The sequence below is a fragment of the Festucalex cinctus genome, chromosome 19, assembly GCF_051991245.1.
Source record: "Festucalex cinctus isolate MCC-2025b chromosome 19, RoL_Fcin_1.0, whole genome shotgun sequence".
In the NCBI taxonomy this organism is placed as follows: Eukaryota; Metazoa; Chordata; class Actinopteri; order Syngnathiformes; family Syngnathidae; genus Festucalex; species Festucalex cinctus.
In genome coordinates, this window is record NC_135429.1 from 6,009,397 (window position 1) to 6,215,029 (window position 205,633).

Sequence of the window (205,633 nt, forward strand, 5' to 3'; positions counted from 1 at the left end):
TGCTAGCCAAAACAGCAGCATCTGTCGAGTTAAGTATAAACTGTGGAATGTTACGTGGAGTTGGTATTCTAATAGATTCTTGACATGTGACCCCACAATGTTATGTTGCTAACCAAAACGACGACACTTACTGAGGCATGCAAATGGTAAAAGTGTGGAATCTTACCACATTTTGTAAAGTAAACCAGTTCACTACATAGTACTGGAGACCATATGTGAAGAGGTATTTTTGTGGTTGTGATGCAATGCCGTGTTGCTAACCAAAGCAGTAGCACATAAAACTCTCACTGCATGTTTTAAATGAGTTTCTTAAGAGGTATTACAGACAATCTCATGTTATTTGGAGAGGGCAATTGGCATTCTGGTTGACTCTGACTTATGTTGCTAACCAAAACAGCAGCAACTATGAAGGCACAAAAACAGTAAGAATGTGGCATCCTACCACACATTTCAGACAGTAAAAAGTATTTTTTTTGTTTTGTTTTTTTAACTCCCCTTCCACTTGACATAAATACCTATTCTGCTAACATTGGGTAACACCCTTCCAAAAATGAAATCTGTCGTTGACTAAATAAATGCAAGTTGTGAGAAATTCAGTTGATTTCCTATCTGTCGCATGGTAAATAACACAGAGTTGCAGTTAAACGGTTGTGAATGTTACTTGAGTGTAAAAGAAGAACAAAAAAAGGATGAATGAGTTTGAAAGCTTCTAAATGGCGCTGATTTGCATGTCTGTTGCTGCACAGTGTGCATATGTCTTAGTGTGGAGGTATGTGGCCACTCATTGAGGTGGTCTAGACAGACATGACATGGCCGGGTCAACTTCTTGCATGCAAATGTTGAGATGACACGACTGCTCGCACACACGTATGCACACGCACACACAATGGGTTTTGGGTGGATTGCCTTTCATTGACGGGACTCTCAACATTTGGGATTATCATGTTAATGAGGGGAACCTTGTCGAGACTGGCAGACACCAGTGGCGTGCGGTTGCATTTTTGCAATATAAGAAATGATTTCCTGATGAGTTTGTTGGGATTTAACATGCGTTAGACGACATATCAATATGCCACATATCGATCCACTTTCGAATATTATGCTGTTGCTGGTCAAGTATGGTATACAGACCTGGTTGATAATCTATCAGGGTTATATTTTATTCGACTTGCCTTGTTATTTTCTTTCATAAAAGAAATATATAAAAGATATACAAATATGGTGCGCCTTTTTTCTTTGTCTTTTTCCAGTTTCTTTAATTTCAAATTGCAAGCTGCGATTACACTTGTTTTTTCATTCTTGTCTTAAAAATATATTCCAGAACAATAAATGTACTTTTAAAAATAGCATTACATTTATTCATTTCACATTATTTAGCCTAATTATTTTATTTTGAAAAATGATTCATTTATATACTATACCTTTATTTTTTTGCTTTTTTTTTTATTAACATTTATTTTCTTTATTTTTGAGGTAATAATATTTGACATATTCTGCTGTCTTATTTTTTCCTTTTCTTTTTTAATTGAAACATTTTAGTTTAATTGCTCCTTTTCTTAAAAAGACACTTCTGTATTCTTCTGGCTGTATTTTTTGTTAATTTAAAAAATATATATAAAATTACCTTTTTAATTCTGCTGACCTTTTATCATCCCTTGAAACAAAAAAAACAGTTGGACTCAATTTATTCAGCTGACTGATTTCGTTTTTACATTTATTATTTTAAAATCTAAACTTAGAAAACAAGATAAAACTGTCATATACTGCACATAAAAACAAAACAAAAGCCCTTGATGGTCAATAACGTCTTCAAAATATTACTCTCAGATCCATTTTTGCGTTGAGGCTCTAACCCTGAATTCAAGGCAGCAAACCATTACTGTACAGCGAGCCTATATGCTGGAATGACGAACATATTGAAACGAACACCTCTCTCTCTTTTTTTTTTTTTTTAACCGTTTCTAGTATGTCAATCAAAAGTGAGCGTTCATATCTGTGCTGAGGCATCCTAGTGGAGGATGAGGAGGGTGTGGACGACTCACAAAGAGGGGGCGTAGCCTCGGGGGTGCATATATGATTTAGGACAAATGAGTTGCTCGTGCACTCGAAGGGACTCGACAGTGCGCGCTGGTGCTGATGGTGGTGGGGATGTAGTCCTCTGCGGCGTGGACCGTGCCATCTCCCCCTCCTTGAATACATTGGGGGGGGGGGATGTGATTTGAAGAAGGGGAGAAAATAAATGGACGAGGCCGTTGGGACGTCACTACATGCGCCGCTCGTGATGCTCTCATCTGGGACGCCAGCCGAGGGAGCACCGGTAAGAAAACGTCCTCCTTGGTGGATTTTTTTGAGCGCATTTGCACTGTAGGGAAGGCGTCTTTATGCGGTGGGGAGGCTGGGTGAGGATTTACACGCAGGCCCACGCTAGCTAGTCCCGCGTGTATACGAATAATTATCTTCATTTTGATGCAAAAAAAAAAAAATCATCAAGAAAAAGCGTGAACTTTGCGCCACTTTGCAGAGTTCGGCGTGTGCATGCACTTTTTTGCGTCACAGGTGCATCTCACACATGCACGACCACCGAGACAAGTTCCCAAAAGGATTCACGTGCACGAGCGATCCATCTTGCAAGGTGACGTCTCATTGCGTAAATGCTGAAGATATATAGGCTACGTTCATATTAACAACGTGTTTGCAAACGAGCATCCCCACGCGTATAGGCCTGCTGTAGTCGTATATTGGGGGTCAAAGCGGCCTCTTCTTGCACCGTAATTGCAGTTCAGCGATTAGCGCCAAGAAGGGAATCAAATGCAAGAAGTGTTCAGAAATGGAAGCAAAAAAAATAAAAAGCTACTTGAACTCTGCAGTTGCGTTCGCGGGTCACACAAGTACGCCTCAGCCTGTTACATGCATTCTTTTTGATGCAAGAGCAGACTGTATTTGAACTCAGCACACGCGGAGAGGTACATAATTCTAATTGATAAATTCAGCAAAAAGAAAAAAAAAAACTTAAAACAATTAACATGAACAAGCAAAATAGTTAAAAAAAACAAGAAAAAAAGGCATGCACCACATGCTGCACTTGAAGGCAGCACATGCAGAGCTCCATTTACGCATGGACCTAAAATAAAATAAATAAATAAATCCTTACTGTACAAATAAAAGGGATAGTATACTAATTGAGTTGAACTCCATAAATTATAAATTCACGGCTCACACAAGTCTCACCGGAATTGCATTTATCGAACTATGAGGGGGTTCCCAAATACACATGACACACCAGATATACACTCACTCAAATTCCAGTAATTGAACATATTCGGATTTTTTTTAAAGGCAACAATGACGTCAAGCGTGTATCCACTTTTCCTCCTCCCATGTTGAACTCAACAGTTGCATGCGTCAGAGTTCACATGATGCACTGCAATTGATATTAGCCGAAATTAAAGTCTTTGTAAGACAAAAATATCCGAGAATGGGGAAAAAAGGACTAAAATAACAACAACCAAATTAACTCAACTGTTGCGTTCATTACAACGTTTCCCTTAGCATTATGCCGTGCAATTTTAAGGCCCCTCGCTTATACCTGCTCTGTATTTTGTAATTTTCTGACGATAATAGTAAGTGGACACTGTTGTTTTATATGAAAAAAAAAAACGTTTAATTTTGTCCTCAAGTAATAAATGAGATGTTATAATGACAAAGTTTTCTTGTTTACGACCTGCAGGATCCTCAACTAAAAGCATCAGTGGAATTTGGATTGATCAGGTGCCTCAACCTCAGGTAAATCCTTTCTTATAATTATTGGCATACGGCATTATTACACTCTGCATGATTATGCCGCCAATTGGCAGCATTTACAGCGCCATTTTATGTTCCTGACATTTCGTCATTTTACTGCAGCAACACACACACACCGCATGTGTCGACCACCTGCAAGTATACTACAATGTATCAATAATTATATATTGTTGTATAAGTGTGTATTTGATGATATTGTCCCCTCCTTGCATATAGGGGAACGTGATATTATGTAGCAAATTTCTTTTAAAGATTTGAAACGAAAATTATCTTGGATAATTAAATCATATTTGATGGTTGCACAACATTAAAGCCCAAATGTCCTATGAGAAAGATAGAATTTAATGTACCTAAAAATATTTTTAAATGACATGTTAAAACATTTTATTATATTAAATACGTTAAGAGTAATTATCATGCGTCAGTAAATGTACTAGTGTCTATACTTGTGTGTGTGTGTGTGTGTGTGTATTGTGCAAAATTCCATGGCAGTATTTATTACACATTGCTATTTTATTAGTTAATTTTTTTGTGCAGCTATAATTGTGTTTGAGTGCGCTAATTATTGAATACACTTCTGTGCCCACGTGCAGGTACTGACGTCACTCTTCTCCACTGTCTCCTCCCTCTTTCTGCTTTTATGAAAGGGGGGGGAAATGCCCATATAGGGAAAACACAATTGTAAAAACAAACTATATAGCAAAAGCAAGATTTAAAAAATGTATTATCTAAATGTAACTGTCAGGCAAAAAGATTTTAAAATGAGACTTCACAGGACGAAGCACAATGGACAATGAACAGCTGATGGGCCTCCTCAAAAGGTCATAATATATAATAATTCATACACATTTTGTTCAAGTGTTGCACAATATGATGGCTATTTCATAAATTTATCATGCATGGTCCTTGATTTTGACAAAACAAATAAAAAAATAAAAAAATAAAAATAATGCTTCCAACTTCTGCTTTAGTCCAAATTGTTTACAATCCAAAATTTCATTGCATGTATTAAATGAATTTGTCTTTTCATTCATGTTGTTCTCGAATTTTGGCTTGTTCCTTGCAGGTGCATAAGAGGCAGTTTATTGTCGTGCTCAGGCCCGAGGGGTTGTCTGTTATCTTTGGTTATCTAGCTGTATGAGTGACGTACATTCTTCATAAAGCTAGATAACCGAAAGTAACAAGAATCCCATTACATGCCTGCACCGCTGAAGGAAAAGCAACAAGAACACACAACACATGTTAACAGCGTGGGGAAAGGAAAGGTAGGGTGGTGTGTGTGTGATATGCTAATGAGTGCTTAAATGGTCATATGTGGACGCTAGCTTCACATGTGGGCATATTTATCAAAGGAAACTGTTAACACGTCCCAAATGCTTTTCACAATGATATAAAATGGGATCAAATTGTATTCAGTTTTGTTGTTGTTTGTTTTTAGTGACTGTTGGCGAAACAAATGTACCGGAATGTCCTTGTGCACCCATTCGAAAGGATGGTGTAGTGTCATGTGTAAAAGAAAAACTGTTTGTCGCCATTTTAAGACTCATTTGTGTCAGGACTTGAAAGTGTGGTGGTGGACCCAAATTCAGGAAGCGGACAAGTCAGGGAGGCAGAGGTGCGAAAATGGAGTAAATTTAATCAACAAAACTAAAGTTGCAAACAGGGCTTGGTAACAAAGAATAACAAAACACCGAAGGGAAAAACAATGCACGAGCAGACTTGACTATGGGAGCACAGACGTGGGGCAACAAGAACAATGAACCGACAAGAACTGAAGCGAAAACCGAAAACTAAGTACACACACTAATTGAGCACGATGAGACACAGCTGGGCAAGACACAAGTGGACGGGGATGCTGATTGGTTGACACATGAGGAAGGGCAGGCAAACACAGGTGGACATCAGTGAGGCTTAACGAGACTATGGAAGACAAGAAAAACAGAACATAAACATGACAAACTCAAAACCCAACAAAAACAAAGCAAAACGCACCCCAAACAGAACCCAAACATGACAGTACCCCCCCTTCAAGGGACAGCTCCCAGATGTCCCTAAGGTACATAAATAAAAACAGGCGAGAGGGTGCACGGCCCACTATCAAGGGCAGTCCAAAGTACAAAACAAAATTTCAACACTAGAGTTGGCCAGACAAAGAGTGCCCAGAGGAGCCAGTCTGGTGGGCGTCCCGGACGCCAGACAAGAAGGACCCGGCGGGGCCGGTCAGGAGGGCGTCCTCGACGCCCGACGAGGAGGGCCCGGCGGGGCCGGTCAGGAGGGCGTCCTCGACGCCCGACGAGGAGGGCCCGGCGGGGCCGGTCAGGAGGGCGTCCTCGACGCCCGACGAGGAGGGCCCGGCGGGGCCGGTCAGGGGGGCGTCCTCGACGCCCGACGAGGAGGGCCCGGCGGGGCCGGTCAGGAGGGCGTCCCTGACGCCCAACGAGTAGCAGAGGTGGCGGCGGGATGGTCGCCGCCAGACGAGGAGCTGGAGGCGACGGCCTCAAGTCGTGCGCCGCCAGGGTTGACGCTGGCGGAGGCGGCCGCTGGCCGGGCGCCGCCGGAACTGGTGCATGCGAAGGCGGCCGCTGGCCGGGCGCCGCCGGAACTGGTGCAGACGATGGCGGCCGCTGGCCGGGCGCGGCCAGAACTGGTGCAGGCGATTGCGGCCGCTGGCCGGGCGCCGCCGGAACTGGTGCAGGCGATGGCGGCCGCTGGCCGGGCGCCGCCGGAACTGGTGCAGGCGATGGCGGCCGCTGGCCGGGCGCCGCCGGAACTGGTGCAGGCGATGGCGGCCGCTGGCCGGGCGCCGCCGGAACTGGTGCAGGCGATGGCGGCCGCTGGCCGGGTGCCGCCGGAACTGGTGCAGGCGATGGCGGCCGCTGGCCGGGCGCCGCCGGAACTGGTGCAGGCGATGGCGGCCGCTGGCCGGACGCCGCCAGAACTGGTGCAAGCGAAGGCGGCCGCTGGCCAGGCGCCGCCGGTCGAGGAACAGGAGGCGGCGGCCGCAATCCATGCGCCGCCGGACGAGGAACAGGAGGCGGCGGCCGCAATCCATGCGCCGCCGGACGAGGAACAGGAGGCGGCGGCCGCAATCCATGCGCCGCCGGACGAGGAACAGGAGGCGGCGGCCGCAATCCATGCGCCGCCGGACGAGGAACAGGGGGCGGCGGCCGCATTCCATGCGCCGCCGGACGAGGAGCAGGGGGCGGCGGCCGCATTCCATGCGCCGCCGGACGAGGAGCAGGGGGCGGCGGCCGCATTCCGTGCGCCGCCGAACGAGGAACAGGGGGCGGCGGCCGCATTCCGTGCGCCGCCGGACGAGGAACAGGGGGCGGCGGCCGCATTCCGTGCGCCGCCGGACGAGGAACAGGGGGCGGCGGCCGCATTCCGTGCGCCGCCGGACGAGGAACAGGGGGTGGCGGCCGCATTCCGTGCGCCGCCGGACGAGGAACAGGGGGTGGCGGCCGCATTCCGTGCGCCGCCGGACGAGGAACAGGGGATGGCGGCCGCATTCCGTGCGCCGCCTGACGAGGAACAGGAGGTGGCGGCCGCAATCCATGCGCCGCCGGACGAGGAACAGGGGGTGGCGGCCGCATTCCGTGCGCCGCCGGACGAGGAACAGGGGATGGCGGCCGCATTCCATGCGCCGCCTGACGAGGAACAGGAGGTGGCGGCCGCAATCCATGCGCCGCCTGACGAGGAACAGGAGGTGGCGGCCGCAATCCATGCGCCGCCTGACGAGGAACAGGAGGTGGCGGCCGCAATCCATGCACCGCCGGGCGAGGAACAGGAGGTGGCGGCCGCAATCCATGCGCCGCCGGGCGAGGAACAGCAAGTGGCGGCCGCATTCCATGCGCCGCCGGACGAGGAACAGGGGGTGGCGGCCGCATTCCGTGCGCCGCCTGACGAGGAACAGAAGGTGGCGGCCGCATTCCATGCGCCGCCTGACGAGGAACAGGGGGTGGCGGCCGCATTCCGTGCGCCGCCGGACGAGGAACAGGGGGTGGCGGCCGCATTCCGTGCGCCGCCTGACGAGGAACAGAAGGTGGCGGCCGCATTCCATGCGCCGCCTGACGAGGAACAGGAGGTGGCGGCCGCATTCCATGCGCCGCCTGACGAGGAACAGGAGGTGGCGGCCCAGGCGAAGCGGCCAGGGGCTGCGGCGGCAGCGGCACAGGCGAAGCGGCCAGGGGCTGCGGCGGCAGCGGCACAGGCGAAGCGGCCAGGGGCTGCGGCGGCAGCGGCACAGGCGAAGCGGCCAGGGGCTGCGGCGGCAGCGGCACGGGCGAAGCGGCCAGGGGCTGCGGCGGCAGCGGCACAGGCTGCGGCTTGGGTCGCCTCTGCCTCCTCCTCTGTCTGCGGGAAGCTGGGGCTGTAGTCACACCAGCCTGTTGACCAAGGGACCGGGGAACTCGAGACACACCAGGGACTAAGTTAAGGGGTGCATCAACAGACGAAACAAGACTAGGAAGGGGTGTAAGTGACTTTGACCGGGGTGCCTGGGACAACGAGGAACAAGGTGATGCGGAAACAGGTTCTACTGGACTTGACGGGGAACGTGCAAACAAAAAACTATAAAAGCTTTCACTCGCACTCAAACCAAACTTGGTGTGCTCACTCACTTCACATTCATCCTCTAAGTCAGAATAAAAATCAAACTCGGGAACGTGGTCAACAAAAACGTGGGGTGACAAAATTGTGTCATAAGGAAGTGCACTGGGGGAACTACTAGGTGAACAAAGACTGGTGCCCAAATCAGAATAGTTTAACTCGGTGTCTGTGAGCTCAAAATCAGAATCACTTAAATAACTGTACAGGGAATCACAAGGAGGTGAACTGGGTAAATATGCTTTAACGGGTGAGGAGGACACGGAGACACAAGAACCAGAAAAGAAAGCTGAACCTACACAGAGGGAACGGGGTTGGTCAACAGGCTGATGGCGTCTGGGAGCTGGCCGACGTCGTGCCGGTCGGCACCGGCTCCCTGCTGGGTCCTTTCGTGGTCGGTTCATTCTGTCAGGACTTGAAAGTGTGGTGGTGGACCCAAATTCAGGAAGCGGACAAGTCAGGGAGGCAGAGGTGCGAAAATGGAGTAAATTTAATCAACAAAACTAAAGTTGCAAACAGGGCTTGGTAACAAAGAATAACAAAACACCGAAGGGAAAAACAATGCACGAGCAGACTTGACTATGGGAGCACAGACGTGGGGCAACAAGAACAATGAACCGACAAGAACTGAAGCGAAAACCGAAAACTAAGTACACACACTAATTGAGCACGATGAGACACAGCTGGGCAAGACACAAGTGGACGGGGATGCTGATTGGTTGACACATGAGGAAGGGCAGGCAAACACAGGTGGACATCAGTGAGGCTTAACGAGACTATGGAAGACAAGAAAAACAGAACATAAACATGACAAACTCAAAACCCAACAAAAACAAAGCAAAACGCACCCCAAACAGAACCCAAACATGACAATTTGTGACCGTGTGCCACGTGTGTGTACGTGTGTGTGCGTGTGTGAGAGAGGCAAGCACATCTTAGTGCCGTAAAACGTCCTCAAATTAGTCTTTATGAAAAGTCCACATTTAAGCACCACTTTAAAAATGCGCCGACCCTTATTATACGTTTATAAACTGTTTATACACTGGTAATTAATTAGTTTTAACACTTAATAAACTGCTACAGGAACATGAGCTGTAAATTGTGGCAGTATTACTTGAACTTGCCAAAAAAGAACTTACAACAGATTATAATAATTAATAAAAGATTTATGAATGTGTAACAAGGGTATAATTACTGTGGGGGGGTCAAACGCCATGTGTGAGATGTTTTGGGAATATTTCTATTCCTCTTGCATCTGAAGCAAGAGAAAAGCTTTTCCCTGTTTTGACCTAACAAGGCTCAGCTGCAAATAACAAAAACCTGCAAGTAATTGATGCCCAATCAAAATGTTTCTCATGGTTATGATAATTTCAATCAGCGGTCACTGACCTTTTTTGAAGCTTAGAGCTACTTCTTGGCTGCTGATTAGTGCAAAGGGCTACCAGTTTGATACACACTTCAGAAATAACAAATTGGCACAAATTATGGTTAATCATGATGTGGGAAAAAGATGGCTAATGCGGCGGCTAAGTCAACCACCAAAATTTCTCAAAACAGGAGACAGGGTGAGTGATTATTTGAGTAATTGATGGAGAAATTGATTTGAAAAAAATTGATATTGGCATTTTAAACTCATCTTGCAAAATTACTCTTCAAAATAAATATCTTGCAGATCATTAGATTTTGATAAAATGCAATGTAGCTCCTCCCTGACATACTGTACCATGAGAAGTACACAGTCAAAAGGCATCACTTCAACATAGTTCCGTTACACTAATGTACTACTTTCCTATCAGATGGGGATAGCTTCCACAGATAAACACCTGAATAGTGAATAGTGAGGATTAAGTGACAGAATAGCGGGACCAAGTCCACCTGAAGTGTGTGAATTTGAATATCAAACCTTCACTTCTATCGCTGTTGATGGAACCCGACAAGTATTTTCACGTACGTCACAACAGATGCGAAAGGTAAAAGTGGATAAATGCCAGATTTTCAGATCTCATGCGGCCATTTTGTGAGATCTCTGCGCTGTGACCGTTTGGCTTTACGTCCAAAAGGTGTAGACTTAAAAAAAGAAAAAGCACTTTTACGCGGTTTTGTGTTCCCACATCCTCCTTTCGCTTCGCTTTCACCTCATTCACTTAATTTCTTTTCTTCTGCTCTTTTTTCCCAGCTTGCCTTCTCAGATGGTCGGGCCTGATTTGTATGCATTTGCATAATGAATGTCATTTGCATGCTCGGGGGCAGACCATACCATGATAATGGCTGTTGTGTGTGCGTGTGTGTGTACGTGTGTGTGTGCGCTGATGCGTGGTTTGTTAATGTGCGGGCCATATATTAATTTCATGTAATCGTAGATGTTTTTTTAATACACAAAATGACCACGTGGGGTGTTTGTAGCCTTCCGAGGTGTGAACGAAAATAACTTGCGCGTGTCCGTCGTGGCATCATGCCCGCCTCGGCAATGCGACTCCCTCCTCAATCCCATAATCCTCCTCTCTCGTCCTCCACCCCGCCCTCTCCCACGCATGCAAGTCGCAGCCCTGCCACCATCTTAGGTGAAAGACTGGCATAAAATGGCAGCTCATCATGGCCACCTTCCCCCTCTCTCGCCTCCATGCCTTTCTGCGCCATTGCCCAGCTTCGAAACGGTGTTAATTACCGCCGCTGCGTTAATTGTAGCCCATGCCAGCCCACCCCGAGGAGATGAGAAAGGAGCGGCGATGGCTTTTGGGAGTCTGCCATATTTGAGGGCAGCTGTGGCACGCTGCGGCGAAGCGCTTTTGTTTGTCGTCGGACATTTTGTGTCAATTCTATGTGAGGTTTGGTATTATTGTGCGGCGCTTTTGGTTTTAGAAAGGAGCAAATAACACCTAGGACTGAAAGGTGCCATAATTGGCAATGCTGTCAAGGGTGTGTGTGGAACATACGGCCTGTGGGCCATACACGGCCTGCGAGGGAATTTGATGTGGTCTGCACATGTTAACTTTAAGTACACAAATATTTGTTGGCCAAAGAAGGCACACTCTTACCGCCATACTGAAAGTTTCTCAATTGATTTTTTATAGTCTATGACCTAGAATAGTTGTTTCTACTAACATCTGTTCTCATTATGAGTTCATATGCTTACTTTTACGTGACTACGGCGTGTTCCGATTGAATGCACAAATTCAGGACACAGCGCCATACAGAAGAGAATTCGGGCCAGTGAAGTGAACACAAAAAGGTTAGCAGGATTCTGACTTTATTCTCAGAATTCTAACTTGAAAGTCAGAATTCTGACTTTATTCTCAGAATTTTGACTTTAAAGTGAGAATTGTGACTTTGTGACATGGCGCTATGTATTGTGTGGTAAGTTAGAAAGTCAGAATTCTGCGAATAAAGTCAGAATCCTGACCTTTTTTTTCCTCTCTCTCTTCATTGGCCCTAATCCTCTTCCATATCAGTATAACTTCTGTAACTGTTAGTGTATTAAAAAAATACAATTCTGAAGTTGTAGTACGACCCTCGGAAAGTGTCGATGGGAAAAAGGTTCCCGCTCATGCGTGTTGCCATGGAGATGTTTCAGCATACACTCGGACTTTCACCTCTAACTGCAAGAATGTCGCAATTGTCTATTTTTTGTGGGGTGTTTTCAAATGATAATAAAAGCAGAAGGTTCATGTAAATACAGCAATGATTCATGTTGACTTGTGTGTGTATGGGAGGGGAAAAAGTATAGTAAGTAAACGTGAGAAGAAGAAGAGGAGGAGGATGAGGAAGAGGGGGTGCAGATAGATGAGGCGAGGCAGCCTGCGACAGTGAGACCTCAATAGTGAGAGGCCTCCTTTGTGCTTGTGTGTGAGGTTTATTTGGGGCGGGGGGCTGTTTGTGGGGGGGTGTCCTTCCCCGGGCCCTCAGACAAGCGACACATTGTGCTCCCCAATGCGCGGCGGCACTTGTGGCGTAACGCCATTATTTAGGCCAGTGGAGGGAGCGGGAGTCTGGCGACCAGCTTAACCAAAACGCCAATTAGAGCTGGATGGCCCTGATTAATGGACGAGGGAGATTGGTAAACAATGGCGGCCATTGTCCGCATAGGGCCCCCCGCCGGCCAACCCCGCACCCCGTCTCTAACGCGTACATACACAGACCCCTTACCCCGCTGATTACGTTCTCACAGTCCAAACACACACAGAGATCCAGCAAAATAGCCGCATCGCTGTATTCCCTTTCACACAGCAACCTGCAATCAGATAATTAGATGACTCCAGTGATGTTGAAAATAATCTTACAGTTGCTTTCAAAACAGGCAGCGAATGACCTCAGTTTTATATAAGAGATGACCCACTTTCATGCAGAGACCCTGCAACATTTACCCACCCGTTCTTTTGCAGAATACTCATAGGTGGTATCTGCTTCTCTTACAGCTTTTATGACTTCACCATCTCAGGTGTTGTGAGGGGGGGGGGGGTTCTGCCTTATTTGACACCACCCACTTTCACACAGCGATCTTGCAACATTGACACAATCAGGTTTACCCATCTTGGACTTTTATACAGAACCCAGCAAAGTGTGATACTAACCACTCTAACATTGTAGTTCCAAACGGCAACACTGTATCCCATCAGTGGCAGCATCTATTGTGAATTTGTGACATATAAAATACTTCAAACCTTGCAAGAATTGCTTTCAACATAAATGAGTGGGAGAAAAGAATGTCAGGCGCTTTCACACAGGTGGCATCATTTCTTTTTTATGGGTCTGGTAGAAAACTGCCTGGTTGTCTTCATCTCTCCCAATCTGTCGATACCATTTCCACCAAAATTAGCTTTAGCCATTAGCTCCTCCTGGCCTACAAAGTTAGCTACAAAGTGACTAAAAAGACTGAAATGTGCAAATGTGTTTACTTATGATATGTAATATTCGGATGAATAAATAACCCGAGGCGTTCCTCCTCATTTGTTAATCCTCCCCGCCCACCCCAACCACGCATTGCTTTATTTAGCTCTACATTTCAATACAGCCTCCACTTTGTTTTGTTTTTTTCCCCTTCTTAAGCATACGAGTTGCATAATTAGTCCGCCGCGTACGCCAATCAGGATGGTGCCGATGCGGGGTTGCCATGGCGACCCAATCAGGGCTTGTAACCCCCCCTTGGAATAAGAGCGTGGGAGAAAACGTGTTGGGTATTTGAGACAATGACGGAGGGATGAGGAGGAGGAGGAGGCTGGCGGCCATATTAGTGTGCCATCTGCGGGCAGTAAACTACAGTTTACAATGTGACGGAAGAAAAACGAGGAGAACGCTTCGTATTTTATTTGTGCTAGCTTCTTATATGTGTGATTTCAAATAAATAGGCATATATTTATTTCTTGTCTTGTTTAGGCCTTTTAATACTTGCTGTATTTAATGTATGCTCTCTGTCTTGTTACAGTGTTGTTTTGGACACTTTTTGCTGGATTGTGAAAGCTGTTAAAAGTGAGGAAATGACAACAAACAGACGGGAGACTGGATGAATGATGTGAAATGCACACACACCCTGAAATTATTGTATTATCACAATTGTTTGTATTCATTAGTCATGCAATTTAGTTGGGAGGAGTGTATTTGTAGATTTAGAGGGTAATGTCATGTTTAGATATATTTTCGTTAAAAATGTGTCATTTGTACAATGCTGGTGATTTTATGATTTGATTTTAACAATCACACGTTTGACAATCAATTTAAGAGCAGATTTATTGTACAGTATGTATTTTTTTTTAAATGTTAGCATAAAATTGCACACTGGGCAGAATGCAGTGCTCAAAATCACTATGCAAAAAGAAAACAGTAGGTCGCTTTTGCAATGTGGGTCCGTTGTACATATAAACATTTGTTAGGTTTGCACGTTAACGGCTTGAAGCGGGTTCAGCAAGTTAATAAAAACTTGGGTATGTGAGCATATATGCATTTTAAATGTTTTATGAGTCCATATGAGTTCAGTGACATCTGAAATGTTTTGTGTTGTATTTGAAGATAGGAGAGATTGGTTTATATATTGGAAAATGCACTATGACCTATTGTTGCACACGTCCATTTCCTTATTTGCACATGACTTTGTACTATGCGATTTTTGTTACTTGTTGATATGTTGAATAAAATGTTTACAGTGAGACAATTCATCTCTAACTACTTTTCGCATCACAGTTTTCCATATACACTGGTGCATCACAATAAATTAGTATTATTGATGATGTTTATCTAATTCCTTCCTGTTGTCTATATCAAAGTAATTTATTCGGAATATTCTTCAATTTGTGGAGCTTTCTGCTGTATTGTAATTTATGAAGATGCATCTGTATATTTGGCACGCATGAAGTGGCTTTTTGTGATTTCACATGAAATGATAAATACATTGCGCTCAAACAGAAGCAGCTGTTGCTGTATTCCCATCGGTTGATCAATGTTTACACGCCGTGCACAATTTTAAAGGTGAACCTACCAGAGTTGCATCTGGATGCATCTGGAGTAAAACAAGGCGCGGCTGCTCTTGGGGAGGAGGCACAGGCCACTGCTTCCACATGCTGTTGTGGTCTTAGACTTATCAAGAAAAACAGGCAAGGACCGTATGTGACTAATTTAAAGCCCGTGAACAGCATCAGTCATAAGTCTCTTTCACATCTGGAAGCTCGGGCAAAGTTTCATACGGCCGGTCCATTCTGGGCCGAAATGATCACACATCGGCTGTGCATGAATTTTAAATGGATGTAAGAACCTATGGGAATGTTTTTTTTTTTCTTTTCATAATTGAGCCTGACAAACTGTGCCTTGCAACAAGTGACATGGCTCCAAAAAAAGCAATTTAATTGAAATTCTATTTGATAATTCACACATGTCTTTGACATCTAAACATAACTTAATGCACAATTCACACAATTTAATCAATCTATGCAATTTCTCCTGCATGTACTCCACATGCCTTAAAATAGCAACTTTACCCCTAAATTCCATTGTAATTGCAACTCTGACCACTACTTCAGATCGTGTAAACCCGAGTATCCTTGACTCTGACTTATTAACGAGACCCTGAGTCCTGATGAATGAGGGAGGCCATATGAGAGGTAGGCTCAGACAGCAGAAAAGTTACGAGAACCGTCTGATCATAATGGAATCAATAACAAGACAAAAAGCTGACGTCTGGGAGGGGAAAATCGTGGGAAGTGCCGCCAAGAGCCTGATTAGCATGCTGCCGAGCGTGTCCCTGTAGGAGGGCGGGCGGGACCCTATGGTGAAGAATGGGTACGCGGGAGAAGCTGGGGGACGGCGAGGTTGCCGAGGGACAGACTGGGGATGTGGAAAGTCAAGGAAGACAGCTTCACAAAGACAGACATGGTGCTCGAGGAGGGGGCATGGGGGGTGGACGGGGGAGGGTCCGAGGGGGTTCGTGGGTACCGTAAAATTGGGCGGTGTGAGGGAAACCAGTTCAAGTTCAAGAGCAAATGCTGACAGATAAAGACAAAATGTATCCCGACAAAAAAATTGCTCTGATATAAGCAGATGGTATGGCCAAAATAAAAAAGTGAAGTGAAATGTCATGATAAAATTACAAATTGTATTTATTTTGACTGCATTTTTCTTTTCTTTTTTTTAAATTTTGAATTAATTTTAAAATACTTCAAATGAGCAGATAGCTATATGCTACAATGTGATTTTTGAATTATGCTACTTGACAAAAAAAAATAATAATTGTATTTTTAATTTTAAAACATGAATTTTAAAATATCCTGCAATTGGCTGGCAACCAGTCCAAGGTGTACCGCGCATAGCCAACTGAGATAGGCTCCAGCAGCCTCCCGCGACCCTTTTTAATTTTTATTTTTTTTATTATTATTATTTTTTTATATATCCATTATGTCATAATCGCTGTACATTATCTTGAGACTACTAACAAAATAAATCCCAGTCAAAATCCACAGACTTCCTGAATGGTCTTAACTTTTTAATTAGAAAAAAAACAAAAAACTCCCTTTGTTATTTTATTTCACATTCTACTGAGCGTATAATTGCATATCAATCTTTGGCTACACTTCTGATGTGGTGGAATCTGTGTGAAAGATGCTCAAAAAGGCAGTAGAAACCATGTGATTGCTCCCAGCCAATCAACACAGAAAGCTAATGAAAAAAGAAATCACCTGGCTGGTGCGACAGGCAAGCAGCGCGATGCGGCAGCAGGTGTCTTCAGATGGACAATCCTTTGCTACTCAACGAGGAAATGACTTCCGCGCAGGTCGGAGGTCAATAAACTTGAGTTTAAAAGGTCATCTGAGAGGGTCATGCAGAGCCATTTCCTCCTGCAACCACACACACACACACACACAGCACACATGCAGGTCAATTATGTGTTGTGAGGTGGTGAATTAGAGAGGAAGTGACCATTGTCCAACTGCCCCCGAGGTCACATCTCTTCATGTCATGTTCAATTCCTGCACCCCCAAATAAGAGCTTAACACAATTTCTCAACTATAAGCATTGTTCTTCAGTCATTTGCAAGCAACACAGTCATCAATGGGGCAATAGTCTGACTTGAAGATGACAGAAAAATATCTACGCTACTAGTAAAAAGATGATTAATGAAAATAGGAAGTCAGCTATTGAGCTCAAACTAAAGCAAAAGTACGCTCCCTTTAATAATGTGTAATAATGTGTTAAATACTGCAGAATTTGGTTGCAATTTTGAGATTAATTGATTAACTTTTTGTCTGAATTACGTTTTTAATTTTAATTTTGAGCGGCTTATTGTCTTAGGAGGAAGTTGCAAAGGTAATTTAAAAAGTTCATTTTCTGGCATGTTTTTTTTCATGCATTTGGGTCATATTTGTCCCACAAATGCAGCCTTCTATACTCTGAATTGTACCACTTTTTGGGCTGTATATTTTCAACTTGGTGGAGGTTCCACATCCACAAATGTGCTGAATGTATGACAAAGATCCTGAGAATCATGCAAGTGTTTATTTTACCACCCAATTGACTATTCTTTGCAACTTCTCCTGGGGGTCTTCATACAGTCGCACAACAACAGTCTGGCGGCCCACTATTGAGCAAGCGTTCCCAGACCACTGATGGTGAGACGGTGACAAAACAATACCACGCGGCTCGGTCGGCGCAAAAACCTCGATCCGGGGTTACAAAACATTGGGCAGAAATCAACCGTGAGCGTGTCACGGCACGCTGGAGGGTCTGACTACTTAATTAGACGTATAAAGAGCACGGGTCAGACGGCGCAGACAGCTGAAGAAAAGGCAGGCGAGATGAGGCCCTTCAAACTGTCTGCATCATACTGTGGATGTGTGTGCGTGTGTGTGCGTGTGTCTGGGTTGTGCTGTGAGAAAATGTGCACTGCGTCTAGCGCACATGTGTGTGCTTTCATGCAGGCTGATGTTTTTCAGTGCACCAACGAGTGTATGTGTGTGTAGGAATGGTCAAGTTAGACAACTAACAAATTAAACACACTGTAATTTATGTGCACAAAATGATGGATATATTTAAAGAAGCTTCCCAAATTTAATTAGAAAAAAAGTTCATACTGTATATTTTCTTACACAGGCAAATATCAAAGCAGCATTGTTCACTTGAGTTGAACACATTCTTTGGAAAATAATCTTAATTAAAGTTAAATGCTGAATGAGTTTTACCCCCTTAAGAGGTTAAAGCTAATATTGTTTTAATATTTTTTTCTGCTTTTCTGATATTGAAACAGATCCCAGTAGTAGAAAATGGTGAATAAGAACGAGTGATGCCAGAGGCCAATTTATTTCAAGTGAAACTGTTGTTTGAAACAAAATTAAAAATGAATAATATGGAGAAACATCAAGAAACAACAGTAAATCACATAGTTCTCCAAAACATAAAAGTGAATACTGTACAGTACACATATGTCACAGTGTAACGGGACTACAGACACTGTCTGAACATAACAGAAGATTAGCTTTCATTTATGTGGGAAGCCTCCACACGAGCTGCTTAAGTGCCTCGGTAGGTGCTGCTGTTTTGGTTCGCAAAATGAGCAGTAAACTCTGTGTGTGCAAACAATAGCATCTGAAAGGTACGAGTGGACGTCTTCAGTCAGGGAGGCATTTATTTGTCATTTTAGTCAAGTGGCTTCTGACGCAAGTCTCTGTAGCTCAATGGGTAGACTACTGAAGCAGACCTGTGACCAGTAAACAGGAGGCGAGGGTTCGTATTCCACCTTGGTTAATTGGGCGCTCCGAATTGTCCCTAGGTGTGCTTGTAAATGTGGATGGTTGTTTGTCTCTGTGTGCCCTGCGATTGGCTGGCAACCAGTCCAGGGTGTACCCCGCCTACTGCCCAAAGCCAGGTGAGATAGGCTCCAGCACCCTTCCGCGACCCTTGTGAGGAATAAGCGGTCAAGAAGATGGATGGGTTTCTGACGGCTGATTTCCACATAGCCTATCCCATGACGATAAGAGGTGAAGTTATCAGGATGTTTTCGTGAACATTCGGTATTCTGAATGTCAGTCTCTGGAGATATCAATGGCTGGTTGCATTCAAAGTATTCATTATTATTACAAGAGAATTATAACTGTTATTTGATTGTCTGCACTGCTAATGTGTCTGTTCCCGTAATGCGTTTAAAATAGGCTGACTATGCGAGAGAAGGGCGGAGATCGGCGCATAATTAACGGTGAAAACAAGTCACTTATAATAACCACTTATTCCCACTCACTCTTTGTCGCCTGGGAGCAGACGCAACAGCTCAACATGGACAGGAATCTCCTGCTCCTGCTGCTGCTGCTGGTGAGAACCGACTGGGAGTCCTCCATCCATCCCAGCTGCAGTTTCTCTCGCTTTTTTTTTTTTGTCTGCAACGCACAGAGGAGAGGGTCAGAGTTCAAATAAGTTCACAGGATGGAGGGTCTTTCACATGGTAATGCCCAAGAGGAGCACCAGACGAACATGGCAGTGATTAGGACATAGTCGCCAAAGTGGTTGTTTAAATTCGGCTCGCTCATGTTTGGTGGACGTGTCGGTTTAGCAGGTGGACGTCGATGACTTCAGATGATGAGGCCAAAAGTCAGGTGTAAATATGAAGATGAAATATTTCTGGTTGCTTCTGTATACGTATTTCACAACATTCATTTCCATTGATTTCCAGGTTTTTCTCATTTCAAAATGTTTGTAAAGAAAGACTACAAACTATTGCCATCATAAAACTATTTTTAACTGTACAGGCAATATTTTAACTAACATGTCAACTAATTTACACTATAAACACCCTTGGAAGGTGCAAAATATACAGTCGAAGAGCAGTCATAATACCATACGACTAGATTGTGTACCAGGTATTGCTGGAATTCATTACGTGTGTAACTTATTAATGTTGTAACAAGGTACATTTCTGGGTTTATGCTGTCATTAGTTGTCCCTCACTGATTCGATTATAAATGGCATTAAAAAAACAAAACAAAAAAACACCCACACAAGAAACAAAAAATACTTTTGCAGTATGGATGATTGAGATGTATTGTATTTATTTAGATAACCATTAATTTTTCCAGGTGAGGTAATTGAGATTAGATTTGCGTAGAAAAATAAAATAGATATATAGATAAGACTACAAACTGTATACTGCGTGATTTCTTACATTACATCATAATCTATAGCACACCAAAGGTTTAAAACAGGCTAAAAATAGGTGTAGCACTCCGAGATGCTCGCCGAGATTAAATATTACATTGACTTCTGTTTAACTTTGAAGGCATAACAAAAAAGAACCACTTTTGGATAGCGGGGAAATCGTTTTTAATTCACTACATAACCCACGCTGGCAACCCGACAAGTACTGCCCGGCTAGCTCAGTCGGTAGAGCATGAGACTCTTAATCTCAGGGTCGTGGGTTCGAGCCCCACGTTGGGCGTATGTATTTTTTTTCCCTACACAAATTACATACCAAACTTCTCGAAAAACTTGTTCACACGTCAAGGTCAACCGAGCTATCACATTCATACGATTTAATGACGTGACACAAAGTTGTGATTTTAGTATTTAATTATAGAACTGTAAACTATATTCCACATTTGACCACCAAAGCAAAAACAAATAAATAAAAAAAAAAATTAAAAAAAAAAAAATTCCTCAGTGAAATTTACTTATTATATAAACCTATATTGACGAAAAACTATGCAACCGCCCGGCTAGCTCAGTCGGTAGAGCATGAGACTCTTAATCTCAGGGTCGTGGGTTCGAGCCCCACGTTGGGCGCAACGTTTTTTTACTCACTCAATTCGCAATGCCACATTCATTATAATTGACATCAGAACATCTGTAATTTACAATTGATCTATTTTCAAAATAAGATTTTTTTTTTTTTTTTTAGATAAAAGGGAACAGAAGCAGAATGATGCCACGTTAAAGGCTCTGATACAACATCAGATCACAGAGCCCCCAGACGGACACTTGGGGTATTGCAGGCAAGGCGTTTTTTTTTTTTTTTTTTTTTTTTTTTTTTTAACAGGGACTGAATGAGGATCGTTTAAATTGCTTGTTTCTGCCAACAGAGTACATTTTCAGTATATATTACAATTTATGTTGGTTAAGTGGAGTTTAAAGCTAAATATTAAGGACAATTTCAGGCAGACTGGTGGAACTAATGCTGCTTCACTCCATTGCCTCATGAGGTGCTGCTGTTTTGTTTGGCAACAGACGTCTAAGAAGGTTACATATCATTTAAATGAGAAAACAATCGTACAGTTTATAAATTGTTTTTGTTAGTATTATGGTTAAAAAAAAAAGTGTGTTTTGCTATTAAGCATTCACATTGTAATGTGACAAATATTACGTTTTCTACATCGACAAGGTCTCCACGATAACAAGATTTAGGGTTAGGCAATTTCTCCCAACAATTTTTTTCCCCTCCCCAGCATACTGTGCGCTCAGCATGGGTTCAAATTAGAACCTATTTGTGTTTTCACACCGCCGCTTGTCAATCCCGTCCTCCCCCCATGCCGCCGTAGTGCAAATTGGTGCAGTGTGAACACGCCACTCCCCATGCGCCGTGGTCTAATTGGCCAGGATTAGATGAGCCATTATAAAGGAGGGCCCACGCTAAAGCCTGAGCTGCATGCTTCTTTTCGAAAGTGATCCACTTTTTTTTTTTTTTTACCTCCCTCAAGGCAGCCAGTACCAAACAACATGAAATCTTTGATGAATGGTTATAAAATAATAATAATAATTTAAAAAAAAACAGCCCCCACATATTCAACACAATCTGTTGCGCTTAACCAAAGGACTTAGCTCCTTTTTCATTTTTAACAGGAATGAGTCATTTAAAACTGTGATTTCTCAACTGACAATAATAATTCCATTTTAGCATTCAAAATAGAAACAAGCTTCATCATGCGATAATAATAAAGAAACAACCCCACCGCTGCTAGAAAAGGAGAGTGTCTTTGGCGCTACTCCTCGCTGCAGTTAACACCAGCTATGGGTCATTTTCAAGGACCTTCCATTCACGTGTCTTCAATTAGGGAGCCACGTGTCCTTGGGTCAAAAGAGGAAGTCCACAGGAGTCCTTCAAGGCTGGCCTCTGTTCACACTCCACTGCGACCTCTTCACCCCGATGTCTCGGGTCACAATACGTTCCCATCTGGAACCCGTGTGTTAGTTGAGCCCATTGAAGATGTGGGCGGATGGACAAACATCCAATTCCAGATTGACGTGCGAAGGCCCGAAAGGAACACCTTGGCGCACATCCGCCCATCTCGGCTTTGATAACGTGGCATCTGTTAAATGAGCTGGCTCGCTCATTCGTTCACAGTGGGGGGGAACATTGGGTGCCAAAATTCTGGGTTTTGGCCACTAATGAGGGTGGCCCTTAATTAAATATGGCTGCCTTGCTCAGAGGAACGCTGTTTGGTGTCCGTTTTCTACATGTCGAGGAGTAAATATTTGGATCAAAATGCCAGCCTTAAAATATTTAACTGAGGGTCAATCCAAGCTGAGAATATCTGGGTAAAGGTAACCTACGATCAAGTCATTAGAACACTTTTCTGTGAAAAGAGAGATTAATTTTGTGTTTATGTTTGTGAGCTTTTGTTTTCAAGCAGCTGTGTAGTTCAAAAAGGTGTCATATCTCACCCCCCAAAAATTATGCAACTAGCACCTTTAATTCCTGTTATGAAACACATAACGTGAGCAGAATCATTGCACTGAATCTTGCCAAAGAAATGGAGCTCGTTTATAAGTTCCAAAAGCAGTGATTTATCGACATATTGTAAATGGAAAAGGGGTTGGAGATTTTATTTTAAAACCATATTGCCCAGCCCTACAAGGAACTATAATATAGCATATAAGTTATAACACTGCATGTATTACAACGACAGGGTTCGCTTACCATGAGGGCAGTGTCACATTTTGAGAAACGTTGAGCGTAAAATAACAAGCGTTTGTGACGAAATTCGACGACCATTTTAGTTTACCTCGGGAACTCCTTCCATTTATTTTTTAAAGAAATGCCGCCATCTTGCGTTCATAAGCCACAACTGCGAATTTGCTGTCAAATCAGTTTTGCAACATTATAAGCACACTTTTAACGTTTATCGCCTTGCAAGTCAATATATTTGTTTGACTGAAATTCAAACTGAAAAACAAATTACGAAACGGTAAGAAAAACAATGTTGGCTAATTTAGCCACATACAACGACACAATAACTTTAACAATAAACACATACGAAAAAAGAAATACAAACATTAAACACTTACCTACCTTCTAAGAGAACATTTATACGTTGTGGCGACGGACGTTAAAAAACCGAACAACTTATATTGTATTTTGTGGCGCATTTTCATAAGAATTCCTGGAGTGTGACGAAAACTAAACACATTGAGTCAGTCACGTGGCCCAAAGTACTGTCAACGTCATTGACTTTATACACATACAGCCCTCTTGACTGTTCCAAAAAAATAATAAAAATATCTAATTGAAATAATACACCCTAAAAAGGAAGTACACTTCACAGGGATGCAACCTTCAAAGGTTGATAAATGTAATTATCAGTGTTAAAAAAACAATATTTTATTGCGTTGACACATTTGTATAATGTATTGCAAAATTGTTTAATCACAACTTTTGAAGGTTTAGTGTATTTTTGTTGAATGACAGTCGATTTTACACAATAAAACACAATTATGCATCACTCAGATTATTACCCATTTTTCCTCAAGAAATGAAGACCACTACAGGCAGCATTGGAATAAAAGAACCATTTAATCTTTGCTCTGTTCTACAAAACTTTATTACAACATAAAGCTGATGAACAAAACTGCGTCTCCAAAAACGTGCACAGGATTGTTTTGAAAAAGCGGGTATGTTACTTTACACTTTTAATATAGACAGACAGAAAACATGAGCGCGTCGGGTATGTAATATTGATGTATTAGCACCATTCTGCAATGTGTATCACAAAAGGAACCAAACAGTTTGACACATGTGTAACATTAATCGGTAAAAGCACGTTTTTCACCTTGTCAAGGGAGGACAGCAGAATGTAGTGTGTATGGGAAGAAGTGTGTGTTTGTGTGTAGGAGTGCTTTTAAAACTTGATGTCCCAGTAAAGTGGCGTCTCTGTGGTGGTTTCAAAACCGTCTTGAAAGGCGGCTAAGTTGCCGTCCGTCGACGACGTCATTTCGGCATCAGGGTTTACACCTCCATACTCTGCAAGGAGATGTTATTTTGCACTTTATGTATTTTTTTTTCATCGGCATCAGCCATTGAAAGTTTCTGTTTGCTCTCACCCGGGATGCACTGGATTTGAGGCCTCTCCCAGCTACCCCCAGACTGACAGCGGATCAGCGGACTGAGTCTCTGATGAAACCCCAGAGAACAGTGATAACGCACCACGGCGTCTGTCTCGTAGCGCTGCCGAGGCTTCCCGAAGATGGAGGCGTTTCGGACCTTCGGCGGCGGGCCGCATGATGCTGTTAGAGTGGGCCGCAAATGTCAAGTAGTGCAACCTTACATGCAGTGTCGACTTGAGTATGCTAAATACGCACATGTGCCTTTCTTGCAGGTGTAGGCCAGGTGGTAGTTGCAGGGCACGTCGCTCCAGCGGCCGTCGTCGTGCCACACCATCACCACGCAGTCCTCGCCGGACAGGAAGTAGCTGTCCGGCTGGCCTCGGTACCAGTTCTCATACAACTGTACAGACACAGTAGAAAATATATGTTTACATTTTAATTTAAACATAAGTGGCAGATTCTATTTATCTATCCATCTATCCATCCATCCATCCATCCATCCATCACATTTTCCCCCATCAGTCGTCCTGAGATGTAGAAATGGACTCACTCACCAACGGGTTGCCGTCGGACCACCTAAAATCATTCTCAATGGTCTTATCGTTCAAGCCGGTCCACTGGTATTCTTTGTAGTTGCCTGGCGATAAGACAATAACATAAGGATAATCACGCCTTAGGAACACTATGTATAAATATTAGGGCTGGGTTTAAAAAAAAAAAAAAAAATCAACTACAGTAATCGGTGTCAAATCGATTTTCCTTTTCAAGCCCGATAAAGACTCATAACACCATGAATCGATTATTTTATATATCTCTTTCTCCCATAAATCTTTCAGAAAATAGAATTTTAAAGATAATTTTTTTTGTGTGTGTGGGGGATCTTACTGTTTTATTGAAATTTACTGTACAGATGAATTTAAAAGTATTTTGTTGCATTTATGAAAGGCCTGACTTATTGCACTTTCAGACAATTTAGTCTTTTTGAAGTGAACCGAAATCAAATCGATTGAGGAAATCATAATCAATACCCAGTCCTAATAAATATGGTCGTACTGTTGATGTAGGCCTGCTCCTCGGGTGTCATAATGGAGGCCAGGTGGGCGCCCTGCATGCGGCAGTGCTGTTCGGCCACCTCCCAGCTCAGACGCTGGCCGAAGTGTCGGTAGCAGAAGCCGTGGAACTTGTCCCAGCCTGGCTCGCAGCTCTCCAGGTCTGGTGGGGGGGGGGAAAAAGAAAAAAAAGTGTGTTCTTGGATTGGGAAATGCCTGATCAAGTGAGGCAAATTTCATTGAGCTCACCCTGGTCACACAGGTCTCCTCCGTAGGTGGGCAAACAAAGACACTGAATGCGACCCTCTCGCTCCATGCAGGTGCCCCCGTTGAGGCATGGGTCATTAAAGCAAGCATCTGGAACACAGAGTGTCAATTCACATCAAACTGCATTAGAATGCGGATTGCTTTCCACTTACTTTGGATTAACACCAGAGATCCATGTAATCTTTTCCCCATATGGATATGAATATAATATATATATTTTTTTATTGTTGACTACTTGACTCGTTACCAAAGGAGGACACAAAATCATGTCGCTGCTTGGCAAACAAAAACTTACATTCTTTTGGTTTGTGCAAACAGCAATAAAGACCAACACGGAAATATTCCTCATGGAAAATCATCAGACAGGAACGTCTATTACAAAAGTATTCCTTCATTCATTTTCTATACAATCAGAATATTGTTTCATGTGCATCAACCAACATATTTACAACAACATTGTGCTTCTAAACATACTAAAAAAAAAATCACAATATATCTCCTTTAAAATAAGAGTTAACAATCAACAAACAGCAGATGTTACATTCAACATATTGTCCAGGATTCCCTTGCAGATTGTGATCAGACATTGAAACATGAATTGACAGACATATCACTGCATTATATGACTACTTCACAGAAGTCAAAGAACAAGGAAGAAAACATCACATGTAACAACACTGGACAGTTAGACAAGTGTCAGATGGAGTTGCTTTCCAGGAAGGGGGGGAAAAAAGTGTTTTGGGATGGACGACAAGGCAACAAAGACACAGAGGGACAAGGCAGGTCGGAGGCAGGAAGGAGGCTCGTAGGTTTTAGTGCGTTGTCAGGAAGAAGAAAGTTAAGCCAAGGAGAGTGGCGATAGCGTTACCTGCGACTTTTACTTTACCGCCTGCTGCTGCCGCCCTCTCATTGGGCAAAACGTGGTCAGTGGGAGGCTGGGTGGGACCGTAGTCCGGTTCGACGGTCGTCGATCGCCAGGGCTCAGATGTCCGGCGGAAGACGTCGGGAGAGACGGTGGTCGGCGGACTCCAGGTGCGCTTTGAGCGCCACGTGGTTGCCCGAACCGTGGATGAGACGGACGAGGATTTGGTGCTGATCTCCAAATCCTTCAGAGACTCTTGAGGTCTGGTGGTGGTCGTCAGCAGAGCCCAGTCGGACGCCTCGGAATTGTACGGTAAGATGGTGATGTCCTCGCGAAACGCCGGGCCGGTGGAAGTGCTGTCGTCGAGCGCTGTCGTCGTTTCTTGAGCTTCAAAGAGTGTGTTTATCTTCTCTTGAGAGGACGGTGTAACATTTTCTCTAAACATTGAAATGAGTTTAGCTTCTTTTTCAAATACTCTTGTTGTCGCCTCATGGTAAGCCGTTGTTATTGTATCGGTGTCAATGTTAGGGGGAATGGTAGCCTCCTCGTCAAATGTTTGCCTTACTTTTTCGAGGTTTAGTATAGCTTTAGCCTCTTCTTCAATTACTGGTATAACATCAGTTGAATTTTCAGGGTTGAGCATCGCTTTAGCCTCAATTTCAAACACCTGTGTTACCGTAGATCCTTCCGCTGGGGTTAGCGTAGCTTCCTCAAATTGTTGGCTTACTTTTCCAAGGTTTATAGCTTTAGCCTCTTCTTCAAATATTGGCATAAAATCAGTTGATTCTTCGGGACTTAGTGTAGTTTTAGCCTCAAATTTAAACATCTGTGTTAATGTTGATCCTTCTTTTGGAGTTATTGTACCTTTGGCATCGTCCTTGAATATTGGTATAATTTTTACTTCATCTATTGGGCTTAGCGTAACTTTAGTCTCTTCAGAAAATGGCAATAGTGCAGATTCTTCTTCGGAATTTAGTAGATCTCTAGTCTCGTCAAACATCTGCGTTACAGTAGAGCCTTCTTTTGGGATTTCAGTAGCTTTGGTGTCTTTTTTAAATACTAGTATATCTTTGCTTTCATATTTTGGGGTTGGTGTAGCTTTAGCTTCAAATAACGTAACTGTAGATCCTTCTTTTGGGACAACAGTAGCTTTGGCCTCTTCTTCAATTACTGTTGTAACTTTAGTTCCCATGGGGGTTATGAATGATGTAGTGTCCTCCTCAAACATCGCTGTGACTGTAATTCCTTCTTCTTTAATCTCTTCTTCGATTGTGGTTGGTATGGTCGCTCCTTTTATTAGGTCAAGCATATCTTTAGTCTCCTGTTCAAATGTTGTTGATTTGGCTCCTTCTTTGGGATTTGGGGTAACTTCATCTCTTTCTTCGAGAATTGTAACAATATTCGTTTCCCTGCCAACATTTCTGTTGGATGAAAAATTTTGCACAAAACCTTTAGAAACAATTACTTTTTCTTCAATGGTATCTTCATCAATCTTCTGTTTGGTAGTCGAGTTAAAAGCAATGTGGCCTTGAGTTATTGCAGGAACTACATCGGGTTCGAGTCCGCTTGCCTCCTCAAAGCTCACAGTGGAGCTGTCAAAGAGTTCAGCTTTATCTGATGGCTGATAATGTGCTGTTACTGAGTCTGTAGGCACTTTGGAGGACATCTTGGGAGCTTCGGTGATGGCCGAGCTTACCCTAAAACGGGTCGACATTGTTGGAAGTAGCTGTCTTTCATCACTATCAATGCTATCTTCAATTTCCAAACTCGTGCTTCCCTCCTGCGTGGAAACAGACGCCCACAAATGTGATGATGACGAGAGATTATCTGGATTAAAACTGGGAAAATGCTTTGATCCGGGCATGGAGGTCGGATCTTGCAAAGTTGTGAACGCCTCTGGAGGGGCGGGGCTTGTAGAGGCAGATGGTGACTGGTGCGCGGTGGACTCTGACTTGGGCATGAACTTGGAAACTGCGACTTCCTGATGACTTTCTGGAAAAAGAAACACTTGTTTTTTTTATGTTAACACATAGGCTGTATCACATTGGTGTAGCCTGACTTCTTACCTTGAGAAGTATCTCCAGAGCCACCCAGAGGGATCCACAATGAGGTTAGATCCACAGGGGTTTCAGTTGTTTGGATGAATGTTGTTGCAGGTGCTTCTTTCTCCATGGTGTCCACAGTTGCAGGGGGAGCTTCCAGAATCTCCTCTTTAGTCTCATATTCGTACATCTCAGTGTGCGTACTGTTCAAATCCAAATTCTGCGGCGATTTCACTTTCTGGAATGGCTGTGTGCTCTCTGTGGGGATGTTGTCTGTCAAGTTCTGAGCTTGGGTGGCGCTAAACTCTTGGAGCTTCGTTTTGCTTTCTATTTCAGATTGCTGGTAAGTAAAGTTCTGATATGAATCTTGGCTGTTGTAAAAAGTGGACTGGAGTGAAATGTTTTGAGGGGGGTAATGGATTTCTGTGCTTTGGGTAGTGATATTTAGTGCTGTAACAAATGCAGAGTCATTTTGTTTTTCCGTCGAAGAGGACGTTCTGTCAAAAGGTGCAAGGAGATCTAAAGCATCCGTGGTGGTCAAAAGAGGCTCTGGTGTGTCGGACAGAAACGTCGGCTGTTCTTCCACCGCATTTCCTTTAGTGGGATGGCCCGAGAAAAGGGGGATGGTTTCTAGAACACTCTGAACCTCCCGTTCAATTTCTTCCGAACTGTGCCCAAGTGGCAACTCTTTGTCTTCGTCCATTAGGATGACAACGTCTTGTTCAAGTGTGCTAGGCTCAGGTGTGCTTGTGATGTCCATGGTAGAGTCAGTCGGCGTAGTTCCATTACCTGGAGATGAGACGGATGAAGATAATAATCTGATTCAAGACATATGTTTACCAAATGATTTCATGTTTTAGTCTGTGTGCCCTCTGAGACTCAAACACAATCCATTCCAGAACGATCACCCTTTCATTTGTTCTGGTTTCTTTTGTTGTTTGTTTTTCAAATTTTTTGTTTATGGGTTGTTCCAACACTAAAATATGCAAGTTTCGAGGGTCCACAGCACCTATAATATTGATTTCAGCCTATCTTTCGGTCCACACACCTCTGAAACAATATACGTCGTACTGGCTGGACGGCTCCGGGAAGACCGTTTGGTTGCTGAAGCGATACACGGTCTTGACACCCGCCTGAGGGCCCCCGCAACGGTCTCTGGGGGTCCTGATGGGGTAGCGCACGCTGCCGTCAGAAAGCCAGCCAGGACTGCAGCTGTCCAGACCTTCGCTCCACGCCAGGTGAAGCTGCGCCGCTGAGGCCAGCTGAGCTCTCGCAGCCCTGCAGTACGAACGGGCCCCTTCGAAGGACAACTGCTGTGGGACGGGATCGTAGAACACCTCCCCTATGAATTAAATTTGCGAAAATGTGATGTCGGATAATGGATAGGAAATAGTGTGTACGTCGTACCATGCATTTCTTCCACGTAGCAATATACGTCAAAATGATCCTGCGGATTCATCATCCCATAGTTTCTCACTCCTGGTTCTCCATCCATGTCACCATAGCAAGCTTCACGAGGCGTTTGGATTGGGTACCTGGGGAAGTGGTGCAAAATTGGAAACCATAAGCAAAGTAATTCTGGATCACGGTTTCTGAAACGAGGGTTCCAATCTCAGGAAGGATGGAGGGAATGATCGGCAGCCAAACATACCTGACAGTCTGGTCTTCCAGCCAGCCTGCGTCACACTGTTCATAGCCATCAAAATAAGCTGCCCGAAGCTGGCTAGGAGTCGCAATTTGGGCCCCGATGGTCTTGCAAGCTCTCTTGGCCTGATGGAAGTTAAGTGCATACCGACCCATGGCGTCCCTATAGTGGAATACGACACCTAGACACAAAAGGTGCAGTGACATTCAAGTAGGCAAAAGTAAATCATATTACTGATATGTTTTGTTTTTTTCTCTTCAGATTAGACTGGATGGGGAACATCTTGCTCTGCTGATGTTAATGCTCGCTGGTTCACCTTCTTAACATGATGATACTGTCCCTGTTTTTTTCTGCCTTATGAGGTCACAAGACCTCAATCAATTACTATTGACTTTACCCCTCTAAAGCCTATTTTAAAACATCTGATTTCAAATGTAGGGAGTAAAAGTAACAAAACAAAGTAAAGATACCTGAAAAATCTGCTTAACTCATTCACTCCCAGCCATTTTCACAGAAGCAATCCCGTTCGCTCCCGGCTGTTTTACTGAATTTTGACTGATTTTGCAATGCCCACAGAATATTGTGTTCAATTGCTATAAAAGCATGGAACCTATCAGAAGAAAGATTAAACTCTCTTCTTTCATCAGGAAAAAAAAAGGTATGTTTCTATCTGTTTCCGTTTTGCAGCAATTAGCATTAGAATAGAGCTAAGTTTTTACAAATCTATTTAAAATTAGAAGTAATTTTAAAATAAAAAGTAATTTAGCTTTTTTTCTAGATGGGCCTGGTTGATCTCCTTTGCTCTGCTGCCACCTGCTCGCCGTTTGTGTAATAACTACCATTTCTGCAACCGTTCTTTGCAGTTGAGAGGCTGCATCAAAGCCTTCTGTATGTTCTAGCATAAAAAAAGCAAAAAAAAAAACAACGTATAAATACGTCTTTGGGACACCTTAAACATAAAAAAAAAATGTATTTACACGTTATTGGGAGCAAATGAGTTAAGAACAGTAATAAAGTACTTGTACTTGGTTACTTGCCACCACCATTATCTCATTACCTTTGACCTTGAGCTGGACGATGTCGCTGGTGTCCTCCAGGCCTTGCTGCACCTCGCAGCGATAGTGCCCCGAGTCACTGGAGCGCGTTTCCAACAGCCACATTGATAAATCTTCGGGCGAGGAGCGGTAGTTGAGCAAATCGGCGCGGCCTCTGTACGCCTCGTTGACTTTCACCCTGCCGCCCCGCGCCACCAAGATTTGCGTCTCAGTGCCGCCGGACATCAGTGTCCACTTGACCCGCGGCAGCGTGAGAGGCGACGCGGACGCCGAGCAGGGGATGATGATGGCTCGGCCTAGCGGGGCGTAAAGGACACCCGAGTGGGAAATGTTCACCCGGAGAGGCGTCTGGACTTCGTCTGAAAAACCAACATGGGACGTGAGGATTCATTTAAAAAAAATAATAAATAAATAATGATGCTACTAGTCAAAAATTACTCACCATGCGCAGACGGGAACTGAGTAGGAAAGGCCAGAGAGAGATGATAAAGTAGAGTGAGAAAGGCAACGATTCTGCGGAGACAGCCATCAGTCAGGGTAGGAAGAGAGAGTAAAGATAATAAAGACACATTATTTCTCCTTACCAGTTTCAACTTTCCAATTTCACACATGTCTAAACATAAAGAGCTGTTGCTTCACGTAGCCCCCACCGATCTCAAATTGATTCATCCACAGGCTCTTTATATCGGCTGCTAAGGTCAACCACAAATGAATGAAAACCTAGGTTAAACTTTTTGTACCCTTGAAGTCATACCTGTTCAAGGGCCATTCTCCCGTCATTCTCAAAACAATTCTGTTAAAAAAAATTGCCTCAGTATCTTTGCGAAGGGAAGTGAAAAACTTACTTATATACGTTGACAGAGCTAACGTACGACACCATAAATATTCTATAATGAACAAAATCTTAATTATGGCCGAAGCTTGAAGCCCGGGATAACAACAGAATTGTTGTGAAAAGGTCACACACGTGACGAAAGAATGGCCCTATTTAAGTTTTTTTTTTTTTTTTTTTTTGGACATGGAAGAACAGGCGCTCATTTTGCAGCCTTACATCAAAATTTGACAAATGCGTCAAACCGAAAAGATCATGCTCAGAATGGCAATAGAGAAATTGTTTATAGCCAATGAGGTTTCTTCCTCTGGGAACTGAGAACGGTGGATAGCTGAGAACATCCTCCCATGGAAAATGAGCGGATTGGCCGTTGAAAATTGGACCATCACTGAAAACCAAAGACTGAAGTAAACATTATGCTTGGAATTGGCGTCCCAAGAAATCTGATGAAGTGTTGATTTATTGCATGGCCACTGTACTCGGCTACTTTCTTGGTGTGACTTCTGCCTGGCAAAAAAAAAAGCAGTCCCAACGAAATGCAGCTAAAACAAACACTTGAAATCATCAAAGAGACTGCTTAGGTCCTTTCGGTGGGTGCTGCTGTTTTGTGTAGCATCAGCTATTTGAGGAAATAATGCATTGTGGTCTGCAAAGTCAAACCGTGTCTTGACTAGCTTGGCCTGCAGTTTAAGGGGAAAAAAAAGAAAAAAAGTTTGGTTTCCAAGCGCAGGCTCCTCCTGACCGCAAGCCATGCGGCGTCCCCGGCCAGTGGCACCCTGCCACGACTCTGTCACCAGTCTGGCCCTGTTATTAACCCTCCCGGCAGCCGGGGGGGCCCGTATGCTCGCTGTGCCCTCGTACGACCTCCCCAGGCTGCCGGCAACGTTCATTCATCATTGAAGACGAGCGGCTCACGCACATGCACACCATCGTAATTACACTTTACGATCCCGAGTCTGTACTCTGTTGTAGTAATAGACTGCCATCTTCTACATACTGTAACGTATGTTATTAAGAACCGCACAACCCCGATTGAGGAATCTCAGGAATTAGCCTGGGATTCCTTCAAAGTAAGCGATTCAGCATTTTCACAACTTATCGACGGAGCATTTGGTTGCTTAATCAATTGACTGATTTTGTTGTTGTTGATTTAATAATGCGTGACTAATAACGGACTGACCATTTGAGATATTTTACTGATCGATTGAGCATTTTTGACTAAACCTTCCAATGTGCATATAAAAAGTATACACACCCCTAATTCTAATTCCAGGTTTGTAAACTATAGATTGATCATTTGTGCATTTGTCTGATTGGCCAATTGGTTAAAACAATGGTGCAAGTGACTCCTACATTGTGATGTGTGTGACATCCTAATCAGATCAGCGGACAACAAGCAGCGATGAAGTGGACTTTTCAACTGCTTTGGCCCTCAAAGACACTCATTGAGGGCCAAATAGTTGTTCTAGTGTGTTTCCCGGCCAGCTGGGTGGGCCGTGAGCGCCCATCACTATTAGTATGCTCGGCAAGAAAAGGGCGAAAGAAAGCGACGGCAGCTGCATACCACTGTGCTGGACCAAAAAAGAAGAAGCTGAAAACGCCTCCGGGTGGAAATGAAAGGAGGGACACTGGCACACTTGCTTGCTGTTTTTTTTCCCCTCCTCCTTTTTCTTCTTTTGAAATTACAGACAGTACTGTCTGTTGCTTACGGGATCAGATTGTGGGGCCTTCATTGCATCACTTTCACTTTGGGGCACACACAGCTTGTCACCAAAACGAAATGGGCCCTTTAAAAGAGTGGAGCGGCGACATGATAAATAAATGAATCGCAATGATGAAACATGGAGGCATTTTGCACAAGACACTATGCCTAAAGGGGGAATGGCAGCTAGTTGAAATTATGCAAGAAAAAACAAATATTTTTCAAAATAGAAATAGGGCTCTGAATAATTGTATACTGTATTTTTTCCCCTCTTTTGCCTGGGTTACACGTCTGGAATAATATGAAAATAGTGATATACAAAAAGACAAAAACATTACATAAAAAATACCACATATACATTAAATAAATTTAAGTATTAGTTGATGCTACAAAGCTGAACTCTGATGCATTCACTTTCATTTGACTGGCTGACCACAGGCCAGTCGACCATCAACTGTCCTCCCTTTTTTTTTTTTTTTTTTTTTCTCCCAACCTTTCTACCTGCCCATTCCGCTGCCTGAAGGGGGAAAGGGCACTGTAAATAATCAGAGGTGTACTCAAGACCAAAAAGAAGAAGCTTGCATGACTTCATTTACGTCCTTTAGGGCAACATTGCACTTGGACCCAAGATACACTTCAAAATGGGCTCACCCAAACCTTTTCAGTTCAAACCATAATAACAAACATGAATTTATTAACCTACCTAATTGTTTCTTTGCCACATTGGACAACTTCACAGCTCAATATTTAGTCATTAAAAAATTAATTAAAGACGAAAACTTAACATCATTAATAACTACTTGGTCAATGAATTTAAAATTTGAAACCCGAATCCATGCTGGAAACCCTAACTTGAAATTGGAACTCTGTCATGAAAACTCAACACCCTCACAACCCACCCTCCAAGCATTTTTCAATGTATTATGCGGAATGGTTCAAAAGAATTTGAGGTGATTGCTGGTGGCCCATTTGGTTTCTCGAGCCACAGTTTGGAAAGCTGTGCTTTAAAAGTAAATGTCCCTCTTTTTCCCCCTCAAAGAAATTAATGAAAAGTGATGCACTGCAAACCACAGTAAGGGACAGGAGGAGGGAAAAAAAAAAAACTTCCCTAAAATTTGGAACACAATGAAAAGTAACTAGCTGCGTGCACATATTTAAAAATAGAACCGTGAGCGAGCAAATATGTGCAAACTACATCTTGCCCACTCTGCCTTTTAAAAGCTGGCACCATCCATGTTGCAATTACCCCAACAATCATAAAAATCCTACCTGAGGGTTTGAAGCTGCATCGTGTCGCCGGTGTTAATAAGTGTCCGCGTCTCTTTGCTGCAGTGCGCTTTGAGAAAAAAAAAAAAAAAAAGTGTGCGTAGAGGGGTGGGGGATTTAGTTGCACCGCGCTGCAGGTCCTGCAAAGGGAGCTGCGACCCGCTTGAAGCGCTCCGGGAGAGAAAGAGAGAGAAGCAGTTGAAAGTCAACAAACTGCCCACTTGGTCGTCTTCTTCTTCTTGCGCGTGCTTCTCAAGCAGGGGAGGGGAGGAGGGAGTGGTGGTGGAGGGTATCAAAAGCATCAAGCTGATGTTCTTATAGTGGCCTTTTATGTGGGTTTTAACCTCCCGGGGTTGGGGGGGAAGACTACAAACTCAATAATGCACAAAAGTATGCACATTTTTGCAAGTCGTCCCCTGGAGTGAAAATAATCCCAAAAGGCTTTCCCAGGATAAAAGTGTGCGTCAAAAAGCACTTGATTTTTGCTTTGACATGTTTGCAGTACCTCAACATGGCCAGAAGATGGCGCATTGGTGAAAAAAGTTGCCTTTCAATGTGCTGCGAAACACCAACATGCCCAAGTGCGGGTGCTGAAAGCATTCACCAGGAAAATGTGTGAGTATTGTTAAACTTCATGAGTGCCGACACTACACATCTCCACAATGAAGCCTATTTGGACACGTCGGCGGGGGCTGCTGTTTTGGTTAGCAACAGAGATCCTTTTGTATCATTTGTGGCCTCGCCGCGGTGTACTGAATGGCGCTTTGTGGTGCGCACCTGAGGAATCTAACACCCGCACACCAGCACGGTGAAGTCTGAAAGGCCAACGTCAAGGCTGACCTGGCGGAAAAAGAAGAAGGGACCGCTGCGTGCGTGTGCTCCTTCGCTGCCAACTCCATTTTGCCGCTGTTAAAAGTGATCTATGCCGGTTATTAAATGGAGGCAACATTCTGCTCAGAGGGGAAGGTCGACGTTATCTCGACATGTTTCGGATTAAACGGCAAGATTGGTGACCAGCCATCTAACTAATCATCTATCCTTCCCACTACAAATGTATACATCCATTTATCTGCAAATTAATAAATTTACAAAAAAAACAAAAAAAAAACACAATATCCCTGGAGACCACTGTCCATCATCCACCAAAACATACCATCTGCCTTGGGTTGTAATCTCGCCACACTGCCAAGGTCACGCGCACACAGGAATCCAACTAAGAACAAACGCAAACGACCTCTCTGAGTGGCATTCAGGCTAACATGACATTTCCCAGCGCTGCCTTCAAACAACTCTGTGATTAAAACACTGCCCAGTTTAGATCATTAGGTCACCGACATGACTCAAAACGCAGCAATTTGTTTCCACAAAGCATCTTCAGATGTTGAAAACATCTTTCCCTGCACATGTTTAGCACACAAACATGCCAGGTTGGATATTTTTAATCGCAAGATGCTGCGAATGCATGTTGATGGGAAATGTAGCCCTCATTCATCTTAGTGCAATCCCAGACGGACAGCAAGCTTTTTGACTCATTTTTCCTCCTGTGAGAGGCAAATAAAACCTCAAAAGCTACTTTCCGCTGACTGGACAGTTTTATTCCCTCTTGGATGTGAACAAGACAGAATGGATGGGAGGGGGATTAAGGGGATGGTCCGGGGGGAAAAAAAAAACAAAACTGCTGCCCTCATCGACACGTTACTGCAATGACCGGCAATGGCGACAAATCCTAGACTGTGACGCATTCAATGACTTGAGCAGCTGCACGGAATCAAAAAATTACTTAACAGTGCCCCAAAAAGGACAAATTTATCATGGGAAATCATGGAAAGTGGATTGATTGTTCCACCCACAAGCTTTCCCCATTTTGAAATCTTAATTATAAGTCAATATTTTAGTATTTATTATTTCTCACTGCCATACAAGTGAAAGGAAATGAAGTAAGACTAAAATAAAAGTACTTACCCATGTGAAGACACTGGCTCTATTTTAAATATAAATGTAATATTTTGTGCCATAAAAAACAAGTGCTGTGTCATAAAAATAAAATAAAGTCAAATTACTCACCCTTGTGACAGTCATAGTTATAAAGAGATGTTAACCAGGGTATTTATGAACCTAAAAGAGTAAAAGTACTCAGTAAGTACAAGTTTTCAGTAACATTTTCACATTTCTGAGTGTAAACACAAGTTAACGAACAAAAGTCACAGGAATGCTTTTCTCAACCAGGTTGTGCATTAGTCACTAAAGAGAAAAGCTATCCAAAAAAACTTTTAAATCTATACAAATGATGTTAAGGTTGTGCATCATCAGTCACTGCAATAGAAAGTTTTTTTTTCTTGTTGACAATGAAATAAATGGGCTTTGTTTGACATTCTTCAGTTAGATGGTAAAGCGTCTATGCAGCATAAAATGTCTTTTATTTGATGCAGGCTTTTTAGGAAATAAAAGGCAATGATTAGTTTAGCAACGGTGCTGTAATTGGCAGTTACAGAGCATCATGCTGCTTTAAAAAGGGAGCATAATGATTTAGAATCTTAATGCTGTATAGGTTTACCTTTTTTTCCCTATACATAATGAACCAATAAAGTGCAGCATTCCCTGCAGGGATTCGTACTTGTGGCCATGTGAGGAACGTCAAGTCCATTCTTTTCTGTCACTTTCTCTCATGGCGAAAATTCCTGACTCGTAACTTTTCTAAATTATACGTCTGCTGTTGGTTTTTAAAAGTGGCGTTAAGTAGAAGTTTTATCGCGCAGTAAACAAGAAAAGAAATACACTAAAAATAAATCAGAGTAGTCCCAAACTATGTATTTTTGTTGAAGAAATGTAATTATTAAAATTAGGCTGCTATATTTGGACAAAGAGATGCATAGAGTATTAAATTGTGACATTTATTCAAAATATAACAACAACATACTGTCCACTTTAAACAAATCAGCCTGCGGTGCATCCAAGGGAAACAGGCAAACGAGAACGTCTACCGGCCAGGCTTAGTACCAGTAGGTGCGCCCATGCCTCCTGTCTTCCTGGATGCCCATCTTTTCCATCACCTCCTCCTCCAAGGTCTTCAGGGAGGGCATATAGGTCTTCTCCAGCGTGTCCTCTGGGCTGGTGTCTTTGGGACCGTCTAAAACAACAGCAACAAATTTGAGAAAACAGCAATCCTAAAGTAAAATAAAAAGATCCCACCTCACTAGTTTCCTCACCTTTCCACTGTTCAGGCACAATGCCATCTCGCCTCTCCACCAGCGGTTTGGGGATGATGCGACCGGTCCGAAGCGACACTCGCACCCGCTCGCCCTCCTCTGTGAATCTCCACTCTACCTCGGTCGGCTTCCTGGGGTAAGAGGAGGGAAGAAATTTTTGGTTTCAATCCAAAGTACATAATATTCACTGTCACTTTAAAAGCGAGAGTGGCATCAAAACCATTAGTCACTGCGGAGTAACATTAGGCTTTCAAGTTGCACATCAGTTACTACAATGGGCAGCTGGTCTTTGGCTTCCCACTTTAGTGAGTGCAATGCACTAAACAAAAGCAGTATGTGAAACCTGTCAGAGGGGTCAATGAGTCCGACGTCCCGCAGCAGGATGGGAGCTTCGCTAGCAATGTAGGTCCCATGGTAATCACCGCTTTTACCGATGTATCTGTAATGCTTTAATGCAATGTGACAGTTAATTAAAAACATGTTATGATTATTATATACATAATGATAATAATAATAATAATAATAATAATAATAAATGCAGGCTTACTGTGTTGAGACCCTCTAGTATGACCCAATTTCTGTGTCTGAACACTTGGATGACTTTCCCATGTTTGCCTTTGTCCTTTCCAGACAGAATCTCCACCTGAAACACAAAACAGCTGGAATACTTCATGACCAAAATGATAACAGGCCTTTATTAATGACATCCGAAAAGCTTATGTTTACATTGCCGTTTACAGAGTCGATTGCTTGTGAGACTATTTTGATTATAAGCGGTTGGATGGATGGATTGGTTGCATTATACCGCCCCCTAGTGGCCAATGCGGAAACACTAGGCGCACATTGTCAATGTGCCATTGATGAAACAATGCAAAAACGGTTGTATTCTTATATATTTGAAAACATAAAACACTTCTACGTGCTATTTTTTCTTATTAAACAAGTTTTTTTTTTTAAAAACAGTTATTGGCCTACTCTGACTACAACTCCGTAACGTTGAGTAGTTTGTGCTGACCGTGTCCCCTCGAAACACAGACCAGTCCTGGTTGGCGATGGGCTCGACGAACACCTTCCTCCGCCTCTTGCCTGGCGGATTAAGCCGTTTGGCAGCCACGGTCCACGGCCTGTTGGTGCCGTAGCGGTAGTTCTTGGGCACCACCACCCGTGCTGCCATGGACAGCACCGCCGTCAGCCTCATGACGCCGACTGACTGCTATCGGAATGAATGGAAGCTATTAGCAGTTAGCCGAGATGCTAAAAGCGAGAGATGTTGGCTAATATGAGCGTCTAGCCAAATTGCGAATAAACTGCCGTCACCCGCGTGCAACAATAGCCTTTTACATGCCAAAGTCCACTACAGCATGGGCTTACAATGACAGATGAGATATTATTTAAAATAAACAAGTTTACTTGAGTCTTACCTTCTTCTCAATGTCACACGTTGAGTACCAAAAGGCAGCACTGCGCCACCTATAGGATTGGAAGTTGAGGTATACGCATGCGCAGTGTCCAGAGTGCAAGCAACCATTTTGGTTCTACCTGTATTGCACAAGTGCACATCGATGTATGTCGGCGCAAATACAAAACGGTGCGCAGACGGTAGCAAAGATATTTTATGGGTTATAAAGGGAGATTGGAACACGTTAAAAGAGAAAATTGACAACATATTTAATTACTCAATTCATACAGCCAGAGCTAAGACAAGAGTCTTTGTAGTAAACATGTTTATTAAATGAACCAGCAGCTACAATATTAAACTAAGCGCAGCATATTAAAATAACGGGGAAAAAATTTTATAGCAACAATTACACTCTGAACAAATCAATTCGCTGTGTACTTTAAACTGTAGAGTGGAAAACGATGCATGATGTGTGTCAATGTCACAAATCGACCAGCATTATATACACATTTCAATGTAGTTGTTTTTTTGTTCTTTTACTTTGTCTGCTCCACTGAGCCCAGGTTGGGAGGGAGATTTGTGGAATAACGACAACACCACACATTGAATAAAAGAACAAAACACCTTGTTTAAAACAAGATAATGTCATTCAACATCAGACTTGTACGTAAGTACAGTAGGGGGAAAATTAAAAAAATAATAAAATAAAATCAACAAGACTCAAATTCCAGTTTCGCAATTTTAGAGATTTTTTTTTTTTTTTTTTAAACAGATGCTTCACTATTGATAACAAAGCACATATACCGTATTTCTACAAATGGTGGTGTGTTAAGTTACTCAACTGCAAATGGTGAAGGTGCAACTTGTGCCTTGTGAAAGCCTACTTTTAAGCTACGTAAAAAGGACTATGAGAGAGGCTGGCCTCACAAGCTTTGAGATGTCAACATGGCTGCACACAACATTGTGGAGTGACCACACAGATTGAATGAAAGTCAGCAAAAAGAAGCCACTTCCACATCACAGTCTTCAACAACCACTATCAATTTGAACTCTACACACTTGATTCATAGTCATGTGCTGCGGTTTTGGTTAGCAAAAGAGACCATACGGGATGGAGTGTCCGTGTATGACCTAAGATGATTACCCTTTCAATCATCAAACCCTGCAAGGTGTTAACTTGGCCAACTGGGTCACTATTTGAGGAAATACGGTACACATGAAAGATGGAAAAACGGTTACAGTCGAACACAATGCAATCAAATGTTCACAATGACATCAACACTTTATTTTGTCATATTCCTATTAGATGGTAATTAAGATGAACTTGAGTGTCAACTTTTGAAATGATTTAACTGGGCTATATGCTAACATGGCTGAACATGCGGGAATGTCTTTCTGCTTCCAACTATGACGGCGACACGTTTCTTTGAAGTTGTATATTAAACACTAACTGTCGCTCTGAGACGGGGTCATATATATATATATATATATATTTATATATAATATATTCAATACACAATCAGATGTTAAATTATTCACATGTGGGCACCCTCAATGAGCACAACACCACCAAAATTAAGCAACCAAATACCACCGTGCACTGAACAAGACCGTGTTGAATGGCAGGCTTTCCTGAACACAAAACATGTTGTGTTGAATGGCAGGGTTTCCCAAAAACAAAATGGAGGCCTATTTGAGTATTCGTTGTTTATTTGAAATAAGTATGCTTTCTGTTTAACATTTTGTAGTAAATGCACATATCTTGTGTGTATATACAGTTGTATGTCGATGCTCTGGCAATACATGACATATACGTTGGGAAACCCTGATTACGTAAAATGGGACAGAAACTGAAGTATCTGAGTTTTAATGTAGGACGCCGAGCAGCGAATGCGAAACAACCGGCAGTAAAACACTTAAATTTAAAGCTGAAAGCATGAGTGAAAATTATTTTTTTTCTCCTCTTACCATATACATTATTACAATTTCCATAACTGGAGACCTCTAAACGAGAGTATTTTCAAATCTTAAGTTACCCTTTTTATCATCTTTTATGTTTGACACCTAGCATTCACCCCGTGTAATTACTTAATTGCACTTGGAAATAAAAAATATGTACACACCAAAATCCCCATTTATAAACGAGCTCTAAACAGCTCAATTGGTTTTAAATCCCGATTGTTGTTATTACTATTGGGATATATGATATCCCAATTTGACAAATGAACATTTGTTTGTCTCTCCATACGAACGCTTTTTGCTGTTTTTGAAAATATGAATTGAACTTGTGAAATCTGGCTTCCTGCACGTCGTGGCGTCCACGCTTCTGTTCCAGGTGAGAAGCATCGACGGGTTCTTGTCTCAAGAGGCTGCCGTTAAGCACTCTCTGTCACGGCCTACGGGGGTTGGGCAGTTGGGGAAAAGAAAAACACATTATTATGGCCAAGATTTCCTCTTTTCAAATAAAATCTGCACCTTTATAATGTTAATGTAGCCCTACTTTTCGATTAGACAGCGCTTTGGCACCATCGTGTGGCATCTTAGGGTGTTTCAGAAAGAGTGACACCGTTTTCCGCAAATAACTATCATCAAATGTGCGTACAGCAAGGCGGGGTACACTAACAAAGTCAAATCCTAATCTAACCAAGAAAGTGAACGTATGACATTTCCAGTGGTAACTGTGTGACAAAAACTTGCCTTATCTGCCGTTTGCTTCCCCGGTGCCACACTGTTGTCTTCTGCCACCTTGGGTGCGGCCACGTCGTTGACCTTGCCCTCTGTCTTCGCGTTGTCTACTTCGGAAGCACCCTCGGCCTCTGCGTCCTTCGGCCGCTTGGGCGAAACCTGACGATATGACAGCGTTGGCGGCGAGATTAACAAAGCGGGGTGCACATGAGCTGATAATTTAAGTGAATGACAGCTCAAAATGACCCTTTTGAAATATTTGGGGTAAATAAAAAAAACTGGACAGAATGCATTTCATTGGAAAAAATAATTTTTCAACAGCGCAAAAAGGCATCCAACGTAAACAAAATGACAGCAAATAGGCAAGTGACTTGAAGCTTGTGCCACTTAAAATGACAATGTGAAGAGTTTTAAACTAGTGAGCTAGTAGATAAACTTACACCTAGCTTAGCAGCTTCCATTTCATCTACTACTACATGTCTGTGTTTTTAGGCAATCTGGATACCCTGTGGCCTCTCGTGGTACTACGGCAGACATCTGGAGGAGACTTGTGATTATTGGTAGATCTTGTCATGAACGTGGTGTGCTTTGCCGGTCATCTGGCTTCCACCGCACTCACCTCCGCCGACTCGTCCATCTTGCGCTTGCTTCCCCCTCTGTCGTTCTTCTCGTCAATGACCAGGGCGCCCTCGTCCTCGTCGCTGCTACCCTCCGCGTCGGCTTTCTCTGAACCGGCGGCTTCTTCGGACGCGTCGTCCTTCTTTGAGGACTACCGGTATATTCGTCTTGTTAGTAACAGTCAATCAAATATTACGTCTAAGCCAAGTGGAGAAGAGCGGCGTCTCACCTTGTAGCCTTCATGCGTGACAGTTGGGTTGTTCTCAATCTCCCAGAGGCCCTCGGCAAAGCCTTTCCTCTTGTTGGCTTTTCCGAACTTCTCTTTGCACTCATCGTATGGGAACAAGTCCTTGGCCCCGAGGGATGCCCTGAAATGCCAAATGTTCATGCCAAACCTTCTAATATGTCTATTCAGAACACAATCATGCTAAATTAATCTGTTGCCATCATAAAACCCATTAATTCACCAAATTTGCTGTTTTGTAACCAAAAACAATAATAGAACCATACTACTTATTACAATCTTGTTGTCAACTAGTTGTTCAAGTTAGTTGAGGAGTTTTATTCTCACATTCATCTATAGGCAATTAGAAACCTTAGAAGAGTTCTAGTAATCATGCTTGGAACTCCAGTTTTTATCTGGGGTATATTTAAACCGATAAGGCAACATAAGAAGATGAGTTGTTGGACCGTTGTTACTTACGTCTCATGCGTCCCAAAAAAGAACACCTGGTACTTGTTGGAGGGTGACTTCACTGCTCGCTCTGGAAACTCATCAATCTGCAAACAGAATCGCAAAAGTTCTCCTTAAATCTAACAAAATGCATGCAGCAGTAAGCTGATTGGAAAACTATCAAGCCCTGGAAGGAATGTGCCACAAGTTAATTTTATTAACAACCTTTACATAAACACAAAAAACCAACATAACATAAAACATTAACACCAATACAATACAATCACAAAAAAAAAATCAACATTCTTCCATCCCTACATACGCTTTGATGTTTGAAGCAGTTTTTAGATGAAAGGGGACAGAAACAGTCTCCTTTCAGCAGTTGATCAGACGTGATCTCAGCATGCATAACTTCACACACGTTTGCTACAAGCTAAATTTGCTTATAAGCTACCCTCATAAGAGCATGTCCGGCAAAATGCTGTGCCTCCCCCTGGAACCAAACTTAGAATAAATCATGGATAGTCGTGACATGGACGTATAAAGGACAAAAACTCACTCCAAATAATATTTTCCATTGCATTACTTACTTTGAGTATTTTAATGTTGATCACGATGGTGGTACTTTTTTTTTTTTTAATTTATGGAAGTATTTGGTACAAATAGTTTGAGCACCATTTATTATTTATAAATGCATCCAACATTTTTACGTTGATGCAATGAAAACAGACCCACAGCTTGGTTGTGTGCATGGTTGCAACTATTCGCAACAAGTGTCAACCTCGCTGCTAACACACTCGACTCAATAATATTCACCAGCACTTCTCAGCTAGAATGTAACGAAAATAAACCACAAATGTGCACATTTAATGTGTTTAGAAGGTGACTGGTGCTACTTCAACTCATTTGACGTAGTCTTCCAGCGACTACAAATGGCTTGTTATGTTACGCAGGCGTTAGCCAAGTGTCAAATGAGTTGACAACAAGCAGAAATGTACCGCTGCTTGTGTTTAGAATACGGCTAATGGACAAAATACGCATGTGTATGCTAACTGGCGCGCTAGCTAGCCAAAAAAGCGCGGTAGGCTAACACACGCAAGCTAGTAGGCCTCTCGTCCAAACGAGCATCATTTCAATGAAAAAAATAAAAAGCTTCGCATATTCCACAATGGTGGTCGCGGAGTAGCTCTTACCCTGGCGGGCCAGTGCGGGTAGCCCTTCATTTTGGCGAACACCAGGTCTCCTGGTTTGTACTCCCGTTGCCTGTTGGACCTCGGCATGTTTTTTTCCCGCAAAAATCGGCGTCGAGACGTTGTCGGAGCAGCGAAAAGGGCAGTTGGACCAGAACCGCGCGTCGTTTTCAACGAAATAAACGACGAGGACTGCGAGCGACCTTTGATGTGATTCTTTTTCTCCCTCAAAATATATCGCTACACGTTTTTTTGCTTCTTCTTTTTTTATATCGCGTCGCCCAATCCAAAGGCGCTGGTTCCCTGTGGCCGAGGTTTGAAATTGAATCCCGCTTTTCCCTCCGACGGACGCGCCTCCACAGAGCAGAGAGCGATGAGGTTGCCGTTCACACGCCATCCGTTAGGAGGCGCAAGCGCCACTTCAATGCTTGCCTTGACAGTCGGGAAGAAGAAACAGTTGGCGTCATTGTCCTGCGACTTTCAGTGGAAAAACAGAAAACGTTTTCGCCTTACAGGCTTCGAAGTCGAAAAAACATGACAGTGTGTAACTTTTTTCTCCAGGGTCGTTGTCGTTACGGTGATAAATGCTGGAATGAGCATCCGAGGGGAGGCGGTGGAGGATATAACAACCGCTCTTCGGCTCCGCCGCAGCAGTCCAGAGGAGGAGGTGGAGGTACAGTGCTGTCGATTGCACGTATAAAATACTACTACTAATACTAATACTACTAATACTACTACTACTAATAATAATAATATTTTTTTTAAATCATTTACACGAGACCAGTATTGTCAGACAAATTGTTTAAAGGGTAAACCCACGTCACTTCACGTCACGTAATAAATACGTGTATCGAGAAAGTTGTGTCTTTTAAACCAGCACCCTATAATAATGATGCTAATTAAATAATTTCAAGATTAAATTAGGACATCTGACACTCAAAACACGATAAGAAAAAGGGAATTTTGCCGTGAATGGCTCTGATTGCTCATAAACTAACCAGAACCCTCAGATCATATAGGCTGTTGACAAGAAGTAAAAACAAATGTACAGACCGGGATTCAAACCTCTGACCTGACACTTTTAGGAGTAACCACCCATTCTGCCACGAGCGCTTGCACACATTCACTGCCACAGAATTTGTATTTAGTTATCACTCGATTCATGGTAAAATGTCACAAGGTGGCGAGTTGCCCGTCACTGCAAAAAAATCCACTTTGTACGAAAAAATAACATAGCACAGTAAAGATGTATTGGATTCCACAAGGATGATTTCTTTGCTGTGTGTGTGTTTCAGGGTTTGGCAACAAGGTCTGGGTGAATCCCTCTCAGCAAAAAGGAGGCTTCTACCAGCAGCAGTCCTCCCACGGCAGCGATCACTGGGGTGGGAGAGGACAGGACGTGAAGAGCTCCGAATTTAGCTTCTCTTCTCAAAACAGATTTTCGGCACTCAGCAACACTAGCAACTTTGAGACGGGAGGAAGGGGAGGAGGAGGAGGAGGAGGAAGAGAAGTAACGGTAACTGGTGAAGAGGATGATGTACAGAAACTGTGAGTTTGCTTTTTTTGTGAAGTACAGTACTTTTTTTAATGCATTCACATGATTTTGTTAAATACAGCAATTCCATATTTGTCCTCTTGCCAATCATCTAGGGAGAGCATTCAGAATGACATGAAGACTTGGGAGCGTTCCGGCCAATGGGGTTTCTCATGTTATTGTAGCTTCAAGACACAATTATCTGGTTTGTATCAAAATCTATCCTCTTTGTATTGTTTTCTTAGACAACAAACATGGTGACTAAATCTGATGGCTTTCTCCCTTTTATAGGTTTTAAAGATGTATCTCCAGAAGAGCTTCGGCTCGAATATTATTCCACCAAAGCATCAGGAGACCTGCAGAGTTATGTAAGTGACATTATCTCACTGTGTGTGTCTATTGCAAATATTAATATGCTGTGGTTCTTCTGGTCCTTGTCTTTTTAGTTGAATGGTGTCAATCTGTTACTCAGCCAGTGGAGAAGCAGAGTCCAGGAGCTGCTGCTAATGAATCCAGCCACTCGTGCAGCTTTGGTGAGAAGTACACAGTCACATATTGTCTTACTTACTTCTCTAGATACCACTATATAGTTTATAGAAACAGTAGCTGAGGCTTTGATGGATTGTATTTGTGTTTTTGCAGCTTGCAGAACTTAAAAATCCATCTCATCAGACGTCGTCAAGTGGGTTTGGCTCACCAGCACCTGGATTCGGGTCATCTTCATTTGGCAGTAAAGGTATTTGCCAACGTCAAACTTTCAATCTTTGTATTGGTTTTAATGTCAGTGTCCATGTACTTCGGACCAATGATAATTTCGTTGACGAAAAATTTTCGTCCTATTTTTCGTCAATATTTTTTTTTCCCCAGATGGAAATGAAAATGAAAACTAAAATAGAAGCCATTCAATGAGACTACAACGATAACTAAAAATTGACTGACAATTTCGTCAATGACTAAAACGAACATGAAAACAACACGGTGACGAAAATTCACACAATCCAATCAGAAGGAATGAAACGCGGGTGGGAGAAAAGGAAGGAAGGAAAATGTCGACTAAACTGTCAATTTAGTTGACTAAAATAGCTCTTTTTTTTGTTCTACTAAAATTGGATTAAAACTAAAATACAATCAGATTACCAAGTTATGAAAAAAACTTTAATTAATTTTAGTCAAAAGACTAAAACTAAATTAAAATTTCTTGTCAAAATTAACACTGCCTTGGACCCTCTAAAAAAGGTTGAAGCTGACGTTTAAAATGTGAGACCCACCCTACACATGGCAAGGAAAATCCCTCACTGTGCTAATTAATTTCACATTTTTTCATTTAGGATTTGGAGCTGCACCAGTCCAGGCGAGCACTTTCAGCTTTGCTGCTCCAGCAGGTGGAGTCGGCTCTTCCGCAGCGCCAACATCCGCACCAGCTTTCGGCAGTGCCATCTCAGCCCCAACCGGGTTTGGCGCCCCCTCCTCTTCATCTGGTTTTGGTTCTGGTGCTCCGACGGCGGCATCATTTGCCTTCGCTTCTCCGCCCGTCAACCAGCCGGCGGCTTCATCTTCAGGATTTGGCTCAGCCTCCGGCTTCAGCTTCTCCTCCACTGCCAACAACAACAACAACAAAGGAGCATTTGGAAGCGGTTTCAGGTCCGAGGCGCCTGCGGGAAGTTTGTTCGGACAGTCAAGTGCCGCCACGGGCTCTGCTGGAGGGGCATCGGACATGCTGTTCACGCCCCAGAGCGAATTGACCCCTGAAGAGTTGCATCAATTCAAAGCACAGAGGTTCACTTTAGGGCAGATTCCTTTGAAGCCTCCTCCTGCTGAAATGCTCCGGGTTTAATGCTCTAAAATATTTTCTGATCATTTTTGTTATTCATGGAGTGTAAATATCGTCTGAGTGCACTCGATGAATAGAAAAAACATTTGCCCCTTTTCCTGCATTTTGAAAATAATTCATTTTAGTTGTTCACGTTTGCTTTCTGAAATACCTTAAGATGCCACTGGAGGCTGCCTTTTCACTTTTTATGTTCGAGATCTAAAAATCGACCCATCCGCCCTTTGGAAATGCGACCAACTTATACATGGTTGATCTCAATTGCTTTGTTGCCTGATGACAACAGCGCGGGTGCTCCGGCCACCGTTTGAACGGCGTCTCACTTCGGAATGCCAATGAGCTGATTGGGATTCATTGGCGCTATTAATGTTTGATAGGGGTCTCATTCCACTCCAGCCCGCTCCGGTGCAGCTGCAGACAACAAAAGGGCTTTGCAAGTGGAACGTTTAATTGTGTTGTGCCACTGTGGTTTCCCTGCTGGGAGTAGAATATTGATCCAGAGCCTTGTGGATTTATGTTATCTTGTTAAATACATATTTTATGTGTGTAGTTTGGGCTGGGTTATAATAGCAACACAATATACCGCCATTTCTGCAGATGGTGGATTTTGGCTGGTCTTGCCCATAAGTGTGCCTTTCAAGCTTGGAATGTCACTGCTCCTTACCAAACTTCCGTCTAACGTAAATGGATTAATGAAATCAAATGCATTCATATGGCTCCTTTTTCCATTTTGTATTTTGGCTGTAGGCCTAAAGTGTGAATAAAAAAAATATCTGGCATTGAATTTTGTGTGTATGTTTGATTAAAACACAACAATATCGTCACTTTGTAATTTTTTGACCTATTGTTTTCTCATGCGTTATATCAAGCGTGTATTACTCATGTCAGGCCACACGTTGTCGCTGTTTCCCACGGCTGCGACCGTCTCGCATCCATCCCACTCCTCATTTCTCCTCCTCAGCAGCGCCCCCTCGGCTCGCCTCAAACGCACCTTGGATTGCAGCCGCACAGCAAGCAGGGTGCAGAGCAGAGACGCCGTGCACAGTCTTTTTTTTTTCCCTATTCCCCGCCGAACCGCCAAAATATCAGCCGAACGATGACATTGATCCACGCGGGGCACAAGCACAACATCATTTGACAACCTGCAACCTGCACAGCTCCTCTTCTCCGCTCCTTGTGGTAAGTGCAGCTCAGTTTCAGCACCACGATTGTGCACAATGCAATATGTTGTCACTGTGATACATGGCACGTGATCAGTCCAATGTAGAATAATGCAGTGGATGGATCGTGTTTACATTCAGTGAGAGTACATTTGACTCGTTTCGACATTTGACAGCAAAAAATACCCTAAATGTCATTCTTTCATCTTGAAATTTGCTGACTTTTCCTTAAGTGACCAAAAAATTGCAAACATTAAATATTTAAACACATCATTCATTTGTACAGGTGCTACAAAGTACCATATTTGACCCGTCTTTACTATGGATTTTAGATTTACCACTGTGTGTTTAATCAAGAAAAAAGAAAAAGTAATTTATGAAACTGCCTTAAATGTGTTTGTTTGGTTGTAAAGGTGTTCTTGAGGGAGCTCGAAACTGTCTGTTTCCACCACTTTTCTGCAGGCTCCCAGAATAATGGACAATATTCACCCTAATTTTATCTCAAGTGGGTTAAAAAGTAAATTTGTCGCCTAATAAGCTACAAGTAGTGACAATTTCAAATTTGTCCCATTGTTTTGGTGCAAACAAGTACATTAAAGTCTAAGTCCAAGTCTAAGTCTGAAAATATTCACATTTATTGATTATTATAGATTATTATGATTGATTATTTTATTGTCACTACTTGTTGCAAATATGAGCAATCAGATTTTTTTCCCCCCACAAAAATTAGTGTAATTTCAATCAGTTTTTCAAATTTGCACAAGTACAATTTACGCTATGTACCCTACTTATGTATCTATGCACGCAGTGTGATTATTAATCACGTGACATTACAAACTTAAGAAAATACAGTTACACTACAATATGTGTGGATGGAAATTGAACAGTATGTATTGTTATATAAGTTATTGCATTTGGTATTCTGGTACATTTTCTTGCATTTGTGTGGAATAAATAATTAGTTTTCAAATAATAGAGTCAAAGTTTACCTGCTTTATTTCTCAATTATGTTTTATTTGAGTGTGTGCGTTGATATGAGTGAGGGTGTCAGGCAAAGGGAGGGCAGAGCGCATAAGCATATTATTCTATAAGCACATTATACCAGCACGCACTTTTCAGATGGCTCGTCATCTCCGCCAAGCTCGAGACGGGCTGGGCCAAGCTCATGCTGAGGTGTGAGATTATATCAGATGGCGCACACGAGCGCGTGCATGCATGCATGCATACAGAACAGACATCACTCCTCGACCTCCCATCTGTGTGGTTGGGTGAGTGAGGTCAACATTTGTGTTGAATTAAGAAGGGAAAAAAAATGGTGACACTTGCCTCTGTTAAGCTCAGAGAAGAGCGCGACTACTTAAATTGGCTCAGAGGAAAGCAGGCACTTTTTTGAGTCTTAAAAAAAAAAGTGAGAAAGAGGATAATTATCCATGTGCAACTCTTGAAATCCAATACCCGACTCCCACTTGATCCTCTGTGTAATCCACTGAGACTGTCCAACTGGGAAGAGATTCAAGGTTCTACTGTGGAAAGCCGGTCTTGTCTAGTTCCATGTGTGTTGACAATGAATGAAGAGAATGTGGATTACACTATGATTGTAAATATGTACGTGAAAATAGCCACTAGTGGGAAGTAATGAAGTAGAAATATTTATAACTGCAACTATAGACACTGTAAAGTGAATTCATAGATTTGTTTCTTCAGTAAATACATTATACATACATGTTTGAATATGATTACTGAAATCGCAAAGACTGAGAACTATGTCGTACTCATTTGTGGAGATATAGCACTAAATATTTCAGATTTCCTGATTTATTGGGCTTATCTATCTATCTATCTATCTTTGGTGTGTGTGTGTTTTTGATGAATGTGAGAGTTTAGGGGTGAGTTTGAAAAATCTGTGTGAATGTGAGAGTAGGCCTAAATGATAGATTTTTTTTTTTGTTTGTTTATGGATTTTTTTTAAAGTTATGTGAGACTGTTTTGTGTGTGAGAATTATTATTTTTTTTGATGAGTATGAAAGTTTTTGGTAGTAAGAGAATTTTTGTCTGTGTTTTTTTCCTGTGAGAGGTTTGGTTGATTTATGGGGGGCTTTTTGGGGTGTATGAGAGTTTGTGTGAGAGTATTTTGGGGAAGTGAGAGATCTTTTGTGTGTATTTTTTATGTATGTGAGTTTTGGGGTGAGTGTGAAAGTGAGTGATATGTTTAGCATGTGTGAGAGGATTTTTTGTTTGTGTATGAGATTTTCTGGTGTGTGTGATAGTTTTTTTTGTTTTGTTTTGTTTTTTACGAGGTGACCGTAAGAGTTTTTGTGCGAGTGTGTGAGAGTTTTTGTGCGAGTGAGAGTTATTTTGGTGTATGTAAGTTATTTTGGTGACAGATCAATGTTGTCTTTGCAGTATACAGTCTGTTCCTCATGGCAATGTGATGAATTATTTTCACATCCTTTTGACCACCCAATTAAGTGTGCATGACAAACTCAAACTGTACTTACAAACTGACCCAGCCGTTCATTTCATGTCTAATAATCTAAGAAACGTACTGATTGCTTCTATTGCTGCAATCTGTGGCAAAAGTGATGACTCCTGTCTCCGCCGTGAAACGTTTGGAACGGAGCCTTCTTGATGATAATCATCAAATCCCTTCAGCTCCGTGCGGATCATTTTGAAATGCTCATTTGCTCGGCCCTCTTTTACACACTTAATCCCCGCACAGCTGAGCTAGCGATACGGCGTTCTCTTCCCCGCAGTGAATCGATACCCCCCCTTCCCAGGGATGTTCGCGAGTAGCCTTTTGAAGCGAGACCTCCTACAGTGCGTATCTCTTGATTCGCCGGGTGGACAAAAATATTGGGACACCTATAGGGGGTGAAAATGGAAAACATGGGCGTGTCTTCTGATTGCCATGCTCAACTCTCAATCAAATACTAAAAAAAAAGATGCTAGCATCTCTTTTATGCCTATAAATAACTACATTTGAGACATGAATATATATATATATATATATATATATATATATATATATATATATATATATATATATATATATATATATATATATATATATATATATACCGTACTGTATATCCCACCAGGTCGTCGTGGGGCTTTTGCACACCATGACAACGAGGCACTCTAAAGTGGCCACACCAGCACAAAGCCTCTGTCCCAAACACTGGCTGCCACGTCAACTTTAAAAAATAAAAAATAATAAAATAAAATAATTAAAATCTGTGTTCCTCGCACCTTTCCCTTTCTATGCATGACGCGCGCACACTCATGGCCAATAACGAGACACTCTAAATCAACCACGCCAATGCGAATCCCCTGCCAACACACTGGCTGTCACGCCCGACATTTTTCCCCCCTACTTTCTCTTCGACCTTTTCCCCGTGGCATGCACACACTCATGGCCAACAACGAGGCACTCTAAAGGGTCATGCCAGCAGACTGTCTGGAGGGAAGAAGCATTTTCGGAATGTATGCATACCTCATTATACTTTATGTATGATGTGTTCAGAAGCAAATCTCTCAATTCACTTTACAGTTTTTTTTCACATCAACAATGTTTTCCTCCCCGTTCCCGCCCTCTGTTTGTCGCCGTCACAAAACGAAAGGACGGCAAAATGACTCGGTCAGCAGAAGCGGGTGGAGTTGGGGGGGCCGAAAAGCTCGAAATAAAACAAATGGAATGGAGGGAAAGTGGGTTAAGAGTGACGTGGACGGATGAGGCCGAGCGCTTTCCTGACTCATGGCCGCGTTCCCTGGTGACTAATGTGGTCAGTGACACATCTCGTCTCCTTCTCCCCAACCCACCTGCCATGTTGCAAGTCAGCCTGGGGCCACTGTGGCACACCCAACTCTCCTCTATAATGCTATCTTAGAGCGAGAGTTCCTTATTTATTAACCTACATATCAATCTTTTTTTTTAAGTATAACGTGATCCCCATTTATCGTGGTGGTTAATTAAGTTCTAGTCTGTGGAAAAAGAAAAAAAAAATCATGACAAAAAAAAAAAGAGTAAATCATATTTTCCAGTTCTGCAAATAAGAGGCTGTTTATTTATCACTCCCAGTTGAAGTTTACTGAAAAACTGGCAAAAAAGAGTGAAACACAGTGTATTTATTCACCAAAAAAATCTGGTATTAGCATTGTTATTAGCATTAGCATCCTATTAGCATAGCATTATTTAAGTCAGAGTTAATGAGCTGCTTGATAGCCTCAGATTTTCTTAATGATTAGAAGAGAAAAAAGAAACAGCGTGCTTCTATCCACGTTTTAATTCCCAAGGATGTATTAAGGGCAAATTCACTCTACAGTATATGTATTATTTAAAACATCTTGCTACAGGAAGGAGTGCTGTAGCATAAATAATATGCGCATCGGTCCGTATAACCGTTGGTCAGTGTGTAAAAAAAAAATGTTTGCACACACTCTGATGGCATCGTTTGCTTCACTTTGGCTAACTCGTTAAGTCGGGATAGATTAAAAGAATGATTTTTCATCTTTACGAGCTGCACAAGAAGAAGAAGGGGGGCACTGGCACAAGAAGCTTGAGTGAAGATGTAAGGAGTGACAAGGGGAATTTTTAAAAAGGTCACTCTGACGTAATATAGTATGAAAATCAAGATTTAAAAAAAAAAAAGCAAAGTTCTGTAATGCTACAATAGAACTCATATGCGACTTAGGCTATTATTAAGTCAATTTATGGAGTAGATATGAGTACACGCGCAGCCCAGCGGCTCAAACTCCGCTGTCACTGTTTAACGTTGGAGCCCAAATATGATTCCAGGGAAACACGGGAGACAAACAGCAGCTGACAAGGTTGCTCGCCAACAGCAGGCCATCCCTGACATTTGTGTTTGTGTGACCGCAGATATTTCTTGCCACCCGCTGACCTTTGCCTGCTTTGGTCTGCGCTTACTGTAAGTTATTTTGGAAGGATGTGCAGGAGGAAGTCATACTGTGTTGGCTTCCACATTGTTGGAAATTTAGTGGGATTTTTTTTTTTTTAGGGTTGACCAATATTTGACAGAATAAAATTTCAATAACCGATAAATCGGCCGATTAATTGGGGGGAAAAAAAAACATGAATATGATAACTTTATTGTGGGGGGGTGGGGGGATCAATTAAAGATTACAAGATATGAATTACAGGCAAAACATGTCACTGTTTACATGAGTTTGTCCTTAAGTATGTGTTTAACTTTACAACAGAAAAAAAAATCGGCAAAATCGGCGGCTTTTTTCCAGTTATTTTGGAGGAGGGGTATGCTTAAATTTCATTATCTTTGTCTTATGTACTTAGGCATTAATGTGTAGAAAAATAAATAAAAATCTGCCATAATTAACTGATTTTTTTCCCCCCGATTTTAAAATAGCTAATATCGACCGATAAAATCAGCCGTCCGATTAATTGGTTGGGCACTAGTTGGAAATACTGCTTAATTAATTAAAAAGTCAATTTTACATGTTATGATTACTTTCTATTCACAATAAATAAATGTTAATTGGAGTTGATTCCTCGATGCTTGCATGAAACTGCGAAGTTTTTCAGAGTCTTCATGTCTTCTTTTTTGTTGTTTCTTCAGCCCCACCCCAAGGTTCCCGCCCCCCACCGGTCCTCTCGACCAGCAGGACCATGATGCTGAGCAGCTCGGTGGAGGTGCCCAGCCCGGGCGGGCTGAGCAGCCTCGGCGGGCTGAGCGATGCGGCTCGGAACGTGGTGCGCTCCTCCAGCATCTCGGGGGCCATGTACAACCTGGAGAAGGGTCCCGGGGGCGGGGGTCCCGAGTCGGCGTCGCTGGCCGGTAACAAGAAGCGGCGCTCCAGTCTGGGGGCCAAGATGGTGGCGATTGTGGGCTTGTCGCAGTGGAGCAAGAGCACGCAGCAGCTCAACCAGCATGGTCAGTCATTTGACACTTGCTTCTTTTCTTACATTTAGTTTTCCTCAGCTAAACACAATTTTCTTCCTTTCACACCTTTTATGTTCAACGTCAACAACTTGGTCAAGGCAACTTTTTCTCTTTGCTTCTATTTTCTCTCTTTGCTATTCAGCATTCACACTTGGGTTATTTTGGCTTTGAAAAGCATTGTTTTCATCATTATTCCACCCACCTTTTTGTAATTCTTCTGCTTCCACACTTTCATATTTTTCACACAAATATATCCATTCATTTAATAAGGCAATCCAATTCAAATTCCACAGTTTTTCACAGGAAAATGATCAAATTCAACATCAACTCAACCCAAAAATTTCTTTAAAAATATTGTAATGTAGCCCCACTAGACTAAACACGGTATTCTGATTAATATTGTATTTGTGGAATATGAATTAAGCAGCAAAATCAACCCGTTTTCATCCATCTCAGGCGACGGCCATTTTGTCACTTGCTGTCGACGGAAAATGACATCACAGTTGCTCATGCAGTGCTCAAATAATGACCAAGCACATTTCAGCTTGTCACATGACCAAATTGAGAAAACAGGTGAGGTGCGATTGGTCGTCACCTGAGTCCTGAGCAACTGTGATGTTACTTTCAGTCGACAGCAAGTGACAAAAATGGCCGCCGTCTGAGATGGGTAAAAATGGGTGGATTTTGCAGCTTCATTCATATTTTATAAACACAATATTCATCAAAATGCCGTGTTTAGACTTGTGGAGGTACATACAACATAATATTGTCGAAAAAAATGGGTTGACTTCCTAACTTCAAAATCTCCAGCTCAATCAAGTGTTCCCATTTCAAGTCCTACATCTCAACAATTCAACAATCTCCACAATATTTCAGTTCTTAAGCATTCTACTGTAATGGCATTTTCTTGTTGCTGTTTATTTCATTCATGTCAGTTCTGACTTTCCTGTCACGTCATCTTTTGTCCTTTTCCATAGCAGCTTTAGGCTGCAATATAATGATTTCAGAGATCTCGATCAGTAGCAGATTGCGCGTTTTGTGCGATGTATGATCATGATGGAGACGCGGTGTTCTCATTTGTCTCCCGTGGGAATAATTATACAGTAGATGTCATGATGGTGCAATAGAAACACTTCGGTTGCTTGTTGCGAGCACAAGCCCGCTGAAGTAAGAAAACTCGTCATTCAGTCAGATTTGGTAAAGGACGATTTAGTCCCAATTTCAAAATTGCCGTTAAAAATCGGTTCATTTTGGCTAGTTCGTTTTGTCCTTTCTGCATCACATTGTGCATGCGACCTTTTCAGAACAGCGCGCCCATGTCGACAATTTGCTTTCCGCTTGCCTGCTCGCTATGTGGCTGGACATCGACTGCGTTTATTTCTGGGAGACCATTCAGCCCTAAAACCTGATGTGAGTGTTGTTGCCATCTGCTGTGTAAATCCAGCAGAGTGTGACATTTTATAGCCTGTTCTTATCGAAGTTCAGAAGGATTTTGTTCAAATGCCAATGCACTTTATTTCACAGAAAAAAGGGAAAAAAACATTTTCAGTTGCTTTAAAAAGCTTAGAATTGCATAATGATTTAAAAAAAAAATATTGTATTATCATTAATCTAAGCCTTTTTGCAGATGGGCAAAAAGCAGGTAGAACTTTATAGCCTTAAATATTTAAAAGTACATTTTTTGGACACGTTCCTCTAATACCATCCATCTGAATTCTCATCTTTCATAGAGACGAACAACAACAACAAAACAACAAATTCTAGCGTCTCTATTTCAAATCCACTTGGTCTCCTCCGTGAGAGTAAACAGAACGCAGCGGATGCGTGACGAGAGGTGTGCACATGTCCAACACGCATTTGTGGTGCCAGCGCTAACAGAGTCACCATATGTCCCACGGGCAGCGTAAACAGGAACACGTGCACGTGCACACATGCATGCACTCATCTGAATCCTGAATCATGCTTGTGGAGTGTCTTTTTTTTCTTGGGAGGCAAAGCAGGGGTTTGGTTCCATTGCGTGTTGTTATCTCGGGAGTAGTATCTGTTCTATTTGTGGGTTTACCTCAGGAAACGTGGTAAGCCTGGTGGTGGAATATGATTTGGCGCATGTCGTTGCAACGAAAGCGAAAACCCTGGCGGCCCGCCAGTTCTATAAAGCACTGGGGGAAACCCTGTAAATGTGTTATGTTTACCCTTAACACATTCACTGCCAGCCCAGCAAAAATGCATTATTTGACGTCTTTTTCCGTCAATGGCAGTCAATGAGTTAAGATGAGATGTAACCAAAATTGACGGATTTTTAAGCAAAATTTGCCTTAAAAAAGGAAAAAAGGATGCTGCAATATAATCACAAAATATATCGGCACATTGTGTTTAACACATTCACTGCCAGCCCAGCAAAAATGCATTATTTGACGTCTTTTTCCGTCAATGGCAGTCAATGAGTTAATGTAATGTCCACACATTGAATGGTGTATCTATGCTACTCGTAGTAAATGAGAGTCTTACCCAACTTGTTTGTTTCAGCAGTCCAATGCCAGAAACCAGGAGTTTAAAATTAAGACACGCAAACATCATTCCCAAGTCCGTCAATTTCAATCAGGGTCATTTTTGACATTCCTTGCTGGTGGTCATTAACGACCAAATCTGCTCACTTGCCAGGGAGCCACGTTTTGAAAGGCAGGTGCATTGATTGTCCGATGCGGGCTGGCCAAGTACACGCCGCGGGGTCTTGGACTGTCTTCCGTGCTCGGTTGGTCAGCCAATAAGTTGCACGGTTAATTTGTCCCCAGGGTTGAGAAACTACTACATGAAGAAAATGATGAGTGGTAATATTGATTCAAAGAAATGAAAATTGATTGTCCTCATGTTGTGCTACAACATTGTACTTCATTGAAAGTGCACGACTCTAAATTCGGACTTTCCTGAGTACTAAAATCGATTTAAAAAAAAATGGTTTAAAACGCAGTCTACACTCTATTACATAACAGTCATCATTTGTTCTGTTCGACTGCTCTCCCCTTTAAACATTGTGCTTCATTTCAACCCTCTAAAATTAAATAACAGGATTTAAAGGGGAGGCATAATGGAATGAATGGAAATGATTACTATTAAAGCGCGTTGAGAAGGTAAAGTTGCAGTGTTATTGTGTCTGCAGGCTATGCTCTGGTCATGGCGCATTTTGTGAATTGGATCCAGTCAGTTCACAAACATCAGCGATATGAGCGCTCCTGGAAGTTTTTTATTTTTTTTATTTTTATTTCTTTTAGCAAGTCTATTTAATAATAGTGACATAATGCTTTTTAAAACTGGTTGGACTGGTTTTAATTGGCGGGGAAATGTGAAAAGAGTAGAATGGCAACATTGGCAGCATAATAATGTTAAAAGAATTTTGGTGCTGAATAAAATAGATAGTCATCTTTGCAAAAACAAAGCGCTCATCTTGGCTCTTTTAAAGTGGGAAGGTGTACCTAATTTAATGGCAAGTTAGTGTCATTAGACCCAGGTGTGAGTTCATTAACTGACCATGGCTGGCACACATGTGTGATAATGAGCACGCCGTATAAAAGACACCCGAACCCGCCATTCCGCTTTGCTCGAGCAGCATTACGCACGAATTTGTCCGATTAACATTTCTGTATTACGTAACATGCATCGCATCAACACAAATCCGTGCGTGAAATCCAAAGCCGCCTTGGCTGCACTGTTATTGCCCTGCCGTGCTTGTCAATGTGAAGAATAGATAGATTCCCAATTCAAGGATTTGTAGCAGGTCAGCCTTGGGGTGGCATTTTTTATTTTTTTTGGTTCTCTCTCTAGTCTATTTATTGCCTACTATTATTAGCAGCATTGAAAAAGGAGCTCACAAAGTATTTCCATAGGTTTCAAGGAGTGGCTCACTCCTCCGCTGGGCCCAGTCAGTCTTATCTCTTGTTCAGGTTTATCCATGACTCGCACGGAGGGCGACCAACTCTTGAGATTCAGCACACTAAAGAGGGTTAGTGGAAGCCAGGCAGGCATGGATTGGAATGTGTGCATTTGCTGTGCTTTGTGTCTGATCTGAGCCTCTATACAGGTTGCAGAAATATATGTCTGCACATATATATTTACGTGCCATACATTCACACTCCATCTCATTATTCTGTGTTCCATTTAGCTGTTCAACCCACTCAACATTTCCTTTCTATCATTTTATATCTCCTGCCTTCCTTCTTTTGGCACGTTTATTGCCGTTGATGGATAATGGCACAAGTGTACACCGGAGACACACGAAAGCAGCAGATTGTGAGACTTTGTAAACGTCTCACACAGGAAGGGAATACTTGTTTTTCTCCTGATGTGTTTGGCTGTGAAATGACGAGTAGATTTCTTCTATTAGCCAACTAAACAAAACAGAGTTACGTGCTATGAATTCAAAACGCATTTACTTGCCGTTGTTTGCTTGCTTAACGCTATACGGGGCTAACTCATTTTTGACCACAAACATATAAACACTAATTCTCACAGGCAAATTTATTCTTTACTTTCTGTGAAAAACAGTTTATTGAGTCACCCGTAGTTTCTCAATAATTGTCTTGTGAACTCGCCAAGGACAATCGTCCTAAAAACGTACTCGGGAACAAATGTCTTTGTAATTCGGAGCTTATGAGACCCTGCCCCTGACCACTGCATGATAGTCAGCCTTATATATAAATGATATGTTTTTAGATCTTTCTGATAATGGACTAGCCAATTAAAACTGCCCGGGAGTAATTTTGGGTTTCTTTAATAACATAACTCTGCAGCAGGAAGATGCACGCACCAAATAGGGTAAAATCAAAACCAAATGATAATAAATGAAATCCCAGATGAGCATGCTCAATATTCAAAAAGTCAATCATGTGGTATCTAAGACCGCTGATTACACTCAGGCTGTTTTCATTTGGGGACTGTGGGGGCAGGGGGAGGGGGTGGGCTGGCCCACAGTGCCCTACTTCTAAGCTCCTTCTGAGTCATCAGAGTTTGGCAGCAGCGCTTCAAACCTCACAATGATCCCCCCCTTTTTTTTTTTTTAGGGAAAATCTCCCCCCAAAGAAAATCGCTCTAATTAAGATGACTCAAGCCTTTGGTAGCACTTGAAATTTTACTGGAAATATTTCACAAAAAGGTCTCTGTTGGGTCACTACACAGCTCCAGGTGAAAGCCATTTAGATCCCTGGACTTTCTTTTAGAGTTGCCTTGAATACAAGGTTGCCGCGCCATTATCCCACTTTTGAGTCACGGGGCTCTCTCGATAAATGCCGACTGAGACCTTTCTCGCTACTTTTAAAAGCTTCCTACTCCCCACTGCTGCTATTCAGAGGCTACAAAACATTTCAAGCAGCCATGGCTAACAATATCTATGCCTCCTGAATCGTGGTGCAACGGATCACAAAAGTCATGGACCGCTTCACAGATTTGAGTCACGGATTGGATTGTTTTTCCGATCGTAAAATAAAATAAAAAAAGATAAACAGTACATTGTCTTCATTTATTTTGCAAAACACTTTTTCCCATTTAAAAAAAATCCATTCAAAATATCTAATATAGCCGTTTAGGATTTAGGAACACAACTTTAAGTGCAATATGAGGCAGAAACGTTCATATTTTATACATGGTCCATGTGTAAAATAACAAGGTATTAATGGTTTGAACTTGTGTTCCTAAAATATTACTCAACTCAACTCAACTTTATTTATAAAGCGCTTTAAGAACAGGCGTTGCTGTATACAAAGTGCTGTACATAAAGATCAGTTTTGCAGTAAACAAGAACAAAGCAAACATTTTGAAGTGCGAATGAAGTTCTATTCATCTTTTTTTTTTTTTTTTAAATAATGAAAAGACCTCAACGTGTAATTTATGGCACATTCCCTTCCTTTAAACATGGAGAGTGAATTCCAGAATAATGTAAGCCAGCTATCAGCTGTCAAACTCATTTACAGCTACCAGCCAGGCACTCGTTGCTCATGCTAACAGCTAGCTGCTAGCCAGTAGCCACTTACAGTACGTCGGAGACGTCTGCCGTATCATACAATGACGGCATCATTAATTTGCAGTTTCTTAGAGCTGGACTGGCCATCTGGCGTGCAGGGCACATGCCCGGTGGTGCTATTCAATTGTTATTTTACTCCATTTTATCATGAGAGACTGGCCCACGATTTTGAAGGAGCAGCCCATTCATCCATTTATAATATAGAGATCAAACTGAACCAATAAACATCTGCTATGTGGTAGCCAAGGATGGTCAGGAATCAGGCTGGGCCGGTGGGCCTAAGTCAAAATGCGAGGGCTGATTATTTGTGTCAGTCCAGTCCTTGATTGAATGAGTTCGGGATGGCAACTTGGTTGGTTGCAACTTTAATGTCAAACAAAACAACGATAAAAGACAATTCTAAACGTCTAAAAGGGAAGTTAAGCGAGCCATCACACCACGACCTGCGCCAACTTCAAAGTAAAAGTCTCCCAAGGCTATTTGCATGTCAATGTATTATTTGGTAAGCTGTATTTTATTTAATTCACCTTAGCGTAGGCTGTTATAGTGAATGTGGACTGATAGTGTTGCTTTCGTGTGAACGCGCACTTTGTGATGATTAAACATTACACCACTTGGTGTTTTGCAACAAAGCAAAGAACCTGAAGCTTGCTGGCCCTTGCAGAAAATATCATAGCATATCATCACAAATGCAATCACAGCTTGGTCAGAGGGAGTCTCTCGTACGGTATAATGCAGCTGACATACTATCATTATTTTCAATCAAAGGTGGTCAAGTAGCAGTGCGGTGCAACTTTCAAATAAACACATCAACAATACAGGAAATTGCTCCGGATTACAGTAATTATGTTTGTGTGTTTGAGGTCTCAGGAGTATGGTGTGTGTTTGTGCATGCGTGTGTAAAAAAAAAAAAAAAAAAAAAATGATATGATGTGAACATTTGGCGCATTGGACCAACACACACACACTTCTCTCCTCTCAGCCAATGTAAACACACAGGCAAGCTTATTTCTAAATCTGTTTTATGGCGCCGGCAGACGGCTGCTGCGCCACAGGACGCTCGCCACAGGTTTCCCTCTCAAAGCCCAAATGACATTTTGCTCTTAAGCCCGAAATCTGCAACATGCTGAAATAGTCATGCTAATTTTTCTATTCACCTTTTTGCGTCGTTTGCTTTTTTTTTTTTTTTTTATCAAGTGCATTTGAAGGGGTTAAATTGTCAAATAAAATCAGAAGATCCATCTAATATCAGTATAGTTGAATATTGTTCATAATCCATATTTGTTAGATCTGTTTCCTCTCATCCACTTCCCATAAAGTTGCATATTCCAGGGGAAATTACTTGAGAATTAGATTGCCCTTTTTCCTCATGTAATTAATCGACATTAGACCGAAGCCGGCACAGCATATTAACTGACCGGCAGACATCCGGCAGTACATGAATGTTTCAGATTAGTACAAATCATTTCCCATGCACAAGTCTGCTTGGCAAAAGGCTAATGACTTCTTATTGGTCGATGTTGTGCTACCATGAGATGCTAATGGGATTCATGCACACATTGAGAGCTCACACAAATACAACACAGGAGATTTTTTTTTGAATTATTTCTTGATTAGGTTTGCAAAAGTACGTATTTATGTGTGTAAAAAAAAAAAAAAACTTTGGTAAAAGTAGACGTCCTGCTTCACCTCCTTTACTGATGGGACAATTCAAAGGTCACAACAACATAAGTAAAGGTTAAAAAAAAAAGTATAGTCTAAAATGTGCTAAAGCATAAAATATAAAAAATAATTACTGTACATTCATTTACCATTTTGCTGACTTGGCACAATGAAAAAAACTTTTCTGCACAATTGACAGTGTGCTCGTTAGTTATCACCGATATAGATGCCGATACGTTTTAAGAACTGAGATTGATTTGTCATGAAATTGCTTATTCCTGATCATTTATTAGTCAAATTTCAGGAAAGCACTTGGGCAAAGTTTATGCACAACATTTATAAGTAAATACAACATACCTTCTTTAGTAAAAGTTGTTGTTTTTTTTTTTCCATTTGTTATAGTGTAAATCTGGCAAGTATACAGCATTATAATAGTTTTGGATTTTTCATTATACAGCAGTTAGTTTTTATTTCATTGAAATAAAATAAAATAAAATTATATATATATATATATATATATTCCGTTTTATTCTGTTTTTAGAGCAAGTTTCTTTAACGTTTTGTTTCTTGGAAAACTTTTGTTTTATTAGTTATAGTGTTAGTTTTAGTTTTTTAATAAGGACTATTTGTCGATTGTAAAATAAAAAAATAAAAAAAGCTCACAAAGTATTGTGTAATAAAGTCAATTCTAATTCTCAAACAGGTTGACCTTCCTCCTGTACGTATGTAAAACAATACCAATATAAATACATGTCCCACGCCTACTGCCCAGAGCCAGCTGAGATAGGCGCCAGCACCCCCCGCGACCCTTGTGAGGAGTAAGCGATCAAGAAATGGATTTGCCTATAGCTTGACAACGTAATAATCCTATTTTGACAAAGAAGTAGAAAGTACATGTATCTGTTTTCTAACGTAGGGAGTGAATGTAAGAAGTCTTAAAGCCATGACCCAAAGCAGCTGTAAAAAAAATAAAATAAAATAAAAAATAAAAGATGGCTCGATGGAAATTAATGCATTACGACCAGACCCAATTTTTATCCTTCTTATGTAACTGACACCGATTGAACTATAAATAATCTCTATTTTTACCCTCTACCTTTTTGAAGCTTTCCTTTTTTTTGGCTCCAAATTTAGCAGAGGCCCAACAGTGAAGACGCCACAACAAAATCTTTCATCGCAGACACCCGTGCTTGGTTACTGTTGCTACGCGCGGCGGCTCGCTGCCGTCACCGGCGCATCCAATAGGCATGTCGGCGCAGGGAGGCTAAAAACAGCATTCTATATTACAGCTCATAATGAGAAAGGCTTCATCAGTGTTCTCTCCAAATGTCAAAGCGGCTTTAATGATACACGCACGCACACACAAAATACGCGCATGGAGTCAGTACCTTTGTTGATGCGCCATTCTCTGCAAATGAATCGATGAGTTTGCTTCCAGCACGTGACTTGAACTTTATCTAATATCTGGATTGTTTTGACTTCATACCTTTTATGTGCACAACATTTTGTTTGAATTAGATGCCGCGTGCTTTCTGCAATCTTGCACGTCTGCTGGGGAAGAGTTATTCCTCATATCAGTAGACAATTAAACGGCCTCTCCTCGACTAGCTTATGTAATGTTTTTTAGCAGTTGGATTTATGTCAGGCTCACACTAATTACAGCGCGTGCTTATTTGTTTTGGCCTCGGAATAAAAAGTGAGCTCAAGTGTGGAGGGGAAAGAAAAACAATGCTTCTTTGTTTAGTTTGGAGTGAAAGAAGAGCATGCAGATATGACAAGTAAGACAATTCAGCGTACTTGTAGAACGATCTGTGTTTTTGTTGCTTAGATTATTCACATCTGGTGGTTCATGTTTCGTTTGGTCCACCTGTGCTCGTCAACCCGCTCCCTTGTTCCTTCCAATCAGGTCCCTCAGCCACTTGTGTTGTGTATTTAATTCCCAGGTTACTCTCTCTCTGTCGATTCGTTATGTTTGCCGTCTCGGTCCTTGTCAGTCATACCCAAGTTAAATCATGACATGTTGAGTCTTAGCCTAGTATTTACTTTTTACTTTGCATTTTTTATTTTTATTTTTTTGACTCCTTGAACCTTGGTTGTCCTTTGTTCTTTTGAAATTAAACTATTCTTTTATGAGAGCAGTCCTGCCTTGTCTCTGTGCTTCCCTGCTTATATTATAGCAAAACCTGTGAAGACAAAAAGCCTTCTAAAATTAGAGCTGTCAACAATCAATTTTTTTAATCAGATTAATCACATCTCAGAATTTTGATTAATCACGATTAATTGCTTAAAAAGCCTTTTGAGCAACATTTTATCAACATTTTTGGAGACCGCCTGTGAAGTGTTAATTCTTTCTGCATTTAATGTTATGAGAAGAAAATAAAATTAGTAGTGTAATTAATCAGCATTAATACATGATTAATGGAGTAATTTTTTGTGATTAATCGATGAGTTAACACTTTAACTTTGACAGCACTAACTAGAATATCAAGGATATCTTGAGTACTTATTTACTCACGAGTAATGCATACTATTAAGAGCATTAATAGAACAAAAATAGTCTACTACTCTATGCCACTTATGGATGCTAGTAGGACAACTGGGCAGCAAATACAATGAAAACAGCAGAGGCCCCGAAATCGAACCCTGTGGAACACCAATATGACAGAGGGGCAGAGTGGGCCTCAAGAAACCGAGGCTAATGCAAAAAGTCCTGCCTTCCATGAATATAGAGATTAATCTATAATATAATATAATATAATATAATATAATATAATATAATATAATATAATATAATATAATATAATATAATATAATATAATGTATATGCAAATAATTGTCATGGCCTGGGTCTCATGCGCCAGAGTTCATGACCTGTTATGTGTCTGTTTAGATACTGATGTAACAAGTGTCTGTTTACAAAACGTGATGTTCGTGATGTCAACCGTTAATCCTTAAGTGATGTCTGGACCTATGTGATGTCGTTCTTTAGTCCTTTACGATTCACTGTCTGTGGGTGCAGTCCAACTGTCCTCTGTACATCGTCTCTGAGTTTCTGCCTCTCAATGTGAATAAATAGATACAATCTTATTTGTGTCTGCGTTTGGGATCCTACCTCTCAGTACACAACACTATTTATTGATAAACAGTTCAAAAAGAGTTCATGTAAATGTATTGCACTTAAATTAAATACTGAACTATACTTAACAACTGTAATTGGCCGGCAACCAGTTCAGGGTGTACCCGCCTACTGCCCGGAGCCAGCTGGGACCCCTTGTGAGAAAATGGATGGATGGATGGATATACTTAACAAATGTACAAAAACAGTGCGGATTAGTCGTTCTACTCGTGTGCTGAATTTTCTTACTAGTGAGGACAACCAGTGTACTAGTACAAGCTTGATTTCCATATGGGACCGAAAAGTTTTCACTAGAAGGTAGATCTTAAACACCCAAATAAGATAATAAGAATTTAAAGCAACAATCGAAGGCCAGGAAAAGGCACTCGAAAAGGGGAAAGGCTGACCGGGGCTCTTGGTGCAATGCAGACAGTGTTGCCATGGCAATGGAAAAGGGGGAGCGCGCAGAGGAAGAGGAGGTGGAAGAGGAGGGGATTAAAGAGGAAGGAAGCATCACTGCTCCTTAACAGGGATTGTTTTGACATGAGGGGAGGGCCACGCGGACAAATGAGTAAATAGTGCGACCATCAAGTTGAAGGAGTCACTACTTGATGGATCAAAGAATGCTGGGAACAGCAAAAAAAAAAAAAAAGCTTCGTCATCATAGTAAACTCAATTTAGTGGACAAAATGTTTAGGTCCATTATTTTTATTTATTTATTTATTTATTTTTGAATAACAGGTAAGAGCTCGTCGCCATGGCGCCAGCTGTCTCAGGTGGCATCGCCTGCGTCCCCATCAGAGTTGTCACAGCAGCGTAGACGAGCGCCTCAAGTTTGCCGTCATCGTCCTCACATGAAAGTCTCACAAAAATCATTCCAACCGCATCACGCGGCGTTGTTTGCCCTTGGTGACTGTTCCGGGGGTGCTGTTGTCATGGCGATAGGGGCCGGCATGGTGAGGGGTGCTTAATAAGCTTGGAGTTGCTCAGGGCTAATGAAGTGCGATGGCTGGACCTGAGAGTGTGTTTTAACTAGCAACAAGGAGCAAAGCTCTTGTTAAAAGTCTTCCTATGGCAGGGGGACTCGATCGAAAGCTCTTATATATATCCAGCTTTAGTTCCATGTACCTTGTTTGTCCTCAATAAAAGACAACTCAACGCACTAGTAGTTGACGAGGGCACACTAATTCAGTCTAGTACATTACCTGAGTACTTAAGTTTGAAGTAGAAGCAATTCATGTTTCATCTTTGTCTCTAATTAGTAACATTTGTTTCCTGTGGTACTCAGTTCAAATAAAATAAACAAAACAAATATGTTTGGAGATGGTCAACGTAAGAAGGGAGTGTATCGAAAAACAGGTGACATTAAAGGTTATTTTAGTTAACTAAAACTAATGGAAAAACTAAAATAAAAAAAAACAATATTGTTACCGAAATAAAATAAAAACGAAAATACTTTTTTAAAAAACGAAAACTAACTGAAACTACATTTTATGTTTACAAAACTAACTAAAACTAACTATAATTTATAGCAAACATGTCCATCGTTTTAGTCTTTGGTAATTAATTTAATGCATGAGCCTTTGGGGATGATTTTAAATGTGATTTTTAGTAGATTTATTTTGATATGAAGCGGAATAATGACGTTTGAAAGTATGTCACACAGCCAATCGAAAAGCACCTTCAGATAACGTTGTTCCCATGTTGTTTTTTTAAATATTGTGTACAAGTAATACACATTAAAAAAAACTAATACTAATACTGAAACTACCAAACTAAACTAAAACTAAGCATTTTAAAGACCTAAACTAATAAAAACTAACAGAACCACCATGAAAACTAATGAAAACTAACTCAAATGAAAAATTCCAAAACTATAATAACCCTACTGTCATATTACAAGTAAATTGGTTTAAACACTGTAGCATTTTTCAAATTTTTTCTAAATTTTTAGGACTAAACACAATTTCTCTTCATAACACTATGTGGCCATTGCTTCCTACTGATTTTCTGTATGTGGCTCTCAAATGAAAATGTTTGGACAACACTGAAAGAAGAATTTGATGATGTCACAAGTAGCACTAGTTGCACTTGTGAAGTGCTAGATGTTAGCTAGTAGAACTGGATTTTGTCCCAAGTGGTACTTGTTAACTTGTTTACAGTTTTGCCCAACTAGTATCATTTAGCTGCCCAAATAGTATGCCAAAGTTGTCCTAGTAGTGAGAACAAAGAGCGTACTGGGTTATCAAGGATACGGATATGGAATAAATGCCCAAACAGCTTTCCATACCATCCAGTTCTGTGGGCTCTTATAGAGTGAGGGGGAGGAAGCTGTGCCAGTTACTATTGCCACCACAACCGCAGTTATAATGAGCTGCACGGAACAAAAGGAAGTGTGCTGATGCTTTGTGTTTAACAACCATTGTCATGTCTGTGAGTAGAGATTTTCAAGGTTTTAAATCCTACCTGCAGGATTAAAAAAAAAAGAAAGAAAAAAAGTTCTATGCGTGGTGTCACATTCGTTTCGAAAGATACCTAATTTGCATTTGTGCGCATATGAAGTAGCTTCCATCTTTGTAATGCTTTAGTTTTGTGGTGATGGTGGCAATTGCAGCGGACCCCAGCACAGTCTAAAAAAAAAAGTCACAATCCAATGAAAATCTATCATATATTTAAAAAATGTAACGTTTGTAGGAGTAAGCTTTAAAAGCCTCGGAAGTGGTCGCATTAAGGATAGAGGGGCAAAGATCGCAGGGATTTTGAGCTGATGCTGCACGAGTTCACAGGGCTTCATGTCCTATCTTCAGCTCTTTTCAGATAGTGTGTCATCACAGGGGATGATGCCCCGGAAGCTTCTTCTGATGTTCGAGCTCAAGCTCCCGTAAGGCTCTGAAGCCGAAACGTTCATCTTATCACCGGACCACCCAATTATTCGTTTTCTTTCTTTCTCATTACTGATTTCTGACTTCTTGTCAGCGCAGTTAAAAATGGACCGCAGTGTTCCAGAATTGGAAAGGACAGCAAGGCTATTTGAATATTTTTATTAGATCTGCAGTATGTATAATGCGACTCCTAGACGCAGCTTCTAATGTATCCCTAACACCCTTTTGGAAAGTGTAAATGCAGCAGACTCGTGATTAGCATGATGAGCGGGCAGCTCTGTGTCATGCCACACTTCCGGATCACGCTGATTGGATTATAGCGATATAGTTTTGTCTAAGGCTTGATGACTTATCGATGTAATTAATATATCAGATTTTTGGGAACGTGGAGATTTTTTTCCAAAGAAGGGAAAACACCGATTTCCATGTAGCTGTTTAAACTGACAATATGGCGTCAAACACAAGTCATTTGGAATTCGAGGTTGCTTGTTTTCGGAATGATTTCATATTGTTTTACGTAGAAGCCGGGTTGGAGGAAGTCACAGGGCTGATTGAAGTAAACATTGTCACTTATGAATGAGTACCAAACTGTTTATTTGTCACTCCCAATTGAGGTTAGCTGTAAAAGTGACACATAAACAGAGGAAGTGAAACTATATTGAAGTAGCACAACTTTATAGAATGTGGGGGGTTCGCGGTGTAGGGTTAGTGCAAGTAGGTGTGACCTTTGACCTTTTTTCCCCATTTCACACTAGACGGCGGGACCAAGAAGCTTCGCAGCACCATCCGACGGAGCACGGAGACGGGCATCGCCGTGGAGATGAGGAACCGGGTGACGCGGCAGGGAAGCAAGGACTCAACCGACGGCAGCACCAACTCCAACAGCTCGGACGGAACGTGAGCATCCGTCTCGTGCGACTGTTTCACACGTGTGTCGAGTGTGTCAACTCAATAGCCCTTCCTGTTTTTTTGGTTGTTGTTTTTTTTCTTCAGGTTCGTCTTCCCTACCACACGCCTCGGGCCCGAGAGCCAGTTTAGCGACTTCCTGGACGGCTTAGGCCCCGCTCAGATCGTAGGGCGGCAAACATTAGCGACGCCTCCCATGGGTAAGCCAAGTGGAAGCAGCATGTCAGTCACTGCTCATTCTGCTCTAGTTGCTCTTACTGCGTGCAGAAATCACCTCCTTTTTGTTTTTATTTATTTTATTCTTTTATTTCTTCTTGTTCAACACTGTTATGGACTAATAACATTGAAAGGAGGATGTTCTCGATATTGGCGAGTATCTTCCGTTTGGATTGTCCGCTGGTGTGCCTCGTCAGCCACGAGTGCACGCAGCGATGTGGCACGGCCGCTTCAGAGTGCCTCGTTGTCAGTTGTGAGTGCTTGTGGCTTTAATTGACGAATTAGCATCCATTTTCCAAATTGTAAAAATGATATGTGTTGAATGTTGGCAGTTTATTGGGATGTCTAAATGTAAAAAACACTACTGCAACCCACAGGGCTCAAAATTTGTCTCCTGCATGGACCAAAAAGGTGCAGGGATATTCCCGTGCAGTAAAAGTGTCAAGGGGAAAAAATAAAGCAGAAGGTTCGAGGGGAGCTCCCTGGTGATAATCTTTGTACCACTTAATGCACAAGTATGTAAAGTTAACGTGCATGAAATGTGATTCGTTAACGGCAAACCTCTGAAAGACTCCGGAAGGACACTTCTTAGGAAACATTGTTCTATGCCTCCCTCTAGTGGTGACAAGTGTCAATTGCCCACTCCAAAGTGTGCATTCTAAAAATGGTAGAAAAATCTGTCTCCCTCTGCAGGGGACGTCCATGTTGGTATGGTGGACAGAGGAGGTCAGCTGGAGGTGGAGGTCAACCAGGCCAGAGGCTTGATCCCCAAACCGGGTTCCAAGAATATTCCGGGTACCGGGGCCGCCTTTGGTGATCTCTGTGCCAAAATCGACTACAGCGTTATTCAATTGTATTTGTGTTTAGCAACTTACGTGAAGGTGTACGTCCTTGAGAACGGAGTGTGCTTGGCGAAGAAGAAAACCAAAGTCGTGAAGAAGAATCTTGACCCCAGCTACCAGCAGCCTCTGTTGTTCGATGAGAGTCCTCAGGGAAAAGTCCTCCAGGTATCGGACTCATTTGGTTTGATTCTTTTTCTCGCTAGTTTCCCCATCTGTTGAAAATAAAATACAATAACTTTTACAGGAATAAAATTGTATCATGAGAGGAGAAAAAAAAATTATCCTGCCTTCACGTGCTCTGAGAAAGATGGACCTTCCCACTCAGACATTTCCGTTCATGTGCTTTTGTTGTTGTAGCAACAAAATACACAAGGATGTCGTCTTTCTCGTAAAACCGAACAATTATGGCAAATAAAGAGTTGTAAAGGACAGGACATTGAATTGTATATGCTACGTTTATTGTGTAGATCCTAAAACAACCTGCTAGCGTATGACAACGCCCTTATTATAAGTGTTACTCCTCCATGTTGAAGCTTGAAAAGTTATCTCAGTTTGGAAACTCGGGTATCAAAATGAATTCCCAGTTGTCCAGTAGAAAACACGACATGAGGGGGCGTTCACGTGCAATTTTCTACTTGACATGTGGTATTTACCATAATATCGATACCACATTAAAGCAGCATTAAAACAGCCACATAGATGCCCAAGTCTGTTTAGCTTAATGCTAACAAACAATACAAAAACACCATCGACAGGCTAATGAATAGCATCTGCAGTGTCGTGTTGTAACTCTTTAAGCAACAGATATTTAAACACAGATGGTAGAACAACACATGTACACTAAATATGCCAATCCTCACATTTAGATTTTTTTATTTTTTTATTTTTTATTTTTTTTTACGGAAGTGCGAAACTGCCATTGTGACGTAAATACGTTTGAAAAAAAAACAAAAAACGCTTCCTTTGCGAAAAACAGCAACTAATACTGCATCTTATTTTACTCATTCACTCCCAGCCATTTTCACTGAAGCAACCCCCTTTTCTCCCGGCTGTTTTAGTGGATTTTGACTGATTTTGCAAGGCCCACAGACTATTGGGTTCTCTTGCTATAAAAATATGAAACCTACCAAAATAAATATTAGAGTCAGGAAAAAAAAAGTATATTTCTATCTTTTCCGTTTTGCAGAAATTAGCATTAGAATATAGCTAAGTTTCATCATTATTCACAAATCTGTTTAAAACAGTGGGGAAAAGAGCTTTTTGCAACATGGCCCTGGTAGATCTCTTATACTCTGCTGCCACCTGCTGGCCGTTTTTGTAATAACTACCATGGGTTCAAGCATTCTCTTCAGTTTAGAGGCTGCATCAAAGCTTTATGTATGCTCTAGCATAAAAAAACAAAACAAAACATAAAAACGTATAAATACGTCTTTGGGAGCAAATGAGTTAAGAGTTGTGTCCATGTACAACAATATTTTCCTGGTGTTTAGGTAATTGTGTGGGGGGATTACGGGCGTATGGACCACAAGTGCTTCATGGGAATGGCCCAGATCCTGCTCGAGGATTTGGACCTCTCGGCGACGGTCGGCGGCTGGTACAAGCTGTTCCCTACCTCCTCTCTGGCAGACCCCAGCATCGGACCCCTCACCCGACGCCTCTCGCAGTCCTCCCTGGAGAGCGCCACCAGCCCCTCGTGCACCTAAAGGCTGAGTCCTGCAAACCCTCGTACTGTGCATACCACTCAAAACTCTTCCTTGAAGCGCGAGAGCCGGCGTCCATCACGTTCTCACCGAGCAATTTTTCAAGTAGGGAACAACTCATAAATTCAACATTTGTCCTTGAAAACGTAGCATTTTTCCTCCTCCATATTCCAACATTGCCAACCACGACACATTTGGTTCACAGAGTGCCATAACCTGCATTTTCGAGGTTCTACAATACCATCCCAGGGCCATACAGATGACACTTTCTAAACTCTCTATGCCAAACTTAAAAAAAAGAAAAAAAAAAAAAAAGAAAAACACATTATTTTTTAAAACCAAAGCAATTGTTATTGTTGTAGTCTTAGTTGAAGTAATAGAACAATATCAAGTATGTAGCAGAGCCAATGACTTAGAAGTTCCATTCTGCGGGCCAAACGCATAAGAGGCGCAGATCTTCACATGAAGGAACGTATGTGAGGTAGCGACACTGCTATTCTACAGCACAGGGCTGACTTTATACATAGATATGCATATATACATATATATAGTTCAACGTTTATTTGTCTTCACGTGTGCATCGGCCGCAGTCTGCATGCCTGCTTGCAACTTTTGTGAAGAACTTTTGAAAGTGCTCTCAACTTTACATTTAACATTTGACAGAGAGAGCCAAAGTGTTTCCCAACCTTAATTGAAAAAAAATGTCACGGCAAACAAAAATATGAAATCTGGGCCTTTATTAGGAAGGGTACTAGTGCAAACTAGTGCAATGACTCGGGTGCACTTGTGCAGTTACATTTGTTAAGTACAGTAAATATCTTACTTATAACATTTTTCCCATTACTGCCTCTTTTTTTTTTACCTACTAGTATGCAATTACCATAAATCTTACTAGTAAACTAAGTTCTGCACTAGTAACACCCAACTTGTTGGCACGTCACTCACTGGTTGACTGATGCATTCTTCTAGTAGCACCAAAATGCACTCTTGATAGTTTTTTCCCCAGACTGATACTAGTACAAGTACTCAGACCTTCAGTAGTCAATGTCAGATCATTTTCCCTTAAAATTGCATGAAATCAATGGCAATTTTTCCATTCTTCCAATTTGTAATTTCTAGTTCTTGATTATAAAATGGTCACAAGAGGTTGGGCGATACTCGTATCAAATATTGGTATCGGACGTCGTCACAAGTACTGATACCTTGACATATAAAATTAGTAATATTCACCTATCTGTACACCAAACTTGTACTTCTAGTATGCAGAACTGCCATCAAGTAACTAGTAATTCTACTAGTTCACTAGTAGGACACCAACATGATACCAGTAGCAGTGGTTGACAACTGCATGCTAGTAGTAATGCTAGTGACATTATAAAATTGTGCTTGTTACACTTCAGCTGTCATACTAGTAGCTCACAGATGCCAACACATACACAGTTTTGGCTAACTAGTAACACGTCGTTTTCCTACTAGTACGCTACATGTGTTTGAAGGAATATCATACAGTAGTGGGGAAAAAAAAACATTAAATACAACTGCCGTATAAAATTAAATCATTTTTGATCAATTACGTAAACTTGTGTTGGGAATCACTGATTTAGGAGATGATTGATCAAATATGAGGATAATGATAACAATACAAAATGATGCCTTCATTTTTCTACCACAGCATTGTGGTTTAGTTAAGGGTTTTTGAGCTTCCTGTTTTTTTCTGTGTACCAGCATTTGGAGATTTTTTTTTTTTTTTTTTTTTTTTAATGATCAAAAGGAAATCTGAAGGTGATACCAACAACATTCAATTTACACGAGTGTTGCACTACGGTTAGATTTTCAAGACAGCACTTTATTGTGAAATAATGATTTCTTTGAAGGCCAGCATGGAAATGTAACAGCACGTTTCTTGATTTTTTGATTTCTTGGCGTCATTGATTTGTTTTGCACTTGGACAAGAACAACAGAAACTGGTCAGTTTTACTCGTAGCACTTTCTCACTTGCATCTCGCGTCTCCAAAATGAATTCAGTGGAACAAGTTGTAGCAGAATGTTCAATGTAGTTCTTAAATTGGCATTTACTTTTTTTTAAATATAACATTTGTATTCTATTTTCGAGTGTTGGGACCAGCACCAAACTATACACAAACAAACGTCCAGCGATTTGAAAGCGACATAAATTTGCCAGTTTTTACAAAGCTATATTGTTTATCAGCACTGAGCTCACATTTGTATTTTTTCCTCACAGCACTTGCGAAACCAACAAAATTTCACACTTCCACTTTGGATTTATATAATACGTGTGTTCCAATTTTCTTGACATAATCTATGGTATTGTAGGGTATTCTATACAGTATATATCTATATCAAAATCTTTGTGTCTTTTTGTGGAGAGCTGGCATGATGATGTAAAAATGAGTACAAATACTGTATTTGCACACAATCTCTTCAGTGCACCTTTTTTTGTGATTCCTTAAAAAAAAAAAAAAAAAAAAAAATGACGATCCAATCTTGTTAAACAACCACTAAAGAGAAAACCACCTTGTATAACATCCATATTCACTGCTGAATGTTTACTCCTTGGCAAAAAAAAAAAAAAAAAAAAAAAGCTCTGCAAATTCCAGTGTTTTGGAGCTTGTACAAAAGCGTTTGTTAACCTTTTGCTGTACATTAGATTAATTCTTTATTTATGCGCATCCAAATCCATTGAATCCCGCAACCAAAAGCAAAGTGAAATATTGCCTTTCTTTCATGTGAGTGTGCACATTTATTGCATTGAGTGTGACGGCTGTCAGAATGAGGATGTTCAAATGTGTAGATAATTGTTAAATAATGTATATTGTTGTTTTATGATGCGAATTTTGAGATATGAACACTATGCTTAAAGTCCCTGTAAAGTGAATTGTCAGTTTTCCTGATTTTGATTCAACACAGAGAATGTGTTAAACAAACCTGCCAAATGTCAATAATTATTAAAAAAAAATAGCCAGTATATAAAATGAAGCTTTAAAATAATGAAAAATCACCTTAAAAAAGCATCTTTCTTATGCCTACACATGCCTGCATGCTTACAGAAAAGATTTCACCGTGTCATCACATGGATTTCCACTCTGCAATAACGAGGCGCTCTAAAGCGTCAATGCGAGTGCAGTGCCCGAGTCAGCATGCTTGACGTTTTATTTTCACTTCTTTCCCCACCTCCTTGCTTTTCGACCGTTCTATCCACGATGTACGTGCGCTCAAGGCTGACAACGAGGCGCTCTAACGTGAAGTCTCTAAATTCACTTTACAGGGTTTTTAAAGCATACACAAATGTATCATCTGTACTTTCTTGACATTTCCCCCGCTTTCAAGTGGTATGAGTGATTTCTGGTAGATTTTCGAAGCCTCCAAAGCAGCAGGGTTGACGGGTCGGGTTCGGGTGACTTTTTGAATGTGAAGGTACTGAAACAGGTTTGTCGTAGACATGCTGGGAGTGTTTTTTTTTGGATGCTGCATGCGGCACGTCAAGCTTTCCAGGCGATGAGATTTGAATGTCCACGTCTGGCATTTGTCAACCTGATTTGAATTATGTGCAAAAAAAAAAGAAAAAAGTACTGTATCGTCAATCAAGCTGTTGCAAATGTATTTTATTTTTTTATAAATAGAGAGGAATTATAGAGAGGAGGCGGCGCGTGTGGGCGAAGCTGCCTTGTGCTGATGAGGGCTTGTTCAGTTTACAATGGCCTTATTGTTCTAATGATTATTATTGTATTACGGAGATCAATGCTTCACTATTGTATGACACGTTTGGAAGATTGGACAAATGTGTTTTGCTTGAAATATCTTTACTGGAGTTCTATATATAGTATTTACAGAATATGTGTGTATAGTTTTCTGAATGTATTTCTTAACCCAATTTTGGTTGTTGTTCGTTTACTTTGCAGTACTGCCTCTCCTTTACAAACCAGGGACAACTTGTACTCTACTGTAGACTTTGTATAATCCCATGAAAGAAAACAGCTTGGCGGTTGAAAGAAGCATGCACAATGCTTTTTGATTGATTGATTGATTGTAATTGCAACGAAAGCATTTTCCCCCTCTTTCTTGCGCAACGGATGTCTCAACCAACGATGGGATTTTTGTACGTGATTTTCTTTACCGCATGGTTAAACCGAATTTTCTTGACGGTGCAGATTAATGATTCATTTTTAATCTAAGATGCAGTCGGAGTTACTGAGCAGTGAAGGATGTTGAAGATGCAAAAAATATTAAATTGAGTTGCAAATGGAGCTGAAATGTTTTCTGAAAACTTTCAATGGGAATTAAGATAACTTAATTTTAACTTTATACATCCACTGTACAGCATATCTGCAGAATGCATGTAAATTAGTTTGACAAAATACAACCACTTTTATTCATGAATGATGTTTTAATCAACAACAAAAAACACAAGACACCAAGCCCAAATTATACTCTATTTCAAGATGATTTTTCTTTTCTTTTTTTTTCATACTCTGTAAAAATAAAATGAAATGAGTGAATGAAAGACAGTTTTTGCTGAAGCAAAACTTGCAATGTTTAGGTAAAATTACCCAACTTAAAAATTGGATCAAAATTTGTCACCTTCAATTTTTTTTTTTTTATACAGTGTGTTCCCTGATTACAAATTTACATTTGACGCAAATTCCCATGGAAAGTTGGACATGACGCAACCATAAACTTAAAGTAGCATTGGCTCTGCCAATTTTTTTTTTAGGCAATAAACATTTACTGTAACCTAAGTTGCTCAGCAAAATAAACATATTTAGGCTTTACCCGAGACAGCAACAGAGCATGTAATGCTTTGAGAGCAACTATAAACTAGTGGCTTTTTATTTTATTTTATTTTATTATTACTATTATAGTGCCCCCATGAGCAGTCTTTTTAAACTACTTTGTGCGGGGTTTTTTTTCTTCTTCCTCGTTTTCTGGGGTCTTTTATTGTAGCAAATCGACACTAACACGCTGTATTGTACACCATATTAATAACCTTCTCCCAATTAATATGTCAATTTGTCTCTGTTTATAAAAGCCTTGTGAGCATTTATTTGATATTTTTGATGTCCAACTTCAGGTCCATGTACTATTCTAATCTTTGTCTTTACTACTAAGACTTATTAGTAATGTTTTAGTGCCAACGTTGGCCTCATAGTACCCACTAGTAGTTTTGCCTCATTAGTAACATGTAGACAGTCGCTCTACTTCATTAAAAGCTATGTTTTTAAAACTTGATATCCTTGACATCAATATTGAGGACACACTAGAATCAGAATGACCAAGTATGTAAAAACACACAATAAAATTGTCTTCAGTCACAATCTGCCCGAGAAACATGAAAAATTATGGGAAGCCTGGCGGCTCGCTAGTTAACGCCCCGGGTTTCTTAGATGCAAAAAAGAGAACAAAAACAAGGCCCAATCTCTGCTCCTAAGCGCAGTAAGCGCATTACAAATTTGGCATAAATAAATAAAATTATGTGCGATGTTTTTTTATGTTTTTTTTTTTTTTACACCAAGTACCACTTAAAAAAATTCCGTGCTCTCCAATTATTGCTAAAAACATTTATATATATATATATATATATATATATATATATATATATATATATATATATATATATATATATATATATTGTAAGCTGATGTAGCATTATGCAGTTTAAACATTAATACTGCAGTCAAATACAGGAAGACAAAAACAATACTTCAGCAATGATGCAATTAAAATATTTTGCACTTAAGTTACATTAAAAATTGTAACTAATAATACATGTAATTGTCCATCCATCCATCTATTTTCGTATCCGCTTATTCCTCACAAGGGTGCTGGAGTCTATCCCAGCTGGCTTCGGGCAATAGGTGGGGTACAACCCTGAACTGGTTGCCAGCCAATTGCAGGGCACATTGAGACGAAAAAAAAATAAACACTCACACCTAGGGACAATTCAGAGCACTTAAATAACTTGCCATGCATGTCTTTGGAATGTGGGAGGAGACCAGAGTAGACCCACACAGGCACAGGGGAAACATGCAAACACCACCCAGGAAGGCCGAAGCCTGGACTCGATCTTGCGTCCTCAGTACTGGGAGTCGGACGGGCTAACCATTCAACCACCACCTACCTGTAATTATGATAGATAAAAATATATTGTACTTCAAAGTTAATTAAAATTTTACTTTGTAGCGCGCCCCATATCTTTTTACTCGTGCAAATTGTCTTACTAGTGTGGACAAACAGCATACTAGTACATGGACCTTCTGGATACGGAGCTATTGAATAAATGCTGAAAATGTCTTTTCATAACGTCCGTGGTGCAAAACCACAGCAGACAATACTCAATGCCACTGTAGCCCCCTTTAAGCACCACCCACTCTCCCTGCACACATTAATTGCCAAGCCAGCAAAGCACAAATGTTCCTGAATGCAGCACTGAGACGGTACTTACAGGAAACGCAACGACGCTCACAAGCACACACACAAGGAGCAGACGAATACCTCGGCGTCACTACACAAATATTCACCCGAGACAGATTTCCAGTTCATACGACCATATAGGTCGTTTTGAAATATGCCAAATTAGGAACAAGTGTTTCGTATTGAAGTTTAGCGACGCCTATCGGCCATGTTTTGGTTGTTTGTTTGTTTTTAATTACTCTACCTTGTTGTAATTGAACTCTGGGGAGAAACGGCCGATACAATGACTTGCCTTCTTTCTGCTCCTTTTCATTCAACACCGAAGAGTACTGTTTTATATTGTCTTTTTATTTATTTATTTTTTATTTTTTTACAAATGAATGAAATGAAAAGGGGGGGGGGGGGGGGCAACAACAACAACAAAAGTAAAGTGAACCACAAGTTATGTAGTGGGAATACGAGTGTCTATCCGACTGACCTAACAGGCCAGTAATTGCTTCAGTGTTGACTACGTGTTTTGTAATGATATCTAACTATGTTTTCGCTATTTACATGGCCAATAGCTGCTAAACTAAAATACGTAACACGGTCGTAATTTTGACTGGTGTTTTTGGTGATTCATCCACATTGCTGGTGTTGGTCGTCTTTCTCTAACTGGCCTTAGCTTTCCACTGACATTTTAGCAAAAAGGGCAACGTAGAGCGGTGCAACTTTGTGGTGGCGGGATGCATTTTATGGCGGATGGAGAGAAAAGGGGGAGCTGTAATTTTCTACCTGTGCTTTGTAAATGTTTTCTATGTGCAGTATTTGATAATGTAAAATTGGTATTTTTGTGGTTTGTATGCTGCAAAATTGATTACTTAAGGTGCACGTAGTTTTTTTTAAGAAAATGCAATTAAACTGAGGGGTACAAAAACAATTCCAACATTTTGGGTTCAGACTGTATTTGCATGCCGTTTGACCAAGCAAAGTCAATAAAGTTCATTTGAATCACTCGGTTGAGTGTCCTGCATTTGGTTTTGAGTGGGTTCCACTAGATGGCAGCAAAGCACTATTTTCTTACAAAGCGAGACAAATTCCGTGTCTTTTTCCCATACTTGGCCAATAATTCTGATGAGATTCCGTCTGAAACAAATTCTGCTGACACCACCACATAAATCCATCCAGGGGTCACAGGTGACTATTTTGGTATACATAACTCGAACTGCACATGCACAAAGCGAACATTCTTAAGCACCACCTCTGCAGGTCAACAGGGATGTTATGAAACTCCTCCCTGACTTCAACAGTTCCTTCATACGTCTCTCTGGGTGGAGGAGTGGAACGGTCACTTACCTTGGGTGCTGGTTGTCGTGGGTTCGCTTCCCCGCTTGGGAGACTTTGTTTGTGTGAGTGAGTAACAAAAAAAAAAAAAAAAAAAAGTTCCCTGGCACCAAATCTACTTTTCTCTTGTACGGGTTTGGGCCTGAGCACAAAACCAGTAAATAGATGACAAAAATAAGTCATAGCCTACTAGTAACACAGGAGAGAAACACAGAAAAAACAACTGCAGAATGAACTGCCAAAGAGAAAATGTAATCAAAACAATATTTATTCACTCCATTGTATCTTACAGACATCCTCATAATGTAGAAATATGACACCAGACAGGCAAAGTATGAAAAAAACAAACATTCCTATTCAAAGTAGGTGACAATAAATCTTGTTTGACAACGATCATGTACAGTACTGAACATGATCTTGATTGACACGTATGGCAAACGATACATTCCTCTATTTGCTTTCACCTTGCAGAAAATGTCACGTAAAAACTTAAAACGAAAGCTGGATTTGAGACAAAGAAAATAGCTGAGACAATTTACAATTAGGACTTCGTGCATTTAGTTAGGAATACATTCCAAACAGAATCGGACATTCAGGTGTGATTAAAAACAAATACATTAATTCACAAAGTGTTTTGGTCCTGTTGTAAAAAAATATGCTTCTTAAATCGTGTGTAAGAGACACAGAATTGTTGGATTCAAATGTGTGTTGCTAAACAGAGGAAGAAAAACAGCAACATTTTCCATTTTTTCTCGTCAGTGATACGCCCTCAAGACATACATTCAAGCCATTAAACAACATAACAATCATTTTATAAACATTCTCTTCATGCAGTTCAGTGGAAGTGTCTGATAGCATGTTAGCTGATGAACTCATCATAACGTGACGTCACATCACACTTTTATTTACAAACATTCAGCATCGTTCCAGGCCTCAAATTTACAAGGGAGCTTCATGGATAATGTCACTGCATGCAAACGATATGTGCAAGTGCCTCGTCCACAGTGAACAGCTGGACATGGAGGAAGTGCTGGACAAGGCAAAAAAGTAGCAAAAACTCTCACACGAAACGAAAAACTCTCGATACACACGAATCAAGCACAACAGAACACCTTGCACATAAAATAACCTCAGACTCAGAACACTCTCTTTAACAAAAAAAAAATCACACAAAAAAAAAAAAAAAAAACTCTCACACTTGCACCTAAAATATCTTCCAACAATACCAAAACCTCTCACGGGGACCAAAATCTCTCTCAGTTAAAAAAAAAAAAAAAAAAAAAAAAAAAAAAAAAAAAAAAAAGATAACTCTCTCATAAATACCAAAAATGCTCACACTCACAAACCTCTCTCACAATCACAAAAAAACCCCACTCTCATTCACACACATGCACACATGAAAAAAAACCCCGCAGTCAATACGAAAAATAAATATTCTATAGTAACTCTCTCACATAAAAAACTCTCACTCAAAAACTCTCTTATAAAAATCCTCAATAAAACTCATATACCAAGAAACCTATATAAGAGAAAAGGTGGCGGGAGGGACTGTGAGGATTTTTTTTTGAGGGGTGAATGGAATTTTTGTTCTGCCTGAGGTAAATGTTATTTTTGGCTTACACTGAACCTCATAATTATGCCCCTTCTTTCATCCTATGGAAACAAATTCTCTGACTATAATGACAGCACATTGGCTACGTGGATCCTGTATATATTGAATAGAGCCTATTGAAATCCCCATAAAGCTCGTCTTCATCTTTGGTGCGCCAAAATCCAGTTCAGGCCTCTTGCGTACTGCAGACGATATTGATTTTAGAGGAAGTGCTTGCGTACATTAAAATAAGGGATGCTTAGCTGCCTGACTTTGTGCATGTAGGAACTCATCAGTATAAATGTGTACGTATATTCTAATTGTTTTCCCTTTATACCAAGGACCAAATATCCAAATGTCCCTCAGTGCTACATACAGCTTGAACATGATATGAGGTTTGCCTTTGTTGATTGATTAGTTCTAATTTACCATTTTTTTTAACCCATTGTATTATATATTCAAAACAAATTGATTTGATATTTGTGCTTTAAAGTGCCCCAAAGAAGTCTTTGCCTCCTCTTATGCTGCAAACGTACCATTTTAGCAAGCGCAAGATGGTGGACTAGCAATTACCTAAACTCATTAATATGCTTATTCTTATTATATAACTTGCAGCTGGTAGAAAAAAAAACAACAAAAAAAACAAGAAAATGAATGAGAGCAGCAATGACACACACATTCACATACAATATTCTGAAAGTGCAAATGATAACAAAATGTCGTAGATCGTTTGAGTTTTCATTTGATGAGAGCGCTATTCAGTTTCTCTACTTAGTGGGAAAGCTCACTAAACGAGAAAAAAAAAAACTACTTGAAGGAAGAGGTACAATTTGTTGGCCTGTTTTAAGATTCGCAACACTATATGAAACATACAAATTGTTCCAAATAAAATGAGGGTCTGTATTGTGCGCATTAAAACAAATACAAATAAAACCAAGTATTCCCAATTGGATATAAAAAATGTGCGCCTTTGACCCTGTTGCTGCATTTGACAAGGCAAGTGTGGACATTTGTGAAGCTCGGCCGAGGTGTCCGAGGCAGGAAGCGGATTGAGGACGTGTGGGCGAGGAGAGAGGACGAGGTAGTTGTACTTTTCTTATTCTCGTCTCCTCCTCTTTCCTCCTTGGAAGTCGGACAAGCTCGCGCAGAGGCCCGTCCGCGCAGCTCTCGTTAAGGACTTCAGAAGTTCACTTTCAGGGCGGATCCAATTTATTTCCAGACGTGTGCTGTCATGTGCGCTGAACTGGGGGCGGCGGCGCTTCCCGTGGGTTGACTGTTGGCGGGTAAAAGATTCATGCCGGACATGTGCTGAGTCATCTGGAAGACCAGAATGATTTAAACCAATTAAAACACACTTGTTAAATATATTCTTATTTAATTTTAACACACACAAAAAAAACAATTGCAATTGTAGTGTCTGTAGACATTCATGACTTTAAGAGGCGGGGCCTGGTGGGGTTATTGTGATGTCGGCGAGTTTGTGTGTGAGTGTCTCAGTGTGAGCTGTGGTCAACAACAGCATCTGCACTTCTAAAAATCTAGCTTACATTCTTTCAGTAATTGATCACTAGGAACTAGTAAGTACCAAAATGTCCACTTGTAGCACTAGTAAGATGGTTTTGACTACTGCAGGTCAAAATTTCAACATTATAATACTAGTAAGTCTTTTGACATCAATACTACTAGGTATGGTACACCTTGCTATACTACAAATAACAGTTAGAATGGGCGCTAGTGGTATTATTGAGAGCCAAAATGTCCACTAGTAGCACTCGAAAGCTGTTTCTGACCTTACTGGTACTACTACTAAAGGTCAAAACCTCTCCTTGTAATACTAGTAAATGTTGTTGTTGTTTTTTTATTTACATCAAGTACGAGTAGTAAGTACCAAAATGTTAAATAACTCTATTACTAAAATATGTTTTACTTTACTAGTAGCACTAGCCACTAGTGGAAGCCAAAATGTCCACTAGTAGCTGTTTCTGACCTTACTAAAAGCTCAAAATGTGTACTAGTAGTACTACTAAGTATGACTTTTTACATCACTAGTAATACTAGTAAGTTTCGTGCCTACTAATACATCTAGTAAGGTGTTTTTGACCTTGCGGCTAAAACGTCTACTAGTAAGAACCGCAGCATCAAATAGTAGCACTAGTTAGGGAATTTTGGCCCTTACTAGTAGTACTAGTAGGTGTGCAAAATGTTTACTAGTAGAAGTAGTCAAATTAATTTAATGCCTTGGGCATTGTGGTACTACTACTGTAGTAAAGTCAAAGATGCTACTAGTGTGTGACACATGCCTACTAGTTAGACCTGGTAGTGCTACTAGTGCAGTACAGTAGTGCACCAGTAAGGGCACTAGTAGGCCAATAATAATGGGGGAAAATATAGTAATACAGTGGTTCTACTAGTTTGTCTTACTAGTTAGGACAAAGACGTGCCTGTCCAATGTTCCACTGCAACTGCTGAGCTCCAAGCGCTTGCTGCTGAGCTAACGGCGTCAAGCTTCCGGCCTGCGGATGCGCCATCATGCCAGCGGCCTGCTGCTGCATCATTATTCCGCTTTGCTGCTGTCCCATCACGCCGGGGTTTTGCTGGTGTCCCATCATGCATTGGGACACCCCGGCCAAGCCGCTTTGGGCTGCCATCAAGCCGTTCTGCTGCTGCCCAATCATGGCAACCTGCGACATGGCCATGGCTCCTCCCATCCCGCCGGCCTGAGCTAGCGAATGGTAAGAACCATACGGATGTGTCGGGTAACCCATTTGGTTCATGTACAAGCCTGCGGGACAAAAATATAGACATCAAATCACGATGTACACTTGTCATAAACTTGTGAGTAGGCGGAGTCGAATGACTTCAATAAAAACTAACCATGAGGGGGCGCCATACTGCTAACGTGCATTGACGGGGTGGAGCCATAAAGGGACAGAATGGAGTCCTTGGACAATTTCCTGAACGTGCCTTCTGGCTTTTTGTGTGGCGGATCCAGGAAGAGGCTGAGGTTTTCAGGCACAGAGGCGGTCACTCTGCTCTGAGGCAAGAAGGTGGAGGCAGCCTGCAGTGATGCACTTTGTTTTAGTACCAAAAAAGCAACATTTCCCAAATAAGACAAGTGTGTATTCCATACTGTGTTCTTTGCGGAAGAAGGATCTGAGAGGTGACTGAAGAGATCCAAGGCAGGGTGCACCGGGTTCGAGACTGCCGGACTCTCGTTGCTGCCTGGAACACCATTGGACACCGCAGGACTTGGCGCAGGAGCATCTAAGAGATATTACAGGAGCCTCGGGATTAGAAATGGGCCTTTTTGGAAGCGGGGGTTCGACTCATTCGTTTAAAGCTTGTAGTCGACTAATCGCTCTTTACAGGACTTTCAAATTGCCCGTTTCCAGACTATGGTAGAAAAATGCCTTACGTGAAACTGGTCTGTGGTGCAAAAAATGTCAGGGACCTTTACTGTGCTGAAAAATGATCAATGACATCGTTCGTTCATCAACTTCAACTTCAACTTCAAGACAACTTTCCTGTCTTTTGTATCATATTAAGATTGATGATGCTGTAAATACAGGCGATTAAAATTTGTAATCGTAAATACTTCAATATTCAATGTTCAAATTTTATATCGTTCGAAATGTACACTAACATTTTGTTTCTAAGTTTTCATACTCGTTAACATAAAAAGTTGGAATTTTTTTTAACCTAATAAAAATATGGCTGCATCTTTTCGGCATTAATACAGTAATTTAAGAATAATTCACAAAATTGAGTTAAAATTATAAAGACATCCTGTACTGTAAAAAAAAAACTAGTATGATAATGATTTGTGTTGAGGCTATTTTTCTGCCACTGGATGGCATAATTGCATTTGTAAGACATTGGTGACAGCTCAGTGTGTTTTTCTTTTCATATTAAGAGCTATCTAATTTTAACATGAAGCAACTTTTTTAAAATTGTAAAATCCAACTTGACCCCAGTCTCCACAAATATATGCAATTTCAATTCCAAGTAAGGGGTGGCCATTAATCGTGCGTTAAAAAACAATTCCGCCATTAAAGGAACTTTAAATTAACTCAAAATGAACGCACTCATTTTGACACCCCGAGTAAATACTGAAACAGACAAAGGGATCGAACCAGACCATTGACATCCATCCATTTTCTTGGGGTGCTGGAGCCTATCTCAGCTGGCCTTGGGCAGTAGGCGGGGTACACCCTGGATTGGTTGCCAGCCAATCGCAGCCCATTGACAGATTCACTGACAAAAGAGGCATGTTCCACTCTTTCATTTCATATTCTTGTCTCTAATATCTGATACAATACCTAATTCCAGCAAGTCCGTGACACATTGAGAGTCTATCTTCGGGCTGACGTCTTTTTTCTGTCAAAACACCAAAAGGATTCAATGAATGCAGCTCATTTGCATAAATCCCATCATTCTTGCAGTGTACTTACAATTTTCATTTTCTCAAACACAACCGGTTCCTTGGGGATGTTCTCGCAGCTCTTTTCTTTCTGCATTCAGAATGTGCTTGTCACGCCTTGAAATATTCCAGTACACTCACCGAGCGGTGACGCCGACTCACCCGCAGCATCTGGATATCAATGACTTTATCCATGTACTTCTTCTTGTCATACTTGTCCCTGATGAAGTTCTCTGCCGACTGGTCGCTCTCGGGGCGCTGGAAGCATTCGGGCAGGAACGCTTCGTAGAGCCGTTTGGCCTTGGCGTTTCCCATCTCCTGAACACACTGGAGTATGCAAAATATAACCACAGTTATTAGAACGTTTGAGGAACATCAGGATGGTCTCACAACAGGTATGTTGGGTTTTTGGGTGAAATTTCAGAATGACCCTAAAACGCTGTTGAGCAAGAAAACGTCCGCCAACCTGAACCTGCTCCTGTGTCCACTGGTCCAAGTTGACAGACTTGACTTTGGAGATGTGCACCCCGAGATTTCGATGAATACCCGCACATCTTATACAGATAAAGATCCCCAAATTCCACGAAGACCATCTAGGACCTGGAAGATAGATTGATTTAGAATCCTGAGAAACCATCATGAACAAAGAAAGGCTCTTAAAGAAGATGAGCTGAAGAGCAACGTGGGAAAGAATCCAATTATTTTTAGTCCAATTACGGACAGTCATGCCTGAGACCTCAATTACAAGACACAATTCCGCAGGGAACCCATCTAATCCTGTGTAAATCAGGCAGTGTCCTGACACATAGTCGCATCCAATAGGACAGGTTAGCCTATATAACCGAGACTGAGTGGGGAAAGAAGTAATACAAAAACACAGGCAATAAAGGCCGCACACGCTGGAGACCTGCAGGCATTTGAGTGTGCGCACACAGTTTGTGTGTTCCAGTGTATCATTAACTGTATTACTCCAGCAACAACATGATGTACAATCTGTGGTGGTTTGAAAAGAACAACCAAGATTTGGGCCAAGAAAACCCCTACAAAACTGTGAATAAAACCAATGTGAGGCTCACTTGTTGCTGCAGTGAGTTTATTTTAGCACTAGATGGTGTAAAAGCTCTCGGATTGGTACTTCCTCAAATGCCCAATGAAAGAAGAAGTTTAGTACAGTACTTGTGGAGAGACCTTCCTCTTCCTGTGTCTGAACAAAGGCATCAAATCGCCGCTCAGTTATGTGATTGTTAAAATATATGTTGTCTTGTTTCCATGGGGAAATAATCCCCCCACCTGAGGCTTTTTGGGACAAAATGTGTGCACGGACGAGAGGTTAACAGACAAGCCTGTCTGGCTCAAGCATTAGCTGTCACGCTGGCTAATAATAGAATTACTGTGCAAATCCTGCTTAACTGTGACAAACACTTGTGAGGGATTATCAAATATGTGGAAAACTCGAATCCCTTTGTCCTCGGCTTTAATGCCTCCAATTTCTCTCCCTGGCCACCGTGTGATCTACTGCCTCTCGCACCTTTATCTCTTTGCCACAGTTTGACCTTTCTGTTCTCCCAACTGAATTACTGCAATTTCACACTCTTGTAGCCAACACTGCCTTTGTTTTATTGGATTTGGCCTCATAATAATAGAACTGGCCAATTTGTCTTGTAGATGGTTAAATGCATTGTGAAAACACTGAGAGATCTCTATCTATCTATCTATCTATCTATCTATCTATCTATCTATCCATCCATCCATCCATCCATCTGCTATTGAACTAGCGAGCCAGCTAGCTAGCTAGCTTGAACTAGCGAGCCAGCTGGCTAGCTAGCTGGCTCGCTAATTCAATAACAAATCCGCATAATTTGTACAATTAGCAAAAAGAGTGAAGTATATCATTATTGACATATAACGAAAGCCCAAATGGCAGTGGCTAGCTTCAGCCTTATTGATATTCACAAAATGACACGTGTCATTGATAGCATGTGTCCTATGCACCAAAGGTCAGCTCATGAAGCTAATTATGGATGTGTGTTTTGTAAAGGTAGCATAGCAACCAGATAATCTCTGAGGTGGGGGAGGCATGAGATGACTTGGACATTTGCGGAATGAATCACACCTGCGCGCCGCACCGCAGCGGCACTCTTTAGTGGCGATCCGTAAGGCGTTTTGTATTGTTTGCTCAAACCATGTACACCTCCGGGTACAGTGAACAGAAATAGTCCGGGAGAGTAGGAGGCGAAGTCGGAAAAGAAATGAAATGTGGGGCTTTAAAGTCGCCGCGTTTCTGGCTTTGCAAGACCAAGATATCTTAAAATATCACTGAACATTGCAGCAGTGAGAAGTACAGGTTAATGCCAGTGATTCTCAATCAGACAGGTGTGCCGCTGGACATCATCAAAAATTGGACCATAACACTATAAACATATATTGGATTTGCAATTGAGTATAGATGAAACAAAATGGAAGTAAAGTACCTAAAACATCAACACAATGCATCTAGCATGTACGCAATTATGAACCTGTGGTACATTAATTAACGACTGTAGTCAGAAGTTAAATTATTCACCACCTTGACAAAAAAGAGACTCATCAATAGCTATCATAAAAGCCTAAATAACATTCGAGGATGAACTGAAATTTTTGTCCCAATAAAAGTTGGAATTGCCTTGAGCACGACCCCAAAGAGGGTTTCCAGTGATGACTGATGACTCATTCTGGAGCAAAAAACAACAACAAAAACCCATTAAGTTTGGTTTAACAGCCATTAAATAGCAGAAGCGATGATGAGCGTTGTGCACAGAGGTTGATAATAAACTTTCTAAACACTGAATTCATTTGCAAAATACACAAACCCATTTTCGCCTCACTTGCTGGCTTACACATGCACGGGAGGGCCGCGAGTGCATATGGCTCATTAGCCGACATCCCACAAGGATAAACGCTACTTTCGGCTGTTAATCCCGCAGAGCTGCAGGTATTGTCAGAGTCTGTGCACTACTATCACCACTCAGACATGCGGCTCCGGCACAATGTTTTGACACGGGGATTTACTTGAGTAATGGAAGAAAATTCATGCGTAAATTGATATTTATTGTAAGTGTCACTCATATAAATGATCCTACCACAATGCAAAACAGTCAAAAACATCCAGATTTTATCTGATTGGTGACACATCACACATACACACACACACAATTATCCTCTACTTCCATTTCCCCGCACCTAAAGCCCTTCAGGACGCCCGAAGCTATCCAGTGACCCAGCAGTAGTAGCAGCCTATGCTAACAAGCAGATGGGCCCTGATTGATAATTTACTTACACTCTCACCATATGTGTTGCAATGTAAGGACCAACTGTGGTTGTAGTCATTCAATGAAATCTGTTCCCCATAATAAAGGGGGTTCACTGTATACACTATTAGGCAGGAGTGCAAACAAAAGAATATTGTACTCTCTCTACTCTGTATTCTCTTCGACTGTGTCGCCCTCTCCTTGACTGTGACTCAGGGGATGCACAGAGGAAAATCCCTATTGGCATCTGACACTATAAGACACGTGAGGCATGATGTCAACAGGTGATGTCGCCACGGCAACGCAAGACAGCCACTCATTCTGTTATAATGACAAAGTGTGCCATTTGTTTTGTTTTTGTTGCGTGTAGTGCGCACATACCTGGCACCCTACCGGTGAATATTATATTTAAATTCAAGGATTGTGTTTTTGATTAAAAAGATAAAAGATGACCGCAACATCAAACTTAATTCGTCTGGGAAAGCTGAGTTAAGCAGAAAAATCCACCCGTTTTTATCCATCCAAGGGGGCAGCCATTTTGTCTCCGTATGCCACTCACTGTCGACTGAAAATGACATCACAGTTAGGCTCAGTTAACGACCAATCATGGGTCAACTAGTTCACAAGCTGAGCCCTTAGTCCAGTGGTGTCCAAACTCCGGCCCGGGGGCCATTTGCGGCCCGCCGTCAATTTTTCAGTGGCCCGCGACAAATGCTAAAAATGGCATTTGGCTCAGTTCAAATAAAATAAACAAAACAAAAATGCTTGGAGATGGTCAAAGTAAGAAGCGAGGGCAATCGAAAAACAGGTGCCATTAAAGGTTATTTTAGTTCACTAAAACTAATGAAAAAAATAAAACTAAAATTTAAAAAACAATATTGTTACCGAAATAAAATAAAAACAAAACAAAAAACTAATACTAATACTGAAACTAACAAACTAAGCTAAAACTAAGCATTTTTTTTAAGAACTAATAAAAACTAACAGAACCACCCTGAAAACTAATAAAAACTAACTAAAATGAAAAATTCCAAAACTATAATAACCCTACTGCCATATTACAAATAAATTGGTTTATATACTGTATGCCCTGCGATTGGATGTCAACCAGTTCAGGGTGTACCCCGCCTACTGCCCAAAGCCAGCTGCGATAGGCTCCAGCACGCCCCGCGACCCTTGTGATGAATAAGCGGTCATGAAAATGGATGGATGGATGGATATACTGTAGCATTTCTCTAAATATGCAAAAGCACAAATAAATTAGTTGTACAATTTTTAGGACTAAACACAATTTCTCTTCATAACATTTTGTGGCCCTTGCATCCTTCTGATTTTCTGGATGTGGCCCTCACATGAAAAAGTTTGGACACCCCTGCTTCAGTCACTTTGATGTCATTTTCAGACGACAGCATGTGTCAGTAAAATGCAAAATGGCCGCCCCCTGAGAGAGATAAAAACTGCTGGAATTTCCTGCTTAATTTATCTTCCACAAACGCAATATTAATCAGGATACCGTGTTTAGACTAGAGGGGGTGCATAGATCATATTATTTTCAAGAAAATGTTTGACTTGAATTGAAGTAAGTAATACAGAAGCTGGTTTTGGAAACATAAATTTTTTTTTATTACAGGTGCACGTTTTCACTGTCTTGTACAGTGATTGCTTCACAGCTTCCTCATTGTGCTTTTTTGTGGCTTTGCGCGCGCCAACGTTTTGTGTGAGTTGCCACGACTTCCTCTTAGTACACCCCGAGGGAGGGAGGTGAGAAATGCACGGTAATCTTTGTCGAGGCAAACGAGATTACAACAAACCAAGATGAGCTGAGTTGAGAGGCGGATGTTGAGCGGACAAATGCTTTTAGGGCGAGTTTGTTTGTGTGTGCATGTTTAAGCGATGAAAGTGCATACACTTAAAAATGCGCCAATCAGGGAGGAGGAAGAATAGCGCCAGTCTATTCATATGATTGATTATGGAATCATAACATCACTTATGATGGGATCAATGCATGGTTGTCTGTGCATGTAGGTTTTTGTTCGATAAAGCGGGTGAGGTTGGAAGTAACAGAGTACTAATATTTCATTTGTGTATTCAAGATTTTTCAGGTTGCTGTACATTACTTGATTATTTCTATTTATGTTTCCACCTAATCTTCCTAATTTGTCTTATGAAATCACCCTACTTATAAATTCTATGCAATCACTCCTAATTAAAAATTATTAAACTTCCTGTACCACAAAACTACATACACTCAAACGACAGTGGATATAAAAAGTCTACACACCCCTGTAAAAATGCTTGTTTGTTTTTTTAAAATGAGATCAAAATATGCCTTTAATGTGACCTACAGCATAACCGATAGAAGTCAATTGAAAATTGCAAAATTTATTCGCGAGAAATGGTTGCAAGATGTAGTTGCAAAAGTGTGCACACCCTCTTATAATTGAGGATGTGACTGCGTTCAGAATTGACCAATCCGTTCAACTCATGTTAAAAATGGAGCCAGTACACACCTATCACCATTTAAAGTGCGTCTGACGAACCCCAAATAAAGTTCACATGTTCTAGTAGGCTTTTCGTGACATTTTTTTTCTTTCTAGCAGAGGCCTGGAGGATTTTTGCTAACACTGACTGTTATTTGGAACTGTTCATAATTCGTTGACTAAGGCCCAATGCACCCCAGACTCTTTGGGCAATTTTCCCCACATGATTTTGTCAGATTTTGTGATTTTCTACGTGGCTTTCAAATGAGCATCATGATATTAGTGCAGTTCTACATACAAGCACAACAATAAATGAACAAATATTCCCTGACAGCATCAGGGATTCACAAACAAGATCCAGAAAGTTTTATCATTCCCTGTGTGATCATGTTTAGCAACATCCTATCTTGGCTTGTGTGTGAGAAGGTGGAAAGGACTAATGAATAAATCACAACATTAAAGCACTCAAGAGCCTGCTTGCTGATTCTCATTAAATATTTGCGAGGCCGGCAACTCATGTGACTACAGTCTGCATTTAGCAGGTAAATAACGGCAAAAAAAAAAAAAAAAAAGACACACACGTGCACCTGGAACCTGCTTAGTCATTCCACCATTCGTAATATTCTCATCAGGATGCCAGCAGTGACTTTCATTGGAGGATTTATAGCTGAGATGGAAGTGCTGCTAAGTAGTGAGGGAGGATGAACAGAGTTTGTACTTATATCGAATTATGTCTCTGAAGGTCGGATGTCGTGCAGGTCACTGCCAACACAACACTTAAGCCAGAAGAGAAACCATGTGTGTGTCTGTGGAATTTTTTTTCTCCCCCTCATTCAGAAGAGCTCATGGATCACCGATGATCTAAAGTCATCGAACAACCTTTTGCCTAGAGAGAGTCACCTATTCATTCTCACTACCACCAATAGGATGCCTGCACTTGTTCCAACTTTTTTATATTTACACTCGTGTCTCTTCCTTATTTGTGTCCAAAACAGGAGCGATTACCATGTGGAAAAACAGGTTTAACAAATAGAGGCCATCAGGTCAATCAATGGACACACACTGTCCAAAACATAAAAGGCGAGAGCAGGTAAAATACTTTTCTTTACTTATGTATATATCACAGTGTCAGTCTCTACCTTTTTACTTTTATATTCTGCACTGAGTGAGAAAAGAAGTGAACGTAATAAAACATGCATGATAATATTACATCATAACCTTCTCAACCAGTGATATTGATAATGCGTTTTAACAAGAAAACGATCATTACTTCCTATTCTTTTCCATTTTTTTTCTCACAAGAGGTGCTCATGCCTTGTTTCACCCTAAATAAAAAAATGTAAATAAACCTTTTCAATGCATTAAGATTGATGAGTGCAAGTGCACTCGCCATAAAATACACACACCGCATGGTATGCAGGTTGTATCCAGCAAGAAGACGACCCACCTTTTGATTCGCAGTCCGCGCAGAATTTATTCTCCTCCAACGCCAGCAAAGAGTTGAGCACCGACTGATATCTGTCGACGTCTTTCACAGATTTGCCCGTCATCATTGCGCAATAGTTGACCTCACCTCGGTCCACAGCAGCTACGCCGTCCGCGGATTCTCAAATCGCCTCCTTGATTCGATTCCTGGAAGCGGCGAGTGGCACACTGGCGCTCCTCGATGGGATGAGGAGGAAGATGAGGATGAGGATGTTGAGGATGATGGTGGTAGCCAAACAGCATGCGGCTTAGTGCAAGGACCGTACTGTAGTCCCATCAAAATGAATATTTACAAAAATAAATTCTTGGTAAGAATTCAAAATCAAATATTTAAAAAAATAAATAAATAAGAAAGAAATAATAAATGAATAAAATCCACAACTGACTTTTTTTTTTTTTTCTGTCGTTCTCCCAAACGCTCCACCCTCGCCCCCCACTTACACTCACACTAAATATGTAATTGATCAACACAGCAAGACTGGCAATTACTCCACTGCTGCTCTTCCCCAGAGACATATAATTTACAATAGATACCGCATTGTTGCAGAATCGTACGTCAAGAACGCCCCATATTGCATGTGGCAAGGTATTAATTAGTCGTCCCTCCCATCTTGATTGTCAACTTGAATACCAAATAGACCACATGCAAGATCCTTATTTTGTTTTCCTTATTTTTTGTTTTCTTTCTATTTTTGGAAACCGCCCTCCTTCCAAATGATAAATTAATATACAGCAAAATCTGACACATTCAATATGGCAGAAGAGCATACGTGTTCCATGAAATGGCTAACCTGTGCAAAGCGGGGTCTACGTATTATTGATGTCTATTTTCTATGCTTCATCCCCTCCCTTACGATATTGAATAATAAAGCTTTAGCTACACTGCCACACTGCGGTCAGATAAAGCGTGACACGCTTTGGACGTTTCATTTTCTGGTTGCTTCGGTCTTCCTAAACGCAAGGGGGCAGTCAAGTGTTGAGGTTAGAAAAAAAAAATCCAGTAATGGAAATGTAAACGGAAGTAAAATAACATTTTCTTCAAAGCAAAATATACTTTTTGCTCCTATTTTGTAATACAGCGCATGAGTGGTGTAGACACATGTTAAATCATGTAATAAATAATTAAAGTGTTATTTTCAAATAAGTTTTTAAGATTTTTGCCGCTTTGCTGATAACCGTTCCGCTAAGAAATATTTTAATTTTAAAATATAACCGGAATTAGTTTATAAGTCTGCTAAAAATGGTGGCCGCGAGCGACAGCGGTAGCATATACGGAACTAGCTGCAACGCTTCTGTAAAAATACAATAAAATAAAAATAAAAGGATTAATATCGAGTCGCCTTTTTTTTGCCGTGTACTAACGATCTCCAAAATGTCTCGGCAATCCAACCGCACAACAGACAGCAAGAAGATGGTATGTTACGCTCTCTGAAGCACGATTAAAACGTTGTATGTAGTTTGCATAATGCTAACTTTGCTTAAGATGCATTCGTCCATCATACTTGTTACTAGTTTAGCCCGCATCCGTCATTTACGCCGTTTAAAATTCCACAGTGAGAACGAATATGTCATTTCCTTGTAGAATTCTGAGCTGTTCACGCTGACCTATGGAGCTTTGGTCACACAACTATGCAAAGACTACGAAAATGATGAGGAGGTCAACAAACAACTGGACAAAATGTGAGTCTGCAAAAAAAAAAAAAAAAAAAAACCATAAAACTGGATGGATTTGATTTATTTTAAGTGGAAATATGCACTATTCACAAAAAGTTAAGAATAATGGGTTTTTTGGTTGAATCTTGTTTGACTTTTGGCAGCTTTTTTGTTCAAATTGAATACAACTTGACTCTCATGAATGAAAGTGGAGCTCTGTATGAGCTCTGTGTGAGCTCTGTAGAGCTCTGAGCTCTAATAAATATATTAGATTAACATTCATTGAAGTTCTTTTAAAATGAGTGTAGTATACAAAATGAATACAAACAAGAGCAATATGTCCACCCATGTTGTGACGTTTGTGATGTCATTAATTGGTTTCCAAATGATTAAATATTCTGCTGTGATTTGATTTCCTTGAACCACACCTTCCACTGCGCTGTTTTCCAAATAGTTTAAACGCAAATCCCCAAGAGACAATGACTACACGTTGTGCGGCAACTCAAAGCAAATTACGGGCATTCTTGCCTTATGTTTTCTGGCCTCAGACCAGTGTGTCAGCCTGTTTCAGTCAGCCTGCACATCAGCGATAGGACCTTGTAGCTAATTAAAATCTCCTGCCAAACGTTTGAACCAACCATGTGTTCCATCTTATTACAGGACGGTATCAGTTTGATGTTCTTATTTTCCCCCCTTCTCACTTTCATAGGGGTTACAACATCGGAGTGCGTCTCATCGAGGACTTCCTGGCACGCTCCAGCGTCGGCAGGTGTCAGGATTTCCGAGAAACAGCCGATGTCATCGCTAAGGTGATTGGATGCTTCCAGGCTAATCAGAGCGTGACCGTGGACGTCTTCCAAAGAGAACAGATAAATCCGATTTAGAGAACAGCATCTTGATGAAAAGCTGGGGGAAATTCTCTTTTATTCACATGTACAGTCAATAGCAACAATTCTGAGGTCAAATTGAGTTCATCTATAAATGTTAAAGTTCATCCTGAAACCTGAAAGTGTTCATTCTTATGGACAAAACCTTCATATGTACAGTACAGCTGGCTGGGACATAATCCTGTTTCCATTTCCTGTGAAATGTGTTCACATCTCACTTCCTTTCTCTGGCATGTTCTGTAAAGGTTAGTTTTCCTTCGTGACCCCAGAGGGGGAAAAAAAAAAAAAAAAAAAGAATTCAGGTGGAACCAAGTGTGCAACTGCAACTCCCCCATCTGTTTTCAATGATGTCACACCGTACACGTTCTGCCATACTTTTTCATGACGAAGCAGACCACAATACAGCCACGGCGATGACAAAACAAACATTGTTCAGATCATAAAAGTTCCATAATCAATGAATAAATTCCATATGCATGCTCACATTGCTCAAGAGGAGAGCAGGAAGCAGCTGTGAGTACATGTAATGAAGAACTTTGCAATTTTAATCGTCACGGCTTGTTCACCCAGGTGGCGTTCAAAACCTACCTCGGGGTCACCCCCAGCGTAACCAACTGGAGCCCGGCCGGTGACGAGTTCTCACTCATCCTGGAGAGCAACCCGCTGGTGGACTTTGTGGAGCTGCCCGACAACCACAACACGCTCATCTACTCCAACCTGCTGTGCGGCGTTCTCAGAGGAGCTCTGGAGATGGTAACGTCACATCAACGAATCATTATCGTCATCATTATTGAGTTTCACTTTCAGTATTGTTAATTTTGGTAACATTTTTGTTTGGTGGTGTGCTGCGTATTTTCTTCCAATGTAAGTTATGTGTCTTGGGTCAATAAATGGTTTAAACACTGTCTTAGAACACCACCAGAAGCCCTAAATTAGCAATTACTCTTAACCTGAAATGGTTTTATGCTGAAATACAAGTCAAATTTGAGTCAAACAAGGTGAGTTCAGTTAGAAATTCCACACTTGTGTCGCAAATTATTAAGTCGAGAGGTCACTGAAATTGACCTAATGATGCTGAATTGTGTTTTTGACCTATGATCAGATACATTTGTGAAGCTCTGCTTGAAGATATTTAATATTCCATTTAGGAATGATAGAGTATCGATATTGGTGCCGATATCAGCCTTAATTTAACTGCTGTCGGCCGTCCTGGCCATTTTTCGATAATAAACTAGAAATTAAATTAGATAATTGCCATGAATATCACGTAATTGTAAAGAAAATGCGGTTTAAATAAGTGGGGTGGTGGTGGTGGTGGTGGGGGGGGGGGGTGGGGGGGGGGATTTTTCTGTATCTAAAGTATCATTGGCCTTGGTACTTGGTATCGGTGACTTCTCAAGAGTTGACTACTCGTACTGGTATGGGTCTGAAAAACAGTTTTATTTTAACTATCTATCTATCTATTATTGTCATTGAACAAGCGTGATAATTGACAATATCTCTGAAAATCCCTAAATACTAAGCAACAAAAATGATTCTTTTGAAAATAATTTCGTCCTCCTACCTTGGACCTGGCATTCTATTATCTAAATGCTCTCGCCATTTTCCTCATCGTGGAACGTTCCAGGATTGACTTCATGTGAGTTACTGTTTTGTGATTATTTGTTACCTGAAAACTTGTCATCCACTTTGGATTTTCTGCCACCTACTGACCTGAGTGGAACATGATCCACTACAATTTCTTTTGTCTTCTTCTTCTTCTATTATTATTTTTTAATTGTCTACTTTTAATAACAGAAAAAAACCCATTTACCATTTCTCTTTTATATTTGTGTTGGTTAGATATTTTGTTTTATTCATATTTAGAAGCTTTTGTCTCATGTTCATTATGGTGTGAATAGAGTCAAATCTGATTGTGATCTTTTCAAATTCCAGGTCCAGATGGCTGTGGATGTGAAGTTTGTCCAGGACACACTGAGGGGAGACAACGTGACAGAAATCAGAATGAAATTTATCAAGAGGATTGAAGAAAACCTCCCCGCAGGAGACGAGTGACAAAATGCCGAGTCAACATTCTGCCTCATCAGCATATTTTTTTTTTTTTTTGAAGATGACTCTTTGTTTACAGACTGGAAGAGACTATTGAGATTCAGTCAACAGCACTGAATCCCAACACAAGTTTATGGCCCTGCTCCCTTCAATATAGGACAATGGATCCGAGTAATCCAGGTCACTGCACCAATTGAAAAACTATCCTTAGATTTGATCTGTATTTAAGTGCAGGTGAAGAGGGCTGGCTTTCTCCCCACTTCTTCACTTTGACACAATCATGGACATTTTTTTATTTTTATTTTGCCTTATTAGATAGGCTACTAGAGAAAATTATGTTTTTTTTTTTTTTAATGTCCATATTGCTGCCAATTGTTAGGCATGTTAAATTAATGTATATGGTAATAAATGCAACATATTCGATTTGTTTGTCTTTCAGTTTTAATTTTTAGCATATTTTTCCAAAACACAGCTTCAGTGTACTGTTTTCGTGTTGATGTCACCTTTTAAAGTACCGCAGCCACCCTTCAGAAGCAAACAATAACACGTGTGTATGCACACGTGTGTCCATCGGGAAAAGCCTGCCTCACGGGCAACTGGTTCTGGTCGTCACACCTGTGAATGGGTTTACGGTTAACAGGAAGTAATGGACAAACTTGCCATTTAGATGCAGCGGATACGTTGTCAGTAACTGCAAACAGATTTGCACAGAAAAACACGTGTGTGGATAAACTCACATTTGGATAAAAAAAAAAAAAAAAAAGGTTTTATTTTTTGTCTATGTTGGAAAACTAACACGTAGTGTTGTTGGTCTGTAGAAAACTGAGTTCTCAGAAGACCCACCAGAGGGCACTGTTTACATGACATATCTGCTGTAGTCATGCTTGTTCACCAGCAAGAAGCAGAAATTGCTCCACTTTGCATTTCTGGTCCTTGAAAACTACTCTGGGAGCCTACGAGTGCCATATTTGAAGGAGTTCAATCTTGACCTGCCAGAGTACATAAATTACAGGATCCAATGTCAGCTTGTGAATATGGAAAGGCAAAACAATCCATAGCGGGTGGCCTTTGCCAACATGTAGACTCTCAGGCTCATCCGTCTTCTGTCTGTGCTCATTTTCAAGGATAACGTGAGCATCGTCAGCATGTAGTGAACCGCGCCGGCCGTTAGGCCAGCTCGCAACTGCACTACTATCGACTAAACACCCTGCAGGCCTAGTCATGTGGATGTTGGATGGGGAGCTGACAGGAAATATATTTTTTTTATACAGACTATAAGACCTAGTAGAATTAGTATACCATGGGGGTTTGTTTACTTTTGAAAAGCTTCTGCCATATGCTAGCACAGAATCATTGGACAAATGCACGCGGAATATCTGGACAGGTGGTGTGCAGTATGTAGAGCCAAATGAAGAGGACGTCCATTCGCAAAGCTGTGCTCACATATGATATACCGTCACGTGAATTTTCAGCGATTAAAAATTCAACACTCCGCTCTTCAATTGGCTGTTTTTGGTGATGTAAAAAATGTCACGTGAGGTACGCAGGTAGGACCGAAACGCAAACAAGACATCGGAGTTGGGAAACAGAGAATCTTTATTTGCTAAAATGTAAATTAACAACAGAGACAGCACAATCCTAATTGACGGAACAAAGGCCAATATGATGAAATAAGACTGACTAGACAAACGAAGAGTGACTAATACAGGATCATCGTAAGGGACATAGTAAGTTAACTGTACTATAGCAAATTAGAACCCCCAAACACCATCAATGTGACCAATAACCTGGTGTTTGTACCAAACATATCTTTTGGAACTATCGTCAAAAAGTTTGACCTTGGTTTCACCAGGCAATAGCAAAATCTCCCAAATACATGTGGGGAAAATGTGTTCCGGTTTGATGAAACTGAAGTTGAACTTTTGAACAAAGTTCGTAATGAAAAGAACACCATGCCGACATTGAAGCGTGATGATGGTGGGCTGTTTTTCTCCAGCTGGAACTGGGGCCTTAGTCAAATTGGAAGGAGTTATGAACAATTCAAAATAGCAAAACCTCCACGCTTCTGTTAGAATGCAAAAAAAAAAATAATTGGCAGAAAAAGCCTACTAGAACAGCCCAAATTTATTTGGAGTTAATCAGAGGCACTTAAAATGCCGGAGGGTGTGTGTTGACCCCCATTTAAAAAGCGTTGGTTAATCCTGACCTGAACACAGCCCCATTCTCATTTATAAGAGGGTGTGTCGACTTGTGCAATGACATTATCTCATTTAATTTGAAACAATTTATCTGGGTTTCACTTTTTATGTCACAGAAATGTGCATTGAGCCTTAGTGTATCTTATCGAATTGGAGACAAAAAAAAAAAAAAGAATTCTTAGAAGCACTTAATTTTCCGTTTAGCCAAAATGCAATGCTTGAAAAATGCTATTTATATCTATTGTTTCATCCCCCTCCGTTTATTTAACCACCATGAGTCCCACACATTTCCTATCACTCAGTTTTTTTTTTTTGGTCAATGTCAAAAGCAGGCACATTTAGTGTTTTGAAATTGTCCGCTTATATTTGCTTATGCTTCATAATCCTTTCCTGATTTTCCATAAAACTGATAGATCGACCCGAAAAACAAGTAGCGAATGTCATGAGCCTGAGACAATGTGCTCCGATTTGATTTTAAGCCAGCTGGATTTTTCCATGTGGCCTTTATGGGAAACAAATGGTGAAAAGCACGCCGTGACAGTCCAGCCCGCTGAAGTCTGCTGTTGACCTGAACAAAAACTTGGACAGACTGCTTATTTGCAAATCCCTTACAATATGTGACCACTTTTTATTCATTTATGCAATTAATGTTCCAGTAGGACGTTCCCTATCGTAGGCGCCTTCCAGGTGCGGTGAACTTTTCATCACCTCAGATTTGCCGATTCTTGCGCGCCGTGTTTGTCTGGTCAGCAGAAAGAGAGGAAGACGACAGCGGGACTGACAGCACCGTTTAAAAGTGTGAGCGAGGAGGAAAATGCCGTGAATCAGCAAATAAGTCTTCTTGGTTATAAGAACAGGCCTGAATCATGTTATTGAGAGAAAGGATGCAGTTGTTGTTGATGACAGTGTTGTTGAAAAGAAACAACGTTTTTTTTTTTTTTTTTTTTCGAAAGTAATGATATTTATTGTCACATCTTTAGAAGAAAGATTTACAATTGGAGCAGTCGTAGTACTCATGGATTTTTGGCTCTTTTCGGTGAGCCGGTTCATTTGGATCGGCTCTTTTTGGCTCTCAAACGGCTCTTAACTTGAGCTTTTCTTTTAAATATTTACGACAAATTTACCATACATTTTGATAAATGACTTGGTGAACTAAATGTTGCACTCTACTGACTGCAAATAACAACAATTATCAAGCAGGGAAAATGATTTTTTTCCCCTCATTTTATTGAACAAATGAAAAGGCTCCATCCAATAAACAAGAAACAAAATTAAAACTTCAACCAACAACAATCAAAATAACAATCAATTAACAAAAATAGTGAGTAGTAATTTAACTGCAACAGCAGCAGCAAACAAAACAAACATTATCATTTTATAGGCTAGTCGTCATACCTTTTTTTTTTTTTTTTTTTTTTTTGATACGACGGTCATTTCCTCTTTTGTTGTTGTCTTTTATTTACTATATTTCTTCATCGGCGCCTGCACCCAGTAAATCTCTGGACCAAGGTAATTGTTTTTGGTGGAAACAATGGGTCAATTCAAGTTCTCATGGTAAATTTGAAAAATTTTCAAAGATCTTGTTGCATTGGAGAACTTAATGAAGAAAACTGTAACTAGTGACAGTAAATTATCTGACATAAAATAACAGTTGGAGCAGCATTATATCAACGGTATGAGTACATTTCATCAACTTGTGTATCAGTCGCCATTCTGACACACTAGAGATACCGCATGAGTCGTCACGAGTCCTAGATTTCGGTCTTCACACTCTGTATTTGTTCTCTGTTAATAAACAAAAGAAAACAACTAATTTTGATGAGTGTCTCGCTCAAATTCTGGAGTTAGCAGGGATCAAATTTCATACAGGTTAATGTACCTTTCGACCGATCGGTTCGTAACTATTTGAAATCCACTTTTCTTTCATAGCAAGTCTCATAGTGACTGAATTATATCTGATCCCCTATGCTTTTTTTTTTCTTTCTCTCTCTCAGAGGGAGGACTCAACGTTTAGTCTTGGTCACCGTATATATAACCACCCGTATATACACATCTGCAACATCTGCATTTGAACTTTATCCAGACTCACAGTTACTAAATGACATGGGTAAAATTTTGTATTTTGTGTGTGCTTATGTGACAACAAAAGCATCAGAACTGTCAGGTTTTGTGGATGTCAGTCACTTGTAGTTCCGCAAGCATCGCTGCACCGCGCTGGAGCATCATCTCATTCTTTGTTTTCCGTTTCTCCACCGTCCCTCTGTTCAAAAGCTTTTGGGATGGGAACTGCTAAGCTGTCTTCGCTCTGCTTCCAATTTCCTCCAGATCTTTTGTTCTTCGTCTTCTCTACTGGATGAAGAGTTTTTGCCATGTGCCTTATGATAAAGATCCCGATCCTCTTTATATTTGCCTCTCATTTTCTCACAATAGTTCTTCAACCTTACTTTTGTTTTTCATCTTTTTTTTTTTTGTTCCTGAAACCGCAGCCGTTCAAGCTGGAATTTTATGTAACAGCCGCAGAAGTTTCCAGGTTGGAATCGCTTCACTTGAGAATGGAGTGAGTAGGCGAGAGAGAGAGAGAGAGAGAGAGAGAGAAAAAAGTGAATGTATAAGTTTACACCGGCCGACCTTGAGGGCAGTCTGCACCTGTCCTCATTATTGCGGGGCCTGTACCCCCCCCCCCCCCCCCCCAAATGCACAGACGCAAGCAAATATTTATATCGCTTTCAGAGGCGGTAACGAGAACATTAATTCCAATTGAAAAGCAGGAATGCAAACGTTGTGCTTTGCCTAGGACGAAAATCAAACCAGGCCTCCCTCCCGCAGCATCGAGTGCCTCGAGGCTATACGCCATGCAGCTGCAGACGACAGGATATCACCCGTTCAAAAGTGGCAAGCATGAAATGAATGTGCTCCACCGCTTTGACTGGTGACTCTGTCAACCTGCCGAGCCATCAGTCTCAAGTATGGCTTTATATGTCCCCAGTAAAGTCTTAATTATCTGCCCCCCTTCCAGCTTTCCCGACACCGGTCTGAGTGATTGGAAGGGGTCTGGATGTCTTATTAGACGGGCCAGACATTTCAGGTCTGTTCGTCTGATTTTCCATACGAGAAACACTTGATGCTGTCACGTTGGAAAATGAGGCGGCTTCAAATCTGAAACGTGCAGCAGGATTTAAGGCAGATTTACAAATGTGATGGCGAGTGGGTGTCATTCTTTCATCCAGCCATTGTTATGTTTCGACCAATACGGGGAAAATAGGGTACAACCACATTAATTTGACTTTTTCGTATTTGTAATAGCCTTAGTCTATGAAAACTAGGGCTTGTTTAAAAAATAAAAAATAGAATAATTGATATCAAATCGATTTTCCTTTTCAAGACCGATATCGATTCATAAAACCATGAATTGATTCTCTTTTTCCCATAAATTCTTCTAAAAATATCATTTTAAAGGCCATTTTTTGTATCTTACTGTTTTCTTGAAATGTACTGTACACATTACCGTATTTTCCGCACTATAAGGCGCACCTTTAATGAATGACATATTTTAAAACTTTTTCCATATATAAGGCGCTACAGTAGAGGCTGGGGTTACGTTATGCATCCATTAGATGGTGCTGCGCTAAAGGGAATGTCAACAAAACAGTCAGATAGGTCAGTCAAACTTTATTAATAGATTACAAACCAGCTTTCTGACAACTCCATTCACTCCCAAAATGAATAAACAGCTGTTTTATTATTTTCTCTGAGGTAAAGTATTAGTATTAGCTAGCGATCCAAGATGGCGGGATCTTCTGCGCATGCGCGTCACCGATTGTGCAGGGTCACCGATAGCGTCTTCACAGCGAGACCTGTTGCGGCTCAATATTGATCCATATATAAGGCGCACTGGATTATAAGGCGCATGGTCAGCTTTTGAAAAAATTGAAGGCCTTTAGGTGCGCCTTATAGTGCGGAAAATACAGTAATTAATTGATTGATAACGTGTGCCTTTCATAAAATAAGCTAAATCACCAGTTGACCTAAATGACCAGTTACTCTCTCTGCAAAATTTACTTTGGAATTTAATATTTGTGGAGTTTTTAATCATGTCCTTGACATGTAAGAAGAACTGATGTGCTATAATTAATCAATATCGGATTGAATTGAAGTGAATCGAATCAAATTGGGGAAAATCGAATCGAACTGAACTCTTGTGAAACAAAATCAAATCAATTGAGGAAATTAGAATCGATACCCAGCCCTAATGAAAACATTGATTTGTATTTTTCATACACAGCCATTCCTAACATATGTTTTCGTTCAACAGCGTTTGAACAGCACCGAAGAACTAACATTTTTTTAACAATCCACTTGACAGCAACCCACAAGGTCTTATTTTATTCTAAATGTTGTTTTTGGATGGTTGTTGTTACGAGTTGACAGCTAAATCCCGATTCAATGTTGTGATGTTAAAAAAAAAGTACATTCCCCGCCATTAATCCAGGATTTTTATGTTTGCATTTATCGTGTCAGATCCACCCATGATTCCTTTGAAGGTTGGTTTCATAACTTTGCATTCAACTTGGCTTGATCCATTTCACATTAATCATTCGCCATGAACTTATTGCCTGATGTTGCCTTGCAATTTCGATGCATCACTACAGAACAGGCCTTTAATAAGGCTGTCATTACCAATTTTGATTTTGGCTTATCATCTGATACGCTTGTGAAAAGGGGTTTACACATGCAATAAAAACCAAAGAAAATGCAAAAAACACAAAGATAGGGTACTAGGAGGGAAGATTATTTTGCCAATTTGTTTAGGACTGCCTTATTTTCAATGTGGTTCTGGATGTTTTTCCAACTTTTAGATCCCTTGAAATTTTAGGTCAAAGTCTGTGTTTCTCATCCGCCAAACCATACGAGTTCAAATCAATTGAAAAATTGTGCATGTCTAACAAGAATATTTTCCCATGTCCTTGAACATTACATTTAATTTTTACGTCCCTTAGATGAGGTTTGCACATGCCGGAGCACACGTGACCACGCATACTGTACGTATGCTTCACCTGTTGGCCGTCCTGCTGCTCATTCGGCATGGAAGTGCTGAAAGCCCTCTCCACGGTCCTCATAAAGCACAAACCTTTTTCCAATTAGCCTCCCGTGTTGTTTCAACGATGCTTACATCTAGTGCCAATGTGACCCAGGCCAGCACCTGCTGATACTCGCCCCAGAAGAACCACAGGGAGGGAATAAGGGATGAGCCTGTCAAAGGGTGTGTAGCGTTTTGTCAGGACTCCCACAGCGCAGGCCGACTGTCAGCATCCACATGAGCCCAACAATTCCAGGGCAGTCATATGGTTCCTATAAGGGGGGGAAATAGAATCCAAATTTGGATCTCTATTTTAGAGTCAACAATGAGCCCAGATCTTTTGTGTCTGTACTGGACCAGACAAAAGGATGCGTCATGTCAGCACCGTCATGTTGTTTTCATTTTACAGCATGCGGATTGTCACTAATAGTACTTTTCTTTTTAGTTTCTGCTCTTGTAGTCTTTCCAGCTTCCATCATGTGTGCAGTGTGGTACATTAATCACAGTAGCCAGCAAGGGAGACGGTCTAATTACTTTTACAACCAGTGACACCATAATTGCATCCTCAAAAAAAGGACAAAGCTCCTACTCGGCGCACATGTATCTATCGTGTGATGGTCTGATTTACACAGAGCTAAAGTTAAAATCCATTGTTTTGGTTTTTAGCTTGGTGTGAATTGGACCATCACACAGCACAGTAGACAATATGAAGTCACATATACTCAACAAAAATATAAACGCAACACTTTTGTTTTTGCTCCCATTTTCTAGATCTAAAACTTCTTCCACACACGCAATATCACAATTTCTCTCAAATTTTTTCACTAACCAGTCTAAATCTGAGAGAGTGAGCACTTCTCCTTTGCCGACATGAGTCATCCCACCTCACATGTCCCATATCAAGATGCTGATTAGACACCATGATTGGTTTAGATTTAGGCTGGTTTGTGAACAAAATTTGAGAGAAATGGTGCTATTGTGTATGTGCAAGAAATTTTAGATCTTCGAGTTCATCTCATAAAAAATGGGAGCAAAAACCAAAGTGTTGTGGTTAATTTTGTTGAGTATATATAACATATGGTATTCCACAGGGTTAAATTCCGGGCCCTCTGCTATTTGCATTGTATTTGCTGGCACTGGGTTCCATTTGGGTTGTTTTGAAGTGCTCTATAGTTGACTTGTGTGATGGGAGTCAGCGTCTTAACTGCATCATTTGCAATGCAAAGTTGATTTCAATTCTAGTCCAGCACAACTCGCTAGCAAGCAATACTAAAGAAGACAGAGTGAGAACACAACGCCTTACAAGTACGTCTGTACGCCAGTATGTGAATTCCAGTGCAGCATGTCAGTACGCTGAAATATCTCTACAACCATAACGTGAATTGCCATGAAATGGCATGTGTACATTCGACATTTATGCCCCTCACATGAATCATGCGCTGAACTCCGACGTCAGTGCCAAAAGTGCCGAGTGGTCATAAATGCTGCTTTTGAAGCACCCAGGGGATACATTCTGATAAATGTGGAAACCTCCATGAGGTGAATATTTTCACAACTCTTCTTTTATGACTGCTACCGAACTAATGTATTCCCCACCAATCCTTGTATCCTGTGTGTCTGTGTTTTGTCAGTTAAGGTGGTTATATTACAGGAGAAAAATCTCACGGCACAGTACCAAACAAAAATTTCAGCGAGTATATGAACTGGAATAATGATGATCTTGTCTCAATTTACTCTGAAATTTACTTACTGTGCGCGTCTCGGCTTATTTTATTGAATGAATGGCAAATGGTTGAATATACATTATAGATGATTATTGAATGTAAAAAATGAGCATGTACACAAATACACAATGAAAACACTCATAAGGAGCATGGAGAATTTAAAACAATTTATTTCTTTATATTTTCTTTTATTTTTTTTTATATCTATATTTTACAATAGAGTGTTCTTTTTCTTTATTGACACATTCAGTGAGAATCCGGGTCATGGCACCGATTGAATGTTCTGACAGAACTTTTACCAGTCCTTTATTTTTAATGCCCGCTACACTAAAAATAACTACCAGAAGACTGTACCGTCTCAATTTTATGGATGCCACAAAGATCAACACACAGCTGTGGAGCGGCTATATGGTGAAGAAGGTCTAGTCTATCCAAAATGGTTGCTTGTTTTTATGCTATCATAGGTGCACCCCGGCAGGGGGACAACTTTGCCTAGCCCGTGTGACAATGTTTGACGCTACAGTCTGAACTGGATATAGTATGTGTGCCAAAAGCAAGGTGAAAGGTCACAGCGACACAACGACCTTGCTTAAGTCACCTTATTATGTGCCCAATTATGACTTAAACATCTAAATCAAGGTGCCACTGTACCAAATTTGGACCAATTAATTGATGTTGAAAAAAATTCCATGGCTCACTTGATGATCTATTTGGGTACACCAACATCTTTTCAGAATTGTTTTTCCATGTCAGGCCACATTTTTTGCTTGCGTGACCTTTTAAAATGTTCAACAGAGATCCTTTTTGAAAGGTAGATTTGATTAAAGCGGTTCGGGTGGAACATGTGGTAATGGTTGCTCTAATGAAACGCAAGAATTAGGCCACGGTTGAGTGGTCTTGGTCAGAGGCACTTAGCATCCCGATGGCGACACCTCCACCACGAACGGCCACGATCCACGAGGGTGGACCTGCTAGTGGGAGCTCAAAGGGCGGACTGTTTGTGGACACAACCCCCTCATTCACACCCACCTCTGGCGCTGCATGGTCTGGTTCAAGTTTACAATATGAAGGAGGGGGACTTAAAAAAACACGCCCTGTCACTACTCTACTTTCCCAAAATGTCACTGATTTGCGACAACACGCCCGCCTTGAGCTAGCCAAGTCTTTGCCTGGTAACGCGTGGAAGGTGAGCGCACAGCGCTAACAGAATATTTATGTTATCATGACATCACCAGGTAAGGTGATGGAGCGCTGTGTCATGCTTTTGTTTGGTTTTCCAGCACTAACCGCATTAACTGTCATAGCAGCGCTGGGAAAACATGTCAAGCCAGGTTAAGCGACTTTGAGGCATGACTGAAAAACATAAAAATACGGTAACTGGAGAGAGAAAAAATATGACGTATAACATCAAATTGTAATAATACCGAGGTGTTGTCAATATGAGGCTCCTTCTTACAGACGTAAAACGAGCCATTATAGCAATAGCTCTTATAATGATCATTCTCAGTTCATTTTACTGTACGTGCATTGCTCAATACTCTGAACAGTAACATTGGAGCTGACGGTTCTATGGCAACTGCGGCGATACTGTTCTCCAAATACCAACCATAAATTTTGAAGGCTGATTTTGACGCTGTTATTTTAAGCTCCCAACTGCACAGCCGCTAAGACCACCCCAGTGACTTGACTTGACAAAATAGCTGTAATTGGTGTAATTAATTTGAACAAGCATGACACTTCCAGTAATTAGAAGCACATTGCAAGCAATCACCATCACTAAGAACAGTGAGAGTGAAATGCAAGCAAAAAGCTGTTGGTGGGACGTACGGTGTGATGAATGCTTGAATAGGCAGAAGTCCCATTGTGACCTTGGGATCATTTTCAGCTGTTATATCATCACAATAAATGAGTGTAGAGAGCTCAAGACTGAGCGTGACCAGCAGTATTTATAGCTATGATGAAAATAACAGAAATATAGAATAAGAGAATGACTGTAGTCAGCGGTATAAAGGGATGGCGATGTTTCAATTGGTAAGGAAAGAGTGACGGGCAACTCGGATGGTTTCATGAACAGTGTCTCTTTCATTAACACCTTTATAGATTTGTATACCTCAATATAAAAATGCTATGCTGTACCTAAAAATAGAGACACTCCTGGAAAATAACATCTAATATTTCCATATTCCCATAATCGGATGCTTATGAACTGTATGACAGTTCAACTAAAAATTACACGTATTAAATAAGCAACCATTACAACTGGTGCCACATTCAAAATGACTTAAAATCTCATGATGCTTTCATAAATGGAACATGTCAGACTGAGGGCCTATTTTGGAAATGACATCAGCTGTACAGTAGGACCTCGACTTACAAGTTTAATTTGTTCCCTGAACATAGTCCTAATTCAATTTACTGGTATACAAATATATTTACCTCGTCAAAACTAAACGGACAAATTAAAGTGACATAAAAATGAATAGGAAGAAGTCAAACTTATTTACGTACTCCTTTTGTTGGTTTGTTCAGTGTTTGACTTCGATACACAGATTGGCGACTGTCACACTTTTTTTTTTTTTTTGTTAAATTAATTGATTGCAAGGTATGATTTTGGTGGGGTATAGTGTTTCCAACCTTATTGAGCCAAAATCATTATTTGTCGAGAAGTGAAATTGAATTATTTCATCTGCCAATCTTTCGCGACACACAAATGTGACCTCCAAAAGTTTGCAGTGAATTCATTGTCATCCAAAATCCTCATGAGACGTGGTCGTGGCATGACAGACAATTGGATGTCCACAGTGTTGCTGTGTGTTTCCTTTCCAGGTCACGAGAGAGAGAGAGCTGGGAGGATGATCATTTCCTGGCACTGCTGATGTGTGAGGTCAGCGTAGGAAAAGGAAGTGGAATGCACTTGTTTGACCTGTCAGCTGGATATCGGAAATGTGAATCGTCGTCTCAGAGCAAGCCAGGGCAGGTCAGTCTGGGTCTTTTTCGTATTCATCAGAACTGCTGGAACTAGAACAAAACTGAACTGTTCTTTTGACCTCGTCTTTGGTTAAATTCTTGCCCCAGCCCGAAAATTCTGTATTATGAATCCTGTAAACCTAACTCAAGAGGTCATTTTAACCTTCAACTAGCAAAAACACACGGCTGACAATAAACATGAACCTACCACAAACATTCTGCAGGGTCAGCAACTTTCGATCGCAGTATCCTCACAAGCACCTTAATTACCCCCCATTACAAAAGTGTGCTGAAAGGAAAAATAAGCGCCAAACAAAATGAATGGTGGAGTTTCGCCTTGTGGTGACAAATTCCAGTCTGGTTCTGTTGACACGCTTATCTTTCACAGAAAAACAACTCAAGTATTTCTGAAATCCAACGGCCAAGATCATATGATGAGTGTAAGCAAACAAAGTTGTCCTGAAAACAAACGGTCATCCTATTGCCCGCAGAAACCAAAAGCCGGTTTGAGGTGAAACCGGAGAAGAACATTATCCCGTGCTAGGCCTTGAAATGGCGAGGAGCAGGCAGTTCGGAAGTGAAAGCAGATATTACAATACACAGGAATTGAAATCATTGTCTAATAGAGGTGCCTCTATTGATATGAAAGGGAAACCGCAGCCAGAAAGTCATCTGTAAGTCATTCTTTAGCAGTTTATCGCAAGACACTGGGCAATCATCTTTTCAACACCACATGCTCCCATCACCGTCCTGTGCTCATGTTTTCAATTGCATCATTTTCCTTCATATTCAAAATTGCCTTCAAGTGGCTGTTGACGCACGACGTTCGTCAACACGCATTTGCCACCGCATAGCGAGCCCGCCCTCTTTCATAAAGCCCTCGATCTTATTATGCTTGCGTATTTCAATCGGCACGGAGCGCGAGCGAGAGGTGGAGGAGGAAGGAGAGAGCGCCGGTGCGGAGGGTGGAGAGAGGAATGAAAAACACAAGGTCATTGAGAGAGAGAGAGAGACATTTCTTTCGTTCACACCATGTGTTACCGTAAGATATTCATTTCCTCTGCGATTCCGCTACCTCCCTCCAGCGCTTTGTTTTTCTTCTCCATCACTGTCAGTGTTTGCTGGCGGAGGTGGTCCAGGTCGCATCAAGTCCACTGGATCCCGTTTCTATCTTGGAGCCATCCCTCTAAATCGGCTTCCCAAATTGCGCACTGTGCGGAGTGCAGCTGTGGTAACCCGAGACCTTTGTATTGTACTCCTCCGATGCCAAAGCCCATTAAAACGAGCATGTTTGACGTCTCGGCCTGATTTGGTGATTGAACTGAAGGGACAATCTTATTTAGCAAATGTAATCTCAACAAACATCTGTTGAAATGTGGGATTTAGAGTTGCGATTTATTGTCTACCAACAAGGCCAGTAACATGATTAATTGACTTCATATTAATAGTTTTATAACAAGCAAATAAAATTGCTCTCATTTTCCTCTCGTTCTCTGTTTATTCTCACCTTAAAGGCCTATCCAGTTAGCCAGAACTAGTTGTTTAAACAGCGGAGTTTGTCTCTGAGTTATGGGACAGTCTCATCATAAATCTGAAAAGCAAAACCCAACAACAACTGTGGTTGTATTTCTAAATGCTAATTATAACAGCACATGGAGACAGAATTTATTCCATGTGGCAGGCAGCACGGTTGAAAGTGCCACATGCTTCTTTTGTTGGTCCCCATGCACGGAGGGTCCATTTTCATTTCAATCTCTTTTTTTTCCCCAGTCGTTAATGGGCTGATTTCATCAGTGCAGACAATCAGGAAAAGGAAGAGGATGTTTTGGAAATCCAGACCGATCCAAATGAGATCCGTTTTCTCAAAGCAGATGGAACTTAATATGCAGATCCGAGGCCACACAGTCTGTCAGGTGTTCACCCTTATCGTGGTTTTGGTGTGCTGGATTTTGACTCGTGTAGCCAGAAAAAAAAAAAAAGTCTTGCCTGACTTAACAGAAACCCTCAAATTCCCCAGAGCTGCAGATGATGTATGTGAGGTTATGTGGTGAGATTCTGACCAGGAAGAGACTGGCATCTTTATTGTATTGCACCTCGACTAAAATGGATAACCATGTACAGATCTTAATCCTTCGTCCAAAGATCACTCTGATAGGCTTCGATACCCTATGACCTTGAACAGGATAAATGGTAGAAAATGGACGTATGATACTGAACTGTCCAAAAAAGTAGAAGCTGAAATCCGTCACAGCAGGTTAAGAGTTATGCGAGGTGTGTCAGAAAAGTTCCAGCATTTGCTTCGTCACGTGAACCAGACGAAGGGATAGTTGTGTGAGGGCAACATAACCTTTCCCAAGTTCAAGGAGGTCATCAAGGGGTCTCGTTTTGAAGATCTGGATGACCGTGACAGCGAGGCTGCTGAGGCTCAAGGAAGAATCCTTCCAGGAGCTCATGAAGAGGAAGTTAGGAAAACGTGTTAGAGAACCTGTCGTTTGGATTTGATCGGTTGAAATTTGGTGATTATAAAAGTCACCAGTTGAATGGTTCTCTTTCACTGTATGTGCCGTGCGACTGACTGGCGACCAGTCTACGGTGTAGTCGTCCTTTGGTTACAAGTCAGTTGGGATAGGCTCCAGATCCCCGCAAGCTTGACCAGGATAAGCGGGACAAACGGGTGGATGGATCAAAGCCTCTTTCCTTGTTGCAACTAATTAACATAACGTTTGTGGAAGCCACTCTAGTTGTATTCCTCACCAAAACTGAAAACACCAGGATGAAAATGTCTTAGTGAAGTCTTTTCCATGTGTTGCTAATTACCTGACAATACACAGAAGTAGCCGGGCCTCCAGCGCCAAGGAGAAACATTGTTAAGTATATTAGAGTGCGGGGTTAAAGGTTTAACAAAATAAAAGCCAGTCCACTGTCTTTCCTCACTGTCGAAAAGCCAATGCTGGATGCCTTGCAGAGTTTTGGGTCATGTTTGCTGCTCTATCTGGACATTTCCTCGCTCGCCAAAACCAGTCGCCAAGTTAATCTTTTCATCATGGAAAGACCACGGTTGATAAAAATCCAGTTGGGATTTTTGAAATTGTACATCCCACCAGCATATAACCTAAACTGTGATCCAAAGGGAAAGGGTGTTGAGATCCTGCTTCAGTCACCACCAAGTGTGGCATTTCGCCCTGCGTGTTCATGAAAGTGAGAGTAGCAGGTTTTCGGTCCTGCAGGGCCAATTGGGCAGCTAGGGTTACCGCAACTCATTCTTCCCTCCTTTTTTTCCACATGAAAAGGGAAACGCTGGCTCTGCCTCTCTCATGTGCAGAGCTCCATGTGTCTGAGGAAGAGGTGGGCCGCTGTGAATCGGCTTGGCCTTGGAAAAACCACATACATGAGCGTACGCAGTTTTTAACACGTTTGCCGCTCATGGTAAATGTTACTTTATTTATTTGTATGTTGGCCAGGGCGGGGCTGGCACAAAAAAAACCGGCCGTGGCAGTTTGACTTATGCACGCCGGCCCGGCCCGACTCCTGAACATACCTATCTAACACATTGCTCTGCCACTGATATTTTGACTGATGTTGGTTCAGTTTGCTGTCTATATTCATAATGGATTAACAGACTGGTTCCAATTGTTGTCCAGTCTCTTGGTGTAAAATAGAGGAAAATAATAACTTATTTCCAGGCATTAACCACTGGATCCCTTACACAACTTCGAAGATAGCACCTTTACTTGAACCCGCCCATTTTTAATGTAAGCCAAAATATTGCAACGTGACTGTTGACCCGTCTTGGTAGATCGACACACATGATCACAATTAGAGAAATACATTTCAACTTGGACTTCATTGTAATTTCTTCTGACTGATCACTAGGCCTTCATATGATGTAAAAACACGTGTCCATGCAGATATTCCCAATAGTATGTATATGTAATAGTGTCCAGTGAATGTATTCAAACATTTTTGACATAAAACATAAACTATCCACCATTTCATTCAACCACACAACCAAGCCTGTTCTCATCTGCGGGCCATCTCGTCAGCACAGATGTTCCCTCTCAGGGGGGATATGCAGGATTTGGGAAGCGTTTTGAAGCGTCGGCCCAAGTGACGCGGTCCAAAGCCTAGGAGATTTCAATGGCGGACCTAGAAAGAGTATTTGCCTGGCCTGCTGAACTCCAAAGAGATGCTGAGCTGGTGCTGACAATGGCATCTAGTGTGGCACAAAACGTGTATGCATGTGCATTTTTTTTCCTCATAACTTTATTACCACTAACCCACTCAACCTCTGACTTTTTGGTGCCCCGCGTGAGTCTTTCCGTTATTTACAATAAGGCCGTTCCCATTCCCAGTAGTCAAATACAGATGCGTTTTCGCAGCCTTCTGTGTTTGATTTATTTTGGAATTGGTTAAAATCCTCTCGCTGATCCCAAGTTGACAATTCATAGGCTCCTTTTCCCACTCTGACTGATCTGATCCCAAGTTGACAGCTTACAGCTTCCTTCGCAACTCTGCAGTTATGTGCAAAGAAACGCAGTGGGAGGCAATAAAATGACGATTTTAAATCATAGAAATGGAAAATGTCATCATTTGACCTTTGTCCATGTCGCTGTTTTATGACAGATAGCAGTCAGAATAATTCAAGTTTTGTTTCAGTGTGGAAAAGTAAACCTGACAAGAAACCTCAATGGTAGGCAGTCTCACATTGTCTCCATTACATATTGCATGTTTTCTATTTCCTCATTTAATAAACCTTACATTAACCTCCAACTCACCTCTAAAAACAGATACGTTCGGATCATTTGTTCCCATAAAATAAAATATGTATTAATGTGCACTTTAAATGTTTCTGCTTTGGTTTATTCCCCTATATTCTTCCAAATTCTAATGTTTTCCAGAAATATTCCCAAACTGTAAACTTCACAGTGGGGCTTCCTTGTTCTCTTTAGCGCTGCCAAGCAGGCTATATTTATATACTACAACTAGAAGTGTTCTCCATGTTTGGCCTGAGGATGGCATCGGAAAACCCATAATTAAACATGAAAAATGTTCTCTCATCATGGAAATTCTAATTGATTCCTTCATATCGACACCGCAATAAGGATGTAATAAAAGGCATTCACATAGTGAATGCAAATGCCAGCTTGTTATTAGTATGAAATGCAACAGTTGGTATTCAAATTTTCAAATTGAAAAGTGTCAGGCAGCCATGGACACGCTGCTCAATTCACATTGAATTCACAAGACTCTCCAAATTGTAATCTCTCGTTGTGTACACTTCAACGATTCGACTGCGGAATCATACTGACCGACAGCCAATTATGAATTTGAGTCCCTCTCATCAATAATCTATTGTTTTAATTTCCACTTCGCTTTATTTATTTTGCCTGGCGGCGATACTCGACACGTGTTTAGACGTTCATCCGTGCAAAGGGGAACATTCTATGTGACGTTTTGTTTGAAGGCCAATCTGTGATTCTGTGTGTAACTTACTCAATTGAGATGTATGAACCTCATTGCACATGTTCGCTATCAACTGACAAGTCTGTCAGGAATTACCAATAGCTACCTTTTACGCTTCGAAATAGTGTTGTCATTGAATTGGATTCCCAATAGAGGGAAGGAATGTAAGTATCCAGATGGTTCAATATATAATTTCGGAGTAAATTTACATATACTGTATATTAGAGGCATTACTGTACAACAATTGTGGTTTGCAGTCTGTTTTTCAGTAATAGATGTTGGCAGAACCATATGAAGCACACACAAAATATCTGTAAAGAATATCTGTTTAAAAAAAAAAATGCTTCTTTTTTTGAGTGCCCAGGATCTAATGCTAACCAATGGCATTAACCACTTGGTTAACTTTAACTAACCATGTTTTGAATGTAACTGGCACTTTGGGGTTAACCAGCTGTTAAAATAACCGACATCTGAACAAGCAGGCCCTGGACTTGAATGACCATTGGGCATCTGGTTGCCCTTTGATTTTGTTACGCAACTCACAAATTCAGCAGCACCCAACTGCAGATGAAGAATGTACACAACTTTGAGGACTGGATCTGTATCCCACGTTTCAATGTGTTTCCATTTTGAAACCCCTCTGGAAAAAGAAAACTCTGGCCAAGGCTTGTTTTGCTGCAAGCGCACTCGAGTGGGTGTTAAAACATGCAAACATGTTTTTCGTTTTCTGTTGTACAGAATCGCGAGGGACATCTGAAGCAGTTTAAGTTGCAAGAGGGACAAGGGTGTCGAGACATCATCTCTCGATTTAGTAGGAAATCAGACACAAAAAAAAATTGTCCGTTTTTTTTTTTTTTTTAACTAGCAACACAACGTAACTCCTACAGTTTTGTTGCTCAGATCATGCTTGACAACTGTTCACTCAATTTATGCAAATGCAAACTGAACTTGTTGTCCACTGTAGTCGGGCTTGGCTTAACATATAGGCGACCATTGCAACTATTTTCCCTCATAAGCGAATCATACCAAAATGTCAAACACTGTTAAAGTTGAGATCAATTCAATCCACTTTACTTCTATAGCACATTTTATAAATAAGCGTTTCCAGTGCTGCACAATGCGATCTGCACACTGTCATACACACAAAATCTAGTAAAACTCTGAAAATAAAAAAGTCAACAAAATACAATAAGTAACATTAAAAAAAATAACAATAATAATAATAATTTAATTAATGTAAAAACACAAAAAAAAAAAAAAAAATTGAAATAAAAAAACCCCCAGAGGACTACACAATTCACGATAAACTAAAAGCCAAAGAATAAAAGTGGGTCTTAAGAAGAGAAAAGTACTGGACACTAATTAAGGACAGATTCCGAAAATGTGATGCTATTAAAATTAAGACATCGATTGGACGTCTAGACACAACAGTGCCTCCGCAGCTGGGACCGGTGGCACGAAGAACTAAAACCTTACGTTTGATCCAACCAAGATGATTTCCTTTTATTTCTGCGGTTCTGAAAATTTCCACTGTGTCGGCACCGAGCGTAGCCGTCTCTGGTGCTTGTGTGCTTGAAAAGGATGAGGTCGGGATTCACTGAGGTTTCAAATGGGAAACAGACCAGCGGGGGAATCTTCCAGGAGTGATTATGTGGGATCGGGAGGTCCGTCCAAATGTGTACGGTTGTTTCACCACCTCTCCGGGATGCCGAGGGACTTGAGGACTTTATACCTGTGGCTCCTAACGCCCTTTTCTGACCTTCTGGTATGCCCAATTTAAAACTAATTATTTTTGTATGCCATACCACACAATCCTGGCAATTTTTTTTTCTTTAAATAATGAAAATACAAGGAATATGATACCTGCTATTTTCTATCAATTGTCATAATTACTTATTTGCTTACCGAGAGATTCCTGGCATATCCGCTTTTCTGGCACATGCTAATGTAACTTCCTGCCTTTGTTCGCATTATGCTGGTGGTCCTTGTCTGGGCTTCTGGTTTCTCCTTTTTATTGAGTTTTGCTTGTGGACAAGAAGCAGGCCAGTCTGTATGCATAAGAGTCAACTATTCCTATTAGTAGCAAATTATTCCTACTTTGTGTGATTGCTTCAAGATGAATCCATTGCCCGTTTATCAGCAGTGCTTTGAGGCAGTACAAATAAATGAAAGAATTATGGAATTTTTCAGGACATGGCATGCTTAACGTAAACCCCCCGACCCACCCCCTTCTTTGAGTATGATGGAGCCCCTGAGGCACAAGCACAATTCATTGAGGTGCTTGGATTTAGACTTAGAATTAGACTTGACTTTATTGATCCCTTTGGGATGGCTCCCTCTGGGAAATGTACATGTCCAGCAGCAATAAGAACAGATAATAAAATAAAAAATAATTCATTCAATCAATCAATAAATAAGGTTATTACACCAGAGATTGAATTAATAATAATAATAATAATAATAATATAAAGTAAAAAATAAAAATTCAATCAATCAATAAATAAGGTTATTACACCAGAGATTGAATTAATAATAATAATTATGATGATAATAATAATAATAATAATAATAATAATTCAATAAGGTTATTAAAAAAAATCAGGTTCAATTTTTCAAACTATTTTTACCTTAAAAAAAAAAAAAGGTAGGTCATACATAACACACAAAACAATTTTTCTAATGAACTGTGCTGCAGCTCAGTTTAATCTTCAGAGATTTCTACTTTTCTTTTTGTCAAAGTAAAACGATATCATTAAATATTTGCAGAAATATGAGGGGTCTCGACCCTGCAACACATTTCGAGTGTCATCGTCTCGTAGAATTGAACATATCTTTTCTTGTTCCACATAGTTAGCATGATGGGATTAGAGCAGAGGTGTCCAAACTTTTTCATTTGAGGGCCACATCCAGAAAATCAGAAGGACGCAAGGGCCACATAATGTTTCGAAGAGAAATTGTGTTTAGTCCTAAAAAATTTGCAAATAATTTGTGCTTTTGTATATTTAGAAAAATGCAACAGTATATAAACCAATTTATTTGTAATATGGCAGTTGGGTTATTATAGTTTGGGAATTTTTCGTTTTAGTTTTTATTTTGTCTTGAGTTTTGTTTTTTTTAAATTTAGTTAGTTTTAATTATTTTCCAGGGTGGTTCTGTTAGTTTTTTTTATTAGTTTTAGTTCTTTAATAAATGCTTAGTTTTAGTTTAGTTAGTTTCAGTATTAGTTTTATTTATTTATTTTTTTATGTGTATTACTCGTGCGCAACATTTAAAAAAAACACACCATGGGCGCGACATCATTATTCCAGTTTATATCAAAATAAATCTACTAAAAGTCACATTTAAAATCATCCCCAAAGACTCATGCATTAAATTAATTCCCAAAGACTAAAACGGACATTTTTGCTATAATTAGAGTTCTATTTTAGTTAGTTTTGTAAACATAAAATGTAGTTTGTTAGTTTTCATTTTTTAAAAAGCATCTTCGTTTTTGTTTTATTTCGTTCACGAAATAGTTTTTTCGTTAGTTTTAGTTAACTAAAATAACCTTTAATAGCACTTGTGTTTTTCGACACCTTCCCTTCTTACTTTGACCATTTCCAAACATTTTTGTTTTTATTTTATTTGAACTGAGTCAAATGCCAATTTTAGCACATGTCGCGGGCCACTAAAAAATGGACAGCGGGCCGCAAATGTCCCCCGGGCCGTAGTTTGGATACCTCTGGATTAGAGTAATAAAAGAACCAGAAACAGGCCAATCCTTTTGTGCTACTTTTTCTCACTCGCCTGATACAGCCAACCAGATCTTTTTCGGACAATGATGGCATGGAGTCATAATCTGAACCGCATGTCCCGTTACTGGTTCCTCATGCCACCATCCACATTCCTTCCCTCTTTCATTTCAGCATCCACGCGCTTTGTCTGTCTCACCCTGCAGGCTGCTTCAGGGAATATTTCCTTCATCTGTTTGGTCACAATATCCGAATGATATTACCTGCTTGGAGATGATGCTTATCGCTCGCCAACATCCTTCTTCACCTTGCCTACTGGCATGCAAACTTGAATGTATATGTATATGACGTGTATATGAAGCGTGCGTGTGTTTATGTATGTTGTGTATTCCTTGCGTCCGCTGCTGTGTAGCACATCTGCACCCCATCTGAGTGTTCCTTCAGGCGAAGTCTGCGTTCTTTGGTTTTCGACATCTTGTATGTCCGTGTGTGAGGAGGTGTGCATGCGTTTATGTCCGCCAATTATGATAAGGCAAGCCTGAGGAGTGATTGGGAAAAGGATCAATGGGCGTCTTTCACGTGTCAGCCTTGTACTATCATCATAAAAATGGTTGCCAGAAAGCAGAAAACAGGTGACGTCTTTATGAACTCCATCCACCATTTGTTCTTGGAACTTTTATACTTATTCTAGCTCCTGGAGCAGCAGCAATGGCGCTTTGATTGATTCTGAGATTGATTAAGGCATTGCTGCCCAGCCATGTGATTGAGCTTTATGCATGTTTGGCTTTGTCAGAACTGAAGAAGCTGTTTTAAATCCTGCTTCTGTTTCCGTCTTATATGAAACATGTGAACTGTTGAAAGTCAAAGAAACGCTCACAGTTTTAGACTTCATTTTTAGTTCAACTTCTCAAGTATTTCCTTGCCCTCTTTTGGGGGGTTTCGATCAGGGGATGTCGTTAATATATGTCAACTCTGAAGCGATTTGAGACTCTTATTTGAAAGTATTTGGCATCAATGTCTATTTAATGTGGACAATTCAATTGTTTTTGTTCAGTTGCTGTCAAATCAGATTTGGTTGTAATTTGTTGTCTCATGTTATATACTAAAAACACATGTTGAAGCCGCAGTCGAGTTTTATTGTTTGTCTTAATACAAACAGTTCACATGCCAATAACAAATGTGTCATTGCGGCTATGCAGTATATCATAACACACCAAGTATAGGCACTAAAATGTACTGTTCAGTATGATTACTCTTGTCATTGTCGTACAGTATCCCGAAAATTCATCTCATGCAAAATGTTTGTGTCCAACTGCGGAATGCAAAACCAAACAACAGAGGAATTCCGGGAACCACAAAGAGAGCCATAAAACGTGCAAGTCTAAATTATTGGAGAATGCTTGACTCCATTTTTGGGTTTACTGCGGTATCGATCAATGCTCATGACAGAGATTCAGATCAGCGCATGTCGAGTTAGCGTGAAAAGAGAGCAGGCGAAAATAAAGTAGCATGACGTGAGATCGCCGCCCGTGCTCTCTGCTTTGATTTACTTGGCTGACTCCTTCCCTTGAGCATGTCCATGCAGGCTTCATTGATCGCAGAGGTGAAGCTAGTGACGTTTTATAGCATCATTTTGCAGTCAGGGGTCTTGTACAGGCTTGGATGCTTGTAAAGAACAGACCACCCATGAACACGTTTCACTCAGCGTACAACTGGCTTGTGCATGACAGCTGTTTTACATCCAACAATGATGACGTTTTATAATGTGCAACTTGGACTTGCTGCTGCATTTTAGATCTTCGAGTGCAACGGTCAAACATTTTTATTTTTTTTTACACCACCTTAGAAACGTATTAAAATCAGGAATTGCTCAACTTGACATTTCAAATCATGCAGTTGGGACGCTGACTCCTATCACTCAACTCAACTCGATAATTCTAGACCCACTGCTGCTTTTTCAGGTGGAAACCAGGGTCAGCAGGTACAATGGAAACAGCAGAGGCCCTAGAATTGAACCTTGTGGAACATCATATGTTCCGTAGTACATATAAATTCATATTGCACATATTTGTCTACTTTTTTTTTTTTTTTTTTTTTGCTTGATATTGTTAGAATAAAGGGATTGCAATAATCAAAAAAAAAAAATCACACAACGTATAATCTCAACAGTCGCCTACTGAGCACACCAAATCCCCTGCAGCAAATGATGGCCCAGCGGGGCGTATCATCACGGATCGTTTGAATCAGGTGTGTGTCTTGACCTCCGCTGAACCGCCGAGACTGACTCACCGAATCCCTGGGGTTCAATCGAACCCAGGTCAAGAACCACTGTTCTAGTGCAATGGTCAAAAATGGTTTACACCAAGTAACACGACAAAAAAAATAAAAAAAATAAAATACTAACTACATACTGTATCCATCCATCCATCCATCCATCCATCCATTTTCTTGACCGCTTATTCCTCACAAGGGTCGCAGGGGGTGCTGGAGCCTATCTCAGCTGGCTTTGGGCAGTAGGCGGGGGACACCCTGGACTGGTTGCCAGCCAATCGCAGGTACGGACTGTATTTAAAAGTTAAATACAACTGAAATGTACTTAACAAAAGCACTGTTGTGGATTAAGAAAACAATGACAGTGCCTGGGAATGATATAATTTAGTCGAAAGTCTATTTGGTTGAAAAGGGAGAGAACAAGAAGTGTTTTTTTTTTGTTTTTTTTGTCAAACATTTTCATCTCAAGGCGTATTTATTTAGTCCGCTTCAGAGAGTACAAGAAGGATAAAGGAAGGCCTTGATTTCGAAATAGGCCTTCATTTACAATTGCTTGTTTGTGTATGGGTGAAGTTAGTCCGTTGACTGAGAAGAAGGATTCTTCTATTAAGTGGGTAATGGCGGGGGAGCATGGTGTTTATTTGAGTGGTGGTGAATACACAATTGACAGGTTTTACGTTATCACAAGCATGGTGAAAAAACACACTTTGCTAAGAAATAGCCAGTCGATTGACTAAAGCTTCCAGCATTTCACTCAGATAATTGGTGAAACTATAAAGAAAAATTGAGGTCACATCCCTAAGTTTAAACACATCCTGCATAATGTTTCCAGCATTTAAACGGGAAGCTAAGATTTATTTCTCAAAATCCCTTTCTGGTACGCCTCAGCTTTTAAGTTTTTATCTACTTGACCATCTTTTCCGAAAGTAATTTATGAAAGACTATAATTTTAACAAGATGGTTTTGAGAACGCTAAAAATTTCTCATCCTGTTACTATGGGATTAAATCATTTAAATGTGTTCTCAGAACCAGCGGCAAGATATATTGATGCCTTCTTTACATTTGTAATTTACAGTAAATGTACATTGTGTTCAGGATGTTCATGGTCCAGTACAGTTTAAACTGTAATATGTCTCAGGCCGTCAACACTATCCTTTTTTTTCAAGTGTTGTTTGTAGAAATAAAAGTACAGTCTACTTACTATCTGTGCCTGAGTGCAGACAGGATATTATGACAGGCATACTTTCCCAAAACAGGAAGCATTTAAACCCAAGTAACAATGTGGCTTGTTGTGAATCAGATTTGTTTGCAACCCACTGACCCCCATCATGATTGTATGCAAATTCATGTTTTATTTTGACGCAATCACTTGCTCCTTCGAGTGATGAAACATAATCGGCGTCCATCTGATGTGCTGAAGGCTTTTCAGACCGTTATCAGACCCTGTTTGGGTTTCTGTAATTGATTCTGAACATGGAAAGTTGTGCTGCTTTGTTGTGGCAATCAAAGCCATTTTGTGTCATCGCACAAAGTTAGAAGGAAGCAGGAAGTGCTTGTTGCCCTGACACAGTGTGAAAGTTACGCCCTAACAAAACACTGTCTATTGACACTCGGTATGGAGCGTTATCATATGGAGAGTTAGGGTCACAAATATGCGGATGATTGTCAGCGTGCCTGCGTGACTTTACCGTCTCTTTAATGCATCACTTCCTCCATCTATTTGTCTTCTCGCAAAGGGGTTCGCCAGAGATTAGCTTCAGAGGCCTCGGCATGCTCATAAAATACTCTTTTATGTCCAGGAGCTCAGACATTTCCCAAACATTTCCGAACTTCTCCGTCAACAGATATCGTTCCAACTCATGGGCGAAGGAAAATAAATGGCTACAAGAATAAGAAGAAAGATGACATTTTGTTTAACACGTCTCGCCTGGAAAAGCGTTTTATTGGAATCCAAAGCAGTGGTGGGTAGTTAGTAACGATGAAGCATGAGCAGAGAACTGCTGATTGCGGTTTGGGCGAGAAGGCAGTTGTTAGAAGGGGGTGTTCGGGGTGCCCTGTGGAAGATGGATGAAGTGTAGGGCCCAACCTCTGTTTCCCCTGAAAGCCTCCCTCCCGCCTGGTACCCTTCTCCTTATCCCTAGAAGTCACCCTTGACAAGGGTTGTATTTGTCCAACTCACATTTGCTCTTTGTCAAACAGTAAAATGATGAATGATGACATCTGGGGTTTGCACACGGCTTTTAATGTTCACGCCCAATGCGGTTAGCATGTTCAAGAACACACGTGTGTCTAATAGTGCGTCTCATTCCATCAAGGCTGGCTATTATCAGGTATCATCAACCTGTGGGGTCAGCAGACTACCATGGAAAGGCGTACACTTTACAACCAAAATATAAAAATATTTGATCGTACATTTAGAACAGATATAAAATTTGGGATGAATTGTGAGTTCATCATTGAAGTCGTGCGATTAATTATGATTACAAATCTTAACTCTTTGACTGCCAAAAACGTTTAATAACGATCAGTAAAATCACCACGTATATTGCCATAAACGTTAAATAACGTCAACAAATTTTTACATTTTTTTTTCTCAGTGCGTCTCAGTGCAGCGCTGCCTGGTCAATGGGTTGTGCAATCTGAAACACTCTAAACTATGGCCAGGAGATGGAAGCATTGTATCTCTTTTTCGTCAATGATCAAAGCCTCTGTCATATCAATGTTTTTCTTTGATAACGCGTGGCAGTAAAAGAGTTAACCGCCTTACACCCCTAATGTAAATACATTTCTCCAGCACTCACGGGATGGGAAACAACACCACTCGGAATTGGGGAGGAAAAGTATAGATTGCTCTACTGCAACCTTTAGGCGAAAAAACAATGTGAAGATAGATAGAAAATGAGAGGGTGGAGTGACTCTGAGAAAATTAAAGGAAAATAAATGGAAGAGGAGAGGGGGGCTAATAGAAGCAGGGGAGTAGAAAAGTGTGGAAAACAGTGGAAAAAGTGAAGATGGCTGGGGCCTGAGGGAGTGACCGCCAGGGTCGGTTGCGACGGAGTGAGGGGAGAAGGGTGAGGGACTTTCTGATATGTTGAAAACCTCACAATTGATGGTGTTTGATTTCCCAAGTAATTACCATTCCTCTGGCTCGGCACATTCCCAATCCGGGCCTATCTTATATCCACGCCACATTCCCTAAATGATTAGCTGGCCTGCTGCTTCTCCCTTCTGCCCACATCTTGAATCTCCCCCCAAAAAACTCTACTTGTGATGGATCCTCATCATCATCTGCAAGAGCGAGAATATAGCTAAAACCTCTGCAATGACTTCAAAAAGACAAAGAGAATGCTGGAATTAGTCTGAGCTTATTCTCGCACCGATCCAACAGCATGAAGAGAACTGGCTTCAGTCACTTCAGGAATTGACCACGTCGTCGTTTTATTTCTGCTGTTTTTAGCTAGAGGAACATAAGCGGGCATCCAAGTGAGCTACAAGTTTGGCCTGCGCGGTGGAACTGGAGGTGTGTGCTGCACGTCGTATATCTCCGTGACGTTTTGCGTTCGCCTTTTGCGTGGGAGAGATTCGATACTGCCACATGCAGTGAAGCACATCAGCGGGACCTCGCACTCTGGAGGTCTGAGGTCCTGCTGCGATTCCGTCAGCCCGGTCATCAATCACTGTCAGGTTCGATGGCGGGAGGCTTTTGCCTTGTGTCCCTGAAGTTTGTGGTGCAATGAAATCGCTCTCACATTTTCCAATATTTTCACAGGGCAGCGTGTGAACGAGTCGAACATGTGCATGCACGCAACCGTGTGAGCATGTGAAGCAGACGTGCAGGCACATTAATCACTTTTATGGATTGATCAAATATGCAAAAACAGTAGGGCATTTTATTGCCAACAATGTATCAGCATCGAAGCCTGAGCACCAGCAGTTATTTCTGCCAAATGGACCCTCTGAAGTCAAACACAGTGACTGTGTCCAAATTCGTAGGCTGCATCCTCTGAAGGCCGAATTTGATGGCCACATGACGTAACTTCCGGTGCGCCTCAACCGCACGCCAGCCTTTGAATATCGTCTTTAAATCCGACCTTTGCTCCCATGGAGACGGGCCGTTCCAGAGCACACTTTCATTGCGCCACTCTTCTTCTACGTCACTCTGCTCTTCTTCTACTCGTTCATGAACGGCGATAACGTGGCAGTACGCTCATTGATGCTGGCTTGTGATTGGTCAATTTGGAAGATTCTCCAGTGAGTGACAGACCCGTGCATCTGAGCTCAAATTATTTTGAAGGCCTGTCCAAATGTGCTGCGGCTTAGGTAGTCAACTAAAGCTACAGGGGAAGGAGCCATTGGAGGACGCGGCCTTCAAATTGGGATCATCTGCAAAATCGAGGTCCTCCAGATATTTTTTTGAGGGTTTATTGAATTCCTGCTGTGTTGATCGCGGTTGTTTTTCTTATGATGCTATCAATGACCTTTGAAAACACTGATAGAGACAACTTGCATCCGATTCACACCCCAGTTTTTACCTCAAAGGTTTGGTTAACTTCCAATTGGCGATGAGTTGGCAGGTGAAATTCTTGTGCAGAAACTGGATGATACCATAGTAATGGATTAGCTTCCAGGTCTCTGTCTACTCTATTGAAGGCCTTCTTAAAGTCCACAGATGTTTTTTTTTTTTTTTTGTTTGTTTGTTTTTGTGGGGACAACCATTCAATGGACTGCTTGATGATCATATGCACTTATGTACTGATGGTAGCGTCAAGGGCTTCCTTCTGTTTCTCCAGTATGACGATGGTCAGGACCTTACTTGAGAAAGACAGGAGCATTATTCTTGCAAATGATCCCTGCAGGCTCATGTCAACTGACAGCTTTCAAGCAATGTCGGTGTGGCTGGACCCGGAATAGAGGCCTATTTACCCTCATTCTGTCAAGATTTTTGGAACAAAAGGTTCCAGACTCATGACAGAACTTCTGTTGGAAAGATGCCGATGTGCTTATTAATAAAAACGAATGAAATATCAATCAAAGTGGCTCTCAGTGGGACATGTTAAGTTTCTTCCTCCTTTTGTTTTCAATTTGATTCCTGGTAACGATGTAGAGCAGGGGTGTCCAAACTTTTTCATTTGAGGGCCACATCCAGAAAATCAGAAGGACGCAAGGGCCACATAATGTTAGGAAGAGAAATTGTGTTTAGTCCTAAAAATTTTACAAATAATTTATTTGTGCTTCTGTATATTTAGAAAAATGCTACACTATATAAACCAATTTATGTGTAATATGGCAGTTGGGTTATTATAGTTTTGGAATTTTTCATTTTAGTTTTTATTTTGTGTTGAGTTTCATTTTTTTTAAATTTACTTAGTTTTAATTATTTTCCAGGGATGTTCTGTTAGTTTTTTTTATTAGTTTTAGTTCTTTAATAAATGCTTAGTTTTAGTTTAGTTAATTTCAGTATTAGTTTTAGTTTATTTATTTTTATTTATTTTTTTATGTGTATTACTCGTGCGCAACATTTAAAAAACACCATGGCCGCGACATCATTATTCCGGTTTATATTAAAAATAAATCTACTAAAAGTCACATTTAAAATCATCCCCAAAGACTCATGCATTAAATTAATTACCAAAGACTAAAACAAATGACATTTTTGCTATAATTATAGTTCTATTTTAGTTAGTTTTGTAAACATAAAATGTAGTTTCAGTTAGTTTTCATTTTTTAAAAAGCATCTTCATTTTTGTTTTATTTCGTGAACGAAATTTTTGGGAATTTTTGTTTTTTCGTTTGTTTTAGTTAACTAAAACAACCTTTAATAGCACTTGTGTTTTTCGATACCTTCCCTTCTTACTTTGACCATTTCCAAACATTTTTGTTTTTATTTTATTTGAGCTGTGTCAAATGCCAATTTTAGCACATGTCGTGGGCCACTAAAAAATGGACAGCGGGCCGCAAATGGCCCCTGGGCCATAGTTTGGACACCATTAATGTAGATGGTCCTTTCCGTTGTGCCAAGTTTAACCACAAGGACGTGGTTTACATGTCAAATATGTCAGAGATCATTTCGAAACATTTTACATCTCTATTTTAATCAAACGGAAGATGTCGAATTGGTCTGGGGTGGTTAATTAGATGACAATGAAAACACATTTCATGAACAAATAGGCAAAGCGCTTATAAAATCAGTCATGTTTATGTAAAACCGCCTGCACTTCGGTATGGAAATTATAGATTACTTCATTAGTATCTGCCTCAAAGAGATTGTATTTATTTTACCAAATGGAATAATGGAAGGTTAAAAGAGGCCCTGTTGAACCCTTGGTTGCGGATTCATGTATAAAGGGCAAATGGCGGCTAAAAGAGAAGAGGTTGCTTCAGTTGGAAATCTCTTGGGCAGATCATCAACATTTTTTGTTCTTCCAGAGACAGTGAATGTTTGTAGAAGTGACATTTGTGTATTTGGGTAAGGATAAGGGGATGAATTGGAGGCAAAACAGAGGAGGGGGAAATAAATGTGCGAAAACAAATAGTGAATTCAGATGCACACTTGTGCAATGATGAATATAAAATACATTTTCTCTCTCTCTTCCAAGGTCTTATAACCCCATCTTTTATTACTTTTGAATGATCTGTGTTCCAACCTTGGTAAAGCCATTATTTGGTCCTTTTTTCCACCTCCTCTGTGGGAGCGAGTATAAATATGATGTATCTCTCTGTTCCAAACTGGTGTCCCAAAGTATTACGTGCTCCTTATTATTTTCTTGGAGTAGTGTGTTTCCGTGCTCCCAGCTTTGGAAATGTTTTCCCTCCACAAATGTGATCAATACATCCGGAGGAAGCTTTAACAATCGCATGCTCGGAGGCTGCCCAGGATTTTAACATTATCTTATGATGCCTGTAAGTGTAACGCTGGTGAAACGCTTTGATCAGCCGTGCTGGGAGGAGACAGGAGGGCATTGGCTGTATATGTTTTGACTATCCCGAGTGGAAAACACAAGAATGTGTGTACTAGCACATGATGTATAGTAGGGATGTCACGATGAGGGCAATATCGTGATATCGCGATATTAAAACTGCCACAATATCGTCGTCGTCATGTTCACAATATTTAAAAGGAACACAACTGTTAAATAAAAGTCAGGTTGATTTCCATTTGTGCAGTTCTAGCACCCTCTAGTGGCTAGTTTATTAGTGCAATTTAATTTTCATGAGGGATGTTTTGGCCTTCTATGTTTAAAATCTATGCTATTTGTCAGATGAAGGGGAACCTAATTTGCTTGTGAAGCGATCAATGTGTGCTTGCATTAGCAAGTAAGTGCCTCAATATTGTTATTAGAGATTGTAGGTGGTTTATACGCATTGCTGTTATGCACAAAAGCACAATATTGTGCTTTTTTTTATTATGAGGTCTCTCTTTTTTTTTTTTCTTTTTTTGTTTTACAATATTGTGATGTTATTTAAATATCGCCAACGTCCCCACGATATCGTGATAATTAGCGTATCGTGACCTTCATATCGTGATAATATCGTATCGTGATGTTTGGATATCATTACATCACTAATGTATAGAGGCGAAAGTGAAAACCCTCCAAAACGATTAGACGTAATAGTTAGACTGTTGTGGTTAACGGTCACTATTTGTACTTGAGATACTTTAGATTTAGGAAAATATAATCCTGTCTTTGCTTTGTAGACATTTCTCATATTTTGCAAACCAACATTCAGCAAAGTTAACACTTTACATATATTCCTTTTAGTTGTCTGATCATTTTTGCTACCCTTCCAAAATTTAATGGTATTGTTCCATTATCTCAATGAATAGTAAAAAAATAGTTACATTCAAATAAGATATATGAAAGTCCGACTATTTATTATTTTTTAAGCTAGCCTGACTGTTTTGAGTCTGGGTCACTCAGCATAACTTGAAACTTCCAAATTTGAAAATAGGTCAATTAAAATGACTGAAGTCAAACATTTCCCTCAATTAATTCAGTGTTTCACCTAACGCAAGGTCCCGACCGGCATGGTTGGGGCCATGCTTGATGTGGAAGAACTCGAGAGTCCTGGCCTCAACCGCATCAAACACTTTTGGAATGAGCGATAACAGTGGTTGTGAGCCAGACCCTCTCTCAGGTCCAACATTGGTGACCGCTGACCTCGCAACATTTCTTTTGGATGCTAATAAAAATCTTGAACGTTTGTGCGTTCCGTCTTTAACATTCATGAGGAATATTCTCGTTTTTGTTCTTTTATTTATGTTTGAACGTGAACTGAACTGATGAGACTCTTTGGGAAATAAATCAAGATGAAAATGTGTTGGACTGGACGACATGGAAACGTCCATAGCTGATAGACTGAGTTTGTGAAAGCAGCTGAAATATTTGACATTGTTAAGCCTATGGCCAGACCACAGGGGGATACTGGGAGGATAATATCCTTCCCCCAGCCAGCGTTCATCTGTTTTCATTTTTTCCGACAAATATTGGCGTTCTCCAAATTGGCCCTTTCGTTCCCTAGTGACTTGTACGAAAAAGAAAAAAAAAAAAAACTATAAAGTGGGAGACGGTAAAGAAACAAAACGGCCAGGCAGCGATGTTTTAATTTATTTGAACTTCCAGGTCAAGTAGAGGGCAAGGGTCAGCTGTATTTTAATAGCCACTTGCTGTTGAAGGATGAGAGAGAATGCAACAGCATGTTGTAGCAACCCCAAAGATCTTTTATTGCTGCATCCTTTAGCAAAATGTTTGATCAGGAGTCATGAATCACACTTGCGTTGCGAGCCCAGAGGTCACAGCTGCTTAGCGCAAAGAGGAGTGCAGCTAAGGTGAACCATTGAAAAAGCAAAAGAAGAAAAACATGGAAAAGGTAGGAGTTAATTCTTGCCATCATTAAAATTGTGTTGTGCTCATCTTTGGGCTAATTAATGGTATAGCGACTATTTGTGTTAAACTTCTTTCTTGTGGAATATATATTTGTGGGAAGAGTAGCACAAATCACTCTATTGACTTGTTTGGTGTTCTTTGGTAGACTAGTGATTAAAGTCTTATCAGTAAAACAAGATAATATACAATATAAGGCGATAACGGTGTCTGTTTTTCATGTGTAACTTGAAAGCATACTAAAAATGAAGGCTACCTCCCATTGGAGCAGTTTTACCAGAACGCCGCAATCCATCTTGAGGCTTTTCTTGAACGAAGCGATTCTTTACCTCATCCCGCAAACTCCGTTTGATAGAAACACTGGCTGCTTGTCAAGGTTTTTACTTGTAAATCTTGTAATTTGACAGTCTCTCTTTTCCTTCTGCTATCGATATACAATATGCCGTATAGGACAGTATCCAGTACTACCTCCCATACTGCCTGAACCAATTTTTGCAAAAGTCCTCTAACATTTTGGCCTTCTTAATCAAAATTACCCCCTTGACGCTCTGTGGAATAAAAAAAGACAAAGAACAGTCCCCCCCCCCCAAAATGTATAATGATAAGTATCAAATTCAGCTGACGTTGAGTGTCTGGACCAAGCGAAACAAGGCAAAGATTCATGATGCACTGGTTGGGGTTTATAAGCCACAAACCTCAAATAAAAAGGGTAAAAATATAGACATTGTTTCTGAATGACCTAATTCCATGTACGTCGTTTTGTGACCCTGAAGAGGAAGTTATTTGCCAGAGACAGGTCCGTAGCCAATATGAGACACGTGTGGCCTAAAAAAATAATACATGAAATGGCTTGTATTAGACCTCTTTTGTGGATACACCTGGCTTGTCTGTATGCAATAGTAGTACGTTAAAGTCCAGTAAATTTGACACACCATAGAGAAGAGTGTGGTTAACAACCCTGCCGAATTTGAATGATTAAAACGATCACCAAGTATGGAAAATAAGGCTTGTTTTTGTGAAATTACATAAAAATAAAGTAACATTTAATGAACCCGGTGATGTTTTTTGGGAGGGGTTATTTTGTATACATTATTTTGCATTTCAATTAGTTGTTTGCTGTTAAGTCTAATTAGGTTAACTTTAATCTTTGCTGCTGACTCAGAATTTTCTATGATTAACCCAAAGATCACAACGAGAGAGTGGCAAGTGACTCCAAGTGTGTTTTTGGGGCCCTGTGGAGATTTGGAATTTATGGAGAGGGTCCACAACACAACAAAGACCCAAATCCCCAAACTGTGGGCTTCAAACTTATAATTATGATGTCAAATGTCCTCTTGGGGATGTTTGATCAACATCCGATTATATTCTCAGCTGCTCGCTTTACAAATTCCAGTTGTGTTACTCTGCCTGTGGTGTCTCCTTTTATTTCCTCCTCTGACTACACACCCACATACACACAAATCAAACACATACACACCCATATATTAAGCGCATTTACCACATGAACGATCTATTCCGTCAGTTAAGCTTTGCTTATTTCCCATTACCGAAGATACTCCTGCTGCGATTCTCTTTTGCCCTAGTATGGCCTTTAGTTTTAGTTTTTCGTTTTGTAATACGCTCCTTCATTAATGTGTATAGCAAATTATTTACCGTATTTTCCGCACTATAAGGCACACCACATTATAAGGCGCACCTTCAATGAATGACATATTTTTAAACTTTTTTCATATATAAGGCGCTACAGTAGAGGCTGGGGTTACGTTATCCATCCATTAGATGGTGCTGCGCTAAAGGGAATGACAACAAAACAGTCAGATAGGTCAGTCAAACTTTATTAATAGATTACAAAGCAGCTTTCTGACAACTCCATTCACTCCCAAAATGAATCAACAGCTGTTTTATTATTTTCTCTGAGGTAAAGTATTAGTATTAGCTAGCGATCCAAGATGGCGGGATCTTCTGCGCATGCGTGTCACTGATCGTGCAGGGTCACCGATTGCGTCTTGACAGCGAGACCTGTTGCGGCTCAATATTGATCCATATATAAGGCGCACTGGATTATATGGCGCATGGTCAGCTTTAGAAAAAATTGAAGGCTTTTAAGTGCGCCTTATAGTGCGGAAAATACGGTAATTGAAAACTGAGCTCTATTGTAAGTCACTTCCCTTTTCACTCCTTGTTCCAGCTTTGAGCGCAGCTTTGATATAGAATAATGGTGCCGCAATTTGTTTTGCTTTGATTGATGTCGATATAGAGCAAGCGTTTACATGACTGGCCACATGTATATACTGCAATTGATGCATTCATTTGATGTAGCGCTGCGGTCGTGCGCTCCTTGCTGTGTGGACTAAGTGTGTTTCTGCATACCGCTGTGCTAATTTCCTCGTGCGTGAGGTCTCTCCAGACAAGACGCTTGCTCCACGTGGCTGCGGTTAAAAGTAGATTGTTTTTCAGTTGTACAAAAAAAAATAAAAAATCTGGAAAAATAAAATCTTCACACCCCCAGGCTTGCCTCGCCTTGTCACCACCGCAAGAAACAAATGGAGTCTAATGGCATTCTTGGCATACTTGCTCGCACAGAGACGATGTTTCCGTATTTCATGGACCTGGATGGTGTGGCCCAGGCAGTCTGAGATTCTTGGCCTGGAGATCAGAGGCCTTGATTTATCAGGATGTACTTTCTGGAAGGTGTGTGGAGGCTCAGAGAAGTGTGCGTACACACGCATAAAGCGTCAATTCTACTTAAAGGGCAAGTCAACCCCAAAAATGGTCTTTATATTTTGTATGTGCCCTCACTCGTCTAAACATGCCGTTCTGATTTTATATCGTGTTTCTGGAATATGAATTAAGCAGCAAAATTCAACTGCTTTTATCCATCTCAGGGGGCGGCCATTTTGTCACGCGCTGTCGACTGTAAATTGCATCACAGTTGCTCAGGGTTCAGGTAACGGCCAATCACAGCTCAGCATCGTGAAAAACCAAAAACGTGTTTTTTACTTTAATTTAACGACCAATCACGGCTGTCAGGCCTGAGCAACTGTGATGTCATCTTCAGTCGACAGCAAGTGACAAAATGGCCGCACCCTGAGATGAGTAAAAACAGATGGAATTTGCTACTAAATTCATATTCCACAAAAGCAATATTAACGCAAAGTTTGGGTTGAATTCCTCTTAAAGCAAAACCTGTAACACAGATTTGCAATTTTCACATTTAAAGCTCCAGTGCTACTACCCACTCGTCAGCAGCATCCCTTAAAGGTGCGACAGTGGTACCTCAACTTACGAACGTCCCTTCATACGAAATTTTCAAGTTACGAAACTCCTCGACAGGAAAATATTGTCTCTTGTTACGAAACAAGTTTCAGGATATGAAAGGTAAAGATACAGCATGGGCTGCTACTCGCAGTTAAAAAAAACAAAAAAAAAAACCCAAAAAAACAAGGGCTCCAGGTGTAGGAGGGGAACCGTCACTTGCCTTTGGGAGATGATGTGCGGTTTACATGATGTAAGCGTGAGTGACTGATAAATAAAAAATAAATAAAAATAAACAAGATTGTTAAAAAAAAAAAAAACGAACATCATTGGATCAGTTCATTACAAAACACCAGGCAAAAACACAGAGAGAACATGAACCAAAGAGGGCAAAAAACGAAGATGACAGCAGTTAAAAAGGTAAATGATCGTCATTTTTATTCTTTACTCTATTCTTTGTTTTTTACATTATACACAACTCTCACTTATTGTGCAATAATCTTATTGTAACATGTATTTGTTACATGTTTTGATGCATTTTTATGCTTTATCAAACATTTATGTCTGAATTTTGGGAGGTTGGAACGGATTAGGGCATTTACATGGAAAATGCGTCTCGACTTACAAAATTTTCTACTGAAGAACTTTCTTCCAGAACCAATTAATTTAGTAAGTAGAGGTACCACTGTATAGGGAATTGATGGAAATATACTGTAGCTCTGTAAGTTTCTATAAAATGTGGGTATTTATTCCTTTGGTGTTAAAAATGAATACAGTCATTACAGTGTTGATGGTGACGATTAATCCTCAGGCACAGTGAGTCTTTTCTTTCTTGCGCGTGATGAGGTGAACGTTGGATATTTTGGGGAATGACAACGCTCTTAACCTTTGAGAAGTGTTGTGGAGTGTGTTCTTTAAACAAAAAAAACAAAAAAAAACCTTTGGAAAAAGTGGCTAGGGCAAGCGATGCCCAACACTGTTAGCGGTTGAACAAATTCCCCATTCAAGGCTCTGTTGGGGTGGGAGTGCCGAGTCAAAGCGGGTATGACTCGTCTCGTGTTCACCTGCGGTATTTTCGTCATACACGCACCACCTTTACTTCTAATCCCAATCAGGTGTTCACTCGTCTGAAAACATAAACTGATCAGGCAAAGTTTATCCAAATAAAGAGTGGGGTTGCTGCTCATGACTTTTTAATGGAGGGTGTTTCTCTGGAACCTTTTAGGGTGTTAGGCTGTTTTTTTTTTTTTTTTACATTTGGTTTTAATTGCCTTATATTTAACGTTACACTTACTCCCTTGGGATAACGTCTTCACTACTGCATTGCAAGTGATTTTGCTCTTTTTCTGAACACCTCTGAGTCATCCTGAAAATGCATCGCATTCCACAGCAGTTCTCTTCCATTCGAAATGCTTTTTCTCCTCAATAAAGTCAGACAGTTGCGTTATCGGGTCCTGAACTTGAAAAGGGGGAGTTTGCCGTTTTGAAACTGCTAGCAAGATTTCCAATGAAGCGTTACTTCAATAATCGTTGATGCATTGATAACATGAACCTACATAACCTTGTTGGTTCAAAGTTTTATTCTTGCTAAGAGAAGTGATAAACGTAGAAGTCAGGCAAAGAGGTTGCTAATTCTGCACATCTTTTAAATAAAAATAACGTTTTACCGGTTCAAAACGTTTTTTTGGCCATCTTCTTTTGTGCGCTGTGGTTCTTTACAAATCATATTATTTACTAATGTACGAACTACTGGGCGGTGTGGCTCAGTGGTAGAGTGGTTGTCTCGCAACCCTGAGGTTGTGGGTTCTATCTTGTGACCATGTTGAAGTATCCTTGTGCAAGATCTAATTTTTTAAATCTAGTCTTTGCATTTATTCTGAAAGGACATTTCTGGCTCCGGAGACTCAGCTTGTGTCACGCTGGATGTTCTCAGCCGCTTTGAAACACAAAAGGGATGAGATGTTCACTCCGAGGCATTCCAAGCAAAACCTTAGCCATCAATGCCTAAATGAACGATGTGAGACGGGGAACAGTCAATCTTCAAACTCCACACGATATACCTGCAATGGCCTTAAAACGTTGAGCGTTCCCAGGACTTATATGAGCGTTGCGGTTCCCATGAGGCCGAGTGCTCCAATCTTTCTAATGAGAGAACCTTTCAGGCTAGACATTGTGGGCTCTGGCTCAAGTCTCCAGCCCATGCTGTTCCCACCACAAAGAAACATGCCAAGTTATTCACTGATTCCTCGCTGACATCTCGGGCCAAAATGTCTCCAGTCTTTGCTTTCTCTCCACCACTCTCCCTGCTATGGATGTTGGTACTATTTCTTTCACTTTTCTTAGAATCACAGCACTGTTTATGAGCCAAATATGTTCAGTTTTTTTTTTTTTGTGTGTGTTCTTTTACACGGCTGTGCAACAACTAGATATATCTCGAAATGTCGGAATGTGAAACTGCAAAAACATGTGCATCTTTGTAAACGGTTTGGTATTTCATGTTCTATTTCCAGCTTGTTTCATGCTGTTTTGGACCCAAGACTCTTCGTAATGTCTTGAGTCAGAGATGGAGTGCTTTAATACTTGACATAACTTTATTGAAATATGAATCTTTGGGATAGATGGATGGAGCAGGCCGCAACTACATATAACACTCTTAAGGTTTTATTGCGCATGTTTCTTGAAATTGGCATTATATGATAACACGGTTTAGCAACATCTGTGGTACCAACAACCTGTTATCCATTTTATTTAGCTTCATAAGTTGGAATGATTTATATGATTTATTGTTACTGCAAATCCCACAATAGGAGGAGTTAGGGCTGGGCGGTATGGACAAAAAAATAAAATCTAAAAAAAATGTTCCCCCTTTTTTTCTTTTCTTCTAAGTCATCCATGGCGATTACGATTTTAATCAATTTTATTCTAATAAACCCAACAAACGTTTATTTAAAGGCTTCATTTATTCAAATATAATTCCTGTGCAAAAATGTTCAGACAATAATAATGTCCAGTATACTGATTCTAAATCAGTTAGAAAAATTACAACTCACAATATCATCTGGATGGAACACAACATAAGAATAACTCTAAATAAACCACAAGACAAATTCGATTCCACGATTTAACAAATTTTATACGGTTTTCAAAATGACGATAAATCCAATTAATTTGATTTATTGCCCAGCCCTAGAAGGAGTCTAGTGAAAACTTCTTGTAAATTGTAAATAAACAACCTATGTCAATTTTAAATAAGCAACCACATGTATGCGCTTGGGCTGCTGAGATGTTGCAAAATTGCCAACTGTATGGCAGTACCAATCCAGGTCAGCTGGGATAGGCTCCAGTTAAGTCAGAACTAAAAAGTCTAAATCAAATCTTAGCCTCAATTATATACTAAATGATGCTCGTTTCGATAACTTGGCACGACACAGTCAGTGGATGTAAAAAGTGTACACGTGTTCAAATTGCCATTTGTATGTAATATAAAAAATAAAGCTGGGGATGAATGAACCAATCAAATGTTAAATTGCAGAACACATCTGCCACCATTTTAATTGCCTCCGATTACCATAATTCCCCCCAAAATTCACATATATTTTGAGGCTATTTCCGATTTTTCAAAAACATTTTTTTTTTTTTTTATTTATAGGAGAGCCCTGCCAGTTTTGTGCTAACATTGACTGCTATTTTGAACTGCTTATAATTCCTTCCACCTTGTGTAAGAAAAATATCCTCAGAGCATGATGCTGCCACCGCCATGCTTCACTTTTGGTAAAGTGCTCTTTTGGTCAGGAGAAATATTGTGTTGGAATTATGGCCAATATGTTCTTACCTGCTTTTGGGAGAATTTGTTATGATCCAAAAGCCAATTCTGCTGGTCCCCATTTCTACATCTCAATGCTTGTCCTGATTTTACACCTTATAAAGACTTTCTCACTATTTAAGTACTTTTTTTTTTTTTTGTGCTACAACCTATGTGGTGATTGGAGGACTTTTTGAAGCAGTTTGAAAATAAGCGCTAGAAGATAAGACAATTTTCAAATGTATGGAGTAAAAATCAAAAGTCATCAGAAAATTAAGATACAGATACCTAAAAATTCTACTTAAGTATATTCAGGAAATATCTTTCCCGTGTTACGTTTCCTTAACTGCCTAGCCTGACCGCACCTTAAGCCCATAACTCGTAAATGTGTGACGGTGGCGCACAATCCATAATGTTTATGAGAAACACAACAAACCAACCTACAGTATGTGTGAAATGACTTCCATAAATCTTAATGGGTCTAAATGTGGGCAATGCCGAGGGAAAATAAGTCACACGTTCAAACTCTTACGGGAGCGTTGCTGTGCTTGGCGTGTTCATTGAGTGACACTGTTTGTATAGCATGTGATAGCTCGGGCTAACCGGGACAGAGGAAATAGCACCAGCGAAAGGGTGGCCAGTTCTGAAGGAGGTGGTCCATCTGTGCAAACAGCACCAAGCTAAGGGAGGGATTTATTACCTTGAGTCAACAGCGAAAAATTGCGCCTGACACAAAATAGGAGAAGTCTATTTAGAGCACGTAAGAATGTAAGGTGCAGACTTATTTCTAGATTTGGTGGTGCCATGTCTTGTGCCATAACGCAAACCCCGAGTTTCTCTTTCATGTGCGCTCTTAAATTTGGAAGACAAGGCTCAATGACTCTTTTCTTTTTTCCCCCTCCTTTTCTGCTTTCAAGAATGTCTGCAATGCTTCCCAGGAATCCTGCCTTGTTGACTTTGGTTTGGGATAAAAGGTAAAGTCTCCTCTGTTCTCCCGACTGATCCGAAAGGTGATTAGGCTGGCCTCGACATGAGTCCATGCATAACCCCGCACCCTGGCCCAGGCAGATTACTCCACGTTCCTGTGGAAAACCGGGCGAGGGGATATGTTGCTACCAGGAAAGTCGTTTTCATTGCTGCGTCGCAGGTAGAAAGTTCAAAGTTCAAATGCCAGTGTATGACATGACAGATGGGAGCGAATGGACGGAAGTGAGTGGCGATATTATAAAACACGAGTGTGTTGCAATCAGTGGCAAGCCACCCTTTAAATCAAGCCATTTCACTCTCCCAGGTGCTAAAAATGTCACTTTTCCATTGTTTCAAGAAATGAGTGCTGTTTTGAAACAATAAACCATTTTTTTTTTGCCTCTGTAGGATCAACAAGCTTGAGACAAAATGCCATAGACAGGAATGGGAAGTCTGGAAGGATTGCGAGCTGGCCTCATGCAATGTTGCTTTTGGGCCGTTTATTGGCTACATTGACACAGACAAAATATAAAATTACAACACTTTTATCCATAATAATGGTTTGTTTGCATAGTGGATGTTCAGCTGGTTGCTCACCGTAAGAGTCGTCCAATAGGAATTGACCTTCGAATGTGGTTTCCAGGTTGAACCAGCATACTTGTCCTTTCCCCCCAACACTTTAATTACCACCGCCTCTCCTAGCTAATACTGTATCAGGAAGTGGTCAGAAGTACTGATGTGTTAGGGGGAAAAAAACCACACTTACCATACCCAAATGCATGGGTGTGAGAAATCATGATTGGCTTCCAGGGGCCAACAATAACAATGTGTTTAATCTAGATACCATTCCATGCAGAAAAGCATGCAAAATTCAAGGTCACCATTGTTTTGCTCAAGCGGTTTTTCACTGGTCTTATGATTGGCTGTTTCCTTTGGAAACCCAACCCGGGAGAATGCCACTTTAACAACATTAATACAAATCAGTAATTCAACCATTTTGAGTCATTTTAAGATCAATTCACAGTTTTTTTTAGTGGTAATTTGACATATGCCAATACTAAAGGGCAAGACATGATTCTGGATGGTACGGTACAAATTTGAGCTTGATACAAGCACAGAATGCTTTTCTACTTTAAATGTAATGTTGATTACAGACTAATAGTATTGAAATACTGTGTTAAAACTTAATGCAGGGGTGTCCAAACTACGGCCCGGGGGCCATTTGTGGCCGCCGTCCATTTTTTAGTGGCCCGCATCATATGCTAAAAATGGCATTTGACACGGTTCAAATAAAATAAATACATAGATGTTTGGGGATGATCAAAGTAAGAAGGGAGGGTGCCGAAAAAGGGTGCTATTAAAGGTTATTTTAGTTAACTAAAACTAACGAAAAAAACTAAAATAAAAAAAAAACAATTCCGTTAACGAAATAAAATAAAAACGAAGATGCTTTTTAAAAAAAAAGAAAACTAACTGAAACTACAGTTTTTTCAAAACTAACTACAATAAAACTAACTATAAGTATAGCAAACATGTCCTTCATTTTAGTATTTGGTAATTAATTTAATGCACGAGACTTTGGAGATGATTTTAAATGTGATTTTTAGTAGATTTATTTTTATATAAACCTGAATAATGACGTCGAACCCAGGGTGTGTTTTTTTTTTATTTTGCGCACAATAGTACACATTAAAAAAACAAAAAACAAATAATACTAATACTAATACTGAAACTAACTAAACTAAAATTAAGCATTTACTAAAGAACTAAAACTAATTAAAAAAAAAACCTAACAGAACCACCCTGAAAACTAATTAAAACTAACTTAAAAAAAAAAAAAAACTCAAAACTAAAATGAAAAATTCCAAAACTATAATAACCCTGCTGCCATATTACAAATAAATTGGTTTATATACTGTAGCATTTTCTAAACATGCAAAATGTGTGTTTTGGGATCATAGGTTGTGTTATATTTAATTTAAACTGTCAATTTTGGCAATTCTGAACATTTTTAGGGCGGGGCGTCAATTACTCGCAGCAGGGCTCGGTCCCTTTCTCCCCCTGCAAATAGATTGATCCTGACCACGAGGGGCAAGAACTCCAAGCGACAAATGCATCTCTTTAAAACATCACTAACATTGACAGTGAACATGTTAGCAAAAGAGTGGATTTTTCCACAGCTGATGCAAATATATCAAAGTGCATAAAACGTCTTGGCCAGTGTGGTTTATTTTGCATCCCAGTCTGCAGTGTTTTGATTTGCTCTTATTTAAATTTTCAGGCACGTGAAGTGCCTCGCCGCCTCCAGCCGTGTTTATTTGCACGGCGCGAGATCCGATCGCAAGTGGTCGCTCGAGACTCGCGTTGAGACGCCCGTGCCAGCTGTGAACACACGCACTTAAAAGCTATCCATTTTGGATCAGATCACTCAGGGCTCGTGTTAATAACAGTTGCGCACCGGGCATGTCGGGCAGATGTAACACATGAGCGCCTGTCTCAGGGGTAATTTTGCCTCAGTATGTCCCTGAAAGAGGAGGAGGCACAGTTTACCTCTCTATCTATCTATCTATCTATCTATCTATATCATCCATCCATCCATCTATATCCATCTATATCCATCCATCGATCTATATCCATCCATCCATCCATCCATCCATCCATCTATATCCATCTATATCCATCTATATCCATCCATCCATCTATATCCATCCATCCATCCATCCATCCATCCATCCATCCATCCATCCATCTATATCCATCCATCCATCCATCCATCTATATCCATCCATCCATCCATCCATCCATCCATCCATCCATCCATCCATCTATCCATCTATCCATCTATCCATCTATCCATCTATCCATCTATATCTCCATCCATCCATCCATCCATCCATCCATCCATCCATCCATCCATCTATCCATCCATCCATCTATAATATGGAAAAGAAAAAAAACCTCTCTATATATATTCATGTTGTTCCGATACCGATACTGGTATCGGCAGAGGCGCCGATACTGCATTAAAACAGTGGTATCGGTATCGGTGAGTACTCAGTAGTAACATGCCGATACCATTAATTCCAACACTAATATAGGATTTTGGATGCAGCATCTTGTGCCTTGCTGGTGCACGACATTCACTGGTATGTGACATGTTCACTGCATGCCGATCTAAGATATTCTATTGGCCCTTGAATGCTCTGAACCAATGGATATATATATATATAAACTATATATATATATATATATATATATATATATATATATATATATATATATATATATATGCATATGCATTAGTGTTGTTCCGATACCGTTTTTTGGCCCCCGATACCCAGCTTTGCAGTATCGGCCGATAACGATACCATACCAATACTTAAGACTTTTTTTCCTCAACATGAAAAAGCTGTACTGGTCCATATATATATATATATATATATATATATATATATATATATATATATATATATAGTTAGTTTGAAAAGTTTGGAGAGAGTGCCGTGGGACGTGATTAGGCCAGACCTCTCGTTTATGATTTTTGTATTACAGGCACTTGGTTTCAAAATTTCCCTACATGGAAAGAATGTCTTCCTAACCAGCTCCATGTGAATTGTTTAGGAGGGAACCGCAGCCCGCCGGTTGGGTTGAGGGCTCAACCTTAAACACACACGAGTGTCAAGAAATATGTAGCCGATGAAGGGCGAGAGGCTGGAGAGGCGAACAAGAGAGGAGAACGTGTAAGACGTTGAACAGAAGGTCAGGAGAAGCGATTGAAGGGATCGAAACTTACGCCTAATAGAACACACATGTACTGCTGTTGTTTTGAGTCCACTTATATGCAATTTTCACCCTATAAAGCTGCCAAATTGCGAATTGCATTATAGTGTGGCCTTTCTAATAGATTTAGTGATGTGGCTTAAGGTTTCATACCCAACACAGCCAAATGTTTTTTTTCCATGACAGCGTTCAGCTACGTGAGGCAATAAGAGGGTAGACTGGCCCAAGACAAGAAAGCATGTTTCTCAGAACCTTGTTGTCTTTTTTACAGATAACGTCATGTATGTATGATCCACATACAAGTCAAAGCGATATTGGATTAAGCAGACGTAAACATTACATAAAGCTCGTTTGTTTTTTCAATTGTTAACTCATTCACTGCCACTGACGGCTATCCACGTCAAAAATCCATTTTTTTTTTTTTTTTTACTGGACTGGCAGTGAATGAGTTAATACTGCTTGGCTAACATCTAATGGAACATCTCAGATATAAAAACACCAAAACCAAATTTAAATGAAATTCTAATAAATGTATCCCACTAGGAGGTCATTCTTTTATCTGCTGCGTATTTGTGTAGATAAAACAAGGGAATCACTCTCTAAAATACAAAGACAAAAGCTTTAGTGCATGTCAGATTTATTTCAGACGATGGTCCTCTCTGTGTGAATGAAGCTTCAGGACAAAAGGCCAGAAAACAAGTCCTGAATCTCCAAACTTGGAAAAATGAAGGATCAAAAAGAAGAAAGAAAGCTAAGGTCTTGAAACGTAGAATATCACCCTTTGACAAGTTTGATGAGTTTTTAATGTACCTGTTCTTCAATTCAGTCGACAGGCAAAACCTTTCCAGATTGGTGATTAACTTTATTTGCAGATTGGTATCATCAGACACCATATGTGTTTATCTAACACTTTGAAAACTAAGTGTAGTATCATTTCCAAGATAAGACAGATTGCAGTGAAGCGTACGGCTGTTTAAGTACAAAGAGGTTCTCTCGTTCAAGATTCATGATCTTATCTTTAGTTTCTTCTGTGTCAAAGATTGAATCAAAAATGACAATTGCACAAGTGAAAGTGAAGAATGTTGACCTTTGATCCTTTATATAGTCTTTTCTATTGCAAAAGAATGATAGTTAAATCTAAAATTGTGTATTGTGCTGTTACAGCACTCCTCCTCCTTCAGTCAAAGTCATTTTAATACTCTCATTTTCCAATATGCGCCTGGTAATCCCCTCTTGTTTATTTTCTCATCATTTTCATTTCCAAGACCGGACCTCTTTGTGTCTTTCCTGAACGCACGCTCCCACACCTGCGCAGCTGACAGAAATCCCGACCTTGTCCTATACGAGCTCCTGGCCGTCGCTCCAACAATAATGTTTATACGTCTGTCTCAGGAAAGAAAAGACACGCCCGCTGCTCGCGGCTAGTCAAAGCAGGAAATCTACATGTCCGAAGCCGGCATCTCGTGAAGATAAACACCCGAGAGTGTACAAACAGAAAGGCCGCAAATGTACAGGGACGGGCAATCGCACCGGGCGGTTGGAATCGAAGAAGGCGCTAATTGGTCAAGTGATGAGTGTCGGTGGGTTCCGTTGTTGGATTTGGAGCCACGGTCCGGAAAGGACTGGAACTGATAAAAGTCATGGACGATCCACTGAAAACATTGATCAGAATTGGCGAAAGTACTCACATTCTGTACTTAGATGTACTTCAAAAAGGACTGGTAACATTAGAAGTACTAATTCAACTCAAAAACCAAACTAGTACTAGTGGAACTTGTCTGACACACCTCATAATTCATTACTTCCCGCAACTGGTCGTCATAAAAACCTTTTTGCGAGGGTCACCAACAACTACAAGCAAAAGAAATCAAATAAAACATTAACCGAACAAGTGCAATTCCAAAGTACCACATCAAGAAATTGCTACTACTCAATTTATTCTCTTTGGCCCTTGGTCGTTTCTCATCAAGCTGTTCTTGGAGCACATCTGTCTCCATCCATGCAAGTAATGCCTGTTATCTGGTAGCAACCCAATCCAAGAATTTGGTTTTGAACGTGGTTTCCAACTTGACGCCTCCATGGGTGGTCCGTGCAGCAGTTTTGATGCTGCATGTTTGCATAGTTCAGAGGTCTTTATTTTTCTGGCACGTCTCTCAGTGCAAAGAAAAGCTGAAGGTCCACTGTCTGTTTTCTCTCACATACAGCGAGCTACACATCTCCAGGCTTCCCGAAAGAAGTCGGCTCGCGAAGCGAAAAACAAGAAGGGCACTCAGTACAGCGCAGACCGTGCGGCAAGCAGAGGTCACGTTAACGTGTATGTGCCGGTATTTGTATCCGACAGAGATGTATGAAACAAGCCAGCACTATTCACGGTAAATGATTACGTACCACAGACTGGCAACATTCAGGATTTTAGACTTCACTGATCTGAGAGGCCTTAAAAATCTTTTTTTTTTTTTTTTTTTGCCACTGAACAAAAATGTAAGCACATGATTTTGTTGTTACTCCTATTTTCACACGCAATGGTCTAAGAATTTTACACAAAGGCCTATTTATCTTAAATAGTGTTCATGAATCTGTCTGAATCTTTTCGCGAGCAAAATTCTGTCTATTGATGGTTACGTTTGTCCGATGATGAACCTTTTTATGAATTATCATGCGGTGCGACCAAAAAGAAATCACTTATTTGGGGCTTCTATTTTGAAAAATATTTAAAGACAGGAGTTTGTATCAACCACAAGGCAGTAGGGCTGCACGATATCGGAAACACATGCGATATACGATATAGTTGCTGAATGTAGCGATATCGATTTTATTGAGATATTTACCATGTACCTAAAGAAATGACATTTTTATTATTTTTTCATGAGGTAAAATCAACTCAATGTATTCTTAATTAATTGTAATGACCTCTAGATATTGTTCAACTATTGGATGGCAGTGCACATTTTCGTTAAGTACACTGTGTTCCAACTATGTTTTGCATTTGCATTATTAGGGTTGGAACACCCATGGAACTAGGGGCGTGGATACCATATAAAAAGAGAGGGTGAGGAGGGGATTTTAAATTTTTTTTCAGAGAGTTTCTCTCCTTGACCTGAATGTTTTCTCTCCTTTTTTTCCGTGTTTAATAAATGTCAAATAGGTAAACCTGACAGTCTGACTGGTCAAATTCAGATGAAAGCATAAAATTCCATATGAAACTTATTGCATGACTTTGCGATATGCATATTGTATGTGCCAATATCTCGATATCGATATTTTTTCGATATATTGTGCAGCCCTAAAGGCAGTCAAGAACCAAAATTGTGGGGGGAAAAAAGTTACCCTTTTAGCAACTTGCATGTAGTTGTTGCATAGTGAGAATGTGACTGAGACCAAACTGCTTTCATTCTGTGATATGGAAGCAGTGACAGAAGAGAAAATAAAACGCTTTTCTGCTATTTCATTCTGATTTCATTCTGCAAATTGCCAACGAGAGTAAAAACAATTCCTGTTTTGGTGGAGAAACGCCAATGCCCTAATCAACAAAGTTGCCACTCCCTCCCGTGGATGTATGTGAAGTTTGTGTTAAACGTCACATGCGGTTCACTGGCACAGTGTTGACAGCCTCATTATTTATTTATGTTCCATTTTGACAGTGCGCTTAAACATACGGACACATTTTCCATCTTACTGCCATCCCGCCTTTTCTGCCACACCGAAATAAGTCGAGGTAATTAATTACAAATTTTTAAGAGCGCGTAATGGATTAAACAGTCATTCGTACGCCAGCTTTTATGGTAAATTCCCACCCTCGCCTAACAAGGTCACTTTGTTCCCTCTTTACACGCCCAGCGTGATCAAGGAAGAAAAATGATCACCCCTGACAGTTAAGAATTTGAAATGTTTCTCAGCGAGTCAGTTGTGTTATTGAAACGTTCATACTTGGCGCGATTATCTGGACGTATTGCACATTGAAAATGCGAAGTGGGTAATCCGACTTTGAGGTGACTTTAGCGCAATTCCTCACTTCCCTTGTGTTTCAGTGATGGTGGGTGGTGGGACATGTGGAAACAGCTGTTTAGGGAGGAGGTTCCTGTGATCATCAAGGTCAGGGTGCGTTATAAATCGGAAGCTGACCGGTACGCTTAGCGTGTGTTTGCGTACAGGCCTACTGACAAGCTCATGCGGAGAAACCTGATGAGGCCGTGTCGCTTTAAAGATACAAACAAGTAAGATGTGGAGATTTCGCCGAGGTCAGCACGAGGTCAAGTGCCGAGTTGTGTTTGTTATAGCAGGACTGAACATACAAAAGCGGGCATGAGAGGTTGTTCACAAAAGCGCTACTTGTGTGAACACGCGGGGGCGAAGGTCAGAGAGGAAGATTGCAGGCAGTCACAACCCATGAGCAAGACTTGTTTGGTTTATGAGCGCATTGTCTCTGTTGGAAGCAACTTGGAATCTCACATTTTGTCTTAAATCCACATTTGTGGGTGGTCACACAATGAGAAATTTCAAATATGAATGTATTTATTTCCAGCAATTATTTTAATTTCAGCTTTTTTTGTGTTGCCATGTCAGTTAACTCTTTGACTGCCAAAAACGTTTAATGACGTATTCTAAAATCCTAGCGAATGCCGCCAAAAACGTTAATTTACGTTTATATTACGTTGTTTTTTGTTTTTGGGTTTTTTTTTGGGGGGGGGGGGGGGTGTTCTCTCAATGGGCAGCGCAACGTCTTGTACAACGCTGCCTTGTCACAACACAAAAAATATTAGTGTCAAAGTCACTGCTGTGCAAAAAATGTATCTTTTCACAAAAAAGCTTGTTTTTCTCTTAATATTTTTGGATTTTCGCTTATGTCACTCCAATGACCTAATTTCAAATGGTGATTACTAAAGAACGGAATAAGGTAGAAACATACTTTTTTTTCTCATGAAAGAATGGAATCCAATCTTTCATATGGTATCCACCATATTTATGTCGTCATACTGCACAATATTCTGTTTGCTTTGAAATATGAGTGAAAATGCTCCAAATCGGCTGGCACCGTTGGGGTTTTTTTGGACAAAGTTTGGCAGTCAAAGAGTTAAGTCTGCCCAATACAAATACAAAAAAATCACTAAAAGATATTTTTAAACAAATATATTTCCTTTAATTTTGACAAAAAAACAAACAAACAGCACAGTCACTCTTCAATAGTCTTCACGCTCAAAATAAAACACAAAAATGCTCTTCTAGTTTAAGATTCGCAATTTTGAAGTATTTCCAAACCGGTGAAGTTTTGGTGACAGGCAAGGAGGACTCACTGAACGTCTTCCCCGTCTGCCATCGGTCGCTTGTACTCGTCTGCGTCACGAGTACTCGAGTACTTAAAAAAGGCCGGTATCGGCCCGATACAGATGCCTGGTATCGGTACTCGCCCATCCCTAATAAATAGTACTATCTCACTAATTATTGCAAGAGGAAAAGGTTTCCAAGATTATGCAAAAACAAACAACTCAATAAGAAACTATTAAATGCAGATACAAAATAAAATAAAATAAAAAATTGGGGTAGGTCTGTCAGTCCTAAATAACTGTTTTCCGCAAATGTGCTAGATTGTACCTTATTTGCTTCTGAAATAGTCATTAGTTAATGATGACATTTATGCATCTGATTTTTTTTTTTTTTTTTAAACAAAGGATAGATATTTGAAGTAACTACATCCATCCATCTTCCACACAATCTCGACCCAGGAAGGCTGGAATCGAGATTCAAACCCCTAACCTCAGAATTTTGAGGTTTCTGCCATTAAAGATGTTCACAAATGAGATCCCAACTTGGTGATTACTAAACAGGTCCCACAATATGGAACTTATGTCTCCCCCTTCTGGCAGTTAGAGTACTTTAAAAAGAAAAAAAAAAGTGATGTACAGTACAATGCTGCATGCTTTCAACTTAGACGTGTAACGTATGCCTGCTGCAAATCTTGCATTTCCAACTCCTGTTCTGTTTTCTCCTTTTGTAATCCTTCAACACTTGAGGTGCTTTTTTCAGAGTTGCTGCTTTGTTTTCTTTTTTTTCTTTTTTCCGTGTGTGTGTGTGTGTGTGTGTGTCAGTCTTACTCACAGCTGCTGCAGCCTACGCGATTGCTTCACGGAATTCTGCTAAACTAATCACTGCTTGTTTGCATAAAACACATCTTGAGCTCGGGCATGGGAAATCTGGCCAGAGTGAAAGGCAGACAGATTCATTTTATGTTTAATAGGCTTAATTAGAATTGCATCAACTTGTTTGGGCTGGAATCGTCTTTTCCTGGTTGATATCAATTAGGTTAGTTGCTGGGAAATTAATGTGTTTTTGTTTGCATGCACCGCTGAGACTTGGTCAATTAGAAAAGTACTGTTTTTGGAAAGCACAATATCCTAAACGGAGGATAGCTTGTCTTAACTGTGCTCTACCGATGTCGTTCGGCAGCAGTCTTGGACCCTGGGAACAAGATCCGGTCTTAGGCCATATCAGTGTGCTGGTCTCCGAAACTAGTTTTCATAAGTGGCCATTTTACTGTGAGTTGAAATTTGAATCTCAGGCGAACGGCGTCACATCGTCACAGATGTAACAGCCAATCAAAAATGTGGTGTCGTATCACATGAAATTTCACATCAAAACAATATTTACAGGTGTGAAGCCGTACTCATACAGTATATAGGATAGAGATTGTGTTTTACAACAATACTTAACCCATCCATCCATTTTCTTGACCACTTCACCACAAGGTTCACGAGGGGTGCTGGAGCCTATCTCGGCTACACCCTGAACTGGTTGCCAGCCAATCGCAGGGCACACAGAAGACGAACAACCATCCACACTCACAAGCACACCTATTGACAATTTGGAGCGCCCAATTAACCTGCCATGCATGTCTGGAATGTGGGAGGAGACGGGAGTACCCGGAGAAGACCCACGCGGGCACGGGGAGAACATGCAAACTCCACCTAAGAAGGCCGGAGCCTGGACTCGAACCCGAGTCCTCAGTACTGGGAGGCGGACGTGCTAACCAGTCATCCACATTGCCGCCCACAATACGTAACCATATTTGTAGGGATGTTCGATACCACTTTTTTCAGACAGATACCGATACTCAGACCCTCAGTACTCACCGATACCGACTGCCGATACCAGTAGTACATTTTGACAAATAAAAAAAATCACTAAAAGATATTTTTAAACAAATATATTTCCTTTAATTTTGACAAAAAAACAGCACAGTCACTCTTCAATAGTCTTAACGCTCAAAATAAAACACAAAAATGCTCTTCTAGTTTAAGATTCACAATTTTGAGGTATTTCCAAACCGGTGAAGTTTTGGTGAAAAACTGCTGCAAGCTAGCGCCAGTTACAGGCAAGGAGGAGTACTCGAGTACTTGAAAAAAGGCTGGTATCGGCCCGATACCGATACCTGGTATCGGCACTCGCCCATCCCTACATATTTTTAATTTCATATGCATCTCTGGCTAAAAAATCGAAGCGTGGAGAGTCTCCGTCACCAAAATCATGAGCGGTTTCGCCACAAAAATTACATTTCTCGATACGTAGCAAAATCCAGCTGACTGCCTCCAAACCATATGCATATATGATGTGTTTTGTAATAGTACTTAACTATATTTATAATTATTGTACACACTGTATGTAACTTTGGCTAAAAAGCATTGCATGGAGAGTCTCTGATTTGCAGTTTTCAAATCACGACCTGTGCTCTCCCCCACCGCAGTGCCAGCTGAGCATAGTGGCAGAACCCCAAGCCATCACTAAAGAATTTCCCTGGAAAAGTTTTGCATGAAAGCTCTTAATTTTTATCTACTGCATAAAATCATATTCCCAATGCTGTGCCATCGTTTTTCAATGCAACATTCCTTCTCTCTCTTGCTGCCTGCCCACCACAGACACCGTTTATTACTCCTCTCTCCTCTTGTTTTGTGTCCTCTAATACTTGATAATTCCGATCCCTTTTGTGTATGTGTGAATGCCTGGCATTCCTTTTGAGAGGTTCCAACAAAGGTGGGCCACATCACCTGAGAAAAAATGGCCTTTTGAATTGATGCTGGTGGGAAAATGCCAACGAGAGGGAGTAGAAAGGAGAAAAGAGGAACGCCTGCTGTCCTTGTGTGAACCTTCAACTTTAACCTCGCAAAGGTTGAATTACATGTGAAAGAAGTGGGCTCTTACTGATTTTTTATTTTTTTTTAATGCAATAGATGTGTTTGATTAAACGTATTCGACCAATGAACAGCATACAATCCTTTCCTCACAGTGAGATTGAAGTAAACAAGGTCGCGTTACAACCCTCAAGTGATTTCTAATCGCCTTTCAACACACGCCAAAGCATTCACCTCTCGAAAACACGCACGGTGCACCCCTAAACCAACCGTGGACACACACCCCTTTGATGAGAACAGAACCCCCCTCCCATATGTTAAAACATAGCGGGTCTATGTTTGGTGGGTGTGGCGTAAAGGGTGGAGTGTATCAGTTACGCCAACCTGCCTTTCATGACTTATTTCGGGAGGACTTTGACGAATATCAAGGGCAAAGTCTGTGTGATGCAACGGAATAGTTTGTTTACGCTCCAAACTGGTGGAATGGAATCAAAGGGAGAGTGTGGGTTTAAAATAATCATAAAAACACATCATCAGGTGCTTTTCCCCTCTTTTCGGGAATGTTTCACCTCGTGGATTTTTGCTTTTCCAAGAAGTGTGTATGGGCCTGACCAGTTCTGAACGTGTTGCTTCAACTGAATAGAACTGCAGAGACGATGCGGTTGCTTGTGTTTTCCCCTCCTCATCGCAGGTAACATGCCGAACAATAAGGTCCTACTTGTTCACGCAGAAACACACACCCAGGGGATGAATGAATGGCAGGCCTGAGGAGCCGCACAGGGCTCCTATTGATGACATCATCACTGGGCATCTGGTCACTCCACCCTTTCCATGTTCAGAGAACTATTCAGTGAGCGCAACACGGATCACTCACAGATGCTGATTTGGTTTCGCATTATTCAATTTAACCAGCTCCATTTGCATTTGAAATCTTTTTTTTTTTTTTTCCCCCCCAACATCAAACAATGGCGGTTTTGTACAAGTACAGTACAGAAAGACATCACTGGCATTGTATTTTTAATCACGCTACGATCTCATTACCAACCAAAAGAGAGCGAAAGAAAATATGGCTTTTTAAATGGTACCCTAATTATACTTGAGAAAAGTGGGGGACCATTATCCAAATATGCTCTTGAGTATGCACTGAAAAGGACATTACTGCACTGCAGAAGCAATGAAGTGTAGAGGAGATGGAGAATTTAGCTTTTCAAGGGAAAGTATTGGACAGAAATACATTTTCATTAAACATCGATGTAACGTTCACTAAATGATACAATCCCTAATTGGAACAGTTTGTCAAAGGCTGTTTTCTATTCTCATGTTCACAAAGGCTTGCTCGGATGATTTTGTTATCGTTTACATCAATCAAGCATTTTTGATGAAGTACAACACATACCTAAATATAATACAAAGTCTTCCCTAACCTTTAACCAAATAAATTGTAAATCCAATGCGTCCTTCCCTCCGAGGCCAGATAAGAAATGAATCACTGTCAATGTTCGATACCGCAACGAGTATGCCCACTTTGCGTATTCACCGATACCAAGTGATGATACCTCTAAAACTTTTCATTTCATGACAACAAATGTGAAGAAAAACATTTCTTTCCGGTGTAGATGATGATTCACAGATGTGTTAAACTGCCACAGTATAACGCCAACTACAGCTCAATGTCAGATTATTTTATTTTTTTTTGCCTTAAAGGGGAAGTCAACCCCAATAATTTTTTTTTGAGGTCACATATAACATATTATCGTCAAGAAATGTTGAAGGTTGACTTCCACGTAAGTATTGGTAGTTGGTATCTGCAGCCTCCACGTCTTGTCACACTACGTCACCTGCATAGATAGATGAAGTATATGATGATTTGTCATGATGCACTGGTTGGGAATTATTATGATTTGATGTTGGTTGATGAAGCACCTGGCATGCTCTCAATGTAAAATGTATTTGATGCAATGAATAGCAGAGCTGTCGATTGTGAATTGCAACACTCGGGTGATTAATTCCAAAAGATTTTTCGATATCATGGAGCAATTATACACGAATGCAACAGACCGAATGAATAAAACAACAACAAAGCCCTTCTGTGTATTGCGGTTCCCAGCATTATGTCATGCAGGGAGATTATTAATTGCCCATTGGAGCTGCAGGCAGGAGAAGAAAAAAGTTTTTGTGAGAGATTTTCGGATTAACATCTCAAGGTTGCTAAGTGCCAAAATCTACACGTTGCGCTCGATGCGGTGGATTTAGTATGGAAAAAGATACCAAAGAATTATTTGGATGATTTCTTGGGAGGTGAAAGTGGACAGAGGCAAAACATTTAGCTTCTTTTCCTTTCGCCCTCCTCTCAACGCTACCCCACCCCTTGATGCGGGGCGGCTCCCCCACCCCATCCTGCACACTCCCCTTCTCCTCCGGCACGCAGACACTTGCTTTTTTGTACGAAGGGGGTGAACCCGGCGAACAATCCTGTCTGTCTTTTCCCAAAATAAGCCTGTGGGAGAGGGATCGAGGAGTAAGCCAGGGAGATTGGTCCAACGAGGTGCACGGCCCCTGGTTATAAGTCCTGGAAGTGGGAGTGCACCCCGCTCGGACCCTCAGCCTTTACCTGACTGCCTGATTAGCAGACGCTGACTTCACTTTTGCTCCCTCTCCGAACCTGCTCCCTCCTACTTTCCACCCTGGAGTACGGGAGTGCATAGATCGGGAAGGTGCTCCCCAGACCCGGGTCTGGACCGTTCGAACAGGGCACACAGAGGATTTTCCCCTCTCATTTTTTTTTTTTATTTATATTTTTTTTACTCCCTTTCCATCCAATCAAATTCTCACTTTGCCACAAAGCACATGGATTGATTTTTTTTTTTTTTTTTTTTTTTTTTTTTAATTTTTGCTGGGGACTGACTTTAAAAAGGCTAAATTATTTTTCATTTTTGTGTGTCTTTTTCTCCTTTTTCTTCTTCGCTGGACCGGTTCAAGGTGCCAGAGGACATCACTCCTCTTTTCTGGGGGCTTCACTGAACATCTGATGCCACCCCGTCCCATGGGAGACACACGTGGCTGAAGGAGGGAGGTAGAAGAGAAATTCCACCTGAAGAGCACACCTACCTACCCCAGTGCTGCCCCCCCACCCACCACTGCCACTGGACACTCCGAAGAAAGAAAGGTAAGCCCTACTTGCCTCATCTCTGTCCTGTCTCTCACTTCATCACATGTGGCCGCAGCGGCGAGGCCAAAAGAAACAGAAGGAGTGATCGGGAAGGGGGGGGACGTGAAAATAAAAAGCAGACGTTAGTCATGGGACCGCCATAATTCTCCACAGTCCTAAACTACTTGGCAGAATAATAGCTTGAAGATTAAAATGGGTCACTTCTGTGCACAATATGCTTCAAATAACCTGACGAAAGTTACTTTGGATCACTTTTGAATTGGAATTGCAGGTGTGCCGTTGCTGCATTTGGATGGGACTGATAGACAAAGTGAAGGAATAAACAACACACACAACCCTTATCTTTCCACTTTTTCAACGCCATTTTATTCCCTGCATCCTCTGCAATGCCACTGGCAAGCGACGCCACATTCCATTGAAACGACATCCGTCTATTGCAAACAGGAGGAGCATCCGTCGACTTCTCAGGTGTCTCGATAGAGTATGAGAGGAGGGACAGCTGGGCAAAATTAAAGAAAAAAAAAACAAAAAACATAGCAGGCCCAAATGTCTGTATAGTGCCTACGTTATTATCTGCACAAGCGTTGTTACTGAGAGAAGCGTAGAATGAGAGTAACAGAAAGGGGACGGCCCTGGAAAAGTGAGTGCACTCAAAGCTCTGATTTCCAAAAAACAATTGGCAGCGTGGATCTGCTTCGTCTGGACGTGCGCCTGTGTGTTGCATGCCTTCTGATGACACAGTCAACTGCGGAGTCTCCATGTGGAAATCAAGTATTCGCAGCAGTAGTAAAGGGCTTTAGGAGCTCACTTGCATTTTCTCATATTGAGGTTGTGTTTAATTTTTTGCTGCTTTATCGCGGAAACGCATCTTCAGGATAGCGCCATCCATGGCAACTTATTTTGGCATGTTCTCCAATGTGTGCAACCTAAGTTTTGGAAGGTGCTTAACTCATTCACTCGCCGCCATTTTCACAGAAGCAATCCCGTTCGCTCTTGGCTGTTTTACTGGATTTTGACTGATTTTGCAAGGCCCACAGAATATTGTGTTCTATAGCTATAAAAACATGGAACCTATCAAAAGAAAGATTAAAGTCTCTTCTTTCATCAGGAAAAAAAAAATGTTTCTATCTGTTTCCGTTTTGCAGCAGTTAGCATTAGAAGAGAGCTAAGTTTCATCAGTTTTCACAAATCTATTTAAAATTGTAAGTTTTTTTTTTTATTATTATTTATTCATTCAAAATTACAAACAATTAAGGCACACTTTGTCACAAACTATACACTTCGCAGTTGAACAACAGTAAACAAACAAAACAAAACAGAAAAAAAAAGAAAAAAAATAAATAAATAAAAAAATAAGTGAGGAATTTAGTCCAAAAGAAGGTACTGGTCCAATAAAGAAAATAGTCTCTGGGCAGTTCTGTTAGTCATGAAATACAATGATTTTTTGTACAATTTGAGATCATTCTTCCAAAAAATTCAAATAAAAATTGTAAGTAATTGAGCTTTTTTTCGAGTTGGCCCTGGTTGATCTTTGCTCTGCTGCCACCTGCTGGCCGTTTGTGTAATAACTACCATTTCTGCAACCGTTTTTTGCAGTTGAGAGGCTGCATCAAAGCCTTCTGTAGGCTCTAGCATAAAAACAAAAAAACATATAAATACGTCTTTGGGACACTTAGAACATTAAAAAAAAAACGTATTTACACGTTATTGGGAGCAAATGAGTTAAGGACCAATCAGCCCCTCTCGCCTTGTCATCCACATACTGTTAACCAGTGCAGGCGCACATTTCAACCAGATGAACTCTTATCTCTCCCACTCTTTTACATATAGCTGACTCCCACTGCTGTTGCCTCATAGGCCAGCAAGTGATGTCATAACAGTCAAACAGAGCATGTTGAAGAGCTGAAAAGCCCAACGCTAAACGTAATTATAGGGCTTTCAATTACCACCAAAAAAATATGTAGAATTGATCTTTCATTGTTGGACTTCCATTGGGGAATGATAATGATGCTACAAGAGTGGCATGCGAAATAATAAATATAATAAAAGAAACACAAAAGAACCAGTATACCATGCAGTTACTGTAGAAATAAATGATAAAAACCACTCTAACATTGAGCCATGCCGCCCTTACAAGGGTCATCAGGTTCACAATGACTTTGATATATAAAATAAATTAATTATTAATTATTAATAAATAATTATGGAAAGATCTTCAGTAAAAGAAGATTAAAATACTGTAATCCAAATATGTATTATTTTGTTACTTTCTTCTCCCCCCCAAAAAAAATACTCTAGTCTCTGTGGACTGTTAATTAATTGCTCTTGCTTGCCCTCTTGTGGTTGCTAAGCCTTCAGCAGGTGCTTAGTTTGTTTTTGCCGTAGCCAAGCTCTGAATATTTGCAAGTGAAGGCCTACCTGCATGCAATTGTATGCTTTGCTTGGAACCTGTACAGACTCATAACAATCCAAATGGATGGACAAATTAATTTCAGGCTAAAAATATCTGTGTGTGTCTGTAAGAGTCTGTTTTCCCAAAAGAAATTGACCCGTACTGTGCAATGACAGGAAATTAACATTATAGTGTAATCAACACATTAACTTGATTTCATCTTCCAATTAGATGCCATTTAATTTGCCAGTCGAAACAAATGTGTTTTACACACAGAGAATCCATTAACACACACACATGCGCGCACGTGCACACACCCACACACGCACCCGCTTCACAAGAGTGAAAACATGTCCCCGCTTTCAGAGCCCAGCCAAGGTTCATGCTTTCTTTCAATGTGTTTTCCTGACAATGCCTGTAATTACAGCCACATTAATGCCTGCAGTTTTTTTTTTTTTTTTTTTTTTTTTTTTTTTTTTTTTTGGCATAACTTTAATTCAAGTGCTGATACGACCAGTGAAGAATGGCTCAGATGGGTGCTGAAAACATTAAAAAGGCACTGGATTTAATCAAAGCCTGGACTGCAGCATTCGGGCGTAATCGTCTGAATTTGTTTTTTAATGGAGGCTTAAAGAAAAAAACAAAACAAAAACAGATAAGGCAGTAAAAGAAGAAGCATGTTTTGTGTCCAGATGTGCTTTGTGTGTTTATACTCTAAGCTACAATTCTAGCAAGTGATGAAGCTACTCCAATATAGCTGTATATATATCATTCCGTTTGGGTGATTAAAGGTATACAGTCTTGCAAGTTTTTCCCAGTATTTATTGACCCAGATTTTTGCATTAGAAAAATCTCATGGTAGCTATCATATTTTTTTGGCCCAATAAATTCAAATTCTCACGGCACATTTAAAGTTGCGGATCATTTGATCATTTGGCTATCAGGTCTCCAGCAGCTGTGATTTAGTATTGTTTGGATAATCTAATCATATAAATTGCTTCACTTTGCATTGCTGATAATGGGACGGTAGCTAGTATGACAAATGATCAAATAAAGTAAAACTGCTCTTCCTTTCAAAACATCAAACAGACTTCTTTTGAAGAAGGATGGTTTAACTTTTCACAGAAAAAAAATGGCGCCACTTTTAGCAGTATGGAGACTAGCCATGTCTAACATAAAAATAATGATTTGGCGCCATCTGGTGGCATCTTGGGGTCACAAATCTTTGGCTGTGCACTTCATTTAGTCATACTATACAAGTGGTGTTCAAACTACGGCCTGGGGGCCATTTGTGGCTCACAACATATGCTAAAAATGGCATTTGACTCAGTTCAAATAAAATAAACAAAACACAAATGTTTGGAGATGGTCAACGTAAGAAGGGAGGGTATCGAAAAACAGATGCCATTAAAGGTTATTTTAGTTAACTAAAATTAATGAAAAAACTAAACCTAAAATTCAAAAAACAATATTGTTGCCGAAATAAAATAAAAATGAAAATGCTTTTTTAAAAAACGAAAACTAACTGAAACTACATTTATGTTTACAAAACTAACTAAAACTAACTATAATTATAGCAAACGTCCTTCTTTTTAGTCTTTGGTAATTAATTGAATGCATGAGCCTTTGGGGATGATTTTAAATGGGATTTTTAGTAGATTTATTTTGATATAAACCGGAATAATGACGTTTGGAAGTATGTCACATGGAAGTGACATCATCAAGCAGCAGCCAATAGAAAAGCACCTTCAGATGACGTTGCTCCCATGGTGTTTTTTAAATAAATATTGTGCACAAGTAATACACATAAAAATAAATAAATAAATAAATAATAATAATAATAATAATAATAATAAAACTAACAAACTAAACTAAAACTCAACATTTCTTAAAGAATGTTTTGACATTCTTTAACATTTCTTAAAGAATATAAACTAATAAAAACTAACTACAATGAAAAATTCCAAAACTATAATAACCCTACTGCCATATTAAAAAAAAAGAAAGAAAAAAGGTTTATATACTGTAGAATTTTTATAAATATGCAAAAGCACAAATAAATCATTTGTACATTTTTTAGGACTAAACACAATTTCTCTTCATGACGTCATGTGGCCCTTGCGTCTTTCTGATTTTCTGTATGTGGCCCTCAAATGAAAAAGTTTGGACACCCCTGTACTATATCCTTGTCTAATACAAAAAAAAAAAAAAAAAGTGCTTTTCTGCCATCTTGTGACATCTTTAAGCAATTACTGACCCTTTTTAAGAGGGCGTCAGTTGCTTGTATTTTTCCACCGTGTATTGTGAACGCATCTCGACCTTTTGTGGTTCGGGAATTTTTCAGGTTCCACTGTGTCTCCTATTTAATCTGTGTTACATGTCTTGATTTTTAGTCATTCTTTCATAACCAAAAGCCTGGACAAAAGGACGTTTTTCCACTAGGTTGGAAGCAAAAGCAAGACAGAGTACGGAGTAAGATTTGTTGTTCCTACTCTGTCTCCCGTTGATTCCGTCTTTACAGGCTCTCACACCTAAAAGGGACTTGTCAACATGCTCTGTGAAGCTTTTCGTGGCCCTTTTCTTAGCAGACATAAGCAGGAAAAAGTGGAAGGCTTTCATCATTGCTTTGTTCACCATTCCTTGACTTCATTCCACACGTCTTCCCAATCTTCCCATCATGATTTACAGACTATGGACCGAATCCCGCTCTCAGGTGGGGAAGGGAAAAAAATAAAAAATAAAAAAGAGTGCCAGACATTGCTTTTAGTCATAGAGCCCAGCAAAGTGCAACAAGCATATTGAGCAATACTTCCCAGACCCAAATCTCGAGACTTTTTTCCAATGGTATGTCTGAGTTTTTTTCATTTTTTTTTCAGCCGAGACACTTATGTTTTCAAAGGGAATCAAACAGGAACAAACAGAAGAATAAAACCCTCGGTCCTCTTCCAGAAAACGTGTTGTTCCTAGTTAATGGGATGTGACGTTTGTGTGTTCGCCCACTGACGTGACGTTGAGGTTTGTGGGAATTGTGGAAACCCCGCCCACCCCACTCTCTAATCACATTTGTGGAAAAAAAGGGCATCCGTAACACATCGTATGATATTGTTTGATTTACGCATGGCCGTGGACTCAACTTTACGCAATACAGGTGGTGCAGTGCTAGGGGGGCGAATAAATCAAGCGTCCTTTTTGGCATTCGACTTCAGGTAGCTGCGCAAATTAGCACGGGTAAAAAACACCCGCAGGTAGGTTTATTTGGCTTCCTCACTTCGTTGCCCTTCACTTCAGTGGCTGGAAACGATTTATGGCAGAACTTGGCGCCAACTCGTAACAGGGGTCAGTACTTGAGTTGAAAAACCTGTACAATCCTTCTTTTTCACGCAGTTTGGACGCATTTCGCAAACTGTATGCTTATTTTTATGATTTCGCTTCGGATGCGGGGTGAATGTATCCGTCTCGAGATGGGTCAGCGGGTAAGAAATTGGAAACGGCTCTTTCGGGACCATTTGAAATGCTGCAGACTTTGTTATTGTTCAAGTCTGAGCTTGATCGCGACGAAGAGGTTACGGCGGTGTTGGAGTAGTTTTAGATTGTAATCGTTTCGGAGCGGCATTTGTGTTCTGCGCTTTTATATTATGACTGCCGTGGCTTTTGGAAAATGACAGGAAATATGATATAAAGTGACAAGTTTAGATCCTGTAAAAACTTAACTGATCTATTTCTTCCATATGCTTTGTGGCTTAACCGCAGTCATCGGGGATGCAGAACTGAATTTTAAACCTTGAGCAGTACTATATAAAGATGTAGCAGTTGGGGGTGTCTAAGGCTTGAATTAAATCCGGTTTTGTACCCGCATCTGATTTTCTTTAACTTTAGTTTATCTTTATCTGATATAATAGTAGAGAAAAGCAGTGCACAGAGGCCATGCTGTAACAATGAGGCACTCTAATGCGTATACACCAGCGGAGGGCCCATGTCCGTTGGCGTCTGGTATTTCCAACATCAGGACATTCTAAATGGTTGTCCTGCCTGATCAATGTGTGTTTGTTGACTTTCCATGATCTCGTTTTTCACCCATAGACAGCACCCTGGTTTTCATGCTGGTTACACTTCTAACCAGTGCAACAATCTGAGACACCTGCGCAAGCGAAAACACATGTCGAATTCAGAAAACTTTATTCATCCCTGTGGGGTTATTAACTCTTTGCCTGCCAAAAAACGTTTAATAACGTTTAGTAAAATCACGATGTATGCCGCCATAAACGTTGACGTCAACTACTTTTTTTTATTTATTTTTTTGTGAATATATCAGTGGTCAGTGCAACGTCCAAGTGCAGCGCAGCCGGGTCAATGAGTTGTGAAATCAAAAACACCCACTAACTATGGCCAACAGATGGCAGCGGTAGCGGCTCGGGCCCTAACTAGAGCTGCGAATTACAACGAAACATGACGCAATCTGATGAAATTGAACGTTTTCAAGGCTGACGTGAATGATCAAAGCCTTTGTAACATTAAACCTAATTTGACGGAGCGTCACTAAACAAAAAATATTCATATCAAAGTCACTGTTGTGGAGAAAATGTATCTTTTCTTTTCAATATTCGCTCAATATCACTCAAATGACCCATTTTCAAATAGTGATTACTAAAGAACGGAATAAGGTAGAAACATACTTTTTTCTGATGAAAGAATGGAATGCAAACTTTCATGTGGTAGCCATGTTGTTTATGTTTCAAAGAACACAATATTCTGTTTGCTTCAAAAAATGAGTTGAAATGCTCAAAATCCGCTGGCATTGGGGGTTGCTTTTTAATAACGTGTGGCAGTAAAAGAGTTAAGTAAGCAAAGAGCAGCACAGTTATTGACACATTAACAGCATGGAAGAGTAGAAAGAAGTACGACGAGAGGTCAGCGTTCTGAAAGTTCAGAGGGGAACGGCTTGTAGGACAGAAGAGGCTCTCCTCCTCTGGGTCCTACAACCCTGACACTGTAGCGTGCGACTGGATGGCAGCCTTTCGAATGCCGGGAAGGGGGCCCGCAAGATCCGGGCAGTCGTGCCGAGAACCTGCTGCTCATAAAAAGTAGAAAGATGAAAGAAAATGGTTTTAAAATGTACTTCCAGATGAACCTCAACGAGTCAAAACATGAAGTCAAAATGAAATTAGTATTAGACACAAACTGCTCGACGTCCTGGCCGGTTTACCACACAAGCAGCACAACCTATAACTGGAAACCAGTCAAAGCAAAGCAAAAATCAAGGAATTGGCCTCAACCGTTTCAATACTTCAGGATGGGAGTGCAAATAATTTCTGCAACAGACTTTGGTAGCTTGTCAAATTAGCTTTCTACAATTTTCTCTCATTTATTCTATTAAAATACCAATGCCTACCACATGGTTTCCGACGTGCCAACCCTGTGTGCTTTGACTTTAAACAAGCTACCAGAGTTTGTCCACTTCTGCCCAGATAAACATCTGAAATTCAACTTGATTGAATTTTTTTTCCCCCTCCACGGAACGAATACAAGGCAATTCATTCTTTAATGTGAACCAAGACAAGTTGTGTGGCATTTCGTCTTGCAAATGTAGATTTGTCACAACCTATTAAGCGGCGGTTTCTACAATTTGAAGTATGTAGACGCTTCGACCTACTGCGGCCCCACGTTAAACGAGTCGCTAAAGAACTTTGACAATTTAAGAAAACACACAATTTTAGCTCGAGACGTTACGATATCCCATGATTGTTCCGCGCAGGATGTTATAGTTCTCCCTGGCTGTGTTTAAAAGGCCTTGGCTTATAAACTAAAGCCTTTCTGCGCAGACTGAGCCTGTTGAGCAACATGTTTTATTGTGCAACCTTCCTTGGCATTATGCGGCGTACAACACTAGCGGTTCTCTTTTGCGGCTTTTCTTTTAATCATTTCCTGTAATCAGTGGAAAAGCGGCGAAACAATAAGATCGGGGGAAAAAGTGCTCAGTGAGTCCTTATACTGAATGCAAATTATGCGCAATTATCATGGATGGTTGTGTCCGACTAATGGATGGCTTTTAATAAGCCAGCATGCAAGCAAAGCGTTTGCTAGTCATGCATATGTATCCAATGTTGTTGTTTCTTTAACAAAATCAAGAGTAGGCGGATTAAGAAGATATTTTGGGCTTCAACAATGTAGCTTAAGTTGCATAAAATTATGCTATTAAACTTGAGCCAGGCCAGATCTTGTCAACATGATGTCGGTAGACTCTGCAAGCTTTATTAGCAAAATTAGAGGCTGGGGGGAAAAAAAAACAAAAACGAGATGCTAACCATGCAAATGTGAACATTTGAAACCATTTCTGGACATGGAGGGCTTTGAAACAATGATGACATACTTTCATGTGGGTTGCAGATGGTTGTGCATTCTCGCTTTCCAATTGCGCTCACTCCTCTACACTGCTGCGTAGCATCATTGCCACATTGAAGCGGAGAAGTGGTCATTTCCCAATTGTGGCCACTGATTGGATCCACAGTCTGGACCTGATTCGAGGTCAACAATGCCTGAGCTGGACTGCTCCCAAACCCAAAGTCTTCCTCATTGGAAATATCTGTATGTGTTTGGAAAGGATTCAACTAGAGCGAAAAGTAAAAAAAATAAATAAAAAACCTCCTGTTTTTCTGACAAATTTTTTTTGGGGGAGCTTTGGGTTTTTTTAGTAATATTTTTCTGGTTTTCGGAATATTTTTTTTTCTGTTTTACTGAATTTTTTTTTCTGTCATGAATTTTTTTTCCAAAAAACAGAAAAAAATTACTCTGAAAAACAGGGGGAAAAAATTATGAAAAAAAAAACAGAAAAAAAAAAAATATTCCAAAAAAAACAGAGCACCAACTTCTGTTTTTCAGAGTAATTTTTTTTGAACCTCTGAACTCCAAATGACTTGGTTTCGACCTGTATATATGACTGGATAGCCGATAGCCCATACACGCCAGTGTAAGCCATAAATACAGGTCAGTAGTCTGAAACAAGTCACTTGGAGTTCAGAGGTCCAAAAAAAATACTAATAATTTTTTTTTCTGTTTTTTGGAATATTTTTTTTCTGTTTTTTTTAAATAATATTTTTTCCCCTGTTTTTTGGAGTAATTTTTTCCCCCCTGTTTTTCAGAGTAATATTTTTTTTTTTCTGTTTTTTGGAATACATTTTTTTTCTGTTTTTTGGAATATTTTTTTTTCTGTTTTTTTTTTTATAATTTTTTTATGACAGAAAAAAAATATTCAGGAAAGCAAAAATGTAAAAAAAAATTACTCAATAAAACAAAGCTCCCAAAAACATTATTCAGAAAAAGAGGAGATTTATTTTATTTTTTTTCAAGTGAATGCGTACCGTTGAGGCTATTAGGAAAAAGAGGAAGGAAGAGGTTAAAGAGTGAAAGAAGAAGGCCGAAGCATCAAAAAAGAGAAAATAAACTTCGGGGTAGGAGGAGCGTTCAATTTGTTCGGGAAGCATGTGGCGCCTTTGATCGGGCCCGACGATTTGATCCGCTGACAACAGAAACATGCACGTACCGTCTGTTTGCTCCCAGACCCAGAATTACTCGGCTTCACTTTGCCATGGATTCTGCTACTCCAATTCTTTGTTTACCCCTCTGAGAACACCCGGCCCGTTTTGCAATAAGCTCAGTTAATACCTCAAAAGCTCCAGCAATCAGCTCAACTTTCGTTGTCGTTCATTTCTGGCCCAAATTGAAACCTGGCGACTTTTGAAGCGTTTAAAGGAAAGATTTGAGTCAACAAGTATGAATTTATGTTCTGCGGTTTATTCAACAGCGTCATTTTTCTCATTCAGTTTTTGGAATACAAGCTCTAATCATTGTCCTCCAGTCCCTGTCTTCCATCACTGGGATGTTGTGATTGGAAAGAAGAAGAAGCGGAGGAGGAATGCAACAGTGAGACAGAGGAGGAAGACACGTCTGTTACATTGTCAGTGAAAGGATGTGACCCAAATGCTATGACGGTTAAGAGGCTGCCGATTCCAACCTTTTACTGGACGCTGAGTAGACAATTGTTGTCGCAGATGTGTTCAGATCCATACGAGAAAAACTCCTTTTTTGTAACTTTGATTATGAATATAAATTGATTTGATGAGTGGCAAAAGTATGTACACTCTATCCATAAATAGAAGTACAGATACTTGTTTAAAAACTCTAATATATTAAGTGCAAAAGTTAAAATTTGTTTGTTTTTTTTAACATCAGGAGTAAAAGTCACCAATTAAAACAATTAGGTACAGGTACCTGAAAAATCTACTTACACACAGTAATGAAGGATTTTTACTTTTTTATTTCAGTTGAAATTACATTGCATTGTTATTATAACTTGAATAGCGATCTGGTGTACACTTCCTGTTAATCGCAAATTTTCTGCCTGTTCTAAATGTACAATGAAATGTACAGTAAAATATTTTTCAAAGTTTTCATACACTTGTTAACATAAGTGGGAAAAATGTAAAACTAATCACATCTTTTAGGCTTTGATACAATAATTTCATAATAAGTCATAAAATTGAGTAAAAATTACAAAGATGTACCGTACTGTTCAAAACGAGTGATAGTGGTTTGTGTTGAGGTCATTTTTCTGCCACTAGATGGCATAATTTTTAAGATGGTGCTATCTAATTTTTGAAATTCTGCACATTTTTAAAATTTTAAAATACAACTTTGGATTGTTATAAAATGTATTACTGCTAAATTTTGACGTGGACGTGTCTGCCGTGTTGCGACTGGAATACCCCCAATTTGAATTCCAAGTAAAGGGCAATCATTAAATTGTGAGTAAAAAAAAATAGTGGCGATAAAGGAACTTTAAATTAACTCAAATTTAACCCCTAATTATTACGCATGACAAGTATAAGGAAGTGTAAGGATACCCTTTAGGTTGGGAACGGAGCTCATAAACAGTGGCTCCAAAGAATAGAGGTCATTCCCTGGTGGGATGTATGCACTAAATAACAAAACCAGGCCACTTCTCTCAACCTTGTGCTTCTCAATGTTCTCAGGCACAATTCTGTTCCTCCCAAATGTCTTTTTCTCTCTCCTATTTTTTTTAATTTATCTCAAAGGCACCTTGTCGGTAGCAGTGATGACAAGAGGTCATGGAAGTCTCAAAGAGGCTTTTGCTCATCATTTAACTTGTGGTCGGTCCAACTACTTCTGATGGGAAGGGTTGAATTTGCTTCATGCTCCAAGTGGAGGAAATCCACCAGTATCTCTTTGTGTCCATCATTCAGGATGAATGTTGGAAAATGAAGGGATGGATATCCTTGCTTTCGTTATTCGATCCAGCGTGTCTGGAATGAGCCCTATAAGGGTGGACTCTGAAACCCGCACAGTGATACCAAACTGAAGCGGTCGTGAATGCATGCAGACAGTCCAGGCAACCAGACAAAATAATGGAAGGTGATATTTTTTTGGCCGAGTCGTCTGGTCGGCAGAACAAGAAAACAGCCCTCAAGAAAATCAGGATTGGCAAGATCCTCATGTAAACCCAGATGGTAGGGCTTTTTGTCTCTCTATCAGTCTAGACTTGATTACACATCTGTGTTTATGTGATAAGCTAATTGTAGCAGTTAGCTTATGAGTGTGAGACGGCAGTTCTCTTGTTCCCATCGTGTGGACACAAGCTTAGACACACAAGCCAAAGAGGAGTGTGACCCATGTGGGAGCCGTGGTGAACATCAAGAGGTTTTGGGGCAGGGTGGGGTGAAAGATATTTGGACTGCTTGATGGAAACATAGGCTGCAAGCGCCGCACGTTTGCACATCAACACTTACACAGACAGCAGCACCCATGACTGAAAGAGCAAAAGGGCCTTTTAAGTAATAGTAATACTGTAACCACAGACATTGTAATACATTTTCTGGAAAGGATGTTGGAGTAGGAGTAGGAGTAGTAGTAGAAGAGTAAGTAGTAGTAAGACCTGCTTGAAATACAATGTTTATTAACGTCATTCTTTTTCTTCTGGGAGGGAGGATTGTTCCAATCTGAGGAATGGATTTACTTGATAAAACAAAGATGCAAATCGTTAACAGTGTCTTCTTGCCAATTATCTGTTGGGGAAGCTGTAGTTCAGTAGGAAAAGACTTGGCTCAGAGTCTGTGTCATGTATCTTCTCACATGAATAACCTTTTTTCCTGCAGGGATAGCTCATATTTACTAGTGTTGTTCCGATACCGATACTGGTATCAGCAGAGGTGCCGATACTGCATTAAAACAGTGGTATCGGTATCGGTGACTACTCACAAGTAACATGCCGATACCATTAATTCCAACGCTAATATAGGATTTTGGATGCAGCATCTTGCGTCTTGCTGGTGCACGACATTCACTGGTATGTGACATGTTCACTGCATGCCGATCTAAGATATCCTATTGGCCCTTGAATGCTCTGAACCAATGGCAGGACAGCCTTTTCATCTTGAGGAAAAAAAAAACAACCTTAAGTATCGGTATGGTATCGGTATCGGCCGATACTGCAAAGCTGGGTATCGGTATCGGTATCGGGAGCCAAAAAACGGTATCGGAACAACACTAATATTTACCATAGCTACCATATACTGTTATTTTATACTCAATTTTGCGATCGTTATATACAGAGGTGGGCAATTTACAAAATTTTGCTGGTCCATCATCCGTCAGCGGCCCGGGTGCCCTTCCGTCATTTTTAGTTCATCGTTTTATTTTAACCACGATTTTGTCGTCACTTTCGTCACCACTCTTTCAGATAGTGGTGGGCATTCCATCGGTCCGTCATTCGTCAACAAAATGGGACTGAGAGGTCCCTCGGTACTAGATCCCGTTAGCATATAATGACAGATGAAAATCCATTTCCGTCAGTGATTAGTCCGTCGTTTAAAAAAAAAAAAAAAAAAAATTCTCGTCATTCATCAGTAAAACCGGCCGTCAGTGACGGACAGTCCGCCAGTACTGACGAAAACCCACCTCCTGGTTATATAAGATTTGACATAAGTTGGTGCTTTAGATACCCAATTTACGAATTTTTCACAATACTCGCCAATTTTTTTTGCCTTTATTTGCGAGCAAAAACAACATCGCGTTGTTGGCGTAGCCGAGCGTGTTCACAGCAAAGCGGGGGCGAGTTTATCTGTCAGCCTCAGATCTCAAATCTTCATCCAAGCCCAACAACCACTTATGCCGCGTTGCGTTCCCGCATCTGTTATTCCGGCATTTGGGTCTATTTGTACTGCTCTCAGCTGAGAGGCTGTGAAAAACCGTCTAAACACAACTCTCATACCACGCAGGCCCGGCCTTGTTAGCATAGCTGGGTGAGTGCAAATACGGAGCCGGGTGTCTGAGACGTCGCTAAACCCGAAGCATCTTTCCTACATGATTCTGTTCCAATTTCTTCAGCCTTCGTTCAGGGTTAAACATGTTAGGGTTTACGCTAACATGAATGTTTCAGGGAAAGTGGCATTTTACTCTCTATCACGTATGCATTTTGTTGCAAGATAATGGTTTATAAATCATAAAATACAGGAACAAACTTGATTACTAATACTATACTCAATAAAGTCGCTAAACAAATATTTATACCTCATAGAACACAAAAGAAAGAGGAAACTGGTATTGAACATAGTGAAATGCATTGTGGGAGTATTACAATAAACATTTCACGCCTGAGTGAGTGACATCATTTTTACCGCCATAGAGTCAAATGCCCATAGACAGCAAGAGTTATTATTAAAAACAATATTGAGTTTTGCCATTACAACTTTATGTGAAAATGTGAAAAAATATGACAAGACTATATTTTAGATTTCTTTTTTTGTTCGATGATGTCTAGAAAGGCTGTCTTTCTTTTTATTTATGTATTTATTTTTTGTTAAAAATAAAAATAGAACATGTTAAATAGAATCCTGAAAATTGTCTTTCCTAAAAAAAAAAGATAAGTCAAAAAGGTTGCTGTCTATTTTATTTTTAATAAAAACAAACTGTTCTTAAACATTACTGTTAAAAAAAAAAAAAACACTTTTAATGAAATGGCAAAACCAGGTGTCATGTTTATGTTAAGCAGGGTGGTCGGCATCTGCTAAATGTAGGGGCTATATAAATAAACTTGAGTTGAGAGTAGCTATTGAAATAACTTAGTTACTCTTTAAAGCAAGTAATCAGTAAAGTAGTTAAGTTACTTTTTAAAGCAGGTAATCGGTGAAGTAACTACCTTTACATGTTTTTATGCTAGACAGAGCTTTTGATGCAGCCTCTCAACTGCAGTGAACGGGTGAAAAAAATGGTAGTAACAGCCAGCAGGTGGCAGCAGAGTATAAGAGAGCAACCAAGGCCATGTTGAAAACAAGCTGTTTCCTCAAAATTCTAAACAGATTAGTGAAGAATGACGAAACTTAGCTATAATGCTAATTGCTTCAAAGCAGAAACAGATAGAAATATACTTTTTTTCCTGATGAAAGAAGAGACTCTAATCTTTCTTTTGGTAGGGTCCGTGTTTTTATAGCAAAAGAACACAATATTCTATGAGACTTGCAAAATCAATCAAAATTCAGTAAAACAGCCAGGAGCGAAGGAGGTTGCTTCAGTGAAAATGGCTGGGAGTGAATAAAAAAAAAAAAAGACATAGCTTTTCCAGTCCATTTAAAACTCATTAGCTGTAATCTGCAGGTCCCTCACCATTTGTGGTCTGTAGGTGTGTATGCAGCTCCCACAAACCCAACATGGCGCACCATCTCCTCCACCAAAACACGGGCAGTTTCCTCATTTTGAGCGCATGTCTTCTATCCCCCGTTGAGCTTTGGTGTCACCTGTTCTTTGCACACAAATTTGTTCTGACAAACTGGCATTGCTCAACTGGAAAGAGACTGTCACAAGTTCTCCATCTGGTAACACTTTGAATCCCATGTCAGTTTCATCAGAACTAATGCAGAGACCTGAGAGGGGCTTAAAAAAAAAACAACAAAAAAAACTCGCAGCTGAGAAGACTGGTTACATTTTTGTTGCTACTGTGACAACAAACACACGCCGACACATGCACGCACTCGCCTACTTGTAGGTCCATACTCAGTGTTTAAAATTAACATGACATAATGTTTGGTGGCAGATTAACCTTGGTGACATTTATGACTTTTGACACCTGTGGAACTAATAATGCTTTCTTAAATCCGCTGAAAATATTTGGTGGCGTCAGAGAGGGAGAAGAGGGAGCGTGCATCATTTCACAGGTTCATACCTAAGTCAGGCATGTAGTTTGGCCGAGGCCGAGGATTTCCATTTAACAGCAGCTTGGAGGAACAAGATGATTGCTCGAGCAGAGTCTCAAACCTCAACGTCATCGCCCTCCTCAGTATGGACATGCTGAAGATTCTGACAGGAAAAGCTGTTTACTCTGCGTGTGTGCATGTGCTCACCCGGTTTCTATTTTAAAGTTTCATTCTTGACTGATTATAGACAGTGAATGCAGAATTCAACTGTGTTTTGTTTTGGGAAGCCACTGACCAAACTAGGCTGCAACTAACGATTACTTCACTAATCAATGACAATGTTGATTATTATTTTATAATAAGCAATGTACTCATAAGAGTAATTGATCAATAGACTTTATTTTTATCAATCTTTTCCATTGTTTACATTTTCAAATATCCTAGAAAATCATAATGCCCCTGTGATCAATTTTTGGAACAGGCCTGCGGGCAACTAATGTGGACCTCTATAATATAACAATACTTACAGGCATATATTCTTTATCCTTTGCGAAGAATGACATTATTGCAGCTTCTTGCTGAAATGGATTTCCACTGATTTTAATGGGGAAAGATGATTTTGTGTTACGAGCGTAGTCAAAGTATGAATTAAACTCGTATTTCAAGGCACCACTGTAATTGTTTCCCCCTTTAAGCCTTTCTCTTCAAAGATTGTATATGCAAACAAAATAATTGTTTAGAAATAGAGCAGATTTTTCACATCAAGTTATATTAAAACGTTTTTCCCCAGCTTTTGTAATTCAGCTGAAAACATCCCATAAAAGGGAATCGGAATTCTCCCCTACTTTGAGTGACATACTCGCAATAAACTGAAAGAGCAGTGATTTATTCTCCATCACGTCATCTGGATTAACTTCTTAAACTCAGCTGAGGAGGAAGCGTGTCTCATTCCCAGTCTTATAAAAATTAATATTTATTACCCCCCTCCTTGTAAAAATCTCCCTTGCTGCGTTTGTGGTAAAGAACCGCCGCAAAGCAATGAAGAGTGACGGGGGTAACTAACATGATTCCTGGAAGTCACCCCTTCAACTGCTTCATAATTTCCTACGACATGATGGGTCGCGGTCCGCCGCGGCATTTGAGTTGACTGTTGCAAATCGGATGGGCAGATGGCCGCGGAGAGGTGCGAAGTGGGAGCAAAGGCAACAGGTTCAAAGACAAGCTTATCCGTCACTTGCTTTTTACTGCGCTAGAGGGTCACGTTCCTCCCAGGCGCGGACCTTTAAATCCATCCCGGGATGTTTGAGCATGAGCCGCAAACGGATAACAGAGGATCGAGCAAAAATATGTTTCGCGTCAAACGCCGGTCGGAGCGTCCGCCAAGTCGCGTTCGATGATGAACGTGTCAACGTGCACGAGAGGAAACGAACGCCTCGCTTTATTTCGCAGCTGTCTTCGGTCACCACAACAGAGGAGGTTGCAAATAACTCTCTGGATCAGGCTTCCTCTTGTTCTTCTCACCCCTGGCTTTAATCTTTCGCCTCACTTTGATATGAAGGACAGACTTGCTAATGTGGGAGGAAAGTGGCTGAGATGGTGAAAAAGTGGAGGGGTTCCTTTAGGAGAATAATTGCATTGCATTGTACGCATTCCAATCCCAAGGTTGGAATCGGTGTAAATCTGTGATGCAGAGAGACCAATATACACTGTAAAAACCTTTTTAGATAAATCAAGCCAAACAGGAACTTGGGAATTTGCCGCCATTATTTTGGGGCCTTTTATAAAGGTCCTATCTGAACAAACTCCTCCTACAAAATTTATTCGATTGTCTTGGAAATTGGTGTGTTTCATCTTAAAATGTATAAATCTTTGACTGCCAAACAACCCCAACAGTGCCAGATGATTTTGAGCATTTTCACTCATCTTTCAAGGCAAACAAAATATTGTGCGCTACGACTACATCAACATTAAAAAAAAGTATGTTTCTACCTTATTCCGTTCTTTAGTAATCACCATTTGAAAATAGGTAATTTGAGTGACATTGAAAAGATACATTTTTTGCCCAACAGTAACTTAAATATTATTATTTTTTTGTTTATTGGTGCTCTGTGAATTAGATTTAATGTGACAAAGGCTTTGATAATTCGTGTCATCCTTGAAAACGTTCAATTTCATCATATCAGTCATGTTTCATTGTAATTTCATATACCGTGAGCCCATTGAAAAAAGATACAATGCTGCCATCTGCTGGCCATAGTTAGTGGGTGTTTTTGATTCCACAACCCATTGAGCAGGCAGTGCTGCACAAGACGTTGCACTGCCCATTGAGAGAAAAAAAAAAAAACTTAGTAAACGTCTATTAACGTTTATGGCGGCATTCATTAGGATTTTAGCATGCGTCATTAAACGTTTTTGGCGGTCAAAGAGTGAAGATGAAAAGTTATTGAAAACTTTTTATTTTGTGTTACACTGTTGCTGTGCGCTGTTTGTAATGAAAAATGATGCCGTTTATGTGGGCCCAAACCTATGTGAGGGCCCTTTATAGCTGCTTGCAGCTCAAGTTAGGGCCTGAGCAGCAACCGCTACTCTACTCCAGCGCGGAGCAAGAGTTGAATTCCTCTCTCAATAGTTTTCCCGCCATATTTTTGTCATGTTCAGCTGCCAAGTAGTTTTCTTGGTGTGGTGATTATCTGGGTGAGGGCCGATCAATCTACGTTCAAATATGTCCCCTTCACTCAGGTTGCCCGGTGAGAGGTCAATATATGCACTCAGCCTTATCACATCCTTCCAAATTACACTCCACCATTGATGATTTGATGAAAGCGTTTGGTTACAGATCCCATTTCAAATCATTCCTTGTCAATGTCAGCCGTTTAACATAACGAGTTGCAGGTTATTATCGTCTCAAATCGGAGAGGTTAAACGTGCATTTTTTTTTTTTTATTGGCTCTTGGCAGAGGTGCAAGAATTCCATGAGGCAGGTAAACAAGTGGACGGGGTTCATTCAAAGCAGCACAATTATGGGAATTTTGTTGTCATTAAATGCCTTTTCCTTTTTTTGAGGCTTTCGCAGATGAATAGCAGTCAAATATGACATTCTGGCAAGAAAGCCAGACACTTCTGCAGCCCATTTGTCCTGATTGTTTCGGCTTTTCAGCTGTAACATATGTGCGAGTATTTGCTTTGCAGTAAAATATTAGAAACAATTTTACAAATATGCACATTGATGGAATTTCTAGATTTTGATCTCTCTCATCACAAGTGAAAAACACCCCATTGTGTGTCCCCCGGTGGCTGTTTTGTGGCGATAACACAAGCAAAATAGGGAAATCTGGTTTGAATATAAGTGCAATGCAATAAATCACGCAGCAGGGAAGGATAAACCCGGTCACCATTTGCGTCAAACGAGTGGAAGGATGCTGATGGAGGAGACAAGGTCAGACAGAAAAAATGTTTTGGTGATAAAGAGAAAAAGAAGCTACTTCATATATTTTCAGCCTCACGGTTCATGCACTTGGTCCTCTACCTATTATTTATCTGCCTATTTATCTGCCTAAGCAGGTACACACGTAACTTGACAGAAAAGAAAGATCATCACAGCTTGTGTTCGCCAATCCAGGCTATAACTCTGCCTTTATTTTTTTAACCCTGTTGCCCCGACTGTCTGCGGTGATCTTTCTGTCATCAGAAGATAAAAGCGCAATTCATTCAGACAGTTTTGCTTCCTCCTCTGCGCCGAGCAGAGTCTAATTATTGCTTCTGGCAACCCAAAGATTCCCTGTCTCCATTTGATATCAAGCAAACAAGCACGTACAAGCAGAAGCGAATCAAAAATAAATGCATGCCAAACCGGGCTTTCAATTTGTCTCTGAGTGTGATCATTACAAAGGAATACTTGCGTTTCGCATTTGTTGATTTTTATGATGGCCATCAACACATCAACACATGTAGACAGACGATATAACCATATTCACACTCATATATTCTTTATCCTCTACATTGAACGGCTGATATTAGTACTGAACTGAGGAATGAGAGAGGAGTTGAGACATCTCAATGATCAGTGTCTTTCTGTCTTGTACTGTCCCCTGGTGGCCAAGGCATGCTAGAAGGAGCAGCAAAATTGCCCTTCAATTTATGAAGTGTGTCAAAAATTATTTTAATTCAATTTAATTATGTCATTCTTATACAATTTTATAAGTTGCAATATTATGGTGTGCAAATTTTCCTTGTTAACTCTTTGACCACCAAAAACGTTTAATAACGATGAGTGAAATCACGATGTATGCCGCCATAAACGTTAAATAACGTCAACTATGTTTTTTGTTTTGTTTTTGTTTTTTTGTTTTTATCAATGGGCAGTTCACCGTCTAAGTGAAGTGCGCACTGCCTGGTCTATGAGTTGTGGAATCAAAAACACTCACTATATATGGCCGACAGATGGCAGCATTTTATCTCTTTTCAATGGGCTCAATGTGTATGAAATTACAATGAAACATAACGAAATCTGATGACATCTGATGAAATAGAACGTTTTCAAGGATGACATAAATGATCAAAGCCTTTGTCATATAAAGTTTTTTTTTTTTTGATGACATGTGGCATTAAAAGAGTTAAAATACACATTGCAACAATTTTGTTTTGTTTTTAAATGCGAGTGTTTTGAGTTATAAGCATGGTCACAGAAAAATAAATTCATATCGCAAGTCAATACTGTACTGGGGGGAAAAAAAAATCATTAAAATGTATTTCACATAAAAGTTCAGCAAAAATTGTACCTCAAAATCAGTCCACAAGGACTGTGCACCACATCCTGGTGTTTTAATATGCATCAGTGTGTGAGGAGAGAAAACGATTGGGTAGGGGGGCTTTGTGGGTTCGTTTCTCCTGGAGAATTCAGCTGTGGTCGGCAGCCTTTTAACAAAGTGATCAATCAAAAGACGGCCAATCAACAGCTAATGGCGCTCAACTGGGATTCAGCTCAGTGAATTTCCATTCGGAATGTTGCGGAAGTTATTTCAGCAAGTTTCTTTTAAACCTCAAGAAGGAAGAATAATAAGGATTCAGGGACGAAGAAACATTCAACATTGAGCTGTGTGAAACGTCAACAGGATCAATGACTGGGCAGCACATGAGCTTCCACTTTCCTGGAAAGACTCGATTAATCGTTTGAGAGAGGTGTTTAAATACTTTCGTCGTCAAGTACGTTGAGATTTTGGTTATCATATGTCCTGGTTTTCTTATGATTTCGTATTTGCATGCAATCAATATTCGGGTTAAGGTCAAAGTTCCAGTTTCTGAAACATTCGGGATAACTCACTTACATGCATGAATTAAACATGTTTACATGGCCTTGCAAAACAAAAATATTGCCCATTTTTGGGTTTTTACATGGGTAATGATTACCTTCTTGGGCCACGTGTGGCCTATTTACAGTTGCACTCAATAAACAAGCACAAAATAGTTTGAGTGTTGGTTAACTCATTCACTGCCAATGACGACTATAGACGTCAAAAATCCAAGCAAACAGCCAGTGCAAATTTTGACAAGAAATTTGAATTTAGTTTTAGTTATTCATTGTTTTCATTCATAGTTATTAATCCCCATTGTTATTAATAACAACAATGACAACAATTTCATTACTAAGTGCTACCATCGTGCATAGTGATCGGTCTTGGTCTTACTGAGACCACAAACTGGGTCCAGAAGTCAATTTAGTCGACTAAAATTGCTCCTTATTTTTGTCGACTAAAGTTGGATTAAAACTCCAATACAATCAGGTGACTAAGTTATGACTAAGGCTTTAATTATATTTAGTCAGAAGACTATAACTAAAACGAAATTGAAATTTCTTTTATTTTAATTAAAGTTTTAATTTAATTTTATTTTTATTTTATTTTATTTTTTTCCAAAATTAACACTGGCTGTTTGATTGGATTTTTGACGTTTATAGTTGTCATTGGCAGTGAATGAGTTAATTAAGTCACCATAACCCACTTCACTAATCAGATTTATATTTTTTCACATGGTTTTTAATATAAAGCTATCATTATTTTCTGTAAAATGTATTTCTTTTCACACTTTGGAATGTGTGTAACGGATTAATTGGATTTACATTGTTTCCCATGGGAAATATCACTTTGGAATTCGTCCGACTTGGCTTTAGTCAGACTTTCTTGAGCGGATTAATCGCAAACACCGAGGTTCTACTGTACTTTGATTGGCAGCAGTGTAATAATAGGATTTGCGCAGGAGCTCTCACCCTATATCCATTTTTGTCTCGCCTCCTACGACGGCCCCGCAGCGTCGAAAAAGAGCTCACAGGCTCGCATGCTCATTTCCCGGTAGCAGCTTTTTGAAAAGCCCACCGCACGTTTAGTCAATTCTTTTCACTTAAGACCATCTTGTGTCACTTTGACTTAAGCGCCGAGGATCAGCTTCTTCAGGACCGACACTACTGCTTTGTTTGAGTTTGAATATTTGATGCATCTTTTAAATCTTGGTGAAATTATTCATATCAAGAATATTTTGTCAACAATTACTTCTGGATTGGGTCACACAATTACTTCCTGTTTGGACGTGAGAGTCAGAGAGCGAGACGGCAGCGTTGTATCATGTGGTATTCTTTTATTATCTTGGATTTATCTACTACTGGGTTACAAGGGGCACAAGACATGCTATGTTTTCTTTATTTATTGAATGTTTGAGTCAGAGATGAAATACGGATTGATGGTAAATACTATGGAATCTTTGTTTTAGTTTTCACGGAATGTGGTGTGGTTCTTTACTGGAGTAGATGCACTGTTTGTGCTGCGAGTACGTGTTACATACTAAGTAGTAAAAAAGAAGATCTGTTGGTCCTGAAGCACAGCTAACACATACTTATAATAATATGTGAAATATGTATAATGGTGTTCCACAGGGTTCAATTCTGGGGCTCTACTGTTTTCATTATATCTGCTGCACTTAAGAAAACGACGCTTTAAAGTGCCCTATAGATATTCTGGATAGCGTTATATAGTTAAGACGGAAAAATTGGCCTTTCCCTTTTTCTTTTTTTGCTGACAACTCATGTTTTTGTTTATTTTGTATGCGTTTGCGAGGCTCTTTCAGACACCAGAGGATGGAGCGAGACATTTGTTGTGGATCAAGACTTGAACTTTCCCTTTCTTTTCTCTTCCTCGACTCCACGTCTGCTTTGCGGTTTGTGACTCAAACCCGCCGCGCTTCCTCGTTTTGTTGCTTCAGTCATCGCCACCCGTTGCTTGATGTTACTTTCCATCTCCCGTTATCGCCACTCATCGGTTAACTAACACAGACCATATTGTCGACGGTTTGTGTTGCATGCGGCGTCAAACTGTGGAATCCTTTTGATAGAAACAAACCACAACGAGGACTTTCCTCCTTGAAAGTCCTCCTTGGCTCCTTCATCCAGTGTCATCCTTTTTCCACTTCTGTTCACAGCTGTGTCATTTTCCAGGATTAGACTCGCCTAATTGAACCTCTCGGATCACTTCTCACCTTTTAGTCTTGATTCAAATCAACATTAGAAAGAGAGGCAAGAATAAATGCTACGTCAGTTGAGGTTGATCAACTGCCAATCATAATCTGCCGTTATTTCCTGTTTTTTTTATGCTCAGGTGATCTTTGTCAAGTAAGAAAAATAGTGCTTTTGGTGCCATTTTGTGGAATTTTAATGCTCAATGTCAGGGGTGTCAGACTCATGTTAGCTCAGCATGGAGGAAAATATATTACCGGGAAAATAACGGTTTATAACTCAAAAACAATTGCCGTCATTTGCACGCAGATTTTCATGGACCAGCCCTAAATTATGGAGCTCAACTGTCATCATATTGTTCCGAAAAATAACACGAATGCAAATGGAACGCGGCAACACTTTGCCGGTCTACGTCCCGGACGTGTTAAATCTACCTGCTTTGCATATATATATTGTTCCCAGAATGCATTGCGTGGCGCAGTTAATAATGTTATAAGGACGTTAATCCTTGTCATATCTATTTGTGTAAATTGTGTCATTTTTAACACATTTATGTCGGTCTATGATTTAAAATAATAATAATAATAACATCCAGGACGATTCCCCCCGTACAAGTAGCATTGCTCATCTGAGGACTGCGGATTAAATCCCTTTGCGGGCCTGATCTGGTATGTTTGACACCCCTGCTCTATGTCATCTTGTGGGTTTATAGCTGATTACGTTTTCTTGCGGTAAAGCACTACGTTTGGCTAAAGAAAGCCGCTGAAGTCACTTCAACATAGTTCCTTGGCACCAAGATGCCACAAGATGGTGGCAAAGCACTACTTTTGTCCAAATGTAGCTCCTCAGCAGTTAAAATGACGACATTCAGCCATTTTAAATTTATAATAATAATATTTTTTTCTTTTGTTTGACTGTTTTCATTCAATAAACAGGACATATATCACCCCATTTTATAAATAGCGCATCTGCTTTTGCACTTCACCGAGTGCACATGGTATTCAAAATGTTCCTCTGAATGATGTCATGAAGAAAGCAAAAAAAAAAACTCCACCTGACCCCCATCTGTTTTTGTCCACATTCTGTCCTGTCCCTGTCCTCACACGTTCTTCTCCACCTACTATTTCCTCTTAAATTGCACTGCTTGCCTGTATCTACGCACTCCATCAGCATCCACTCAACTCTTCGTAACCTGGAGGGAGGTTAGCAATCCAAAACGTTTCCCCCAAAAGTGCAATTTCCTGAACTGATGGGACTGTTTTCCTCACTCACCTCTCAATTTCATGAGGTGTGCTGTCTTTTTCCTTTTAGCATTAAGGCAGAATATATTCACATTGAAGGAGGTAAAAGGACTCGTGCGTGTATAAAATGGCAGTTTTTATGATCAAATTTAACACAATAATTTGCTTCTAGATACACATGTCACTATACACGCTACATTTACATTTAGAGTTGTCAGAAATGATCTTTTATTTGACAGCTAATCGATTATCAAATTAACTGTTAATAATTGAGTAATGGTGTAGTGCCGTTGTTTAGCTAAAATTCTCCAAATCCTTTGAATTCAACCTCACAACAGTTATTATTCTTTGATTTCCGTAGTCCTTCGTAAAAGCAGATAAATGTATCGTTGTTGTTTTAAATCACTAAATGAGACCATATAAACAACAATCAGGGCAACACTTCAATAATAACATTTTGACTAATCGAAAGAACAGTCAAAATATTTGATAGTGACACCCCTATTTACAATGTTTTCTTCAAAATAATTGTGCCACACACCGAAAGACAAGAACACGCACATCTCCCCATCTCTGAGTAGTTTGTCTTCATATGGTGCTTATTTTCCAATTGCCTGTCGGCTGATCGCGATACCGTTCTCGTATTCGTGTGTGTTTGTACTTCTGTTTTTCCTCTACAAACTGTAAAAGTCATTATTATGCACATGTCTAGACTACAGCAATGAGTGTGTTTTTAGTTCTCCTCTGGTGTTGAAAGAGCCCAACACAAGAATGTTTTTGTAAAATGAGGACGGCTGTGGTTATAAAGAACACAGGACAAAAATGATTTGTTGGACTAAACTTAAAAAAAAAAAAAAGAAGCTAAATTTCTTGGTTTTTCTCATTATAGTCATGATTTGTTTCCCAAGCCAAATAATAAAGTTGCATCCAAGTAATTTTTTTACTTTGGAATAAACTAATTAAAGTCAATTTTATTCATTTAATTTATAGACAGTTTTCTATTTTTAATGGCAGTTTGACGACAAATATCTTTTTGTTTTATTTCAATTTGCTGACATTTTTATTTATATTATTATTATTATTAGTAGTAGTAGTATTTTATATTTATATATTTATTTATTTATATATATTTTATAGAATTTTTAATTTATAGGGACAGTTTTCTATTTTTAATGGCATTTTGTTTCTTGTCTGTGTTATGAATGGAGCAGAAATAAACTATTCATTATTATTTTATTTTATTTTGTTTTATTTATTTTATTTTATTTTTTGTACCAGCGGGTACTAGTTAGCCCCAAGGTCAACACCAGTTGCACATGGGTCTGTTAGAAAAATAAAATAAAATATATATATATATATATATATATATATATATATATATATATATATATATAGAGAGAGAGAGAGAGAGAGAGAGAGAGAGAGAGAGAGAGAGAGAGAGAGAGAGAGAGAGAGAGAGAGAGAAATAATTTTTTATTTAAACTGAACATGATACACATTTCTTGTGTACTAAGTATTCAATGTATTACTTAAAACTAAAATATGTTGTATTCAATGGGATTTTTTTTTTTTTTTTTACTGAAATATTTAATTAAAAAAAAAAAAAACATTTTAGCTGTAATTTTAATACCGTGATACCGCAGTGTTTTTGCTCAGAATCTAATAATCGGACCATGCCTACATGTGATGATACAATCAAATCTATATGTTTGCCGATGGTGTCTTTGTGCCACATGCTGCATACACAAGCTAAACTGCTGTTCTTCTACGCTTTGCTTGGAGTCGCTTGCCATTGGCCCAGCCTGCGGTAGGCCTGTGTGTGCTGGCTGGCACACTTCATGAGACAGATTCACCTCATAAACCAGCCAATTTCACCGCAGCAAGAAATATTCTATAAAAAATATGTGCAGAATTCCTGATCCTTGGGCTATTTTGACAAACGCACGCTACAAACATGTAAAAACAGCTGGAAATGTTTGGAAAGAGGGGTTTCCACTCTAATGGCGGCTGTTCATGTATGACTTTAAGTGGCTTGAATTCGCCTCCCACCACTGGAGCGTCGGGATTTATTTTCAGTGGTCTTATGTAAGAAAAAAGAAATGATAGGAAGTTTGCAATCTTAAGTGCTCACAGCTAGATTGTGTTCTCATGCATACTGAGCGTGTTTGTTTGATTGTGTGGGTGTTTTTGAGACGGTTCCGTCTCGCTCATGCTGCAAGCCAGCAAGGATTCGATGACACTTTAGAGCGCGTCTGGGCAGCTTTTTCAACAAAAACACTTCACAAACAGATTGCGGAGGTCTGTGAGCCGTTCGCTTGTGTCTGTTACCTATTCATGCTTCTGTTTTTAATGCGAGTCCCCGTGGTTCTTTGGAGAGGTCTGCTGAATAGCGGGTACCTGGGGTCTCCTGATGAATCACGTTTGCACCAAAACCACAAATCCCAGACATGTTTATGTGCCAGCCAGCCTGAAAGTCGGCCAATACATTAAGAAAAAGAAAATGCTCCTTTCGTACTCTTGCCATTTTTACATTCTTAGTTTCATAATCAATTTAGTTTGATTGGTGTTTAGTCGCAGACGTGTGACTAAGTATTTAAAAATGCTCCGTGACCGAGGTAAAGTCTTTATTGAATGGCTGTAAAACAAGAATTGAACTGTGTGGTTGCAGACGACGGCACCGAGCGCCAAACTATAAAACAGACCTGATCTCAGCACAGATGTGGCAATGAAAACACCTTATTGAGGAAGTCAACCCAAAAAAATCTTGACAATATGTTCTAGACGCCCCCACTAGTCTAAACATGTCATTCTGGTTAATATTGTGTTTGTGGAATATGAATGAAGCAGCCAAATCCACCCGTTTTTTTTATCCATCTTAGGGGCAGCCATTTTGCCACTTGTTGTACACTGAAAATGACATCACGGTTGCTCAGGTAACGACCAATCACGGCTCATCTGTTTTCTGAGTTTAGTCATGTGACGTACACAGGCGGAATCATGAATGGTCGTAACCTGAGCAACCTGTTTTCTGAGTTTAGTCATGTGACGTACACAGGCTGAATCATGATTGGTCGTTACCTGAGCTCTGAGCAACTGTGATGTCATTTCTGGTCAACAGCAAGTGACAAAATGAACGTCTCCTGAGATGGACAATAAAAAAAATAATAATTAAAAAAAACAGGTGGATTTCATAGGATGTCAACCAATCATGGCTTATCTTGTGAATGTCACATGACTAATCTTAGAAAACGGGCGATTTGTCGTTACCTGAGACGGTAAGCAACTGTGATGTCGCTTTCAGTTGACCGCAAGTGACAAAATGGCCTCCCCCTGAGATGAATAAAAACAGGTGAATTTTGTAATTCATATTCAACAAATGCAATATTAATCAGAATACCATATTTAGACTAGTTGGGCTGCATAGTACATATGATTAAGAATAGTTTTGGTTTGACCTCCCCTTTCAAAAAGTTGAGTCGAGTCTACGCTTCTTATTAGCGCTTTGTATGCTAACAAAAATCTGCATGTGTATGTGTCCTTGTTGCTCATATGTTTTGCTTGCTTTAACGCCTCTCAAAAGCGCTAATAGACCTGTTTGTTTAGTAACTTTAATCCCCTGTACACTTCTGAAGGCCGTTTAATCCGTCCATTCCTTGGTTGTGAGGCACCACATTGTTTTTCACCTCAACTGTTTTCTTTGGCGCTTAGCATCACATGCTAGCTGGCCGAGGCCGCACATCATCTGTCCGGAAAACTGACAAAAGCATCTCTGTGTAAACAGCAAAAGCGGAAATGGATGCAATTTTCGCACGTCGTTTTGCAAGTTTCAACGAGTTGCGCACTTAAGGGTACACAAGCCATCCTCTGGTGGTTTCCTGTTCGCACCTGACCACAGATGTGAAACCATATGGCACAGGGCGGTGTTGTCATTTCTTCGTGAAGTGCAGTAAATTAAAGTCAACAGATCTCTCTGTTGCACCACGCAGAAGATGGATGGACGTTTCATCACTACAGTATAGCAACTTATGCTTGAACATGTTGAACATGAACCACCAGGCATGTTAGACTTAATGGATAGGTCTGCAACTTTAAAGTAAAATTTGTAGAGTAGATTTTACACTAAAAAGTCAATTTGGTCCCACTCTAAACTAAACTTTACACTTGGAAGACAGTAAAATATTCGGAGTAAATTCTACTCATCTGATTTTCTTTCAGTTCTTTGTGTGACGTCGCATGCCCGGGATGCTGTCCACCATGCTGTTGGCCCCTATTTGCGTGCTCCTAATGCTAGGGGGGCATGTTCTGGCGGGAGGCTACCCGCCCATTCCTCACATGAAGTACATGCAACCCATGATGAAAGGGCCCATCGGACCACCGTTCAGAGAGGGCAAGGGACATTATGTCGGTGAGTCAATAATAAGCTGTTGACGACCTCTGTTGGCCAATAGATCCTATAAACCATGATTTGTAAGTAGCCACATAATTGTTAATGGACATTTAAAATTATTTTATGTGGCGTCTTTTTTTTAGTAAACCCAGATGGGAATTTTAACCTTTTTTTTCAGTTTGGCTCTATAATCATAGTTCTGTAGTCCAACATTACTGAGTTGGGAGGTCTGATTGCACCTTGTTTATAGAGCTGACCTGAAGTAGCCATCTGGATGCTGTTTCTGTTGTTTAGTTGTGCAGCTCTGGGATGGAGCAGAGTATAGACAGGGGAGCAAAAAATTGAATTTATTTCACTCAGGTTAGCATGTAGTAATCATTTGTAAGTTGTGATTCTATCAAAATCGTTATTATGATCATAAAAATGACAGTTTAAGAATTCCTTTTGTTTCAGTCACATGTTGTTTGTGACTGCTGGCACTTAATCAAGAGAGCTTCCATGTGAAAGGCTTCAAAATAAGCTCTCATGGCGGAGTGGAACTAAATGCTTTGCTTTTACTGCCACTTACTGGTTGTGAGTCCACAACACATCACTGAGACTGGATTAAAAGTTATTGTAGCTAGAAATAATAGTTAGGATCACACTTTTTTTCTTTTAACTATATGGAAACTTTGGTTTTTATTTAGGTTTAAAAAAAAATGTGTATTCATGTATCCCCCCCCCCTTTTTCTCCATTTTTTTTCTATACTTCATTGGTACTCACAAATTTACGGAAGATGATTGGGGCCAGTGAAGAGGCCATTGCTATTTAGTTATTTGTTTATTTATTTAGTTGTTGTTTTTTTGAAGAGTCAATGAAAACATCTGATTGCATTACTCACCTAAACATGATGATGACCTTTTGTTTTTTTTGTTTTTTTGTTTTTGGTTTTTTTAGACAGGCCACCCATGGTAGATGTGAAGGGAGAGCCAGGCCCCCAAGGCAAACCCGGACCAAGAGGACCCCCCGGTCCGCCAGGGATTCCAGGAAAACCTGGACTCGGGAACCCCGGCCTCAATGGGCAGCCAGGTCCTCAAGGGCCTCCCGGCTTTCCAGGGATTGGTAAACCAGGACTCACAGGACTACCGGGAAAGATTGGACCAAAGGGGATGGCAGGACTTAGCGGCGAGGTTGGTCCTCGTGGTGAACCGGGTCTCAGAGGTCCACCAGGACAGCCAGGACTGCCAGGACCAGCTGGCCTGTCTTTGAATGGGAAACCTGGGCTTCCAGGTGTTAGGGGCCCACCTGGTTCTCGGGGAGAGCCAGGATTAAAAGGTGTTTCTGGCCCTCCGGGTGAGCGTGGGGTTAAAGGTGAGAATGGAAATGGGACACCAGGACCTACTGGTGTAAGGGGTCCTCCTGGGTTGAAAGGTAGTGCAGGACCACCTGGTCTTCCAGGCATTGGCAAACCTGGACCAAAAGGTTTGCCTGGACTGACCGGGTCGAAAGGGGATCAGGGGCTTCCAGGGGGTCGAGGGGAACCAGGCGAGGCTGGGCTTCCAGGTTTACAAGGTCAACCAGGTCCTATTGGGATTGGGAAGCCTGGCATTGATGGATCACCAGGAGTACCAGGTCACATAGGTCAAAAAGGTGAGCAAGGGCTCAGGGGTTCCCCTGGGTTTCCAGGGACTCCAGGCTATGGAAAACCTGGCCTAAGTGGTCCAAAAGGAGAAAAGGGCTATAATGGGTTAACTGGTCTACCCGGCGACAAAGGAGAGCAAGGAATGGTGGGCCCAATTGGCGGACCAGGTCTTACTGGACAGCCAGGACCCCCTGGACTTCACGGCCCCATGGGACTCCCAGGAAAACATGGCATGCCAGGACTGAAGGGAGATCTCGGGCCACAAGGACCTCCTGGGCTGCCTGGACTCAGAGGTGACCATGGTACAAGTGGAAACACGGGAAAACCTGGTATCCCTGGGGACAAAGGCCTGCCTGGGCCAAATGGAGCAACTGGAAAACCTGGACCCAAAGGTGAAGCAGGACACATTGGCCTGCCAGGTAATCCTGGGCTGACAGGTCTTCAGGGACCTAAAGGTGAAGTAGGATTCATGGGAACACCTGGCCCCAGAGGTCAGTCAGGTATCCCTGGCCTTCAGGGGCCTATGGGTCCCATGGGACCACAGGGGGTCCCTGGCTTGAAGGGTGAGTCCGGACTACCAGGACTTCCGGGACTGGGTAAAGTTGGAGAGAAAGGACCTATTGGTCCCCAAGGTCCTCCAGGGAAACCGGGCCCTTCTGGACTTAACGGTAACCCTGGCCCACCTGGCCCTCCGGGTCCCCCAGGTCTTCCGGGAAATGGCCAATCAGTCGTCGCTGGTCCAACAGATTCGGAGCTGGAAGGGGGCGAAGTGCCAGGAGACCGCAAGGGGCCAGCATACAGCCAAGTCCCGCTTTCTGCCTCGTTAGCGCCGGCCTTCACAGCCATCCTCTCCAAGCCTTTCCCTCCCTCTGGCATGCCAATTATATTTGACAGGACTCTGTACAACGGGCAGAATGCCTACAATCCCTCAACTGGCATCTTCACTGCTCCCCTATCGGGTGTCTACTACTTTGCCTACCACGTGCACGTGAAGGGAACTAGCCTGTGGGTGGCCTTGTACAAGAACAATGTGCCGGCTACTTACACCTACGATGAATACAAGAAAGGCTACATGGACCAGGCGTCCGGCAGTGCTGTCCTGGAGCTGAAAGAAGGCGACCAGGTCTGGGTCCAGATGCCCTCAGATCAGGCCAACGGTCTCTATTCCACCGAGTACATCCACTCCTCATTCTCAGGATTCCTTCTTTGCCCCACATAACCTTACCCTTGAGTTCCGTTATGAGCAGACCAAAACCTAAAATACTTGCAGCCATACCGATTTCAAAAACAATAGAAGCATCAATACAGTTAATATTTCAGTCATTATTCCTCTATCGTTTTTGTCTGCTTTACCGCCAACAGCATCAGTGAAAGAAAACGTATCAGTCATAATAGAAGGATTTAAAAGGCAGAGGAAGGAATTTTATTCGGTGTTTGTTTGTTTTGCTGTCATTCAAATGTGTTTTGGGGTTGTATTTGTATGTTAATTATTGTTGTTGCTTATTATTATTTGGTCATCGTTGACTGTTCGGTGCCTTCGTTTGTAATGACCGTTCTATGCCGGCGCACATCTTGGCCACATGCCGACAACACAAGGACCAAAATCAGATGACTTTTAGAGCGTTGTGTTAGTTCATCCTACCCAGATTAGCATCAGTACAAATGAAGACAAACAATTGTAAATATTAAATGTCACGATCACTTGTGTTTAGTCCGGTTTTCTCATTAAAATCATGGAATGGTGTTTAGAGTTTATAATGAGTTGGTTGCTTTCTTTCTCGCTATTGTAGCTGAGCAATTGCAAACTTTTTTTTTTCTTTTCTTAATTTATTTTATTGAACTATTAAAAAAAAGGCAATTTAGAGATAAAGCTAACAATATGACTTTGTAGTATTAACATAAACCATGGCTATATTAATTGATGATGAAATGCACATGCATAATGTTTACATAATTCTTCATTTGGTGCCAGAGAAAGAAAAACTGAGGAATTTATGTATTTCAGTTTTTAACTTTCCCAAGCCACTGCTTCCAAAATAGTTACAGTTTAACAAAACAAGGACAAGATGTTTTCGAACAAGCGTAGAGCGAGCCGGAAATGCAAATCGCTCCGCTCTGTGAATAAGTAAAGGGACTGACTGAGAGCGCCGCAGGTTGTGAAATACAAATTGTGTAACTTTTAACAAACACCTGCCACATTTCTTTGTCAGGTGGGTAGGCCAGAGGGGTCAGAGCTGTCGACGTACTCGTTTCTGGCAACGGAAGCTTTTAAGGTACACGCTGTGTGTGCGTGTTCTGCCTGCCTGCAGTGCGAGTGTGTCTATGTATGCACTGTATGCGGGCGTCTGCGTGTCACATTGTCCCACTGGCATTCAGGTCATGAACGCTTTGGCAAAGATAATAATAAACTGGAGTGAAGTTACAAAATCCAGATAGAACTTGCAGCTCTGTCAATGTTCCAACAGAAATGTTGACTTGTTTGTCCTCTAGGTTATGACAGAAAGTGCCGCGCAGATTTATGGTGCAGAGTAAGGGAACAGAACTGCAAATAAAAGGCGACATTACAGGAGATTGAGAATTCAGTTGGCTTGCTAGGATACAAAAACAAAACAAAAAGTCATGGTAACATTGGATATGACATCAAAATGACTTTTGTGCAATAATTCAGTGTCAACACCAAATAAACATTTGAATAGTCTAGTGTACAACAGGGGTCACAAACGTTTTGAAACTGAGAGCTACTTCCTGGGTATCGCTAACGCAAAGGGTTGCCAGTTTCATACTCACTCCAGAAATAACTCATTTGATGAAATTATTTGGGGGTAAATCTTATCAGTGTTTCCCTAGCTTGTCTACATGAACGCTATAGTTTGGTTGTGCATTATTGTACTGACCTTTGAGCTAGTATTAAAATAATTTTAAAATATTGTTTACAAATTTACACCAATGTATGTTTAAAAAAAAAAAAGAATCACAACCAAAATAAGTTGGATGCAGCATGTAAGTGGGATTATTTTATTTGTTCAAAATTTCAATGTTGATGAATGCTGGTGTAGAAGAATAATGTTAGAATCAAAAGAATATATTCAAGTATAATTACGCAGCCCAAAACGATCAGTACATTGAATTTAGGGCTACCTTAATACAAGAATGTCAAAACAGCGGTGCCTTGAGATACTCGTGAGTTGACTTTTTGGAGATATGAGCTGTCGCTGGGCTTTTTTTTTTTTTTTTGACTTAAGAGAACAAAGAGGATGGTAAAAAAAACTCAAGTCGATGAAAAATAAGCAGCTGTTTGGCAGATAATGAACAAGAATCCAACAATGTAAAACACCTCAGACAGGCTAATACTGAAAGTAGTGGTGACTCTTCTTTGTTTGTGTCTGTCTGTATTATACTGCCACCCGGTGGCCAAGGAGGGGACACCAGAAAGAGCAACCCACTTCCATTAATTTCAATTCGTCGCAAAACGAATTAACCTCGTATCTCAAGGCACCAGTCTATACTGAAGCCATTTTTTTTTTTTAGATTTTTGCAATCACAACTAATATGAACTCCCACTGACTGACCACGGCAATCTAGGATGACACCTAATCAGTATTTTACGATTACGTAATTGAGGGGTGGGGGAAAATGCACTTGTACCTGTCCTGTTTGTCTCCAAAACACAAACAAGCAAATGCTATGAACCGTTATTGTAACATGAGTCTACAAGGCAGTTCAAGGCTCGTTATGTACTGTATGTTGGCTTATTTTGGTAGCCTTCTATTTTTGGACGTATGAAATTGTGATGTGAATTATGTGTGGTTATTATTCTCTGTCCTTGTTTTATAGACAATGTCACTTGCTTGCAGTTTCCCCTGTATGCAAATAATTTGACAAGTGTCAGTTAGCGCCATCTTATCACACATTGCTTAGAATTGTTTTGCTTTATATATATATAAAATAAAATAAAAAAAACATAATTTTTTTTTTACTTTGCTTCGGTTTTGAAGGGATTGTTTTTGTTTGTTTGTTTTAGTTGCATTTAATAAATACACGGCCATTCCCATTTGCACATGAAATTGATGAAGATATTTATACATTTATGATAATTTAATAGGGATGCCAAAACCGACCACCGAAGCCAAGAACGTATATGTAAACTGGTATTTAACAGCATTGATGAGTTAATAGCATTTACAACATGTAGTTAGCACCCAAGTGTTATGTTTGTCGAGGATTATTTGTGGAGATTTTGTTATTTGTGTAATGTACGATGTATCTACTTATCAGATTATTTTTTTTCTTCCACACAAGGCTATTGCGTTACTTTTTGCGCAGTAAAATGTGAGTATAAAATGCACTCGTTTTGATTTGGAATTGTTTTTTTTTTTTTCCCTGCTTATCGAAAATCTACAAGTACTTGATTGTATTGATACGATATCAATAAAGGCCTTCTTCTATGTGTCAGACTTGAGTCTTCTGTTTGTTCTCATTGTGTGGGCATATTATAGAATATACATAGAATTTTGTTGAAAGAGTTGTTGATGACAATAAAATGAAATAAAAACAAATGATTAATAACACAAACTGACCATTACGCTGAATGTAATTAATATAATTAGTCACTGTCATTTTGTGCTGAGTCCACACCCTTGACATCATAGCCAGATCCCAAAACATTTCACTCTTTAGATGTCACTTGTGTTTTTATTGCATTTGAGAGCAGTCTTGCATTTTGTTATACTTGACAAATTAATACTGTGTATGTACACTGAGCGATCTGTAAAGTTGTTGTTGCAGTTCAAGCAACGCCCACTAGAGGGAGACATACCGTTTCAATCCGTTTCGTGCTCCAACGCCACTTCTGCGTTATTAATGAAAGTTGTATAGAGTCGTCACAACGGTTGTCAGGTGAGTTTACGCATGAGTGTTTCGTTTCTTGGAATGCAAGTTATTATTAAACAGGGAATAGTTCGACAACCTAAATGTTTTAATAGTAGAGACATTGAAAGCCAAATTAAAAAAAATAAATCAACGGGATTTGTGTTGAATAATTATTCTTATTAATTGATTATCTCGTTGTATTCGCTTAAAAAAATAACAAATAAAAATAAAATAAAAAACTATTAATGTTGTAGCCACGAAGCTGAAAGATTAGATTCACACGCTATAACTGGGAAGTTACCTCAGTCTTGGATAAATAAACATTTTTTTTTTAGGGAACAACACGCCATTCAGAGCATTTGTCTGTTCGTGGGCTGTCGACCGATGACGCAAAACAAGCCACAAGCACTAAGATAATGTGAGCTTTCTGGAACTGTCATCACGGACCCGGATTCTTTTTACGTCGCACTGACGCCAGACATCTCGTGCTACGTTTGGGGTCTTCGTAAACGCGGAAATCCTGGACGGAATATGCGCAAAAAACGGCTTTCCTTCGCTTTACACAAGCACTCCTCTACTTTTATATACAGCATTATATAACAGTATACGTGTTTTAATAGTTTATTGTGTTGTTTTGGATTATCCAGGATATTTTGTCAATTCATATTCCCAAAATACGTGCTATTTAATCAGGATTTTTATCGCTACGCTTGGAATCAATCGAAATGTACATTTATATGACACATATTCAGGAATAAGATATAAAGAATCATTTGACAAAGGAAAATAACTGGAGAAGTGATTGAATATTATCTCGCCGGTTGCTAACACGCCTACATTCCCGATCGCCATGAAAGTAACCACCAAGCAAGGTTCCTCCCTAATCAACAGTCGAAGGTGCCACATTGAAGAGGAACAAAACGACAACTTGACAGCGCTTTCTGCACTCGCTCCTCTTTCTCCGGGCTAGTCACTGGATTTCAATGTTCAGCCTGCGCTTTGTAAGTATACCAACTAGCCAGACATCAACGAAAAGTGGCCTATTTTGTTCATGTTAGCCGGGTTATACTGTAGTTTCGAGCCGCGCTTAAACAGACTGACACGGAGATTTAGCATTAGCAGTTAGCTCAAGTAAGTTCAAAGTGTGTGGAGCACTATGCAGCCACGTTAACCTTAGCATTTAGCCGTTAGCTGCGTTTATTTGACACCATTTTTGTGTCACCGTGCTTTTCTGGCTACTCTCACCAAGTTGTTAAGTGCCACATTATGCCAAAGAGAGCGTGTCATTGCACAACCGCTGTGGTACTGACTGAGTAATAGGGAAAAATGTCGAGAGAGTGGGAACTAGCATGCGAGCTAGCAATGCTACATTGCTTGCTATCGGGACCGGGGGCAAAGAAGAGGGCACTTTTACGGTCACGACTGACAGTAATTAACATTATCCCCGGGCTTTTGTTTTCATTCGAAGCAAATCTGACACGTTCTCACCATGCTGTAATTGTCTAAGACAGAATCAAGACTGTCTGTTCCACTAATTTCGGTCAGCAAATGATGAAGATAACGCTAGCCATTAGCTCGGGGCTGGGGGAAAAAAACAAAACAAAACGAGCCTTTCCTGGTGAATTTAACGTGCAACATTCAGTGGTTGATTGGATTAAGTATTCGACGCTTGTGTTTCGGTGTTGATATATTAGATTTTGTGTTCAGGTGAGTGTTTTGTGCTTATTTCTGCGATTTACGGCTAGGCTAAAATGAGTAGACGGCGAACGAGCTAACTGCCTTCCGCCCTTTGTGGCAAATCTTGACCCAGGGCATGGTTGACCTATTTAGTGTCATATTTAACATAATACAAGGCTTATATGTTAACAACAACACTTAAGTGAACCGCATTGCAGGTTCATCACATTTGGTACCACATGTGCAACGAATCTAATAGGAATGTGTGTAAAATTCCAAAGATTTATTGATTTACACGAGATCAACATCGTCAGACAGATTTTGAAAACATGATTGATTACAAGTGATATATATGTCACTTTCCTGAGATCAACATAAAGGGAGGACTCTTTAATTTAAAACTGGGGGAAATGGTCAACTTCATAATAAAAAGACAACGGAGGTCAAGATTTGAGGCCGGACCTTTTCTTGTTGAATGTGTTTCAAACTTTGATTTGTTCTTTATCTTAATCCTATTTTCAAAAAGTTTCTATCTTTGGTAAAAAATAATTATGCAAAGACAAGGGCTGAGCGTTATAAAATGATGGTGCAGATTGTGGTCAGGTGATGAAATTAAGAGTGCAGATTGAACTAAAACAGTAGTTGCGATACATACAATTTGTAAGACATTTGTAGTTAATAAAATTAGCGTACCTACATTGTAAGTGTGACTCATTGCTAGTCAGTTCAGTATTAAGCCTGGTTCCAAAAATGTGTCTGTGGCGCGACCAATTTCCATCAAATTTGGCAGAAACATAGACAAAATATAGAATAAAGATGTGTTGGTGATTTGAGGGGTCATTAGCACGGCTGTAAATGCACATACCATTACCTGTAGTATGTTGGCACACATTTATGTTTGTGAATATATTTTTTTAAAACCAGAGATCTTTCGTGTAGAAATGTGCTGTGCACTAGGTGTGTTTTTACAACGCTATAAAATGGTAGGCATAAAATACTCCGGCATTTAGCCATGTGGGCCGAGGTGAAAGGAGGAAATGTACTTGGAGAGGAAGTTGACTCGAGCAGCTGTGACACGAAAGGCCCGGCGCATTCCCATGCCTCTCAGTTTTCAATGTATGACCTTCCAACGGAGTCCCCCTGGTCAGTAATCATTTCTGGTGTGTAGCTTACGATACTGGATATGCGCGTTGAAGATGAAAAACATTGCACGAAAGTGTCTTTTGTGTGCAACATGGTTTGTCGTAATTGCAAACCAAGGTGAGTTTTATGTACTTGTTAGACCTACTTTTTAGGAATTACATTTCAGCCTACTTATGCGACTGTCATAAATATGGTGCTTGGCAAGTCAAGTATTTTTTTTTGTGGTACTCCTTGTTTGTAAAGTTTGAGAACCAATTTGAAGTACTTGTGTATCCAAAGCACTGCTACTGTTGTACTCGCTGAATGAAACCTTTAAGCCGATGCGATCACCTTGGGCCATAACAGCTTAGCCATCCAAGAGGTACAAACCTATCATTCATCACATCCGTAACAAAATTACCATCACAGACTGCTTCGTTGCACTGTAACCACCTGCGGATATCTCAGTAACAGATGGGGGATGTGTGACTCACACAATGACACAGTCAGCGGAGACCTCCAGACAGTTCAACTTATAGTATAGCTAAAAACAATCTAGTTTGGAATCTCCAAATTCCTCATGATTAGATTGCGAAAGCATTACACCATTGAAATTTCATTACAAAAAGTGACAGAAGTTCTTAAAACATTTATGTACAAATTAAATGGCTGTTTGCCAGTGTTTGTCAAACGTATATGAACCTCAAGTTGTTGTACACACTATCATCAAACTTTCCAGTTGTCAGTGCACAGTCCACAATTTAAGCAAGCAGAGCGGAAAGCCCTCATCATGAGATACCTTTCTGTAAGACAAATTCCCATTACCTGCATGTCCTGTTTGTGATGCCTAACGGTTTACTTTATGGCTACGTTTAGCATCATATTTAGCTGAAACGAGCAATCAAATAATTTGATTCCAAAAAAAAAAAGTTTACGTCAAATCGCTGCCTGCAAGATTCGCGTGGATCCTTTTCGTAATTTTTACGGAAATGTTATGTTGAAAGGTCAGCATAGTTACAGTGACATGATAACACGAAGAGACAGATTAATATATAGAAGTGAGGATATATGACCATTTTGAAATATCCTGTTGTCTGGTTGACAAAATATCACATACCTACTTGTGAAAACAATTTAGTATTAGTCTGAATTAGCGGAATGCTACAACTTAAAGCACAAGTTTTTGTTGTTACTACAAGCCAGTAAGCGGAAGGCCATAGACAGAAAATTATGCGTAGCCATGGCCACCTTGTGCGTTTCATCTGCTATTGGTTAATGAATCATGCCCTTCTTAGCACAGCGTTCGTTTACGATTGTTGCCACAGCGCTGCAATAGAGCAAGGGACCGGCTCAGTGGCACTGGCAGTGTCTGACAGACTGACTAATCTAGATGCTGCTGCACAGCTACCCGCTGACACTAAAACAACAGGTAGGAAACGTGGTGTGATCTTGTGAGTTTGAAGTATCTGTAAAATACCTTTCAATGCCAAAACATTTTATAATGCAATAAAATTAGAGCCGTTGTTGACAGCAAATGTGTGCCGCTGTTGGCCTTTATTTGTTCCAGGCAGTGTTGTAGATTCGGAGTAACTGCAGCTGAGAGACTAACAGGGTGGTTGCACAAGAACAAGCTGTATTTTCTCGTTGCCACGGCAATGTTTGACTTCATGCTATTTTCCTCGTATCCTTAAGGAGCTTATTAAATGCGTGAAATGTGTGACTACTCTCAACATGACCCCAAGCTGTTAAGAGTGGCCATAATCGCCAGATGATAGCTTTGATACCAACACACGCACAGTCCTTCTTTTATGACTTTCTTAAATGAGCGGTTTTAAAAGTGAAAAATTCAGACATTAATGTGGACGAGAACCAAGTTGCTGTGAACCACCATAGTTAAAAGTCCTGCCGTCAGCTGAAAGCACTTCTTTGATCCTCTCACAGGGGATACCTAAATTCCCTACAGACACATTTGTTACCACCACTGAGATTATTGTTGGTATAGCAACAGGCTTTCCCCCATGTGGCTGTCAGAAGGCCAAGTTGGTCTCTAAATGTCAGAAAAAAATATGGATGTCACAGTGGGGCTAAGCAACCCTTGAGCAACAATGTGAGCTTGAGAACATTCTCAGTCGTACTTCTTTGTTGCTGTGAGTCTTCTAAGTAGCACAATTTTTTATGTTTTTGGCCATTTAGTTTTCAAACCTCTTACTGAAAAGTGTTGCGGGAAATTGATATTTTAGTTTCAACATCCTTCTCTGCATTCGTTTATTCGATTCATCGAATTCCGCTCTAGTTTAAAATAAATGTGCCCTTTACTTGCTTTACAGCACAACTGACCAAGTAAAACTTGCATATACTGTATTATACCAGCCAACAGAAACTTTTGTGGTTGAAAGTAACCTATTCAGTTGCTCTCTCTCTGGTTCGTAACCATTAGTGTCTAAAAATGAAATCGTATCTTTGAATCTCCCATTCCATTTTGTCTTAAAAAAAAAAAAAACACGCTGGTCATCCTAATTCATGGAACCCGACGTCCCAAAAAGATTGATACATTCTTTGGCAGATTAACACTTGCCAGGTGCAAAATAACACATTCAAAAATAGTAGAGACGCCCCCTTAGAAGCTTGTATTTAAAATGACCAAGTTGCAACATCATCTGTGGTTGTTTTGAATGGTTGAGTCTCAACAGTCACTCTGTAATTCATTGCATTTCTTGGAAGGTGTTCAAACAAAACAAACTAAAACCAGTGTTGAATATACAGTGTTGAATATAGTTGTTTACATTATCCCATAACCTAAATGTGAATGAGTAACGTTGTCGTCTGTAATTTCTCAGTTTATGGCAATCCCAAAAAAAAAAAAATGCTACTATTAGGCATCTCATAGGTACTAAGCTTGGCTCTCTTGCTGCTTCTACAAGGTTTAGCAGCCTTTTGATCGTCCCACTTGTTATCTGGGCCGTCTCAAGAGACTGCTAAAGAGTTTAAGTGGGTTTTATGTTTGAGAGTGTACGCGGGATGTTTGTCTTTTTCATTGAACTAAGGACAGTTGTGTATTAACTTGCCTCATTCCTTTCATACACATTTTAACAGACTTCAAAACCAGAATGACTGTAAGGAAAGATGAAGAAGAGGTTGCTTTTAATCTGGTGTGCTGAAAACCATGCCCTTTGTCATATCACAGGCTGTATTTTTTTTTTTAATTATGACTTTTAATTTATAGCCTAGTCAGAGTATTACAAGGATTTAAAACCAATAACGAAGTCATCAGATGGTAACTTTAGGTTTCAAGGTGATTGTAACAAGGTGATTGCAGCCACAAAACAAACTGCAAGTGTTTGATTAGTACATTTATTAACTGCTTTTAAGGTCTACCAGTGACCAAGCTCAATGCATCAGCCTGTTATTTACGGCATAAACGCTAAAGCTCGAAGTTATCAATTGTCAAATTGCGCAAAAGGAAGTAAGGATATACTGGGTGCAATGGCAATGTGGGAAAGGGCTCCCAAAGTTGCCATGCCAACATTTGTTCTGCCCTGAAAATAACTTGTTTGCTTTTTTGGAGGCTACACTATGTATTTAAAGAATACAAAAGAAAGCAGGGCAAATGTATGTTGCGCACCTTGTTTAAAAAAAAATAAAAAAAATTGGCGCAGTTTTCAAAATAGTCCTTCCCTACTTGCCCCAGAACATATTGTATTTACAAGTTGTACCTCTGTCACTCTCCCAAGTTTCTTTTGGCCTGAGATGACTAACATTACAACTCGAAGGAGATGTTATTTCACTTTGGACTTAATTAAAGAGCATCTTTCAGTTATAAAACATGTCAGCTTTCTTGAGAGTTGTCAATTACCCACTCAAATTTGAACCATCATTTCAGATGCAATAAAAATACAAATAAGCTTTCACAACAAAAAGCAAAATGCTGCCAAACCATACCAGCGCAATCAGCTTGAATAGGGCCATGTTTTGTGGGTCAATAAAATATAACACTATTGTCTGCGGTGCCTCAAAACGTTCCAAATAGCTAGCTAGGCATGGTAACTTCGTGTCCCTTGGGACAGCTAAGAAGAAATGTGAACGTAAGGACCATTTCGGCTGTGATCCAGAGACCCCACCCTGGAGGACTCATTTATAACCGGTGTCTCATCAAGGTTGATTGATGTCTGTTAGCTAACCAAAGCTGCAAAACTGTAGTCTGAGATGTCCCTTCAAAAACATTGGGGGAACGCAGTTGTTATATCATCTGTCCGTCATCAATATGCTTTGCTCCAATTCCAGCCACATCAGTTGTGTTGCTGTCAAGGAGAAATTGGGTTAACGTTCACCGCACACACTTTGACATCCATCGCCAGTGGGTATTTTGCCTCGACTTGTCTTTTGCTACCTTGGCTTGACGCGGTTACTTGTCATTCAGACACTTTCCGGCTCAGTTTTTACATTCGCTTTCAGATACATTGGCACATCAGTGGCGGAACAGATCAGAGCCTTGTTTCTGCTCTGTGTGAGCACATGGTCGAAATTGGTTCATATTTATTTATTTATTTATTTATTTTTGCTTTTTTTTTTTTTATCTAGTCTGTTTGGTTTTGAAATAATGATGTCCTTCATAGATTGACTGTACAATAGGCAGCTTCAAGTGATATTTCGAGGTTTCTTGTCCACATGAATTGCTTTTGTTGGTGCTCTGTGTGAGCACATGATTCAAGCTCTATATAGAGGCAAGATCTGCCCACCCCGACAACACTGACGTCATAGCGCACAGCCAGCTAGGCCACTGAACAGGTGTGATCCCCAGCTTTATCTTAGGTGTCTTTCTTCAACGTGTACGGCTCGTCTAGTGCTTATATCCATGAGATGTGTTTAATATCTTCTGGATATATATTGACAACACATTAATCTTGGGCCTCTTTGAACCTTTATTTCAGGGGTGGCCAAATTCAGTCCTCGAGAGCCACTATCCAGCCCGTTTTCCATGTTTCTCTCGACTCACACACCTGATTCATGATCAGGATCATTATCAGACTTCATACAGGTAAAGCGAATACAGGTAAAAAAGGAAGACTAACTTCTTAGTTGTGTTATTGGAGTAGAGCTAAACGAAGACTTAACTGCAAAGCTCTCTGGGTGGACAGTCATTTGGATGGTGATGATTGCATAGTCAGTTTGAAGCCTAATATATTTACCCTGCTGAGAAAATGGCATGCTGCCATTTGGAAGTTTTCACAGTCATTCTTGTGGCGAAAATGTCAACACTTGCAGCGCACAGTGCCTATCAAACAGGTGTCTCCAGTATGTAGGGCACAGGTATCAAACCCCCTTTATCTATGCGGGGCAGTCCATGCTGCTCTGACTCCAAGGAGGACGGGAACTTCCTCACTCATCCCCTCCTCTGTCTAGCCACCTGCCTGTCCAAGCAGCAACGGATGACACCCCCCTTGCCCTATTGACTCAGCTCCCATATAGCACATTAGCCCTCCAGCTGCTTGAAAGTTGTACAGTCTGGTCATGCCCAGTCTGGATCCAGACAAAACAGGAGCCAGACTCTGGCACAACTCTGAAACCACTCGACAGGGCAGGCTGTATTGGGACACAGAAATGGACGGAGACATTACATTTTGTACCAAAAAAAAAAACATTTCCTGGTGAGACATTTATATATTTTGTTCCAAGCCTTATGGCCCCAATCCAATCAAGACTAGATACTTTTTTTGAATTGATGTTCACGGTGGTTAAATATAGGACACCTAAAAGCTGGTAGTAAAAGAGGAGTTTATTGAACCTTAGTTTTCAGTGGGCCCCATTAACATAAAACCTGAGTATAATTATTTTTTGTTCTCATACTACCCAATGGTGACTTCACCTAAAGCGATGAGTTTGCAGTTTCAAGATACCCCTGCCCTGGTTCCCATTCTGTGGTGACATTATCACTATCACCTGTTTAGGTTTGCGCGTTCTTTTCTGCTCTGAGATAGCGCGGCCCCCTTATCAGCCAGCGCAGCCTCTTTCAGCCCTCTCACAATTCCCCTTTTCACTCTCAATCGCTTTCTGTTCTTCAGTAACTGTTGATTTTTGGTGGAGGCCAGCTGATTTGGGAAACTCTCCACCAATCTGATAGCCCTCGGCCCCTCTCGCTCACTCTCACACACGCATACAGTACAGATATTGTAGGCCCTTCCCTTACCAGTAAAGCATGTGGTGAGCGCCAAAGGAACTTTCCTCAAGGGACCTTTCACTGGGCTGCAGCCTTTCTCAGCTGACCTTTCTCTCAGTTTTATTTATACTGTATAGATATTCTGCATAGGACCTAATGTTTCATGGACATTCGGCTATCTCGTACGTTATGATTTGACTGCATTTCTTTTCATCAATGATTCTTTTAAAATGTATTCATCAGAACATAGATTTGTTTTCATTAGTTAATGTCTAAAATCCGTAAGATTTAAATTAATTACTGAAAACTTGCTAAGCCTGGTGGTTGTCAGGCGGGGTGGGGGTGGTGGGACTGATATTAGTAACGAAAATCAAACACTCATGTGAAACACAAGCTTATTAATCTGAATACAAAAATTGTTTAGAAAATAGTCAACGTGTCTACGACTATACTTGAATGGATTACCCTGAATAATTCAATTACAAAAAATGTCAAAACAATGTGAAAATATTTACTTCTACACTTAACTAATACATACAATTTTAAAAGATTTGGAAAGGCCCAATGGTATACAATTTTTGGGAAATTAATTTGGTTAAATACAAATTAAATACTATTTACAATTTTGTGGCAGAAGACAGACGTAAATCAAACTTTCATATCTGTTATGTTTCCTGTGCGCTTATGGCTTCCACAAACAGTGTGACTATAGAGTGAGGTAGCATGTTTCCCCCCCCAAGTGATTTGCATGCCTTACCATCATCACAGTGACAGCAGGCTTGACGTTGCATACAGTTGACCCACTTCTCTGTTGGGAAGCTCACTAGGGTTCAGTTTGCGTTGCATTTTGTAGTCACTACAGTGCACTCGTGTACATTTTACAGCATGGACAACAAGTGTGCTATTAGTCTCCTATCAGAGCCGTATAGTTTCTGAGGTAGCCATCTTTGGAACAAAGCCTTTAGGTCAAATCAATGATGGGATCACATCGGCCGTTTGAAGCTTTGCCCACCCTGTAATCCTCACCTTGTGACTACAGCCTGTGACACAGTGCTAAAGTCCAAGCTCAACTTCCCGCTCGCCGCCTGCCGTATGTAGCCGGCGTAGCGAGAGCCGCTTAACTACCGTCATGCACCGTCCCCCCGCTCTTCTCTGCCCCCTACACACGTTGCTCCGAGACGGCTCCAACCAGTTTGTGGCGGCTGGGTTTAGACTGTCAAGGACTTGGCACTGTTGTCCTCTTCAGAGAAGCACGTGCGTGCGCGCTCATATTAGACAGTGATCTTGCTAAAAGGTGTCATCAGGTCATAGCTGACTCATAAATTAAGAAGAGTCAGTCAGTGTTTTTTTTTTCTTCTTTCTTTTTTCCCCGAGAGTTAAATGAAAGCAAACACTTGAGCGGTTCAGAGGCCTCCGTTGATGTCTGAGCATAAACAGGCACTTGTGTTAAAAAAAATAAGTGTCTGCGCATCTTACTGTAATATCCCGCTGTATTAAAAATTGAACTAAATGCAGTCATTGACTTGAAATAATCCCTAATTCTTGTCTCGCTTTTCTCTTGACAGGCTTTCTGTGTTAACTTGGGCCGTACCTATATGGCGTGTTTGAGCGGTGAATTTTGCCAGGCACAGCACCTCACCACTGTGGAGAAGTGAATCGGCTGCCCCCTGAAAGACTACGCTACCCAGAAACCCCCGTGATTGGCCTTGGAAGCGCTGCCTTTGGAATTAACACGAGAAAGAAAAGAGCCCTCCTGGATAACGCGTAGTCCTCTCGGCACCCCCAACTGCCCCGCCAATACGACAACTCTTTGCTTTCCGCTTTCTCTTTGAACAGCCAATCACAAACAGCTCTCCTGAATGGGGTAAACTGACTCTCGGATAGTCTCTCCATCTTTTTCTTTCTTTTTTTTCTTTTTTCTTTTTTAGATTCTTTTAAATTTTGCTTTTGTATTATTTTTATTTTTACATCCTGGGGTGTTGTGGACTAGTTTTTGTTCCCCGTCCTCTGTGTACATCACCCTCATTAGTCGACCCGTCATCTCCTTGTTGTCCTCCTTTTATTTATTCAGCCATTTACACAAATCTGTCTACTGACATAGCCAAAAAGTGACTTTTTGTTTTGTAAGCGTTTTTGTATTGTAATTGTTTTTTTTCTAAAGCCGTCTCGCCAACATGAACCGCCCCGCTGCAGTCGAGATAACCTACGAGTGCATGAGGTTCCTCATCACCCACAATCCCACCAATGCCACCCTTAACAAGTTCACCGAGGTATGTCCGCATCTGTTGTCTTCTTGTTCTATGAATGCATCTGTTTACCAGAAGTCTGGCATCTATTTTTATTTTATTTTTATTTTTATGCCCGCCAGGAGCTAAAAAAGTTTGCGGTGAACACACTGGTGAGAGTGTGTGAGGCCACCTACGACAAGGCTCCAGTAGAGAAGGAAGGGATCCAGGTTTTGGTGAGAGACCACAATGATCTTGTTTAGTGTTTGTTGTTTCTCTCCTTTTTGATCATATTTGAACTAGGGGTGTCAGGCGATTCAAATTTTGAATTGTAATTAATTGCATGACTTCAATAGTTAATAATCACAAATTTCATATCTGTTGTAAATGTACAATAAAATAATTTCCATACTCTCGTTAGCATAAATGTGGGGAAAAAATGTCACCCATAGAAATACGGCTACAACATTTAGTAATTGATACAGTAATTTCATAATAATTCAAAATGAGTTAAAATTAAAAAGATATACTGTACTGTAAAAAAAACAAAACAAAAGTGTGATATTGATTTGTGGTGAGATCATTTTCCCCCACTAGATGGCATAATTGCATTTGTAAGATGTTTGTGACAGCCAGCTCAGTGCATTTTTCTTTTCATATTAAGAGCTATCTAATCTTTTAACATGAAGTTACTTTTTAAAATTATTAAGTACTTGAGCCCAGTCTCTACAAATATATATATTATTATTAAATTTATTACTGCTAAATTTTGACGTGGACGTGTCTGCTGCGTTTGACTGGAATTTCCCCAGTACAGCAGTTCCAAGTAAGGAGCGGTTATTAATCGCACATTAAAAAAAATGAGTGGCATTAAAGGAACTTTAAATTAACTCAGAATAGCGCACTAATTTTGACACGCCTAATTAGAGCAAATATTCTTTGTTTCTGCCTATAAAGGACTGGCCCTTCGACGATGGTGCCCCTCCCCCAACCCACATCGTGGACGACTGGCTCAAGCTGCTCAACACCAAGTTTCGAGATGAACCTGGCTGCTGCATCGCCGTGCATTGTGTGGCAGGGCTTGGCCGGTGAGTCAAGTTGAACTTTTTTATTTTTTATTTTATTTTATTTTTTTCAAGCTCCAAAGGGGACGTCTCAGCGGGACACAATAGGATTGGCAGCTTGGGGAGTTGTGTAAATGAGCTAACTCTGTGAAGTGAATTGCCTCCATTTAACTCATGTATTGATGTTTATTAAAGTGATGAGACTGGTGAAGAAGGTTAACATTTATTTATATGAAATGAACATGGTATATTTTTTCTGCACTAATTATTCTATATTTTGTTTAAAAATAGATTGTTTACATTTTTTTACCCAAATGTTTTTTTTCTTTTTTAATGGTCATTTTAGAGGTGCAATGTAATACAGCATATTTTTTCTCATGCTTATCATCCAGTAGCCCTTAATTATCACACTTCATACTTCTTCACCTTTGTTTACTTCTTACGGTTCTGACGCTGTAATTTTTGTTCGTAGTGCCAAATCCTAACTCGAAAAGCCCACAAGGTGCAACAGTACGGCATTCCGGTTAACCTGACTGTGATCCACGTTTTCTATCTGGAGCAGCGTTTGCTTTCCTTTGGAGATTTTGAGCTTACTCTCCAGGCAGCGGTGCGTTTTAATATGGCAACTGCCATTGGCGTCATCCCTTTCAAACTCGCCGGTTGCTACAACAACGTTCAACATAGTCAAGTTATTTTTAGCGTATTTGTGTTGGCCTCAACATTAGCGAGACGAGCTGCGCAGGCGGCAGACTCGCCAAACGCCGGGAACGAGTTCAGTAATACGCTGTTGTTTAGCAGCTCGCAACTTAATTAGATGTAAATGTATAAAATGAGTGCACTCGCGCGATCCCGTGCTGCGTTCATTCAACATTTTGCCGTCTTGTGCTCTTTAAATGTAGGCCATCAGCTGATGGGTTTGCTCAGTTTGAGAACCGATGCTTCTGCATCAGGGCTGAAAGTCAACCCTGTAACGCATGTGATCCGTCGGCCGGTCATGAGGCTGTATTGGCGAAGTGCACGCAGGCACTAACTCAATCCACTACAAGCGTGGCAGAGAATTTCACACACTCTATACTCAGTTTAAAGAAGGGGGAAGAAAAAAAACAAAACAAGCCCGAAACAAAGTAGACAGAAGCACATGATGTGGGCAAGCTTGTGGGGAAAAAAAAAAAAAAAAGTCTCCTGACCACAAAGGCACATGTAGCCAATCAGATGTGTTTGGCCTCCAGCATTTTGCATTCTGGATGTTGTATAACTGTCACTCTTGGTTAGTAGCTTCATTTTTGGCTTCCTCAACACGTTTTTTGTTTTGTTTTTGTTTTTTGGTGCCTCAGTTAGGGCGAGTTCGCACCAGCTGCCTTCAACCTTAACTGCCCTCTTTTTTTTTTTTTTTTTTTTTACGATACTAGTCTTCTTTGTGTTGCCATTTTTATTATGCTGTAGTGAGTCGTTACTTCATTTATTAATTTATGAAATATTCAAGAATGAAACAAAATACCTTGAAATAAAGGCTGGTATATACCATCCCTATTTTTCTCACATCAACCAAAAACAAAGAGTTGTTTACATAGTGTTGTGGTTCGGGCTGCATTGAGCATGGCTGTCGTCAAAGTGATGTCACCTGGTGGCACTTTTTTTATTGGCTGCCGCTAGATGACATCACTAGTACTGCAACTCCCAGGTGACTGTTCGACCCTCTGGCGAATAGATAACCGCTAATATTTAGTTTGTTTTTTTTAGTTTTAGTTTGTTTTTTCGTTAACTAACCTTGCTTGAGTGCAGCTTTATATCACTGTTAATCTCGTCTTTCTCACATTCCTTCTCGAATCTTATCCTGCGGGAAACCCAAGGAAATACCCTGCCAGCGTTGAGATTTGACCTGCTGATGTGCGGTTACGGTTTTTCTTTTTCTTTTTTTTTTCTTCAATATTTATTTTCCTTCCCTGACTGTTCTCTCTCCGGTGAGAAAGCAGCACCCTGTCTTATTGTAGCGCGTGTAGCATGAACCCGCTGCCCCAGCAGGGCAACGCGAACCCTGCGCACCCCTGTTGATTTCCCAGGCCGGTTTCCCAGGTTTAAACACCCCCTCCTCCGCCCCGCCGTCGCACCGACGACCAAGCTTGTGAACTGTGGTATTTAATCTTCTCTTCTCTTCTCCTCCCCCTCCCCTACCTCTTTGATTCCCGCACCGTCTGCCCCTCACCTTGTGCGTCGGAATTCATCCACCTCTCAGCGCTCCGGTCTTGGTGGCCTTGGCTCTCATTGAGAGTGGGATGAAGTATGAGGATGCCGTGCAGTTCATAAGGCAGTAAGTCAAGTTTCTTTGCTGTCGAAGAAAAAGGGCCCAAACTTGACGACGGCGTATTAAAGGCCACGTATAAATAGCTAAATCTTTTCGAGGGGGGCGGGCAATATTCAGGGAAAAAAAACAATTTGCGAATTTATAAAATGACAATTTTGCGAGTTTCTAAAGTAGTAGATTTGTGAGAAAATTAAATTTACGTGGCCCTCATACGCTGTCATACAATTCAAATTATGATCGGGTTTTGTTTTTTTGTTTTTTTGTTTTTTTCGTCTGTTCTTCCATAGGAAGAGACGCGGAGCCTTCAACTCCAAACAGCTTCTTTACCTCGAGAAATACCGACCGAAAATGCGCCTGCGCTTCAAGGATCCCAACGGCCACAGCTGCTGCGTGCAGTAAAGCCGGCCCACCAGCACCTGCCTATGCACCTCGAGCGGGAGGGGGGAGGGTGAAAATAAAACGGGGAGAGCGCTAACAGTAATTGTTTGTGATGATTTTGTAAACACTGAGTCATGGTTAATTGAACTGAGAACAAGCGAGTCACCGAATGAAACGAAATTCCGATGGTGGGGGTACACCAGCCGAACCAATGAATGGGAAGTTCAAAGCACACAGACGGGCCCGCCTCCCGGTTCTACTGTCAACCACGGCCCAATATTGTTTCAGCTAGAGTCCATCCTGTTGTTTAGTTTTGTTGTTTCTTTTTTTCTATTGTTGCTTTTCTCCCTCCCCCCGCCTCATTCTGCTACAATCGTGGGATATTATACTTCCATTTTGTGATTTTTTTTTTCTTTAATTTTTCACAATGTGGTGATGAAAGGATGCAATATTAGAAATTTGATTTTTATTTCTGCAAACATTTAATTTTATGATTGGAACACATTTATGTATCTTATAAAACCTTTTGAGACCTATTGTGACTGTCCATTTTGGTATGGGGGTGTTTTTTATTCTCACTGAAAATGCAGTAATGTTTTTGTTTTTTCTCCCACTTTTTTCACTTGAAGTTTCAAGTCGCTTTTATTTGGAAGGTTCACAGAGTTTGAATATGTCTGCAATATTTATTCACAAGGTGATATGTGGGGGAGTAGCAAGTTTGGCAGGGGGCAAGGACACTGATTTCCAATTGTTTAATTTTTTTTCTTCCTTTTGAGAGCCATGTCTTTTTGTTTTTCTTGGAGTGCAATAGTCTGTCCACCTCAGTAAAGCCCACCAAACCGCTGTGACACCCTGCACACATGCACACTCATTTTACATCAGACATGTATACAGGATGAAACTAAGACACCTCTGAAATAGGTACATTTATTTTTCAACATAATAGGACTCCCCCCATAAAAAAAAAGGTGCGCACACAGCCTGATATTCCCCCACATCTGAAAGGCAAAGTGGATAAGAATGAAAATGGTCAGTTTTTGTTGTTTTTGTTTTTTTAATGTTACTGTTCCCATTTTAAACGCATCCCCAGTTCGTATTGGTTCTTTAAAGATAAATAAATTGAATAAAAAGCCATCACGTCTCTTCATTTGACGTCCCTCTGCTTTCAAAGTTGTGTTTGTTAAAGGTTGGCTTGCCAAGTAGGCGGTGATTGATCACCTGACAACCAAGGTGAGTCATCCATGCCGCTGGGGTGTGGAACCTTTGCAGGTGCCTCCGTTTATTTTTCCACTCCAGTATATAATCACGTGTGCGATAACGGGAGGCTGTTCGAGCAAAACTGATCCCAAGCCAGTCTATGATCTTTTCTTATCATCACCGGCCGGAAGCTGTGAGTCAGCACCACGTGCAAAGAACAGGACGACGTGGTGCTGCGAAATGAGTCACAGCTCGTGAATGAGTACGTCTGATCATCTGGGTTACGCTCACATGCATTCGAACGGCTCCCTCTGGTGGCAAAATCCTGTCATGACGCTATCATGCATTTGAACGGCTCCCTCTGCTGGCCGAATCCTGTCATGGCATCACTTAAAATGGGAATTACAGGAACCGTCAAGTCAAACAACACGTTTAATTTAGACCAAGAATAAAGATTGTTTTCTTTCCCCCTCTTTATGAGGGCTTTTTTTTTATCAAAGGGATATTTTGGGAGAGAGCGGGTTTTTTTTCGTCAAGATTTTTTTCTTGTATGACTTTTTTTGGTTTGTTGGGGGTGTGAGGTTTTTAGTTTTTGTATTTATATACTATGCCAACGTCGAAGAATAAACATTTGTTTTACGAGTTTTTCAAATCATAGTAGTAGGGATATTCTTATACTGGAATAATAATAATAATAATTTAAAAAAAACTCCCAATATGAATGAGTGCAGTTTTCCACCACTGAAAACCACAATAAAAATAACATTCTCACCATTCTTCAACCAAACTACAAATATGTCTTATCAGCCACACATACTTCAAAATGATGTGTTAAATTGGGCTGATTTA

General features: G+C 40.5%; 9 protein-coding genes, 2 long non-coding RNA genes and 2 other non-coding genes across 18 annotated transcripts; 8 read left to right on the plus strand and 5 right to left on the minus strand.

Moving 5' to 3' along the window:
• Positions 1–4,990: 4,990 nt before the first annotated feature.
• Positions 4,991–14,550, plus strand: LOC144008043 (uncharacterized). Its single transcript, XR_013280557.1, has 2 exons — positions 4,991–5,066; positions 13,826–14,550. It is a non-coding gene; the product is annotated as an uncharacterized LOC144008043 (long non-coding RNA).
• Positions 14,551–16,342: 1,792 nt separating this feature from the next.
• LOC144006973 (uncharacterized) lies at positions 16,343–23,278 on the minus strand. The gene is made up of 3 exons (XR_013280007.1): positions 23,153–23,278; positions 19,115–19,250; positions 16,343–16,721 (listed from the first exon to the last, which is right to left on the minus strand). It is a non-coding gene; the product is annotated as an uncharacterized LOC144006973 (long non-coding RNA).
• On the plus strand, positions 20,233–20,305 carry trnak-cuu (transfer RNA lysine (anticodon CUU)). Its single transcript has one exon. It is a non-coding gene; the product is annotated as a tRNA-Lys (tRNA).
• On the plus strand, positions 20,577–20,649 carry trnak-cuu (transfer RNA lysine (anticodon CUU)). The gene has a single exon. It is a non-coding gene; the product is annotated as a tRNA-Lys (tRNA).
• A 356-nt stretch (positions 23,279–23,634) lies between the features above and the next one.
• LOC144007260 (brevican core protein-like) lies at positions 23,635–35,074 on the minus strand. Its single transcript, XM_077506708.1, has 14 exons — positions 34,907–35,074; positions 31,546–31,616; positions 31,106–31,462; positions 30,055–30,229; positions 29,811–29,938; positions 29,452–29,745; positions 28,428–29,192; positions 26,368–28,353; positions 25,482–25,589; positions 25,237–25,395; positions 24,738–24,820; positions 24,439–24,583; positions 24,181–24,363; positions 23,635–24,100 (listed from the first exon to the last, which is right to left on the minus strand). The coding sequence occupies exons 1-14, from the start codon at positions 34,924–34,926 to the stop codon at positions 23,979–23,981; spliced, it is 4,596 nt and encodes a 1,531-aa protein (XP_077362834.1). The 5' UTR covers positions 34,927–35,074; the 3' UTR covers positions 23,635–23,978.
• A 2,701-nt stretch (positions 35,075–37,775) lies between these two features.
• mrpl24 (mitochondrial ribosomal protein L24) lies at positions 37,776–39,629 on the minus strand. The gene is made up of 6 exons (XM_077506709.1): positions 39,531–39,629; positions 39,125–39,322; positions 38,657–38,752; positions 38,453–38,556; positions 38,110–38,240; positions 37,776–38,030 (listed from the first exon to the last, which is right to left on the minus strand). Exons 2-6 carry the CDS (start codon positions 39,305–39,307, stop codon positions 37,894–37,896), a joined length of 651 nt encoding a protein of 216 aa, XP_077362835.1. The 5' UTR covers positions 39,308–39,322; positions 39,531–39,629; the 3' UTR covers positions 37,776–37,893.
• Positions 39,630–39,816: 187 nt separating this feature from the next.
• hdgfl3 (HDGF like 3) lies at positions 39,817–45,086 on the minus strand. Its single transcript, XM_077507007.1, has 6 exons — positions 44,678–45,086; positions 43,515–43,591; positions 43,041–43,179; positions 42,813–42,962; positions 42,206–42,352; positions 39,817–41,904 (listed from the first exon to the last, which is right to left on the minus strand). The coding sequence occupies exons 1-6, from the start codon at positions 44,762–44,764 to the stop codon at positions 41,884–41,886; spliced, it is 621 nt and encodes a 206-aa protein (XP_077363133.1). The 5' UTR covers positions 44,765–45,086; the 3' UTR covers positions 39,817–41,883.
• nup42 (nucleoporin 42) lies at positions 44,486–48,860 on the plus strand. The gene is made up of 7 exons (XM_077507006.1): positions 44,486–45,347; positions 45,970–46,222; positions 46,325–46,413; positions 46,500–46,576; positions 46,655–46,741; positions 46,851–46,944; positions 47,537–48,860. Exons 1-7 carry the CDS (start codon positions 45,209–45,211, stop codon positions 48,040–48,042), a joined length of 1,245 nt encoding a protein of 414 aa, XP_077363132.1. The 5' UTR covers positions 44,486–45,208; the 3' UTR covers positions 48,043–48,860.
• Positions 48,861–49,036: 176 nt separating this feature from the next.
• Positions 49,037–77,136, plus strand: rims3 (regulating synaptic membrane exocytosis 3). The gene is made up of 7 exons (XM_077507584.1): positions 49,037–49,215; positions 54,791–55,105; positions 69,539–69,680; positions 69,777–69,889; positions 70,599–70,700; positions 70,773–70,912; positions 72,238–77,136. Exons 2-7 carry the CDS (start codon positions 54,841–54,843, stop codon positions 72,448–72,450), a joined length of 975 nt encoding a protein of 324 aa, XP_077363710.1. The 5' UTR covers positions 49,037–49,215; positions 54,791–54,840; the 3' UTR covers positions 72,451–77,136.
• Positions 77,137–80,449: 3,313 nt separating this feature from the next.
• On the minus strand, positions 80,450–93,639 carry smap2 (small ArfGAP2). Of its 3 annotated transcripts, none has more exons than XM_077507545.1 (9): positions 93,425–93,639; positions 86,677–86,810; positions 86,373–86,537; positions 86,242–86,301; positions 86,110–86,167; positions 84,921–85,054; positions 84,665–84,848; positions 84,232–84,572; positions 80,450–83,107 (listed from the first exon to the last, which is right to left on the minus strand). In XM_077507545.1, exons 1-9 carry the CDS (start codon positions 93,528–93,530, stop codon positions 83,000–83,002), a joined length of 1,290 nt encoding a protein of 429 aa, XP_077363671.1. In that variant the 5' UTR covers positions 93,531–93,639; the 3' UTR covers positions 80,450–82,999. The 3 variants fall into 3 exon arrangements, with proteins under 3 accessions (XP_077363671.1, XP_077363669.1, XP_077363670.1); XM_077507543.1 differs by having other exon boundaries at positions 84,212–84,572; positions 93,425–93,542; XM_077507544.1 differs by lacking the exon at positions 93,425–93,639 and having other exon boundaries at positions 86,677–87,658.
• A 1,040-nt stretch (positions 93,640–94,679) lies between these two features.
• trappc3 (trafficking protein particle complex subunit 3) lies at positions 94,680–110,211 on the plus strand. 2 transcript variants are annotated; one of them, XM_077507167.1, is made up of 5 exons: positions 94,680–94,876; positions 95,045–95,142; positions 95,825–95,924; positions 96,573–96,755; positions 109,877–110,211. In XM_077507167.1, the coding sequence occupies exons 1-5, from the start codon at positions 94,835–94,837 to the stop codon at positions 109,904–109,906; spliced, it is 453 nt and encodes a 150-aa protein (XP_077363293.1). In that variant the 5' UTR covers positions 94,680–94,834; the 3' UTR covers positions 109,907–110,211. The 2 variants fall into 2 exon arrangements, with proteins under 2 accessions (XP_077363293.1, XP_077363292.1); XM_077507166.1 differs by lacking the exon at positions 109,877–110,211 and adding an exon at positions 97,938–98,474 and having other exon boundaries at positions 94,682–94,876.
• col8a2 (collagen, type VIII, alpha 2) lies at positions 109,950–188,248 on the plus strand. 2 transcript variants are annotated; one of them, XM_077507164.1, is made up of 4 exons: positions 109,950–110,027; positions 153,268–153,454; positions 182,003–182,192; positions 183,112–188,248. In XM_077507164.1, the coding sequence occupies exons 3-4, from the start codon at positions 182,021–182,023 to the stop codon at positions 185,013–185,015; spliced, it is 2,076 nt and encodes a 691-aa protein (XP_077363290.1). In that variant the 5' UTR covers positions 109,950–110,027; positions 153,268–153,454; positions 182,003–182,020; the 3' UTR covers positions 185,016–188,248. The 2 variants fall into 2 exon arrangements, with proteins under 2 accessions (XP_077363290.1, XP_077363291.1); XM_077507165.1 differs by lacking the exon at positions 109,950–110,027 and adding an exon at positions 150,871–150,979.
• A 939-nt stretch (positions 188,249–189,187) lies between these two features.
• Positions 189,188–204,721, plus strand: LOC144007374 (protein tyrosine phosphatase type IVA 2-like). Of its 2 annotated transcripts, XM_077506959.1 has the most exons (8): positions 189,188–189,666; positions 196,393–196,499; positions 199,184–199,482; positions 199,780–199,888; positions 199,987–200,079; positions 200,801–200,931; positions 203,141–203,215; positions 203,497–204,721. In XM_077506959.1, exons 3-8 carry the CDS (start codon positions 199,478–199,480, stop codon positions 203,606–203,608), a joined length of 525 nt encoding a protein of 174 aa, XP_077363085.1. In that variant the 5' UTR covers positions 189,188–189,666; positions 196,393–196,499; positions 199,184–199,477; the 3' UTR covers positions 203,609–204,721. The 2 variants fall into 2 exon arrangements, with proteins under 2 accessions (XP_077363085.1, XP_077363084.1); XM_077506958.1 differs by lacking the exon at positions 196,393–196,499.
• The last annotated feature ends 912 nt before the right edge of the window (positions 204,722–205,633 follow it).

Coding starts and splice junctions, on each gene's coding strand:
- LOC144007260 (XM_077506708.1), bottom strand. CDS start 34,926: ATGCAGCTTCAAACCCTCAG. Junction 29,746..29,810: donor CTACGTGGAAGAAATGCATG/GTACGACGTACA, acceptor TTTAATTCATAG/GGGAGGTGTTCTACGATCCC. Junction 25,396..25,481: donor AGGAGACCTGTGTGACCAGG/GTGAGCTCAATG, acceptor CCCCCCCACCAG/ACCTGGAGAGCTGCGAGCCA.
- mrpl24 (XM_077506709.1), bottom strand. CDS start 39,307: ATGAGGCTGACGGCGGTGCTGTCCATGGCAGCACGGGTGGTGGTGCCC. Junction 38,753..39,124: donor CTGTGTTTCGAGGGGACACG/GTCAGCACAAAC, acceptor TTTGTGTTTCAG/GTGGAGATTCTGTCTGGAAA. Junction 38,557..38,656: donor TACTAGAGGGTCTCAACACA/GTAAGCCTGCAT, acceptor ATTGCATTAAAG/CATTACAGATACATCGGTAA.
- hdgfl3 (XM_077507007.1), bottom strand. CDS start 44,764: ATGCCGAGGTCCAACAGGCAACGGGAGTACAAACCAGGAGACCTGGTG. Junction 43,592..44,677: donor ACCCGCACTGGCCCGCCAGG/GTAAGAGCTACT, acceptor TTCTGTTTGCAG/ATTGATGAGTTTCCAGAGCG. Junction 41,905..42,205: donor GGAAGCAAACGGCAGATAAG/GCAAGTTTTTGT, acceptor CAACCCCCGTAG/GCCGTGACAGAGAGTGCTTA.
- nup42 (XM_077507006.1), top strand. CDS start 45,209: ATGACAGTGTGTAACTTTTTTCTCCAGGGTCGTTGTCGTTACGGTGAT. Junction 46,223..46,324: donor GAGGATGATGTACAGAAACT/GTGAGTTTGCTT, acceptor CCAATCATCTAG/GGAGAGCATTCAGAATGACA. Junction 46,945..47,536: donor ATCTTCATTTGGCAGTAAAG/GTATTTGCCAAC, acceptor TTTTTCATTTAG/GATTTGGAGCTGCACCAGTC.
- rims3 (XM_077507584.1), top strand. CDS start 54,841: ATGATGCTGAGCAGCTCGGTGGAGGTGCCCAGCCCGGGCGGGCTGAGC. Junction 55,106..69,538: donor GCAGCAGCTCAACCAGCATG/GTCAGTCATTTG, acceptor ATTTCACACTAG/ACGGCGGGACCAAGAAGCTT. Junction 70,913..72,237: donor CTCAGGGAAAAGTCCTCCAG/GTATCGGACTCA, acceptor CCTGGTGTTTAG/GTAATTGTGTGGGGGGATTA.
- smap2 (XM_077507544.1), bottom strand. CDS start 86,937: ATGACTGTCCGTAATTGGACTAAAAATAATTGGATTCTTTCCCACGTT. Junction 86,302..86,372: donor TTGATATCCAGATGCTGCGG/GTGAGTCGGCGT, acceptor TTCTGAATGCAG/AAAGAAAAGAGCTGCGAGAA. Junction 83,108..84,231: donor TGCAGTGGAACATTGGACAG/GCACGTCTTTGT, acceptor CTGGTCTTCCAG/ATGACTCAGCACATGTCCGG.
- trappc3 (XM_077507166.1), top strand. CDS start 94,835: ATGTCTCGGCAATCCAACCGCACAACAGACAGCAAGAAGATG. Junction 94,877..95,044: donor CAACAGACAGCAAGAAGATG/GTATGTTACGCT, acceptor ATTTCCTTGTAG/AATTCTGAGCTGTTCACGCT. Junction 96,756..97,937: donor TCAGAGGAGCTCTGGAGATG/GTAACGTCACAT, acceptor TTCAAATTCCAG/GTCCAGATGGCTGTGGATGT.
- col8a2 (XM_077507164.1), top strand. CDS start 182,021: ATGCCCGGGATGCTGTCCACCATGCTGTTGGCCCCTATTTGCGTGCTC. Junction 182,193..183,111: donor GGGCAAGGGACATTATGTCG/GTGAGTCAATAA, acceptor TGGTTTTTTTAG/ACAGGCCACCCATGGTAGAT.
- LOC144007374 (XM_077506959.1), top strand. Junction 200,080..200,800: donor AGGAAGGGATCCAGGTTTTG/GTGAGAGACCAC, acceptor CTGCCTATAAAG/GACTGGCCCTTCGACGATGG. Junction 203,216..203,496: donor GCCGTGCAGTTCATAAGGCA/GTAAGTCAAGTT, acceptor GTTCTTCCATAG/GAAGAGACGCGGAGCCTTCA.